Source organism: Sarcophilus harrisii, chromosome 2, assembly GCF_902635505.1.
Source record: "Sarcophilus harrisii chromosome 2, mSarHar1.11, whole genome shotgun sequence".
Taxonomy (NCBI): Eukaryota; Metazoa; Chordata; class Mammalia; order Dasyuromorphia; family Dasyuridae; genus Sarcophilus; species Sarcophilus harrisii.
Genome location: NC_045427.1, coordinates 436,016,160 through 436,289,555, shown reverse-complemented (window position 1 = coordinate 436,289,555; position 273,396 = coordinate 436,016,160). Strand labels below are relative to the sequence as shown.

Genomic DNA, 273,396 nt, shown 5'->3' with positions numbered 1-273,396 from the left:
TCCAAAGCAGCCCTTTAAAAAGTTATCTCTGCCTTTCGTCTCTGCGTCCGTGATTTTTTTCTATTTTCGAAGTTACAGTCTTTTACTGATCTTTATTTACGAATCCTTCCTTAGCCCCCCAGCCAGGGAGCCTCCGTGGTAACACATAAATCTTTTATAGCCGAGGGAGGAAGGGGATACAAAGGGAGGCAGCAGTTCCCAAGCAACAGATGCTGGTAATATATACAGTCATTTGTAAGATTGATCAAGGATGGACAGAAGCAGCTGCACCCAAAGAAAGAACTCTGGGAAATGAATGTAAACTGCTTGCAGTTTTGTTTTTCTTCCTGGGTTATTTCTACCTCCTGAATCCAATTCTTCCTGTGCAACAAGAGAACTGTTCGGCTCTGCACACATATATTGTATCTAGGATACACTGTGACATATTTAACTTGTATAGGACTGCTTGCCATCTCGGGGAGGGTGGAGGGAGGGAGGGGAAAAACCGGAACAGAAGTGAGTGCAAGGGATAATGTTGTAAAAAATTACCCTGGCATGGGCTCTGTCAATAAAAAGTTATTTAAAAAACAACAATCATTTGTAAGAAAAAGTTTAAAGGGATGGGGAATGTTTAATAGTGTATGTTCCATACATAATCCTTCACGTCTGCAAAGAAAGGAAGGTTGCATCACAGTACAGGAGGGGCGCTTAGAACAAAGAAAAATAAGGGAAAATGTTCGGTAAATATAGGAGTGATCACACCTGCACCGGACAACCCCCTACCCTCCGCCTTGGGAAGGGACGTTTCATTCTCTTTTCTCAGAAACCTTCATTATCCAGTCACCGTTTAGAAATGAGGAAAAGAATGGATTCATGGTGTTGTAAAGACCTTACGTTCCCAAGCTTCCTTCAAGATCCAGCTCAGATTCTAACTGCTGAGGTCTTTCCTGTTGCTGGTGCCCTCCCCATGTCCTCAAATTACTTGGTACTTGTTTATCTGTGTTGTTGTAATGTGCTAATATGTGGCATGTATTACATCTCAGTTCCCGTGTTCTTTGCCTTGCAGTCTCTTGAATCACATAGAGAAGTAACTTGCTCAAAATTCCCAGGACTAAAACTCAGATTTCCCGACTTCAAGTCCAGTGTACGTTTCACTACACTCAGAGGTGTAAGGGATTTCTCTCAATACTCCCAGTTCCTTAGTGCATGTATCATGAATCAATTTACAAAGATCTCATTTACTCAAATACAAATCATGACGATGTCATTCCCCTGTTAAGAAATTTTAAATGGTTCCCCCATTGCCTTCAAGGTGAATTATGAACTCCTAAGGTTGGCATTTAAGACTGTTCACAGTTAATCAGTCAACAAAAATTTAATATATACACACTGTGGGCAAGGCACTGTGCTAGGTTCTGGGGACACAAAAGCACAAATGAGAGTCCTTGCCCTTAAGTCCTTTACATTCTCTCTGGGCAAACATCTCGTGTGCACATATATGTGTATATAAACATATATTGCACTGTATAGATGAATTGTGTGTGCTTGCAATGTGTATGTGTATAGAAATGTATGTATATGCACACATGTGTGTTATACACATCACACACATAGATTTAGCATGCTCTATAAACATGCTTCTAGACAGAGAGGTAGCACAGTAGATAAAGGTCTGGGCCTTGACTCAAGTAGACTTGAGTCCTAAGATACTAACTATGTAATTTTGGTCAAGTCATTTAATTTCTACTTGCCTCAATTTCTTCAACTGTAAAATGAAGAAAATAATAAAAACTACCTCCCGGGATTGCTGTGAGGATCAAAAAAGAAAATATTTGTAGAAAGCACAATGTATAGGACATAATCATTGCTATTGAGTCATTTTCCAGTTGTCTGACTCTGTGACCCCATTTGGTGTTTTCTTGGCAGAAATACTGATGGGTTTGCCATTTCCTTTTCCACTTCATTTTACAGATGAGAAAACTGAGGCACACCACATTGCCCAGAGACTCAGAACTAGTATTTACTTATTCCCCTAGAAGCTACCAGTTAGCTCATATTCACAGGTTGAATCTCCTGGGGGAACCATTTTCTATGTTCTAGGCATTGTGCTAAGCACTGAAAATACAAATTTTGCTCTTGTTTTGCTTTCCTAAGTAGATATTCCCCCTAGCTGCCCATCATGCTTAGAATTCATTCCTTTCTCATCTCTGCCTCCAAAATCCCTCTCTTCCTACAAGGTTCAGATCAAGTGCATGTCTTTGAAAGTCTCCGTTGAGCCTCTCAATAGTTAATGCTCTTACTCTGCCCCTTGTCCTTATACTGTTGTTGTTTGCCCTTCATTCTTGAATAGGACCATGACATCAGGCAGAGAATGCCATGACTTGGAAGTGAATTAGATTTAAGTAAGGGAGAGCTGGGCAAGGTCACCTGCTTCACTTCCTCCTCCAGAACCACCTGACTTTAGTGACCAGATTATAGATCTAGATGAGTGGAAATGGCCCTGGATGCCTTGGGTTTTTAAAGTTAAGGTCTTTAACAGATCTCAATTTGAGTGTGGCAATGCCCAATCAGTGATTAAGGATAGGTAAGAGAGATACTCAAAGAGTAAGGTAATGGTCTGGAACAGCATCTATTATATTTCAGCTGAAGTAAAAAAAAAAAAAAAAAAAATAGGAGCAGCAAACATGATCTTAGGCAAAGCAAAAGCAAAAATAGATCTAATTAAAAGAAATAAGGAAACTACATTTCATTTAAAAGTTTTAGTATTAATATTTATTTCATTTTCCTTGTACTAAATTTAAGTTATATCCCTGCAGTGGAGTATAAACTTTCTGAGGGCTGGGACTGTTTCATTTGTATATTTGTAACTTTTGTAGCAGGAAACAGTTGCTTGTGAAGAAGAGTTCTGGGCTTCGAGTCAGAAAGACAGGATTTCAAATCCAGTCTCAAACACTTGCAAAAAAGTCATTTAACCTTCCTCTGTTTGCCTCAAAATCCTCAAATGTAAAAGGGGGATAAAAATAGTAGCTATATCCCAGGGTTGTTGTAAAGAATGAAGCAAGATAATAAATGTTAAAAAAAAAAAAAAAAAAAAAAAAAAAAAACCTAGTGTCTAGCATATATTTGGCATTATATAAATGTTTATTCCTTTCCCTTTCTCCTCCAGCATGTAGCTCACACTATTTTGCTTAATAACTAAATATTTGTTGACCTAAACAGAATTGAACTTCCCAAGAGTACAACTTTTGTATAAAGTTAGGTACCTTGCACAGTTCAGAGTTCTTTTCTGCAGCTTTCTAACTAGTTATCATTTCTTTATTATCTCTGTAGATTCTTAATTACTAACATTCTTTGGCTTATAATGAAGGTATTTGGAGACTGGGATTAGATCCCTGAGTAAATTATATTGTTAATGCTTATCAACCACAGTCTCCCATTATGCCTTGTCCTCTCCTGAACCCAACCAGATGTAGTTGTGATGCTGTTTGTCTATTTGCATTTTTTTTCAGGGATACAGCAGACTTCCCATATTATTGTGACTTCTTCCTCAATACTTCCAAGGGTTGAAAACTATATGAACAAATACATCCATAGATGTAAATTACAGAAATTATGAAGTATTTCACAGTTAAAAGACTAGAAGTTCATCTAATCAAATATCTTTCATTTTACAAAAGAGAAAACTAAAGGCTGTGACTTTTTAAAGGCCATACATGTAGTCAAGTAGCATAAAAAGGATTCAAGCCCAATTCTTATTCATATGTACTTTCTGCTACATTAGCTTATTTCAAATAGCATTTAGAAAAGGTCAAGATAGAAGTACAATTTTTAAAAATTGAATTTAAATATGTCTTATCCCCATTAACAAATGGTAAGCTCCTTGAAGTAATTGTAAGCTTATATGCACAATTGTAAATTTATATATACCCCCTCTGAGTAAGAGAGCTGTCATTCATCTTCAAATGTCTGTATCCCTTCTCTCAAATCTAGTGCAATTTACAGATAAAAAGGACAACAATTTTTTTTTTTAAATAGCTTTTTATTTACAAGTTATGTGCATGGGTAATTTTACAGCATTGACAATTGCCAAATCTTTTGTTCCAATTTTTCACCTCTTACCCCCCCACCCCCTCCCCTAAATGTCAGGATGACCAGTAGATGTTAAAATATATTAAAATATAACTTAGATACACAATAAGTATACATGACCAAAAACATTATTTTGCTGTACAAAAAGAATCAGATTCTGAATTATTGTACAATTAGCTTGTGAAGGAAATCAAAAATGCAGGTGTGCATAAATATAGGGATTGGGAATTCAATGTAATGGTTCTTAGTCATCGCCCAGAATTCTTTCACTGGGTGTAGATGGTTTAGTTCATTACTGCTCCATTGGAACTGATTTGGTTCATCTCATTGCTGAAGATGGCCAGGTACATCAGAATTGATCATGATATAGTATTGTTGTTGAAGTATATAAAGATCCCATGGAGGGACAACAATTTTTAAACAATATTCCATTATTTTTTATAATTCCTTTTATCATTAGAAGGATGAAATCCATTCAAGATCCGTACAAGTGCTGAGCCTTTGTTTAGATGACCTTACTAGCTCTTCAAGCCCTGAAACTTGGAAAAAATAGATATCAATTAGGATCACATCTTGAGTTTAACTTCAGAAACATCCTATTCTTGTATTTGGAGGATCTACTCAACTTTCAGAGATAGGAAATGAGCTACCATTTTATCTAATCCTATTGCTTAACAGATGAGTAAACTGAGACTCAGCGAATTTACATGACTTGAGATAAGATTTGAACCAGTTCCTCTGATTTCAAATCTAGTGCTTAGTCTAAGTTTGAGTTAGATGTTGTCACTTCGGTTACACTGATTGAGGAAAGAGGTGGGAGTTGGGGCAGGGAAAAGTGTGATCTGGATAAAGTCAGGGGGAAAAACCATGATAACATGTAGCTATCTGGAGGCCTAATCTTTGCCTAGCACTGAAATATCCTTTGAGATACTGTTGCTATGACCACCAAATCCCCAAAGTTAGATACATTGGCATTTACTCTGCTTTCCTGGTGATCTTCTTCAAGTGTTCATGCTTAAGAACAACACTGACCTTTTTATCACAGTGGTGTCTCACTGTCTCATTTATGAATTTTCCCCCAGAGAAGTACCTGCGTTATTGTCACTCATTGTGACTTGGAAAGATTTAAAACTCTTAGAGGAATTTCATTTTAGACTCTGAACATTCCTAATCCACCTAATCCCCTTTGAAGTGGAAAAAACCAAACATGGAAAAATGTAGAATGAACTTAGTTCTGTTTTCTCTGAGTCAGAAGTCAACATTATCTTCTCTCTCAGGAATCAAGTGGAGCTACACTAAAGTGAACAGGGGCTGATTGAGCATGGGTAATGGCAGTCACGATGGGTTAGTTTTAGGCTTGGCCGATGACTGCCCATTGTGATTTGAAGGAGCTCCAGAAAAAGTCTCTTACATAAAGAATTATTCCCACTGCTGCTTAGTTAGCTGTTAAACAAATATTTAAGGCATTTCTTGTCAGTTAGCACCTTACCAGGAACTAAAAGTTGTAAAAATACAAATAAAGGAGAAAGAAAAAAAAAAAGGAAGAGGAAAAAAAGATTATGGGGAATATGCATAAGAAAAAAGCTGCCTAGAAAGGTAGAAAGGTCATAAAAATGAGGTAGGTGAGCTAAAAACACCAAATAAGTCATTAAATAAGTCTCAGAAAAAAAATGTGGAACTAAATATAGTCTAAATATAAAGGTCTCTAAAGGAGATTCAGATCTGACCAAGAGTTCATCTACAAAATATCGGAAAAATGATCCTTTGTGTGAAAACCTCCAGTAACGGAGACCTCATTTCTTCCAGGAGTAATCAATTCCACTTATGAACAATTCTAATTGTTACAAAACTTTTCTTTCTGTACAGGTGAAATCTTCATCTCAGGATCTTCCATACATTGTCCCTAGATCTGCCCTATTGGGCCAAGCACAGCAAGATTAATTCTTCAAATAAATACTTCAAGACAGTGATTTCATCTCCTCTATCCTAAGATCTCTCTTTTTTACACTCTTAGTACCAATTTTCATGACTTTCATAGCCTTTCCTACCTGTTTCCCTCTCCTGAAAGCTTTCCAGCTTATCAATGGATTCCTAAAATATGGCATTCAGAACTGAAGAAAAGAATCAATCAATTAATCAATAAATATTTGTTAAGTTTTAACCATGTACCAGGTATTATGTGCTAAGCATTAGGTATACAAAACCAAAAATGAAATAATAACTATCCTCAGGATACTTACATTCAATTGAGATTGACACTTGTGTGGAAACACACACACATATATGTATACATGTATATGTACAAATATATATATTTGTAATATGCATATAATATATATGTGTAATATATATTATATGCATAGCATAATATAAAACACACAAAATAAACACAAAGCAATTAAGGAAGAGGAAGAGAGGCACCAGCAGCTGAGGATATCAGGAAAGGCTTCAAATAGAATTTTTATACTGAGCTTTAAAGAAAACTGATGATTCCTAAAGATATAGGTAAGAAAACAAGGCATCCCAGTCCTAGGCAAAAATTTATGCAAAGACACAAAGAAAGAAGATAGTATGTCCTAAATGAGGAATAGCAGGAAGAGAAGATCAGTTTGGCTTGATATAGAGTTCTGGAGAGGAAGAGAAGCTGTCTTCTCCTCTGGAGAGGAAGAGAAGTGTAGTAGAGATTGCTATCCCAGAGTCAGAAGACTAGATTTTGATTCCAGCTCTAATATATACTTGCTGTGTGATTGGGGCAAATCATTTAACCTCTCTAAACTACAAGTAACTCTCCAAGTTGTAGAGCTATTGATTTGTATTGAGAGAGAGGGAGTTTTCTTATAGCCATGAAAATCATAGGTTCAGTTTTATTGTTTTTTTTAATCTGGAAAGATAGTTTGGCGCTAGATTACAGTGGATTTTAAATACCACACTCAGGAATTTGTATTTGATCTTAAACATAAAAGGGAAAAAATGGAGTAGGGGAAGGTACATGGTGAGACTTGTATTTTAGGAATAACATATTGGCTGGCAGCAGTGTGGGAAAGGAATTGAGAGAGGAGAAACTGAGGCAGAGAATTAATTTAAGAGACTAATTCCAGACTCTTGCTTCTAGGCAGTTACATATATTGCAATGTCAAAACATAACCCAGAGAATCTAGCTGAAACACTTCCAAGTCCTTAATAGGGGAAATAGTTAGCAAATAAAATAAAAAACCATTAGAACACATAGTGTTGGTATGGGTCTTTCTAAGTCAAGATGCAGTTTTCAGGGATCCTTATATATAATTTAGTGTCCTCCCCTTCTCCTTTATATTTGAGTTTGACATCAAAATTGTGGTAGATTAGTTGCAAGGCCTGAAGTCAGGCCTGAGTTAAAATCTTGCCTCTAACATTAACTAAACTGTGTGACCTTGAGGTATTTACTTAACCTTGGTTTCCTCAATTATAAAATGAGAATCATAATAGCATCTACTTTTCTGGGTTGTTCTGAGGATCAAACAAGATAATACTGGCAAAGTGCTAGCCTGATGTCTGGCACATAGTTGGTACTTAATAGATGTAAATAAAGGTAAACATTTCCTGCATAGAAATAGATGTGAATAGAGCCAAAGTGTTTTTGCTGAAAATCATTGCAGGAGGGATTTTGATTAAAAAAAAAAAAAATTCTCAAAGGTTATATGGATCTAAGACTTTTTGGGTTTTCCTCAGCCTAAGATTCTTTGGTTCTCCAAAATAAATTAAAGGGAAAGACAAAAACAAGTACAAAAAAACCCCATATGGAGCACTTAAACATAGCTCTTCATTTCACGGTCTTACCTTTAGGAAATATAACTGACCATCAACAAACCTTCCAAGCTTTGTGTTATCCTGTATGTGATCTATATCCCTCTAGCATCATGATCTCCTAGTCTAAGACCACCCCTTTTTTTTCCGCTCCTTTCTTTTTACTATTGAGAGACATCCTGTTTTCCAAAGCTAAGGTCCAGCAAGCAAGCTGTGCCTTGAGCTTGGCATAACAATAAACCTTTGTGCTCACACTCTGGGTGAACTCTGCTGCAGCTCCATGACAGAACTGACTCACGCCAGTCCCAGGTATTCTCTATGTATTACAGGAACTTCATTCTGCTCATGAAGACCTACTATGGACAGAATTTTTTCACTAGGCAAACTTGCCTCATTATTGCTGTTACCCATCATTACCATGGCTATAACTCTCTGCTTGATCTTTTGTCTAGCTATAACTCTATGTATCAAGGCTTAGTTTTGCTGCCTTGGCTCTCTTTCTAGAGAAAACCCTGAACCATGTATCTGATTTTCTTCCTTCCGTAGAATAAAGATGATTTTTTGCTTATAATCTCTGAGAACTCTTTAGTTTTATTTTACTTTATTTTCCAGAGTTTTATAGCTGGTGTACAACTCTGTAAACTTGTTAGTATTTGGTCATTTATTTTCAGTTTCACACTAGTTAGAATGTAAATTCCTTAAGATCAGGAACTATTTTATTCTTGTCTTTTTTTGTACATAGTAGACATGTAATAAGGATTTGATATTTTGATTGGAATTGAACAATCGCTCTTTTGATTTATTGAGAGTGGATCAAGGGAACCAAAAAGGTTTTTGGAGGTCAAAAAAAATTATTCTGGTAGCTTATAATAATGACTAAAATTTATGTTATGCTTCCTATGTGTTAGGCACTGTTCTAAGCACTTTACAATTAGTATCTTATTTGATTCTCATGACAATCTTCATAGATATTATGATCCCCATCTTACAGATGGGGAAGCTGAGGTAAATAAAATTAAATGACTCATCCAAACTTTTAAAGCCAGTCAGGAAGAAGATGGAGAATCTCTTTTTGCTCCTCTCACTGAATGATTTATACTTCATTCTGTTTGCCATTAAACTAGGCTGCCTCTATTTTCCCTTATAAATAGCATTCTTTAGAGGCTCAGAAAACATTGTTTGTCTTCAGCTCAGTCATTAAATAAATGGCAGAAGTCTTTCAGTTGGTAGGGAGGAAAAATTCTTGCTAATGATTCATCTTCCTTATTTCCATGAGAAGGTGATCTGCTGATGCTATTGCTCATTTTCACATGATGGATCCCAACCATATTTTCGGAAAGGAGAATGAGATAGGAAAGGGGAGGAGGAGCTTGTAGAGAGGCAGGTGGGGAGAGGGAGAACTTCTATTTTACAAATTCCTCTAACCTCTGGTAGGTTTTGTGTGTAGATGGTTTTCATTTCCACTTAAAATTCTTATAATCTTACTGATTTACTGAGATAGAACAAAAAAAACTCCACACTGACCAAGTAGCCCATGTAGTTCAAAAGAGGATCTAGAAAGGAGATTCTTTGTATATGTTTTATTTTCATTTAACATGTAAGCTAGAGAAGTCTTGTTTAACTTATTCCTTAGCAACTCAGAATTTTATTTATGACACTGGATCCTAAATTATCACTTTTCTATTCAAGTCTGTTTTTATACTCCTGGAATTTATTGAGTGGAGGAGAATTATATAACCAAACCTGTGTTTTAGGAAGTGATTTGGACAGACGAGTTAAGAGGAGATTAGAGTGGGGAGAAATGTGATACAGGGAGACCAACAAGCAGACTACTGCAACAGCTAACAAACATTTATAAAGTATCTGCAATATGAAAGAAATCATTCAAAACACTGAGAATATAAAAACAAAAGGGAAATGGACCTTTTTCCTCCATGAGCTTAACTCCTAATAAGAAGACAAGTTGCACATATACACAAATATAAATATATTCAAAACATACAGAAAACAAATAAGTATAAATGGTGAGGAAGTTACTATTAGCTTCAGAACAAGAAAGGTATTATGAAGGATAAAAGGTATCTTGAGGGAACCCAGGAATTATCTGACCTAGAGATGAGACTAGACATGAGGCACATAAAGAGATGGAATGTTGTACAGAAAACAACTTGGGGACCAGTTTGTCTGGACCAGAAAGTTCACGAAGGGGAAAAAATATATGATAAATGAGAAAAGGTGGGATAGAGTCAGACTATGAAAGCTTCAAATGTCAAGCACAGGAGTTTAGTTTTGAGGGAGTCACTGGAATTTGTTTGTGCACATACATTATATCTATTTGTGCGTTTGAGTGGAGAGAGGGTGAAATGGTCAGGGATGAAGTTTAGGAATATCACTTTCCTGGCTGCATGAAATATGGAGGGGGAAAGGAAATGTGAATTTTTGTACCCTTTGTTTTCCTTTCTTCCACTTTCCTCACAGTACCTGACTGCCCCATGTGGAATGGCCTCTTTACCAAAACACAGTGCAGCCTCTAGACTCAATTCTGCTACTTACTAACTGTATGACCTTGGACAGGTGACTTCCCCACTTTGAGCCTCTATTTGGTCATCTGTAAAATTTTGGCAAGGCAAAAATGAGAGAAGAGGTTAGTCTCAATTTTTAATGGTCCTTCTAGACCTAACATCCCATCCCATCAAAACATAGGAGATGAAGGAGAGGTCAAAAGAGGAATGATAGCTATTCTCAAGCATATATAGTTCTATCAAGGATGAAAGAGAATATATTCATACCATTTGAGCCCAGAGAAGTGGCCTAAAAGTAACAGGCAAAAAGTGCTATGAGACAATATGTTAGGGAGAGTAACCTGCTGAGGCTCACACACATTTATATTCAGGCCATGGACTCCAATCAATCAATCAATCAGTAAACATTTGTTAAAGGCTTGCCACTATTAGACAGACATTGGGGATAAGTGCAAAGAACCTGCCACTAAATTGATTATCTCAAAAGGAATTTGGGATTTGAGTAGATATCATAAACAAGTGTAGGGAAGCTGAGGATAAGTACCATTTCTCTTTTTTGTCTGTAATACAAGTATATTGTAGTTATTACTTATGGGTAGGTACCAATTCCTTTAGGGTATAACTGTGGAGGTGAAAAGTTTGCATCTTTTGTATGGGGAAATCTTCCTTAATCCCTTTCCTCATAGAGTGATAAAATTTGCCATTCTGAAATTTTCACCCATTCCTTCTAATTCACAACAATCTGAACTTGGTTACATTCTGTCCAAGAATATCATGTACTTGTACATGCATCCATTGGAGTATGTACCTGCTTCTGGATTGATTATGGGATACTGAAGGACACCTCTACTTGAAATGACAGAACAATCCCCTTAGCCATATAGTAGAGGGAAGGGAGGAGCTGAATCAATTTAGAATGGAGAGGTGGCTTCTGTCTTTCTCTCTGTTTTCTACTCTCCCATCTAACATGCAGTTCTATTTTACCATCCTTCCCATTAGAGGAAGGATTTTCCTTTACCCTGGTAGCATGATATCAGCTCAAGTAGAGGCTTGGCTGTGGGAGCTGAGGCTTGGACCTTGGAGCTCCTGACTGCCTTTTTCTGCTTGGAGTTTTCTTCTCTAAATGTATCCTGTTTTATTTATATACCTTGTGTATTTATACATCTTTTCTTTGGGGGGGGGGGGATTCCATCTGGATATAAATCAAATGCCTCAGCCCGCGAGGCAGAGTGTGTGGACCCTGGAAGAAAAGAGATAAGGGCAAGAGAGAGGGGACGCGCAAAATGGAGGCAAGTCAAATCATTCTGATCAAGCCTCATTTTAATGGGTGCAATAGTACAGATATATATAGCAGTAGAAAAGAAGGCAGGGTTTGTTCAAACACAGTACAGGGTGGGGGTCCTAGATAAAGGGTTGGTATCCCGCCCAAGGATGAGCTGCTCAGATGTTTCTGGTGGCAGGAAGCTCTATGATGGGATAAGGGGATGCCTAGATATTTGCCTATTCAAAATTAGGATGTGATTAGGAGATTCCTATTCAGGAAGTCTTTGGTATAATGTGATTAGGAGATTCCAACCTATTCAAGGTTGGCCTTATGTGGCTGTAGATTAGTGCCGGCTCCCCACACTTGTACATGCATCCATTGGAGTATGTACCTGCTTCTGGATTGATTATGGGATACTGAAGGACACCTCTACTTGAAATGACAGAACAATCCCCTTAGCCATATAGTAGAGGGAAGGGAGGAGCTGAATCAATTTAGAATGGAGAGGTGGCTTCTGTCTTTCTCTCTGTTTTCTACTCTCCCATCTAACATGCAGTTCTATTTTACCATCCTTCCCATTAGAGGAAGGATTTTCCTTTACCCTGGTAGCATGATATCAGCTCAAGTAGAGGCTTGGCTGTGGGAGCTGAGGCTTGGACCTTGGAGCTCCTGACTGCCTTTTTCTGCTTGGAGTTTTCTTCTCTAAATGTATCCTGTTTTATTTATATGCCTTGTGTATTTATACATCTTTTCTTTGGGGGGGGGGATTCCATCTGGATATAAACCAAAAATATTTTGTTGGTAGTGATTCTAGTGTTTGGGAGTCCTAAAAGGGTCTAGGATATCCAGAATCCAAAAGAAGGCTAAAAAGGAAAAAACAAAACAATACAAAACTCAAGATACCCAAGGAACTGATGCTTACTGACCCTGAGCTCATTCAGCACTCTTTCCTTCTCTTCCAAGGCACCAAAAGCAAAACTACACTAGCAGATTCAAGGACACTGCACCCTAGTACCTCAATTGTCCCAAATCCCTCTTTCCAGTGCCTTGTGAACCCCAGCTCATGAATGCAGAAGTATGTTTAGGGTTCAACAAACAATTTGACAAGAGTTCTTCAGGAGCAAAAGCATGACAGATACTATAACTCAGAAGCATTAACACTGCTGATTCTGGGGATAACATATTCTAAAGTGCTAGATCCAGACCAGAGAACTGAGAAACAGAGGGATTGGGGCAGGTCATCGGGACAGAATCTCACGAATGTGTGGGGCTGTGCAGCACTACACCATTCCTCCAACGAGAATCAGTTTTGACTCCTGGAAATCCAATGTGGGAAAAAACTGAGATGCTTTGAGTTCCTCAGAGAAACCACAATCACAGGAGAGGGAGTTAGGAAGTGAGTAATAAGAAAGAAAAAAAAAAGGTGGGGGGGAAGGGAGACACAAAAATTGAAAGCACCAAAGATTTCAGAAAGAAGAAATCTCAAAGACATTGAACATAAACAGACAAATCAACAGAGAAAAAAAAAATTAATAATAGCATATGGCTTCCAGTTCTAGTAAACAAGTTAAGTCATTTATGAATAAATACTGCAAAATAAAGGGAAATTATCAAACATTTGAGTAGATAGAGGACCCTGTGGATTTTAAAGAGAACAGGGAACCAAGATACACTATTCCTGAGTGGTTTAAAAGAGAAATGGGAATTATAAGAGCAGGATATTGTTCTACATAGCAAAAAATAATGAGTAGAATAGAAAATTTTGAAACTGCATAGTAAGTTCCACCAAAAGAGAGAACAATATAGATAGCTTTTGCTTCACATTATGCAAGTCTGACTGCATGAAAAGAATTCTAAAACAAATTCACATTCCCAAGAAAATGCTTTTGTTAACTGTACAGTTACAATGTTCCCTCTGCTTCTGTCCCTAAGTTCCATATTATGTGATCTCTCACCTCTGCCCCAATGTTTCCTCAACTCCATATGTTGTCTGTCTGCTTTCTGTATCCTGTCTGCCCTCCAAGTGTCATCATGGTCCTTCCACTCCTTTCCTTGGTTTCTGGCCAGACTCCCACATGGCTGAACTTACCCCTGAAAGTTCTTCCCTTTGCTCTAACTTTTCTGTCCCTGGTTCCCATGAGTCCCTGAGTAGGCCACTTCCATTCTGGCCCCACACTCCCTTCCTGTTTCCTTCCCTTCATAAGTTCACTGGCAAATTCACATTACATAAAAAATCATTTTACATAAAGGTCTGCAGAACTGTTCACTTATGTAAAGTAGAATTGTATAGACTGGGAATGCAAATATTCAGAAGTGAAAGACAATCTATTGGAGAAGAGAAGCAAAAAATATTAACATTTAAAAATACTATTTCAACAATCTTATGAAGAGATGTTAAAGGTCTGAGGGAGGGAACTGGCTTTGTAAGTGAAATGAAACATGCAAGATGTGTTGTGGAATTACAGAATGACAAGATTTGGCAAATGAATGAATATACAGAGGGAGTTAAAGTGAACTCATGAGGATACCAGGATTATGAACCTGGCTGACTGGAAAACTGGTTGTGCCCTTGACAGAAAAAGGATGTCAGAATAAAGATAGTTTGGGGGGCAAAAATGCTATAATGAGATGAAGCATATAGATCATAACCCATTCATGCCTGCTCATTCAATAAGCTTCATTCTGTTCTATTGGAAATTTAAAAAAAAAAAAGGAGAGTGAGAATCTTTAGTATTTAATGTTCTTCACAACTCAGCAGCCCTTCCTTTCTTTCCAGACTTTTTACATGCTTTATTTTCTTCCATACTATGATCCAGACATACCAGCTTACTTCAGCTCCCATCATCAAGCCTTTTCTTTGATTATACCCTCCATCTTGAAACTCTTTCTTCACCTTTGCCTCTTAGAATTTCTGGCTTCCTTCTAAACATCTTTAAAGACAGCTGCTGCAGGAGGACTTTTCTGGCCTTCACCCAGCTATTCCCTGATATCATGGTCTTCTTCCAGAACAAAGGACCACAGCAACAGAGCCTTTCTAAGGTTATCTTTGTTTCACTTTTTATCTTATATATACCTGTTTATTACATATTAACTTTCTCATTGGAATATAAGCTCCTTGAAAATAAGCATTAGTTTTGTCTTTCTTTTGTACCCTCAGATCTTAAAACATTATCTGGCACATAGTAAGCCCTTAATAGATACTTGATGATTTATTGATCCAACTCTTCTCCCAGAAGATTAAGCCTACCCTTCACCCTTTTTTAGGAAAATGGGCTAAATGTTCTGACTTCTGGTCCAGCTGAAAAGGATAGTTTTCCTAAGGCACCTTTGCCAATGAGGCAGTTGGTACTCAGGTAGTGACTAGGTAATAAGTGCCTCAAGGAATCCATGGAATTTAGAAGGGGGGAGGAGAATTAGGATTTATAACTGAGGGATTTGGGGGGAATAATGGTAGGTGTGATTATTTTGGAGGCAAGCTCCACAACTGGCTTTTCCAAGGAGAGAAGGATGTGCCCTCATTCTCTTCTTATGGTTGATTGGTCATATACCACCTGAGATCAGGCCTTAGTTCTCAGGAAGCCCCAGAGCCTACTTGGGAGATTATAACTTTAAAAGACAACTCTAATGTCATGTTAATTATTCAGCTTACTCTGACTAATAATCACCTTTCCCCTCAAACTTCACAGTGTGGTTTTGCCTGTTTAATACTTACCATATAATATTACGTATTATAGTTACATATTTGTATTTTATCTCCCTACTAGACTAAACTCTATTATAGAATTCTTATCGAATTATCACATCTTCCCCCTGCTTTTTCAGTTCACTGCTCACAGTAAGTACTGAATCAGTGTTTTTAAATGAATAAAATAATTGTGCAATCTTATGCAAATTACTTCTCTTTGGGTTTTTGTTTTGTTGTCTATAGTGAGGGATTATACCAGATGATTCCTAAGATGCTATCTAGCTTTCCCTCAATAAACTCAATATGTCCAAAGGATAACTCATTATTTCCTAACTTTCCTATTACTAATTAGGACCATGACCTCAGTTACCCAGGCTCCAAACTTAAGAATCATCCTTAACTCCTCACTCTCTCATTCTCCTTCTACTAATCCAATCAGTTATCAAATCCTATGGTTTTAGTCTAGAATATGTCCCCTTCTGTACTGACCTTGCAACCAGTTCAGTGTTGCCCCTCATCATTTTACATGTAGATTACTTCAATAGCCTGCTAGTTGGTCTTCTGGCCTCTTAGTCTCTTCCCACTTCAATCCAACCTTCACTTAGCTGTCAAATTGATCTGACCAAGTTACCCCTGCCTCTACTTAACTCCAGTGACTTCCTGTGATTTCAAGGACCTCAGTTTGGCTTTTAAAAACCTTCATTACCTGGAACCTTCTTATCTGTCTCTCCATGTATTCTTTGATTCAGGGACAATGAACATTCCATCTATGTATTTTTACTCTTTTCTTACATGCCTTGAATTCCATTCCCCTTTCTCTCTGTCTTCTGACTTCTTTCAGGTCTCATGTTAAAGACTTTAGCTTAAAAAGGCCAAGGCCTCCCACTGTAGCCAGAGCCATCTCCAGTCATCCTAACCTATATCTTGCCAAAGAACCTAGATGGTTCTGGAAGAGAAAGTAAGGCTGTTGACTTTACACACAGTCCTCCCTTAAATTCATTTTACCTGCTTGTGGGGAATAGAGAGATAAAGTGAAGAACTTACAGGAATGTATGAATTCTTTTTCTATATTTTATTTTCATTATTTCTGTGTTTCCCCTATGACCTGTATAATATGTGCAGGCCCACATTTACTTGAGCCTTGGCCAGCTAGAAACATATTTACTTAACCTGAGCTGATGACATTTATTGGTATTTGACATTTATCTATGTTTAGTCTATTATCTGGATCACTATCTGCTTGATTAAGCCTGAAGGCCTGATTTTCTGTTTCCTAGAAATCAGGAGATTACTGGGAAACAGAAACCTTCCATTCCAATCTCTCCAGATAGCAACAACCAATTAGATGCCTCCCCCTCCCCTTCTCAATGCTCTCTTACTTGTGATGTAATTTCTTGTATAAGAGCTTTGTATCTTTACTTTCTTTAGCCCTCCTACTGCAAGCTTTCTCTTTCTTCTCCCTCGATGGTACGGCTCATCATCTGGAGGTTTTTAATAAACAACTTTTCTGCCTTCTACTGAGTGATCTCTGAGTAATCATTTTGGGTAAGGGTCTTCTACATCCCTCACATGCTTGTCATGGCATCAGCTCTCTGATGTTTTGGTTGTCTTCAATATTACTGACTCATGTTTCTGACTTCCCTCTGAAATTATGCCCAATTTATTCTGTGTGTGTTTGTGTGTGTGTGTGTGTGTGTATATGTATATCTTGCTTGTATATAGTAGTTTGTATGTTGTCTCCCTGATTAGACTGTGTGCTTAATTAAGCACAAAGATTGCTTTTTCCCTTTCTATATATTTCTTGTCCTTAACATAATATGTTATAACTCTTGTACTTAAAACAAGGATTCTTACAAGGTGCTAACTCAGTGGAATTGATGAAACAATGATTATCTAGTTTAGCATGGTGCTTAATAGTTCTCTAAGTTCAGTATGATTGATTCAATCTTACAACAAATAATGGTTTCCTAGTGATATAATAATTGGTTTATACTCAAAATAGAGCATATAAAGCTGTGACAAACTCAACCAGAGGAGAGCCAGAGACAGACTCAGAAGGGTCAGACACAGACTCGAAAGAGACTCAGAGCCAGATTCATTCCATCTGCATCAGCCTCCTGGTGGCTGACCTGTTCTCCTGCTCCCCCACTGAGACCAAGGCCTCTCTAGAAAGCTGGCCCAGGCCCCAGGCAAGGAAACTAGATTGTGAAGGAGATAATAAAGGATTTGGACTTTAACACCTGACTATTCTAGTGGTGATTACTCAACTGAAAGGAAGGCTGCCCCAAGACCTCCAGAAAACCAACAAGAAAATTACAATAGTATGCTACTTAAGATGACAGGAAAAGTTGACAAATGCTGGAGGGATGTTGGAACACTGGAACAATAATACATTGTTGGTTGAACTGTGAATGGATCCAACCATTCTGGAGAGCAGTTTGGAATTATTCCCAAAGGGATATCAAACTGTACATACCCTTTGATACAGCAGTGTTACTACTGGGCTTACATACCAAAGAGATCTTAAAGGAGGGAAAGGGATCCACACGTGCAAAACTGTGGCAGCCCTTTTTGTAGTGGCAAGAAGCTGGAAACTGAGTGGATTTGGAGAATGACTGAATAAATTATGGTATATGAATGTTATGGAATATTATTATTTTATAAGAAATGATCAGCCAGATGATTTTACAGAGGCTTGGAGAGACATGCTTGAACTGATGCTAAGTGAAATGAGATCAAATGAGAACCAGGAGATCATTGTACACGGCAACAGCAATATATGATGATCAATTCTGACTCTTTCCAACAATGAGATGATTGATGCCAGTTCCAATGATCTTGTGATAAAGAGAACTATCTACACCCAGAGAGAGGACTGTAAGAACTGAATGTGGATCACATCATAGCATTTTTGCTCTTTTTATTGTTCGTATGCATTTTGTTTTCTTACTCATTTTCTTTTCTTTTTTATCTGATTTTTCTTTGTAACAAGATAATTGTATAAATATGTTTACATATATTGGATTTAACATATATTTTAACATGTATAATATATATTGGATTGCTTGCCATCTAGGGGAGGGATGGGGAGAAGGAGGAGAAAATTTGGAACACAAGGCTATGCAAGGGTCAATGTTGAAAAATTATCCATCCATATGTTTTGAAAATTAAAATGCTTTAATAAAAAAAAATTTAAATACAAAACATAGTGTGCCTTTATTGGCACATAATGAGCACTCAGTAAATGCTAGTAGATTGGTTCCTCTCTGAGGACCTTGTTAGTCAAAAGAGCCAAGGTTCTTTCCAGGTCTGACAAAACTTAAGGTTTTTTTTTCAGTTCTAGGATTCTGTGAATGCCCTAGTCTAGCAACCAAGGGAAAATGAAGATAGGGTTAAGCAACTTCAAAAGAAAGCTTTAAAGAGAACCACTAAATCAGAAATTTAATATATGGAATTAATAGAGAAAATAGTAGTTTAGCTTCCCTGAAGAAATTCATGTATTTGCATTTCAAAGCCCTACCTTGAATAACCCAGGCAATGGCTTGAAATCAAAGAAGTGGGTGGTCCAAAATTTTCTTTACTGTATTAGCAGACATTGTAGGAATTATTGACAAAGCAATTCCCTTGGAGAATTCTGAAACCATTGAGTCAAATGTAATTGGTTTTAAAGGGTTTCTATTCTGATGACAAAAAGATATAGAGAGTAAATCAATAAGGAAGAAAACCAAGGCTAGGCTTATTAGTTTGCCAGTCTCTTATGGCCAACTTTGATACATATAATCCTCTCCCTTCAATATATACAATCCTCTTTGGGTTGCTGCTGCTTCTGCCCTCTCAGAAAGTTGAGATGGTGATATAAAAAGCAATGGCTATGAACCTACATTTGAAGATTTTCCATTTAAGATCAATGTGGCCTGGGATCTGTATTAAATCAGATTACTCTGCTTTTCCCTGACCTGAGTTGGCCTGTTGGATGATATTCTGGGCCCATTGCCTTTTATAAGTTTGAAAGCTCATTCTCAGACTTCATTATCAGACCCCCTTTGGCTGCTCTATAGCAATAGAAATAATTCACAATAAATTTATTAACTGAAATAATCTATCCAGAAGTTGCAGAGATATCAGAAGAAAAGAGGGTGAGGAGTCCTAAGTTACTTTGTCTTATGCAAGCAACTATCCAGCTTTTTTTCTATAATAATAAATATGACATATATTTATCTGGATATGTTACCCATATATGCACACATACATCTATATCTATATATATCTATCTCTATATATATATGTACATATATACATATACACATACACACAGAGGGCTATTCCAAAGATCAAACTTTAATAGCACACTAGGACTTTGGGGACACCCTATAGAGCAGGTTTATAATCCATACAGGATTCTACTGATTACAATCCAAAAGGATTCTACTGTCTACCCTGGGAAATAAATAGTAGAAATCATGGTCTTTTTTCCATTTACCAAAGTCACAAAATCAGAATTAAGGTTCAAATCCCAGTCATCTCCTTACTCCAAATACAATGGTTTCCCATATTTTGTGATGTAGTAGAAGGAGCACTGGATTTGGTGTCCAAGACTCCATGTTCAAATCCTACCTTTATCACTTATTACTTATATGACCATGGGAAAATAAACCACTTTCTCTCTCTGGGCCTGTTTCTTCATCTGTATGTAACAGAGAGATGCCAATGTTCTATTGGAATTCCTAGAAACTTGGGCACTATACCAGTGCCTGCTTTCTATACCCAAATTTTTAGTACTGATTCAGGTTCTTTGCTAAAGAAATTTGAGCTCTAATTAGGAGATTAGGATCCCTATTCTCACACTCACTGATTTAATAATAAATCTTTATTTCACCATCCCAGGGGCAATGCTAATTTTAATAAAAAGTATGACTCGTGCCTTTTTCTCCCTACAGAATAAAGTAAAAGAGATAGTGGATGTATAAGATGAATTAGGTATGGGAAAGGACATTTATTCCTATGTAGAAAGCAAAGCTTAAAAAAGAAATAAAGAAAAGAAAGCAATGCTTTCAGAGTACTTTAACAGAATGAATTAAAAAAGATTTAGTAACAACTAACTGTTAACTATGATTACAATTTATTGGAAGGCCAAGGATAGTTGAAAGTAATGATGATGAGGATGATACTAACATTTATGGGACAGGCACTGTGCTAAATGCTTTGTAGGTATGATCTCATTTGATCATCACAAGAAAAATAAAACACAACCCCTAGAAATAGATGCTATTATTATTATTATTCTCATTTAACCAATCACCAAACTGAGACAAAGACTGGTTAAATGACTTGCCCAAAGTCACACAGTTAGCAATTATCTAAAGCTAGCTTTGAACTCAGGTCTTCCTAAATTTAGCATTATACCAACTGCATGTCCCACAGTTTACTGTCCCAAAGGTTGCTAATTAAGCATTCTATTTTTCACCTCAGCAATGGAGACAGTCTTTTAAATGACCTCTCTGATTGCTACATAGGAGGTCATGCAGATTCCCTGAGGCTGCCTTCCTCCTTGGAGGACTGTCTTTTTCTGTCTCTTTTTTCTCCCTACCTAAAGCAGATATTTTTGTTTTCAGCTATTATCCATGTGATGAATGTTACTGTGAATTCAATTCAATTTGATAAGCATTTATTAAGCTCCTAGCATGTACCAGGCACTGACACTGAGAATACAAATAAGAAAAAGTCTCTGCCCTTAAAGAGGTTACAACTGAATGGGGGTAAGCAACACAGAAAAGGAAACTTCTGGAGCAGGGGAATCTTGTATCTTAGAGTTGAAACCAAAAAGAGCTAAAGATGGAGAGTTGGGGTGAGCTAGAAGTTTCACTTTGGCTTTCTACAAAGGAAACGTTTGAGAAGAGTTTAGTACTCCACCCTACATCTCCAGCCACAGACCTATCAACCTTTTGAAACTCTCATAGTTAATACTAACCACAGAATCTTTCATGTAAGATCAGGAAAGAATGAACATAAAAAAGAAAGATGCTCATGGCTTACAGAAAGTCCACATGATGGACAGAGCAGCTGACTCATCTCCCCTACCTGACTTTCTGGATCAGTTCAGAAAAGGCTACAGCCAAAAATGAAATATTTAGATAAGGTGTTGGACTGCCCGTTTTGTTTATCCACTGAGTTTTGGATATGCAGTCAATTAGGTAACTTCTTCTAAGACAAGAAGAGCTAGAAATAGGTTCACTTCCCTTTGCAAGAATGGTGACTAAACATGCTCCAGGGTAGGGAAGGGCATCTATTACACATAATAACAACATTATCTAACATTTATATTTAAGACTTACTATTGAATGGGATCAGTGAAGATTTCTCAGAACACTGTGGTATAGAGTAGGTCAGACCTTAGGCCTAAGTTTAAGGAAGATTGTAGGGCAGAAAAGGTCAAACCCTGGGTCTAAGCTTCAGGAAGTCGCATGACCCCCAGGAAGTAGGCAGTGTTGTTGACCTCTGATCAATGGTTACTTCCTTTTCAGTCCATCCAATGAATTAAAAAATCAAGGGGACAGCTAGGTGGCATAGTGGTTAGAGTACCAGCCCTGAAGTCAGGAGGACCTTAGGTCAAATTTGGCCTCAGACACTTAATACTTCTTAGCTGGGTGACTCTGGGCAAGTCACTTAACCCCAATTGCCTCAGCAAAAAAAAAAAAAAAATCAACAGAAAGGGTGGAGGTCTACTATAATCCAATTTTTGCTTCTGCTATGTGCCATACACAATGCTGGACTGTCCAGTTGATATGCTTGGACCGCTTCTTGCAAGGACCAAATAAATGCTTTCTATTTGTGTTTAGAGATAGCTCTGAGTAGTCAATTTGGGTAAGGGGGTCTAATACTCCCTCCCACGCACTCCAAATTTCCTCCATGGAAAAAGACAGAACATTGCCTCAGAGGGAATGCAAAGCAGTGGGAATAAACAGAAGTCAGGGTCATCCAAAGATGACCAAAGAAGATCCCAGGAAAGACCTGACCTCCTAGGGCAGAGGTTAGGCCTGTGGGAAGTATAAACACCTTAAGATCAACTCTGAAGAATTAACAAACAAGTCTTTCAGGAAGCTGGGAGTGGAAAGCAGACTCGGTTTTAGAAACTTGATCTCACAATTAACATAGGGATCTGGCAGTGAGAAGGAGAAGACTGAAGAACCTTCCACTGTTGAGAGACAGACCTCAGAAAATAACAGCAAGAAGGATTTGAAGCTTGGGAAATTATATACCATACTTGGGGATTAGAATTTGATTATACTAATAGCTGCTAAAAAATAAATAAATAAGCAAAAATGAGCAAACAAAGGGGAAAGAATCCAACCACAGATAGATACTATGGGGATAAAAGAGATCTGCATTCATATTCAAAGAAAATAATGAAGCAGAAAAAAGCCACCACTTTTTCAAGAAACATCAAGTGATCCCAAGAACAAAAAGTCTTCTTAAAAGAACTTTAAAGGGGGAGGATTCTAGGCAGATGGTGGAGTAATCAATTTCAAACTCTCCAGATTTTCCCCCAAACAGAACAAATTCCTGCCTCAGGGTGAACATAGACCAGTGAAAAATCTAGAAGACTTGGGGCAGAACTATTGTCTTTCAAGAAGATCTGAATAAAGATCCCAGGCCAGGGATTAACCAGTGGGAAGTCCAAACACCTCCAGGCTAGAAACACCACATGGGAACAAGTGGGGCTAGCTGAGTTTGTCTGGTGGTCCAGCAGGAACCACAGGAACTTTTACCTCCTGGACTACATGTGGAGTCTGAAGTATAAATCCAGGAAGACTGAGAGAATCTTGGCTGATTAGGAATGTTAAGCACAGCTATGCAATAGAAATAAAGCCTTGGGTGAGAAGGAACCAGCACACCTGGTAGGTACAGAAGTAGTGGAGCAGGGACATTGCAAGTTGCCAGCACTTGCAGGAAGGGGGAGTTCTTAGTTTGGGGTTCCAGGTCAGAGCAGAGAGCCTAAATGAAGATAGACGACTATCCCCATCTACCCCACAATTAAAGGTGCTTATACTAATACTTGTCTTTAAAAAAAAAAGAAGAAAGAAGAAGAAAGAAGAAAGAAAGAAGAAAGAAGAAAGAAAAAGAAAGAAGAAAGAAGGAAGAGGAAGAAGAAGAAGAAGAAGAAGAAGAAGAACGAAGAAAGAAGGAAGAAGAAGAAGAACTAGTAAAGAAGAAAGAACCCAACTATGGAAATTTACTATGAGAATAGGGAAGACTGGGGCCATCTTTAGAGGAGGACACTAAAATAAAAAAAAAAAAAAAGCTTCTTTTACCCCAAAGAGGAACATTAAATGGTTCCCTGTCCAGAGAGAATTCATAGAAGAACTCAAAAAAGGATTTTAAAATCAAATGAGAGACATTGAGGGGAAACTAAAAAAATCCAAGAAAAATAAGATTATGAAAAAGAAGTTAGACAATTAGAAAAGGAAATACAGAGTCTCGAAGATGAAAATAACTCTTTAAAAATTAAAATTGGCCAAGTAGGAAGTCATTGAAGCTATAAGAGACCAAGAAATAACAAAACACTATAAAAATGAAAAAGTAGAACAGAATATGAAATATAAGAAAAACAACAGATCTGGAGAACATATCAAGAAGAAAAAGTATTAGAATAATTGGTCCACATGAAAGATATGACCAAAAAAAAAAAAAAAAAACCCTTGATATAATAATGTAAGAAATAATCCAAGAAAATTGTCCTGAAGTAAAAGAACATAAGGGGAAAGTAGAAATAGAAAAAAATCTAGAGATCCTTTGTGGAAAAGACACAGGAATATGACTGCCAAATTTTGAAATGCCTAGATCAAAGAGAAAATCTTAAAAGAAAATAATTAAGAGCAATCCAAGAAGATCAAGAAAATTATGAAAAAAGTCAACTAACTTTAAATAGAGAAGCAAGAACTTAAAGAGGAAAATAATTTCTTCAAAATTAGATTTGGGCAAAGAGAAGCTAATGACATTCTAAGATACAAAGAAATAATAAAATAAATTCAAAAGAAACAACAATGGAAGAGAATTTGAAATATTTCATCAGGTAAATGACTGATCTGGAGAACAGATTGAGGAGAAAATATATAAAGAGTAGTCGGGTTGCTTGAAGATAATGATTTAAAAAAGAATCTTGATATATTGATGAAGCAGATTGTGGTCCCTTTAAGAAACTGTATTTCCTTTTTATCTGTTATCCCTTTCAGATTCTCATTTCCTCCTGGGGAAGGCATATTCCCCTAGATAAGTTATCTTTCCAGGATTCCAGAGCCTTTGATTCAATTAGAAATCCTAGTCAAAAAGCACCCCTTTGAAGTGTTGTTAATTCCAATAGGAGATCCAGGCTGTCCCAGCCCCCACTGGGTCTGACCTGCTTGGGCTGTCCCAAGCCTCCACTAAAGATACTCAATATAATAGTTTCCCTCCACCAAAGATTTTGCAGATGGACCTAGGTAGCTTACTCAGCTGCCAGGACTTTCTGTCCACTGAGAAAGCATTCTCTCAGTGCAAAACTCCCTTTTCCAATAGATCTGCCACTATAGAAATCAGTCTCTTGGTAAACTGATGTCTATCCAACAATAAACTTTCATTTTGCAACTAATAATTCAGAAATGAGTGAATTCTTTCCCTCTTAAAACCTGTGGCCGATTTGAAGGGGATTCTTAACAACTCTCTTATAACCACTAACCTCTAGACCACCAGGAATCTAGACCATTCAAACCATATCATTATTACAAGAAATTATGAATGAAAATTGCCCTGAAGTTCTTGAACAAGAAAGCAAAGCAGAAATAGAAAAATACATTGATCATCATCTGAAAGAGATCCCATGAGGAAAATTTACAGGAATATCATAGTCAAGTTTCAAAGCTCCCAGGGAGAAAAATAGGAGTTCCCAAGAGAAAAATATCAGAGGCAACAAGGAAAAAACAAACAAACAAAACAAACTTAAATATCATGAAGTTACAACAAGGATTACACAAGACCTAGAAGTTACTCTGTTAAAGGACCGTAGGTCTTAGGATACTATATTTCAAAAGGCGAAAGAGCTGGGATTATGACTAAGAATAACACCCAGCAAAGATAAGTATAACTCAGAATGGTGGTGGGGTGGGGAGGAAAAGAAAGATATTTAATTAGCAGAAAAACATTCAGGTATTTGTGATTAAAAAAAAACATCAGCAGAACTTAAGGGAAATTTTGACATATAACATCCAGGAGAAATATAAACATTAAGGAACAAGTATAAGAGACTCAAATTACTTACTTCTTATATTTGAAAATATTATCAGTTTTTTTATGACTCATTTTTATTTGGGTAGTTTGAAAGAAAGACTTGGGCTGAGTTAAGTGATGTGGCTAGAAAAGCAATACCTAATTCAAAATAAACATATGACAAATTCATATTGGCCATTCTCTTTGACAAAAGGTAGATTTATTTAGGGAAAGAAGTTACAGACAAAATGAAGGCATGAAATAGACACCAGAAATAGTAAGTATGATATAAAGTTAGGAGAGCATATAGTTAGACTAAGGAAAAAGAAGAGTTCCCCAGGGGAACTTACAATTAGCTAGGAAAAAAGAAATACAGTATGAAGTGGGAGAAAGCCACTGTCTGGCAGATTAAACTGACCAGATTTAGCTAGAATAAGGAGCATGGTGCAATTAGAAGGAAGGTACTATGCAGGAGAAAAAGAGAGTACCTCACAGTGGGCTTAATCCTGAAAAGAATTTAGCAAAGGTTTTTTATCATAAGCAGATCTTTAATAAGGGAAATTTACCCTTAGGTTAAAAAAAACAAAAACAAAAACTTTCAGGGCAGCTAGGTGGCACAGTGGATAGAGCACCAGCCCTAAAGTCAGAATGACCTGAGTTCAAATTTGATCTCAGACACTTTAACACTCCTGGCTGTTTGAACCTGAGCAAGTCACTTAATCCCAATTGCCTTAGCAAAAAAAAAACAAACGAACAAACAAAAGAAAGAAAGGAAGAAAGAAATACTTTGAAGGGACTTTAAAAACCAAATAAAAGAGATCAAGGAAAAATTAGAAAAAAAATTAAGACCAATCCAAGAAGATCAAAGAAGTCAGACCTGTTTAAAAATACGCTAATCGATATCTCAAAAGTTTGTTTAAAGATAAGCAGAAGTTTGGGGGAAAGACAATGGGAGCTGATAAAGAGTTCCCTCCTAAATAGTTTGGGAATTATCTGATAATAGTTTCTTCCTGATAGGGGAAGAGACTAAATCACATCATAAATATGATGGGATGATTAAAAGAACTTGTACTGAGAGATTAAAAAGGATCAATTATCTCATATAAATGAGGCATAAAATGAAAAATTGATTCAGAGTAATAGGGGGAAGGTGGCCATTTAGAAGGGTATGTCTTTGATGCATTGTTGATGGAGTTGTGAACGGGTCCAACCATTTTGGAGAGTAGTTTGGAACTATGCTCAAAAAGTTATCAAACTGTGCATACCCTTTGATCCAGCAGTGTTATTACTGGGATTATATCCCAAAGAGATTATAAAGAAGGGAAAGGGACCTGTATGTGCACGAATGTTTGCGGCAGCCCTCTTTGTAGTGGCTAGAAACTGGAAACTGAATGGATGTCCATCAGTTGGAGAATGGCTGAATAAATTGTGGTATATGAAAATTATGGAATATTACTGTTCTGTAAGAAATGACCAACAGGATGATTTCAGAAAGGCCTGGAGAGACTTACACGAACTGATGCTGAGTGAAATGAGCAGGACCAGGGGATCATTATATACTTCAACAACAATACTAGATGATGACCAGTTCTGATGGATCAGGCCATCCTCAGCAACGAGATCAACCAAATCATTTCTAATGGAGCAGTAATGAACTGAGCTAGCTATGTCCAGAAAAATAACTCTGGGAGATGACTAAAACCATTACATTAAATCCCCTAATCCCTATATTTATGCACACATGCATTTTTGATTTCCTTCACAAGCTAATTGTACAATAATTCAGAGTCTGATTCTTTTTGTACAGCAAAATAATGTTTTGGTCATGTATACTTATTGTGTATCTAAGTTATATTTTAATATATTTAACATCTACTGGTCATCCTGCCATCTAGGGAGGGGTGGGGAGGGGTAAGAGGTGAAAAATTGGAACAAGAGGTTTGGCAATTGTTAATGCTGTAAAGTTACCCATGTATAAATCCTGTAAATAAAAGGCTATTAAATAAAAAAAAAGAAAAGAAAAAAAAAAAAAAAAAGAAGGGTATGTCTTCTAAATTCAGAAAGAAATAAGAAAGCAAGGGGATAGAGTGGGGAGAGAGGATAAGGGAGGGATTCTTGGAGGAGTAGATAGGTTAAGGAACATAAGGGCAAGGTAGCTGGAGGAATTAAAGCAGAAGAGTGAGCAGGGATAGGATGAGAAGGATAGTGAGAAAAAAATAGGAAGGAGAAAAATCTGTAACAAGTAATCATAGCTTAGAATGTGAAGATGATAAATGTGAGTAGAATGGTATATGAATGGCATAGGATGTGAATGGGATCAGAATCTGAATGGAATGAATAAACTGGAATTTGATAGCAGATAAAAATTGGAATCCAACAATATGTTTGTTACTTTCAGGAAATGTTATAAAAATGAGATACATGCAAACATAAAATAAAGGTCAGGAGTAGGATTCATTATATAAAAAAGCAATGGTAATAATCATGATTTCAGACAAAGTAAAATCTAAAATAGATTTAATCAAAAAAGAAAAATAGGGAAACTATACTGTGCCAATTATATTATTCAAAATTGTTTTAGACAGTATTTAAAATTTACTAGACAGTATTTAAAATAACTAGACAGTATAAACTACCTGAGAGTATAACTGTCAAAACAGTCACAGGAACTATACAAATATAAATAAACAAATAAAGCTAGATCTAAATAATTGAATAATGTTTTACATAAATAAAGTTAGATCTAAATAACTGAATACTTTATATTGAAATAATTTATTGTTCAAGAGTAGGTAAAACCAATAAATATAATTTGTTAAAACTACAATTTTACCTAACCTATTTATGTAATACCATCCCAATTAAAATACTACTTATCTTACTAAGTTAGAAAAATAATAAAAAGTTCATTTAAAAGACCAAAAGGTCAGGTATTTCAAAGAAATCAGAAGAGGAAAGATATAAAGGAAGCAGATTCGGTAATATCAAATCTTAAGCCATATTATAAGGTGAGAGCATTGTTGAAGTGTAAAATGGATAATTTTGATTATTTTACATTAAACTTTTCTTGTATTAATAAAATCTGTGCAGTCAAGACTAGACCAAATGAAAATTAGAAGAAAAAATTTTCTTAGACAATCTTTCAGATATGATATGATTGGGCTAGAATATTGCTGTAGTGTTGGAAATGATGAGCTAGTTGATTTAGAAAAACATGGAAAGACATGGACATATAAAAAAAGATGCTATTAACCTTCAGAGAAACAAATGACAAATGGAAGCAAGCATAGTACAGTAATGTATATATGTGTATATATTTGTGTATGTTTATAGATACCTATGTGTGTATATATGTACATATATGGATATTATATATGTATATATATATGTGTGTACATATATTTATGCTTAATTGTAGTCTTCTTTGGGGGGAGGAGAAAATAAAATAAAAAGTACACAGCAGAGAACAAAAGAAAAGCAAAGGAAAGCTAGTTAACTTTGAAAACAATTTATAGTGTTTATTATATAGATTTTATTGAAATAGAAATTTATTGCTTTATGTTGAATGTTCTTATGTTCTGCTTGAATCTTGCCTCAGAATTACTACCTATATCTTCAAGAGAAAATCACTTAGCCTTTCTGTACCTCAGTTTCCTCATCTGTGAAATGGACATATTAGTCATAGCATCCCCTTCCAAGGTTGTTGGGAAGATCAACTGAAATAACATGTGTATGTGTTTTAGAAGCCTTGCAGCACTATATACATAGTAGCTATTACCATAGTTATACTTAAAATTATAGTAATAAATCCCAAAATGTTATTAAAATATATTAAAAAAGGAAAAAAAAAGAATGAATATGTATTTCAAGTGAAAGCATCCACAGTGAACCTAATATGTTATTTCTCAATTGGTGTTAATGAATTCATCTATTGAATGTGGGCTCTAGTCTTCCTACTATCACTGATTATATAAGAGTGGAAAAAACTTTAAAGATTACTTGTACACATTATACCTTTTTTCTATGATTCTGTAAAATGATACTGAGTAGAAATATCACCATCATTTTAGTTGTTGACAAGTTTTCTATCAGAATACCATATCTGGCTACAATAAAAAATAAAATTGAATAGCTTCTTAAATAACTGTGGAAAGGTTCATGTGATGAACATGAATTCATTATCCAACTTGGCTCAGTTTCTTTCAGAAATGTCTTTTCTATGATTTGGTTCTGGATTTGGAGTTGTATGATACACAAAGGGCCTTGTATATTGGTCTATATCCACAAAGGAGACCAGAGAGATGTCAATGAAGTCAGACCACTAGGCAAGGCCCCATCAGGGAAAGAGAGGCAGCTTGACAAAATGGGGAAAGCTCAGGATTTGTAGACAGAGAATGTGAATTCACATCCTCTCTCTGCTATCTGGTATTTGAGAAACTTTGAGCAAATAATTTTTCATTTCTCTGCGCCTCAGTTTTCTTATGTATAAAATGAGGGGGTGGATATAATCAGGGTGTTTAACTTCAACTCAGTGTACATGTAGTTTTTTCTTTAATAATTTGATAACTACATTTCATTATAATTGGATTCCTTGGCAATCCTATGTAGTTTTTCTACACTTTAAAATATTCTGCTGAGAAGGGGTCCATAGGCTTCTATGACTAGCCAAAGGGGACCTTGCCACAAAAAAGTTAAGAACCCCTGGGCCTAGATAATCTCTAAAGTCTCTTCCAGACCTAAATCCTTGGACCCCATAAGCTTCTGATGTTTCTTTCCTCCAACCAGGAATAGGAAAAAAAGACACTTTCCCCACCAAAAAAATAAAATAAAACAACAATAATGAAAAAAAAAAATCAAATATAACTTTCATGACTTTTGGGAAAATGTTATTATCTGGCCCTAAAGTCCCACTCTAGAGAGTTTTCTAAGCCATAGCTGACTAAGAATACAGCTATAATTTGTAGCAACCCCCTACTACTTCTTTACTGATGCCTTCATTTCATGACATTAAGAATGTCTCATTTCTGTCCTTAAAACAACCCTGAGTTGTTTCACATTCCGTTTCTACTATCAGCATTCTCCACAGCCTCTCAGGGTCCCACCTAATCAAGGATTAGCAATCACAGTAAATTGTGCTACACCCCAAGGAAGCCATCAAGACTCAAGCCCCAGTTGTGAGATCAGCGCAATCAGTCCCTACTTGGAATCAAATGATCTGAATCTAGGCTATTAGCAAAGGAAGTGAACCTTCCCACAGTGAGTAGGGCATAGAGCAGCTGTGCCCCCAATGATATTTAGCTAGCCTCTTCCCTCCCGTCCAGAGTCCAGAAGAAAGGTGTTAGCAGAGATCTTTATGTTCTGTATCAAAGTGAGTGGAGGGGTGCTTGGATATGAAGAGTATCACTGTGTCTTGTTTCACAAAAGTCTGAGAGTTACCTTGTGCTCATTCAATTTGAGTAATTGAAGGAGAAACTACTTTATAATGTTTTTGACAAGTAGATATTCAGGACTTTTGCAGGAAGCCCTCTAGTGATGGGATCACCTGACATTCTATTGTTTGAGCCAAACTAATTGTATTTACTGAAATGGTGTCTATGAACAGGGCACATAGAAATTAAGACAAAATTCTTGCCTTCAAGGAGTTTATAACATAATTGAAGGAGGAATTAAGTTTAACTCCTTTTCACATCTTTATGAAACAAGGCTCCCCACCTAGAGTCATTCTTGAATGCAGTTTTGTTTTTTTTTACCCTTTCTGTATCATGGACTCTTTAGATTGTCTGGTGAAGACTATGGAATCTGGAACCCTTCTTCAGGATAATGTTTTAAAATAACTTATGGAAATGCTAGATTTCAGATGGAACATAGTGAAAATAAAAATATATTTTTTTTTCACATCCATATTCCTGGACCTCATAATACTAATGCCTTCTCCTTGCTGATTATCTCCAATTTGTCTAGTATGGAACTTGTATGAGTTGTTTGCATGTTGTCTTCCCAAGTGGACCATAAGTTTCTTGAGAGTAGGAACTGTCTTTTGCCTTTCTTTGTATCCCCAGGAATTAGCACAATGTCTGGAACATATCAGGCAATTATAAATGTTTCTTGATTAATCCTTTGAAATTTGTACATAGTGGACCATATGTTAAGAGCTCTTGCTCATTAGAGAATAGAAATAACCTTGAGTTTTCAAAGGCTATCTCAGTGGAGTACAAACACTGGCAGATCATAGCAACTCAATTCAAAAGGCATTTATTAAGTGCAGGGTATTATGCTAAGCATGGAGGATGGAAAGACATACAACACAGAAACTGCTTGAAAGCATTCCTATGACTGTCCCATGAACTGCCACCTTCCCAGTCTTTGAAGCTCATAACTCAAATGTCATCCTGGAGGCCTCACTTTCTCTTATCCATCACATCCAATCTGTTGCCAAAACCTATTGATTCTATCTTCACAACATTTCTCACATATGGCCCCTTCTCTTCTCCAAATCTGCCACTACCCTTGTGTGGGATCTCATCACTGGACACCTGGACTTTTACAATAGACTGCTGGTTGATTTCCTTGTCTTGCATCTCTTAATACTTTAACCTATCCCTCATTCAGCTGTCAAAATTATTTAATAAAGCATGTGTCTGACCACATCAATATATAACACTTCGTTTGGTTTGCAAGTTCCTTCATGACCTGGCTCTCCAAAGGGAGCTTTTTAGTGTTAAATTTTACTCCCTTCCATGTGTTCTAAAAGCCAGTGACTCTCGTCTCTTTGCTGTTCCTACCATGTTATTTCATTTCTCTTCAGTGAATTTTCAGAGACATTGAAGACTGTCTCGCTTGCCTAAAACCTATCTTTCTCCTTTTCTTCAAATCCTACCTAAAATTCCTGCCTTTAATAAGAAACTTTCCCCAGTCCTCGTTAATAATAATAACTTTTCTTTCTTGATTATCTCCAGTTTGTTCTATATATTTCTTGTTTGTATGTGGTTGTTTGCATGTAGTCTCCCCGATTAGGTTAGAAACTTATTTTTTTTAGTAAAGCTTTTTCATTTTCAAAAGATATGCATGGATAATTTTTTAACATTAACCCTTGCAAAACCTTGTTTTCCACTTTACTCTCCTTCCCCCATCCCCTCCCTTAGTAAGCAATTCAATATATGTTAAACATAGTAAAAATATATGTTAAATCCAATATAGGTATACATAGTTATACAATTATCTTGCTGCACAAGAAAAATCAAATCAAAAGGGAAAAAATGAAAAAGAAGATAAAATGCAAGTAAAACACAACAAAAAGAGTGAAAATGCTATATTGTGAACCATACTCAGTTCCCACAGTCCTCTCTCTGTTGTAGATGGCTCTCTTCATCACAAGATCATTGGATCTAGTTTGAATCATCTTATTGTTGAAAAGAGCCATGTCCATCAGAATTGATCATCACATAATCTTCTTGTACCTGTGTACAATCATTTCCTGGTTCTGTTCATTTCACTCAGCATCAGTTCATGTAAGTCTCTCCAGGCCTCTCTGAAATCATCCTACTGATTGTTTCCAGTTTCTTGTCACTACAAAAATGGCTGCCTCAAACATTTTTACACGTGTGGGTCTCTTTCTCTCCTTTAAGATCTCTTTGGCAGATCAGTGGAATAGAGTAGGTTCAAGGGATAAAACAGTCAACAAATATAGCAACCTAGTCTTTGACAAACCCAAAGATCCCAGCTTTTGGGATAAGAACTTACTGTTTGATAAAATTGCTGGAAAATTGGAAACTATATCAGAAACTAGGATTGATCCATACTTAACGCAGACTACCAAGATAAGGTCAAAATGGGTTCTATGACCTAGGCATAAAGAATGAAATCATTAATAAATTAGAGGAACATAGGATAGCTTTACATCTCAGACCTGTGGAAGGGGAAGGTCTTTATGACCAAAGCAGAACTAGAGATCATTACTGACCACAAAATAGAAAATTTTGATTATACCAAACTGAAAAGTTTTTGTACAAACAAATCTAATGCAGACAAGATTAGAAGGAAGTAATAAACTGGGAAAATATTTTTACAGTCAGTTCTGATAAAGGCCTCATTTCCAAAATATATAGAGAATTAACTCTAATTTATAAAAATCAGTCATTCTCCAATTGAAAATGGTCAAAGGATATGAATCAGACAATCTCAGATGAAGAAATTGAAATCTATTTCAGTCATATGAAAAGATGCCCAAGTCATTATTAATCAGAGAAATGCAAATTAAGACAACTCTAAGATACACTACACACCTGTCAGATTGGCTAAAATGACAGGAAAAATAATGATGATTGTTGAGGGATGTGGGAAAACTGGGACATTGATTCATTGTTGGTGGAGTTGTGAACGAATCCAACCATTTTGAGAGTAGTTTGGAACTATGCTCAAAAAGTTATCAAACTGTGCATACCCTTTGATCCAGCAGTGTTACTACTGGATTATATCCCAAAGAGATTATAAAGAAGGAAAGGGACCTGTATGTGCACGAATGTTTGTGGCAGCCCTTTGTAGTGGCTAGAAACTGGAAACTGAATGGATGTCCATCAGTTGAGAATGGCTGAATAAATTGTGGTATATGAAAATTATGGAATATTACTGTTCTGTAAGAAATGACCAACAGGATGATTTCAGAAAGGCCTGGAGAGACTTACAGAACTGATGCTGAGTGAAATGAGCAGGACCAGGAGATCATTATATACTTCAACAACAATACTAGATGATGACCAGTTCTGATGGATCAGGCCATCCTCAGCAACAAGATAAAACCAAATCATTTCTAATGGACAGTAATGAACTGAACCAGCTATACCAGAAAAAGAACTCTGGGGATGACTAAAACCATTACATTGAATTCCAATCCTATATTTATGCACACCTGCATTTTTGATTTCCTTCAAAGCTAATTGTACAATAATTCAGAGTCTGATTCTTTTTTGTACAGCAAAATAATGTTTTTGGTCATGTATACTTATTATGTATCTAAGTTATATTTTAATATATTTAACATCTACTGTCATCCTGCCATTTAGGGAGGGGTGGGGGGTAAGAGGTGAAAAATTGGAACAAGAGGTTTGGCAATTGTTAATGCTGTAAAGTTACCCATGTATATATCCTGTAAATAAAAGGCTATTAAATTTAAAAAAAAAAATAAATAAAAAAATAAATTTGTTTTCCATAAAAAAAAAAAAAGATCTCTTTGGCATATAAGCCTAGTAGAAACACTGCTGGATCAAAGGGTATGTACAGTGGTTTGATAGCTCTTTGGCCATAGTTAGATTGGAAACTTGTTGAGAGCAAGCACTGCCTTTCCTTTTTTTTTTTTTTTTTTTTTTTTTTTGTATGCTCAACAAGTAGCACAGTGCCTGGCACATAGACATAATTAAAAGTGCTTATTAACTTGACTCGATCAAGTTAAAATCCAAGAATAGGAAGATCATGTAAGAGCTAGAAAGACTGGTAATATTTTCTCAGCAATAGATGGTATGCGTCCATTTTCTGAGGATAATTAAGGCTAAAAGCAAGGATGCTCATTATTGGAAAGTTGGGTCCCAGGGAATGAAGTACTCTTGGCCATAACAACTGTCCACTAAGTCAGAGATGCATTGCAGTTTGCATCCATGGAAGAAGTACCTACATGATGAAGCTATGGACTTACTTGATGTGTATGAGTTACTTATAAAACATAGTGCTAAGAAGTGACAAAACATAATTCATGTGCTGTTTTTTGATAGTACATCTACTTTTGTTTTAAAGTGAATTAAATCGTGTATTTTTTTTTTCATTTTTGTGGATGCAATTACTGAAAGAATTTTTCAACTCAGAAGTGCCCCAAACAGTTAAGCAATTGGTCACTAGAGTGCAGTCGCTAGAATATAGGACTTAGAGTCAGGTGAAGTGGTGGGTTTAAATCCTGCCTGGGATACTTATTAGCATATGGTCATGGGAAAGTCAATTAAGGTCTCTGAAGCTCAGTTTTCTCATTTTAAAATAGGGATTGCCACACTTTTAGTACCTATCTTATGAGACCATCCTATAAATCTACAGGCAATTGAGATTATCAATGAACAAGCATTTATTATGTGCCAGGTGATGGGGATACAAAACATGAACCAACATCTGCTCTCAAAGAGCTTAAATTTAATGGTGGCAGCCAACAAGCACACATGTAGGTATATAAACAAATATAAAAAGAATAAATACAAAGTAATTAAATATAAGGTGGTTTAGTAGGAAAAATCATTGTAGGGAAGTGTTTTGTAGACATCAGTCACTCAATAATCATTAGTTAAATGCCTACTCTGTGCTAAGCACTGTACTGAACCCTGGGAATATAAAGAAAAGCCCAAAACAGTCTTCTCTCCCAAGGAGGTCGCAGGGAGATTGTATACAAACACATATGAGGTTCAAGAAACATAATGTCTGGGTAATTTAATCATTTTATTAATAAGGCAGCAGATTATTAATATAAGAATGGTTATTTAGCCACCTCTCTTAGACTAAAGACTCCTAATTGTGGTGGGATCACAGTTTATATGCCCTTCAAAGAGTAGGTGGCAATCAACTCAAATTGGTTAGTGCAAGACAAGTGTGGACTATATATTAAAATGAAGGTCTTAGAGTTTGTGACTTAGTCCCTCAAATCTTGGTCAAAGATTTCACCTATCTTGATAATCAGTAGAATCAATCCTTCTCCAAGATTGAATAAACACAAAGAGTGGGATTACACCTTTTAATCCATTCTGAGAATTTCTTTTACCATCTCATTAGATCTTGACCCAGGCAAAAGAGTGATTTCTCACACTGGTTGATTTATGGATGGAAAAATAGGGAGGAAAACCCTGGTCCTAATACAATAATAAGTTATTAAATATAAAAGAGAAATTCTCATTTCTCACATAGGATATATTGGAGATAATCAATACAGGGAAAATACTAGAATTAAGGGGGATGGGAAAAGTTTTTTTAGAAAGCAGGATTTGGGCTATTGGGATTTAAGGGAAGTCTGAAGGCCAACACAAGGCAGGAGACCATTTTAGGCATGGGGGACAACCAATGAAAGTGCAGAGTTAGGAAGTAAAGTATCTTGTAATCTTTTTTTTCTCTGAAGCATTTGGGGTTAAGTGACTTGCCCAGGGTCACACAGCTAGGAAATGTTAAGTGTCTGAGATCAGATTTGAACTCAGGTCCTCCTGACTTCAGGGTTGGTATTCTATCCACTGTGCCACCTAACTGCCCCAAGTATCTTGTAATCTTGCAAGGAAATCAGTATCATTGAATTACAAGGTATTTGGGAAGAACGTAAAGGTATAAGAAAACTGAAAGGTTTGGGGCAGGGTAGGTCAAGCTATCAAAGACTTTGCAAACCAAACAAATAATTTTATATTTGATCCTGGAGGTGATAGGGAGCTACTGTGTGTGTGTGTGTGTGTGTGCGCGTGTGCGTGTGTGTGTGTGTGTGTGTGTGTGTGTGTGTGTGTGTTGGGGGAGAGATATGGTTAGACTTATATTTTAGAAAGATCATTTTGAGATCTGAGTAAAGGATAGAATAGAATGGGAAGAGACTTGAATCATGGAAACCTACAAGCAGACTATTAAGAGATAGTTAATAACATTGAAGAGAACAATTCGGTTGAATAAAGAGATTGGAGGCTGGAAAATAGAGAATTAAAATGAGGCTGAGAGAAAAAGAAGTGAAAGCAACTTCTCAAGGAATTTAGCTACATAAAGAAAGAATAAATATGGGATGATAAATTATAGGAATAAGAAGATCAAGTGAGGATTTTTATGTTTATAGACTATTGAGATGCAGCCAGCAGTTGGTATTGAAGATTAGAAAGTGAGGGTGATACGGGGAACAATCTGGTGCAAAAGATAGGGTGAAATGGGATCAGTTGTGCATGAGAGCAGTTTACCATGTCAAGGAGAAGGTCCACCTCATTAAATAAGTTGAGTGAAGGAGATAGTTGCAAAAGGCATCTGACTGAATGAGGAAGAAGGGAGAAAAGGAGTTGGCGAATCATAATATTTATTGTTATTTAGTAATATAATAATAATTTAAAGAAGCTAAATGATGCCTTATTTTTTCTTCTAAATATAAGCTAAGATTCTCTACTGAAAGGGGAGGAAAGAAAGGGAGCCAAAAGAAGTTTGAAGAAGCATGTATATAGAAAGATGGTTGAGGAAATTAAGATGGCATTAAAAGATTGCTTTGCAGCAATGAGAGCCCAATTAGGTAGCATAAATTTGTGGTGGAAGAAAATGGTAGAGGTAAAAGTGTATCTACTACAAGGATGTTGGGGACAAATAGAAGGGTTGAGGAATTGAAGGAAAGATATAGACAGGTTTTAAATAGACAGGTTTTAACAGGCTTTTGGGTAGAAGGAAAGTTGGAATAAAAAGAGATTGTGATCAGATAAGTTCATGAACCTTGAAGTAGTGCTTTGTGAATGATGGTAAGATCAAAATTATGTCTATCTCTGTGTGTGGTTGAGGTGGAGTATGGAAAAAGGTCATATAAAATGAGTAAGTTCAGAATATTTGAAGTTAGGACATTTGAAAGATTATCAATATGTATGTTGAAGTCTCTTAGTATGAAGGCAGGAAGAAGAGAGAAGATTGTGAACTAAGCACTGAACCCACTCAGGAAAAAATGTCCCCGTTCTCTAAAAGTAGAGTATCAACAGCCATTTGCATTAAAATACTATCTAAATGTCAGCTGGTGTTGTTTTTGTCATTATTATTATTTACAGGTGAAGCTGGTCTGGGAAGATCTCATAGAAGTGTTAAGAAATGAACAACATATACCTGTTTCATGTCTGTTAGACTTTGAAATCAGTCCATTGTGTAGGACTTCCAATTACTGGGTTTTCAGTTTTAGCACGAATGTATTTTAGCAGTTGCTGAGATTCCACTGAATGCCTGAGAAAAACAAAATGAACAGAACATACCTAAAGGACTTCTGTACTTACATCGAAGGCAGATACTGATTTTCAAGTGCCCAGTAGCTGATGAATTTTATCTTGCTTTAAGAAGCTAAGGTGGAATAGGAACAAAATATCCCCTTTTCTAAAGAACATCCTTTTTAGCTAAGCCAAGAAAAATTGACTTATCACATGTAGCCTTCTGTGATGCTCTTTGTCCACTGCTGCAATGATCTTAGACATGATGTATAATTTTGGGAGAGCAATTTGATCCTCATCTGGATGAAAATCTGCTATTCCTTGAAGAGCTATTTCAAAGGGGGATTAGGGTCTTTTCCCTTATTTACCACTCCTCTGCTAAGCCAATGTTGTTTAAAATTTAAATTAGTTCGACTTACTTAACAACTTATAGGCACAACTTCACTTTGGGATACTGAAGCAAAGGAGATTGAGTATAATTACTGTTGTTGCTCACCATTAAGTTACATTGAAAAGCTAGACTGTATAACACCCACTACTCTCCCAAGTAATCTGCAGGTCAAACCCTTTACTTTCTGGGAAGCACAATAAAAATTAATTGTTCAGTAACAAAGAACCAACTCCTGAGTAGAATCACATGGACTCACCTACTCAGCGAGTGTCTTTTTCTGGGAAATTTCCTTTAGTCACTGTTCTCCTTTCTGGTACAAGGCATGTGGTGATGATTGAGTGGGAGCAAGCTGTTCTGTTTTAGTTCACCTCTAAGAGATTCCTTTTGCTGCATTATGGAATATAAACACATATAGGTGGTATTAGCTTCCTATCTACCTACATTTATAAACTAATAGTAATTATTTGGCTGGTAATCATACAGGTCCATGTTCCCATAGAATCCAAATTCTTTGCCTTTTATAGTTCTTGGCCAGCAATAAGATGCAGAGAAAATGGACTCAGAATTAGTATGGCTCCATCTCTATCACTAGTGACCTGGGGGACCCTGGGCAAGTCATAACCATTCTGAGTTTCTCTTTTATCACCTATAAAATGAGAGAGTTAGACAAGTCAGGAATTCTTAACTTTTGTAGAAGCCATGAACCCCATTGGCAAGCTTTTCAGAATAATATTTTATAAGTTTGTAAAATACATGAGATTATCTGTGTGTATATACATATATACATACATATATATGTAGCAATCAGAATTAAATTGACTTGTCCAGGGTCACATAAATAGTGTCAAGTGACTGAGGTTGAATTTGAACTCAGGTCCTCCTGATTCCAGGGTTGATATTCTATTTACTGTGACACCTAACTGCCCCAGAAATCTATTTTTTAAAAATAGAAATCTCTAACTCGCTTATTAACAATTCTAGGAAGTGATTCTATCTCCAACATCCAAGCCATAGATAATAATAGTTGGCATTTATATATCTCTTTAAGGTTTATAGATCACTGCAAGTGTTCTCATTTGTTCCTCAAATCAATCCTGTAAAATTGATACTATTCTTACCCTATTTTATGAATGAGAAAACTGAGCCTGAGAATGTAAACTTGAGAGGGGAGGTTGTTTTATTTTTGTCTCTATGTCTCCAGGACCTTGCGCAGTTTCTGGCATATAATAGTGTTTGATAAATGGTGGCCAAGTTAGATTCAACTGAATTTCTAAAGTTCTATCTTCTTTTAATATTCCACTCTACATTAGAGAACAAGAGATAATTTACCTATCAGATCTTTGGAGAAGGAAGGAATTTATGACCAAAGAAGAACTAGAGAACATTATGAAATGCAAAATGGACAATTTGATTATATTAAATTTAAAAGATTTTGCACAGACAAAACTAACACAAACAAGATTAAAAGAGAAGTACAAAGCTTGGGGAAGTTGTTTACAGCCAATGTTTCTGATAAAGCTTTCATTTCTAAAAAACATAAAGAACTGTTTCAAATTTATAAGAATACAAATCATTCCCCAATTGATAAATGGTCAAAGGATATGAACAGACAATTTTCAGATGATATTTCAGAACAGATAATTTTCAAAAATTAAAGCCTTCTATAGTCATATGAAAAAATGCTCTAAATCACTATAATTAGAGAAATGCAAATTAAAACAACTCTGAGGTATCACCTCATTCATACTTCTCAGATTGACTCAGATGACAGGGAAAGATAATGAGAAATGTTGGAGGGAATGTGGGAAAACTTGCACACTTAATTCATTACTGGTAAAGTTGTAAAATGATCCAAACATTCTGGAGAGCAATTTAGAACTCTGCCCCAAAGGCTATAAAACTGTGCATACTCTTTGATCTAGTAAGGACCAAGGAAATCATAAAGGAAGGAAAAGGATACACATGTGCAAAAATGCTTGTAGCAGCTCTTTTTGTGGTAACAAAGAAATGGAAAATGAATTCCATCATTTTGGAAAATTCCCCATCAATTGGGGAATGGCTGCCTAAGTTGTGGTACATGAAAGTAATGGAATATTATTATTCTATAAAAAATGACGAACAAGCTTATTTTAGAAAGACCTGGAAAGATTTACATGAATTGATGCTGAGTGAAATAAACAGGATCAGGAATATATTGTACATATTAACAGCAAAATTGTGCAATGATCAACTATGAAAGACTTGGTTCTTCTTAGGGGTTCAGTGATCCAAGGCAATCCCAATAAACTTTGGATAGAATACATTTTCTGCATCATGCAACTATGGAGATTGAATGAAAATCAAGACATGCTATGTTTACTTCTTTTTTCTTTTTTTTCCCCTCTGTCATAATTTTCCCCTTATGTTCTGATTTCTTTCTCTCCCAACATGATTCATAAAGAAATGTATATTAAAAAAATTTATATACATGTATAACAAGAAAAAATTTTTATATATTTTTAAATTCCACCCTATGCTGAATTTCACTATAACCTATATAGTTGCTCTTTTAAAAGTATGGACTTTTTACAAAGAGGAAGTTTTCAGAAAAAGAAATCAAAGCACTCTATAGTTACATGGAAAAAAATGCTGTCAATCACTATTGATTAGAGAAATGCAAATTAAAACAACTCTGAGGTATCACCTCATTCATACCTCTCAGATTGACTCAGATGACAGGGAAAGATAATGAGAAATGTTGGAGGGAATGTGGGAAAACTTGCACACTAATTCATTATTGGTGAAGTTGTAAAATGATCCAAACATTCTGGAGAGTAATTTAGAACTCTGCCCCAAAGGCTATAAAACTGTGCATACTCTTTGACCTAGTAGGGACCAAGGAAATCATAAAGGAAGGAAAAGGACTCACATGTGCAAAAATGCATGTAGCAGCTCTTTTTGTGGTAACAAAGAATTGGAAAATGAGTTCCATCATTTTAGAAAATTCCCCATCAATTGGGGAATGGCTGCCTAACTTGTGGTACATGAAAGTAATGGAATATTATTATTCTATAAAAAATGATGAACAATTTTAGAAAGACCTGGAAAGATTTACATGAATTGATGCTGAGTGAAATAAACAGGATCAGGAATATATTGTACATATTAACAGCAAAATTATGCAATGATCAACTATGAAAGACTTGATTCTTCTCAGGGGTTCAGTGATCCAAGGCAATCCCAATAAACTTTGGATAGAATACATTTTCTGCATCATGCAACTATGGAGATTGAATGAAAATCAAGACATGCTATGTTTACTTCTTTTTTCTTTTTTTTCCCCTCTGTCATGATTTTCCCCTTTTGTTCTGATTTCTTTCTCTCCCAACATGACGCATAAAGAAATGTATATTTAAAAAATTTATATACATGTATAACAAGAAAAAATTTTTATATATTTTTTAATTCCACCCTATGCTGAATTTCACTATAACCTACATAGTTGCTCTTTTAAAAGTATGGACTTTTTACAAAGAGGAAGTTTTCAGAAAAAGAAATCAAAGCACTCTATAGTTATATGGAAAAAAATGCTGTCAATCACTATTGATTAGAGAAATGCAAATTAAAACAATTCTGTGGTACTATTCCATACTGATCAAATTGACTAATATGGCAGAAAAAGAAAATGACAAAATTTGGAAGAAATGTGAGAAAATTGGGATGCTAATACATTGTTGGTAGAGTAGTGAATTGATCTAACCATTCAGGAGAGTAATTTGTAATTACGCCAATGAGCTATAAAACAGTGCATACCATTTGACTCAGCAATGTCCCTACTAGGTCTGTATTTCAAAGAGATCAAAAAGGAGGAAAGGGATCTATCATACAAAAATATTGTTTATGTATACAATTATTTTTGTGCTGACAAGAATTAGAAACCGAGGGGATAACTATTGGGGAATGACCAACCAAGTTGTGGGATACTATTGTGCTATAAGAAATGATGAGTAAGATAATTTCAAAAAATCTGGGAAAATATATGAACTGATGCAAAATGAACAAAACCAGGAGTATGATGCATATAACAGCAATATTCTATGGTAATCAACTGTGAATGACTTAGCCAATCTCAGCAATATAATGATCCAAGACAATTTCAAAGAATCTATGATGGAAAATACTATCCTTTTCCAGAGAAAGAACTGATGGATTTCCTCTTATAGGATGGATTTCATTAACTTGTTATTGAATCTATTTAGTTGTGTCCAAGTCTTTGCAATCCCATTTAGGGTTTTCTTGGCAAAGATAATTTCTTGTCATTTTCTTCTCCAGTTCATTTTACAGATGAAAAAACTGAGGCAGAATGAAGTGACTCACTCAGGATCACACAACTAGGAAGTGTTTGAATTCAGATTTGAACTCAGGGAGATGAGTCTTTCTGACTCCAGTTCTGGCACTCTGTGCAGTATAGCACCACCTAGCTGCCCCTTTCATTAATTACCAGTGTGCTGATCGTGATTCTCCCTATGAACTAGCTTCCCACTCTATTGTAAAAGATCCTAGTCTGCTAAATGGAGAAACTCTCGGGAGGCTCACCTCTCTCCTATGACCGAGTCATCTTTACAGAGAAAGACCAGCAGTAATGCCCCTTTTCCCATGACTAGAAGTGGGAATATCAACTAGCTTCCAATTCCTCAGGAATCTTCCCTTTTCCCCAATCACCCAATAGGTAGAGTCACTAACAATCCCCATGACAAGGTTCCTTACTGGTGAAGGAACCCCACTCTTTGTAGCTAAAATCCCTTTTAAAACACATCACACTACTGGTTGTGGGTGCCCTATTCCTCCCAGAGTCCTAGCAGATTGGGCCCAATTACTCTCTTAAGGTCCTGTCTCAAAGACCTGTCCTTTTTTACTATTTTTTTCTGAGTGCCCTTCATACTGTAACTTTATAAAGTGTACTCCATAAAGCTGACTTGTTTTACAATCTTCTCAATGTTCCAATTTTCTCAGTACAGGATCTTGTTATCCAGGCCCATCCTAAGTCTGCATCAAGACAACTCTGAAATCAATTTAAAGGCTAGTTGGAAATCTCAACACAAAATTCAAAAGGGCTAGAGAGGCATTTTTTTTTTTTTGACATGATCTATGACTTCCCATACATTCATTCACTTAAATAATCTGTGATTAATTAGCTCCAGTTGCAAATTTCAGCACCCTTTGTTCGACCTGATGACAAATTTCTTGGAACTGGGGTAATATGCCTCTGAAACAGAAGTCACAGTTTATCACTGGGACCAGGCTTGAAGCCTTTTCAGTTTAGGAGTAGTAGAGCCTCTTCTATCTTTTCTTCTGAGACTCCCAGGGTCATCTTCACATCCTGATTTGGTAGAGGCCCTTATTACCTAATCACTCAAAATGTTCCATATTTGTCTTTCTTATTCTAAAGTCTTAGAATAGACTGTATTGGAAGTAGAATTAGGACCCTGAGAATTCTAGCAGGCTAGAGGTTTGGAAGGCAATGAAGATCAAAACAGTCAGGTCAGCTGTCCAGGAAGTTTAGGACAAATGAATCAAGTTGCTCTTAGAGATTAGAATAGGAAGACAAATAAGACTTTGGCAAGCCATTATATATTATATGTTAATGATTAGTGTTATTTGAACTGTCAGTGACTTAACATTCTGCTTTTATGCCTTTTGTGTTCATCTAATTCTATGCTGCTGTGATTGGAGAATTAGTTAATTATTATTTGGAATGAATAAATGGCAGTTATATTGTGGGCCTGTATGTCCTTTGCCCATTTTGTATGAGGATCATAAAAATTTTGAATTGGAAGGGACCTTAGAAATAATCTGAGCTAATTCTAACAATGATCATTATAATTATACAGTTTTCATTTTTTTGCTTCCTTCTATTTACATTATAATTATTTTGAATAATTTTTCTTGGTTCTGTTTACCACACTTTGTAGAGAGCCAGAACTCTGGGGAAGTATACTTAAAACAAGATGTTAACTCAGAGGAATTGATGAGTTAATTGGTTATCTAGTTTACATATACTTAGTACTTAGTACTTAGCTGTAATGATGTAATTGTAATAGGGTTTATAATAACTGAAGACAGGAAGTCAGACAAAAGTCAGACTGGCAGACTGGCAGGGGAGACTGGGTCAGACTATGACAGACACAGACTGCGAAGGGGACAATAAAGACTTTGGACATTATTCCTGACTATTCTCATGGTGATTATTCTGCTGAGACCAAGGCTGGTCCCAAAGCCCTCCAGAAAACTAGCCCAGACATTACAAATTTATATGTTTTCTTATGTTTCTCTCGCAGCTAAATAACATATTACTTGTGTTTTTATCATTTGAAGTTCAATAAATAAGTATTTTTCCCAATATGGTATAATAAAAGGGCATTAGGTGGCACAGTAGATAGAGCATGGGGCTGAGAATTAGGAAAACTTACCTTTCTGAATTCAAATCTGGCCTGTGACACTAGTTGTATGACTCTGGGCAAGTCACTCAACTCTATTTGCCTCAATTTCCTCATTTGTCAAATGAGCTGGAGAAAGAAATGGTAAAGGAGTCCAATATCTTTGCCAAGAAAACTCTAAATGGGGTCACAAAGTCAGACATGACTCAACAACAAAAATGAAGATTGAGATTCTGAGAAATGTACACATAAATACATAGCAATGGATTCAAACTTAGATTTTCTAACTGCAAATACAGTGCTATTTACAACACATTATGCTGAATATCTTTTCTACCACACTTGAGATCTAGCTTAGGTCTTCGAGGTCAAGGATGGATAGCTTGCAAAATTTGGTAGGTTATAGAGTTTGATACTGTAGTGAACAAAAATAAAAAATAAAAAAGATGAGTATGAGCACTACTCTCTTCCTTTTATTGCTTTGGGTCCTTATGTAAGCATAGGTTATAAGGAGAAGACCTGCAATGCAGTCAGGGACTTGCAATTCCTAAGGTTACTGGAGACTCTTTATATTTCTTCTTCAGGTCACCAAACAGTCAGGGTGCTTTTTTGGGGGGGTGCCTCGTTAATCCTCCCCTTTCATAATCTTAAAGCCAGAGAATCTAGAAAAGCAGAAGGAAAGCAGGAAAGAAAGAGAAGAAGAAGAGGAAGCAAAAGATGGAATAAGTAGTTTCTTCTTTTGACAACTAGGGAAGATGTATTCCCTGGAGCAAGAAGGCTCATTACCCTTAAAATAAGGGGAAAATCTAATTCGCTTTAAAAACATTCCCTGCTAAGAAGTACTTTAATGAATCTCAAGGAAAGCTATTAAGACACGGAATATTATGGTACTGACCCCCATGACATTCACTCTAATATTTAGTAGGCCAAGAGAAATTAATTGGTGGTGTTTGGTAAAACAAATACATGAAATTTCATGGAAGCAAGTACAAATCTAGGCAGCTGATAACATGGTGGTGGGCAAAGCTAGAATTCAGAGAGGTCACAGTACTGTTTGTGTATGGATACTATCATCCCTCCTGTTATGTCTTGCAGTCTTGGAGGAAAGAGAAAGGAGAGGGAACACATAATTTAAGATTGCTTGGAAAGAAAACTGTTAAATTAAATTCTCCATATTTGTTGATTTACTTACATTTTTACACTGATTTTAACTCAAAATTCTACTTGGCAACTCAAGGAATCTAAAAATATTTTATGATAGTTTTTAAAGCACAAAACTGAATCACTAAATGATAGAATCCAATAATTTACAAAGGACCCTAATTAAAGATCACATTAGCCCAATCCCTATATCAAACAGTGCAGTGGATAGAATGCCAGGCTTGAAGTCGAAAGCACCTAAATTCAAACGCAGGCTCAGACACTTACAGCTGTGTAATCCTGGGCAAATCACTTAACCCTGTGTATCTCAGTTTCCTTATCTGTAAAATGAATTGGAGAAGAAAGTGGTAAAGGACTCCAGTGTCTTTGCCAAGAAAACCCCAATCCAGATACCAGAGTCAGACATGACTTAATAAATATTTAATATTTAACAAATGATTATATAATGCTATATTATATCATCTATTACATATTATATATAGTAAAAGCTTATATAATAATTATATATAATCTTAATAGCACTACTATGTGTCAGCCTCTGTGCTGATCATTGAATATGGGAAAATATGACAATATCCTGACTGGAATTGAGACAATAATTTTAGATAATATAGCAATATAATCCAGCTGAAAAGTGAATTTTATTAAATTACTTCATTCACAATTTAGTAATATTTTTAAAATTGTTGACATTTTAAAAAATACTAGATAGATATAGCAGTGGATAGAGCACTAAATATGGGGTCAGGAAGACCTGAGTTCATATTCAGCCTCAGATACTTATTAGCTATGTGATTCTAGATAAATCAACCTTTCTGTGCCTCAGTTTCCTCATTTACATAATTACATTACATAATAATAGCACTTCACTTGGAGGATTGTTGTGAGGATCAAATGATATAATATAGTAAAATGCTTTGTAAAACTTAAAATATTATAAAATGTTTAGCTATTATTATTTTTTTATTATAGCTTTTTATTTACAAGATAAATGCATGGGTAATTTTTTCAGCATTGACAATTGCAAAAGCTTTTGTTCCAATTTTTCTCCTCCTTCCTCCCACCCACTCCCCCAGATGGCAGGTTGACTAATACATGTTAAATGTGTTAAAGTATATGTTAAATACATATTATTATTATTATTAACTTCCAAATATATCTCTACTTTCTCTCTTCCCCAGAGTCACTCCTTGTAACAAAGAAAAAAAGTGAAAGAGAGAGAGAAGCAGTTCATCAAAATTTGATGAATCTGATAATGTATGCAGTGGTCTACAACTCATAGTCCCTGAGCTCTGCTAAGAAACGAGAAAGGTGCATTTTTTTTTCTTCAATGTGTCTGACCAACAATGACCATTATAATTATACAGTTCTTCATTTCCATTTTTTTGCTTCCTTTCATTTACATTATAATTGTTGTAAATAATTTTTTCTTCCTTCTGTTTTCCTCACCTTGCATTAGTTCATATGTCTTCTCATGTTTCTCTTGCAGCTAAATAATTAAATGCATTATTTATGTTTTTTTATCATTTGAAGTTCAACAAATAAGTATTTTTCCCAATATGATATAATAAAAGGGCAATTAGGTGGCACAGTAGATAGAGCATGGGACTGAGAATTAGGAAGACTTACCTTTCTGAATTAGAATCTGACCCTGGTCAAATGAACTGGAGAAAGAAATGGCAAAGCACTCCAATATCTTTGCAAAGAAAACTTCAAATGAAATAAAAAAGTTAGTCATGACTCAACAACAAAAATGGTATAGTAATAACTAGCATTATATTATACTTTTAGATCTGAAAAAACAATTTATAAATGATATCTCATTGCTATTTTCACCATTTTTACAAGTGAGGAAACTGAGGCAGAGAGAAAGAGGTTATAGATGTCACTTAGGGGAAAAAATATCTGAGGCTGAATTTGAATTCAGGCCTTCCCAATTTGAAGTCCAATGCTCTATGCAGTGCCCCATCTATAGAAAAACATAATAAAAAATGATAAATAAAATCAAGTCACTTATCCTTCAGTCCCTCTTCTTCAAAATTGAGACAGTAATGTTTTTATCACTTCAGAGTTGTTGAAGAAAAAGGAATTATATATGTGTCATGTTGTTCTTATTTGGTTTATGAGATAGTAAGTTCAACCTCTTGCTTGAAGACTGGACAAAATGAAAAACCAAGATCCTTGCACATGTTCACATACAAATCAGTGGTTCAACCAGGATGAATGATTACAACATTTCAAAAGGCACTCCCTAGTTAGCCAAAATATCTCCCTCCAAAATGTTACTTGATACTTATATATGTAACATTGTCCTATCTGTTGTTTCAATATGCTTCACAAGACTTATGGAAAGATAAAAATTATCTCTGTTTTACAGATAGGCAGATTAAGGTACCAAGCAGTCCAATGAATTGTTCTATCTTTTATAGATTCTCAGGATGTTGGGAAGCTGGGTTTAGAAAGATTCAAACCCTTTTTTCCTCCCAACCCAAGAAACATTCCACTAAGTTCTATTGCTGTTTCATTCAAAGATATAGAAATTGTGTTTCCTCCCTCTTCGGATGTCTAGACGCTAATTCTTCTAGACCTGTCTTTAGGAAGAACTCAATTGTTCTTCCTAAATATGAGAAAATGTGAGCAAAGACAACAAGATAGCAAATACTCAAAGATCATCACCAAGATTCCTTTTGACAATATAAAGATCCCTTCCTTTCTATGATAGCCAATTTTATCTCCTTTCTTATCTGATCAAAGCAAGGAAAGGTTATTAAGAGGAACATCATTTGAGGCATCTGAAACTTTTCCAGACATACTACACAGAGGTATATGAGAAGGGATCATCTCTATTCTTATTTCTTAAGGAGAACAGAGATGACCTTGTAAGATCTTTACCATTTCTAATTCTCATGTCTTTAAGGTCTAATTGATATTTGTAAGAAACAAATTAGCATATCCAGAAAACATATTTCATTACAAATTTATTATGTTCCTTATATTATTATAACAAGGATATTTTGAGGAACAGACAATTTTATAGTTCACATGAGTCTTGGGAACAGTCAGTAATTTGCCTAAATCAGTCTTTTAATGGTATCACCTTCTTCCACTGCCTGGTTATGTGACCTTGACTTCCCTGAGACTCAGGATGTTAGAACATTCTTTGCTTTTTTGTAAAAGAAAGAAATTGGGTTAGATATTTTCTCAGTTCTAAAGTTTCCTTCTAGCTCTGATATGTTCTAAGATCCCTTCTAAGAAATTAGATTATTTTACCTTTCTCCTCAATTAAAATCTTATGTTATCAATTTGGGTTAGTAATATAGCTAGGTAGTCAGGGGATAGACTGGAGTTCAAATTCAGTCTCAGATACTCACCACATGTGTGACCCTGAACAAATCACTTAATCCTGTTTGTCTCAGTTTCCTCATCTGTAAAATGATCTTGAGAAAGAGATTGCAACTCCAATATCTTTACCAAGAAAATCCCAAATGGGGTCAGTGAGAGTTGGATGTCACTGAACAACAAAGCTTTAAAAGTCAATGAGTCTATGAGTTTCAACATTCTTTGTTTTAATGTATCTTCCAACTCTGATATTTTGTATTCTTTGGACCCTTCCAGATGTAACATTGTATGGCTGTTTTAACTCTCACATTTTGTTTTCTAAGAGCCCTTGTTTCATTATCATTTTACATTTTATGTTCTAACAGTTTATGTTCTGAGACCCCTTCAAATTCAGGGATTGCCTGTTCTGAAGATACTTCCAGCTCTGGAATTCTGAGTTCTAAGTGTCCTTTCAGATCTAATATTCTATGTTTTAAGAATCACTTTTAGTTCTGGCACTGTGTTTTACGAGAGTATTTACATCTCTAACATTTTATATTCTAACAGTCTTTATTCTGAGACTCCTTCCAACTTGGCCATTCCCTGTTTTAAGGGTGCTTCTATCTCTGGCATTCAATATTATTAGCAGTATATATCTTTTTAGACATCTTTTGTCACACTCTATGCTTCCATTATAAATTCTCTATATTGTGTTGATTATAAGGACCTAAATTAATGATCCCCAAGATGGGATATTTTAGTTTGAAATACTTTTTAGTCTTTTAAAGTTCAAGCATTTATTCTATGCAGCTACCTCTGTAATTTCAGTTTTGCAAATTATAATTTGTTTTGTTTTGGGTGGTAAGAATAGTCAAGCTAGGTTTGGGGAAAGCAACATAGTTTCAAAATATATTGGTTCTAGAGGTTATCTTGCTCTCTTAATGCCTGTTAGAGCTTATAGTTCCAGTTTAATAGTTTGATGCAGGAGTCCATTTAGGAGGTTTATTTTTGGTGGACTTTTTTTCACTTCACATCTACATTCAAGCTTCAGCATCAACCACTGCCATAATAAAGGCAATTAAGTGGGTCCCAAGGGAAACTAATAAAAACTAATTAAATGTTTGTATTTGCAGGGCTGGTCACTAGAGGGAGCAGAAAGTATTCCCCTGTCCACAGTTTCAGGCCATTCTCCTTTAGCTACATAGTGGTCTATTTAATTATGGAACATAAAATGTTTGAACTGAAAGGGACCTTAGAGCATGGGATGTTAAAGCTACAGCATAGTCCAGTGGTAAAAAGCATTAGCAGTGAAGTCTAGACATAGACTTGATTCTTGTCTTTGCTATTTACTGCCTGTGTAACCTGAGATGTCCATATCTTTCTGGTTACCTCATCAGGAAAATGGATACAAAAGGTCTTTTCTGGTGCTAAAGCCATGATTCTATGAATTAGAACTAGAAGGGTTACTTTGACTCGTGAGATTAAAAAATACAAGGACTCTTAGAAATAGTCTGATCCTCTGGATTCAAACTCAGATCTTTTGACTCCTAAATCTTGACACTATACCACAATTGCCATTTTTGGTCTTGGTCTTCCAGGGATCCTCAAACTACGGCCCAGGGGCCAGATGTGGCCTCCCCCTCACCCAGGTCTATGAAGGCCCACAAAACAAAGTTTTTGTTTTTACTATAGTCCGGCCCTCCAATAGTCTGAGGGACAATGAACTGGCCCCCTATTTAAAAAGTTTGAGGACCCCTATCTTAGACTATCAAAGTTGGAAGGAATGTAATGAGAAAGAAATGATTACTTACTATATGTCAAGCACTGTGCTAAGTTCTGCTTATATAGACAAAGAATCAAGACCAAGAATTTAAAATTTAAAAGAAGCTCACATTCTAATGAGTGGAGACAATTTAAGATCAGATACAGGATAGAGAGAAGAATTTGATCGTAGGGTTCACTAGCGAAGTAGATGGCAAGACTCAGGAATCTTTAGTGGTCACCAAAAACTCCTTTTTTGCCCTTCCTCCTCATCTAATTTGTGACCCTTCTCATCCCTTTACATATATTCTTTTTTTAAAAAGACTATTTTAGTTTTTCTAATTTTATGTAGAGACAATTTTTAGGATTTGTTTTTACAAAATTTTGTGTCCCAAATTCTTCTCCCTTTCCCTTCTCTCCCCTCTCCCTAAAATAGTAAGCAATTTGATACAGGTTATATATATGTAATCATTTACATGTACTCTTGATTCAATTCCATCCCATTTTCTTCAGCAGATTGTTTCCTCTGTTATCTTCACTTTCCGACTAGTCTCTGGTGTCTCTGCTGCCTACAATCATGCATAGAGCTCCTTCTTCCCTCCTCCCCTTCCATATTCTTCAAAAAACTTCATTTGATCTGAGCCCTTATAACTATTACCTTATATCTTTCTTCCAACTTATATCTAAACTCCTTAAGAAGGTTATCAAATCTAATATGGAAACATGTTTTGCATAATCTCACATGTATTGTTGATATATTGCTTTCATAATAGGTGGGAGAATAGCTGGAAAGATGAAGAGAATTTGGAACTCAAAATTTAAAAATGAATGCCAAAATAAATAAATTATATATGTGTGCATATATACATATATATGTATATATACTCATATATACATATATTTAAAGAAGGTCATCTATAGTTAGTGCTTCCATTTTCTTTCCTTTCATACTTTCCTTAATTCTCTACTATCTGGCTTCCAACCTCATTGTTCGATTGAAAAAGTTCTGTCCAAAATTACCAATGATCTCTTAATTGCCAAATCTAATGACCTTTTCTCAATTCTCACCCTTTTGAAACATTCCATAGCATTTGAAAGTATGGATCACTCTCTTCTTTTTGGTATTCTCTTCTCTAGTTTTTTTTTGCTTTTTTTGATTCTCCTCCTAGCTATCTTCTCAGAAGGTCCTTTGCTGGATCTTCATCCAGTTTACTCTTACTAAGTTTGGTTAGCCTCCAATGATTTGTGCTGGTCTTTTTTTTTCCCTTTACCTGTATACTATTTCCCTTGGGGATCTGTAGCTAAGTCCTATTCTTACTACCTTCACAATATCTCTCATGCATGTCTTCTCATTTATATGTGTTACTCATAGTGCTGCCATCTTCATACGGGTCCTCATCACCTTATATCTACACAATTACAGTAGTTTGCTGGCTGATTTCCTTGCCACAAGTCTCTTCTTAATCCAGGTCACCCTTCTCTCAGCTGCCAAAGTGGATCCTAAATCACAAATATAACTATGTCACCCCCTACAGTAAGCTTCAGTGCTTAGTAATATCCATAAAATTTATAGCTTTTAAATCCCTTCACAAACTGACTCCTTCCTATTTTCCAGTCATCTTACCATTTATTCCCCTCTATGTTCTCTACAATCCAGAGACAATGATCTTCTTTTCTTCCTCAAACTGGACCTTCCATCTTCTGAGTCCATGCTTTTTCATGAGCTGTCACACATGTCTGGAATTCTTTTTTTGATCACCTTTACCTTCTGGTTTTCTGGGTATCCTTCAAAACTTGACTCAAATCCCTCTCAAGTTCTTAAAAAATCTCTCTCTACCTCCCTTTCCTTCTTTCCCCAATCCAATGTCTTCTCTTTGAGATTAACTTCTATTTACATTATATGTATCTTTCAGGTGCATTTTTAAATATAATCTCTCCCATTAGCTCACCATTGAATTCCTTAAGGACAGGGACTATTTTTGCCTTTCTTTATATCCTCAGTAATTAACACAATGTCCAGAACATAGTGACTAATTTAGTGAAAAAGGACAGGACAGATGATAATACCTGAGGGATCCAGAAGGTAGAATGACAAGATAAATTGAAAGACCTGGTAGAACATAAAGAACAATCTCACCGGAGGGAAAAATCCTGTAGGTCATTCCAAGTGGTAAGAGTGACCATGTCCCCAAACAAAGGGAAGACCATAGTAGATCTGAGGATCTAAATGTACTAGAGGTACAGAGCTCTGAGTTTCCTAAAAAGTTTTTTATGGGGGGGAAGAGGACTTGTGGAGGAAACATCCAATAGGGAAGGGACGTTCAGATATTGATGGACTTGAACAATGGGTATTGGAGGGAAGGAAAGGAAGATTCTAGTTCTCTTTAGAAAAGAAGAGTCCTTGGAATACAAGAATATCAGAATTGTAAAGAACCTTAGGAGAGTGCTTTGGCTGGAGAAACCAAAACCTCAATTTAGGAAACAATTTTCAGGGAAGTGGGGATAAGACAGGGAGCAGAGGGAGAAAAATAACAGATTGCTTGTAAGAAATTGACTCTCAACCTTTCAGCAAAAGCAAAGTTAAAGATCAACAAAATTCTTATAAGGTACTTTGGGGGCTGCATACATATGGTCAGGGTAATTATAGGCTCAATAATCTTGAGCTAGAAGGAATTTAAGGGCAGCTAGATGGTCAATAGATAGAGTACTAGGACTGGAATCAGGAAGACCTAAGTTCAAATCCAGTCTTAGTTATTTACTAGCTGTGTGTTCCTGGACAAGTCACTTAATTTGCACTTCCCTTAATCTTCTGGGGAAGGAAGATAAATCACTCCAGTATTCTTACCAGGAAAACATGAACAGTGGAGTCCATGGGACCATGAAAATTTGTTCATGACTGAACAAATGAATAACAACAAGGAAGAAAGTCCAGAAACCAACTATTTATTCCATATCCTTCTCCATTTTATGGAAGAGAAAACTGAAACTCAGAAAAGAAAAGTAACCAGGGTACACAAATAACAGTGTTCAGAACATAGTTTATCCTTAATAAATTCATGTTGACAAATTTAATGAGAAATGAGAGCCCAGATAACAATACTTGAGGGAAACAAAAGGCAGAGTGATAAGATAGTTTAACAGACCTGAATCTTTTAGATCTAGACTAATATTTTTCTCTCGCTCCGAAACCACTTGCTTCTCTGAGGTCAAGAACTATGTCTTTGTTTAAATTTCTCAAGATCCCTGAGATCAAAGAATGCAATCTTACTGGGGAAAAAAAAATCCTGTTGGTCATTTCAAATGATATGAGTGACTATGCCCCCCATATCTCAGAGATGAGACTTGAATTTGTCTTCTGGCTCTAGAGCACTTTTTCCTTTTTTTTATTTGGGGGGGGGGATTTAATTAATGAGTATGCATTTATTAAATACCCATCACATATTAAGTAATAACTTGTCATGATCTACTCCCTCCCACTTTATACCATTTTATATACTTATTCCAATCTTCAACAAAGATTTTTTCATACTCTTTTTCATACTCTTTCATACTGCCTCTATTGTCTCCAAATATATGTGTGTGTGTGTATATATATATATATATATATATATATATATATATATATAATATAGTTCTATATCTACCTACATGACATTTTGTTTCCACATTTTTATTTCCTTGTTGTCTTCTTTATCCCTGAAGATAAAGGCTATGCTGTGGGGATCTATATAGTTCTGTTCAGCATATGACATAGGACAGCATTTTTTCCATGGAACACATTGCTCCTACTGAGGTATAATCTAGGTAGGTAGAAGGCCTGTTGTCTCAGGGATCCTGAGAAATTTAAACAAAGACATAGTTCTTGACCTCAGAGAAGGAAATGGTTTTGGAGAGAGAGAAAAATATTAGTCTAGATGTCAAGAAACATGTGGAGATCCCAGCTCCAGCTCCTCCTGACAAACTTTGTGACTTTGGACAAGACCCTTCCTTGCTCCTGGTCTGTTTCTTTTTCCATAAGCAGAAAGGATTGGGTTAGATGATGTCCAATGTCCCTTCCAGTGCATCTGATCCAGATATGAAGATCAGAAAATCAATCTTGAAGTGATGAGAGAGGGGTTAGAGATGATGGATTTCAACTATGAATAACTTAAAAACTAGTAATGTTAGTAATGGTTAGTTACTGCTGGTAGAAATAGGAAGTCTGCAGCAGAAGCTGATTTTGAGGTAATGATGGGATAACTCTGAGGAATGATTTTATATTTGTCTTCTATACTTCTGACTAACAGGGCTTCAAGCTAAACAAGATACTCCCTAGGAGCACACACAGAGAGAGAATTGCGTGCTGTTCTCTGTGCACTTTGGGTATTGCTGTTCTGTACCTGGCTGTCATTCTCTGAAGTTCAGGTGATGGGGGAAATTATTCCATTTCAACAAATGAATAAATATTTTTGAATGCAATCAGTGTCCTCTGGGGGAAATGATGAAATTAAAACAAAAACACAACATGCCAATCTTATTTCTAGGAGTTTGGCTAACAGTTAAGCAAGAAAGCGAGCCATGGCCACAACTTTAATGAATCAGGAGATTTTAGTCTTCATTGCAGATAAATTCCCTTTTCTGAAGAAATATTCTTTGAGAAGTTAAGAAAATGTGCTCTTTTCTGTGATTTCTGTTCTTATTCCTGTCTTGATAATGGCTCCTAAAAGACACACACACACACACACACACACACACACACACACATTTTATTTTTTCTCCAAATTTATTTTATTTAAAGAAACAGAATAAGAAAAAAGAAAAACAGAAAAGTAATACAAAACAAACTGAAACAAGAGAGAACATTGTCATGTGCCCAGCAGAATATCAGGGAGGATTCACAATACATAACAATAAATACCAGTTCAAGAAAGTATATATGATAGAAGAAATTATATTCATAATGTCCATTTTTCTTTACTTCTTTGTAAATTGTTCTTTTGTTCTCTGCTATGTACCTTTTTTTACTTTAATCTTTCCCCCCCCTTTCATCCCCTCTATACCCCCAAGCAAGATATAGTTAAGAAATGATATATTTATATATACATACGTAGATATATACATACACATGCATACATACCCCCACACATATCTTTCCTATCCCTGCTGACCCTTTACTTTAATTCTGCTCCTAGCTTACCTTGATATTAATTAACCTTCTTTCACCCATGTTTTCTTCCTTCACCTTTTGCTTCCCCATCTGCCCACACCTCCTCCCTTATTTCTTTATAGATTTTGGAGGGTGCTATACCCTTCATATGTTTATACATATTTTAATAGAAACATAAGACAGAAGCCACTAGGAGAATAGATAGTGCATGAGAAATTAAGACCTTAAAATAAAAATCTCTACATAATCAATTTCCACAGCTTCACATACCATAAAATCAGAAATTTGTTCTTAATTAACCTGTATTACACTGTTTGGATTTAGTATTTAGCATAATTCCAAGCCTCACAGAGCATACACAATACCATGATGAGGAAACAGCTGCAGAGTGCTTGGCATCTAGTAAACACTTAATAAATGCTTTTTCATTCATTATGTCATTCTGGAAAGGACCCACAAGCAAGACCCCTAAGGACTTGACTTCTTAATCAAACAGTACAGATGTAGAGGAAGAATTGCACTTAAGAGACAAAAGGGGATAGAGCATGAGTCTGGAGTTAGGAGTTCAAATTCTGCTTCAGATAATTGCTGTATGATCCTAAGCAAGTCATCTGTCCTCGTCTGACTCAGTTTTATCATCCGTAAAATGGGGATAATAATAGAATACGTCTCCCAGGGTGGTTGTGATTCTTAAAGGAGATTATATTTGTAAAGTGCTTAGCACAGTAGGTGATGCATAGTAGAAACTTTGTAAAACCTTCTTTCCTTTCTCCTCTATCTTTCTTCCTTCCTTCTTTCCCTCCTTCCTTCCTTTTCTTTTCTCCCTCCATTTTTTTCAGTTAATGATTCTTATGGGGTCATTATGGCATTCTGCTATCATACAAAAAGATAGCAAAAATTATTTGCTCAATAGGCACTAAAGATCAAAATCCACATAAATTAGAAGTCCTGGATTATATAGATCAGGTTCTCTGTTAACTCTGTGACCTTGGACAAAGCTATTTCTCTTTCTGAGCTTCAGTTTCTTCACTTGTAAAGGAGTCAAACTAGATGATCTCTAAAGTCCCTTTTCACAAGACATTCCATGTTGTTGTTTTTTAAACATGCTATTTTATTACAAGTCAGTTCACCAAGCATCTATTGAGAACCTATTATGTGCCAAGCACTATTCTAAGTGCTAGAAATACAAAGGAAGGTGGAACCACTCTCTGCTGTCAAAGAGTATGCACTCCAAGGTGGGAGGTAGCATGCAAACAACAGTGAATGAGCAAAATCTATACAGGAGAAATTGGAGGTGATCCCCGAAGAAAAGCTTGAAGGTATTAGGATGGAGGAAAAGCTTCTTTGAGAAGGTGGGATTTTAAGGAAACCAGGAGGCAGAGAAAAGGGAGACAATGTCAGGCATGGGGGATGGCCAGTGAAAAAGCTTGGATTTAAGAGATGAAGTATGTTGTACTTGAAACAGCATGGAGGTCATTATTATTGAATCATAGGGAGGAGAGGGTAAATAAGGTATGAGAAGATTGAATAGCTAAGAGAAGGCAAGTTTGTGAATGGCTTTGAAAACCAGACAGAAAATTTTATCTGATCTTGAAAGTAATAGGAGCCATTGGAGTTTATTAAGTAGGATGTGTGAGTGTGTGTGTGTGTGTGTGTGTGTGTGTGTGTGAGAGAGAGAGAGAGAGAGAGAGAGAGAGAGAGAGAGAGAGAGAGACAGACAGACATACAGAGATAGAAAGAGAAAAAGGAAGGGGAAGAAGAGAGAGAGAATGAGAAAAAAGGAGAGAAATGATAAGACTTTTGATTTATGAAAATCCATTTGTAACTAAATGAAAGATGGATTGTAGTAGGAAGGGACTTGAAACTGGGAGACTAATCAGAAAGCTATTGCAATAGTCTGAAATGAGATAATAAGGGCCTGCATCAGGAAGGTAGCACTGTTGAGGAAAAAAGAGGATATATATGAAAGTTGTTGTGAAGGCAGAATTGGCAAGACTTGACAGCATTTGTATATATAGTAGGAGAAAGTCAGAAAGAGAAAGAATGAAGAGTTAAGGAAGTGGAGGCATTGACTATAGACAGCCTTGACCTTCTCAAGAGATTTAGCCACACAAAGGAAAATAGATACACGACAGAGATCAAGTGAGAGTTTTTGAGGGTGAGGTGGGGATGGCATGGGTGTGCTTGTAAGCTATTGGGAATTGTCTGGAAGAAAGTGAAGATTAGAGAATAAGGATAATAGAATGGTCAATCTGCTATATAAGATGATATAGAATAGGATCTTGCTCAAAGAGGGGTTAGCCTTGGCAAGGAGAGGGGCCATCTCTTTTTGTGTGACAGCAATGGAGGACTTAGTGTCAAAATGTATCTGAATAGCGTGTGAAGAGAAGGAGGGGAGAAAAGGAACTTCTCAAATGGTTGTTATTTTTTTCAGTCACATTCATGAAGCCAAGTTTTCAGTTTAAAGGGTAGGGTAGTAGAGCCATGGGGAGCTTAAAGAGTTTAAAGTTGCTTTTCAAAAAGCAACTGCAGAAAGTAGGATAGCGATTGTTGCCCCTAAGGATCAGTTGAGATTATGTAGGACTAATTTGTATATGATTTTCTGATTTTCTCCTGTTTTATTTAACAACATTCAACTAGGAGAAAAAGAGACAAATAGTGGAGGCAATCCAAAGTTGAGGTTTGGTAGGATAAGACTAATGCTAGGATGAGGAGACAAGAGACTCAGGACAAAAGATGGTGTAGAGTTGAAGTTGATTCACCAAATAGGTCATTATGGGGACTGAAGGAAGGTTTAGTCAGTTCAGGGGTGAAGACTTGAGAAAAAACTGAGGAGTAAAGCATTTGGAGATTATGATGATATCATGATAATAAAGATCAGGGTTTGGGATTGGTAGAATAACAACAGATTTCAATCAGACAATCAAATTTCAGAGTTCATGAACATGGAACAGAACATTTGTGATGATGGTGAAATCAAAGGTATGACCATTTCTCCTACCATAGGGTGGAGGAGTGTATCATGGGAAATGAACGAGTTAAGGTACTGAGAGGTTAGTATGCTTGAGGAAGTCCCTTAGAATGAGAGTAGGCCTGTGAGCTAGACAGAGAACTCTTTGAAGAAGGAAGGAGAATGTCCTCAAAGTCAGTGGGTAACAGCATATTAAAGATCTTCTTTTAAAGTCAATTAAAAATATCAAGAAATAACTTTTTTTCTCCAACTTAAAATTCTATTTGTGCTTTTCCCTTTAGCAAAGTGGATAGAAAAATTTAAGAGGGGGCAATTAGATGGCACAATAGATAGCACACTGGCTCAAAAGTCAGGAGGTCCTGAGCTCAAATCCAGTATAGACACTTAACACTTACAAGTTGTATTTTCCTGGGCAGGTCACTTAACTCCAATTGCCTCACACACAAAAAGCGAAGGTTTTTCGTAGGAAAATGGATTCAGAGTGATAACCAAATTTAATTCTTGTCCAGATAAGATCATTGCTTTCCTCACCTATTTAAAGCTATGACCTTCCTCTGTATTTTAATGTATTTTGATCTTTTCCTTATTTAAGAATGCTATCAATGTCACTTCAAATTGTCTTAGGGTAGAAAGACATGTAGAGGGCATAGAAGAACTATGCCAGTTTCAGCCTCCCACTCTCTAATTCAGGAATGTCTTGGATATTAAATTAATGTTAATTAAAAATATTTATGACAGACATGTCTAAAAGGGAGAGTATATTAATATTCTTTCCTTAAACATTTTGAAGTCCTTTCAGTTCTGACATCTGTAAATTCTGATCTTTTCTCTAGCTCTAACATACTATACACAAGTCTCTTCCATTACTAATAGTCAATGCTCTAAGATTCCTTATTACTCTAGTAGTCCATGTTTTTAGAATACTCTGCTCTGAGGTCCCTTCCAAATTCTAATGTTTTATGATTCTAAATTGCCTTCCAAATCACTAGATTTATCGTTGTCTGGAAAAAAAACTAGCATAACATTTCTTTCCCCTACCATCCCCTTGTACATTGCTTTTGGTCATTGATCTTAAATAAGATTCTATGATGATGATGATGATGGCATTTCTTCTTTTTTACGGTATTTTTTTTAAAATACCTGCCAAGATAATTTTCAATATTCACCTTTGCAAAATCTGTGTTCCAGATTTTTCTCTCTCTCCTCCCCTCCCCAAGACAGCAAGCAATCTGATATAAGTTAAATGTGTACAATTCTTCTAAATATATTTCCAAATTCATCATGTTGAGCAAAAAAAAAAAAAATCAGATCAAAAGGGAAAAATCCATAAGAAAGAAAAAAAAATAAGCAAACAAAAAACAACCCAAAAAAGGTGAAAATACTATGCTTTGATCCACATTCTGTCTCCATAGTTCTCTCTCATAATGTGGATGAAACTTTCTAACATAAATCTATTGGAATTGCCTTGGATCAGTGGTTCTCAAAGTATGGTCTAGAGAATCCTGGGGATCTCTGAAACCCTTTTAGAGGGTCTACAAATTCAAAAATAGTTTTTATTTCCAATATGATAAATGTCTATAAATATAATCCAGATAAATAAAAACGCTTTGGAGAGATCCTCAATAATTTTTAATAGGATAAAGATACTGAAAACAAAAGTTTGAGAACCACTTCCTTGGATCATCTCATTGTTGAAGAGAACCAAGTCCAGATGATGGTGTTTCTTGACCCCTTTTCTTTTTATGCACAGCTTTAACTAATACAAGATAGGTTAATCATCAGATGGTTATTCTTTCAGATGCCTTTAGAACCAGAGATGAGCTCTAGAATGAGTTTATGAAGGCTGCAGCCATGATGTCAGATTTCATGTTTTTTTCTAGCTGCATTCAGAGGTTGCTTGTTTTTTCTGTTTTAATGAGAACCACTGGCTGGCTTCCTGCCTGCCAGCCTGCAAGGAAGGTAAGTAACTAAAAAGAACATAGTATAAAAGGTGATTCAGTAGATAACAGTCTAAGGTGCAAAAAATAAAAAATAAAAAAAAAAATGACAAAGAGCCAAAGACTACAGAAAAATAGTAGGTGCTGAATCAGTCAGATATTATTGCAAAGAGAATTAGAATGAAATGAAATGAAACTTGGAACTGACAAATTCCTGAAAAGCCAAACAAAGCTTTGTCTGTGAAAATATCATAGGGCATAACACTGCTAAATAAATATCTTAGCTGAAATGTAATGAAATTCCTGTCAATGAGGCAGGTCTATTGCAAACCTTTTGAAACAAAAAAACTCAGATTCCTGATGTGGATGCCCTTTGTTTTCACAACATAGATATTTTGCTAGGTTTAAAGAGGCTCAGAAAGGATTTAGCCTATTAAGAGATGATGATGAATCAGATCTCCCAGGCTACTTTTTCTATATGTTTGGGTAGGAATGGGGGCAAATTCAGTGTGATTCTACTCCCCCTTTTCTTGCTCCATGACCAGACAGGTCTTCTGCTGAATATTCAATAGTGTTTGTCCATGTGCACATCTGTCCAAACTAGAAAAATAATTTTAAAAATTGCAATAGAGGGTGGGCTCCCAGGAGGGAAGGAAGGAGGATACTATCTGTATAGTTTCTTTCAAAAGTATCATGATCCTCCTCAGTTAGATTGTGCTGAGTAGGCAGGTTCACCATTTATAAAACACTTTCTGCCTGCCTCTTAACAGCTCTGTGCATTTGGTGAATGCAAATACTATCGTTTCCATTTTACAGATGAGGGACCAGGCTTAGAAGGCTGAAGGTGAAGCTCTTCCCACATCTTCATGGGATATGGATGATTTAGAATTTAGTTCACATCTCTTCTTGTTAATGTCCCAGGCAGCCCCCAGGAAAGATAGCTTTCTTAAAGGGACCTTTGGTAGTCTTCTGGTTAAATGTTATTCTCTGATACTGTAGCTTTAAATATTTATTTAATTCCTATGTGCTAAGCACTGTGTTAAATACCTTACAAACTGTTTCATTTGCTCCCCATAACAGTCTTGTGAGGTCGGTGTTATTATTAGGTTCATTTTTACAGTTGAAGAAATTAAGGTTAAATCACTTGCATAAGTTACATACGTAGTCAGTAAGAGTCTGAGGTTGTATTTAAACTTAGGACTTCCTGTTGTTGTTTGTCCTTCATTTTCAGAGTGCCAGGACAGGGAGATGATTCCAGGACATGCAAGTGAATTAATTAGGTGAGGGAGGGCTGGGGAAGGTCACCTGCTTCACTTCTCCTCCAGAGCATCTGGTCCAATGACCAGATACAGAACAGGATGCCTGGAGAGGGCCCTGGCCTTTCAAAGTTAAGGTCTTCAACAAGTCTCGGTCTGCCTGAGCCCAGTGATCATTTGCATCACCTCCCTGCTTATTGCCCACGAATGGTCTGATGATGTTCTTAGTTGTGCCTCCTAGAGGCAGCAGCCATTCTGGAAGGCACATGCATGAATGACCTGGCTTCTGGGGCTATGACAACCGGTTATCTTAGCACTTGCTGGCACTCCTGTCCTGGAATCTGAGAAGGGAAGGAGTCAGCAATGGAATTTTGAATGCTTGCTAAGCAGCAGAGCAGAGCAGCCCCGAGCCTCGAGGTTCAGTGTCTGAGGCTTCCTGACAATGTGCTAGACTGGAAAGGACACTGGATCTAAGCTCAGAAGACCTAGATTTGAATCCCAGCTCTGTTTGACTGAACTGAGGTTCAAAATGAGGTTATTGGTCTAAATCAGTGGTTCTCAAACTTTTGTTCTCAGTATCTTCATGTTGTTAAAAACTATCAAGAATTTGTTCAAAGAGTTTTTGTTCACATGGGTTATATTTATAGTTATTTACTATATTAGAAATAAAAAATAATTTTGAATTTGTAGGCCCTCTGAAAGGGTTTCAGAGACCCCAACAATTCTTTGGACTACACTTTGAGGACCACTGGACTCTAAATGCTCTTTTAAATCATTCCTAACTCTAAATCTTATGACTTAAGCTGTGACCCAAAGATTCCCCCATTCTGTACAAGAATAACCACCTCACTTAACAACTCTCTTAGAAAAGGAGCACAAAGATGTACACATCTATAGATCTATATCTCTATAATACTTTCTTTGTTATGAAGCTCTTTAAGGAAGATATTAAGAAACTTCATTCTGGGGTTGCATCTTTACTAAATACATAGATATAGATAGCTCCAAACTTCCTTGAATATGGTGGAATACAAATGCTTTTATTCTACATTTAATGACAGTAAATTAACATTCAGAAGGAAAGCCATTTACCTAATATTATAAATATGGGCCAGTGGCAGAGCTAATTTCTGAATTCAGATCTCTAAGGTCACACTCTTAATGAGAGGTGAACACATTTAGAAAGGTGAATAAATGGCTATCACTTTCTACCCAGAGCCCTACCAGATGTGTTCTGGAGCCTGCTCTTACCTAGAAAGTTAATTGTTAAATTTTCAGTGTGAACATTTGCATTATAAATTATGGCTTAAATTATTGTTTTGTTGATTATTAAGGCTTAGAAAGTAATAGGAAAAAATGTCATTGCATATTAAACTTAAATGTGCATATATATGTATGTATCTATCTATCTATATGTCTATTATATCTATTTATCTCAACCTTTGCCTTAAGGCTCATTAAGGAAAGAAAGTAGATTGGGAGTCAGAAGACTAGATTTGAGCTGTCTCCATCCTTTACTGCCTAAATGACCTTGGGCAAGCCACCTCACTGGGCCTCAATTTTCTCATCGGTAAAGTAAAGAAAGGTCACAAAAAAAGTCACAAAGGTCCCTCAGAGCTAGGAAAGTGAGTAAAGTCACACAGAGAATAAGTATCAGAGCTGAGGGGTCAAAAGACTCAAATTTGGGATTACTAGACTCCCAATCTAGTGTTCTTTTTACTAGGATAGCAGTCTTTAAATTGGGATCCACAGATCTCCAAGGAAGAAAGCTATGTACAATTTTTAGACAATCCACAATTTTTTTTCAAAATTTTGATAATCATTTTTAATATAGTTGATTTCCTTTGCAAGCCTGTGTATTTTGTTTTATGTATTTAAAAATGTTATTTGGAAAGGGTGTTTACAAGTTTCACTAGACTAACGAAGGAATCCGTGACCCCCAAAAGGGTAAGCACTATACCATCTTGTCACAAAGTCTAAAAGATTGTCACCTCAGGATCCTGGGTGCTGGTCTGACTTGCTAGTAAATAGCTTCCAAATACCTGCTGATTGAAAGGATAACTCCAATCCTTCCTCCCCCCATACACATTTATTGCTTTTTGATAGCCACAAAAAACATACTTATAACTGACCCATAATCTTATCTTGGGCCAGCCCTGCTTGCTTCTAATCTGCTTTTAAACAAGGAAACATAGGTTCTTGTCTTCTTAGTCTGACAGCTATAGAACACCGAGAACCAATGCAGTAATCTTGGATTTAGTAAAGATGCAATCCCAAAGTGAAGCTTCTTTGTATCTTCCTTAAAGAGCTTCATAACAAAGAAGATATTCTCCCTGAGTGACCCTTTCCTATCTCCTCATAGATCAGTTAAAACTCTCATTTCCTCCTATTCTAAAATAGAGAATATCTGATTCAGAAATGTAACCTCTATCTCCTTCTTGCTACAGTGCCTTTTAATTAAGCCTATAAAGACTCTGGAGATTATAGAGCTTGCTTTTTTTGTAGTGTGTTCTGGAAAATTACTGCAATTGGACTAAATCAAAAAAGGTTATTCAACATGTAGCATTTTTCGATGGCATTAGGGTGTTGGTTTTTTGTATAATTATGTATAAAGCAAGCAGAGCATGTACATTCTTTTTGAAGACTATTGATGGGAGTGAAACAATTTCCTCCCTACTCAAGTGCTGAAATCAGAGCAGAGTTATTTAAAAAAGGACAGAAATTCTTGTTCTTCTCTTTCTATAGATCACATGTGGAACTATTTGCAAAAGGGCAAAGAGGCAGCTGTAGAGGATTTTATTTAAACACTGCTAGGTGGCAAAGTAGCTAGATCCCTGGGCTAAGAGTCAAGAAGGCCCAAGTTCAAAATCAGCCTTGTAAACTTACTAGCTTTGTGAGTCTGAACAAATCATTTAAATTTGACAATTCTCAATTTCTTTCAGGGTCCTATAAATATTAATTAATTAAAAGAATAAAATTATATCGTATTTAGAAAGCACTTTGTAAACTTCAAAGTAATATATAAATGCTATGTATTATAATTATCTGGTGTTTTTGCAGAAGTCGCCCTCTTACTGTCAATTTTCCTATGCTAATTTTATCGATCACTCTTAGGAGAGTTCAATATTTTTTCTGTCAATTCTTTGAAAGAAAGAAAAGAGAAAAAAAGCCTGATATTTCTTATTTTCTTCTAATATCCTGTATAATTTAAAGGTTCATTCTAGTCTAATACTTTCTGCTCCAAGGTCCCTACCTCTGACACCTCACGAACATCTTTCCTGTTCTTTGAGAAACCCTACTAGTATTATCATTTGCTTAGCAATGTGCTCTCCTAACTCTTAGACATTCTATATCCTTTCTAGCTCGAAAATTTGGCGTCTCAAGATCTCTTCTAATTCTAATATTCCCTACTATGACTCTAATTAAACATTTATTAATTGTTCCCTTTTGGTGCACTGACGGGTTAAGGACTGATTCTATGATCAAACAATGCTGAAATTCCAATGCTATGTGGAATATTAACTATAATGCATTAGGAGCTAATGCACAGTTATTATCTATGCTGTGAAACAGATATTCCTTACTATATAAAATTTGAAAGCAGTTTGGACACAGGTCTTACTACATAATAATGATGTTGCCATACATTATTATGTAGTAAGACCTGTGTCCAACATGTGTCTAGCATGTGAACATGCTAGAGGCTACAAAAATTTTCAAATACAGAAATACTTTCAAATAAGTTTATGGCAACATCACACATCAGTGATGTGTGATGTATTTCTGTATTTGAAAATTTTTGTAGCCTCTAGCATGTTCACAAGTATCCGAAGAGTGCCAGGTGTACCCAGTAAGTGTTATTAGAAGCCCCAAGGCAAAGAGAAGCTAAGTACCTCAGAATGAATCCAACTGGGAATCAAGAATTGGCCACACACTCAAGGACAATATTCTGGAAATTAAAGCTGATTTCAACCTTCAGGCAACTCTTTCTGTCTGCTTTGTCAGAATAGTCTTGTTGGAACAATGTGTTATCATAGGAAGAAATTGGACATGGTGTCACCAAACAGGGGTTTGATTTTGACTCTGACACTAACTGTATGACCATGAGCAAATCATTTAAATTCTCTAAGTCTTGAGTTCTTCCTCTGTAAGATGGAAAAATCATATTTGCATAATTTATTTCATAAATGCTTTGAGGAAAGTATCTTATAAAATGTTGAAAGGCCATGTGAAATGAATAATTATTACTATAATCTTTCAAATAACAGAATCAGAGATTGTTTGGTCTGCATTTCCCCATCTCTAAGATTTCAATCTGGAAAGTTTTTACTTCCCTACCTTATTTCTGTTTAATTTGACTGTTTTTCAAGTGTCAATTCTTATCCCTTAGTCTAATCTACACTCATTTGACAAGCATATGCTAGTTTTATATGAAACCTGTACTGTTGTTATCATTATTCTCAAAAAGCTCAATGTATACAAGTAGTCTTTTCTCTCACCCTTCCCCTACATCCAATAGCTACCACTAGTTCTTAGGTGTTTATGTATTGTCTCCTACATTAGAATGAATGCTACTTGAAAGCAGGGAATAGGATTTTTTGGGTTCGCTTTTTTGTTGTTGTCTTTGCCTTTTTCTGAATCCCTATATCAGCAAAATTTTGAACCCCCCAAAAGGGTGCAGTAAATGAACAATCTCAGGATGAGTGAAGTAGTTTAAACTTTTCATATGCTCCTGCAGAAGGAAGTGTGGAAACTCCATAGGAGTATACATACACATATAGAAAAACAAGCTTTTATACTCTTAAGATTAGTCCTACTCTTCCCTTCAGAGTTCTGATTAGCCTATGTCCTTTCTGGTTACAGTCTTCCTTATCCATTCCTCACATGTGCTCCTAGACATATTCCCCCTCCCCGGTTATACATCCCAAGTTCAAAGATGGTGATTAACCCCACCCTAGGAGTGTGTTGGTTAATATGTATGAAATTCATTAAATATGTGTGCTTGCAGTGTTCTGTCATTGACCCCAGCCAGTTTAGTTTTGGGCTCTTATCAGAAATTTAGTAATTTAGCTAGCCTCTTGACTCACAAGGTGATTGATTGAAAATATCTTAACAGGATGTTTCATCCCTCTTCCTTATCCTTCTTTGCAATGTTTATGGAAACTTAATTATTTACATTTCTTATATCTGACACAATGCCTGGCACAAAGTAAGTGCTTAATACGGACTAATATACGGTCCAATTCCTCTATTATTTAATTTTTCCTTTGTTTTTATGTTGTTCTGTAGCACAGGCTCTGGAACTATTTTCCCACTCTGCCATTGCCATTAGCAGGTTAAGTATCCAGAGTTTGGTTCTGGATCTCCTCTAAAGGTCTATAGATAGTTCTGAGGTTCTTGGAGAAAGGGATATCACTCAAAAGGCCCATCAATCAACTTCTTCCTATGATCATCAGTTAATATGAGCTAACTACAATTAATTTGCTTTTAGAAATAGTTATTTATTATGACATTATATATAATACAGGTGGGATACCTCAGTCTCTACAAATACTTTTCTGGACTCCTTAAGATGTTCCCCTTAGGTATGATTATTTTCTGCTGGGCTTATAGAATCTTGAATCTGTCTTTATCAAGTCCAGTCTATCTTCTACTCTTGATATAGACATTGTCACTATTAGCTATGTTGCTGATGAAAATGATTCTAATCCTCTGATTTTTCAAAATTTGAAAGATACTCATCCAATTAAGGCTAAGACTGAGCCACTTTCATTTTATCCTTCCTGCCCCTAAGGGAAAATCAAAATTCTTTCAGAGGTTTGGATGGAGGCTTCCATTAATAAATTGATAGGCAATCAAATCCCCAATTCTGACTAACTTGCTATGACTAAGTCCCTCAATCAATCCAAATAGAATTCCTGTGCAATATTATTATGCTAGTTAATCCATTGTCTTTCAAAAACAATTAAATTGGTCAAGAACTTTTCTTTTTTAAAAAAAATTTGTTAAAGATTTTTATTCACAGAACATATGCATAGGTAATTTTTCCAACATTGACCCTTGCATAACCTTTTGTTGCAAATTTTCCCCTTCTTCCCCACCCTCTACTTATCTGGCAGGTAGTCCAATACATGTTAAAAATGTTGAAATACATGTTAGATCCAATATGTGTATACATATCTATACAATTATCTTGCTGCACAAGAAAAATCAGATCAAGAAGGAAGAAAAAAAAAACTGAGAAAAAAAAATGTGACAAATAACAACAGAGTGAGAATTCTATGTTGTGTCCCATACTCTGTTTCCATGGTTCTCTCTCTGGGTATAGATGGCTCTCTTGGTCACTACACAAGTGGAAATGGTTTGAATCATCTCAATGTTGAAGAGAGCCACATCCACCAGAACTGACCGTCGTATAATCTTGTTGTTGCCATGTGTGATGATCTCCTGGTTCTGCTCATTTCACTTAACATCAGTTATGAAAGTCTCTCCAAGACTCTCTGAAATCATCCTGTTGGTCGTTTCTTACAGAACAATAATATTCCATAACATTCATATAAAATATCTTATTCAGCCATTCTCCAATCGATGGGTATCCGCTCAGTTTCCAGTTTCTTGCCACTTCAAAGAGACCTACCACAAACATTTTTGCACACATGGGTCCCTTTCCTTCCTTTAAGATCTCTTTGGGATATAATCCCAGTAGAAACACTGCTGGATCAAAAGGCATGCACAGTTCGATAACTTTTTGAGCACAGTTCCAAATTGCTCTCCAGAATGATTGGATCCATTCACAACTCTACCAACAATGTATCAGTGTCCCAGTTTTCCACATCTCCTCCAACATTTGTCATTATTTTTTCTTGTCGTCTTAGCCAATCTGAGAGATGTATAGTAGTATCTCAGAGTTGTCTTAATTTGCATTTCTCTGATCAATAGTGATTTGGAGCATCTTTTTATGTGGCTACAAATTGTTTCAATTTCTTCATCTGAAAATTGTCTGTTATATTCTTTGACCATTTATCAATTGGAGAATGGCTTGAACTATTATAAATTTGAATCAATTCTCTATATATTTTAATAATAAGGCCTTTATCAGATCCTTTGGATGTAAAAATGTTTTCCCAGTTTATTGCTTCCCTTCTAATCTTGTTTGCATTATTTTTGTTTGTGCAAAAGCTTTTTAACTTAATATAATCAAAATTATCTATTTTATGATCAATAATGATCTCTAGTTCTTCTTTGGTCACAAATTCCTATCTCCTCCACAAATCTGAGAGGTAAACTATCCTATTTTCTTCTAATTTGTTTATAGTTTCATTCTTTATGTCTAGATCATGAACCCATTTCAACCTTATCTTATTATACGATATTAGGTATGGGTCTATGCCTACTTTCTGCCATACTAGTTTCCAATTTTCTCAGCAGTTTTTGTCAAATAGTGAATTCTTATCCCAAGTGGGGCTTTTTTATTTGTCAAATACTAGATTGTTATAGTCATTGGCTATTTTGTCCTGTGAACCTAACCTATTCCACCAATCAACTAGTCTATTTCTTAGCCAGTACCAAATGGTTTTGATGACTGCTGCTTTATAATATAATTTTAGATCTGGTACAGCTTGGCCACCTTCAGTTGCTTTTCTCTTCATTAATTCCTTTGAAATTCTTGACTTTTTATTCTTCCAGATAAATTTTATTATTTTTTCTAGTTCAGAAAGATGGTTTTTTGGGAGTTTGATTGCTAAAGCACTAAATAAATAGATTAGTTTAGGGAGTATTCTCATCTTTATTATATTTGCCCAACCTATCCACAAGCACTTGATATTTTTCCAATTGCTTAGATCTGACTTTGTGTGGAAAGTGTTTTGTAGTTTTGCTTATATAGTTTCTGACTTTCCCTTGGCAGATAAATACCCAAATATTTTATATTATCAACAGTTATTTTAAATGGAATTTCTCTTTGTATTACTTGCTGTTGGATTTTGTTAGTGATATATAAGAATGCTCATGATTTATGTGGGTTTATTTTGTATCCTGTTACTTTGCTAAAGTTGTGGATTATTGCTAATAGCTTTTTAGTTGATTCTCTGGGGTTCTCTAAGTATACTATCATATCATCTGCAAAGAGTGATAATCTGGTTTCCTCATTACTACTCTAATTCTTTTCCTTCTCTTATTGCCAATGCTAGCATTTCTAATATAATATTGAATATCAATGGTGATAGTGGGCAACCTGGTCAAGGACTTTTAAAACTTAATTTAAAGCCAAGGATTGATTCAACTGAGGTTTTTAAGCCTTGTTCATGTCCAAATGTGTTCCCACTTGATTAACATCTTATCATTTGCTTTAAATGGAGTGGGGTATTTGTTTAAACTTATTTTCACCATTATATCTCTCCCATATACATTTCTGTATTACCCATGGTACTGCTTTTACAAAACAGTAATATTCCATTCCATTCATTTACTACTAATTGCTTAGTCAGTCCCCAGTCTGATGGGCTTCTACTTTATTTCTAGTTTTTAGAATTTCCATTGGTGCATACAGAGCTTTTGCCTCCTTGTGGTATTTGCCTAGCAGTGGAATCTCTGGATCAAAGGATGTAAACATTTTAGTCACTTTCTTCAAAAGATTCAAAATTGCTTTCACAGCTCCACCAACAGTGCCAGTCTTTCTACATCTACTTCATGATTGACCAATCCCATCTTTGGTCAGTTTATCAATTTGCTAGATGTGAGTTGAAACCTAAGCTGTTTGCTTTGCATTTCTTTTATTATCAGTGATTTGGAGCAGTCTTTCCTATGACTGTTTTATTCATTTGTGAATTACCTATTCTCTGAACAAGTATATCATGCTGTCTTTATCCTCTGCCTGTTAAATTCTAAATAATAACATACATGATACTGTGGGGAACTGAGACAATTATCTCTTTAACTCAAATCTCCAAAATAGTTTCACTTGGAATATTCAGATTAATTGGGACTAAAGTTTGTTTTTTTTTTCCCCCCTGGATAATTGCAGTTCTCTGACAAACAAGCAAAGTGTTTTCATTAGAAGCTATTCTAATTTAAACCAAGTCAGTGTAAAGATTGAGTGATTTGTTTACCGTGCAACCCAAATAATCCACTCATTAAAGAATCTGTCATCTATTCCTGGACAGAATGGATTACAAAGTGGTATCATTCCTGGTACTCTCAACTCTTCTTTCCCTTCCTTAACCTGACCTTGTTCCCAAATCAGCTTTGCCTAATTGAGGCATATGTTTACCCCAGCTTTACTCTCACTTTCAATTACTACTTCCCTATAGCTCTGTAACATGGGTCAAAAATGTCCTCTCCATTTTACAGATGTTAAAATCCAGGCCTCTAAGGGCCACTAAATGGCTTGCCCAGGATGATGAAAGAAGGTAGGGCAAAGTGAACAGAAGAAAGATTTTATCTAGTTTCTTTTCTCAATGTTTTCATGCTGCTTCTTTCTTCCATCTCTTTTTCTATTTCCTTGAAGTCCTATCAATTACTTTTCCACTATGTAGGTAATAATTGTCTTTTCCCATCTGATATTGTCTTCCTAGTTACCCCAGAATGGAACCAACCCAATGATTGCTCAACTAATTGAAATCCCTTCTCTAGTAGTAATAGTTAAGAGTGAAGAAGCTGTCTCATTTATTCTATTTAAGATCCAGTTTATGTTTGCAGGGAATAGAATCTGTCATGTCAATGTCATAGGAGCTCCCATTTCCCTCAATTTTCGCCGGCCAAGATATCGGGGATGTTTTGTTGTTTCAACCCATCTGAAATTTTCTTGGCCATTTGCTTCTCCAGCTTATTTTACAGAGGAGGAAATGGAGGTAAACAGGGTTAAATGATCAAACCCAGGATCACACAGCTAGTGTCTGAGGCCTCATTTGAACTCAGGTCCTTCTGACTCTAGGGTCTCTACTATGTTACCTAGCTGCCCCAGGGATATATACTCTCTACATATCCCTCCACCCTTTTAAAAGCCCTCCTCTCTCAGTTCAGCTATTTTGTTTCTTTTTCCCCCTCCTTTTATCAGTATTCAAGGATAAGGCAGTCTGTGGAAAGAGTCCTGGTGTTTGAGTGGGAAGATTTGAGTGCAAGTTTTGGTTCTGCTATTTGATATGAAACCTTTCACACTTCTCAGCCTCACCTTCTACATTTTCCGATGGAAATTTTAAATTATCTGCCTCACTGAGCATTTCAAAGCTATGGAATATGATGTGTATGTTGTATTTGGTTTTAAATTTTAAAATTTAAGTGTAAGTATTAAAATTAAAAATTAAATTTAAATTAATTTAAATATTAAAAATTTCAACAAAGGTGAACTTATGAAATTATAAAGACCACATATTATTAGTGCAAATTATGTTGATTAGATCATAGGACTTGAGCACAAATCCCTACTATGCTAATGACTTCCTGTGTGATTTGGGGAAATCATTTCCTCTCTCTGGGTCTCAGTTTACTCCTCTGGTGAGATTTTTAAAGAATTCCTTTTTAAGGGAAAAAAATGCGCTTAAAGATATATAATAATAGTATTGCTGTAGTATAGGAAATGATGAACTGGTATATTTAGAAAAATATGGAAAACAGACTTATAAAGGAAAATGCTATCCTCTTCCAGAGAAACAGAGGACAAATAAGCATAGTACAACCTTACATAGATGCATGTGAATGTATGTGTTTATATATGTTTATAGATATCTATATATATTTGGGTGGGTGGGTGTGTATGTATATATATATATATATATATATATATACATACACACCCACCCATACACATATATCTAAGCTTCCTTCTAGCACTGGGTCCTATGACCCTTATTATAATACTTATAATAGTCTCACACAGTGGCTTTCACTACTTCTGAATTAAATAAATGAGTAAACAGATATGAGAAGTACATCTCCAAACTGAATTTAAATCTCGTTTTATCACCTTTTATAGACTATATCCCAGTGGATAATGAAAATAAACCTAAATGGCTTTGTAATATAAAAGTTTTCAAGATGTACTGTCAGAAAAGATTAGATTAAAAATAGAAAAGTACTCAATAACAACATCCAAAAAATGTTATTAGCCAAGTCCATTTTGTCCTTGTCATTTTTATTGTTTGTTTCCTTCCCTCCAATCTCCTTTTATGTCTATAACCCTGGATTAGAGTTTCTTTTCAAGTTACAAAGGGAAGAAGCTTGCTTCTATTTCATCAGCATCAATAGTAACCTTTTAAAAATGTTTCCCTTTGAGTAAAAAGTGTGACTACACATGTGGAGAATAATATTTTAGTTCTGAAGGGAGCAGTGTACTGTCAAACCTTTTCAGACCAGTCTAACAGAAATCTTGTCTCCTCTTCCTTGTGTATTAGGCCCAGTGGCAACCTCCAAATGCACAGACATTTTGGGTTTTTCAGTGATTATTTCTCATACAGCCAAGTGCATCTTCAGGCATGAAACAAGATAGAGGTATACTGCCTCTCCTTAAAGAACACAAAGGGCAAGTTGATAGGAAGGTACTAATGCAAGATGTGTATAACAAAACAAAACTATCTCTGTCTCAACCTCCTGCACTCTGTCTAGTACAAAGGACAAAAGCATACCACTAGCACAGCCTTCAAAATCTTCCAAAAAACCCTTTCTTTTTCCATCTTATGTGCCCAGCATTGTTTCTGATGCCCAAGGGGAAATTACCTTTTCATAAACATCTCTGGTAGTGGTATTCTGCATGTGATTGTGTTGATAATTCTGCAGGAACAAAGTGATAGCATACATAGCTCCAAGGATGCATTTATCAACCCGATCACAGTTATTATAATTAGAAAACCAACTAAGAGAAAGCTGAGCATGAAATACATCCACAGAGGAGCTGAATGGCATACATTACACCCTATGTTTGATAGTCTTTGAAGATGGCCAGTTAAATATATTTCGGGGAAAAGAAAAGGATGTGTGCGTTGTTGTTTTTAATTTAAATGTGTTTGTCTAATTGTATTAAAGCTTCAACAGCAATTGGAAAAAAAAAAAAAGGGGCGGTCGCTATTAATTGCTGGTGACCAGCTGCTATAATGCAGATGCCTAAAGCCGGCTTAAACCGTTATTAAAAACAACAGCCGTGTCCACTAGACACTGATTTAAGCTGGGCCTACTGTGGTCCAACTAGAGGAGAACTGAGGCAATTATCCAGACAATTCAGAGAGGAAAAAGCAGCCGTGCCTCGATTTCTTTGAAAAATATTAGTTCCCCCCGTTGGAAAACATTCCCCCCCGTTTTATATTCTGGATTATGGTCAGACAAATTGTGCATTTTAACCCCAATCCTGAAGCTTATCCCTGCATTTTCCCAAGTGGGGTGGAGAATGAGGGGTGGAGGAGCGATCAGAACACAAGAACTTGGACGGGAGCAACACCGCGTACCGGCATCGAGAGCATCCAGGCACCCGGGTCTAGCTCTACTTTCCCCACGCCCCTTCCCCTCTCTTCTCCCAGGGCTGGACTGTATCACCCTGTCTCCTGGCAACTGGAGGGCGCTAGAAGGGACGTCATTTCCTGAAGATCCCGCGGGAGGGGGAGGTTATTGTGGGGGGGGCAGGAGGCGGGGTGAGAGCTAAGACGTAGGAACAAGCTGGAAGCAGAGGCTGGCGCTGGAGCTCGGGGGGCGGGGAGCTCAACAGTTAGCAAAAGTGCCCCGCTGCCGACCTGGGGAGCTGGCGAGCTCCGGAGCGGCCTCGGAACAGCTTCTCCTGCTCTTGGGACAGCTCTAGGGCACTTCGGGCGCTGGTCCCCCGTTGCACTTTGGAGGCGGGGATCCCTCCCTCCACTTTTCTCCAATTTTGCATTGCGAGGGACCTTTCTCTGGGTACGGTCCTGGGCTCCGGACATGCCCCAAGATCTTTTTCTGACAGTTCGGGGCTCGCCCAGCCTGCCTTGCCTGGGGCTTCGGGAGTAGAGTCCTCGATTGAGGTGGTGGGGGTCCCCCAGGCCAGGAGAAGAAGTGGCCTGGCTGGGGGAGCCCGAGGATACTCTGACTTGGCAGGGGCGGAGGAGGTCCGGAGCTGCAAAATCCCCTTCTTCATCCCCATCAAGCCGCCAGGGCTCCCTGCTTCCTAGCCAACCTGAGGTCGGGAGATGAGCACCCAGCTGGACCGCCTGTCGGTGACCTCGTCCTCCACCGGCTCTCTGGGCTCGGCTGCCGGGGCGGCGGCTGGCTCGGCTGGCAGCGGGCTTCGGCTGCTGTCCGGCAACGTGCGCAAGCTGCACCATGCACTCAACTTGCTGCTGAGCGATGCGGAGCGGGAGCAGTTCACCCATTGCCTGAATGCTTACCACTCGCGGAGGAATGTCTACGACCTGGTGCGGACTCTGCGCCTGCTGCTGGACAGCCCCGACAAGCGGCAGCTGCTACCCATGCTGCGCCTGGTCATCCCACGCTCCGACCAGCTGCTCTTCGACCAGTACACGTCTGAGGGGCCCTACCTCAAGTCTCACGTCGCATCGGCCCCCGGGGGCGCCAACGGGGCCGGCCCGGGGCTGCTGGACGGTGCGGCCGCTGCCTCTCCTCCTCCTCCTGCCGCCTACTGGCTCCCGCAGCCCCAGTCACTGTCCAGCCGCCCGTCCCAAGCGGACTTCGGCCCTGGCCCCGAGGGGACGCCGCTGGAGGATCTGCGTGGGGAGGTCCGACTCGTGAGTCTTAGGAGAAATAAGACCAACGAGGGTCTCGGCTTCAGTATCCGAGGTGGCTCCGAGCACGGCGTGGGAATTTACGTGTCCCTTGTGGAACCAGGTTCCCTGGCGGAGAAGGAAGGGCTAAGGGTGGGTGACCAGATCCTAAGAGTAAACGACAAGTCTTTGGGCCGAGTGACCCATGCTGAGGCAGTCAAGGTAGGTGGAAGAGGGACGGGTAGGCAGCCTTGGACTCAGGAATAAAATGCTGACTTAAAATTCCTTGCAAATCTGGGGGTAGAGGGATAAAACAGGAATTAGCCCTTCTCTGCATAAAGTTTTTGGTGAGCTCTTTAGTGTTGTGTAGATTCTACAACGTGGAGTGTCTGGAGAGAGGGGTTCCATCCTAGTGACATCCACCACAGCAGTAATAGCAGAGTTTGTCTTTGCACTGTTCAGGGGTGAGAGCAGTTTGCTGAAGCTCTCTACCTGCCTACATCATTTACAACTCACCGCTCAGACACTGCTACTGCTTCCAAGATCCTCCGTGGAATTGTCTTGGGCAGAGCAGCCCCAGGCTTGGATTCTTGGGAAAATGACAAGGAGAATAGACACCTGCTCTTTCTACTTCCTGTGCTATGCTCAGTGTTCCGTGACCCCTGCGTTCCAAGACAGGTTTCTAGTCAGCAGTGAATTCTATGCAGAATCCCCACAGTAGAAGCACAGACTTGGATCATAGAACTTAAGATGTTGGAACTAGAAAAGATCTAGTCCAACTCTAGTAATTTTACAGAAGAAAAGGAGACTTTAAAAAGGGAGATGCCAGATTAAGTATCAGAGCTGGACTTGAACCTCCTCTCGAACTGTAGAGTTCTTTCCACTATACCGCCCTATAGTTAGCAATTATTTCCTGTTCCTCTCTCTTCCCTTTTCCCCTATCTCCCTTCCCAAACACCTTTGGGAAACATTTCTGCATTAAATTTCATAGGAGTTCATAGAATTTAGAGCTGTAAGGGATCCTAGTCCATCTGATCCAACTCTTTTTACAGGAGAGGAAGCCGAGGCCCAGAAGTTAAATGATTTTAATCATATGTAGTAAGTTGGAAGAGTCAGCATTTGAACCCAGGTGGGAAACATCTTTTTAATTCCTGGAAAGAACTGGGCATGTTGACCATGCACTCTAGTAATAAGAACCCCAAATGGATTGATCAAGCAAAGCTTTTAGGTACCACTGCAGCTTTTTCCTCCCCTTTTCCTTTCTCCTCTCTTCCCTTTCCCCCTATCAACAGTTCATCTTTACCTTTTAGTACTTCATATATTTATAAAGAGAAAGCCCATTAACCTTACCCCTTTAAAGGTGTGTAGCTCACAGATGATAAATATGTTCTATGATGAGGGATGATCTAAATGGTGATTTATACATTCAGATGAAATTTTACTAGTAGTTTAAAGAATATCTGGCTATTTAATCATTATAAAGATGTGAAGCAGGAAATTTCCAGGCTTTTAGAAGATTGAAAAAAAGAACCAATAGAAACACTAGATCTAGAGTCTGAATTGTGTACTGTCAAATATAGTTTTGTGTTCCCGTTTTTGAATAATACAGTGAAGAAGAGTACCACCTAATTAGATGAGAATCTCTGGATCCTTGAAAAGATCATTGTTCAGCTAAGAGTTGCCAAAAGACAGGAACCCAGAGCTTGGTTCAAACATAAACAGAAATGAAAATTTGACAGAGTGCCAGCTCTTCAACAAAATTTATTTACCACTGGCCCTTGGAAAGCAAAATTTAAAATCACTAAGGCAAACTTCTGAAGTTTCAGAGCTTTTTCTTTTTTTTTTTTTTTTTTTTTGGCAATGAGCAGGTTCTTTATTTGAATAGAAGTTTGTAGTCAGCACTGGGGATAAGCCAGGTTGTGAATTCCATTGTGTAAAAGGGTTACCTGCTGTGTCCTGCATTTCACTGTTCTTATAACTTGAATCCCAAAGCTAGACTGTAATGTTCAGACACAATGAATTTTCCCTTCTTCCCTTTTAGTCTGTACAATCCCATTACTTCAGCAGAATGGTGTTTCTGAAGTCCCTTAAAATGAAAAACAACAACAACAACAATAACCTCAAATAAACAAACAAAAACAAAAACAAAACAAAATAAATAGATCTCTGGATCAGTTGACATTTTGAAAACCCTGAGGAAATACAGTATAGAATAAATCCAACATAAATTAAAAATCTGATTTCAGTGAAAGTGAAGACTCAATGGAATGTCAGAGCTAGAAGGGGCTTCCTGAGATAAGCCATTCCCATTCCCACATTTTACCTTGAAGCCCAGAAGAAGGAAAGTGTCTTGGCTAAAGTCACATAAGTAAAAAGTAGAACATGAATTCATATTCTAAATACATTGTTTCTTTCACTTAAAACATACTGGCTTTTTGTTTTAATGCCATTAGTATCTTCAATTCTAAGAAATGTACACTGTCTAGGCACAGTCAACTCTAATTTGTCAAAACTGAGAAGTTTAAGTACATACTTTAAATTAAGAATTATTCATTCTTTTTTATGAAATTAGGATTTTCTCTATGTTGTGAAAGCAGATTGAGATTTAAAGGACTATTTCTCTCCCTAACAGCAAAATATAATGAATTCAAGAACAAGATGTCTCCTAGCTCTACCTTCAAGGGAAGCCTGAGCTAAAAGTGTCCAAAATCAACTACTTTCTCATTAATAAAAATAATCTATGTCTTAGGCTTTCATTTGCTAAAATTTTCTGACTTTAATCTTATAAAATTGTTTGGAAAAATCTGATAAGATATTTTGAATTCTGTTTCTTTTTTATCACAACTATTAGGGCTTATTCTCAAAATGTATTTTCCATATTAAAATTTGTTGCATGTACCTCATTTGGAGGTGAGAGGTGTGCTTCCAAGCTCTTAGAAGGAAGGAAGAAAAAAAGAATCAATATCTGTAAAAGAAATCAAATTTCAGAAGTCAGGTCACACCCTATATATGATGAACCAGATTCTCACTCCCCTCACAAACCCTTCTCCTCCTCAAACCCACTAACATTTGTACAAAGTAGGGATTTCATATTACAAGGTGTTTTCATCTCTGACTGATGAAACAAGCATTGATCACCACCCAGAGGCAGGATGTTGGTGATGAATGTACAGTTAGCTCTAGTAAGATGTTCATAGCCTCTCTCCTTGGAAAGCCTGTTTACCCTGAGGTAGCAATCCCAGATCTAGATATCAGAGCAAGCCTCTTATTTACAACTTCCCCTTAAACATTTTGGCTCGGTTTTCATGAAACTCTCTTGAATGAATGATAACAAGCACCACAAATCCAGCTTTCTTTTCTCCCATTGCTCTTCCTTTCAGTCTATCTGACACATAGAGGCTAATCTGCTGGGATTTATTTTTTTTTGCCTTTCCTTACTCTGCCTTTAAGATAAAACTGTAGACTGCCCAAAAAAAGTTGGCTGAAGACATGATTTTCTGAGAAGGGAATCTTGGCACTCAGACAACCTCACACTAAATCAGGAAATGGTGACATAAATTAATGGGCTTCATACTGTACTAGCTGGAAATTTATTCTTTTTCCCTGACCCCAAACATTAGCAATGGTGATATTTTTGAGCAAATGAGATTTAAAACAAAAGTAGGATTCTGGCACAGAGGATTGAATTGTGAAAGCTTACAAGCAAATGTACATGTTCATTGGTCTATAAGCCTGGTGGTTTTGTGGGCATCAACGACCAGGGCCTCCAGGTGTTTTGTTGTACATGTTTCATCCAAATTAAAATTAAATGACTTCATTACTGCTGCAGCTTCACCACCAGGAAATCCCACAGGCCCATTGTATTGTGAATGGCTTTATAAGTGAAAGTTACTTTCCCTTTTATTTTAATTAGAGTTACTACAGCCCCCTCCCTTCACCTCCTATAATATCCTAGGGAGCAATCAGTGTATATTAATGTGTCATTGTATTTGGTCTGGCCCTTTCTGAATTACAAATCTGTCAGTTGCCAATTTGTAGTACCCATTTATCTGAGACTATTACAAATGATTACCAAATCTTCCTCCTTAGCCTGTGAAATGCACTTCCCCACTGGTCTCTTTCCCTTATTCAATTTGGAAACAGTACAGAACATTTTTATTTGCAACTAAGAATTTCCCAGGGACTAAGCCCAGGCACTGGATGATTCTTAAGTATTAAGGACAATATTGAAAGGTTGCTACTAATACATTTTTATTGAATTTATTTCCAGTTGAACCATAACTGACAAAATGGCGATATTAGACATTTCTAGGGTCAATTCTTAAATGAAATGATCCAAATCACACACACATATATAGATACAAGCATTTTTATGTATGTGTGCATATGTATACCCACATACATACACAGTTCTGGTTGCCAATGGGATTTAAAAAAAAAACAACTGTACTTTTAATTAGCTATTATGTGGAGATTAAATATTTTTACCTAATTACCTTTCCATTCTGTTACGTCCTAATCAGAGAAGTGCTTAGTGTGGAAAAGACACCTGGGGAGGGAGGAAAAAGGACTGATATTTTTGCAACAAAAAGTTTTGTCATTTTGGAATTTATATCTTTGCTTTTTTCAGGGATTGCTAAGAATCAAAGCAGGAAACTCATCCATTTAAACTTTAAAAAATTTAGAATCATTCTAGTCATAGATGCTTTGTGTTTTTAAGTCATTGACATTTTTCTACCCCAGCCATGGTTCAGTTTACTGTTTGGTTGTTAGCTATCAAAAATGCATCACATGAATAGAAAGTTCAGTGAATTACATCTTTTAACCTTCAATTATCTATCTACCTACCTGTCTATCTATCTAACCCTCTATTTATTGATAATCCTACAAAATTCAATATCAACTGCAGAGCTAAACAAATTATATATGAAGCCAACTCTTATTGGCCAGGATGTATTACATATTCAAGTATATACAATGTGAGGTTACACCCATGAATACATCTAGAGAGCATGTGCACATTGCCAAAGGATTAATGATCATCTTCTTATAAGGACTGTTTATTGAAACAAGCTTAAGGGCTCTTGCTATATAGTTCTGTTTCCAGAAAGATTCATTTACAACCCAGGAGGGAGCAATCCATCTTTCTTCCTTTGAGGCTCAAGGCAAGTCTTTACAAGGACAGTAGGAATGTGATTAGCAGGGACTGCGTTTGTTTGTACCTCAAGTTAGCTGTAGGCTAAAACAAAAATCTTTTCTAACTGGATCTTGTTTTCCAGTCACAAACCTCATGTTACCCTGAATTTAAACACAAACAGCCTCCATTGCCCTAGAGGTTCCTTGTTGGCTTTTCTGTACCGAAGACATTTTAATTTTGGCAGTTTGGCAAACTCGAAGGGCATCAGGGTGGAATAAAGATCATTTTATAATCCATTCCTAACAGTTCTTATTGGCTAAGATGGGCAGCACCAAAAGACAGGAAGTTTTTTTCTTTTGACTTTGCTTTATTAAAAGGATAAAGAAAGGAAGAGACAGATTGTCTCAGGAATCATGAAATGCAGTCTGAAGGTGATTTGTGCCGAGTTTTCCACAGAAAACCACCACTTCATTACTTGCTCTCTAACCAATGTAGCTAGAAAGCTGTCTTGTTATCATGGATGGTTTAAAAATCTTTAAAGACTTGTTTTATTTCTTAATTTCATAATAAAATAAAAATTTTACAATACATTCTGAACTTCATAAACACTAAGAAAAAACCCATATACAAAACAGAACATGAAAACATGAATCTTTACTACATATAGCTAGCTTTTTTTAAAGAATACATAATAAATTCAACATAGTATTTTAAAAGCTATCTTGCTTCTTTTTGACCATTCTTTTGTTCTCTTATGTTAATTAAAAAAGCTTCTGTGACACTTCTTTTTTTGGCAATATTATCACTAAGTCTTCAAATCCTCCCCCACAAAATTTTCATGTCAAAAAAGTGTGTGTATCTTATCATGTGACATTTTATGGCATGGAACATTGAAAAGAGACCTGGATTTGGAGGGAAAAGCCCTTGAGTTCAAACCTTGGTTCTGACAGTTAGTCCTTGAATGACCTTGAATAAGTTATTTGGGCATCACTTCTGATCAGGTCTATAAAATGAAAGAATTGGGTTCTTGAAAACTCTTCTTGTTCTAAATGGGTAATCCTACCATACTAATACTCTAACTTCTGCCACTTCCACTTACAAGCCATGTGACCTTGAACCATGCTCTAATCTTCAGTTTTCTCATCTGTGAAGTGGAAATAATAATACTTACATTACTTCTCTGGTAGGGATAGTTGACAACTCAAGTAAGAATGCACATAAAGTGGATTTAAAATGTAACGTGTTATAGGGAAGGGAAGTGTTCTTATGATGGTGGGTGCCCTTTTTATTTAATACAAAATTCTTCCCTTTTGCCTCTTGAAATCCTGACAATGTTTTTGCAAAGAAGTTCTTTTTAAGTAAAGACAAATGAATGCAAATAACACTTATAGTTGAGATCACTCAATTCATTTCCTTTGTCCCTTAGGTCTTAAAACCCAAAATCGTGCTTCCAGAAGTAAGTAGGCCTATTTCGTTCAGTAACTCTTCTGTCTCCAAGATTCCAAAATAGAATCATTTCTGCTTTTGGAAACAATAAAAGATCTAATTTTAGGTGAAGTACATTTTCTGTACAAGAATGGAAGATGTTTCAAAGTGTACTCCTAAGCAAAGCAAATAATTCCCAATTTTAAACTTTTCCTTCTATATTGAAAAATATATTTAAGCTGATTGATTTTCAGGTCCATCCTCTTCGCTTCCCCTATTGAGAATTACAGTGTTCTTAATGCTAAATTGACCAAGGTTTCGCTTCAACTGGTAGTCCATTCCGGAACTATTTTCCCCCCAATACCTTGAGTGTGTGTATTAACAGCAACTCCTCAGCTCTGGATACTAAACAATAAACAGCTTGCAGTAAACAAAATCCGAAAGGCTGTGTCTGTGCAATGCTAGAAGAATACCTGGATGAAAATAGAATGTCCTGGGCAGTCATCCAGATGTTTTATTTAAATAACGCCAAACAGCTGGTAATTCCCAAAGATCCAGATAGTTGACACTGTGTAGAAAAAGCCCATAACACAATTGCATTCTTTACTTTTATCACTGTGTGTTTTGGCATTATATACACAGCCAGAGAGCTCCAAACACTATTCTTCATTGCTATACTAGGAAAAGATCACAGGTTTAAGGTTAATCAGTTCACTAGATGTTTCACAAACCAAATAACCTGAAGCTTATGACAGCACTGTCTTATTCTTCGAGACCAAAACTGTAGTTAGTCTAAAAATCAGAGGTCCTGTTGACTTAAAAATCACCAGTATTTAAATATCATTTTAAAATTAAATTTACATGTATTATCTCTTTTCATTTTCAAGAGCCTTGGGAGGTAGATGCTATTGTAAATCATCCCCATTTTTACAAATGAGGAAACTGGGGCTGAGAGGTTAATTGTTAGTACTGATAATAATAATAATGATATTACTACTATTCTATGTAGATGTATAGAACTAGGCACTGCTAAATGCTTTGTAATTATTATATCATTTGATCCTCAACACAACCCTGGGAAGGAGATGCTATTATTATCCCCTTTTTGCAAATGGAGAAACTGAGACAACAAAGATAAAGAACCTGCCCAATATCACACACATCTAATTCTGTTAGAACATAGTTCTTTCTAACTCAAAGCCTAGCATTCTATCTCTTTGCCATTTCAATGATGTAGTGATTAACTTTAAAATTCCCAGAATAAAACATTGCAACATGGATACAATATTCTTTTCAATTCAACAAAGATGTTTTTCAATATACACAAACACACATGCATATATATTTGTAAATATATGTACACATACACATATACGCACATATTCAGTTGTTTCAGTCATGTCCAATTCTTCATGATCCTGTATGAAGTTTTCTTGGCAAAGATACTAGAGGAATTTGCCATTTCCTTCTCTAGATCATTTTACAGATGAGAAAACTGAGGCAAAAAGGGTTAAGTGACTTGCCCAGGGTCATCCAGATGCTAAGTCTCTGGGGCCATATTTGAACTCAGGCCTTCCTGATTCCTTACCTATATATGGGCATATATATATATAAACATAAATATGTGTACTTATAATATATAAATATGTATCTAATGTACTATATACACACATACCCACACATACACTGATGTCTGATGTCATTTAGAGAAAACATATGGATGACTGCCCAGGCTTTTCTATTTTCTTCTAGGTGCTCTAGAATTGCACAAACACAGGCCCTTGGGTTTTGTTTACTGCAGACTGATGTATTTGCTTAGTATTCAGGGTTTAAATGTTGCTGCTACTACATACACACACTCACATATGTGTATTTAGCACTTATAGTAAAGAGAACCCTATACTGTACATTAGGAAGGATACATTTTTGAAAAATCATGATTCTTCTCTTCACAGATCTTCCAGTCTAGTACAGGGATAAATCACACACTCAGATGATTATAATACCCAAGAATAGCAGTGTACTTGAGAAGTATAAAACAAAGGATTATGTTAGGTCCAAGGGAGGAGGCTCTTACTGTTAGGGATGAACGAATACGAGTGGGAAATGATAACATTTGCGTTTTAAAGGATAGATAGAAATTTAACATAGGTGGAGAAAGGAATAGTGTGTGAACAAAGAGAGGCTATGAAGTGCAAAGTGTATTCTGGGAACAAATTTGTCTTGTTTGGCTGGAACGTAGAATGTATAGAGGGGAATAATGTGAACTACATACAGCACTGCCTTCAATTATGGAGCACTTTACATTATGAAGTAGAGATACTGGAACCTTATTTCATTGTTTAATGAAGGTTTTTGTGAAAAGAACTGATATGATCAGACTAAGAACAATCATTCTGACAAACATTTTGAGGGAAAGAGCTGAGGTTAAAAGATCCATTAGGAGTCTTTATGATAATCTTGAAGAATGATGGGAAAAGAGAGGAGAACACAGAACTCATATGTTGAGGAGGTGGTATTGACAAGACTTGGTAAATGATTGACTATGAGAGATGGGTTTGATGATCCTAAGATTCCAAACACTGTAAACCAGATGAACAGAAATGCCTGTTAGAAGGAGCAGCATCTTCAGGACAGTATTAATCTTAGGCTATGTTTTCAGCAACTAACCAAGGGAAGAGTTGGATTAGGATAAATCAAAACAGCTGTTTAGAGATAAAAATAAAAACCTTTAGGCCAGATTGAAGTGATGAAGATACTCATTTGGATGACTTTTCAATTCTCTACAGTGCCCAGGTAAAAACAGATATGAATGGGTCGATCATGCAAGTCAGTCTATCTTCTGTGGTTTTCTCCTCATTGAAATCATAAAATCTTGAGGCTAAATTGAACCTAAGATTTTTTTTAGTTTTCCATCTTTTGATTTGTTGATGTGAGGCTGAAATATGGACAATGAAGTGACATTGATTCTTTAGTTCCCTAGGAAAGAAGATGGTCCCACACTTATCCTTTTATTTTTACATCACCAGGTTGAACTCAAGGAACTGTGTGTAATGAAGTAATTAACTTCCTTTAAATGGCTTTGGGAGGCTAAATGATAATTTGGGACCATTGGTAACTGTGCTACTTTAAAAAAAAACCAAACTCCCTCAACTCTAACTTTACTTCACCAAAATTATCTAGAACTCCCCACAAAGAGCTTCAGTATAACAAGCTGGAAATCATTACAATCCTCAAAAAGAAGCAGATCTATTTTTTCTTTCCTTCTTAGATACTTATAGGTTTCCTCAAATATAGCTGGGTTCATAATACCAAGAACTGACAATGGTCAGTCCTTTGTACATGTTGAGTCAGCATTACCTGAATTCTCTTATTCATTTTGTTGACTCCCACTCTCATTTCCTACAGTGATTTTGAGATCTATTTTACTTACCTCAGACCTCCATCTACCTTTGCCCTCATTCCTTTTCTAAGAGGTGATCATGATTTCTGCTTAATCAAGATAAAAGCTATCCAATGTGAGCTCTTCTCAACTCTGCTCCCCCACTACTCAAAACTCTGTATTTTTCATTTTCTCTTCCTTCTCTCTTTATTTCTAAGGAGTAAATGCTTCTCTTCCTTACCAGTATTAGTTATCCCCTATGGCTCCTCATAATGTCCAAATCCAAACCAAAAAGTTTTTTTTTTTTTCAATTGCTTCTTAAGCATATAGGACTATACTAGGCACTGAATGAGTTACAAAACCTGATAAGGCACAGCTCTTGACCTCAGCAAGCTTGCAGTCTGGTAGAGGAATAGGATGCTACTATAGATATACAATGATACCAGCTAAGGGCATAAAGAATTATAAAACCAAAGTTTATTAGAAGTCTAAAGGGCAAGATCATTATCAATAGGAGATCAGAGAAGAATTCCTAGAGAAGTATTGAGTTGGGCTCTGAAAGCCAGGAAAGAAGTCTAGTGAGGTGAGAAAGGGGAGAGAGAACATTTCAGATGCAGGGAACAGAGATCTTGTTCTATCAATCAACTAGTCTTAGTTCCTTTGTTCTTTATACTTCCTGTTCCCTAGTCCTTCTTGCCCAGTGTTCTTCAGAACATATGGGGCTGAAAAAGATATGGTTGGCTCTTATAGCTTGGGAAATTCCACATCTATGTTCAGTACTTCTGGGATCAAGGAGAGTGCATGAGGGAAAGGAAAGAGAAGGAAACAAATTGATGTCAGGTTTCTGGGAAAGAAAAGTGATTGTATTGTGTGTTTTTTTCTTTTTTTCTTTTCTTCTTTTTGAAGCTTACTGCAGAAAGACAATATGATGAGGGTGGAAAAAATTCTGGATTCGGTATCATAAGAGTCAGATTCTCATCCTAGAACTACTGCTGATTTTCCTTCATAACCTTTGGCAAGTCAAAGCTTCTTGCAACCTCAGTTTTCTTGTGTATAAAGTGAAAAAATTGGACCAGATTTCTACTAAATTCCCTCCTAAAGATAAGATTCTATGAGTCTATAAGACATAATACAAAACTTGTTCTTCATTTTTCAGAACTCTTTTTCATTGCCTCTCCTTTATCTTTCAGCCTAATAGAGGCTCCAGAAGTCCCCTCATCTATCCCCTACTCTTTTTCCTCCTTCTCCACTTTTCTTCCTTTCTTTCCCTCTCTTTCTCCCTCTTATTCTCTCTATTTCCCTTTTCCCCTTTCTCCTCCATTTTTTTTATCTCTCTCTGCAACCTAGGCCATCTAATCCCAGACTTCAACTGCCAGTTCTTTGCAGGTAACTCATAAATTTGGCTCCAGCCTTGGCTTCTCTCCCACATTTCTGACTGCCTACTGACCATCTCTATGTGGTTAGCCTGTCAGTAAATTAAACTCAACAAGTTATGAATATGGGGAAAAATAAGTACCTTTTTGTCTGGAGTATATGGTAAATGACAGGGAGTGATGGGGAATTGGGCAAATCAGAGAAGACTGAAATGCAAGCCAAGAAGCATGAGCTTTTCTTTCTTTCTTTTTTTTTGAAAAGTAGGGAACAATCGATATAGAATATTATAAACATTTTCAAAGTCATTCATTGAATTGGTTAGTTTTACCATAACTTTTTATTACAATAGTTGGTTCTAGAATTGGGACAGTATTAAAAGGAAACAATCAGGGTGGACATAACAAAAGACATCACTTTTAGAACTTAAAAAAGGTAATGTTGATGATTGTGAGCTCTACAACTAAATAAGTATATTTTTTTAGAGAATTTTTTTTGTTCATGGTAAACATAGGAAGTCAGTGGCATCTGTGTGTTGTAGCCAAACAGATGGTATTTGACTGAATGCATTTTATCACAGAAGCCTTTACCTTCTCCCTGTTATGTTGGATTAGGGATATTTTTATTTGTTTTTGTTTTTAACTTTAATAATTTAAATGTCTGATTTGTGGGCTTGGCTTATAATGAATGATGGTTAATATAGAGTTTTGGTCTCTAAGTTTATCCCTTTGAATTCCCAATTAAGGGAAGGCTATTCATCTTTCCCTCAGAATTAAAGAGAAGTAGCAAGGGAGGGAAAGGTTAGCAGTAGGTAATGAGTATAAGGAATTCCATTAATTTCTTTACTCAGTACACAGAGAAAATGTTACTGACCTAAAGAGATCCTCCTGAAGGATGTAATATGTCACTGACATTGATCCCTGAAAATAAAAGATTGCTTTGCAAATCCATTCAGGAGTAGCTACAAGCCATTATAATTGGATCTATTTAGTGGATCTAGTTATTCTTTTTTTTAAAAGGGAAACAAGAAAAAACTTTTTAAAGTGATTAACTTAAACCATAAAAGACTAAAAGCCCAGTGAGGGGGATAATTGAGGAATTTCATAAAGCAGGAATCAATATCATTTTGGAATCTGCTCTGTCTTGTGTCTTTTAAAGTCATTTTTCATAGTGGTGGTCATTGTATTAGTGATCACTTGTTTTTACTGCAGACTTCTTGTAACACAATCCTTGAGTTCTATATTTCTTTTCCTTTCTCTGATTTTCTTTATTTTCTTTCACATGTGAACTCAACTTTATTTATAAAGACATTTAGAAGATATAGTGGGAATTGACTGTTCAAAAATGTCAGGCTTCTGGATCAGCATCTGGGTTTTCTTAATTAAGAGGGGGAGAAAGGTTTTCTGTGGAATTTTCTTATTTATTGATTGGTAAAACTGAGTTCATAAAAGTGATTTTATTGAACCTTTTTGAAAAAGAACAAGATCATAGAGGGAAACAGTCTGTGCTATCCACATTCTATGTTGTAATTCCATGCTTTATTCTTACTGGAAGACACTTTAGAACATTCAATAGTAGAGCAGGAAGGGGTCTTAGAACCCCTTTATTTTACAGGTGAGCTAACTGAACCTCAGAGAGGATGGTGGCTTTCCCCAAAATTACAGCTTATTAACAGCAGAGCCCAACTATCATGACTTTGAAACTAATGCCCATGACCCCAGTCTGCCTCTCCAATCTTCAGGGCCAAATGGAAGTAGTAGACCCGGGTCTCCTCTGGAATCTATAGATGCCTCCTTTTGTATCTAGTTGAGTGTTTCGTTCTTTTTTGGAGTGGGAATCCATTTTAGTTCAGTTTTATTGAGCAGAATTAAAATTTTTTTTTAAAATCATTTTTTTCCTCCAAACTCCCCAGGTTCTGTAATACATTTGTACATTTTTTAAGTACCTATTTTGTCATCATCTACTGATAACTCTGCTATCTTTTCAGTCATCCAGCCTTTTACCCTCAATATAATTTTTCACCCTTTCCTGCTCCTTACTCTCTATTTCCAATCAGTTTCCATGATTATAGATCCTAGCTTTAGTGCTACAAGAGACAGTCCAATGCCCTCATTTTATATGTAAGGAAAATGTAGCTCAAAGAAATTATGTGATTTGCTCAAGGTCACACCAATAATAAAAGGCAGAGCTAAGATTTGAACCTCTGACTCAGCATTCAGTGTTCTCTAATTTTTTTTTTAAACTTATGTTTTTGCTCAGATGTGTCTTATTCTTTATGACCCCATTTGGAGTTTTCTTACAAAGATATTCCAGTAGTTTGCCATTTCCTTCTCTAGTTCATTTGATAGATGAGGAAACTGAGGTGAACAAGATTAAGTGACTGGCCTAGGATTATTCACCTAGAAAGTATCTGAGGCCACATTTGAACTTAGGTCTTCCTGACTCCAGGCTTAGCACTCTATCTTCTGTAACACCCTTTAATTCTATTTTATATAACCAAAAACAAAATCTATATTTGTACCAAACACAAACAAAATTTATGTTTTCTTGTATATGTTTAATAGAAAAAGATATCATCTGGAACTACAAATTTATATTAAGTAGGCTTTGCTTTTTTTAAAGGTATGTAACAAATTCATCATGTTATTTTTGAAAGCTGTCTTGCTTTATTTTTGTTTCATTCTTAACTTCCTTTTGTTCTTATTTTCAACTCAATTAAATAAATAAGCATAAATAAAGCACACACTATGTGCCAGGTACTGTACTTTACTAGGACTGGGGGTACAAATATGATTTTAAAAGAAAGACAGTCCCTGCCCTCAAGAATTTACCATCTAGTAAGGAAAGACTATTCACAAAAGGAACCTGGAAGGGATGAGAAACACTAGGGGTACCTGATCCGAGAACCTCCTATTTCTTGGAGTTGAAACCTGGTACAGCTGCACATGGAAAGTGAAGAGTCCAATTTATGTCTTCTATTAAGGAAATCAGTGGGGGAAACTTAGTACTACTCCAACTTCCAGCCTTCCAGTCAGAGGGGAGAGGAGGCTGATGGAGATGATATACAAGGCTTTTGTTAGCAGCATGGTAATAAGATGAGAAGTGAGCTGTACATTTTCTTTTTAAACGATTCAGTGGTCCTTTTTTCATTTTTTCTTTTTGGGGATCAATTTTATCATTAACCTCTCTCTTCTCAAGGCTTTTTTTCCCCCTCCAGTCACTTTTTTTTTTGTATTCATGACTTCTTATCATGCATTATACTTACTTGGTTATATTACACTTGCAACATCAATGCCCAGCACATTGAATAAACAGTAAGCACTTAATAAGTATTTGTCAAATGAATAGATGGGTCTGGAGATCTAGAGATCAGAGATCTGGGTTTGATTACTGAATTGATCTTTGGCCCTTATTATCCATGGGACCTTGAACTGGTCACTGCTTCTGGATTTTGGTTTACTTATCTATAAAATGAGGAGATTCACCTGGCTCAGGAACACTTGGGACATAGAGTTCAGGGAGTCTGAAAACTTAGATGATGGGGAATCTCTATTTTCATCAACTTCTAACTGAAATTTAACTTTTCTTTCAATTATGAATATTGGCAACAAACATTATTTAAAGAGATCTGTAGGCTCTGCCAGACTGCCAAAGGATCCATGACATTAAAAAAAAATTGATGACTTTATTTTGATTCCTATAAAATTTTAAGTATTCTGAGATTTGAAACTTTGTTGCATTGTCATAAAAACATGGGTTGAAAAGATTGTAATAGGAAACAAATTCAGTATTATTAAAAATGTTTTTTCCCCAAGATAATCTGACTCCTCTTCCTCCTATACAATCCTGGGTCCAATTTCTTGTTTATCTTCATGCAGTGCTTCTCCTAGTTCTATTTATCTATCCATCTATCTATCATCTATTTTATCTCTATCTATATAACTACACATGCATACATATATATTCGCACATACACATACATATGCAGACTCATATATATATACAAATTCATACACACACACACACACACACACACACACACACTAAACTCAATGGAATGGCCACTCAGTTGAAGCATTTTTTAACCACTTCAGTTTCCCATGTGAATTGATGTGAACTGATTTTCAAATATTAATGGCTCTCTTTTAAGTCACTCTTTAATATATTGGGATTTGATGTAGTTAGCATAATATCACTCATAGATAGAAATATCTGGAAAACTTCATCACCTATAGGGATTCCTTCCATTTCTGGAAGTCATTTTTTGTGATAATAAACACCTTTGGCAAAAATACTTCTTTATTTAATATTAAGTCAGAGGATTATTGAACAATTATCAAAGCATCTTGTTAGAGTTTAACATAAATATGAGAAACTCCCTTTTGGAGGAGAGTCTTTAAGGATGCATTTTGTTCTAATAAGTCAAATGCTTTTTTTGTAATCAATAAACAATAAACCCAGTGAGATCCCATATTCTCTGTACCTTTCAGCAAACTATGACTGTAAAAATGTAGTTACTATTAAAAACTGTTTTTGAAAGTTTGATTCCCTTTTCATATTTTCACGAAGGAAACCATTAATCTGTGTGCAAATTATTCTCACAAAAATATTACCAAAAAATGAGAAAGCAGGTAAATGGGTCAATAATTATTGATGTTTCCTCTCTTAACTTTTTTTTTTGTTTCATGGACTCCTTTGGAAGTCTGGTGAATCACATGGATTCCTTTGCAGAATAATATTTTTAAATATATAAAATAAAATATTTGCAATTATGAAATAGCTAACCCCTTTCTTATTGCTTTTGAGGTATTAATATTACCTGTATTTTTTCATTTTCTTGCTATCTCCCTCTTTATGAGATGTTAGCTAAAATGATTACACAATGCTTTCAAAGTTATTTCATCTCTTTGACATTTATTGGTCTGTTGCAACCACTGTTTCTGATTTTGTACTAATGTTATTTCTATTTCTTCTTATAATATCTCAAAGATTGATATGTTAGGCTTCAAAAGTGCTGGTACCTCTATCATTGATAACAATGTAGATCATTAAAGAAACATTGAAAAATTCATTATGTTTTCTATTTGTTATACTCATCTCTGAATGTTTTTGAGATGATGTGGCTCATTTGAGTTTCTTTTCAATATTTCTGTAGATTTGTTTTATATCACAATATTACAGATAATCTTCCACTGTCCTCCTTCATAATATTTTACAAATAGGTTTATATTCTTTTAAAATTTTAGTTTAGTTTCAAATTATCTTTTTCGCTCCACCTCCTCACCCACCCATTGAGAGGTAAAGAAATATGATATTATATGTATGAAGTCATGAAAATTATTTCCTTATTAGCCATATTCTGAAAAATAAAGGAAGAAAAATAGAGAATAAATACTTTCTTTATCTTTATTCTGAGCCCATCAATTCTCTATCTGGAATTGGTTAGCATTTTACGTCATGAGTCCTTTGGGGTTATGAATCATTGTATTAATCAGAATTTCTAAGTCTTTCACAATTGATTATCATCACAATATTGGTGTTACTGTGGATATTGTTCTCCTGGTTCCACTCACTTCATTTTGCAGCAATTCATATAAGTTTTCTCTAGTTTTCCTAAATCATCCACTTCATCATTTCTTATAGCACCATAGTATTCCATCACATTCATATACCATAACTTCTTCATATTAACTGGCATGCCCTCAGTTTCCAGTTCTTTACCACCACAAAATAACTGCTATAATTATTTTTGTACATGATTTTTTTTCCTTTTCCTTTGAGCTACTGGGTAAAAGGCCTAGTAGTGGAATTGCTCATTCTAAGGATGTGCATGGTTTTTATATGTTCATCAGAATATGTTCATCAGAATGATTGGACTAGTCCACAGATCCACCAGTGGTGCATCAGTGTCCCTATTTTCCCACATCTCATCCAGTATTTGTCATTTTCCTTTCCTGTTATCTTAGAGAGCCTGAGGTATGTGAGATGGTATCTCAGAGTTGTTTTAATTTATAATTCTCTAATTATTAGAGTGTTATTTTTTCATGTGACCATTGATAGTTTTGATTTCTTTTTCTGAAAACTGCTTGTTATATCCTTTGACCATTTACCAATTGGGGAATGGCTCCTGTTGTTATATACTTGACTCAGTGCTCTATATATCTGATAAATGAGGTCTTTATAGTGAGTTTATATTCTTAATCTGTGTTGTTTTGGGTTGCTATTTATCTCTATTTGGCAAATCTTTGCTGTATGGTGGCTGTTTTGGCCTCCTCATTATGGTTACTATTTTACATTGGATAATTTAAAAAAAATTTTTAATCTGATCATCAAGATCAGTATCTTTCTTTTTTTTTTTTTTAATTTCCCACTTCTTGGTACTGAAATTCACATATATATGGATGTAAGAACATATATGTGTTGTAGTTGAAAGAGTAGCACTATCCTAGTGCCAAATGTATCTGGCCCTTGCTGTGGGACCCTTGATAATCACTTAGAAACTCCAAGGTTTAGTTTCTCTGGTTGTAACATTAGAAATAGTTCCCTCATAATTTTGTAAGGGAAACACTGTAAATCTTAAAGTGCCACATTAATGTGAATTATTATTATATGTGCATATATAGATAAGTACACCTGATAACCTATATCTGGTGGGAAGTTAGTTGGCACTGTGGACAGAGCACTGGGTTTGGAGTCAGGAAGACCTGAATTCAAATGTGGCCTTAGATGCTGCTATGTGATCCTCTTTGCCTCATTTTCCTTGTCTGCAAAATGAACTAGAGATGGAAATGGCAAACCACTCCAGTATCTTTGCTAAGAAGACCCCAAATAGAATCATGAAGAGTTGGACACAACTAATTCTCCTAACTGAACGACCACAAAAATCCACACCTTGTCCTGTTAAATTGCTTAGACCATAGGAAACTAATGTCACTCTAAGCTTTGATTATAAAAGTGTAGAGTAAGATCAATTTGTTTTCAGAATGTTTTAATCTACCTGCCTAAGTTGGTAACTATTTAAAATATTTTTATCTATTTATATTTATCTATGCATTTATCTGTGTATCTATATGCAGCTAGTAGATAGAGTGCCAGACCTTGAATCAGGAATACCTGAGTTGAAATCTAGCTCCAAACACTTACTAGTTGTGTGACTCTGGGCAACTCACTTAATCCTATTTGACTCAGTTTCCTCATCTGTAAATTGAGCAAACTATTATAGTATTTTTGTCAAGAAAACCCCAGACAGATTCACAGAGGCAGACACAACTGAACAATATCAGCAATTTATCTATAATCTATACATATATGTATATGAAAAAAATTATATTTTTGTAATGACAATATGCTCCCTTAGTAGGTATCTTGTAAGAGATGGAATAAATAAATGATCCTTTCACAATCAAGGCCATTTAATAGTTCAAAGATAAACTTTTATAAGAACTGCTTGTAGATGTGTTCTTCCAATGAGTTATGAGAATAGTACAGAGGAACAGCAAACTTCATTGTCTCACTATTGGTAATGTTCAGTTGTCAGCTTTCTGATAGTCCTCATTGTTTGAAATGGGAAACTTTCTAGATTTCACAAACTAATATCAGATCCAGAGGAATATGTAGTGGTGTGAAAAGTAAGGATATATTTTACCTTGTTAACTCAAAACAGAGGCAGTATGATGGGTTGGACAGAAAACTGGCATTGAACTGAATAAGAACTGAGTTCAAATTCCCCTCTGTGTCCCTAAGTACTTACCTTTTAATTTCTCAGTGCTCCAAGATTCTAGGATTACAAATTTATAACCTAATCTGAAATGGTTGAGATAAGCAATTCCTTATACTGATGAAATCACAGATCTAGTATTAAAGAAAAAAAACCTTAATCTAATATGGCTTACATCATGAAATCAGAAAGTAATATAACTAGAAGGAACCTTGACACTCAGACTCTTGGGGAAAAGAATATTAGAAGATATTTTTCCTACTTCTACCCCATGACACAAAAAAATTAAGATTATCTTTGTAAATGCTTAATACAGGTTTGCTGATGGATTAAATACTAAAAGCAATAGGGTTTTTCATTTGTAGCTGCCCACTGCTCTCCACACCCACACCAATAGTTTCACATTGGAACTAACATGTGCAAAATGGAATTGGGAAGCATTATAACTACAGATGTTACCAGGGAGTCTCTGGCATGGTGGTTATCAGGGGATGGCAGGAAGAAGAGAAACCCACAATAACTTTCTATCTAACAAAGGAATCTTGGGAGATGACATGTTAGAATACAGAATATAGCATGGGAGAGCTGAACAAGATAATGTTGCTAATGATAATAGCAAATAGCAGATTTTTGGATAACAATTTAAGATTTAAAAAGATCTTTACATACATTTTCTCTTTTGAGCCTCACAACAAACCTGGTTGGCAAGTATTATAGATATTTAATTGTGTGTGTGTGTGTGTGTGTGTGTGTGTGTGTGTGTGTTGTGTCTGACTCTCTATGACCCATTTAGAGTTTTCTAGGCAAAGATACTGGAGTGGTTTGCTATATCTTTCTCCAGTTCATTTTACAGATGAGGAAACCAAGGCAAACAGGGTTAAGTGACTTGCCCCGAGTCACTCAAGTAGCAAATGTCTAGAGTTGGATTTGAACTCAGGAAGATGAGTCTTCTTTGTAACTCCAGACTCAGTACTCTATCCATTGTTAGCACTCTATCCACTAGCTGCTCACAGTACTAATAGTATTATCCTAATTTTTTTTTTTCCAAATGAGGAAATTGAAGCTCAGTGACTTGTTCCTAGTCACATATCTAATAAGAATCTGAAGTATCATTTCAACCCAAGTCCCTTAAATTATAAGTCCAACACTGTTCATTGTTCCATACTGCTTTTCAATGCCTTGTAATTCTTTCTTTTAACTGTACTAAAGAACAAAGGATATTAGAAGTAGAAGACATAGAATTTGAGAATTTCAAAGGACATTTGGGACCATTTACTTCAGATTCCTCATTTTATATTTGAGGAAACTGAGGTTCATAGAGGGTGTAATTAATTTACTTCCTCCAGGTCACATGGATAATAACAGAGACAAGACAAGAACCCAAGCCTTCTAATTATCAGTCAGTGCTCTTTCCACTACTTATCCTGCCTCTCCAATGTCCAGGAGTAATTGGAGATAGACAGTTGAATCTCCTTTGTAATCCAGTGATGACTCCTTATTAACTTCCAGAAATAACCAAGCAAGAAAGACTGACTGGAGCAATAGAATTGGATACAAAGTTACCCAGGCAATTGTATACATTTGAAATAAGAAATAACCTACTAGGTAAATAACATACAAGGCAAAGTGCTTATTTTTCTTCAATTCTCTTTCTTCAAGGAAAGGATGTGGAGGAGGGGAAGGAATAGCTAAAACTAATCTTCATTACTATGACTTGGGAAACTGTGGGATTTGGATGGGATATAGATGGTAAGAATGTTACACATCAGTAGGGTGCTAACTTCCAACACTAATGTAGCTGCTTGAAAGCTTTGATTTCTTTCTTTCTAGAAATCACCAAGGAGATTCTACTAATACATATGATGAAGAAAGAAAATCTATCATTTGTATTATTTTCTTTCCTCCCTTCTCTTCCACCTGTTTCCTTTTCTGTAAAATGGGGATAATAATATGTTCCAGGATTATTGTGAGCATCAAATGAGATTATATTAAAACACAGCACAGTGATTGGCACATAGTAAGTGTTTAATAAATGCTTCCTTCCTCCCTCCTTCTGTTCCCTTCCTTTTTCCCTCCCCCCTACTTCCTCTCTTCCTTCCTTCCTTCCTTTCTTTTTTCCTTCTTTCATTCCTTCTTTCTTTCTTTCTTTCTTTCTTTCTTTCTTTCTTTCTTTCTTTCTTTCTTTCTTTCTTTCCTTCCCTCAGAAGAATTAGACAAACTATCCAGTTCAATTAATCACTGAGTCTTACTGATTCTATTTCCACAATTTGTTTAATATCTTTCCTTTCTCTCCATGCACAGGGCCACTATATTTTAGTACAAACTCATCATCAATGGCCCAGACTATTGCAATAGCCTCCTAATTGAACTTCCTACTTGCATTCTCTCCCCAACTCCAATACATCCACCATGGAAATGATATTCCTAAAGCCTACATGTGACCATGACCCTCTCTTGCCCAGTAAACTCCAAGGGGTTACTTGTTGCCTTTAAGATCAAATAAAAATATTTCTTTTTTGACAGTTAAAGCCCTTCACAATCTGGTTCTGCTGTTCCTCTTCACACACTCTGTGGTCTAATCAAACTGACCTTTTTTATGTTTCTCACATAAGATGTTCTATCTCATATCTCCATGAATTTTCAGAGGCTCTCTATCTCCCATATCCAGAATGAACTTTTTCTTACCCCTACCTCTTAGAATACCAAACTTCCTTCAAATTCCATCTCAAACACCACTTCTTACATAAGGCCTTCTCACCCCAGGTTCTAGTGTCTCTCTCCTACACTGCCAAATTACCTCATATCTAATTGATATATAATTTGAAAATGATATACAGTGTGGTGTAGGTAATAGAAAGCTAGCTTTGGAACTAAGAAATCCTGGGTTCAAGTTCTATTGCCAAACATATAGTGCTTGTGTAAACCTGCATAAGCCATTCCTGGTGGTCTAGTTGCTCTAAAATTTTAAATTGCAGGCAAGATACTGACTTGCTTTGGTAGAGGGAGTTTCCTTATCTGGAAATTTCACTATACCAATTAAAAAACAGGTTCACTCCCTATCCCTATATTTTGTGTATACTTTTATGTGTACATAGTGTTTCCTTCAGTAGATTAGAAGCTTCTTGAGGAGAAGACTATTTTATTGTTGTCTTTGTATCCCAATGTCCTGTACATCAGGAATTCTCAACCTGGGATGTGCAAATTTTAATGGAAAAAAAACACCCTACATCTTTATTTTCACCAAACCTCTATCTGAAATTTAGTACTTCCTTCAATTATTTAAATACATTATTCTGAGAAAAGGAATATAGACCTCACTGGATTGCCAAAGGGGTCCATGACACAGAAAAGGTTAAAAACCTTTCTGAAGGTTCTCAATAAATGCTTGTTATTGCTTGAATGCTGAAAGCAATGATTTTTCATTTGCCACCTCACACTGATCTCACACTGGAACTAACAACTCTAAAATACAAGTAGGAAAAGTTTGGGAAAGGTTATAATCAGGAATGTTAACAGCGATCCTCCAGCATGTTGGTCATCAGTCCATGGCAGAAGGAAGAAACCCATCATGGTTTAGTGAGTCCCAGGACTTGGCACATGATTGAACCAAAAAGTCTATTGGGATTTCAGGGGTCTGCACTGCCAGACAATCTGGAATTAGAGCAGCTCACACTGTTTATGGAGAAAAGAAGAAGGTCTGATTGTTTTTTCTGCTTCTGAGTTGACAGCAAGCTGACACTTATCAGTAAAGAAGCTGAATCTTTCTAATTTAGAAGCTTCTATATATAGAACAGTAGTTCTCAGGGAAAGTTATTGAAAACAACATAAATGTACAAAAATGTTCAAAGCAGCATTGTTTTACTTTTCATGATTTATTGATGCCCTTTATTTTTGCATAACAAACATTTCTAAATACATCCATGGTTTCCTCACCCTTTACCTCCCCCATCCCAACTTAGTAATAAAAAATAGCTAGGTAAAATCAATATTCACAGTGGCAAATCTGAAAATCTATGCATTATTCTGGACCCCCAGCTCCCTTATCCTTCAAGGAAAGGAAAGAGGCCTTTTACTCACCTGGGCCCAAGATAAGTCACTCCGATTACACATTTCTAAACTTTGTTAGGGCCTTTAGATGGCATAGTAGAAGGAGTAGTGGGTTTGAAATCAGAAACATTTATCTTCATGAGTTCAATTCAGGCCTCAGACAGTTATACTCTGTGTGATCCTGGTCAAGTCATTTAACCCTGTCTGTCTCAGTTCTTAATCTATATTTAAAAAAAAAAAGCTGAAGAAGAAAATGGCAAACCACTTGTCTTTGCCAAGAAAACCCCGATAGGAAATGAAGAGTTGGAAATGCCTTAAATGACACAAAAGCAACAAAAACTTTGTTAATTTAGAGTTGTTTTATTTTACCTTATTATCATCATTACATATGTTGTTTTTCCAGCAATACGATTTATGATAACAAAAAATTGGAAACAAAATATGTGCCCAATCACTGGAGAGCGGCTGAACAAATTATGGTTTGTGAATTTAATGGAATATCACTGTACTTCAAAGAATGAAAAATAGGAACAATTCAGAGAAACATGGGAATGCTTGTATGAAGTGAGTAATGCAGAATGAAGCAAACACAATTAAGAGAATAATATACACAAGGATGACAGCAACATAAATAATGTGAACCTAAGAGAGGCAACTGAATTCTGGTGAAATCCAATGTTTGGAATTTTTTGAAATTAGAAGGCTCTTTCCTTCTTTTTATTAACAATCAATAAATTAAATTTCTCAAAGGCACTTTCTTGGAAGTTCAGGTGTTTTTGGAAGGCATCTAATGTATCCAAATATGCATAAAATAAAATAAGAAAATGGGTCTAGATTCACTGTATGGTCCCTTCTCACTCTAAATTCTGTGATGTTTGGGAGGCTTTCCATAGTATATCTGGTTTATTGTTTTTGAGATTTGAGTCCTTTAGGTTTATTAAGTGGCCATGTTACAAAAGAAGATAAATGAATTCTCTCAGGATGAGGTTTAAAAGTGAGTTTTTATCAGTATATTTCCAAATTTCACCTTCATTTCCAAATATACCCCTTCCCTCTCCTTTTTGTAGAAAGTTATCTATTGTGACAAAGAATAAAATTAAACGACTTGAACCAAGTATATATACAGTTCTTAATCATGTTAATTATATCAATGTGAGTTATTTGTAACTCTTTCCACATGTGTGTATATGTGTGCATATCAGCTACTAATGATTATGTATTAGAAAATGAATCCTGAGTTCTTGCTGTCCTAATTCTTCTGTTAAACCTACAATCATTTGGCAAGAATGGGATCATTAGGAATCTTCTTCTCACTATCTTTTTGAAGAATAGAGTCCAGATGGCACCTTAAAAGGACACAAAAGGAATTTAGAAGTTTCCTAAATAAGTAAGAGGATAGCAGGAGTCATGAGTTCATGGATCTAGAAATAAAAAATCCCTGGGAAAGAGCCACAACTAGGGTAGGACATCTAAGATTTTTGCTCAAAATTAGAAGAGGCACTAGAAACACTTGCAGTCATTTCACTTTTTTATTTCTCAGTCTCCTCATCTGTGAAATGCAGAGGCTAAACGCAATGGTCTCTGAGGTCAAGCAAATATATATATATATATATATATATATATATATATATATATATATTTATATGTATAGGTCTTTTAGTGTTCAAAGGCAAGGCAAAAATCAAGATAATTGGTAATGTCCCAGCATGCAGGGGATGAGCTTGATATCTTCCATGCCTGACCAAGCTCTAAGGACTCTTGTTTACTCCACCATGGTGACCTCTTTTAGGGTCACAGCATCCCAAACAGAATTGGTACCCAGGCTTATCCCCCTGCTACACCATTCAGCTAGTCCTCAAGATTATTCTTCCTACTTCCTCATGACACAAGTATAGCCTTTGCTCATCACACATCTTAATTTTAACTGGGATGCTATTTTCCTGACTACTCTGTTAAGGGAGCACCAGGGTACCCATAAAAGGACACTATAACTCTCTCATTGCTCATCTTTCCCAATTTTTTTATTGCTATGTCAGAGAACTGGTCTCCTGGGGTTATGGCTCCATCAGGCACTGACATTTAAGTATGAAATTAAGAGAACAAGCAGCTTCCTTTTCTGCTCTTCCTTCCCTGCTGGAGATTAAGAGGCCTAAATGGTTGCACTTGTTGGTACAACTAAAGCACTTGTCAGCTTCCTGTGGCTCTCCTTTGTCTTTGAAAATGGCACATTTTGTATTATTGTAATCTTTAGGATTGGGAAGTTTGTTAGAAGGTGTCTTTTGGTGACCACTTTAGATCAGACCAAATGACTAAAAATGACTTAAATGACAACTTTGTATTTTCATCCATTTCCATTCCAATGAACATATACTAAATGCCTATTATGTGCAAGGCACTAAATGTGTGAAAATCAAACAAAACTATTCTTTCCTCTAAAGGAGTTTATATTCTGCTACTAGTGGTGGTGGTGGTGGTGGTGGTAGGAGCAAAAGGAATGGATACAACACATAAACAGATTAGCATATATTTGATAAAACTTTTTACTCTTGTGACATCTCTTTTTTAAAAATTAATTTTATTTTTGTTTTTTTGACAAGGCAATTGGGGTTAAGTGACTTTCTTAGGGCCACAAAGCTAGGAAATATTAAATATCTGAGGCTGGATTTGAACTCAGATCCTCCTGACTCCAGGACTGGTACTGTACCATCTAGCTGCCCCCCAAAAATTAATTTTATTTTTAAATAAGTTTTTTATCATTTTTATATCATCATAGTTTTTCACAAGATACCCTTCCCTATTCCCAGAGAGCTATCCTGTATAAGGGACATTTTTGAAAGAAAAAAAAAAAGAAAGAAAAAAAGAAAAAAAAATCAGCACAACTGATCAATACATTGATCAAGGCTGAAAACATGCTGAATGTACAGTACCTGTGAACTTCTCACCTCTGTAAAGAGTGTTGTCTCACATCTCTTCTTTTGAGTCGTGCTTGATTTTGATAATTTTGCAAGAAATTAATTTTTAGTCAGTTGCCTGTCACTTAAATATTCTTTTAAATAAAAGTTTAAAATGGCAAAAAAAAGGAATTAATTTTTAAAATTTTGCATTTAATTCCCCCATTCAGCATTTCTGCATACAAAGCAGAATGGAAAAAAAAAGAATTGCATATAAAATGACAAAACTGTCCTAGGTACAGCTTGTAAATATTGGTACAGAAATCCTTGAAGAAAGACACATGAATTGAGTCTTGAAGTAAGCTAGGCTTTCCAAGAGACTGAAGAATGTTCCAGACATGTGGGGACGGGCTGTGCAGAGGTATGGAGTGGGAGATAAGAGTGATGAGTTTGAGGAATATAAAATAGACTACTTTGTCTGGAATATAGAGTATATGAAGGAGAGTCATATGTGGTAAACCTTGAACGATGGATTGGAACCAGATTGGGAGGAGCTTTACAAACCAAATTGAAACATCTTGTATCTTATACTAGAAGCAATAGAGAGCCATTGAAGAAGGTTTACACCTTCTTTCAAGTATACTTCTCCACAGTTCTGGTTCTCTACAGAGAAGCACCATAGTCAGATTTACACTCTAGGCAGATTATATTGGCAGTTTTATAAGGAGTCCCTTTGAGTATTGACAAGTGACCATTCATTTTATGACTATAATATTCCCACAGAGTAATAATATTTTATGATTCTATAACACGTTAATGTTTCTAAAGAGCTTGCCTAACAATAATCCTGTAAGCTTGGTAGAACGATTGCCATTTTCCTCATTTCCTGAAGAAAATGAGAATTACAGAGCTGATGTAGTTTGCTAATGTGCATTTGAGCAGGGATTTGAAGTATGTCTGTTGATATCAAGCCCATAGCTCTTTCCTTTGTACCTCACGATCTCTCAAGATAGAATTAGATATGTATGGACCTTGCCTGGAGTGAGCCTGGTTTCAAATGGACAAAGATGGGAATAAATACAGAAGAGCTACCTCCACATTTTGTAGGCTAGAGGAAAATACTATGTGCTAAATTCATCTGTAAGAGTTCATTAGACAAACATGGGACCTGGAGTAAAGGGACCTTGAGGCATTTTTGAATTGTTTCCTTCTTCCTAATAACATCCCTATTAGGAGCAGTCTTTGAAAGTTTGATGATAAATGGGATCATTAACACTATGTGAAAGGAAATAGTGTGAAGGGGAAAATGGGACCATTTTTCTTGGAATTTTTGCCCATAGGGCAAGGAGGCCTTTGTGCCTTGTAATTCCCTTTTTTTGTTGTTGTTCTTGTCTATTCTTCCTTTGGAAAATGTGAGGTGCAAAGAAGATTGTTCCCATTTTCTTAAGGGAACACTGAGCCCTCGTAGTCATGCTAAATGAATGCTAAATCTAGTTATACCACAGGTCAGAGACAACGTTTACATAGTATCATAGAATTAGAGCTGAAATGGCCCTTAGAAACCGTTGAGTCCAACCCCATTGTTTTACAGATGAGAAACTGAGGCACAGAGATATTAAATAATTTGCTTCCTGAGGCAGGATTTGATCTCAGGTATTCCTCATTCTTAGATCAGTGTTCTAATCCCAAGCTATTTAATCTTTTAAAACATATCCCCTTCTGACTTCCATATCTGAGTTGTGTGATTCTGTAATAGATCATAAGATTATCAGATTTAGAACTGGAAGGTAGCTTAGAGGCCATCTAATAAAACTGTCCCTTTATTTTACAAAGGAGGAAACTAGACCCATGGGAGAGAAAATATTTTCCTGAGGCCAGTGATAGCAAATGATAGAACTGAGATGCAGCAAAACTTTTTCCTGTGCAGAGTAACAGTAGTTATCTGTCTGTCTCTAGGTACTGAAAGGGTCCAAGAAGCTAATCTTGTCTGTGCATTCTGTCGGGCGCATCCCAGGGGGATATGTCACCAACCACATCTACACTTGGGTAGATCCTCATGGCCGAAGCATCTCTCCCCCTGGGGGGCTTCCCCAGCACCATAGCAGCTCCCTCCGGAGACAGGAAGGAGAGAGGAGGAGTATCCTGCAGTTTCTTCCAGAGGGAGATGAGAAAAAGGTAAGTAAGTACAGATTTCCCTTCCACATCTCCACTTTCCCAATCTCTATTTTGATATGTATTGTGAGTCAGCTTAAGAAATTAAATAGGAATTTGGGGGGAGTTTTGCAGAACTCACAAGACACAAAGGCCAGTAGATAACACAGGAAAAGTTTAGAAATTCAAGAATGCAAAAATATATGTATGGAATTATATAATATCAGCATAGTTTATCTTTTAATAACACAATAATTCAGACTTTTTCTTTGGTACAAAGGGAGGGTCAAAAATTTTATGCAGATTTTCCAGATGACGGGAGGGGGGGGTGGACTGTGTCACTAACCCCTCAGTGTGGAAAACTGTAGATGGAAGTTGGGCTGCCCAAAGTTTCCTTTTCATTACCATAATAGGGATGAAATGGTCTTCTAACACAACATTCCCTCTCTGTTAACAGTTTGAAGAAACTGAAAAAAAGGGGTACCTCCCATCTATAAGTGACTGTCTGTCCCAAGTCCTGGATGTCCTGGAAGCTGAAACAGTAAAACTAAGTTTGTTTTTGGTACCCCTTTATAGCTACATCTGCCTAGAGATTCCTTCCCTAGAGAAACCAGAATTGGAGGGAGCTCCTGTACCTGTACCTGTACCTGAGCAGGAGATCCCTCTATGACTTCCCTGACAAATAGTCATCCGGTCTCTATGGAAAGACTCCTACTGAGGAGAAGCAGCTACCTCCTGAGACAGCCCACCCCAGTTTTTGTGCATCTTTAATGTGCTCCTTTTGGGGGAAAATGTTGCTCACATGGAGCTGAAATCTGTTTCTCTGCAATATTTCCCCTCTTTCCTTGTTCTTAGCTTTACCTTTTGGTGCCAAACATAAAAAAAAATAATAATCTAATGCTTCTCCCTCATGGCAACTCAGAAAATACTTTACAGTTATTATATCCTTTGATTATTATTTTTTAAAAAGTCTTCTTTTCTCTAAGTTAAATAGTTCAAATTCTTCAACTGATACCCATGTGGCAAGATCTCCAATTCTCCCACCCTCCTCCTCACATTCTTTGGACATGTCTGAGCTTATCGAAGTCCTAAAATGTGGCATTCAGAATTGGACACATTATTCTACTTGTTGTTGGGACCAGGGCACCCTGGCGTGTGTTCTGGATAAATCTAGTCTTCCCTGAAAGCAATGTATCTATTTTCTGGCTATATTTTCATTGTCCTCATCACATATTGTCCAGGAGATAGTAAAATTCTAATAGCAGAACTCATGTTTCTCTCCCCACTCTGTTATCTTCTTGAATTAAACCTTCCTGATCCTATACCCAGTCCCCATATGGGAAGATCTCCAATGGCCTCATCACCCTGGCCACCCTTCTTTATCAAGAAAGAGACCATGAGGGAATTGGACATTTGGAGTGAGGGCAAAGGAGAGGCTATGAATATTCAAGACTATCTTTCCCATTACTATTCTCCCTAGGGCTGAGCCTCTAGCTAGCATAGCAGACCTGGACAGGACTAAAGGATTCATTTGCTCAGATTTGATTAAAGCTCAAATGAGATTGCTGTGAAAGCATCATCGGCAAATATATTCCTTGCCCTAATGGAGCTTACAATCTAGTAGATCTAATTAGATATGTACACAGTTAGAAGATAGGGAATAGACTTGTGATTTCACTGGCATACACGAGAAAACTCCTACCAGTGCAGGTTGTCACCTTGTCTGAAACCGAGATATCATTTTAGAGAGTTACTTGGGGCATTGCCTGGAAAATATCAGAGGTAGAACTTTAAGCCAAGTGTTCCTGGATCCAAGGTTAATATTTTCATATAAATATGACACACATGTAAGAGGAACACAAGGTACTAGTTGGTCAGATAAGGGGGGAAAATAACATCTTGCTGTGGAGTCTTGAGAAGTAAATCTAGGATTATTTCACCAGAAGGGAGGCATTGTGCCTCAAAAGAGATGAGAATGATGTTGAAAATAAAAACTGGTGGAAGAAGGAGGAGGAATTTTAAGCTCAAGGAACAGTGTGGAGAAGGGTGAGGAGGGACTGCCTGGAACCTAGCAGTAGCTAACCCTCTCTGTCCTGAGGCCACTGTTAAAGACCTGCTTATTTGCCAAGTTTCACCAAGGAAATGGGAGTTAAAGAAAGATGGCAGATAGTTAGGATGGGGACAAATGGAATAAGGTGAATATTATAGAGAGTAGAAGCTCAAGCTAGCTACTACCCCCCTCTCTCTGTCCTCCCTATAGTTCAGTTGTGCAAGTGTCATACAAATACAAGAAAATGCTTGTCTGCTGCTATACTCATACAAGATCTTCTGATCTATCTGCCCTGACTCTAAACTACCATAAATGTACAATTCTTGTGAGTATGTGATGGAAAGAGAACTTGACTTTGGCTCTGGCTCCGATACTTATTAACTTTGTCACTGGGACAAACCCAGTTTCCTGTTTATAGAATGAGCTACTTACACTATATTACTTTACAATTTGTTGTGGGGAAAGTGTTTTGTCTGCAACAAAATACTATGTAGTATGTTATTCTTGTTGCTAACAGATGCACAAAAGAGCTCATACCATTTTGAATATATTAATTAGCCCCTGACACATATTAGCTGTGTGACTGTGGCCCGATTACTTAATCTTTCACTGTTCTGGGTAATTCTCTGAGACTATAACTTGTAGAGAGGATGCTTGCCTGTACTGGCAGAGGGAGTTTCTTCAACCCTGGGATTCCCCAAACTAGTGGAATTACAGGTCTTTTCTATATTCTAATTAGCCAGTTGTGAGTAGTACTGCAGTACTTCAGGGATATAAATGTCTTAAATGAACTGCCATCCTCCTAGACATCTTCAGATTTGAGGGGAGAACAAGATGGAATCATTGTATTATTGTGAGGCTCAAGATCTGGGAACAAATTTAGAGAAAATGTTGTCCAGTCCCCCTTTTTTTCACATATGAAAAAGAAAATAAAATCAACTTTTTCAGATCATATAGCCATTCAGTAACGGAGTTGGAACTCACTTAGATTCTCTGATTCTAAGTTGAAAGCTCTTTTGAAAGGAAACTGTCAGTTAATATGCATTTAAGTACCTACTATATTCCAGGTACTGAGGATACAAATATAAAAAATAATAATAATGACTACTCTCAAGTAATTTACATTCTATTAGGGAATAAAATCTATATATGTGTGTGTAGACAGACCAATAGAGATACAGAGACAGAGTGTCTTTCTCTCTGTCTCTCTCTGTTTCTCTGTCTCTGTGTGTGTCTCCATGTATCTATATGTAAAAGATATGTATGCATATACATATGTACACAGATGGAATGAATACAAAATAAATTCATGGTAGTAGGGAAGATGAGAAATAATTAGGGAGGAACTGGGAAAGGCACTGTGTGGGTGTGGAAGGTGGTACTAGAATTACATCTTAGAGGGAATCCATAAGGAAGAGGATGGCATTATGAGGGTGGTTGGAATGTAAAAACTCATGTGAGTTGAAAGGTGGGAAGTTGGGAAATGGAGCAATCTAAGCAGAGGAACAGAGAGCAGATGAGTTTGGCCGGCCTGGATTGTAGAAGGAAGCCAAACAGAGGACTATAGGTGACAGGGAAAAGACAGCAAGGAATTACAACAATTTCTTTGGGGAAAGTTCAGAGTGACTTGCCTAGATTTTAATGTTGGGCTTTCTGGTCTCGGTGGCCCTCCCTCCTCCTCTCTCACCAGCTTCATCACCTTCTCATTTGTTTCAAATAAATCAGGTTCACCCAAGAGGCCCTTTGGGTCACCCTGTGAAGTACTCAGAGAATGAATGTAGCTCTTACCTGCCAGAAAGGAAATTTATTACAGAATGAAAGGCCTCATGCTTTGCTGATGAAATATTCATGGTGGTCATGGGAAAAGGGATGTCGTCATTGTCATTTCCATTTAAAGGAAAAGAGAAGTAGCTGGAACGGGAAAGTCTGGCAAAGGGCTGCTTTGTACCTTGGACGCCTGTCGGCTTAATGTGGAAGCAATGCCTGTAGTGTAATCTGCAATTTGCCTTTGAAATCAGACTTGGGAAGCATTTCTCCTTGGCATTTGTCTCTTCCCCCTTCTCATGCATCTCTGATTGTCAAAACTCCTTTGACTTTTGCATACATTCTTAAGATCTGCCTTGAAAACATTTCCAACCTCCAGGAATACATATAATGTATACCGACAAATTATAATTATGTCACAATTTGACAGTTTACAAAATATTTCCTTCACAATAGACCTGTGGAGTAGAGAGATCAAATATTAGAAGCCCCATTTTATAAGTGAGGAAATTGAGATACTGAGAAATTAAAGCAACCTATTCAAGTTTTCTGACTTTACCTCTACTGTTCTTGCCATGGTGTACGGACGTGGAGGATTTGGAGTAGGAAAGATCCTTAGAGATCATTAATTCTGCCATGGAAGAAGCTGAACAACTTGGGAAAGGGATTTCCCGGGGTCCCACAGCTTAGAAATAGCCCAGTCTCAGTTTTCTGACTCCAAATCCAAGATTCCTTCTATCACCTTGCCTCTCCACCAAGTGTATTTAGCGCATATCTCCCCATGCAATCCAAAGTGCAGTCATATTTTATCATCTGGATAAATACATGTGCTTTCTGTGATTTCTGGGGATGAAGCCTCAGTGATATGTTTCATATCTTAATGTCAGTATATGAAGACTGAAGTTAATGGTCTTTATTCTGATACAACCTCTAGCACAATAGACAGTTCTATGAAAGATTTAAAACTGGGAATGGGAAAACTGGAATGAAGTTGGGGAAGACTGGGATTAGTATAGTTGGTGGGAGCATCCACCCCAATAGATGAATTGAGTCTGAGATACATCTAGGCCTTCAGAGTGGCCAGATCCACAGTGTCATAGACCTGCCCCTGTAGTAATAACTAATAATATCAATAATATTACATCATTTTGTCCTTATGACAGCTCTGGGAGGTAGGTGCAATTATTGTTCCCAATTTATAGATGATAAAAGTGAGGCAATGGAGATTAAGTGATTTGCACAGGATCACATAGTTAATAGAGATCTGAGGCTGGATTTGAACTCAGGTCTATTCTAAACTTGGGCCTGGTGGTATATCCACTGCCCCTGTGCCACAGATCTTGTGCTAATCACTTGCCCATGGACCCACTTTGTGACTTTAGAATAAAAAACTGACCTATTGTGGTTTCTCTTTAGAGTTCCCTATCACTACTTGGTCTGGAGTTCTCTTTAGCTCTTTGTGGGAGTATTGTAGGGGGACCTGTGCTATATGACTTTTCCTTCATCTCCTCTCCTTCTCCTTCTTCCTCTTTCTCCATCTTTTGGGTTAGTTTTCTAAAGAGAATTTATGGAGAAACACTGACAAAAGTGGAATGTGAAAAGAATAAGTGGAGTGAATGTTCATACCAATTAATTCACAGATCTCTCCAGATTGGCAGCCCCCAAAGTAGTTGAGTTATTCTCTTGTTTTTTTTTTTAATTTAGCTGTTTAACATTCAAACTTTTAAATGTTTTGTTTGCTTTTTCATAAGTATTCCTCATGCTTAGTATGGTACCTAACCGCAGTAAGCATTTAATAAGTGTTCTCTTTTTCATAATTCCCTTTATCCATTTATCCATCTCTCTTTTCCTCTCTATCAATCAATCTATTCATCCATTATGTCTCTAGTGAGATGATGAGGAATATCTATATTGTATTTTTCCAGAATATTTAGATCATGCTGCTTTGAACTTTTCTAAAAATCTGACTCAGAAATTAAAATTATTATTTAGAAAATTTTTCTTACTTTGGAGACCAGTAGCTAGTAGGTTAAAAATGGTGTGATGGCATTATGGGTAATGGAACTCACTCTCTGAGACTTTTCCTCCCTAAATGTCAACTGTCTCATCTATGAAATGAACTTGTAATTCATAGGTCTGTTACAAAACTCAAATGAGATAATGGATAAAATCACTTTGTTTCCCTAAAGTGCTATATAAATGTAGGTTATTATTATATTATTGATTGCCAGTCATCGCCTTTACAATTTCTCTCCCCACCATTGATCACACCATAACTTTTTTTTAATGCTGTTTGCTTAACATTAATATGCAAGATACAATGCATTATAGTCTTTTTTGATCAAGGCAGAATTCTGTTAGTCCTTCAGGCTTCATTGGTATGCATGGATATGCCATTGGATGCTGAGTCTGGTGCTTAGTCTAGGGGTATTATACTCTGGGTCCTGCTTCAGCTCTCTTCTGATAAGTCACCCACTATAAGGGAAATGGTGACATCTTGTAATCATGAGATGAAGGGAGGAAACTGACTGGTACAATGTTATTTTTCAGAACCAGTCTCAAAGCATTAGGAAAAAAAAAAAAACCTTGAGCTTCTTCATTTATGCATGCTGGGCACCCTTGAAGTGACCTAGCATTTGCTCAGACTCAAAGCTCCCCTGCCTCTCCCCTTTATGAGGGCAGTCTACAGACACGTCCCTCAAGAGTGGTATGCTGCCACAGTAAGAGTAGCAGAAGCCCGGCAGCCATGACAGATCTGTTTCCAAATTGAAAATGCATAAATTTCTTTCCATCATTGGGAAATTAGCAGGATGTTTTATGTGGGAAGGAGGATAGAGGAAAAAGATGAAATCAACTATTAATAGTGTAGATTTTTAATTTTATTTTTATTGAATAGTATTTTATTTTCCTCCCTGTTACATGTCAAGAAAATTTTTAGAATTTGTAGACTTTCTTTTTTTAAAAGGTATTTTAACAAGAAATATGTCAAGAGATCCAGAATTGATACTCCAGGTGGGAGAGGAAAATAGCTTAATACCAAGATGTGGAGTCAAATAGAAGATTTATCAGGAGGATTAGAAATGAAATGTTGTTTCTTTGTCTAGTTTTGTCATCAAAGGGCTCATCAAGGTTAAAATCAAGGCCATGAAAGAAATATGTCAGAGGCAGAGATGTTCTTACCTGGTCCTTTTGTCAAACCCCATGAATGTTTATGTAGTGCCTGCTATATTCTGAGCACTGTTTGAAGGCTAAGGGAATCTCAAAATGGATGTAACACAATCCTAACCTCAAGGAAGATGTAATTTTGTAGGGGATGTGCAGCTATAGAGATAATGATAATCATGCTATTTAGCATTTCTATAGCTCTAAAGGTTTGCAAAACAATTTACATATTCTTTCCCATATGATCCTCAAAGTAATTTTGGGAGGTAGGAGCTATTATGAGCCCCATTTTGCAGTTCAGGGGCCTAGTTGTGTATTCTTTATAAAAGATATAGAAAGCACAAATATCCCCATCAAGATGATTGATGCCATTTCCTTGATAGGCTTGGAATGAATTGTCTGGTCATTTTGACCAAGTTAAGGATGCTCTGCTTTTGAGGACTGCTTTCTGTGGAAGATATAATCACATTAACCACAGGTTGATTGAGTCATGGTTATTGAAGATCTCATCCTTGGACTGACTTTGACCAATAAAAAAATAAAGAACAGACATCAAGTAGGGCTATCAAAGAACCAGAGCTGAGCCAAGCACAAATTCAAAGGGAGTTTGGGTCCTAAGGGACCTCTCAGCCCCAGAAAGGCAATGGTAAAACTTCTTAATCCCAGAGATGCTTGGGATAAACAAACATAAGGGTGGCCATTTAGTTAGTAAACCTTTATCAGATGCTTGCTCTGCCTAGGCACTATGCTAATGCAATTCCTGATGCTGGGCACTAGGACTATAAAAACAAAAGATAGTACTTGTGGTCTAATGGGGAAGCAGGAGTTTATGGAGCCAAAAGAGGAGGGAATCATATGCTTCTATATATGGTAGTGGCTGGAAGCATCATTAAAGCAGTTGTCTTATCAATATGCATTTATTAAGTGCCTACTATGTCATAGGCGCTAGGGATACAAAGAAAGGCAAAAGCCAGTTGCTGGGTTTTTTTTTGGGGGGGGGAGCATTATGAATTTTAATTATAGGGTATTTAAATAATATTCTTTCAACATTTATAAAGGATGATTTTGTGTTCCTTAAGCATTTCATTTTTAAAATTTTTTAAGCATTCTTTTTTTATTAAAGTTTTTTGTCTTTCAAAACATGTGTGGACAATTCTTCAACAAAACCCCAGTTGCTGTTCTTAAAAAGCTTGCCAGTGTGATGGCGGAGACAATAATATACAATCAAAATATAATATAGGATAAATTGGAGATTATTAACAAAGGGAAGAGATTAGCTTTAAGGAAGATCAGGAAATGTTTCTTACTGAAGGTGAATTTTAAAAGTTGGAACATGAAAGTCAGGGAGGCAAGGAGGTGAAGAGAGAAATGAAGAGAAAGTATTTGAGCCATAAGGGACTGCTAGGAAAATGTACAAAGTCAAAAAATAATGTCTTGTGTGGATTGCAAAGTACCAAAAGGGGAGCAAGTATAAAGAGATTGGAAGGTGGGAACGGTTTTGGAGGAATTTAAATCCCTGAAGGAAGATTTTCTATTTGATCTTGCAAGGTAATAGGGAGCCACTAGAATTTACTGAATAGAGGAATCAGACCCTCCTTAGGAAAACCACTTTGAAAAGCTGAGTAGAGGATGGTTTGGAGTAGGGAGAGACTTGGGGCAAGAACAAGCAGTAGGCTGTTGCAACAGGGGAGATGTGAAGTGATGAGGGCTGCATTAGGGGTGGCAGTGCCAAAAAGAGAAAGGGGTGTAGATGAGAGCTACTACAAAGGTAGAATAAATAGAAAATGGCAAGATTAATTATGGGAGAGACAGTAATGAGATGGGAATGACAACTAACCTGGAACTTGAGTGAAATGAAATAAAAGAAAGGGGGATTGTTCTGTTCTCCTCTATCTTGGTCCATTTATGTCTGATTATTGTGTACAGTTCCAGGTATCATTTTATCAAGGACAATGACTGGAGCACATCCAGGAAAGAATGGCTAGGATGGTTTGGTCTGGAGACCAGGCTATATGAAAACTGGATGAATGATCTAGGAATATAAGAAGAGAAGGCTTGGGAGATTGGGGAGAGCCATGACAGTTGTCATCGGGTGTTTAAATATATGTAAAAATATTGAAGACATATTTAGATTTGTCCTACTTAGCCCCGGAAGACAAAACATGGAGCTAGAGGATGAAGGTTGCAGAGAGGAAGATTTAAGCTTCATGTAAAGAAAAACTCATTAATCATTAAAGATATCCAAAGGCAGACGAAGCTGGCTGAGGAAGTGGTGGGTTGTCTCCTACTGGAGATCTTCATGGGGGTAGCTACTTGTCAGGGATGTTAGTAAAGGAAAATTCCTCTTCATATTGTGTTTAGACTAGATATCTGGAAGATCTCTGAAGTTTCTCTCAGCTCTATGATTCTATGAACATATGCCTATGAGGAATTGATGCACGTGAAGAAAACTCCTAGTTCTGTTATTTGCAAGTAAGCATGCATACAGTTCACCCAGTGTTCTTTGCTGCTGAGTCTGCATTTTCTTTTTATTATTTTTGGGCCTGCATGGTAGAAAAGGTATGAAATGGTCTCAATGAGCATTTGTTTCCACACATCAGTGAACAGCTCTCCAAGAATAATTGCTTTTATTTGCCAAAAGGAGACCTTTGAGGAAGGGTTGAGTCTACTAGTATAGCAAATAGACCTTATCTCTATGTTGTCTAGGACTCACCCACTTCCCCCCGCCCCCATACATGCTCGATGACATTTTGAAAGGTAACAGAAAGATGGTATGGTGAAAGAGCTGTCCTTTCCTACTTCCTTCTTCCCTATGTCCACAGGCCTCAGATGTTCTTCAGGGTAAAGTATTTACCAAAAAGCTTGGGGGAAGTTGAGGAAAGAGTAAAATTTTAAAAACCAAGGGCCCCACACTAAGACTATTTGAAAAAAGATCTTAAGGGTATTTAGAATGCACTGTTCCTTTAAATCAGGAGTCCTTAATCTGGGGTCTTTTAACTTAGTTTAAAAAATATTTTATTTTAATTTGTTTGCCATATTACAATATTTACCATATAACCATCTTCCAATCACCACAATTGGTTTCTTTTGTAATCTTTTGTCTTGTATTTTATTTATTTATTTAAACAACTTTTTTTCTGAGGAGGCTTTACAAAATGGCCAGTGAACTCCAAGATATACAAAACAAAGAACATTTGCTTTAAATGAATTGTTGAGGTTTAGTTTAAATTGTATCCACAGCTAGAGACACAAGTTGCTATTCTGGAAAGTGTCAGATCTGGGTTCAAATGCTGGCTCTGACACTTAGGTGATCTATCTTGGAAGGCCAAACAGCTTCTTTGACCCTCAGTTTTCTCATCTGTAAAATACTGCCCATCTCAGAGGGTTTCTCTGAAGAGAGCTCTTTGTAAGCTCAAAGCACTATGCATATCCCTAGCTATACCTGTAAACCTGTCTCTAATCTTGCCAAAGGATCATGTCTGGCCTGGAAGAGAGGGTGTATCAGTGGCCATTTTCACGTATTGGTCCAAGGTTTCATTTTTTATTCACAGCCTAGATGATGATGGTGTTTCCAATTCAGGAAGGTGGTTCCAGAAGGCAAAGGCGAACATATACTTTTGAAGCACTTAGCTTAAAGTATCAGGGCCTCTATTAAGTGCTTTGGAAATAACTCATTTGATCAAATCAGGAGAAATGGTCAGCAATCATGTAGGGCAGATTTTTGTTGGAAATGGGCCATGTGTCAGTTTTTTTTTTTAAATGATCAGCCCCTCAAAAGCAAGATACATAGTATAAAGGAGTTTATGTATTGAGTTAAATAATTGCCTCATTTGAAAATGATATGTGGATGGATCAGTGTTTCATATAAAGAGAAAGTGTCATTGTTTTGACTAGAAACTGAAAATCAAAAATATGGAGCTCTTAAAAAAATAAAGCAGTTAATATAAAGTCAAGTAATATATTTATGACTCAGAAGAGTGGATCATTGATTATATTTTTACTTTGCTTTTATGTGCCAAAGGGAAACCTTTGAGTAAAAATTGAGTCTATTAGTATTGCAAATAGACCTTAGCTCTGTGTTGTTTAGGTCTCTTCTCACTCTGTTCCCCCTATACATGCTCGATGACATTTTAAAAGTAGAAAGATATACCAAAAGGTACATAAAAGTCATAATGATAATGACTCATTTGCAAACACAATGCTTTCCCCACATTAAGGGAGCCAGCGCAAATATTATTTGGGCTCCTTTACAGATAAAGAAACTGAGTCACAAAGAGGTACAGTGAAATTCTGAAGGTTACCCAGCAATGGTAGATGAACTCTGAAGTGTCTTTGTACTTTAGATCTATGTTCCTATGTCCTTATGATTCCTTTCTATTGTGGAAGTTTTTAGAGTGACTAAGGACAGCACAGGGAATAAGGACAGTAGGGACAGTCATGATTATAGATGATGTTTTTTCACCAATAAAATACCTCCCAAAGGGTTATTTTCCTGCCAGTGGAGATGATCTTTGGACTCTCATTTTGCTGCTGTTTTTCATGTCTTCTTTCTCTTTTTTCCTATGATGAGTAGTGGCTCTGACACCATTCCTTCATATTTATTACAGCAGCATCAGTGACAAAATGGACTTTTACTTCTTCCTTTGTCTCTCCAACTTTGATTGAGTGTTAGTTCTTCTTAGCCATGTGCAAGTTGCTCAATTTAACCAAATCAAAGGATGTTTCCACTGAGCAGAAAGAATCAATTATATTGTGGCATATAAAGCCATTATTGTGGTTCTTAGCTAGAGAAGCAGCCTCTCTGGGAAAGACTGGGTTTGGGAGCTGGGTTTCTGGCCTTTGTTTTCAGAGGTGAGTGCTATTCATGATTGAATCTCCAAAGAGGGGCTTAAAACAATAGTTTTCCTCATGCTTTGCGAGCCCACACAGACAGAATGCCAGAGCTGGAAACAAGAGCAGCATTAAATAGGGGACATATATTAAGCACTGACTGTGGGTTGGACACTGAGCCAGGAATAAAAACCAACAAATGACAGTCTCTGCCCGTAAGGAGTCCACATTCCACTGGGAGAGGGTTGGGTGCAAATTAGGTAGAGTACAGTGAAAATTTCGGTGATAGAAAACAGAAAATAGCAAAATGGGGAGAAAGAGAGAAAGTCAGGAAAAGCTTCATAGGGGATGAGACCTGATCTCAGCCTTGAAGGCAGTGCAGTCTCTGAGAGTGGGACTGAAGAGGAAGTGCACTGCAGGGATGGAGGGCCTCTTGTACACAGAAGCATCAATCAGTAGGTTAGCATTTATTAAGCATTGACTATGAGTCAAACGCTCTGCTAAGAGTTGTGGATACAAGAAAGCCCAAAACAAGCCCCTGTCCTTAAGGAGCTCACATTCTGTCGGGGGAGAAAACATGCAAACAACTAAGTACATATATGTATGTGTGCTATTATACATAATATGTATATGTATGAATATATAAATACTACAAATGCATGTATATTGTATGTATACTTAAAAACACATAAGCATATCGTATATTTATAGAAATCAAATATAGTTTATCTTAATATATTTGTGTAAATATTTGTATAATAGTATATTAGTACAATATAATATGTAATATATCTTTATATAAATTATATATTTTATAGGATAAGTATAGTTTATGTTAAGTATATAAATAGCGTATATCATCTATATCACTTATACATATTATATATACACACATCTACACACATGCATGTATATACATAGATGCATATGTGCACATATAAGTATAAATACCCAATACAAACCATATTATATATAATATATGTAACATATGTACTATATAATATAAATGTTATATAGAATATATAATTGATCTATACTATATGTATATATGCCACATATGTGCATATATCTTCACATATGTTATATACACTATAAACACTATGATATATAAATATACCATGTATATTTATATCTTATGTATATAAAGACATACATGTATTTTTATTTAGTGTATATAATATATCAATATATATTTAATATAGGGGGCAGCTAGATGACAGTGAATAGAGCACCAGTCCTGGAGTCAGGAGGCACTGAGTTCAAATATGACCTCAGACAATTAACACTTCCCACTTCCTGGATGTGTGATCCTGGGCAAGTCATTTAATGACTCACCAAAAAAAGCCATATATATATATATATATATATATATATATATATATATATATATATATATATAGTATAGAATACATAGTATGTCTTACTATATACTCTATATAGATATACTCTACATGCTATATATGGCTTATATATAGTATATATATTTAGTATGTAGTATACATATATAGTATATTGATAGTTATATATACATCTTATATCCTAGTTTGTGTGTCTATATGTATGTGTGTATGTGTATATATATATATATATATACACACACACACACACCTATAATGTACATATTTATATACAAGGTATATAAATATAGGACATGCATATATATACTAAGTAAATATTCATATATTTCTTCATATATTTTTTCTTTCTTTTTCTTTTTGGAAGACAAGTGGTGTTTAATAACTTGCCCAGGGTCACATAGCTAGAATGTATTTGTTAAATATCTAAAGTAGGATTTGAACTCAAGTCCTCCTGACTCCAGGGCTGGTACTCTATCTACTGTGCCATCTAGCTGTCCTTGTCTTCATATATTCTATATTTACTACTTAGATATCATATAGAGGGACATATCAAAATATATATTATATAAGTAAATATTACATATATAAATACGCTACATATGGGTACATGTGAGTGTGAATATGTTTATGTATATATAGTATATGATAGTATATGAGAGGCAATCTTAGAGGGAAGGGACTAGCGGTGAAGGGATCTAGCAAAGGCATTTTGCAGAAAGTTGGGTTTGAAACGAGTCTGGAAGAAGCCGGGGAAAGCCAGAGGCAGAGGTGCAGCCAATGAAAAGGCACAGTACAGAAGCAAGAGGCTGGTATTTTGAGTCTGGGATGAATGGCTAGTATTCTAGCAGTTTAGTTGAAACATGGAGTTGATAAAGGAAAGTTAGAGGCACTGTCAAGCTAAGGAGTTAATGTTTTATCTTATAAGAAATATGGGAATGCTCAAGGTTTTTGAACTAGAAAGTGATAGATTGGAACTTTAGGAAGATGAGATTCTTACAACTATGGAGTGGATGGTTTAGAGGAGGAAAGAGCTTTTAACAGGGAGACCATTTAAAAGTCTATAACTGAGTCTAAGTGAGAATTCATAAGTATCTGAAATAGCATAGTCACTTTGTGAAGGTATAGAGGAGAGCAGAGGTGATAGATATAATGGAGGCATAATTGAGAAGATCTGGTAATTTGCAGGATCTAAGAGGATTGAGCTGTCAACAGTATCAAAGGCAATCAATTAATTTATCACCTAGTCAATTCATAAGCATTTATTAAGTCCCACCTGTGTACCAGGCAACATACCAGCTAAGGAGGATTCAAAGGGAAAAAAGGAAAAAGAATCTGTCCCTTTCCTCAAAGAGTTTACTTCACTTGGGAGAGGAAAGAACACATGAATTTTGTTATTTCTTTGAACTTTGCAGTGTTTACAATGATTAAGATTGCCTTAGCAAAGTGTCTGGTATAGAGTAGGTACTTAATAAATGTTTGTTGACCTGGCCTGACTAAATCCCTGTAGAAAACTGTGTTTTTATAAAAGAAAAGATCATCCCTACCTTCCACCATCTGCCAATAGGAGTCAAAAAAACAGGCTATAAAAATTCAGTCTTTAAAAATCTTAACCTGAAAAGAGTGATCTTCACGAGGAATTTCTCACCTTTGCTTTTCTACAGCTGAGGGATAAGCTCTTGCTGTCTCTGAAGTCACCATATGGTCAGCACGGTCTCTGGTCTAAGTCAACCTGTTTGAGCAGGTTGGCAAATAGGACTCCCCCAGGATGCCCCTGTACTCTAGCCCTCACCACATTCTCTGTGCTCCCACCAAGACTGTTGGGGCAGCGGTCTTACCTATTTAGTCTGCTTGGGAACCATTCTTCAGACTCGAAGCCAAAGTTGAGTCTGACATTTCTAAAAAGCATCCTACCTAACATTTCCTGATGCCATCCATCTGTTCATGGAGAAGAACAAGATGCATGTACCTGTTGCTCTCTGTGTTTTCAAATGTGCTATGATCACTAGTGTTATTGCTTGCTTGACTGTATATATTCCCAAGAACTTCACAAATCATGCAGCTTCTCTCTAAAAAATTTACCTTAAATCTCTGCTAATAAAAAGCATCTCCCAGTCACCATCCATCTTGGCTGCCATAATACTCTGTGGTCCATTTGCTTATAAAAAATGAGGAACCAGATCCTTTCAGTGTATAAACTACTCCCCATTTGTAAGCCGGGCACTTGAGGAAGCAGCATTAATTCTTTGGCACCCAGGGTACAATTTAGTCTGTACAGGGAAGGCCTGTGTGGGATGAGGTTTCTTTGTAATTATGATCCTCACCCCCACCCCAATATGCATTGTGGCATTGTGCATAGCAGGAAAGCAGCTGGATTTAGAATTGAATGATGGATGCTTGAATGTTAGCCCTGCCATTTAACTACTGTAATCTTGGCAAGAGCTTCTCATCTTTCTGGGCCTTTACTTCCTTTTCAAAAGAGTGGAGGTTGAGCCATATCTGGAGTTTTTAAAACATGAACTTGTTTAAAATACATATATAATGTATAAATTAAAATGCATATATAAACCACATGTATATATTTATATATACATATATACAAATATATACATACACACATATATAATTAGTTTCCTTTGTAATTGTATGTATTTTATTTATGCATTTAAACACATTATTCTGAGAAAAGGTATTTAGAATTTACCAGACTGTAAAAAAAAAAAGATCCAGGACACAAAAAAGATTAAGAATTCTTGGGCTAGACAATTTCTAATGTCCATTTCAGTTTTAAATTCTATCACCCTACTAGCTATTGTGATTAAATGCTCTTCTCCATACATGGTAGAGTCTGTCACTTTTAGGACATGTTTGGAATATTTATTAAGTATTATTTAAGAGGATAGTAAAAAAGAATGCTGAAATTAGAATCTTGAGGCTTAGATTCCTGTCCTGTATCTGATACTTAATAAATGCTTATTCTTAGGCAAGTCATTTAATTCTTCTTTCAGCCTCAGAATCTCTTTTCCTGATTTTTAATTTTTTAAAATTTACTCCACATTTTGCTTTTCCTCAATTGCATGTAAAATAATTTTAAACATTAATTTTTGAAACTTTGAGTTCCAAATTCTCTCCCTTCCTCCCATCCTCTCATTAAGAAAGAAAACAATTTGATATAAATTATTCATGTATATTCATGCAAATCATATTTCCCTATTAGTCATGTTATGAAAGAAAACATAGACAGGAAAAAACCTCAAGAAAAATGTGCTTTAATCTGTATTCAGACACCATCAGTTCTTTCTCTGGGGATAGATAGCATTTTTCATCATAAATCCTTCAGCGTTGTCTTGGATCATTGTATTGCTGAGAATAACTAAGTCATTCACAGCTTATCAGATTACAATATTGCTATTGCTTTGTACATAGTACATTTCACTTTGCATCAGCTCATGTAAGTCTTTTCAGTTTTTTCTGAAAGCATCCTACTCATCATTATAACACAATAATATTCCATCACATTCACATACCATAATTTGTTCACATTTTGATGAATAGCCCCTCAATTTCTAATTCTTTGCCACCAGAAAAGAACTGCTATAAATATTTTTGTAAATATAGATCAATTTTTTTCCTTTTTGTTTGTTCTCTCTTTTTGGACATAGACCTAGTTGTGATATTGCTAGATCAAAGGGTATACATGGTTTTATAGCTCTTTGAGAGTAGTTCAAATTGTTCTACAGAATGGTCAAATCACAACTCCATCAACAATTCATTAATGTCTCATTTTTCCTATATCCCTCCAATATTGGTCATTTTCTTTTTTGTCCCATTTACCAATCTAATAGGTATGAATAGTATCTCAGAATTGTTTTAATTTTCATTTTGCCAGTCAATAGTGAGTTAGAGAATTTTTTTCATATGATTATGGATAGTTTTGATTACTTCCTCTGAAAACTGTTCACATCTTTTGATCATTTATTAATTGGGAAACAGCTCTTATTTTTATGAATTTGATTCCTTTTTCATTTGAGAAATGAGCTCTTTATCACAGAAATTTGCTTTAAATTTTTTTCATAATTATGATATCTAAGTGTATTTCCCTCCATTCTGTTTTCCTCCCTGTTTATTCTATTCTCTCTCTCCTTTTAATCCATCTCTCTTCAGTATTTTGTTTCTGACTACTTCCTCCCCCAATCTGCCCACTCCTATCACTCCCACTTTGTTCTTTTATCTTTTCCCCCTCCTACTCTCCTGGGATATATGATAGATTTCTATACCAATTAACCTTAGAATCTTTAGGTGCAAAATGAGAATGCTATGACTTAATTATCTGCTGTTTAATTTTGTTGTGGAAAAAAAACAAGCTGTCGATATTAAATTGCTACAGATATACAAAGAGTTGAAATAATAGGATTCTAGAAAACTGTTCTTCTGAGGAGAGACCTTGGAAAACCTGGTCATCTGAACAGAGGAGGACATGATGATTTGGGGGACTCAGTGTCAGTCCTTATTGCTCTAGCAAATGATTAAAAATTTGAGGGCATCCTTTCTGAAAAAGAGAATAGTCAAAGATTTTACTTGGGGAAGGGTGCAAGAGATGATGGAATATAGAAATAGATTAGACTTTATTCCTCCAAGGAGTTTATTTGATTAAATGATAGGACCGCAAAACAATTTTAATGAATGACTCAATATCAACTTGGAGGTCTCTAGTAGCATGCCTCCTGAATCTATCCTTGGCCCTGTTCTTTTCACATTTTTCTAAAAAATTACTTTAATGAATGATTAAATTTGCTGATCAAATTTACTGATAACATGAAGTTGGAAGGGATAGCCAACATGTTGGGTGACAATCAGAATGCAATAAAAATCTCCGCAAATAGACCAAAATAATGGGTTGAGACTAATAATGAAATTTTAGTAGAAATTATGACCTACAATTGGATTAATAAATAAATTTCTTAAGAAGAAATAGATGAGGCTAGATGTGACTTTGCAAGTGACCACAAACTCAATATGAATCAACATTGTGACATGACAGCCAAGAAATTGATGGAATTTAGAGTACTTTAAGGAAGTGCCCTATATAAGGTCTAGAACGTTAGTGGTGATAATACTGTTATACTTAACTCAGTCGTATTATGTTTGTTTTTGGGAGCCATCACATGAGGACTCATGAAATGGCTGGCCTGGCTGGTGAAATTGTATTTTACCTAGGAAAAAGAATAATTAGAAGGGGTGTGATAGATGTCTTTAATTAACTGAAAGCCTGTTAAGGGGAAGAAGGATTAAATTTGTTCTGCTTAGTGACAGAGGGCAGAACTAATATATTGTGTGACATTTTAGAAGTCAGTTTTGGCTTGCTATTAGAATAAAATTTCCAAATAATAATAATAATAACCTATGAAGGCAGCAAGGTAGTATAATGGTTAGAGTACTGAGCTTTAAAAGAGGAAGTCCTGAGTTCAATGCAGACAATTCCTAGCTGGGTAACATTGAACAAATCACTAAACCTCCTTTTGCTTCAATTTCCTTATCTCTAAAAAGGTGAAAATAATAGCACCTATATCCCAAGGTTGTTGTAAGGATAAAGTGAAATAGTATTTGTAAAGTACTTTCCAGACTTTAAAATGCTATCATTATTAAATGGAATGGGGCTACCTAAAGAGAGAACAGGTTGTTTTTCTCTGAAGATCTTCAGGTAAAGAGGGCTAGAAACAACCTTTGTTGGGGATGTAAATTCTTGGGATTGAATCTTTTTTAAAATTTATTTTCAATTCACAGAACAAAACAAACATTTCTATAACACAGTACAATAAAAAAGATGATTGCTTGTGAAACTGCCAATCTACCACATATAACCCTCCAAATGTGGGTGATGTCGGGGATGAGATGGTGGGGGCAGAAGATAAGGTAACTAGGATAGGGTAAAAAAGAGAGGTTGAGAAAGTAAATAGTAACAATAAAAAGAAGGGAAATTGGGGTTGAATTTTGATGATGTAGGGGATGGATTAGTGGGTCTCTTCTAATTTGGATGCTATGCAATGCTCAGGATGGTAGAAAATTTGGCCTGAGTTTTTGTTAGGTAAAGCTCAATGATCTCATTTCCCCACTTATTTTATAAGCAAATTATCAATAGGATGATGGTATTTTAGACAATAGAAATAGCTCCCATTTTTCTAATATGTGGAAGTTTATGAGGCACTTTCCTCATGCTGATCCTGTGAAGTAAGATCTCAGAGTTAAAACTGGAAGGTACCCTGGAGAAGAATTAGTCCAATCCTCTTATTTTTATAGATGAGTCACTGAAACCCAAAGATATTAAATGACTTCCTTTTAGGTGAGTCTCCACACGTGTTAGAAGTAGAGATTTGAACCTCAGTTCTCCAACTCCAAATGTAGAATGCTTTTCTTTGTATTGTACAGAAAGAAGAATCATCATTATTCCTTTTCTATTAGATGAAATATTGCAAGGTGATGTGACTTGCCTAGAATCATTCAGCTAGTAAATATCAGAACTAAGATTTGAACTCAGAACTGAAAAGGAATTTAGGCTAGCTTATCACTTCCATATTACAGATGAGTAAACTGAGGTCCAGAGAAGGAAATAATTTGACTAGGATCATACAGCTAATTAATGACATACACGGATTAGAACACAAAATATTGTGGAGGTGCATGTGTTGATTTGGGCAATTTCTTGTAAACAAGTTTATGTGCCCTTCAAAATGCACTTTATATTTCCTACTTATTCTAAAATCTGTGATGATAGGAAAATCATCATTAGGGGTATGGTTTGGTGTGCTTCAGATTAGGACTCTCTAACTGATAACTTCCCTCTTCTTTGCATTGCCCCCTTATCCTCTGCAGGTAAACCTGGTACTTGGTGAAGGAAGGTCTCTGGGCCTTATGATAAGAGGAGGAGCTGAATATGCTTTGGGGATTTATATCACTGGTGTGGATGCAGGGTCCGAAGCAGAAAGCGGTGGTCTCAAGGTAAGAGCTATCCTAAAAATCCCACGAGCTTCACTTTCAGGCGGAAGAGTAGGGAGAGAAGGGCTATCTTTGCAATATTTACCTTGACATGATAGTAATCAGGTTGTTGTTTTCAGTCATGTCTGATTCTGTGTGACTCCATTGGGGTTTTCATGACAAACGTAATTTGGCATTTCCTTTCTCCAGCTCATTTTACATATAAGAAATTGAGGCAAACAGTGACTTGCCCAGGATCACACAGTTGGTGTCTGAGGCTGGATTTGAATTTCCTGATTCCAGGCCCAGGGCTCTATCTTCTTCTATACCTTCTAGCTAGCTTTTTGCTCCCTAGAAAAAACTTTTAAAATTCCTGTAGATTGAGAGACCAACACATACCCCATTCACAACTTATGATTTTTGTGACCTCAGGAATTCTTATTCGTGTGCCTGTAAAGCAGACAGGAAAAAATCCTTGAGCTAGAGCTAGAACTAGAGATGATTAAAAGGCAAAAACTGCTTGGGATTCCAGGCTCCTAGAAGTCAAACACTGAGTCTCTGTCATTGTTACAAACTAGTATGGTGTTAAGGGTTTAATGAAGTTATGTTTATTTGTTTTTCTGATGAAGGTGATTACAAGAAGGGAGTTGGACAAGCTTCTGTATACAGTAGATGCTAAATAAATACTGATTGACTCAATGATGTGGAGTCAGATGAAATCCAGGGCTTGGACCTGCATGTCCTTCAGATTCTGATTTCTGCCACTGTAGCTAACTACCGAGTTTTGAGACATGAACTCTGAGGAGTAAGGCAGCTTATCTCTGCCACTGCATTTTAGAGAAGTTGCTTAATCTCTATGGGATTCATTTGAGAACAATATAGATCAGACCTTGGTGATGGATGGTTTATTACCTAGCTTGGCAGATAATGCCCCAAATCTGTAGACTGGAAAATTTTCATCAACTGAACCTATGATTTCATTTCCACCTCCTCCTACGGAAGGATATATTGGGGGAAAACATTTTGCATGAGAACTAGGAGACCTAGTTCTCATCTGTCTCTAACTTGTGAGTTTGGGCAAGACAATTGACCTTGGTGGGTCCCAAGTTTTTTGTGGAATAGACTAGTCAGGATACTTGGGCCCTGCTGTACAGATAGCAGTGTGACTGTTAGCAAGTTCTTTTACCTGCTTTGGGCCTGTAAAATGGTGGTTATATTTCTTATTGCCTTACTCACTATGCTCCTGTGAGTGTTTTTATAAACCTTAAAGCACTCTAGATACCTGAACTCCTTTGATTACTGAATTGAAGCAACTGAATGGACATAGATAGTCCCTAAGATCTCCTGTGTCTGTGGTAATACTTATACCTATTCTGTCTTGCTTCTTCTAAATGGAGTTAAGAAAACATAAACATTTTCCTGTAGGAGACACATTCTACATACTTAAACTAAAACCTATCTTGGAATTTGGAAATATCCTTCCCTCCCCCCCTACTTTCTCCCTTTTCTTGTCTTCTCTCCCTCCTCCTAATGCTTCTTTTCCCCCTCACTTTAACCCAGCATGGTAATGGAAAAAGTTCTAGATTTAGAATCAAAGGCACTGGCATTCAAACCCAACTCTTATTATTTTACCTCTGTCACTTGGTCAGGTTATGTCACCTCTTTGGGCCTCAGTTTTTTCATCTATAAAATAAAGTATTTGTACTGATGAAATTTAAGGTTCCTTCCAGCCTTAAACTTATTGTCTCTCTTTCCATTTCTTTCTTCTTTACAAATAACATGGAAAAATAGGCATTAGAAGGAGGATGTTTATTTGGCCACTTTTCAAGAAATTCTATAGAGGCATTGATGATTTTGGGCTTGTGATTACATTGTGGGCAATAAAATGCTTTATTTGCACATAAAGTGCCTTTCACAAAGCACTTGCCATCTACAATATCAAATGCAGTAAAGTATTTTATATTCTTCACTACAGTTACTGCTTTCTCTTGAAAGCTCTTTCAGATGTATGAACATCTCCATACTCTGTGCTTTATCAGAAGCCCATTTCACTAATGCACTTTTCAGTGTGGATAATTGCACAGGGAATACATGGGGAAAGGAGATTGATCATAGAAGTGGCAAACCAATCACACACATTATTTGTAAGTAGTTTTCATTTTTGGTTAATGAAACAGCCTCGAGGGTGAAAACCCTAACTCTTCCTACAGAACTTTGAGCTTACACCCTGCCTATCTTGGAATGAGCTTGGCTTGGGTCCAGATCAAGGAGAATTCCACCTCCCTTCCCACCCATTTACTCAAAGTCTCCACCAACTCTTGTTCAAGTTGCTAGGTCATCTGGTTTCCTCCAGCATCTACTCCTAGGGATATCAAGGCACAGTGGAAACAGCATTAAGGCTTTATAAGAAAATCTGTTCTGGGCCATCACTGTAGGAAACTCCATTGGAACCAGGGAGGGAGTAGGTAGCTAAGGCAAGGAGAGACTGTAGCTCACTGGGAGGATGTGGACTGTGCTTGAATAAAAATGAGACCCCAGAGGGGGGACTTTCAAAAGGGCTGCCATACCTTTCTACTTAGAAAGGGGAAAGACAGGTTTTCTTGACAGGAACTGTTGAAACAAACTACCTAAGAAAGATGTTACGGGAAACCTTGAAAAAGAAAGTCATGATATCCCAGGGATTCCTGGATTCTTCTTTGGCAGGAAATACTTTTCAGACCCAAACATAACCATCTCAGGTCTTTGTAACAGTCAGCTGCCTGTCTGTAGGCAATCTCCTTATAGATCTACCCTCTTTTTCTTTTTCCTTTCAAATGTCATCCTGTCTAGGATCCAAGATAAATCACCTTGAAACACTTTCTTTTCTTTTAAATGCTATCCATGTATTCATCTCATTCAACCTATACAGGATCGTGATAAGTATTCATCCAGTTTCTTCCTTAGACCTTCAGGGTTGGGAAACTTGCCCTCTGGGAGCCCATTCCCTTTGGATATTTCTAATTGCTAGGAATTTTTCCTCCCACAGAACTGCAATCTTCCTCTCTGTTAATTTCCACCCAAAGTTCCAGCCACAGAGGGTAATCTGCTCCTGGTGGAACAAACCTATTCCTCCATTAGCCTGACAGCCCTTCAACTGGTGAAGAAAAACATCAAGTGCATCCCCTTTGTTTTCTCTTCTCTCAACTAAACAGAATGATGCATTGAAGCAGTTAAATAGCACAGCCAGCATGTCAGCTGTAGAATCTGGAAGGCCAAAGTTCAAATCCAGCCTTAGACATTTACTTATCTGTGTGTGACCTTTCTTAGACTTACTTTTCTCATCTGTAAAATGGAGATGATACTTACACCTGCCTCATAGGATTGATGAGGGAATTATATGAGATTAACATGTCCAGTTTATATATCCTGATTGATCATCTATCATAGAGCATTCTCTTTTCCATTCATGACCTCTTTTTGTCTACAAAATTTTTGCATGACTCTGGGTACATAGATATATAAAATAGGTGGACAAATCAAACAGTTATTGATAATAAATCATAATTTCACAACCCCCACTTTCAGTTATAAGATCCCATATGGGTCATAGAAACTGGGTCATTCATGGATCAGTCAGAACATCAGGATTCAAGCAAATAATCATGTTTAAATCTCTATAGGTATAGATATAGCTAGGTATGTATGTTCAGATGTATGTGTATATATGTTTATGTGTAGGTATGTATTTTATGTATGTATACATGCCCATATATACATATGTTTTTATATGTGTGCATATACACACATATTCTAGTTACCCCAGTTGGAAGCCATTCCCAGTAGTTCAAGAAGATAAAAGCCACCTGAATGAAATGTAAAAAGGTTCCTTGCGATCTCAGGAGATCCCAGACAAACTCCTAAAACTGCTTTTATGCACTTCTTGCCCAATGGACCCACAGTTGGGTCCTAGATCATCTACCTCAGGTCTAAGTTAGTCCAAACTGGCCCAATTGTGCACTTCAGTTTCCTCACTCAAAATATTCTCAGATGGTTTTTTTAATGGAAGTGTTGATATTAGCTTACTTCCCCACAGTTGCTCTAGGATCCTGCACATAAAAACTTCACAACTCCCTCATTGAGGATTTTTTGACTTGAACTCAATTCTTATGTCAACTGGGGAAATTAAAAGTATATCTCTCCTGGATAGATGTAAGAACTGGGGCTGGAACAAAAGGAAATTTGGTGTTTATTTTATTAGAAAAACCAGCTCAAGAGGAACTGTATGACCTCTTCTAGTTCATTTCCAGCAAATCTTGCTAAAAGACAGTAACAATTTATATTCCTGACTAGGATGTCAGCCTAGCCATTTAAATCTATTCACTCTGAAATACCCACATTCTTCTGAGATAAACCAACAAGCAGTTACCGTGGTCTCTGAAGCTGCCTTCCAGCATAATACCAGTGGCTTTTCAGTGAGTGACAGGAGACAGATCTCTGAAATCAGTCTAATTTATTCTTGCCTTTTGCCAGTCTGTCCATGTTCTCTCAGAAACACCAGCGTCTCTGAGATTTAAGTGAGTGGAGAGGGAAAAAATAATTCAGAAACCTGTACCTAACTGGCGAAGGTTGGTAGTCATTCATTTCCACTATTGGTGATTTAGTGTCTTTCCCAGGTGAGGCAGCTTAGCTTAGTGGAAAGAAGGTGGCCTCTAGAGTCCTGGGTTTGAATTTCAACTCTGATTTATTTGCTATAAAATCTTGAGTAATTCCCTTTCCTAATCCTTGATTTCTCTTGTTTTTAAAATACAAATGAGAATAATACTTATATTACTTGCTTTACAGGGTTGTTTTGAGGAAAGGGTTTTCTAAAATTTCTGTGACAATAAGTATTATTGCTATCATCCTTAGAAAATAGCTTCTTGGTTCAAATAGACATTTTTTAAAACATTTCCCTGAATTCACTGCCATTTCAAAATACTGATATTGGTTTAAAGAGAAAGAAAACACGGGTGGCATGGGTACTAATTCTGGCTTTGTAACTAACAGATTTGTGGATTTTGGCAGATTAATTTATATGGGCTGCTCCTGACCTCAGAAATTACCTTGTATAATTATTATACATGTAGATTGTATTTAATTGCAGGTGTATATGCTGTTTCACCTGATAGAATATATGAAGACAGGATGTATTTAGTTTTTGTATTTGTATCCTTAGGATCTAGCATTTTGCCTGTCATAGAGTAGGTCCTTATAGAAAAGAGCATTTAGTAATGATTGATTGGTTGATTGATTTGGGAAAAGAGGGTTTGAACCAGATGATCTCTGAAGTTCCTTCCAGCATTCTATGATCCAGTGAGTCTAGATAGAACAAAACTAGAAACTGATAAGTCATTATCTTTTTCCTCATATGTACACACACACACACACACACACATACACACACACACACACCATTATTTCATCTGAAAGAAATGTGAAGAAATGAGTCCCTGAAATATCTAATTATTTCCCTTCCCCCTCTTCGCTGAGCAGTAGTTGAAGAGGCCCCCATGTCAGTGCTGATGCCGCAAAGTGACACTCCCATCAAATTCTGGGCTTATTGATTTTAATGTTGCTGAGGCTCTGCTGTTTCTTTGAGCACTGCTTGTGCGCTCACCGGATGACTATCTGTTTAACATAATGCTCCACTCACTCCTTGGAACTCACTGATCTGTGTTCATGACATGCTATGAATTGAAAACATATGAAGAAGAATGAGGGCTGGAGGAGGGAGAGACTCTTGGTTGAAGTAAATATTCCTTGTTGATTTCCAAGAGATACAGGTGATTGGATGGTTTGAATTCCTGGTGTTATGACCATTACTAAATTTCGAGGGTGAAATGATTATTTACTGATAGACCTGTAAAAGGATGACACATTCCCCCTTCCCCTTCTGTCATATGTGGTACATATAACAGCTTGGTCTAGCTTGTGTATTGCTAGAAAACAGGATTCATTTCTTATTTGTGGCCTTTTCCTTAGAATAGTAGTCTTGACCCTTTCAGAGAAGGACATTTCTCTCAAATGAGGCACTTCATTGGGTCTACCCACTGAACTTGAGAAGGCTCCCTTCCTTGATGGAGACATGAAACATAGGCTTATAGATTCAGAATCAAGAGACATTGGAAACCATCAAGTCTAACCTCCTTTTACAGATGAGAAAACTGAAGTCTATCCAGGCAGTAAAACCAAGAGCTCCTGAATACTCCTCCCTAAGCATTTATAGCTTTCTATAGTGGAAAGAATCTTAAATGTAGAGTTGCAGATCCAAGTTCAAAATTCAGCTCTGTTGCTTAACATCTATGTGATCTTCAGCAAGTCATTTTACTTCTCTGAGACTCAGTTGCAAGATGAAAGGATTGAACCACAGATGATCCAAGTAAGATCTTAGCTCTAAATATATGATTCTAAGAGGGAACACATGAGTTTTGTTGAAGAATTGCTCAAGAAAAAAAACTGGTAGGATTTATTGAAAGAACCTCTCTCTCCCAGAGAGTGAAATATATATATGAAGATATTTTTATATGTTTTGCTATATTTACGTCCATTCACCAATTTCTCTGTGGCTTTGCTTTTATATAGTAATTTTTATTTTTATCTCTTTCATACCTTTTTCTCACATGGCCCTCACAATATCTATATGAGGTAGCAGAGCAGATATTCCTATATTCTTTGCACATGGTGAGGAAATTTATGTCAAGGGGAAGATTATGACTAGCCAAAATTCCCACTGTTAGTAGTACTAGAAGATCTGACTTTTAGCCTAGTAAGCCTAATAAGGAGAGAATCCTTAAAGAAATTGGGAAACACTAGTGTTTGCTGTTAATAGAAAACACAGAGTCCCTCAATTCTTAACATAAATGAACTGTATATAAAGTTCTTAGCATAGCTATGCTTAGCACATATTAGGCATTTGTTAAATCCTTCCTTCTTTCCCTCCCTTTTTTCCTTTCTTTTTTTTTTATTCCTTCTTTTCTCCCTTTAGTCCTTGAATGTCCTTGGATGAAAGTGACTTACCTTCCTAGATCTTTCTGAAAATGGAAAAAGGTTCCCTTTGGTTTCCTATCTATTGGTACCTTTGACATCAGCCCAAGTTCTACCTTGTCTTGTTTAATCTGTAGTAGATAGCTTGAGATGATTAATAATTCACCTGTTTACCATAATGGCTCAGCCCTCATCTCCAAAAAGATTCTTTTCTCCTTCCAGTGACTCAAAAGATACATCGTAGATTAGAGTACATTTATTCAAGAGAATAGAAAATCTAAGAAGCAGCCTTAAGTTCCTGAGTGACTGACAATCTGCCACTCTTAGAGGTGTCTGAAATCCCAACTCTCCAGAAGTTGATCCATATTTTGACCTTTATTTTTGCCAAGCAAACAGACATATATCTAGAAGCTGAAGAATTATCAATGAAAGTCACAAATAAGGAAAATAGAAAAGACTCTCTGTGGAATGGATGGCAATCTCTACTCTGCTTTAGAGATTAGAGTTGCTTCCTACCTTCTTCCTAGGTGAAAATTTGGATGTCATGGTCACAAAGGTCTTTCTGAGGTTTTTAATATTCTCTTGGATTTCCCTCAAAATATCCCTGGACCTTTTTTGATTTGACCAAAGGAGATCCAGGGATCACTAAGAGAAAGGCAAAACAATCTTGTAACATTCTTTTTTTTTTTTTTTTTCCAATTCCTACCTGACAACGTATCTATGGCTTTCTAATCTGTCTCAAAGACTTGTACAGGTCATTGCTAGTCCTCCCTTGAATTTCTACTTCTCTTTGGTACCTAGGGATGACAGAAAAGTGAAGGAGAAAACGCCTGTGGCTTATGGCAAGTTAATATTACATTTAGTTGGATTAGTGTTGCCATGAACTTCATCAAGGTTAGATGGGGAACCATAACTGTGGTCAAAGAGTCTGTGGCACTAGAGGAGAATACTAAGAGATTCCTTATCCTAAATCTCTGCCCTAATGAGTTCCAGACTCTTTACAGGGACAAGCCACTTCCTTTTAGCAAAAGAAATGAAAAATTAAAAAAAAAATCCCATTTATCTCTTCCATTTGTATAGTTCTTGGAGAATTTTAAGAGTGGAAGGAGTGTTTTTAGGGTGACCCTGAAGAGTCACTTCCCTTTTCTGAACCTTAGTTTCCTGATCTGTAAAATGGAAGATATGCATACACTAGATAATCTCTAAGATCCTATCCAGTTTCAATATTCTAGGTCCCTTCTGACTTAAACATCTACTTATAAAGTACTTAACCAGTTGGACTACTATGATGCCTTCCAGCTCCCACTCTTTATAAACCTATAAATTTTAGCGTAACCTCTTTCCCAGTGCAGAAATCTCTTCTCCAGCTGTAGAGGGTTGGCACTATGGGAAAGGATTATAATATAATATTTTCATCAATTAACTAGGACTTATTGAGTGCCCGCTGGGTTTCAGATGTTCTAATAGATGCCATAACCATGAGTTGTGAACAGGTGGTTAAGTGCATGAAAATATGTTCACAAAAAATCAAGACTCCGGCTAGCTAATAAAAAGCATTGTTCACATTTGATGTTATTGAAGACCTTGGAATATAAACTTGGCATGTGCAAGATGAGTGTTTCTTGCATTTCTAGCAGGGATAGAAAGCATAGTTTCCTCTCTGTTTTGCCATAATTTCTAGCTTGTTTTTTTGGAATTGCCTCTGAATAGATCTTGGTGATAAATTGTAATAGTTCAAAGTGCCTGGTTCCTCACGCATGATTAAAGGAACACCATCTAGTGCCATAATTACTTCCAGTTACATGGCTACAAAAATAAAAGGGAGAAACTAAAAACTCTCATGAGTCAGACAGTGATTATAAAGTTGAAAAAGCAACCACAGGTACCTTGTAGAAAGGAAAATAAAAGGGCTTTCATGGTGAAAGGCCCACGCGTTCTAGCCTGTGCATTGAGAAGCTCAAATGGGGGTAGAATAACACCTCTATTCTATTCTGAAAGGTCCTCAGGGATGAGAGCACTGTGGATATTTGGGAGGCTGGTCACTTTGACTAGATTCATTTTCTTCAAGTTATTTAATTATGGTTCAGAACTCAGTCAGGGACTAGTGACAAACAACACCTTCATTATAGAATGTTCCATACCTAAAATGGGGAAAAAAACTTATAAGAATAGAAGGGGAAAAAATAGAAGGGGAATAGAAATAGAAAAAGTATTATGGGAAGGAGGTAATTGTCTTCTGATATTATTCAGAGATTTGTGTGCCATTTAGGATATGGGATGTCATAGGAAGGGACTTAGAACTCAGAACCTAAAAAAAAAAAAAAAAAAAAACGCACCATATTACATTTGTAAGGACAAATTCCAAAGTACACACACACCCCTCTCCCAATATGAACACATTTTATAGGGGGGAAACATGGGTCCAGAGTAAGGAAGCCATCTAGGGAAAATGCAAAAATTTCCCATTTGGTAGTCATTTTAAAAAGAGCATACGAGGGATGGGCAAAGGTTTATTTCTTTATCCAAAGAACAAAATAATATGGAAAAGAGGTATAGTTCATGGAAAATTTAGAAAGGTAAACACCTGAGTTTAGACTTCAGAGTGGTTGGTTAACCACTTTGTTGTAGTTTTAAAAATAACTAATGGGATTATCTACCTAAGGATATTTCAGAAGAGGAGCAGGGCTTCTTCTGAGCCCAGCCCTGGCTCACCAATAGACCCTTAAATTAATTTCGAGACTTTTTGCTGAAATTTTTTTCTCTTGTGAAGGGTACAAAGGAAACAAAAAAGTTTAGGATCATAGAATCTATGAAATGGAAAATTGAGATTTTTTTTGGTGACTTTTTTATTGCTTTGAAAAGAGAGCAAGTGAATCCATGTCTGTATATAGATATATGTATATATGTATATATATATATATATATATACACATAGATGTAAGATAAACACATAATCTATATACACACATGCACACATACATATAATACACATACATCTATAGCTGCGCATATAATGTATATACACACGTCTGCATATATTCAATGTGCAGTATATGTTTTATATGTATGCATATAAACTTTACATATGTAAATATTTATATGCATACATATAGACACACATTTTGTGTGCACACATATATACACATACACATCTACTTCTATATGTATTGTGAATATATACACATGTATATGTATGTGTGTTTACATATATACACATAATAAAGTATAGAGTGGTATTATGGCAATTAAAAAACAAAGATGAATTTTAAAATCCTAGGATACAAGGATAGCTATGATTTGCAACATAGTGACATGATGTAATAAATAATACAATCTTTCTTAAGTAAGTTATGTGAATAATCAACCAATCCATAAGGTTTTATTAATCCCCTCCTGTGAATCAGGCCATTTTAGATGCTGAGGATATAAGTGGAAAGAATGAAACAATCCCAACCCGTAGGGAGTTTACTTTGTGACAGGGAAGACAACAAGCACATATATACACAGAATAAAGATAAAGTGAATAAATGCCATTATATGCAAAGTAGTTAAAAGTAGGGTAGTTAGAAAGAAAACAAGAAAAAATAGCTAATGCAATCCCTTGAGAGAATTCTTAAACAGATGCTTAATTCAAGCAATAGAACTTTCAAATAAATTATTCCCTTTCTGGTAGTTAAGTTAAGTAGCTTGAGAAGCACATTAGATTGAGTCTGTCATATTCCAAAGGCTATGGAAATTTAGCTCTTTGTGACTATCTGTGATAAAGGTTCTATAAACATTGGGAAAGAACCACCATGTTTTTTTGGGGGGTTGGTTTGTTTGTTTTTGATCCTTCTAGACTTGAAAGGTTTGAATCAACTAACTCTTTTCATATATCACTGGCCTGAGTAGCACAATAGAAAGACTGAAGGCCTTCACAAGAGACTGCTTGTGACTTTGCCTCTTAAGTTGCTAAGTGACTTGGGCAAATCATTCTACATTTCTGGGATGCAGAAATGATCTGGTTGAAACTCCTCATTTTTACAGATGAGAAAATTAAGGGTCCATTCACCTTCAACATGCTATATTATTATTTCTTGTTCTTTCTGTTTATTTTTAAATGTTTTAAATTTTTTTTTGTTTTCCCTTTCTTTATTCCCTCTCTCAGCCATTGAGAAAGCAAGTAATATGATGCCATTATACATGTGAAGTCATGCAAAACATTTTCGTATAAGCCATAATCTGGTATGTTATAATAAGAGAATATACAAAAATTCTTTGTAAATGTAACTGGCTTATTTAAATGAAACTTATTATTACATACAGTTATTAGAAAGTCTGGCCCTGACACTTGGCATATATTTTAAGCTTTAAGGTTTGCCAAATGGGTTACAAATATTATCTCATTTGATCCTCACAACTCTGAGACATGGGTGTTATTATTATCTAAATTTTACAGTTGAGGAAACTTAGGCAAACAAGAGATTTAAGCAATGTGTCCAGGCTCACCAGATAATAATTATCTGTGGTTGGATTTGAACTCAGGTCTTCCTGACTCCAAGTTCTAGTGCTGTCACCTGGTGGCCTCTAGGCCCCCTCTAGACTTTTAATTCTTAAGTTAGGAAGAACTAGATTCAGATTTTACCTCTAACATTTATTAACCGTTCCCATGGAGAAGTCAGTTAATTTCTCTATGCTTTATAAATTTCAGTACCCCTAAAATGAAATGTAAAGTCAGGTAGTCAGTCAAGTCAGTAAATTTTTATTAAGTGCTAACTATGTGCCAGGCACATGTTAAGTGTTAAGAGCTTAGGATACAAAGATAGGAGGAAAGAGGGTTACTTTAAAAAGCTCACCTTCTGATGGGAGAGACGATATACAAATAACTATGTATGTATGGGTGGAATTCCCATTATCTCTTGTGCTAAGAACAAGAAAAAAGTGAGATTAAATTCAAAGGTAATCACAGATAGGTTTTTGTTTTTATTCAGTAGATTCGGTCTCCCATCAAAAAATTAATCAGATTTAGTAAGTAGCAGAAAAAAATGGATTTATTTGCATTTTAACTCTTCTTGATTACTTTTATGGGGGATGGAGGGAGAGAGAGAAAAAAGAGACTCTTCATAATCCACAATGAAAAAAATCACCCCCTGGATACCCAAGAAGTGAGACATGGGACAGCTGTCATGGTACCCTGGAGGCCTAGCTTAATGCCCATTCTCTTTGGCCTTGCTTCCTCTCTCAATGCCAATCTTACTACTTAGAAATGACTTTGTTATTTGGCGAATCTGGATCATTGGCTGCCTGTAGGATGAACAGATTGACAATTAGAGATCTTTTTCTGTCATACCCTGACTGTCTCCAGCATCCTATGTGTCCTCATATTTTATGATCTCAAATACTTACCAAATAATAGAAAGTGCTCTACACTCTTGTGTCGACACACAGGAAAACTACTGTGTACTTTAGAAGTTTCTTTTATCAGTGGTTGGCATTTGGAAGAACATCCTGGCAGAAGGGGTTTCTTTGGAATCCACAATGTCTTGTAAATAACAGAGTGCCAGCTACTGTCTCAGCTTGTGTCATATGTTCTATCTCTCCTTATATCATCTGTTGATTTCCCTCCTGGTTTATCTATCACAGAATTTTTATGATTAGCTCGTTAAGGCTCTGCCTTTGGCTGACAGGGCTCCATAGGTCACAGGTTTGCCCCAACCCTCTTTCTAGTAGTCTCTTTCAGGCCTCTGTTAGCAGGACCCCATTAGCAGCTTTCAGAACTGTGACAGAAAACTTACGTTGTCTCATTAAAACTGCATTGCTATCTGGTATCCCCCAAAAAAGCCATTAAAATTTTATACCTGACATGGAAAACTATTAAAGATTCATAATTGCAATAAAACTCTCTAATAGAATTTGAATTTTCATCCTGATAATGCAGCAGCAAACTGGGTTCTGTTCTATGAAGCAAAATCCATTTCAATAATGCCATCAGGACAGATTGAAAGAAGGCCAAAGATAATATTTATGGGGTACTGCCTTCATAGCCGCTTGTCTCTCTCCTATATGTTCTTATCCTGAGAGGATGAAGTTCCCTTCTCCAGACCTGGCTCATAGGATCAAGTTGTTGGCTTCTCTCTTCCCTCCCCAGCAAACACCCCCTTCCCTCTCATTCCCAGGAACCAGCATCTTAGCAACTCATCTTCTGTGTTATGAAGGCAAGACTTAGGGCATGATCCTGCCTCCTTTTTTTGAGACTTCAGAACATCTTGAAATGAAGATTTTTTTTATCCTTCCTCACCTCAGCCCCCTTTCTCTTCTTTCCTGACTGATATTCAAGGAATACATAATGTAATGTGGCTATGGTAAAGTGGCTAGACTGGTTTCTTTTCCAGACTTCCATCTGAGTACAAAAGGAACTTAAATGGGTCACCTGGACTTTTCCATTTGTCATTGTCATAACTATAATCAGTGGCTAGGTGAGAGAAAAGAACAAGAGTAGATGGGAAGTTCAAGAGAGAATGAATGAATGAAGCAATTAAAATCATTCCTTTAGCACCAGCTGTCAGGAATATCTTTTTTAAAAGTCTTTGTTGAGCAGAATCTGCATTTTCAGTTTAAAGTGTATCCTAAAATGAGAATTTTTGGGAAGGGAATTACCATTGTGGAGAAAGGTATTTGGAACTAGGAGCAAGCTACAAATACTATAGAAAAGCACCCTTGCTGATTACGAGTTTGGGGACAATCTTATGTATATCATTTCCTCAGAAAGGGGGTGAGGGGTGGGAGTCAGGGTGGAAATATACTGCCTCTTCATTACAACTCAGACAAAATTATTCTGAAAATCCCTTTTAGGAGACAGAGAGAGACAGAGAGAGAGAGAGAAGAGAAGAGAAGAAAAGAGAGAGAAACAGACAGACAGACAGAGACAGAGACAAAGAGACAAAGAGAGAGAGACACACAGAGAGAGACACAGAGAGACAGAGAGAGAATTGAATGACATCAGAAAAAAAAATTAGTTAACTTAATAGAAGTAAATAAGCTACTGCCTTCATTTGATGGCCTTTGTCCATTGGGCCCTTTATTAGAGGTCACTACCAAGTGCTGCTCAAGTATCTCGGGAATATGGAGATATTTGTTACTGTTACCTTCCCCTCTTCCCACATCCTTGACATTTGAAGCCCAAGCTGGTTTTACTCTCTGTTTCTAACCTAATTTCACATGACTCCTTATACGTCCTACATTTTAGCCTAGTTGTGATTTCCTATACACAGTACTCCATCTTCGATGACTTTGCCTCCATATAAGAAAATTGATTTTGTACAAGCTATCACTCAGCCTCGAATGCTCTTCTTCTTCACCCATACATCTTAGAATCTCCTGTTCTTATCAAGAAAGCTCAGATGCCATTTCCAGCATGGGGCCTCTCTTGAGCTTTCTAGTTGTTAGTATTCTACCCTAATTCCTGAAATTCCTTTGTCTTAAGTATTTTTAGCTTATTTATCTGTACACATGCCATTTCCCCTGGCAGATTTTAAAAATGTTTTGTTTTTGTTTCCTCAGTGCCTATCTCAGTGTCTGAGCAAATAACAGGTAGCTAATAAATGCTTGTTCAATTGAATTGAGCCTGAATATTTTGCTTAGTTTAGAATTCAGATTAAAATTCAGACTTTAATTTGGGAGCTGCCCAGAATACAAAGTATGTAGGATCTTTGTGAGTAGGAGAGAATTCATTTAAAAAATTCAACAAACATTTATTAAGTATATACTGTGTGGTAACAGTAACATCAGCCATGCAATGATCCATGACAAGTTCAAAAGACTCATGATTGAAATGCTATCCACAGCCAGAGAAAGAATTGATGGAGTCTGAATGCAGACCGAAACATACTATTTTCACTTTTTGGGGATCTTTTTTCCTTTTGTTCTGTTTCTTCTTTCACAATATGATTAAGGTAGAAATATATTTTATATGATTGCACCTGTCTAACCCATTCAGATTGCTTGAAACTCAAAATCTTTTTTAAAAAATAAATGTTTAGAATTGTTTCTATATGTAATTGGAAAAAAATACTAATAAATTTTTATGAAAGTATATTCTGTATGACAGAGGACTCTACTGGGCACAGTATATACAAAGTTTAGATTAAAAGTTTAAATATACAAAGTTTAGATTAAACTCTTCATGCCGGTTAAATTCGAGAAGGGGAATAAGGCACAAATATAAATAAGAATAATGCAATACAAAATATTACATGATAAAATGCATTAGACAAATGCAGGGCAGAGTTCTGGGGGAGGGGGAATCCCTTTGGGCTCCTAATAGGAACGGTGTAAGCCTTAAGAACAGTTGTTGCCTGTCCTTGGGTTGTACTTTTGCCTAAAAGTTCATGGTAAGCCATTAACAAAGCCCATTAACAATGAACCTCATTTTTAATATTTTGAAATAACTTATCGATCATGTAACTGTCCCATCCCAGTGACTCTTCCCCACCCCACCTTTATGCCAACAGAGCTCTTCTTTGAAACCATGGAGCACAACAATTGCAAAACAAATCAGAGTCTCGGAGCCCCTCGTTTCGTGAAGTTTATTTTGTTTTTGTGTGTCTCCTGCCCAGCACAAGGGAGTACACATAGGAGGCACTTAGTCAGAACTTCCTGCCTAATGACACGGATGGTGAAATGGAGGACCACAATGGAAGCAAATGAACCCCTTTGCTTCTTCTCCCTCTGATTTCCACTCAGGGCTGCTGTCAGGCCTTTACTTCTGGAAGAAGTGGGGGCGGGGGTGGAGTTAGCCTCTGATCATTACCAGAGAAGCCAAGATTATGCTGTCTATTCTGTCTGCCTGAGACAGACTGCACCCACTTGTTCTCAAGAGTTATTTGTTATTTTTGTCTTGGCTCTGAGGCAGGAAATGTTTCAGCAAAGATGGTCGAACATCCATTCTCTTTCTCCCTTCCTGAGAAATTGGGAGGAACTTCAATCTCAGTTTTGTATGATCCTTTTTCCTTATAGAGCAAACTTATCCTTTTTAGGGCCCTAGATCATGGGATAATCAATTGAGAACTAATAATGACCTTGGAAGCCACTGAGTACAACCCTCTCATTGTACAGATAAAGAAATGAAGTCCCACAGAGGTTAAATAACAGTCTCAAAGTCACATAAGTACTTGAACCAAGGGTTTATGAGTCTAAAGCTGGGTGGTTTTTTGTTGTTGTTGTTGTTTTTGCCCTGCTTGGAGAACCAAGGACATTCAGCAAATGGGAAAGTTTCATAGAATTTTAGGATAATGGAGATGGAAAGAATCTCAGATGTCATCTGACCCCAGCCTATGGTTTTAGCTTTTTCTTTCACCACTTCCCTTACATATATCTACTGGATGCAGGTTTTAGTTCTAGTTTTGATAACTTAAATAGCTTGCATGGCCCCGGGGGAAGCCATTCATGTTATCTCCATACCTCAGTATTTCTCAGCTCTAAAATGGAGAGAATAATTGTGACATTACTCATTCCAGAACAGTTGTGGGGAAAGCACTTCGAAAACTTTGATGTTCTATGAAAGTGTAAGAAAATATAGATTTGGAAGTTGAGGTCCTGACTTGCCCAAGATCACACAGATAAATACTCATCAGAACCAATATTTAGACCCAGGGCTTCTGACTTCAGAGAGATATGAACTCAGCTGTCTTGACTTCTAGTCCAATATTGTTGCCAGTGGAATATATTGCTTTTCTGCAATTTTTATGCACCGACAGATAACTCTTCTCTTATCTGGCTCCTAGCAGTGATAAGCACCTAGCAAATGTTTATTGAACTGAATAGCACTGGAGGTGGTATAGTATATTGGAAAGGAACTGGATTTGATTTGCAACAAGGTTTCTCCCTGGAATCCCGCTTGGGTTAGATTAATCCATGGGAAGGAAATTCTCCAAAGCTCCCCTCTTAATGACCAGCTCCCATCTGTGCTCAGGAGAGTGCTAAAATCTACTTTAGTATAAAGAACAGCTTCACTTCATCTGCATTTTAAGCTTTTAACAAAAACTGAATAGGTACCAAGTGGCAGGCACAGCAATGCCAAATAGTGCCATATGCAGCCTACTGAAAGCTTCATTGGCTTTCCTGACAGGGGGTGGTCTTACCTGCACCACACCATCTCATCTTCTCTCTCTCTCTCTCTCTCTCTCTCTCTCTCTCTCTGCTGAAGCAATTGGGATTAAGTGACTTGCCCAGAATCACACAGCCAGGAAGTGTTAAGTGTCTTAGAAAGACATGTCCATTGGTTACTGTTGTTACTGTGGAGGGGCATTTGTAGTGATATCATGGAATCACAGAATCTTCATGTTATTGACTCTGAGAACTGAACATGACTTTCAGAATATCTAGTCTTTTACAAACATCTGCTCTTTAAAATCTCTGATAGTTGGTCATCATCAGGTCTCTACTTGAACACTTCCAATGATGAGGGACTCACTACTTATCATTCCACTGTCACATAGCTTTTTATTTTTGGTAGATGGCTCTAATTCTATTTCTTAAACTAAATCTTTCTTCTCTGTAATTTGTCTGTCCTTCTATGTCTTTTCTCCTGAGCTGCACACAAATCTAATCCCTTTTCCGGATGACAGTCCTTCAAATATTGCCACCTCCTTCTTCTCAATGAGTAGAAAGTTACAGTATTAATTGTTTCCCAGGGAGCTCCCTAGGGAACCAGGTTGAATTTCCGGGAAGGAGTTCAGGCCCTGGGAACAGAATGCTCTTTATAGATATTTGCCAAGCTGATTACAAAAGCCTATTATCTCAAGTCTCATCAAGTACCCAACAGGGACTTGTACTTAGAAGAGATGCCCTCTGCCGTCTGACCCCAGCCTATGGTTTTAGTCTTTTCTTTCACCACTTCCCTTACATATCTCCTGGATGCAGTTTTCAGTTCTAGTTTTGTTAACTTAAATAGCTTGCATGGTCCCGGGGGAAGCCATTCATGTTATCTCCCTACCTCAGTGTTTCTCAGCTCTAAAATGAGGGAATAATTGTTACTTATTTCAGAACAGTTGTGGGGAAAGCACTTTGAAAACTTTGATGTTCTATGAAAATGTAAACTACTGTTGTTTCTTTTCCCTCCTCCTCCAACCCCCCAGATATTTTTCCCATACTTTACTTGGACTAGTTATGTCCCCAGAACCTTGCCCCTCTTTCAAAGCCTGGATCAGTCTAACTTCCATGGATTTTTCTTTCCTCACTCCAGCTGGAAATCATCTTTACTGCTGCTGAACTACCATAGTGCTTATCATCTGTACCACTCCTGGATGCTTGTCAAAATACGGCCTTGGATTATAGTTATTTGTGTGCATGCTTATTTCTCCTTGACTAGGCTGTAACTCCATCGGGGAGTGACCCTGCCTTGTGCCCCCCAGCTCACACACACACACACACACACACACACACACACACACACAGAGAGAGCACTGAGCTTTGCACTTATTTAGCTCAACATGTATTTTGCTGACTGACTCAAATTCATTTTATATGCCATAGATATACAAAGATAATTCATTTCATGCCTGCTTTGTTTACTGAGAGAAATTGATTCACTGCCTCTTGTGGGCACAGAAGAGAATAAATTCCTTGGGAACTGTTAGTTGTCCTTCGTATAGGAGAAACTCCATGTTCTGTCCTTGGCGAGGTTCCTTCATGCTTGTGTTGGTACCTGAAAGAGTTTACTTTGTCACCTGATGGACTGCAGATGATGGAGGGATCTTACTTATCCTGACAATGAAGGGCATTTCTGTGGTTTGCTATCACTTGGGACATCTTAAGTGACAAATATTACTTCGAGAGTGAAAAATAAAATGAAAATGCTTCTATTGCTTTATCCTTCAATGCCCTCCACTCCTTCTCCCCTCCCCCATCCCCATATGGATGATATTGGGTACCTAATTTTAGGCTTTAAAAATGTTGTCCATTTGAATGTGTGGGCAAGAGAAGTTAACTAGTCAGGTGACGCAGTCCAGAGGCATTTTATTTTATTTTCTTATTTCACAGTTTGTTTCTTTTTCTTCCCCTCCCACCCCTCCCATTAGCAAGAACAAAATATTAGCCTTGGCTTCCTGGTCTGCAGAGATTGTGAAGACTGGTGTATGCTTCCTTAAATGCCAAGTTAATTGGGAGTCCAGCTTCAAAGAGAGCTCCAGCAAAAATGTAACATTTCTGCATATAAGCAAATATAGCTGCCAATATATTTGTAATATACTGGCTTTTCTCCCAAGAGCAGAGATTTTTCAACATGGCCCATAGAATCATAGGAATCAGAGCTAGAAAAACACAAGAATATAGAATGTTAGAGATAAGAATATGTAATATCAGAATTGAAAGGGATTTAGAATATAGAATGTTAGACTATATTATATAGAACATTAGAGGTTGAGGGGAACCTTGCAACATAGAATGTTAGACTACAGAATATAAAATGTTAAAATTGGAAGGTATCTTAAAATATAGAGTACTTAGGCTACAGAATCATAGAACGTCAGAGTTAGAAAGGTTTTTAGAACATACAATATTAGACTAGAATATAGAATGTAGAGCTAAAAGAAACTTATAATGTAGAATGTTAGGCTACAGAATACTAACACAGAATGTTAAAGTAGAATTTTAGAATATATACTGTTATATTACAGAACATAAAATGTCAGAGCTGGAAAGGACTTAAAACATAGAATTTTAGACTAGGACATAGAATGTCAGAGCTGGAAGTGACCTTGGAATATAGAATGTTACATCGTAGAATATAGTATGTTAGACTTGGGACTTAGAACATAGAATGTTAGACTATAGAACTGAAAGGGACCTCGTAACATAGAATGTTAGGAGATAGAACAGGTCTAGAGCTTGAAGAGCTCTTAGAGGTCATCATGCTCCAACTAGTTCAAGGAAATTTAGGTCGAGGCTAGAAAAGACACTTCCTTAAATTCACACAGAGCCAATGGAACAAAGCTACTTTCTCAATCCCCAGGATTGGGTACCCTTCCATGAATTCTTTCAGTGCTCACACTTGTACCTGTACTGATAAGTTCCTATGTTTATTCATCTTAGCCTGTTTCCTCTTGTTTAATATAGTTCATCCAAAGTGATTAAGGTAATAGTAAGTTTCTGAGTCTGTACATCACCCCAACTTTTTTTTAAATGAAAGAACTCCCTAACTACCATTGTATGACCGCCTGGTTTAATCAAAAGTCTGAGTTAGAATGAAATAAGTGATGAGAATCACTTCTTCTTTCTTCTCCTTCTCTTCTTTCTCCTTCTCCTCCTCCTCTTCTTCCTCTTCTTTTTCTTTCTTCTTCTTTCTTCTTCTTCTTCGTCTTCTTCTTCTTCTTCTTCTTCTTCTTCTTCTTCTTCTTTTTCTTCTTCTACTTCTTCTTCGTTGTTGTTCTTGTTGTTGTTGTTCTTCTCTTTTTTTTTTGCTTCATAAAAGTGATAAGGACTTCATTAAGAAAACAGAACATTTCATTGATATTAAACATGTACATCTAAATTCTATAGTGATACCAAAGTAGTTTAGCTGACTGTACACCCAATAGAGCCAAGTTTATCCCAAAGAAGATATAGCCACATGAAAGCTAAGTGAAAACTCAAAGAAAAGGGGCAGGCAGGCAGCTGGCAAGTTTCAAGCTCTGTGCTAAGGATTAGGGATACAGATACAAGTAAATAGAAAGACCTTAACTCTCAAAGTGTTTTTGGGGAAGAGAGTCTGTAATAGGGCAATATAAAAAAATTCAAAGAAAAAGTAACTCAATTTAATAAATTGATGGAAATAAGCAAGAAAAGAAACGAAATAATCTCTATCAAACAGACCAGAGCATTCTGGGGAAGCTTTCATTCACAGCAAGGCTTAATAGCATAAAGGAAGTAAAATATGAGACAGGCACAGAGAGGAAAAATGCATGGCAGAGAAGGAACTCTTTGCACCAAGGCTTAGAAAAAAATCAGAGGGAAAGATGGGGGAGGAAAGAAGCAGAAGAAATACTTTATTAAAATTGTTAAAGATTTTGTTATTCTGAATTTGACAGACAGTAGCAAACATGAATACTTTTGTAAACCAAAATACATATACTACAGGATATAGAATGACAAATTTCATTTTGCACAGCTTGGTTTTTTTTTTTAAATACATACTTAATTTACTATGTAAATTCTCCAAAGCTGACCCAATTGTCATTGTTTCCCACTAAACTTCCTTTGTTCTCTTTTCTTTCTTTTTTTTTCCTTTTGTATTGCTATCACTAGTCCTCCTCTCTAGCAATTATCCCCTCCCCCGTTTTTATAGCCCTACCTTATAATAAGTTAGCATAGCCACTCAAAACAGATCTATGTATTGATTGTGTACAAAAAGCATGTCTCAGCATTTCTAGTCCATACTTTCTTCTTTGTATGTGGATAACAACCTTAGTCCTTTGGAGTCATAAATGGGCATTCCATTGATCAGAGTTCTTACAAATTTCAAAGCTTATAATTTGTTTTTGCAATATTATAGTTATTATTTAAATTATTCTCCTGGTTCTAAAATTTTACTTAGCACCAATTCATATAAATCTTCTTTGATTTCTTTGAATCTACTCCTTTCATCATTTTTGATAGCACAAAAATATTCCATTTCATTTATATAACCTAGTTTATTGAATTGTACCCAAATTTCTAGGTACCCTCTTAGTTTTTGTTTGTTTCTTTTCTACAAAAGAAAAAATGCTTATTATTTTAACATATGGTTCTTTCCATCTTTCCTTGATACTTTTAGAGGTATATATATATACGCTTAGTAATAACTTTCTAGATTAAAGAGTATCCATACTCTAGTAAACTGAGGGGTATAGTTCCAAAATGCTTTCCAGAATAGGCAGACCCATTCATAGCTCCATCAGAAGTGCATTATTTTGCCTGTCTTCCTACAACCACCCCATAAATCTCATTTTCCTTTTTTTTTTTTTTTTTTGGTTATCTTTACCAATTTGATCGGTATGTGGATGAAACCTCATAGTTGTTTTAATTTGCAGCTCTCTTATGATTAACTATTTGGAGCATTTTTTAATATGATTGTCAATGGCTTACTTTTATTCTTTAGACATGTGCTCGTTCCTAAAAGAGATGAAATCTTTTAAACTGTGGCTTTAGTGGTGTAGTATAATTGATATGGAATAAAGAAGAAATATAATCAGGAAAGGCTTCATATACTATACTATACTGTAGCAGGGGTTGGCAAACTTGTTCTGAGAGCCAAATCCATCCTGCTGCCTATATTTAAAAATATAAAAACCATTCTTAATTCCCAACTGAACAAAAACAAGCACTGGAGGTATTTGACCTACTGATGACCTCTGATACTATTATATATATATATACATATATATATATATATATATATATATATATATGCAAAGAATTAACATGTTCTGTCCCTGTTGAGGTAGAGTAGAAAATTGGGTTAGATAGGTAATATATTAGAAAGCTTTGATTATGAAGTAGAGGAACTTGGACTTGAGCCACTAGTTATTAAGGAATTGGTATAGGTTCATAAGCAAGGAATGCTTGGAAACCATTGATACTTTGCTGAAGTATTGGTCTCATTGATGAAGGCACAATCTCTATAGATTGTTAAGAGCGCAACCCATACACACTCTCTCATATTATGTTGTTCTTGTCTTGTTCTCTCATAAATATTTCACAGAAGAATCTGGATCTAGATAACAGTAGTCTTTACCCTAGAACTCTTGATTTTGCATGGATGATGATGGGGCAAGTTCTATTAGCAAGTAGCTAAATGATTCAGTGGATAGAGGGGCTGGGAGCCAGAAAGATTTGTGTTCAAATGTGATCTCAGGTACTTACTATGTGACCTTGCGCAAATTATTTAACTTTCTTTACCTTAGTTTCCTCATTTATAAAATGACCTAGAGAAGGAAATTATAAACCATTCTAGTATATTTGCCAAGAAAACCCTGAAAAGAGATCACAAAATGACTGGATCAAAGGTTATCCATAGTTTAGTAAATTGGGGGGAAGGGGGAGGGGTTACTTCCAAAATACTTTCCAGAATAGGCAGACCAATTCACAGCTCCATAAGAAGTGCATTCTTGTGCCTGTTTTCTTACAATCATCCCATAAAACTCATTTTTCTTTTTTTTTGTCATATTTACAAATTTGATGGGTATGTGATGAAAACTCATAGTTGTTTTAATTTACAACTCTCTTATTAATAGCTATTTGGAACATCTTTTCATATGAATGTTAATACCTTGCTTTTCTTTTTTAGATGTGTTTGTTCACACACTAGGAAATATTTTAAACTGTGGTTTTAGTGGAGTAGGAAGTATAACTGCTGTGGAATAAAGAATGAATATGATCAGGAGAAGCTTCCTATAGTGTACTATACCAGAAATTGGCAAGCTATGGCTTAGGGACACAACTGAAAAACAATTGGACAACAATAGCAAATGCTTTTTGATGCTTTTTTAAAAAAAAATCACTATGGAAGCAATGTTTTCAAAAAAAAAAAAAAAAACAATCTAGCAGTGATATATTAGAACCTGGAGACCATAAAGGAAAGAGTTCAGGATCTAAGTTCTAGTCAATCAACAATCAATAAAGTAAGCAAGCAATACCAAGTGCCAATTTTTGTGCTAAGAACAAGGAACATAAACAGAAAAGTGAAATAGTTCCTGCCTTACATTCTGTTGGAAGAGAAAACACTTGCATGATTAAGTTTATAGAGAATATATCCAACACAAATACAAACAAATTTGGAGGAGACACTAGGAATTAGAGATAAACAAAGGTTTCAAGACAGTATTTGATCTAAGTCTGAAAGAAAACAAGTTATTCTTTTTGTTTGTTTTTTGCTTTATTTTTCTCAATAGCATTTCATTTTTCCAGTTACATGTAAAGATAGTTTTCAACATTCACTTCTGTGAGATCGTGTTCCAGTTTTTTTTCTCTCTCTCTCTTATATCCCTCCTCTCCAAGACAGTGAGCAATATGATACAAGTTATGTATGTAGAATCATTTTAAACATATTTCCACTTTAGTCATATTGTGAAAGAAAAATCAGAACAAAAGGTAAAAACCATGAGAAAGCAAACAAACAAAAAATGTGAAAATATTATGCTTTGATCCACATTTAGTCTCCATAACTTTCTCTCTCTGATGGCATTTTCCATCTTAAGAATACTAGAATTGTTTTGGATCACAGTATTGTTAAGTTCATCATAGTTGATCTTCACACAGTCTTGTGTGTATAATGTTCTCCTGATTTTACTCACTTCACTCATAAGCAGCTCATGTAAAATTTTCCAGGTTTTTCTGAAAGCAGCCTGCTCATCATTTCTAATAGAACAATAACATTACATTTCAGTCACATAACAAAACATATTCAGCCATTCCCCAATTGATGAAATTATTCTAAAAGGTTGAAGTAAGGAGATTATAAATTTTCTGGGCATGGAAAACTGGCAGTGCAAAAGCATGAGCATAGACATGTTAGGAGGAGCAAGATGCTTCCTGCTAGATTGAAGTGTGAAAAGTGTAATCATGTAAAATTAGTCTGGAAAGTTATAATGGGACCAAGTTAGGGAGATCATTACCTGCCAAAGAAAGACATTTCTATTTTATCCTAATGGCAGTAGGGAACCACTGGAATTTATCAAATAGGAGAAGTGATCAGTCAACCTATGCAAAAAGAAAATCATTCTGGCAGTTGTGTGGAGAATGGATTGGAGAGGTCAGAGACTGAATGTGGGAAGACCAATTATGAAATTTTTGTACAATTCAATAGAAAAATGAGAAGGACCTGAACTACGGCAGTGTCATGAAAGCGGAGAAAAGGAGTCAGATAAGAGAAATGTTATGGAGGTAGAAAATGTTTGGTGTGGTGAAAAGTGATGAACTTGTAGTTTAAAAAAAAAAAAAAAAAGACGAGTTTAAATTCTCCCTCATCCTGGACAAATCACCCTCAGTTTCCTTATTTGTAACATGGAGACAATGTAAAATGGAGAGTATGTTCCAGGGTTGTTGTGGGGTTCAGATGAGGTAATGTATATCCAAACTTTTTGCAAACATTAAAATGCTATCTAAATGCTAGTTATTATTATTATTATTAATTATATTGTGGTTAGAGCACAAGGAATTAAGCTTGTTGCTGAGGTTGTAGACAAAGAGTGAAGCTTGTTGCTGAGGTTGTAGACCAAGGAGATGGGGGAAATGGTAGTTCTCTTTATACAAATAGGGAAGTTGGGAAGAGGGGTTGGTTTTTAAGGTAATGATAATGGTTTGATCCAGTTGAGTTTGACATGTTTATGGGATATCCAGTTTGATATGTCCAATAGGCAAAGTGGAATAAAAGAGTCATTTAAGGAAAAATAAAAGGATTACCTAGATAAACTAAAGGCCCAGTTGATATTAGATAACATAAATTTGTCAAAGCCTAAGGAGTCTTTGGTTAGATATACAGATCTGGAAGTCATCTTTATGGTGATGATAATTTAACTTAGGAGTACTAATCACATCAAGTGAGTGAGAATAGAGAATGGAGAGGAGACTCCAAAATTGGAACTGGTAAATTGGAGGAAATCTAAAAGAGAACCTTGTCATGAAAATCCAGAAAGAGAAAATTGAGGAAAGGGCAAGCAATAAAATGAAATATTACAGAAAGGTTGAAAAAGTTAGGTTTTGAGGAATGGCCATTAGACTTAACATTTAAGAGATCATTGGCTACTTTGGAGGAAGTATTTTGGTAAATAATGAGTTTAGAAGGCAGAATATAAAGGATTATGAAGTAAATGGGAAGAAAGGAAGTGGAGACAATGAAAGTAGACAGCCTTTTCTAGGAATTTGGTTGTGAAAGAGAGGAAAGATAAAAAACAGTAGCTTGAGGCATCTCCCCAAATGTAGGATTTAGTGGAGATTTTTTTTAAAATTCCCAATTACATGTAAAAAAATTTTTTAAATATTTTTTAAAAATATTAACTTTCACATTTTCTTCTCCCTTTTGATATAGATTATACATGTGTAGTCATGCAAAATATGACTTTCCATATTAGTCATGTTGTGAAAGAAAAAAGACAAGGAAAATAAAGCAAAAAAGCATTATTTCAGTCAGCATTCAGATTGTATCAGTTCATTCTCTGGAGGCTGATAAAATTTTTCATCATAAGTCCTTTGGAATTGTCTTAGAACAATTTATTGCTGAGAATAGCTAAAGAATTCTCAGTTGATCGTCATACAATATTCCTGATATTGTGTACAATGTTCTGCTTCTGCTCACTTCCCTTTGTTGCAGTTCATATACAGTTTTAAGTGGAAATTCTTTTAAAGGTGTGAGAAGGGAATTGGGGTATGGGAGAGATTGATGAATAGAGAAAGAAGATGAATATTGAGATAATCTGCTGACAAAGACAAGAGGGATTCAGAGTATCTTTAGATGTCCCCTTTTAGAGGATATAAATGTAGAGACAATGGCTGGAAGAAATACTCTTTTATCAGATATTGGAATGGAGAAGATAATGGGAATTATATCAATGAGTTTTGAGTTATAGAGAAGGAAAGAAGACGTAATTCATGGCAAATGATCTCTATTTTCTAAAGAAATCATAAAACAATGCTCTAGTTTTGGAAGTTGAGGGTTGAGCAAGATGAGAGAGGCTTGAGGAGAAATGAGAAGACTTGGAATAGTCTCTATGTAAGTGAGATAGAAAGCCAGTTAGGAAAGAGTCACAGGATTATATGGCTGGAGTGAAGATCCAGTTGAGCAGTTAAATGGTGCAGAAGATGGGGTGCTGATTCTGGAGTCAGAAAGACCTGAGTTCAAATTCTGTTTCAGATACTTATTAGCTGCATGGCAAATCACTTAACCACTCCCAGCCTCAGTTTACTCATCCATCAAATGTGAATACTAATAATATCTACCTGTCAGGCATGTTGTGAGGATCAAATGAGATCACATGTAAAGTGTTTTATAAATCTTTAATCCATGTATAAATGCTAGAACCTGTCAGCCTGCTTTTGTGATTCTTTCAGTGTTTAGCAACATATAAATAATAGTGGAAGAGGCAGATGAGGATAGGTTTGGAAAACCAAACTACTCTTTGTTCTGTCTCTCTTCATCTGTAAGAAGAGAATTGGATGGTCTCTAAGGTCCCCTCCATCATTCTGTGCTATAACATTGTTCTGATTTAGTGTGTGTATGAAGTGGGCATCATGTCTAGAGCAACCAAGCAAGCTGTTATGCACATATTTAATACTGAATAACTTTATTGAACATAATCAATACTGTTGGTTAGTGGAGGGAATGAGCTAAGATGTCAGCCTTTATGGGTTGCTCTTTGCATTTGGATTTAGATGACTCTACATAGTATGTGACCTTGGACTCACATTTTCTCTCTCTTAGCTTCAGTTTCCTCTTCTGGAGTTTCCTTTCAGATACCATAAATAGCTGTATGACCGTGGATGAAATTACTTACCTTTCCTTGACTTGCTTCTTCATGTTCCAGTCATTTCTCCTCTCTTTGCCTCAGTTTACACTCTGGTAATTCCCCCAGATCCCATTAACAGTTGTGTGGTCTTGGATGGAATTATTGGACCTTGGCTTCCTCTTCTACACAATAAAGGACTTGGGCTGGGTGACCTTTAAGGCCCTTTTTTAGTCCCAGTGTTCTGTGCTTCTACTTAACCAGTATCATTGACAAGCATGTGGATGTTTTACACAAGACTCAAGTAAGGAGTCAGTCACTCTGAAAACGATTAGCATCCATTTTCTTCTCTGTTTCTCCTTACTAGAAAAAAATTGGTGATGGTGTAGAAACTTAATTGAAGAAAGCTCAAGACAACCAAATGTTGAAAGTAAAAGGGGTTGGTTAGGGGTAGAATGGAAAAAGCCAATTTTTATGAAATGTTTCCTCCGTGTAGGCATCATGCTGTGTTTAGATTGTAAGCCTTCTGAGGGCACAGATTGCCTTTTGCCTCTTTTTGTATCGCCAGTGTTTAGTATAGTCCTAGCACAGAGTAGGCACTCAATTATTGATTGACTGGTTGGTTGGTTGGTATATTGAAGATATACAAAGATAAAAAATTGTTCTTGCCCTTAATGAGCTTACATTTTACTAGGAAAAAGCAAAATTAGCTAGTTCTCTTTATACAGTGCCTTAAATTTGCAAAGACCCTTATAAATATCTCATTTAATCCTCCTATCAACCCTATGAGGTAGGTACTATTATTATCCCCATTTTGTAGAGGAGAAGACTGAGATGGAAAGAAGCGAAATTATTTACCCAAGGTGACAAAGATAATAAATGTCTAAAAGGGATTTGTACTCAGATCTTTCTGATTCCAAGTTGCCTGCCACACAACTGCCTTGAGATAAGTTGCTGAGTATACACAACATAATTTCCAAGAGATGAATTGAAGAATACTGACAAGTGGGGGCATCAATAAAAGTTTCAGGTGACTCATGAATCAAGTCTTGAATAGAGCTGGAAATTCAGCAAAATGGAGATGGGGAGAGAAAATCTTTACAGAGATGGAGGTCCTCTTTTTCAATCATGTCTGACTCTTCATGACCCATTTGGGATTTTCTTGGCAAAGATACTGAAGCGGTTTGACATTTTTTTTCTTCAGTTCATTTGACAGATGGAAATTGAGGCAAACAGAGTTAAGTGACTTGCCCAGGGTCACACAGCTAGTATCTGCTAGCAGATTTGAACTCAGGAAAATGAGCCTTCCTGATTTATCCATTGAGTCATTTAGCTGTCAGAAAGAGAGGTAGAGAAAATAGAAAATTCACAAAAAAACAAAAACAATTTGGGATGTAGAGTACATAAAAAGAGAGAATGTGAAATCAATTTGGAAAGATAGATCGGAGCCAAATTGTGAAGGGCTTCAGATGCTCAGCAGAGGAATTTGTAGTTGATCGATAGTCAGCCAATAAGTCAGCCACTGAATCTTCTTGAGTGATGGAGTTAGATCTAAGCTTTAAGAATGCCAGTTTGGTCTTAATGTGGAAAATGGATTGTAGACAAGAGAGACTAGACATCAATGCATGATGATGGAACAATGGAGAGAAGGGGATGGATGAGATTGTTATGGAGGTACAATTAACAAGACTTCACAACTGACTTACTATAAAGGGTAAAGAAGGATTAGAAGAATAATGGTATCATTGATAGAAAGAGGGGGAAGTTTAGGGGAAAGTAACACATTATGTTTTAAATGCTTATGTGATCTAACTACATAGAGATGTCCAGCAGATGGTATGGGAATAAAGTCCAAAAGACAGATGAGATCAGGATACCTAGATTAGGGTAGATCTATATAGAATTGATAATTGAACACATGGGAGCCAATAAGATCACCAAGAAGATATAGGAAAAAAAGAGGACCAAAGACAGAGTCCTGAGGCAGAACCATACAAAATAGGCAGGACTTAGATGATGCTCCATCCAAGGAGACAGAAGGAATGGTCATACTGGTGGGAGACTCACAGGAAAAGCGACATGAAAACTCATGAAGGAGACAGTACCCAGGAGGAGGTAGCCAACAATATCCTGCTTCAAAGGAATCAAAAAGCAGAGGCCTGAGGAAAGACTACTGCGTTTAGCAGTTAAAAGGTCATTGGTAATTTTGCCAAGGCCTGCAGAGGACAAAGAAGTGAGTGGGGTCTACAAGTTTTATAGGGAAAGAATGGCGTGTGAAATGGTGGCTTTTGTAAGGCAGAGGAGGGAGGAAGATGGTAGGTTCATTTGTAGGTATTTTTTTTAATGATAGAGGAAACAGGCATTTTCCTCTATCCCTGAAATCTTTTAAAATTTTGTGTTACATTTTACTGTATGATGAACCAAAGTTTTAATCCTGACAGACAACTTAGTAACTAGTCCTGGAAAAGGATAATTTACCTCCTTCAACATCAGTTTTCTCATCTCTAAAGTGGAGATAATATGGTTATACTACCTACCACCCTGGATTGTTGTGAGGAAAGTCCTTTGTAAATGTTAAAGTACTCTGCAAATGTCTCATATGTGTTATTTTTTTTACCAGCACACAGACATACACACATACACATGCACAAACATTCCCCACAGACACAAATACATACACTTACATAAATATACATCCAGAGGGAGATGTTTCAACTTCAGAAAACTTGAGAAAGGCTAAGTCTGGCTTTAAGGTCAGGAGAGTTGGGGAAAAATCATGACCCATATCCTAATCTCACATGGGCTTAGAAAGGGAAGGAATCCTAGGAAAGAACAGGAGCAATCACTTAGTTTTAGAGGCAGAATAATTTAATCAAATCTCAGCATCTACTAATACTGGATAAATCATTCAACCTCTATGGCGTTAGTTTCCCTTGAGATTTCTTCCAACTTGACTTCTATGATCTATTGAAAAGAAAGCTATATGACAGTGGGTTAAGCCTTCTAGGACAGACAAATATCACTTCAACTTAAGTTTAACAAATTTTTTTCCTATGTGTAAAGCCCTGTATCCTGGGAGGCTGCCTTTCCAGGGCATCCCCTGCATGGATGATCACTCCTTTGTTTTGTCATCAGGTCTCAGTCCTTTGTAATAATTTGAAAGTCTATTCCATCCCTTTCTGTTCTCATTCTTATGTCGCTTCTTGGTCTTGACACTTTCAGGTCGGGGACCAGATTCTGGAAGTCAACGGGAGGAGTTTCTTGAACATTCCCCATGATGAAGCTGTCAAGCTGCTGAAGTCATCAAAACATCTCATCATGACAGTGAAGGATGTGGGGAGGCTGCCCCATGCCCGAACCACTGTGGATGAGACCAAATGGATTGCCAGCTCCCGGATTGAAGAAACGTTGGTGAACTCATCAGGGTCTGTTACTGGTGCTCTCTTGCCCACAGAACTATTTCTGGAAAGCAATTCCAGTTCTCACAATTCCTATACATTGAGTCCTGCTTTCAAAAGACTGTGAGTCTCTAGTTGGTCACTGCCTATGTCAGGCAAGCTCTTTAGGAGAGTGGGACATTATGCTTTAATTTGGAGCATATTGATTCTGAAAATAGAATCCTAACACTATTATTTATTACCTAAAGTAATATGGACAATTCATGGAGCTCAATTTTTTCATTTGTAAAATGAGAGACTTGGACTAGATACTCATTTTTGGTCCTTACTCTAAATCTGGTAATAATTAATGATGACTATCTTCTCCAATTCCCTGGTACTTCTTTTCTGATCCTGTTTCTCTAGATATAAAATGATTCTAGTTCTTTTTGCATCTTCAGCATTTAGCACAGTGCCAAGTACACAATAATCACTTAATAAAGATATTGATTAATTAATGTCAACTTATAAAGATTAATTGAAACAATATCTTTAAAACCTTTTGTAAGTCTGAAAGTTATATTAATTTATTATCAATAGTCATTCTCTGGCTTGATTCAAATCATAAGAGCCTTCATTACATACACTGAAATTTATCAGATTCCTATTCCTAGCTGATGGAATGTAATCTTCTTGAGGGCAGAGATAATTTCATTCTTTTCTTTGATTCTCCACTGCCTAGTGCAGTGCATAGTATATAGCAGATTTTGAATAAATGCTAGATAATTCATTGAGTCCCCAGTAGCCTACAACTGAGTAACCTTCAAGACTAAGAGCCTAGCTATCCAGGCCCAGTATCTCAGGCACTTATTTCCTAGAAACCAAAAGAAATTCACTTTCCCTTGTAGTAGAAACTTTTTCTGAATCCTCCATCAAAAAAAAAAAAAAAAAAACTACAATTTTTTTTTTCTGGTCAGACCACTTTGAACTATTTAGAAGATGCTGAGAATTGTTATCTTTGTTTGCAGGATACCTGGGGATCTCACAGGAGAAGCAGCAGCAAAGGTAAGAAGTTCTTAATCTTCTGAAGATTTGAACACCAAAAAAAAGTCTTTTCTTTAACAGATATTTAATCCTGACCCAAAAGTAACAGAAGATGATTTATTCTTATCATCTCTTAATTGGTTGATTATTTTCTTTTCATAACCTTTTTGTATACCCTGGGTAACAATAGATAAGAAATCAGATCCAACCATTTCTGTGACTCTTTGTCTTAAGACATTTATTGGATTATCAAGCTATTCTTCACCTTATTATTCCTGAGCTTTTCTTTCTGGGGGGCTGGTTAATGAGGCTCTTGAAAGTGCCCCCTATGATGATCAGCTGTGAATGACTTTTCTATTCTCAGTAATACAATGATCCAAGATTACTCTGAAGGACTTCTGATTAAAAATGTTTTCTATACCCAGAGAAAGAACTGATTGTCTCTAAATACAGATTGAAACATACTTTTAATTTTTTTTATTGTTTTTAATTAAAGCTTTTTATTCACAAAACATATGCATGGATCATTTTTCAACATTGACCCTTGCAAAACCTTCTGTTCCAAATTTTCCCCTCCTTTCCCCACCCCCTTCCCTAGATGGCAGGTAGTACAATACATTAAATATGTTAAAATTTATGTTAAATCCAATATATGTATACATATTTATACAGTTATCTTGCTGCACAAGAAAAATCAGATCAAGAAGGAAGAGAAAAAATGCGAAAGAAAACAAAATACAAGCAAACAACAGAGAGAATGAGAATGCTATGTTGTGGTATACATTCAGTTCCCACAATCCTCTTTCTGGGTATAGATGGCTCTCTTCATCACTGAGCAAGTGGAACTGGCCTGAATCATCTCATTGTTGTGGCCACATCCATCAGAATTGATCGTCGTATGGTATTGTTGTTGCCATGTACAATGATCTCCTGGTTCTGCCCATTTCACTTATTCATGCAAGTCTCTCCAAGCCTCTCTGTATTCATCCGGCTGATCGTTTCTTACAGAACAATAATATTCCATAACATTCATATACTCAGCCTTTCTTCAATTGAGGGGCATCCACTCAGTTTCTAGTTTCTTGCTATTACAAAAAGGGCTGCCACAAACATTTTTGCACATGTGGGTCCCTTTCCTTGCTTTAAGATCTCTTTGGGATATAAGCCCAGTAGAAACACTGCTGGATCAAAGGTATGCACAGTTTGGAAATCATTTGAGCATAGTTCCAAATTGTTCTCCAGAATGGTTGGATCCGTTCACAACTCCACCAACAATGTATCGGTGTCCCAGTTTTCCCATATCCCCTCCATTAGTCATCATTATCTTTTCCTGTCATCTTAGCCAATCTGACAGGTGTGTAGTGGTATCTCAGAGTTGTCTTAATTTGCATTTCTCTGATCAATAGTAATTTGGAATATCTTTTCATGTGACTACAAATAGTTTCAATTTCTTTATCTGAAAATTGTCTGTTCATATCTTTTGACCATTTACCAAATGACTTTTTTTTTTAAACTTTATTTTTTAAGATGTTGGGTTTTGGGGGGGGGGAGAAGAGAACTATGTTTTCTTCCTCATCATTACTTTTATGAAAATGTTTTACATAATTTTACATATGGGGATGGGGTAGAGAGGAAGAGAATCTGGAGCTTAAAGTTTTAAAAACAAATGTAAAATTATTTTACATGTAACTGGGGAAAATTATATTTATCTATCTATATATCTCTATCTAAACTAAAGAAAGAATGAATGAATGAATGAAAGAAAGAAAGAAAGAGCCTGTGAGATTTTTGAGATCCAAAGAATTATATTTCTCAAGTTAATCTCTGGGGAAAGTTGTGCTATTTGAATATTTGGAAGAAGGAGATGCTTGTTTTTGAAGGAGGAACAAAAATGAGTTTTGACTTGCGATGTTGAAATGTGGACATATGTAATCCTGCTTCATTTTGTTATAGAGGGTTTTTTTTGTTTGTTTGTTTTTTTCCCACCTCTGAAATCTTGATGCCTCATTCTGACTTGGAAGTGACCCTTACCTTCTCAGATCCCACATCTATGGAGCATAGTTTTTTTTTTTTTTTTTTTTAGATCCTGCCAAATCCTGAAGAGGCTTGGAGTTCAAGGAAATCTCCCATGTATTCCCTTTTTTTCCCCCTGTAGAACTTGCTAATGTGCTTAGCATGCATCATTTTGTGTATGTGCTATATGTCCCCCAACTAAATTTTTTAGCTTCATGAAGGCAGAGATTGTTCCTTATCTAAGCTTTGGATTTCCCACAGTGCTAACACCGTATTCTTCCTACTTTAGAAACTCAGTAAATGCTTATTGAATTGAATAAATTATACCAACGGACATTTAAGTCCCAGGGGGCAAAATTTAAAGCTGTAGGTAGAAATTACAATGATAGATTTTGACCGCATGTGTTGAAAAACTTCCTACCAATTAGAGCTGTCCAGAAGCAGGAACAGTTGAAGTGTTGAAGGAAGTAGAGAAGTTTTCGTTTCTTTGTTCATTTTTTGTGATAATAATAACTCACATTTCCTTAGCACCTACGATTTACAAAGTATTTTCCTCATGACATCCCTGTAAGATAAATAGCATCAGTATTATTAGCTCCATTTTAGAGAGTAGAAAAGTATAATCACTTCTAATCCTTAAGTAATGCTTTACAATTACAGAACATTTTACATAAATTATCTCATTTGATCTTTATGGCAGGCCTCTGAGATAATTAGGACAGGCATTATGAAACCTATTTTATAGAAAAAGAAGTTGAGGTTCCCAGAAGTAAGTGACATATACCATGGGCCAGGGCTCTTCCCATTCTCTTTAAGTTTGGAAGATGTGTTTAGCTATTCTGACATTTGAATTTGCCATCTAGAAGCTTGTAAGAAGAAAAGGACCTATATGGACAAAAATATTTAGAGCAGCTTTTTTTTGTGGTAGCCAAGAACTGGAAACTGAGGGGATGCCCATCCATTGGGAAAGGCTGAACAAGTTGTGATACATCATTGTGATGGAAGGTTATTGTGCTATAAGAAATGACAAGGGGGAGGAGCTATTTCAGAAAAATGTAGGGAGACATATTGATGCAGAGTGAGACAAAAACTCCAAATTGGGTTGGTCACACTGGACATGACTACAATGACTGAACAACAGAGAAATGAGAAAAACCAAGAGAACATTACACAGAGTGCCAGTAATATTGTAAGGATTGGAAAGATGCATCTATGAAAGACTTGGTACTTTGATCAATACAATGAACCAAGACAATTTCAATTCCTTATGATGAAAAATGCTATCTATCCCCAAATAGAAAACTAATGCACTCTGAGTATAGATTGAAGCACAATTTTTACCTTAATTTTTCTTGCTTTATTTTTCAACATGCTTTATATATAAATGTTTTGCTTGACTTCATATGTCTAATTGATTTCATATTGTTTACCTTCCTCCAAGTGGGGCAAGTATTGGAAGGAGGGAGAGAATTTGATACTCAAAATGGTTTTTTTAATTTAAATTTAAATTTTAAAAAGAAATAAATTATTTTTTAAAAAGAAAAAAATACAAGCCTATAAGCAAGCAGTGACAAAAGCCAACTCACTTAATTTAATATTGAGACCTAGTATTGTCTTGTCAAAACCAATATGTGAACAAAACGAAGCCATGTCAAAGTAGACAGGGCAGAACTGACACAGGTTTGGGGAAGCCATCTTTAATTTTGTCTATAATAGGAACATTTTGATTATCTGGATCTAAAATCTTAAAAAAAGTGCTGGGGTCTGTGCAAAGGTAATGTTCCGAATCCATTAAAATGGGTAATAAACTGAGGTGCTATAGATAGATTCCCTAAAACACTACCAGTCTGTGTTTCCTCCTCCCCTCCAGCTTTTCCTTCCCTCTCGCTCATCTTTATTTCAGTCCTTTCTTGCTCTATTTCTTTTATTGCTTCTTTCTGCCAAGTTAACACCTAGACCCTGGGTGTGTGCCAGTATTCTTACCCAGAGTTTGTAAATGTCTGTAGAAGGCATTGTTCATGGACTGAGAAGTGGCCTGAGCTTCAAGGTCAACCTCCACAAGGCATCCAGCCTCAAAGAGATAAAGCAAATCCCAATTGCTCAAGTCATATCAGAATTATAGGGTCTGGGCCAGAAATGCCATTTAGTAATTCTTACCCTCATGCTTCCTCCCTGCTAAGATGCTGGGTTGTCTCTAGATAATATCTGTGGGATTTTTGCAATTCTAGAAAGAATGCCTCTCTTAATTTTGGAACATCTGTATGCCAGTACTCTGAACATTTTTTCCCCAAAGAACTTTAGTAAGAATTTAAGCTAGTCCAGTCTTTTTTTCTTTTAAATTAGCAAGCACTTTTTTTCTTCCTCCCCGCCTGCACATATTGAGATGGAAAAAAAAAAAAGCAAAACCCTAGCAACAAATATGCACAGTTAAGCTATCCAAAAACATCTATCTCATTTTGCATTTTGCATTTTGAGTATGGATAATTGAAAAACCAGGATTAATCCCAAACTATAGATAATCTGAAACCCATTTCTGTTTGGCTCTGTAATAAAGACTATATAATTTCTATAACAGTAGCAGACTCATCTTCCTAATTATATTTGGCTTAATATGACTATATTTGACCTGAGCTGAATAGGAGTTTGCATTTCCTGAGTCCTCACTTGCTTCTTTGAATGTTCTCTCCCTTCTCAACCATCCCTCACACAACTGCCAAAAACACCTTCTTAATGCACAGGTTTGACCATCACTCCCCTACTGAAAGATATTTGGTGGCTTCCTATGTAATGGCGGAGAAACTGAGGCAAGACAGAGATTAGTTTTTAATATTTTAATAATGGAAAATTTGGGCTAGTTGGTCAGACAGGATTCATGTCCAAAAGATGTCCAACCCCTAGCAATTAAGGCACAGATTTTTTATTTGTTCTTTTAGCTACACAGTATATATGGCCTGAGTAAGGCAGATAAGGAGGGGGCAAGGAATTCTAGATGGGAGACAAGTCATAATTCCAGGGAAGGATCATAACTTTAGTCTTGACAGGCTGGGGGTCAAAATAAGGAGGTTGAGGGCAGGAGACAGGAGTTGGAGGGGCAAAGCCCAGCAGGCTTTTGAGAAGCCACCTAGAGTTTTGTAACTCTTTGGAATGTAAAATGATCAGAGCTTTGAGATTTTAATTCTCTCACTCCTAATGGCCAGGAAGGGGAAGGTGACCATAATAATTTTATTCAGGGCATAATAATTCAGGGAAACTGAGGAATAATATCTATTACCTTTAGGAGAAAGTACAGATCTCACAGCCTGGTTTTGAAGATCCTCTTCATTCTAATTTCATCCTACTTTTCTATCTTTATTTCATAGAATTAATTCACCTTTATATGCTCCTTATCCAAGTTGAAATAGATTACCAGCTGTTCCTTAAGCTTGCCTTGCCATTTTTTCTCTCCATTTGTGTGTATAGGTTAAACCTCATGCCTGGAATATACTCTTTCCTCATTTCTATCTGTTCATCATTAACATCATCATCATCATCTCACCTTCTCTTTCTTCAAGATCTAGCCCAGATAGCACTTCTTCCATGAAGCCTTCCCTGACTTTTTTTTTTAGCTAGGATATTTTCTCCCTTATAACACTTTGCCTAGCTTTCTTTATTACTATCACAATCTATAATCTCATACTTATTTGTGTCCATGTCATGCCCCTTTGATTATATTGTTCATTCCTTCGGGTCAAACACTTAGTATTTTTTTTTTCTATTTATCTTAGTACCATTCTTGCCCTTATCCCCCAAACTAGGAGTTTAAACCCAATAGGCACTCAGTAAGTGTTGAATTATTGTTAAACTGAGGATCATAAAATAAATGCCAGTTGTTTTGTTAATATAGAATGGAGAGGTAGTCCAAAAGGTCAGGCCAATGGGATTCAATGGAAAGGGGTCAGAAGACCTGGGTGTGTATCTGTTTTTGACATTCAGTTGCTGTTTGGTTATGGTTAAGTGATTAATGTCTCTGGGGTTCAGTTTTCTTATTTATAAAATGAGGACATTAATATTAATTTCACAAAACTGTTTTTAAGGAAAGTATAGATCTAAGTTATTATTATTTCAATTCTGACCCTAATTACCTTTATAACTTTGGACAAATCACTTTCATTCATTTGGTGAAATTTATTATGTACCTACCATGTGCCAGGTGCCAGAGATACAAAGACAAAAATGGAGCAGACCCTCCTGCCCTCAAGGAAATTACTTTCTACAGAGTAGAAATTTGTATACAGATAAGTTAATGCAAAAATATGTACAAAATAAACACCAATTAATTTCAGGAATGGAAGGAATGGTTAGGATATGTCAAAAATGTTGGGGGTCCGGGCATATGTTGTCTCTAGAGAATTAAGACTCAGGTATTTCCAGAACAAGTAAAGACATTTATTACAGTGATGTTCCCTGTGGGCCTCCTCCTTAAGGGAGAGAAGCAACCCATCAGAGTAAGGCAAGGGATTTTATTGGGAAGGAACTTTAAGAAAGAACAGAACTGGGCAAAGCATGGAAATTAGGTAACCTCAGATGTAATTGGACAACCTTAGATAAAAAGGGCATGGAAAAAATCCCTGTGATTAGCTCTATCTCAGATAGCATATGCATGAGGAAAAGCCTTTTATTCTAGGGAGCAGGATATTGGGGCTGGAGCAGCAATTATATATGCATAGAAAAGGGGAAAGGTTCTTGTGTGTGTGTGTGTGTGTGTGTGTGTGTGTGTGTGAGAGAGAGAGAGAGAGAGACAGAGAGAGAGAGAGAGAGAGACAGAGAGAGAGAGAAAGAGAGAGAGAGACACACACACAGAGAGACAGAGACAGAGAGAAACAGAGACAGAGAGACAGAGAGAGACAGATATAGAGACAGAAAGAGATAGAAAGACAAAGAGAGAAACACATGCACACAGAGACAAAGACAGAGAGACAGAGAAACACAGAGAGAGACAAAGACAGAGAGAAAAAAAGAGAGAAATAGAGACAGAGAGATACACAGGGAGAGACAGAGAAAGAGATAAAGAGACACAGAGACAGAGACAGAGAAATACACACACACAGAGACAGTGACAGAGAAAAACATACAGACAGAGACAGAGAGGGAGACAGAGACAGAGAGACAGAGAGAGAGAGAGACAGAGATAATCAGGATATAGTAGCTAGCTATGCATGGGAAAGGGAAAAAAAGGTTCTTTTCTGAGTCAGAATATTGGTTCTGGGACAGCAGCTAAAATTCCATTCATAAGGGCACTTCACATGTGGCGATTGGTCTCTGGGTTTCAACTTCATTATTTCGTAAAGAGAAGAGAGATGAACTGAATGATTTCTTCTATCCTTTTCACCTGGGGTGTGTGTATGTGTGTTTAGGGGAGAATGATGAATCCTATTTATGATTTTGTGGCTCTGAGGCTGCTTCATATTAAGGGGAAGCCTTTCTGGGATTAAAAAATGGGCCAATGGGCAGTCATAGAGCAGTTGCCTATAGAGAGATGGAAACCTCACATGACTATCTCTCAGTAGTGATTAGCCAGGGATAGTCTTGCACTGACACTCCAGGCATAGCCATGAGCCCAGTAGGGAGCCTTTGCCAAAGGGACTGGATACTTTGTTAGTTTTATTAGTGTTCCTTTCAATTCTCTGCAGCCTGAGGCGCCCACCTCTTTCCCCCTCCCACCCCCACCTCCCCGTATTTTTAAGAAAAAATGATTTGGGAGGTTACACAGGTGGCTGTGGCTGATAACAAACTCAAGCTCTCCCTTTGGCAAAACATCTTGCCATTTGTTCCGTTAACAGGCACCAGGCTGTTGGCTGATTGGTTGTTTCCTTTCGCTTCTCCTCGCGGCATTTGAATCCCTTAAGCCTGAAAACCACTGTCAGTTCTTGAAAAGTGGTAGCTCAGAGAATTCTCTGGACAGCCCCTCACCTTGGGAAGGCCCGTATTCCCCAAGGCTGAGCCTGGGGGTAGAGAGGCGGTGCTGGCCCTGGACAACGCATGTCAGGCCTCTGGATCTGGCACCACGATTTCCGGGATAAGTAAAGAGCCACTTTGGCTAGATGGCAAGAGAATACGATTCAATTTAATCTAACAAACTCTATTAAATTTGCTATGTGTGAGGCACAGTTCCAGGGGTTGGGCATATTAGGACAGGAACTGGACCAATAGGGGATTTCTGGATGAAGAAAATACTATCAAACTAAAAAAATAATCCCTTCCTTCAAAGGGTTTGCAATCTGCTTGGAAGAAAGAGTCCATGTTTGGCCTTTATATAGATAAGGGCAATTCATGGTAATATAAGTATAATAAGTGGAAAACTGAGAGACAGAGACACAGAGAGAAACACATACAGAGACAAAGAGGGACAGAGAGAGGGGTTTCTGAGCAGGTTAGTGACATAGTCACAGCTGGGCCCTAGGAAGATTATTCTGGAAGCTGGGCAGAGGATGTGTTAGAGATAAGAAAATGAAAGCAGGGAGCAGAGGTAGGAGGATAATGTCACAGTCCAGGTGAGAGGTGGTACAAAGCTAACAAGGATGCTTGCCATGGGAGCAGAGGAGACAGGTGCAGAAAATGCTTAGAGAATCAACAGACCTTGAAAACTGGTTGTTCAGAGTCTCCTGCTTTGAGTCAAGAAGAGTGACATCGATTCAAGAACAAATCAGTATTTATTTAATTGGAAACTTCCTATCTAGCCAGGAGCAATTGCTTAATCTTCCTCATAACTTTTATAGATTCATATCTGTAATTACCAAATGAAGAGTGTTTTACGCTATGATCCCCAAGCACCACTTGCCCCAAGACTGAATGGACCACATGTGATAAGTCATTCACACTCCCCAAGCACCACCAGCTGGTCCTTCCTCAGTGCTTACAGGATACATGTTGCTTAGTTCAGCACACAAGGCTTCTCACAGTCCCTCAGGCCAACATTTCTGTTCTTGGGGTTCTGGATACAAAAGTGGAAGTGACCAAGTCATGGACTTTATCCATCTGTGAGCTGAGCCAGAACGGACCTGACTTAATACCCCGAGTTTCCAGCCAGGCAGGACTGCCAATGACTATTTACCAGGCTCATTGTGCCCGCACCACTTTCTTGGTTTTATGCAGCCTGTTCCCCCCCATACACATAACTCAGAAAGCATTTTCTCTGGCCTCTGCTTGGTGAATTTCTTCCCTTGCTTCAAGCTCCAGTTCAGGTTCCACATCCTCCATAAAGCCTTCGAGGACCTTCCTAACTGAATGGGATCCACCTGTGCTCATGTTTCCCATCACCATTTGTCCAAATTCTTCCTCGGACTCTTTCACATTCTGCCTCATATCACACTTCTGTATGGACAATCATTTAAAACAAACAACACAAGAAACTAGACCTATGATTTCATTGGTATTGGGAGCTTCCAGTGATGAACTTCTCCAAAGCAGACTAGCACCTTCTGTGTCCCTTAAAGTGCAAGACAGTATCTGAGGACACAAAGAGGAAGAATGGCTTGTCCGTGGTCACATATACCAGAAGAAGGACTTCAGCTGAGGTCTTTGTAATTCCCGGGCCAGCTCTCCTTAATGCAATTAAAGCTTTGGGTTTAAAGCCAGAAAGACCTGAATTCAGATATTTAACTAACTTTGATCCCAGACAAGTCACATTACTTCTATCGACCTCAGTTTCCACATCTCTATAATGGGGATAATATTAATACATATTTCACAGTCTTTGTGAGAATCAGACAAGATAATTCAAGTGTTTTGTAAACTATAATATGCTAGGTAAATGGTAGCCTCTGCTATTTTTATGCCCAGCCATCTCACCTCAGTTACATTCCATTAGAATACAGTTTATAGTCTTCAAGAGCAGGAACTCATTTTTAGCTTTGTCTGCTCAATGCCTGCATTGGGATTTGCGGAGTAGGTACGTGATAAGTGTGGAATTGAATTGAACTGAGAGAATGAGAACAAGGGTATGGAACTTGTCCTCTATCTTCTCGTGGGAACCAGTTTATCAGAGCACAGGTCAGAAGTCTTCAAATTCAAGCTCTCCCTTTGGCAAAACATCTTACTGCCATTTGTTCCGTTGACAGGCATCGGGCTATTGGCTGATTTGCAAACTTTAAAGTGGTATAAATGCTTTTATTTAACTTTTCTCAGCCTCAGTTTTCTCCTTTATAAAATGGAAGCAAAAATAGCAGCTATCTCACAGAGTTATTGTGAGGATTAAGATGGCATGTAGAGTACTTTGCAAACAAAGTTTTACATAAATGTAAGTTACTATTACTACTACTATTATTATTAGATTTTTGGATTAAAATAAAAACTATTTATGGGAGCTCACTTCTTAGTAGATACCAGCCCTTTCCTTAAATTGAAGCAAAAACTGAGCAAATTTAGAGGGGAGAGAGAAAAAAAAAAGAGGTGGGGGGAAGAGACAGACAGAGACAGAGACAAAGAGAAGAAAGAGAGGAAAGAGACTGACAGACACAGAGACAGAGAGTTACAGAGAGAAAGAGAAGAGAGAAAAGAGGTGATTAGAGAGCAGGTGATTATAGCAATGTCGGCAGGTTTAGATGAGTTCAATACAGGACAGACAATAGAATCATGGAAGATTTTACTTGTATTTATATGTGGTCGAAGATAGCATTATTTCCATTTTACAGATGAGGAAATGAGACCCAGAGTGGCTGAGCTCATACATATAGACAGGATTTAGTTGAAAGGGACCTTAGAGGTCCTATAATCCAATTGCTTTATGCAGATCCTCACTAGGATTGAAGGATATAATCTCTGTAAAAGAATTTAGCACAGTGCCTGGCACTTAGGTTATGTATAAATGCTTATTCACTCTTCCCTTATTCCCCTCATGCAACAGATGAGGGAAACTAGTCTCCAGAATCAAAGTATCCATATGTGCTACATGGATACAGGATGCAAACCTGGGGCCTCCGGTTCTAGCTCCATTCTACTGTATCACATTGCCTCTAACTGCCCAAGTCAGGATTTGAACCCAAGTTTCCCAAATACAGGACAAATTCTACCTGTTTCCATTGTGCTCTGTTTCCTTTCCTGCGATGTTAAAATTCCGAAAAACCTAAGGATTGTAGGATCTCAAAGTTGGCAGGAGTTTCACAGACATCCTAAAGTCAGAGCCTTTGATTCCTTCTCATTGCCATCCATGCCACTCTTCTGCTTTTCTCTGTCTCTCCCCCTCCCTCCCTTTCCTTTTTCCTCCCCCATCTCTGTTTCTCTGTTTCTGTCTGTCTCTTATCTCTGTCTCTGCCTCTGTCAGTCTGTCTGTGTCTGTCTCTTTCTCTGTGTCTCTCCCCTTCTCCCTTTCCTTTTTCCTCTCCTTTTCTCTCCCTTCCATCTCTCTCTGTTTCTGTCTGTCTCTGTCTCTCTGTCTCTCTCTGTGTGTCTCTGCCTCTCCATTTTTCTTTCTTTTTTTGTCAGTGTCTCTCTTCTCTTTTTCCTCTCCTCTCTCTTTCTCTTTACCTCTCTCTCCTTCCCACCATCACCTTCTATCTCTCTTCCCCTCTTCCCTATTCTTTTCTTTCTGTAATTTCATTGAATCTGTCTCTGTCTCTTTCTGTCTCTCTGTTTATATCCCTGTCTGGGTCTTCTGCCTATCAGTTCATCTGACTCTCACTTCCTTCTTGCCAGTCCTTCCCAGCTTCCTAATCCATGTCAGTTTATCTGTGAAATCCATGATCCAGCTAAACTAAGGGTGGTCTGTTGTCATTTTCTCCAACTGAGAAACTTCAGGCCTTTTAAAGATGTCTTACCTGATAAATGAATTCCCAGATCTACAATATGAATCCACTGAATCCATCCTCAGATTATCCTTGAGCAGCCTGAGAATTCATATAGCTCTTGTTTACATGGCATGTTTGGGTCAAGCACCTCTTAGAGGCGAGCTGATCTGGAGCTGAGACAGACAGATGGAGATAGAAGCACAAAGAGACAGATAGACAGAGAGATGGACAGATGATAAACACAGAGACAGACAGACACAGAAAGAGATAACCAAATAGAGATACAGAGACAGACACATAGAAAAATACAGACACAGAGACAGACAGATACAGAAAGAGATAGATAAATAGACAAAGATATAGATGCAGACAGATAAAGACACACAAAGACAGATAAGTAGAGAGAGAGACAGACACATAGAAAAACACACAGAGAGACAGACAGACACAGAAAGAGACAAATAGACAGAGATATAGACAGACAGATAGATACACAGAGAGACAGATAAGTAGAGAGAGAGAGACATAGAAAGATGCAGACATATAGACACAGATAGACACAGACAAACGCAGACAGAGACACAGACATGCACACACAGAGAGAAAGAACGAAAATTAATAGCTTGGACAATTCTCTCACCTTGAAGCTGTCTAGGTGCCTTGCCCTATGTGGCAGTTGCTGTCTTTTCCTCCCTAGCTTTCCCAAGATCTGACATCTAAGCAGTATAAAAAATCAGCATTCAAACCAGGTTCTCTGCTTCTAAATACGTTGTGCTTCTACTGCACTTGATTACCTGTTCTTACCAGGGCTGGGATTTGAACCCAGCTCTCCTAACTCCAGGACAAGCCCACCTCTTTCCCCTGTGCCGTCATGCCTTTTTTTGGAAGCTTGCTGTGACTGGTGCATTTGAGGGAGATTCCCTCCTTTGGCTTATGGAAGCATGTCTCACACATGAGTTTTAATACTGCCGGGGAGATAGGGATTCTCACTCCTGACTAAGAACTCCTGTTCTCTGTGATACCCTTTGTCTTTCAGCTGGGATTCTACAAGGGGCCAGCCAGGTCCCAAGTTACCCTGAGCAGCATGGTCAACCAGACCCGGGTCGTCTTGGAGGAGCAAGCCCGGCATCTGCTGAATGAACAGGAGAGAGCAACCATGGGCTATTACCTGGATGAGTACAAGGAAAATAACATCCATGTGGATGCCCTCATCATGGCTCTGTTCGAGCTACTCAACACCCAAGCCAAGGTACCATGATGTGGCCAGGGCAGTTGCCACTGGCTGGTTCAGGCCGTTTCTGGACACCCCAAGGCTCCAAATGGCAGCCAGGATTCAGGGAATGGGAAGGAGTGATTTGAATGCCCATTGGAATCTTTACTTTCCTCTCTATTTTGTCAAGGCCTCAGTTACACATTCAGAGCCCCCCAGGTCTAAGAAACACAGGCTTAAGATCAATGCACCTTTGCCAGGCAGTACCAGCAAATGTCCCATTTTGGGAAAATTTGTACTAGCGTGGGGCTAAGGAAGAGATCTTTGGAAATCATGAATTTAGGCTTGGGTTTCACAGGGATTGTGGATTCAGAACTGGAAGTGACCTTGGAGGTAATTTAGCCCAAACTTCTCATTTTATAGGTGAGAAAATAAGTCTAGAGAAATTATAAAATTTGCTTAGTCATGTAGATAGTATTGTTAGTCTCATGTGAAAAGTTAGAGCTAGGACTGAGGCAGAATGTAGCAGTTCCCACTGCCCACAAATTGAGATAGTTTGACATACGTCTCAATGGTCATGGGGTCCTAAGAATTAGAAGTGGAAGAGATCTTCAAGTTCATTTGGTCCAATCCTTTTATTTTATTGATGAAGAAATCCAGGCCTTAGGTAAAGTGACTTGCCAAAGACCACTCAGACAGAGTATAGCAAAGACATGATTTAAATTGAAACTAATCCTTCTAACTTTAGATTTAGAATTTTTTCCACTGGTACAGAGGAAAGTTCCCTGAGACTGGAGATAGAATTGCTGGATCCAAATCCTGCTACTGATACCTACTACCACAGGTATAATCTTTGCCAAGTCACCTTGGCCCTGAACCTCAGTTTCCTCATCTATGAAATGAAAAGAATGGACTCCATGGCTTTTGTGATCTCATCAAATTCTATATCCATGAATCTATTTGACCTTGAGCAAGTTATTTTATCAAAGTAATCAGGAAATGTTATGGTTTGTGAAAAGGAGTTAAAATTAAAGGGGGCCATTAGAGATTATTTAGTTTAAGATTATAGAAGGGGGGAAAAATCTCTTCTGGAGCTCTCAGCTAAATGCATTCTTTTGTTCCTCAGTTTTCCCTTCTCTCTGAGGTGAGGGGGCTGATCTCCCCCCATGACCTCGATCGCTTTGACAACATGGTGCTGAAACGGGAGATTGAGTCCATGAAGGCCCGGCAGCCATCCTGCACTGGCACGGATGCTTACTCTGTGGTGTCTTACAGTGACACTGGTTCCTCCTCTGGGAGCCACGTCACTTCGACCACGGTCAGCTCCGCTCGAGTGAGTGCCCACCATCCGCTTGGGGGTGGGGGTGGGGGGCTCAAATCCTCCCAGCCCCTGACTCTCACTCTCTGGAATCAGGCTCAGTAGCAGCTCCCATCCCCATCCCTTCCTTCCTTCCCTCCCAAACCATAACCAGATCCCAGTCAAGGGCTTTTTACAGCTGACCCTTTGTAACAATGTGGTCTGACAAATACTGAGTGCCTCATGATCCCAAAGGATTCAAGACCTTTCATCAAAGTTAAATGATCTGATGCAGAAAAGAGGATACAAACAGAAGCAGGGATCCTTCTCCTTTGGGCTCTCCATCACCAGGTGTGACACATCAGTCTGGAAGCATCTATGTTTTCCATAGGATCAGTGATTGTCCAGCTTATCTGGGTCTCCTGACTCAGTTTCTCCTTCTTGTTTCACACCTTTTGGTTAGTTCACTATATCTCAGCCAATAAAAAGGAGGAAAAGGGAATGGAGATGAAATTCTGACTTCTCTGTCTGGGTCCTCACTGCTCTGATATACTGACAAAGGAGGTTAGAACTATTGAAAAAATGAGATTTTTATATTATCTAGAGATTTTCATGACACTGCCTCTCATATTTTTCTTTGTCAGTGAATATTCAAAGTAGGGATAACGATCCGTGATTGCCCTGGTTGAGGGATCTCCTGGTGAGGACCTTCTCTGCAAATTAGTTATTTTTAAATCATTTACCCCGGGTCCCATAGCCAGTGTATCAGAGGTAAGACTAGAAGTCTGGTCTTCCTCACTTCAAGGCCAGCGTTATCTTCTATGCCATACTGCCTCTGAATATTCTAAATATGGTCCATACAGGACCTCTTGACCATTACCAGATCTTAAGAGGCCACAGATGGCCTTCCTTCAGCTGCAAAGTGCCTCCCTGCCCTCCTCCTTAAATTAGGGCAGATGTGGAAACAAAGTCCACTGGCAGCTTTATTTCCTATAAGTCCAAATGCTTTTCCTGGACAGATGCAAGAAGAAGCATCAATGCCCTGATTATAACAACATCATCATTTCATGCTTCAGGATATAAACTGATCACCTGGAGTCCTGATTCTCCAGGATGAAGCAAAAGCCTTCTGCTGCTCTCCACGTGTTCAGCATAGCAAATTCACTTGGCTATCTTGTTTATCCAATTAGTTGTGTAGCTCTTACAAGGGATATGTACCTTTTCCAAAGAATCACCCTTCGGTGAAAATCCGGGTCACCTGGGTATGGTAAAGGGCTCAAATGCAAATGCAAAATGATGCCTTCTGAAGCCCTGAGGATAATCTGGGCTTGGATTGAAAACTGCACGCTTTAAGCCATCATGTATCTGTTCCCTTCAGATAGAGACCCTGCCAGAAACAAATTTCAATCATCTGCTATTTGTTAGGAATCATTTAGATTTTAGGAGATGATTCTGCATACTTCTTAAGGCCCCGAGAACAAGAGTCTTAAAAGCAGTATAGAAAGAACAATGTCTGTGACTCTGAACTCTCCTGGCTCAATTACCAACTTGCCCTATCACTATGGGGAGCACCCTTCTAGCTCTCCAACTCTCTAATTCTCTGACCCACTGATTCAAGTCCTACCGTGTGACATCATCATTTCACATGTTCCCAAAGGTCGAAATCCTGCTTAAGTACTGAGATATAAAATTTCCCCTAAGAACTTTTCTGACCACATAAGTTTTGGTTTGTTGTCTCATTATTGTTCTTCTCTTGCATGAAAATATTGTTTCTATGATTTGTTGTTTGACCTATTCATTCTTTATTTAATTTCCAATTAATTTTTGGTCTGTTTTTTCATGGCTTTTTATTACACATGGTTTTTATTGCATCATGATCTGAAAAGGATGCGTTTCATATTTCTGCCTTTTTTTGTATTTATTTGTGAGGTTTTTATGCCAAAATCTTGTCTTAAAAATCTCAGTCACCTGACAGATTTTGAGTTTTGTTGTGTAACAGCTTATGTTCCCTCCCTTTCTGTGCGGAGGACCTCTGGGAGTAAGACTATATGCATGTGTCTCTACATCCGCACACATGTCTGTGTACATAGGCATGGGTGCAACACACATAAATATATAATATCCATGCAATATATACATATACATACACATTACATATATGCTCGTTCTTCCATCCAAGCAGCAGCAAACATTTGTTAAACTACCTCGTGTATGCAATATTGTTAGGTAGTAGGAGGTTTAAGAAACCTTCCTAAATGCCCAGCAGTGAAATTCGTTAAGTCTGGAGCTATGCCCGCTATGCAGGCTGCATCTGATTATCTGGCCCCTTTTCCTTCTGTCATCCTTCCTGGGACACCTCCCAGGCTGTAGCATTCAGACTCAAGCTCTGGTTCCCCTCTGACTGTGGAAGTCTGAGGAGGGCATTTGCATCCAAGACCTTGCCTGTGTTTCATATAAAGCCTTCTAAGAAGGGCTAAGAGGCTCTGCTTCTCCCCTAAAGCCCAGACCACAGGCCGTACTATTAGCTAACCCCTAATTTTCTATTTTTAGTATGATGGTTTCAAGACCACCAAATGAGTTTCTGTATTAATACTCACCTAACTCTAGGGCCCTCTAAAATGTCTATCCTGAACTGCTCTTGTGATTTTTACTTTAATAGTTTCATGCAAGAGAATATATTACTTAGTGGGTTTGTGGCAAAAAGGATTGGGGGATTCTTTTACCAGGGTCTCATGTTTATTTTTATTGCATTTTTGTGTATGTGGTGAGAGTGGCTTGCTACATCTGTTCCAGTCCCTAATGCATTGTTTTATTTTTGTTTTTCCCCTCCTTTTTGTGTTTGCCTGAATTATCTTTCCCAGGAGCGGCTCTTGTGGTTAATAGACCTAATGGAGGTATGGTCCTTTCACCGGGAAGCTTTCCTGCTGTGGTTTCCATAGTAAAAAAGATGGGATGGAGGGTGGGGTGGAGAAGCAAGCGGTTGGCTGCCAAAGGCAGGTCTGTCTCTAAGGTCTGGCTCGGTAGGGGGCCGAGTAGAAAGGACATGTTCTCCAGCATCTCCCCCTGTTTGCCTCTCGGTCTTTTTATGTGCCCATCTGCCTGTTCTTGGATCTCTCTGTCTCATTGTCTGGCCTCGCTGCCAGCTCATTAGGCTTTTCTCATGACTTCCGTCCTCTTCTTCCTCCTTGTCACATCACACCACATGACAGCTGCCATGTCAGTGTGTCATGGCAGAAAGAGACCTGGGAGTACAGTTCTATGACCTTGGCCAGATCACTCCATTGGTGTCTCAGTTCAAACATTTCTATTTTAAGGGTCCTTCTAGCTCTGACGGTCTGTGCTTTAAGGGCTCTGATACTGTTGACATTCTGAGTGCCTTCCAGCTCTGAAATTCTGTGTCCTATGATCCTTTTAACCTCTGACATTCTACAGTCTAATGTTTCTTCTAGTCTGATATTCTGTGCTCTGAGATCCCTTATGTCTATGACATTCTATAGTCTAATGTCTCTTCTATTCTGATATTGTGTCCCGAGGTCTCTTATACCTGGGACATTCTATAGTCAGTCTAATGTCCAGAGGTCCCTTATATCTCTGACATTTTATAGTCTATACCCTTATACCCCTGATATTCTATAGTTTAGTGTCCTATGACTTAAACCTCTGACATTCTATAGTCTAATGTCTCTTCTAGTCTGATATTCTGTGTCCTGACGTCTCCTATGCTTATGATATTCTGTAGTCTAACATCCCTTCCAGTTCTGACAGTCTATTTCCTGAGATCCTTTATATCTCTGCTATTCCATGTCCTGAATCCCTTTCAGCTCTAAGACTATATTCTTTAAAGTCCCTTCCAGTTTTAATTTCTTTGCTTATTCATATGTGTGACAGAAGCTGCTTATGGGATTACTATGTCACTGCCACAATGTGGGATAGTAGATTGAATTCAGGACCTGAATTCAAATCTTATCTCCAACACTTGATAGCCATGTGGACATGGAAAAGAAACTTAACAGAGTCTCAGTTTTCTCATCTGTAAAAAGGGAAAAATAATACTTATAATAATTATCTCTGAGGGCAGCTAGGTAACACAGTAAATGAAGTATTGGGTCTGGAGTCAAGAAGACTCATCTTCCTGAGTTCAAATCCAGCCTCAGACACATACTGGCTATGTGACTGGGCAAGTCACTTCATCCTGTTTGCCTCAGTTTCCTCATCTGTCAAATGAACTGGAGATGGAAATGGCAAAGCACTCCAGTATCTTTGGCAAGAAAACCCCAGCCGGGATCACAAAGAGTTGGACAACTGAACAACAAATAAAAATCTAACAAATATCTGTGAACATTAAATGAAATAATTATGCAAAGTCCTTTGATTCTCTAAGAGCTTTATAAATGTCAGCTATTATTTTGATTACTCATGAATGTTTCTAATCATTGACCTACTGCTTTATAAACTGACCAGATCGGATGGATTTTGCCAAATTATTTCATACATAGGCCCTGTCATCTAAGGAGACAGAGGTCTTAGCATTCTCATAGCCTTCTCTTATCCTTGCTTACCTACTAGCCCTCAGTCTTTGAGTATCAACAGACAAGTTAAAAGACAAAAGAATTTTTACCAAGACCTCTTAACTTTCTTCCATGTCAGTTCAGGTGACACTTACTGAGAATTATTGTCCTCCAGGGCTAGGGATAAGTACTTATCTAAATACATTAGTGACTGTGGGCCTTGGGGTAAGCAGAGATGAATGATGCCCATCTGCATTAGTTATATTTATTTCACTTGCCCTTTCCCAATGAAACTCAAGTCCACATGAAGGATCTCAGTAGTCAAATCCAATAGAAAGAAACACAATAACATTAACGAGTGTGATAGATTAAAACTCGGGTCTCCTAGTAAATAGACAAATAAATAATGGATAGGTGGATAGATAGATATAGAGCATTGGTGAAGTTCTTGTGATATACCATGTTATAGTACCTGGCTGGACAGCTAGGTGGTGAAGTGGATAGAATGCAAGATCTGGAATCAGACAGACTCAAATCCAATCAAACCTCAGATGCTTACTAGTTCTGTGACTCTGGGCAAGTCATTTAATTCTGTTTGCCTCAGTTTCCTTATCTGTAAATTGAGCTGGAGAAGAAAATGGCAGTATCTTTGCCAAGAAAACTCCAACTGGGTCATGGAGAGTCAGACACCACTCAAACAACTGAACAACAGTAACAACAAATGCACTGAAAATTCAGATATAAGCAAGATATTTCTGCTTATTAGGGAAAATGACACATAAAGGGGAGTTGAAAAGAGTGGAAGGAAGGGTAAGGAACTGGATGGTTTGGAAGTGACAGGGAAGCGAGGGTGGAGACCTGGATCTGAGCAAGGTAAGGTGAAAAGTTCACTCATCAGAGCCCAGAAGGACTCCAGGAATAGAGTGCAAATTTCTAGTGGGGATGAAGGCTGCAATGATGATGCTACAGTGAAAAAAAAACATTGGATTTGAAGTCAGAGGCCTTTAGTGTGAACTTTGCCTCTGACATTGGCTGCCATGGAAAATTCCCTTTCTGGCTTCTGAGTTTCATCTGCAAACTGAAGGAGTCACAACCAATGGCCTCCAGTGCCCCTTTCAGGCCTAGAACTACGATCTTGTGAATCTGCTCTTCCTAAAAGTGGTATCTGGCCTTCTCCATTCCTCTCCTTTCCATGCTGGCTGCAGTCGCCCACACCCAGGCTCTTAAGGGCAGCTATCGTAGCAAGCTAGAACTCCAACTCTCTGTAGCACTGCCTCTTGTTCTGTGCTAAAGAAGGTCCATTATAATCATTGTAAAGAAGGCTGCTGCGAGGTGGGGAAAGTGGGGGTTAACCCCGGGGTTGCCCACACCAAGTAAGGAACAGGGCCCAGCTTTGGAGTCACCTTCAGTAATTCCCTGGGGCTCCCCCAAGCAGCATCCTGAGCTTCAGCACTAAAAGGGCCCTGGGACGGGACTGGCAGTCACGCTCCGATTTTCAGAATTGTAGTGTCGGAAGGAACATTAGAGAAGGCCCAGTCCTTACCCAAATAATCATTCCTTTTGACAGCCCTTCTGTCAGGTGACTTTCTAGCTAATACTTGAATTTTTCTATTGATGGGGAGCTCCCCGCTAATGAATCAGTCCTTTAAAAATCTTGTGGGGTTTTTTTTTTTTGCTTCTTTCATGCAAAGTCCTATCAATGCTTCTGGAAGCATTTTTTAAAAATTACTTAAGGGGCAGCTAGGTGGTACAGTGGTTAGAGCACCAGCCCTGAAGTCAGGAGGACCTGAGGCCTCTGACACTTAGCATTTCCTAGTTGTGTGACCCTGGGCAAGTCACTTAACCCCAATTGCCTCAGCAAAAAAAAAAAAAAAATATATATATATATATATATATATATATATATATATATATATATATATTATTAAAGGAATAGATTTCTAATTTTCTGAAACTAATCCATTCACTTCCCCCTTCCAACATCTCCCCCCCTTCAAAATCCACATACCCATTCAGAATTACTATTAAACCTTGTACATTGCAGCAAAGTTGCTCTTTTTTTTTCCTTTTGGCACATGTACAGCATGAAATGGAAACAGCTAGGTGAACAGGGCCCCTGAATTTCGTCACTGTACATTGGGGGGAAGGGGGAGGACCAATTACCATCTAGAATAATTCCCTTTATCAGCCAGAATGGCTATCTTTCCCAGCTTAAATGCCTTCTCCTGTTGCAACTGTTTTCCATAAACAAGCTAATGATCAAGGAAGATCAAATGTACTGCTCCTAAACGTGAAATCGTATTTATTTTTCATTCGCTAAATGTCAAGTCAACCCTGAGGATTTTCACCTTATTCCAAATAAAATCATTTCCTCCCCCTAAAAAAATATGCTGCCAAGACAACAAAATTAAAAGCTGTATTGATTAATGGTGGGGGTGCTGTGGAGAGAACATCCCTCTCACCTTTTCATTAAATAGCAAATGTTTATCATGAAAGGTGCCAAGTTAATAGTTTCATAGAATGAAGCCTGCCTTATGTCCCTTTAATCTCTAGGATGCTTTCCAAATCTAAAATACTTGGGTCTGTGATTTTCAGGACAGCAGAAGTAGATTGTCCTCAACTCTTTAGATTGCAGTCTGACAGCCTCGTTTTGGGGGATTTCAGATTCTTTCTGAACCACAGCAAGGACAGGGATGCTGTATGATCCTGTTTGAGAGAATATAGACTTGGAGATATATATATAAAACCTCAGGGTTAACCCCCACCTTCCCCATCTCCCACCAGCTTTCTTTACAATGGTATAGACTCAGTTCTATTGCTTCTTGGTTCTGCTAGATCATTCCCTGGAGCCTCAGTTTCTATAAAATAAGGAGGAATATTCCTTCCTTGCCCGTCCCAATAGTATTGCTATGAAAATTCAGTGGAATCAAGTGGAATTTGTTTGAATTCTGGAAAAGCCCTTTACAAATACAATATAGGGTTATTCTTTTTACCATGACTATTTAGGACATTTCAACTGCCATCAGCAATCTTTGCTGAACAGATTCATCCTTGTATTATGTGCTAAAGGGAGTTACAAGAGAAGGCAGAAACTTGGACCTTACCCTGGAAGGGACTATGAACTACAAGCTGATTGTGCTAGATGGCATAATAGAGTACAGGGCCTGCAGTCAGAAAGACTTGAGTTCACATCTGAGCAAGTCACTTAACCCTGCTTCCCTCAGTTTCCTCATCTGTAAAATAAGCTGGAGAAGGAAATGGTAAATCACTTCAGCACCTTTGTCAAGAATATCCTAAATGGAGTCATAAAGAGTTGGACAGACCCGGAAAAATAACAAAACTGAACAACAAAAGTAAGCCTAATTATATCCTAACTTTAGGCCTGATTAGCCTGTCCTGACCCCTCTTAATTCTAGTTCTTTCCCTCTGTTGATTGATTCCAATTTATATTTGCACAGATTTTTTGTACATAGTTGTTGATATATTGTCTCTTCCATTAAGTAGTAAACTCCTTGAGAGGCAGGGACTATGTTAATTTAGTTAATTTAACTTAGTGCCTGGCACATGATGGTCACTAATAATTGTTTATTGATTGAGTGACACTTCAGACAAACTGTCCAAAATTATTCATTAAAAATAGCTGAATTTCAGTCATCTTTTATTTTTAGTAAGATTGTTCTCCAAAGGAAATTTAAAGCCACCAAAAACCTTCCTAAGATTCGATCAAAAATAAAAATTTGGTTCCTACCCTGTAGTAAGTTGGTGAACATTTTAGTAAGCTAGTTAAGCAGCATCAATGCCAGAGGATCAGGATGGACCATAAAACAAAGAAATATTTGCTCTTCAAATCTGGAGATGGCATTTGGAAGAATAGTAAAAATCTGAAAACATTGGGAATGAAATCCTAAGAGGAAAAACTCAAGAATCATAATTGTAGAGCTGAAAAAAGCCTTTAAAAATTACCTCATCTGGGGATTCTTAAACTTTTTCATGTGTGACCTGGATCCTTTTGGTAGGCTAGTGAAGCCTCTGGATCCCTTCTCAGAGTAACATCTTTAAATGCATAAAATAAAAATATAGGATCACAAAGGAAACTAATTATATTGAAACATAACTATCAAAATATTTTGGAAAAAAAAGAAATTCACATACTCCAGGATAAGAACCCTTGATCTAGTCCAATTTTCTCCTTTTGCCAACAGAAAAGTTAAATGACTTGCCCACTGTGACATACAAAGTAAATTCTGGGGTTGGAATATAGGTTCTCTCACTTATGATTCAGCATTCTTTCCTCTGTGCTGCTTCCCTCATTCAACCTGGATCAGTGAAGACTAATGGAGGTACTTAGTTACAGCCTCTTTAGAGAGAAATAATTCAGTTCTTTGGATTCAGGACATTAGAAATGGGAAAAGGAAGATAAGCTAGTGTCAAAATTAGAAGGGTCCTTTGAACATAGGTTGATAGGGTAGATAATATAGCTTAAAGTCTTTAGGGTATATAGAATGTTAAACATGGCATAGAAAGTTAGATCTGGAAAACATCTTAACAGATAATGAAATTATTCACCAAAGGGAGGGAGCAGAGATGAGAACAAGCTAAGCTGCATGTGGAAGCATTGAAGGTTTACACTAAGAAGCACCTTCATGTCAAAGATATAATCCTTCTTTTCCTCTCTTTTCATCTCTTCTCCTCCTTTTCTTTTTCTTCTTTTCTTCTTCTTTCTCCTTTTCCTCCTACTTTTCTTTTTCCTCTTCCTCTTCTTCTCTTTGTCCTGTTCTTTTTCCCTTTCTCTTTCTCTTCCTCCTCTCCTCGTCCTCCTCCTTCTCCTCCTCCTTCTCCTTCTCTTCTACTTCCTCCTCTTCCTCTTCCTCCTTCTAAACTTCCTCCTCTTTTTCCTTCTTCTCCCCACTTTTCCTCTTTCTCCTCCTTCCTCTTTTTCTTCTCCTTTTCTTCATCATCCTGGTACTGTAGACACAACACAAAGCTTTTCTAATAATAGGTGCATGATAAATATTTGTTGAATTTAGTTGAATTGATTAAATGTAGTTCCTCCCAGAGGCAGAGACATAAACTCTCCTGGTGACCTCTGGAGGTCCCAACCATCCCTCGAATATTGACCTAGAATCCTCTAGTTTTGGTAGACCCTTTTAAAAATTGCTATTAATACTTTTTTTTGCCCCCATGCTGTTTCCTAATTATTACCCCTTCCTCCTCCCCTCCACCCCTATAACAAATAAACCTAGCCAAGAAAAAACTGATAACACATTGGCCATGTCTGCCAAAGTATTACTCATTACACTCTTGTCGTCTTCCATCTCTTTGATGAGCTGTAAGAAGCATGCTCTACCATCAATCCTCTGACAACCGGATGCTGCAGAGCTTTCTTAGATCTTTTCATGTTCTGCAGTTAGACTCTTTATAGCAGACCAATAGATCTATTTCTGCCACAGTTTCTCCATTCTCCTTTGCAATAATCACGATCTTCTGCATTCAATAACAGTTAGATTCTTGTATTCCCAGGAAATGAAAGTGAGAACCCATAAAGAGAAGAAACTGGGAAGCTTTTGTTTATAATATTTTCATTTCTTTCCCTGGAATTGCTAATCCTGCTGAGACCTCTTAGGCTGTGCTTGAAATCCCCAATCACTGTTCATCCTGAGTTGATGGGCTTTTACTCCTGTTAAATCTCATACTCCTATTACATTCCACTTTAAGATTCCCAGCACACACACACACACACACACACACACACACACACACACAGCCCTCAGTGAGGCACCTGGAACAGTAAATTCACCCAACAGTTTAATGGTATCTAAGATAGTTATTGCAAGTCTCTAACATTGCTACGAAGTTTGAAGCAACAAACAATTTAGGTGACAAATGTTTCACTTTTGTCCACAGTGGGCTTTTGTAACATCTGCTTCTGTGGTAAGGACTTGGATGGGACCAATTCTGTGTACAGCTGACTTGAGGATGAGAGCTGTGAAAGCCTTAAATGCAATATTAGTATTATATGTAGGGAAGGGACTTGGTTTCAAATTCCAGGTCTACAATTCATTATCTGACTTTGGGCTAATTACATCACCTCCCTGGGTCTCAGTTTTCTCATCTGTAAAATGAAGAGATTTGACTAGATGATACCTAACATCCTTTCCAACTTCTGAATTTTATGATCCCATAATGTGCTTTGGTCTGAGATGCCTTTTATTATGGTAAAACTGTTTATCATATATTTTTTCCACTTTTGCATCTTCTGTCAAACCCTTTTTCCTTCTTTCCCAGTTGACTCTGCACACAGAGAATTTCAGAACTGAGCAGGATATCTGAGAACATGGGTTATTAATCTTTTTTGTGTGTTATGGGCCCTTTTGGCAAACAATGAAGCCTATGGACCCCTTCCCAGAATAACATTTTTAAATAAAATACAGAAGATTACAAAGAAAACTAAAGGTTAGTGAAAAATAGAGATGTAATTTTTTCCCCTGTAAATCTTTCCACAGACCCCTTTAGGATCTATACTCTTTTCTGTTAAGACTATTTTTGCAGACCAGCTCTCTCATTTAAAAAAAAATGAGGAAACTGGGGCTTAGAGAAATGACCTTTTAAAAGTCACAGAGCTCCCACGTGGGGCAGCCAAGACTTGAATGCAGTCCTCTCAAGTCGAGGCCTTTCTCCAGCATCCCACACTGTCTTTGCCATTAGATTCTGAACACAGAAACTTTAAAGAAAACAACCTAATCCTAGGTTTCATTTTATGTCTTCAGTAGAGCCTTGATTTGTGACTCCATCAATATTTTTGAAGTCAAAGTGAGAAAGAAGGGGACTGTAAAATTTAATAGCCATCAGGAAAACCCCAACACAAAATAACCTGCAGCTGGCAAGATGTAATTGTTTAATACTAACTTCTAAAGTTTGGAAATTGATGTTTGAACAATGCCAAGCTCAGCACCTCTACCAGATGCTCCACAAAATGACGAAAGGCAAACAGCAGCCCCGTTTGTCTTCCATGTTTATTCATTGACAGACCCTGCAGCATTTCTGAGAATCACTCATTGCTCTTGGATTGAATAAGTATCATACAAGAGTCAGGAGGCCTGGGGATCTACTGCTGAGTCTGAGGCTCTGCAAGCTTGAGAACTACAGAATAGGGAAAGCAGTGGTATTTTTGTCTCTGATGGCATCTGGAGACGGCTGTGCCCTTATGGTTTCATTGAAGGATTTGGATTTTGAGACTTTAAACCATGGAATTATAGAATGTTAGATTTAGGCAGGTCAGGATGTTAAAACTAGAAGGGTCAGAAGAAAAGAGTATTAGAGTTAGTAGAGAGCTTATAACAGGAATATTAGAGCTGGAAAGGGTCTTAGTGCAGAAAATCAGAGTCACAAAATAGGAGTTGGAAGGGACCACCAAAGCCATGTAGTCCATCTTATATGTAGAAGAATCTCACATAGATAACATATCCAACAAGTGGTGATCCATCCTCTGCCTAAAGACCTACTAGGAGGAAGAGACCACCATTTCTTGAAGTATAAAAGGGGTTAGAGCTGGAAGAAGGAGGGAGGAACAACCACCTATTAAACGTACAGTATACCAAGTACTGAGTTAAGTTAAAAATATTAAATATTTACAAATAGAGATTTACAACAGAGATTCTTGGCCTTTTTTTGTGTGTGTCCCCTTTAACAGTTTGATAAAATCTATGAACTCTTTTTCAAAATAATGTTTTTTAGTGGATCAAATACTTAGGATTACTCAGGAAATCAATTACACTGAAAATAGTTTTTCTCTTTCTCCTTATCCATCTCTATCTATCTATTATCTTTCTATCTTTCTGTTTGTCAACCTGTTTTTCTACCCATGTCTGTCTACTTGTTTATCTATCTACTTATCTTTCTAAGAAATTCACAAATATAGATTAAGAAACCCTGCTTTAGAATATAAAATGTTAGAATGTAAAATGTTGTGCTTCGTTTTGGGGTCCAAACCCTGAGTTTTTATAAGTGGGGAAAATGAAACTTAGGCTATTCACCTCCAATGTAGAGAATCAACAACAGAACACAATAAGACAAAGAACTCAAAGTAGTGATTTTTTATTAGTCTTCCATTTTTAAAAGAGTGAAAAACTAAGTAGTCAAATGACAGCACATCATAAACATATATACCAGACATTTGTGGGCCTCTTGGAGGTGAGGGCCAGACATGGCAAAAAATAATATACTTCACTTTGAAAGTTATAATCCTATGCTTAAAAGTCATTACAATTTATGGTCACACACAATCTCTATTTTTGGCCTAAAATATTAAATACCAGGGATTGCCTGGCTGTGCGTTTGCATGTTTTATTTTATTTCTAACTTAGAAGATAATTTCTTGTTCTAGTTGCTTATGGGTTGAACAACGAGTTTGAATGTGGGGAGAGGAAAAGGAAAGGTTTCTGGACAATGATCTACATTCTTAGCTTCCTGAAGACTTACAGATTCATAGAGTTTTAGAATTAGAAAGTACTTTATAGATCCAGCTAGTCTAACCAGGGAAGCTTAGATAGCACTGTGGAAAGAGCACTAGCCCTGAAGCCAGGAGGACCTGAGTTCAAATGTGACTTCAGACACTTAACACTTACTAGCTGTGACAAGTCACTTTACCCCAATTGCTTCACTAAAAAAATAAAAATCTAAAATTTAGTTCTAACCCAGATGAAATTGATGAGATCATACTAGTAATAAGTTGGTATTTGAATCCTGGTCTATACTCTTTCTTCTCCAACATCATGATAATTCATTACCTAAATTTACTAAATGCTTATTATGCACAAGGAATTGTGCTGCTAAGTACTGAAGGGGATGCAAAGTATTCCAGGTCCTCATGGTTTAACATTGTACACAGCACAGGATAAGCACCAGAGTGGTGCTGATAATAAGTGTGATAAAATAAGTGTTAAGGAGTGGAAGGGAATGAAAACTTGGAGTGCTCCAGTTAGGTTAGAGATTGATGGTTTTCTCTAACCTCCAATTAGGTGGGTTTCCTTTCTCCCCCAGGTCACACTGAGTAAATAACTGTGATCTGAGGACCTGGTTCCTGTTCCCCCTAACTGCCCCCCTGGCCCCACCCCCAGCAAAAATCTTTTCCCTATTGGAAGCATCACTTCTTCAAGGTCTAGCTTTTAAATGTTTTTGCTATTTTTCTTTATAAGTGCTTGTTCTGAACTCCCTCATTTGAGCAGTTCTGACCTTGATCCTTATCGGGAAGCTTTAGCAATAAAAAGCCTATTCTCTGAATATCTTTGCTGACTAATACATTAAGTTATTAAACTGCTATCTCTGTCTATTTTAGTAGCAAATGAGGTAAGACTTTAAGGACAGGAGCCTTCTGAGCAACTGGATTTAGCAGATGGAGAAAGGCAGACGTCCTGCAGCTCCAGACTAATCAGTTGTTTATCCAACAATAAATAACAGGCAATAGAACAGAAGATGTGTTCTCCACTCTTTGGCACCTTCCAGCACCAATTGCACCATTAATGGCAGAGAATGAAGTCATATTTCACAGTGCCCCACAATGCAATAACGCCATTTCTGTCCAATGCAGTGATGAAGAAAGCCATTCTTTACCTTCCAGCTGCCTACTGTCACCATCCTAGGCCTCTGTCATTATCACACCTCCTTTTCTGGGGACTTTGGGTCACCCAAAGACAGGAAGAATATAATGTAGAACTAGAAAGGTCCTTTGGAATCACCTCATCCAACCCCTTCCTTTTACATATAAGGAACCTGAGGTCCAAGAGGGAAAGTATTTGCTCCAAGTCACATAGATGATAATAGCTCACCTAAAGGTTTGCAAATAGCTTTACAAATATTATCTCTTAGTCCCATGCTATTATCGCACCTATTTTATAAATAAGAAAAGTGAGATTGGAAGAGATTTCAAATGACTTGCCCAGGTTTACCTCCCCTAGTACTGACAGGGAAAAGATTAGGAAGGATACAAGGACAGTGTTTGCTAAGTGTCAGGTTTTGAGGCTGGGTAGTTAGGGTGTTCTAAGGCTAAGTACTCTGGGTTTTCATTGGATAGAGCTATTGTTAGCAGGGGCTGCCTAAGAAAGGCTCCAGGGAGGAGGTGGGCCTTTGATTCAGCCTTAAAAGAAAGGGGACATTATGATAGGTACCAAATGAAGCCCAAAGGGAACTCCATAAAGAAGAACCAATATTTGTGATTCACCTACATGCTAATAGTTTGCCCTCTTCTGCAAATCATTGTAATAATCTTGTCACTTAAAAAGTGCTTATCTCTTGACAGCACTTCAATTGGACATCCAAATAGGGCTAGAGCAGAGCTTCAGATGGTACCAGTCCATCGAGCAGTTCAAGTACTATGATTCCTATTTTACAGATGAAATTCAGATTCAGTGAGATCAGGTAACTCACTTAGGGTCACACAGCTAGTTGGCAGCAGAGCTCGGTCTAGTGCACTTAGATTTGAAATCAGAAAATCTGGGTGAAGATCCGGCTCTGCCGCCAACTAGCCATATGACCATATTCAGTAAGCTGGGCATCCTCCAGACTTGGCTCAGTGCTAGGCCAAACTTCTGGATGAGGCTTTCTATGACTTTTCTCTCACTTCTGTGCATGTTCCAGCTGTATTTGGATGCTGGATCTTGCTCCTCTAACTGCAGAAGACATCAACAAAATTCTTACATTCCTCTTTTGCTCCTAATACATGCAAATGATATTTTTATAAATTCTTTAACATTAATTGGAAGTACTTAGTCAAAGTCACTTTAGGCCCAAATTACTTCTCTCCCGTTCCCTGATTACCGCTCTCTATCAGGATGGTTTTTGGAGAGCCGTGAATTAATTTCATTTTCCTTGGTGCTCATTTTTCCGTCTCTACTCCAGTTGTTGACATGGGCCAAGGCATGCTTTGACATTTCGTAATGTCATTTGGGCTGCAATTACACAGAAAGCAAACATCTGGCACTGATTTGAATAGGTGATTGCCAAGATCTGGGGAGGCCTTACCCTTTACAGCAGGGAATGGGAACAACAGATGAAGTAACAGAGATATATGCTACTTGAGCATCCCATAGGGATAGGACCTAACTCTTAGGAACCATAAATACTGACTTAGTGAAACATGCCGGGGTGAAGGTTGGCAACCAGTACTCCTTTATCAATAGGCCAAATTAAAAGATGTCCTCTACATGTTGTTTTGAGCTAGGATGATGAAGGTGAAAGAAGAGCCATGACATGAGACTGAAGCATCAGAAAGACAGGATTGTTTTCCCTGGGCACAGGAAGCTTTCTTCTTCTAGTGTGTCTTTGCCCATCGCTTTCTTTTTCATTTCTTTCTAGAATACTCTGGACCTTGAAGAGACTGGAGAAGTAATCCAAGGCAGTATCAATGCTTTACCAGATGTTTCCCTGGTAAGATCTTCCATCTCCTTTTTTTGGTCTTTAATTGGAACGAGTCGTTTTGGCCACTAAGAACTGACAAAAGGGGCAGTGAGGTGGTACAGCGGCTAGAGCACTGGTCCTGCAATCAGGAGGACCAGAGAGAAGCCGCATGTCGCTATAAAGCATAAATCATAGATGAAAGCTGGAATTAATCTGAGGCCAGTTAATTTTTAGCCTTCTTATTTTATAGAGAAGGAAATTTAAACCCAGGGAGTTCAAGTGCCTTTCCTGTGGCAGCATGGGTAGTTAGCATCAGACTTGAGTTAGAGAGCCTGCCTTGGAACCCCCAAGACTAGGGTTCAAGTCCTGCCTCTGACCTACTGGTCTTTGTGTCCCCTGCGCTAACTGCTTCTCCTCTCAGCGCCTTTGGGCAGCCCTCTAAAGCACTAAGTTACAGGCTTCGAGGAACTGATCTGCGTAAGGGCAGGGAGTTTCCATATTTGGAATTCCCCACTCTGATGAAATTATAGGCTGGCACAAAACTGCAAAATAAAAAACAATCAAATATACCAGGCATGTAAGCTGGTTCTAATGAAATGCACTTGGCATAGTGACAGAAAGGAGCTCTGCTTCTCCGTCCTAGCCCCGGCACTGTTCTTCATGCTCGTCTTAGCCATCCACTTAATACCTGGGTTTCAGTGTCCTGAGTATATAAAACGAGGGTATTGGAGGAGATGCTCCTTCCTGGGGAGGTGAGGGAGGGACCCTTCCTCTCCCATCTGGGGATATCGGTTCCCTTCCAGCTCTAACCTCTCGTGTCAGTGGTTCTAATCTTCCGATTGTGGAACTCTCTCTCTCTCTCTCTCTCTCTCTCTCTCTCTCTCTCTCTGTCTGTCTCTCTCTCTGTCTCTCTCTCTCTCTGTGTCTCTCTCTCTGTTTCTCTCTGTCTCTGTCTCTGTATCTTTCTCTCTCTCTCTCTCTCTCTCTCTCTCTCTCTCTCTCTCCCCCCTCCTCCCCGTTTTCTCTGCCCTCACAGCTGCATTCCACATTATCTATGGCATTCCCTTCTTTGTCTGTCTGCAAGCCACCATCTCTGTACTGTGACAGTTGTCACCTGTGCGCTCATTTTCTCTTCCTGCCCTCCCGCTGCCCTCCTCCTCTAATCCCTTAGCATGCAGCAAAGCCAGGGAAGTGTCCCTTTTTTCCAATACCCCTGTAATTAAGTCTGTACAGACTCCCTGCTACAGGATATTGCTGCTGCCAAGGAGCTCGTAAGATTCCCAAAAGGAGGAGGCTATTAGGTAACACTACCGTCTGCACAGAGGCTCGCCAAGCTCCGAGCCCCAGGGTCAGGCTCTATCTGCGGCTGAGATGACACAGATTTTCCACTACGGTGCTGCATTATTCAAGCAGGCCCCGTCACATGGCCCAGGGGACCCTGGGAAGCAGAATTCCAGCCTGGACCTTGGTTGGTTCTGGCGCAGCCTCTCATCTCTTGAGTTTCCCTCCACGGGAAGGCTCTCCCCACTCTAGGGATGGAGTCTGACGGCCTCTGTTCTTGCTGGATTTTTTGGCAGGACGATGGCGCCTCTCTTTCCGAAGCTTCGCCCAACTTCAAGCCTCCGCCGCCACCTCCTCCAGCTCAGTCCCTTGATTCTTCTGTTACCCAACAGAGAAAGACTGGGAAAGACCACCCCAAACGACCTTCGTCAGAGTCTTCTCAATCGGGGCTTTTCTTCACGGCACCCCGCAACCTCAGCCCACCGCCCGGCCAAGCAGGGAGGGACTCGCCCAGCACCCCCTCCCCCGGAGCCACTTCCTCCACCCAGGGTTCTCTTGCCAGCCCCATCTACGCCACAATTTCTCCAGCCAATCACAGCTCGAAGAGACCGATGGATGCACATCTGTCGTTTGTCAACCAGCACCCCATAGGCCCCTTCCCAAGGGTCCAATCCCCCACTCATCTGAAAGGCATGTCCCCTGAAGCTTCCTCGGGAAGCAGCCTCCCAAGTCCTCCTCTTCCCTCTCCTCCTGCTGTCCCCATCACCCTTGATAAGGCCAGCCCCAAGTCAGGAACAAATCATCACTTTGTCATGGTGGAAGTACACCGGCCAAATAGTGAGCCAGATGTGAACGAAGTGAGGGCCTTGCCACAGACTCGAGGTGAGTAATCCCTCACGCGGTCGCGTACCCAGAATTCTCTCCACTCACTCAGCCTGCTCCTGTACCCATTGTCTTTTCTACCATTGACTTTTATGAGAAAGGAACAAAAAAAAAAAAAAAGAAACTACACTAGGGGCTTATTCCACCAAAAAATTTTTTTTTCAGACTGTGGCCCTGGGGCCAAAGATTCAGGTCTGACTTTTCCATTCCTACCATGAAGTGATAAAAGTCATTGTGGACTGAGAGACAATGTAGAAATTGATTAGCCTCCTAAAAGACCTAATTATATTCAGCATAGTCTTTAGTGAGGAAATGGCGGTAGTAAAATACAGTTTTAAAATGATTTTGAAGTAAAAAAAAAAAAAAACTATGTATGAATCCCTGTTCTGCTACTTGTGAATTGTGTGCATTCAGAAAGTTAATTTCTCTAAGCCTCAGTTTCTCCTTCTGTAAAATAAGGCAAAAGACTAGGTGACTCCAAGGTCCCCTTCCAGCTCTGTTTAGAATACTTAATTCTATTCTGTTTCTTTCAAAATTGGTAATCCATATTAAAAAGAAAGCAGCATGGTAGATTGGATAGATGGACAGCTTTGGAATCAGAAAGTCCTGCTGACACAAAGTTCACCCATATACTCTGACACCATAAGCAAAGTCATATAACTCCTTCATCTGCACTTCAGGCACTTCTCTAAGACTTGAAGTTATAGATGAGTTTCCAATTTCCATGAATTAGAGGAAATTTTCACATTAGAACTTCACTACATCAATCACTCAACAGATTGGGGGAAAATAATCACTTATGTGATTCTTTAAGCTTTGCAAATTGCGCCGCATATATTATCTCATTTGCTTCTCATAAGAATCTTGTGAATTAGAATATTCTTTCCCTCTCTGCATACAGAAGGTCTCCTCTACCAAAGTCTACTTCCATTGCTTTGTAATAGCATAAAAGTGTCTCAGAGGCTTTGACCGTGGCATTCTAATTCTGATAGGTCCTACCAAGCTGGAAAGACTTCAAATATGGACAAAGTGATAGACTATCTGTTGTTTAAGCACCAGTTCAGCTAAATAAGGAAGAGAAAGTCACCAGATTGGTCTAAGTCTGGAAGTTTTTCTGGTGGACCAGCCCCGGGAGCTCATAAAGGCCATCTACTAAGACCACGAGGGGCTGCAATCTGAATCATTCAACCAGTGAACTAATGGTTTCTCCAAGTACCGATCACTCAGATATTTATTAAAGTGCCTGAAGTATAAAGATAGTTGTATATATAATAACAACAACAACCAAAAATTAAAAAAAAACTCTTTCCCTAGTCATCCTGTATTAATGGGAGCTTTCTATACTTTCTCCTTGGAATGAGATTCAAGATGACAGGGAGAAGGGAGAAAGGGAAATGGCCTTCTATGGTACATTACACACTGTGCTCTGGTTTGTGTGTCTGGGGTGATTCTGAGCTATCTTAGACCATCCCCTTTATTCTCCTCCTCCCCATGGTGACAATGACAAACCCCTAGGATGAGCCCAGCCATTCGAGACAAACTATTCCAGTGGCTGGTAAACCACAAGGAGTCAACTGACTTAGTTGGTTCCAAATTTCCTACTAGGAAGCCCCGCAACATTTCGAGAAGGAGAGCTTCTAAATTGACTTTGCTATCCCTCTAAGGCAGGACTTGCCATCCATTGCCAGCTTTCCAACCTCCCTAACCCTGGGCATTGAAAGATGAAGGCTTTGTTGGGCCATGTTGCCCTCTTGTGGTTTGACCTGTCATTGCTGGCTAGGTCTTCACTGTCGATATATAGTAATGGAAGGAAATTGGTGGAAGATTGCATCTGACTAGTACCTGTTTACCGCTAGATCAGGGGATTTTTTTCTATCTGTCGTAGAACCCGTTGGCACTAGGGACTCCTTCTCAGAAGAATGATTTTAAATACATAAAATGAGATACATAACATTACAAAGGAACCGATTACACTGTAATTGTTACTGAAATATTCAGTTTTTTAAGTTAATGGGCTCCAGGTTAAGAACACCATCTTAGATCTTTGCGTAAGTATCAGATATTGACCCATACACCTTCCTAACTAGCCTCAGATTGAAAGATGATTTCTCTCAGTTTGCAGGGAGAAAATTGAAAAATGACCAATTTCATCAGCAGAAATAAGAATGGAATACAGCGTCCAGACTGGAAGCACCCACTATAATCCTCTGAAGCAGGGGTTATTAATCTCTGGTCTGGGAACTTCAAAAAATTATATTTCAATATAATTAGTTTCCTTTGTAATTTTATTTTATTCATTTAAACACATTATTCTGAGAAGGAAGTCCCCAGTTTTCATCAGACCATGGAAGGAAGTCCATAGGTAGCACCTCCACCTCAAACTCAAGCTTCTCTAGGCTAGTAGGCTTTTGAATTTTCAACTAAAATCCATTTGGATCCTATTTCTGAGCTCTAATTATGTCAGAAAGGCAGGAGTCCAACTCTGATCTTCAGCTCTGACCAGAGAGCAGGCTCTCTTCCGCTTGCTGTCTCTCATTCTGCTTATCACCATGTTTAATCCCAGTCTATTTCACAAACTGTCCTAATGCCTGAAAACAAGTGATTAATTATTTTCTGCAATACTGTCTGGAACCTTTTTTTCTCAGCAGTAACAAAACACTATCAGAATCACAGTGTCAGAAAGGGTCCCTTTATTTCTTTCCAGTACAATACAATAAACATTTACTAAATGTCAGCTGTGCTCAGAGATCTGTCCTAGGTACTAGGGGAGATACCCTAGATACCCCGCTGTATGTATCTCATTTGTCTACTGCCAGTGCATGGCTGCCACAGCTTCTCTCTGTTGTGACTCCTGGGTACTACTCGTTGGGTGCTCAAGTCTTATAGGAGTCACTTAAAAAATAATAATAATACGATTCCCCAGATGGGCCTGGTGGCCAGCTAGCGTCCTCAGCCTCCTATCTCGCTCTTTGTGCTCTATGCTCCATGTGGAGAGCAGCAGGACTCGGAGGGTCAGTCTCCCCAGGTGTTCCTCAGCAGCCTCCTGATCACATACTCTGTTTTCCTTCCTGCTAACAGCTGTTCTCCCGCTATCGTCCCCAGCAGCTTCTACCCTTTCCCAGCTGTCAGACAGTGGGCAGACTCTCAGTGAGGACAGCGGTGTGGACACCGGGGAGGTGGAGGCCAGCAGCAAGGACCGAGGCCGTCAGCAGCCGTCCACCAAAGGCAGAGGCAGCAAGGACCTCCCCCGGAATGAGGGGGCGGCAGAGGCAGCGGCCAAACCGGTAAGGAGCAGGGTGGGGTTGGGCTCAAACCTAGGGGAGATTCCAGGGGGGTTGAGATGGGGAAGGGGTGGGCGTGCCCAAGGGAGGGGTTTCCACACTGTGATGCAGAAGCCAATGGGCAAGAGAGCTGGCAGATTCTAATGGGTGTGGTGTGAGAAGCAGGGGCTGGTCAGCAGCTGTGTGCAGATAGGATTTTGCCATACCCTGAGGGCACCCAGTCACTGAGGTCTCATCATCACCTCCCCATCTTTAATTAAATATGCTGGCCTTGCCCTCTCCCTAGAAACACTGAATCAGAAAATTGGAGAACTTCTCCCTCCTGCACACTGACTGAAGAGCTGGCAAACTAGAGACCAGATCTGCCAGTATTGCCCAATCTCTATCACACCCAGGAAGTGGTGGCAAAAGATACCAGGATTTCTCTCTCTCCTGGGTGAGAATATAAGCCCTACTGAGCTTTAGCTGGCTTCTGGGTGACTTTCTTCCACATAAGGGTTATTCCCTGTAAAAAGCTCAGCCTGTAATAAATGTCCACAAAAACTGGGAATCAGTAAACCTGTGATATTGGACAAGTCACTAACTTCAGTTGAAGTCACTTCATTATGGTAATTTGTAAATTTCTTGAGGATGAGGACTATGTTTTATGTAGCTCTCCTACACTTTATGTTCATCATCCATGGTAGACTTTTTTTTTTAAATTTAATTACCTAAATTATTATTATTATTATTATTATTTTTTTTTTTGCTGAGGCAATTAGGGTTAAGTGACTTACCAAAGTCACACAACTAGGAAAGGTTAAGTGCCTGAGGCCAAATTTGAACTCGGGTCCTCCTGATTTCAGGACTCTAACCACTGGTCCACCTAGGTGCCCCTCATGGTAGACTCTTAATAAATGTTGAATGACTGGATGAGTTTTTTAAATGAGTAGTTTGGATCAGCTGAGCTATAAGGTTCTTTCTGGCTCTGAAATCCTATGATCCTTGGAGAGGGCTGGCAAGTTTAGAAGAATCAGAATAATCCACTTTTAGAGCCAGAAAGGCGATCCAGCGCAGACCTTTAAGGGAGCCCCTGAAGGGGGGGGGGGGTGGTCAGGCTTTGGTGACAGATTCTCTCTGCCTGCAGCCTGGCCTCTTGGAGCCCACGTCCTCTCTGATCCGAGTGGTGAAGAGTGCGGCCACCTTGGGCATTGCTATTGAAGGGGGCGCTAATACGCGACAGCCCCTGCCACGGATTGTCACCATCCAGGTAGGGAAAGCAGCAACACCTGGGAAAAGCAGACTCCTTTGGGGGTTCCCCCAGACTGGGCTGGGTGGCTCCTCCCTGCCTTCTCCCAGGCCACCAAAGTGATGGCACTGAACCTGCCGGGGAACGTCTCCCTTGTGCCTCTTCCCCGGCTATTCTCTTGATTAAGGCAGAATTCTCACTCTATGCAAACTTTCCGTGCTTTGAAGCTTGCAGAAGATGGATCTGGGAGCACCGCACTTTGGCATTGGCCCTGGCCGCCAGCTGTCAGGGGGTATACAGAACCGGGAACCAGGGGGTTAGAGCTGCAGACTACGGGAAGGGAACCAGTCCCTGGTCACAGAGGGGCCTGAGAGAGGCAGGAAGTGGCGCAGTCCCCCCTGTGTACTGGAGCCAGGGGCTGGGAGGGAGTCCGAAAACGGGTTGTGGGATCTCCCCCGGGGCAGTTGGTATTAGGCGGAGCATGCTTGGGTCCTCCTAGGGCAGCCTGAGCTGCGTGCCCGGCCATCTTGCATTGTCTGTGAGCAGGACCACCACACAGGCAGCTCCTCACCAACATGTAGATAAGGACTAATGAGGGCAGGCCCAGTCCCACCGAGGCAGTTTGTCTGGGCCGGTCTGGGACCATGGGTGCTGGGCGCTGACATCCTCTTCCTCCCTCATCTCCTTGCAGAGAGGCGGCTCTGCCCACAACTGCGGGAAGCTGAAGGTGGGTCACGTAATCCTGGAGGTGAATGGTGTGGCCATGCGGGGCAAGGAGCACCGGGAGGCTGCCCGCATCATCGCTGAAGCCTTCAAGATGAAGGACCGCGACTATGTGGACTTCCTGGTTACTGAGTTCAATGTGATGCTTTAGAGAAAAGACCCCCAGAGCCAAGTAGAAAGATGGCCCCAGGGAGAGTGCCCAGGATCCAGGTAGCTGAGTCCCGCAGAGGCGCTGATGACTGCGTGGTTCTGCCCCAGATCCACATCGACGCTCCTTACCAGATCTCCTAGTGCCCCCCCCCCAGGCTGGCTATGGCAAGGTGACCGTGACATGACATGCCCGTTCCAACCAGCCTGACCCCCAGCCCAGATTAGGGCCCGTTGACTCCCCTTGCCCTCAGGGAGGGTCCTGTTCTTGGGCACATGGTCAGCCTGGCTGCTGGCATACAGACAGAGAGACAGACAGATCTTAGCATCCCCTGGCCTAGAAGTCAGCCCCAAAAGAGCTCAGAGTGCCAGAAGGAAGATGGGGAAGTAGGAAAGGATGAAGAATAAGAAAAAGACCCAAGGGGGAGGGGAACAAAGAACTCCAAGGAAAGAGCAGAAAAGGAGGCAGGAGCAGTTTAAGCTTTTGCTCATCCTTCCCTTGACCTGTTTACAGTTATCACTACTTGGCTCCACCTCTGTGTTAAGGAACATTTCTTGTCTTTACCATACGTGTAGCTCCGTTGTCCTTTCCCTTCACCGGGAACCCTTCTGAATCCCTTCTGAGTCAGGTCAGACACTCTCCCTCCCTACCTGCTCTGGTCTCTTCCTCATGTTCCTCCACTCATCCTCTTTGAAGAGCGGATTATATCCCATCTACCCAGAGCTTGGATCCCTTCAATATCCCTTCCCTCTAAGAAACTGTTAGCCAGAGCAGGGGTGAAGAGAGAGCTCTGGGGCCCTGGCTGCTGGAGGATGGTCCCCAGGAAATGCCCTACAGCAATCTTAGTGCCACAGACTGGGTGGGCAGCAAGTGCCCTCCTGCCCTGGCTGTTTGTTCCACCCAGCTTACTTCTCTGCTGTCTTATTTATTATTTATTTTCTACCCTGTCAACCGTGGATCCCAAGCTCCCCTCCTTTCCAGCAGCTATCCTGTCTGGTCACCCTGTGCACAGCCTAACAATGGATGCCTTGTAAATGGCCAGCAATGTCAGTGTATTTATATAAAGAGCTTGTGACTTTAATTTTTCAATAAATCTAACAGTTAGGAAAAAGTCTACTGTGGGACATGCTTTCTTCCTTTTGGAGAGCATCATTAGGTCATGGCTTCCTACCGAGGCGCCTCTTCACTGCCTCCCCAGGGTTATTGTACAACTGTGTTTAATGAATTCTGGACCTCTCTCTGACACTAACTAGCTATGTGGACTTAGGAAAATCATTTAACCACCTTGGGCCCCAGTCTCCTCATCTGTAAAATGGAACACTACCTTAAAAATCTTGATGCAGGGGGTTGGACTAGATGACATCCTGTGAGCTTTTCCAAGCCTAAGTCTTATTATCTTTTAAGCTCCTTGAAAACAGAGACTACATGGGATTCATGTCTGTGTTTTTTCCCATTCTCATTCCCATTGATTGATTCTGAGTTTGGGACACAAACTGCTGTATCTCTCCTGCCGGCCACGAGGGGGCCAGCTTCATCCTGATTAAAACCCAATCTCCCGTAATCTCTCAGCTGGATTTGGAAAGGAATGAATCCTTTTAAGAACCGAGTACTTCTGGCCCTTTTGGGGAGTCCCTGAAGGTGCCCCTTGAGGAGTTCACTGGAGGAAAGAGGTGCAGCATAATGATGAAACTAGCATTGGTTTTGGAGTCAGAAACCTTGAGTTTAATTTTTGTTTTAATCCGCTACTTATTGCCATTGTGACTGTGGGTCTTGGTTTCCCAGTCTTTAAAATGGGATTATTAAAACTTCACACGCCTTATGATCCTTCTAAAGGCCAAATCCTATGACATCTGAAAAATCCCCGCCTCTCCACAAGGCGCTGTGGAGGATTTCTGCATGATACCCAATTGAGGTGCTTAAAGAAGAATATTTCAGAAAAACTGTCTAGGACCCTAATAAATGTTTCCAGAAATGATTTCTAGAGTCCATTGTATTATAACCTCAAGGCATCTGGCATTGAGTAATTTTTAAGTCTTTCCACAAAGCAATGAGTCCTGAGCTGGGTTTGTGAACCAGGCCAATTCCCATCAAACCAACTAACTAATTGGATCATGAGGGATCAGGCAAAACACTCAGACTCTCCCGGAGCATGTCCTCTGAGATGGATCTCCAATAACAACAGACAATAGGATCAGAGTGAGAGAATCTTACGGGAGAGTAATCTGTCCATCTGTGTTCCTAAGACTTTCTGCTAGGGATATGTTGTAATATGGATGAAGAAGCCTTTATCCTTGAAGTGCTAGTGGAAGGATAAAATTAATATTCATCTTCCTATTTCCAGTGCTTTGCTTGTACTAACTACTCAATAGATATTGAATTAATAACTGAATAATTTACACGTGTGTGTGTGTGTGTGTGTGTGTGTGTGAAACAATATGCTTTACTGGAATACACACTGGAGTGAAAAGACCTGAGTTTGAATCCTGGCTCCAACTAGATATATGACTTTGGGCAAATAATTTAATTTCTCTTGAGCATCAAGAAATCACCATTTCCCCATGGAGAAGCATCATACACAGTGGAAAGAAAACTGGACTTGGCGTTAGAAGAGTCCTAAATCTGACACTTGCTCTCTGTGTGATCACAGGCAAGTTCTCTGTTTCCCCACTTGTAAAATAGGGATAGAAATATGTATTAGCTCCTTCTCTGGGTAGCTAGGTAGTCTAGTGGTGGAATGCCATACCTGGCATAAGAAGACTCATCTTCCTGAGTACAAATCTGGCCTCAGATCCTTTCTAGCTGTGTGACTCTGAGCAGGTCATATCAAATTTGTCTCAGTTTCCTCATCTGTAAAATGAGTTGAAGAAGGAAATGTCAAACTGCTTCACTATCTTTGCCAAGAAAACTCCAAATAGAACCATGAAGAGTTGACTACAATTGAAAAACAAATGAATAACAAATTTTCTCCTTAAGGTTGTCATAGGAATGAATGGGATTTTACTGATTGTGAAGTGCATTGTGTACCTTAAAGCTCTATACATAGAAGCTGTCCAAAAGTGAAGCTGTATTGGACACCATGTTGTTGTTCAATGTTTTTAAGTTGTGCCTGATTCTTCATGACCCTATTTGGAATTTTCATGGCAAAGGCACTGGAGTGGTTTATCATTTATTCCTCCAGTTCATTTTATAGATGAGAAAATTAAGGATGGGACTTGCCCAGAGTCACATTGCTAGTAAGTGTCTGAGACTGGATTTTTAACTCAGAAAGATGAGTTTTCCTTACTCCAGGCCAGGAACTCTATCCACTGTGCTACCTAACTGTCCACACACTGCATAAATGACAGCAATTGTTAAGATGGGATAATACCACTTGTATTAACATCCTCACAAACTTATGAGAAAAGTGCTTTTAGTAAATCTTGATGACTCCCCCTTAAAATCAATTAAATCAGACAGTAAAGAAGTAGGCCATGTAAAGTAATCATCAGTCAGGAAGACCCTCTCTACTCACCCAATTTATCACACAAAGACATCAAATCCAATAAACAATGACTCATTTTTTTTGTTGTTGTTAGCGCTTCAATTTTTTTTTTTTTTTTTTTTGCTGAAGCAATTGGGGATTTGCCCAGCTAGGAAGTGCTAAGTGTCTGAGGCCAAATTTGAACTCAGGTCCTCCTGACTTCTGGCCTGGTGCCACTTTTTAAAAAATTTTTTTTATTATAGTTTTTTTTATTTACAAAATATCTGCATAGATAATTTTTCAACATTGATGCCTGCAAAACCTTCTGTTCTAACTTTTCCCCTCCTTCCTCCCACTCCTTCCCCTAGATGACAGGTAGACCAATACATGTTAAATATGTTAAAGTTAAATATATGTATACGTATTTATATAATTATCTTGCTGCACAAGAAAAATCGGATTTAGAAAGAAAGTAAAAATAACTTGAGAAGGAAAACAAAAATGCAAGTGGACAAAAACAGAAAGAGTGGAAATGCTATATTGTGGTCCACACTCATTTCTCATAGTTCTTTCACTGCGTGTAGCTGGTTCTCTTCATTACTGAATAATTGGAATTATTTGGATCCTCTCATTGTTGAAGACAGGCACATCCATCAGAATACATCCTCATACAGTATCATTGTTGAAGTATATAATGATCTCCTGGTTCTGCTCATTTCACTCAGCATCAGTTCATGTAAGTATCTCTAGGCCTCTCTGAAATCATTCTGCTGGTTGTTTCTTACAGAACAGTAATATTCCATAACATTCATATACCATAATTTATTCAGCCATTCTCCAACTGATGGGCATCCATTCAATTTCCAGTTTCTTGTCACTACAAAAAGGGCTGCCACAAACATTTTTGCACATGTGGGTCCCTTTCCCTCCTTTAAGATCTTTTTGGGATATAAGCCCCAGTAGAAACACTGCTGGATCAAAGGATATGCACAGTTTGGTAGCCCTTTGGGCATAGTCCTAAATTAACACTTTAAATTTTAAAAGTGCTTTTGTCATAATAATTCTGTGAGACAAATGATAGTGTTATTTATGGTCCTCTCTGTCTAGAGATCCTCATCTCATCTACAGATTTGTTGCTAGATTTGAACCCAGGCCTCCTGCCTGATTCCAAGTCCAAGCATTCTTTCCATAGCATCATACTAACATGGTCTGGACCTCAAACAGACTAGTCCTAGCAATAAAACTGCTACACAAATAGCTATGATTTTTTAAAAGATTTTAGGAAACCATTACAGGCTATTACTGTAGTATGAACTATAAGAGTCATAAGGTTTGAAGGCGGCAGAGGGAAATTCCTAATGTATTTTAGATGCATCCTCCAGGAGCTGCTGACCACTGCTGCCATATCAGAAACATTTTCAATAGGAACAAGGGGTAGTGAAGTAGCATATACTGGAAATGTCTGAAAGTTTCTCTTTTGATGCTGAAAATGGTTCATGGAGAGCATTAAGGGGCAGTAAGGAAATGAGTGAATGAGGCTCCCAAGAGGCAAGTAGGATATAGTACTTTCTAAGGAAAGAGCTGGACAGAAAAGGAAGGTTCAGGTAGATATAAGTTCAGCTATGATTTCTGTCCCTATCAAGAGAGGAAGCTGTCCAGTAAAAATGGTATCAATTTCCTGTAAGTTACCAACTTGGGAAAAAGGCTCAGCTGCCCCATCCTTACTTATAACCCTGTTCCTTATCCTGTAAAAAATGTTTTAAATAACTTAATTCCATGAACCACTGAATGAGACTAGTCCTCTTCTAGGGAGGGGCAACTCTCCATGCATTAAAATGAGCCAGAAAATTTTCATTTCCTCCTCTCTTGTCCCAACACGTGCATCCTAAGTCCTGTCCATATTATCCTGAGAGCAGAAGTTCCAGGCACCTAGAATAAGGCTTCCAGCAGGTGTTAGTATTTCTTCCCTCTAAAACCCAGAATATCAGATTCCCCTTAAAAGAGTTTCAGTAGAGCTCAATGGAGGTTGGGGGGGAAAGTCTGAAAGTCAGGAGATTTTGCTTCAAGTTCTACCTGATATTAACTTATTGTATGATTTGGGCCACATCATTTAACCACATTAGGCCTCAATTTCCTCACTTGAAAAATGGAAGTCATTCCTTATGGCTCCTTCTAGCACTAACATTCTATGTTAATAATAACTCATATTTCTGTTTCTGAAGGTTTTCAAAGCACTTTTCTATTCCCTGATCTAGGCAGTGTAAGTATCATTAAGGTCCCTAGTTGGAGAAGAAACTGAGGTGTTGATTTGCCCAGGGTCACACAGTTAGTAAATTCAGGGCCAAAGTTTGAACTTCTGACTCTTTGGTGCCATATCCGGCTCTTTGTACTATAACATATTGCTTAAAATTCTCTCCACCACAGACATTTTGCGATAATAAAAATGACATTGGTCATTTGTATGGCAATATACAGTTTACAAAGCATCTTTTCCACGATGGCCTTGTGAGCGAGGAATACTAGTCTTCGGCTTGTTCTTAACATCTCTCTCAGCCTCAGTTTCCCCTTATGTAAAAACACGAGTTTAGCCCAAATTATCCCAATGGTCTTTTAATCCCTGGGAACAATTGAGTGTGTATAATTTTAAAGCCTCTCTGTCCTGGCTTTAGAAAAATAGCCTTCTCACTGAAGAAACTTTCTTTTCTTTAGAACGTTCTACTTTCAAAGTTGCCTACTGCCAAAATGTGTCAGAGTCCAGCTTCTGGGTTAAGTGAAAGCAGGTCATCGGCTCCTAGGGACGCAGAAAGGGATTCTGTTTCTAGTGTCACTCACCCTGATTTGGACACCTAGTGAAAGCCAGGGTTTGAAAATACTAAGGATAAATAAAGGGGTGCTGTGAGAACGGCGGATTCGCTCGGACTAGGGATGAGCAGCCACGAGAGGGAAAAAGGAGGATGGCGACAATTTTCCCAGAAAAGACGCAAGGAAACCCTCCCACCTCCTGTGTCAACAAAACGTGAATTCTCAGAACTGGGAGGAACCTTGGAGTGTGATGCTCTCGTTTTTACAGTTGGGGAAACTGAGGCCGGGAGATGGAGACGACAGAAGAGGGGAAGGGAGTGACGAGGGGAGTGGGAGGGGGGGACGGGGAATGGAGGGGTGGGAAGAGGAGAGGAGGGGAGGGGAAGAAAAGAAAGCAGAGGGCTGTGATTTTGAGTCAAAAGATCGCGCGTTCTGTTTACCCCTTTGGCTACCTGTTTGATCCGGAACCCATTCTCTCTTCTGTACAACAAGGGGATGGCTACAAACCCATCTGAGGTCCCGTCCAAGGCGGAATCCCGCTATTTCACAGTCTGGGGAGGCCCGTTAAAGGGCCTTCTCCCCCGCATCTCTAAGTGCCCTCTCCGGGAGGACGAGACTTTCCGGACCGCACGGATTCTATGAAGGGCGGGCCGGAAAGGACGCGTCTCCTCGATTGGTGGAGCCGGTCCCCTCCCCGCCTTCCTGGGGCCGTCCCCTGTGTCCCATTGGCCAGGCCTCTGGAATCATGCTAAAACGGAGCCAAGCCCCCCGCCCCGAGCAGCTGCGGCTCCGAGATTGGAGACTATTGTTTGCTGTGTCTAAGTCCAGGAAATTGACTAAGGGAGGCGGGGAACAGTTGTCCCCGGAGCTGGGCTGGGCTGGGCTGGGGCTCGGGGCCGGGCTGGGGCTCGGGGCCGGGCTGGGGCTCGGGGCCGGGCTGGGGCTCGGGGCCGGGCTGGGGCTCGGGGCCGGGATGCGGAGGACCGCGGCGTCCCGCCCGGCCTGGGAGGCTGGCGAGGAGGAGTGACGCCCATCCCCACCTGGCATCGGGGCGGCGGCGGCGGCGGCGGCTCAGGTGAGACGGGCAGAAATCGCGCCAAAGCGCCGGACAGGACTTCCCGCAGCTCCGGGGAAGCGCGGGCTGGCTTTGCGCGTGTTCCGCGCCGGGCCCGGCTGCTCAGGCAAAGCGGGGTGGAGAGGCTACGTTTTAGGGCACCCCGCCCTGCCGACCGACTCCGCTCTCCCCGGACTTCTCGGGACTGTAAACTTATCGTCTCCTTCCTCCTCCCTCCTCCTCCGCGAGCGCGGGGGCTCCGTCCTGCATCAGCCTGACCTTGGCTAAGGGACTAGCCACCGGGAGCCTCAGTTTCTCCGCAGGTGACCCTGGCCATCTTGAGGATTCCTTTCACACCTCATATTCTTTCTACTCTTTGGTCGTAGGAAACTTGACTTTAGATTCCCAGTTTAGCCATACTGTCAATCTGCTAGCAACACGGTCACTTGGCCAAGTTTAAGTCTCCGTTTCCTCTTTATTAGTAAAATAAGGGGTTTAGGAAAGATCATCCCTGAAGTTTCTTCGGGCTCTAAAACCTTTGACTTCTCCATTCTCAGTTTGTATAGGTAAAGGTGTAAAGAGCTGAGTTAAGTTGTCTCCGAGCACCTTTTCATCTCTACAGTTATTTTTCCATGATTCTATTAACTTATCTCCCTGGGGAAACAAGGATTCTCTCTCTTCCTTTCCCTCTCCTACATTCCCAGAGAAGAGACGCTGGACTGTCTGGAAGTCTTTACAGGTGGCACAGGCCTGGGACCCCCTCATGGGAAAGGGACTTCTTAAATCCCTGAGGTGTTTCTTTCTTAAGGTGGGTTTGGTGGAGCAAGGAATCATCTTTAGTGATGTCCATGCATCCCACTGGCGCGCGAAGCCCTGGCCTGAAGCTTCTGGCCAGGAAGCGGCGGTGTCTCTGATGCGGCTCTCTTTGCCAGGGGAGCCCACCTTCCTTCCCAGAAAGTTCCTCCGAGGAGGTTTCAGGGATCCGGATCCGTTTCTGTGGCTGGTGTCTCGGGGCCTGAGTTGCTGTGGTTACCCCCGGGGAAATGGCGCTCTTGCCTGGGCCCTGGTTTGTGTGGGTCTCACTCACTAGGCAACCAAGGGCACACTGGCTGCCTCTCTGGCAAGACGCTCTGGGTTGCCCTATCTCATGCTTTCCCATGAGCCCAAAGTAATTTCCAGCCCTTTCTGGGGATTGCATGTGTTTGGGCTGGGGGAGGGATAAGGTGAGATCACAGAGACTTGGTCCAGTTGTAAGATGAGCTTGTTCGGTTGAGTGATGCAACAGAGAGAAATGGATATAATCTAATGGATGGGGTGGTAGTAAGAATCAAGTCTTTTGAGGAAATAAGCTTAAGAGTTAAGAATTAAGAGATATAAGTTCTAGGTCTGACTCTTTGGAAAGCCTGAGGCTTAGATAACAAAAGTGACTTGCTCACCTGTAAAATTAGAATTTGCAATGATAGTTCTCTAAGGTTCCTTCCAATGCTACCATTCTAGAATCTCTAGGGTCCTATCAAGGTTTTATTTCAATCTTTTCTCTCCTTCCTTTTTTGAAAAGCCTTCAACAGGTGGGCACCCTTTATATATATTTTATAGTCATCTTAGAGAGTATCTTGGACACTGAAAGGTTAAATGATTTTCCCAGGGTCACATAGCCAGCAGTCATGTCATAAGCAGGACTTGAATCCAACTCTTGTAGACTACAAGATCAGCTCTGCGTCTACTAAGACATACTGCCTCTGAACTTGAATCTTTTCTAAGCAGGGGATTTCATCAGCTCTCCAGGGTTGATGACTAGAGTACCTCAGAAGATGCCAAGTTTTAAGAGTTTCCAGGGAGATTTGGAAAAGCTGGGAGCAGATGTGTATCATCGTGCCTAGAGGATATTTTGAAAATTGATACTTGCCTTTTAAATTCCTATTTCTCCCACTTGGGGGAAAGAAGTATTTTTAAAGCCTTTAGGTTCTGGCATTAGAAAAATGACTTTCCCATTAGGGGAGCTTTCTTTTATTTAGAACATAATACTTCCAGGAAGAACCAGGCTTAGAATCCAAATCTCTTGATTTCCATGAACTGTGTGATTTTGGGAAAGACATTTAATGTTTTGGAGCCTCAGTTTTCTCATCTGTAAAATGGAGAGCAATTGTCCTGCCTTTTCTCTCTCTACTATGAGAATCCAATGAGAATGGATGTCAGTCTTTAGTAAAATGTAAAGCATTGTCTTTATACTCATCATCTCTTATTATCACTTCCTAAATCTTTATAGGAGCATCAATTTAGATGTGGATGGGACCTCAGAGATTACCTAGTCCCACCTCGTTATTTTGCAGAGAAGGAAACTGAAGTGCAATAACTTTTAAGTGATTTGCCTGAGATCCTCCAGGTAGGAAGTATCACATTTTCTGACTTTACATCTCATTAGATCAAACAGCTTATTTTCTGACTTTACATCTCATTAAGTCAAACAGCTTGTTTAAAACTTGTCTTAATACTTTATTATTGGCTTCTTTCATTTTTACCTATTACTTCCTCTTCCCTTTCCAGCAAGTCACCATATAAGTGAGTGAGAGGCAGGCAGACAGACAGATGCAGATATAGAGAGATGGAGACAAAGACTGGGGGAAAAGAGAGGTTGAGAGGAGAGATGAGATGAAAGACAAAGAGAAGAGACAGACATAAAGACAAAGAGAAACAGAGACACAGAGAGATAGACAGATATAGAGAAACCAGAGACAGAGAGACAGGGAGTGAGAAATAGACACATACAGAGAGAAAGAGACAAAGACAGAGAAACAGAGAGAGTTCAGAAGCTAACCAATACATCCACTAAGTCTGACATCATAAGTTAGCAGTACTCAAACTTTTTGATCTTAAAGGACCACTTTTATACTCTTAAAAATGAGTAAGGAACCCTCCCCCCCAAAGAGTTTTTGTTTAGATAAGTTTTATCTGTTGATATTTACTATTGGAAATTAAACTGTCTTAGTATTATTATTTTTGTATTTAGTATTTATATAATATATATAATATATGATTTAGTATTATTAGTTTTGAATACATGGACTTCCTCAAAAAAGGTCTCAGGGATACCCAAGGATTCCTGAACCATACTTTAAAATCCTCTGATATCAGGAGGATTTACCAGTCATAGTCCCTCACCTTGGCAGAGGAGAGAAAGAACTGCATTTTCTCATCTCTTCCACAGGGCCAACCTGGGTCATAATAATTATACAGTATTTATTTTCTGTTTATTGTTATTGTTCCATTTGTACTGTGATAATACTTGTGTTTATTGTTTTGTTGCTTTTCATTGTGCATCTGTTCATCTAAGTGAATCTGTTTACCATGCTTCTCTGAATTTTTCACATTCAAAATTTGTTCCAGAGAAGTACTACTGCATTTGAGTGATTGACTTTTAAATGTATCAGCTTTTTGTCTGATTTCCATAACCCTGAAAACAAGAGAGTATCCTAAAATGCTTATAAAATGATTTCCTCTGTAAAGGTATGATTTAGACTTGATGTCTACTGAGTTCCCTTCCAACTCTGGCATCCTCTAAAGAAGGACTTCTTAAACTTTTTTCACCCAAGAAATTTTATGCAACCCCAGATATATAGGTATATAAAATAGATATACAAATGAAACATTTATTGATAGTAAATCATAATTTCACAACCTTCACATTCAGTTATAAGACTCCATATAGAGTCACATACCACAATTTAAAAAGCTGGTCTCTAAAGCTAGGAATAGCCAGTAAGACCACTGATGACATCGAAATCAAAGTAAGTTAAAAATGGAAGTAATTTAGTTATCTGTAAAATGTGCAGGATGAGTCAAAATTGGTCCACTGAGAAAGGGAAAAGACACTGTTTCCAACTCCCAGATCAGATTCTTAACACGCACTGCCTTGGGTGTGATTTGGGTCTATGAGGGACATGACCAGCCCAGAGGGCACCATCAGGAAAAATCCTACTTTTGTGAGAAGGAAGGTGGTGAGACACATTTAACTTATAATTTCAGAGGACCCCAGTTTATTCTTCTATCCATTTGATCATACTTTCATTCTGTGGAACTTAGCCCAGCTGGCACCCTAGCATAATCAATATTGCAGGAATCCTGCTTATTTGGAGGGACTGGATACTCTTTTTCACAGACTTGAGTACTCTTAGGAATTATGGAGCATGGACTTTTTAAACTTGTGAGCAATGGGCAACCCATCCTTGAAAAGTTTTGAACAGAGAAGTCACAGGATTATGGTTTGTGTCTTAGGGCAATGAACCTGATGGCCTGTGCATGAATAGACTGGAGAGGAAGCTACTGCAGACCAGGAGAATATGTGAACTTATATTGCAATAGTTCAGGTGTGAAGTAATAAAGGCCTGGACTAGGGTGGGGTTAATGGAGGAGTCAAGGTAGGTAAGAACTCCTGGACCAGAGGGTTTATGCTCGGCCTTCTTGTTCCTATCTCTTACTTCAGGGTGAGTACCATTCTCCATAACAGGTGTCTTTGGCAACCATAAGCCTAGCCTAAGATTCTGTCGCCAAATTGGATGCCCTGGGCTCCCTGGGGGCACAGTCTGATAGCATCTTTAGCAGTGTTGCTTAGTGCAGCCACCTGGACTCCTGCCAGAGACCAGCCCAATATTGGGAGATAAAAGAAACTATTCATCAGCATCCAGGACATGTGCAGAGGGAGGGGCTAGGGCACAGAACCAAAGCAAGAATATATCTGGCTGACAGGTCCCTTTGTGTCTAGCACCATGAAGGGAAAAGATAGCTGTTTCTCTGAGGGAAACACCCACCGAATGATCAAGCAAATAGAATTAACATGGCTGAATTACCATCTTTTTCCAGAATTGAGAGAGATGTTGATATATTTCACATCCTTGCTCCCCTACATGGGATCAAGAAATACCTTGGCTTGATGGACCCAAAGCTGGTCCCACAAGCAGTAGGTGGATCCTTGGCTACCAATGGCTTTCCAGGCGACCTTGGCAAACACTCAACAGAGCCTTCTACCTCTCATTTCACAGATAAAAGTCTCAATTTTCTCAGTAGTAACTGGATGAACACCTGTTGGGGGGTCTCATGGAAGGGATTTCTTCAGTTCAGGTGTGATTTAGATTGAATTCCTTCTGAGGTCCTTTGCAACTCTCAGACCCTATAAGAGCTTTGAAACCTAGTGAGACAATCAAGGTCATGGAAGTCAAAGGATGTCAGAACTGGAAGATAACTTAATTCATCTCTAAAATGAACAAGCAGGACAGGATTATCCTTGGAAGAGAAAATAACTTTAGCGAAGTCATTTATTAAAATAAAACACTGTCCAAATGCAAGGTCTTATATAGAAGAGAAGATTAATTCAGCTTTGGCAAATTAGACTAGTCCTAAAAAATTCAGGTTTCTTGTGAAGGAAATTGGATAGTGAGCTTAGAAGTCATAAAAAAAGAAGTCTCTTGTCTGTTCTTTCTTGGATGGGATGTCAGACATTTTTATTTTATCCTTGAGATCTAGAAAGTGGGAAAAAGAGTAGGTTGAAGATGGGGCAGCATTAGTACCCATTAATGGAAGCAAGATTGATCAATGGAGGAGTGGGTGAGATCAATTTTGTGATAAAATCTTTGAGCTTGCCTACAAGGGCATCTTAATTTATTGATCAAAAAAGCTATGTATCAGAGTCTATGTATGTTTTGAGTAGTAAAAGTAGTTTAGTAGTAGGTCTGAAAAACAGAGAGTCTCAGAGGTTAACTCACTCACCGTGGATTTCAATGGTAATCATTGTCTGGACAGTGACTTGAAGCCAGGTCCCTCTTAACTCTGGGTCCAGTGCGTCCTCCACTAAATCATACTACCTGGGATCAGGGTAAACTGATATCAGAAAGAAGCATCTTGCTGAGGCTGAGCATGTTCCCTACCCACACTTATTTCCTAGATGCTAAACTGGTGATACTGCTGAGGCAAAGAGGAAGTGGGTTAGAGGCCTGAGGAAACCTCTGCAAGAGAAGTCCCTGCACTTTTAGTACTTCAGACAGCCAAGGTAAATGAAACAGCTAGACCAGAACATGGGCTGGGGGGCTCAGCTTGTAAAGCCAGTTGCCATTTCCCAATAACCAGACATTCTAACTGGTCCTGGCAGTCCTTTGGAAGGCAGCTGTATCCTCGGGCCTAGCAGCCTCCCCCATCCCCTCCAGACGGTCTCCCGTTCATTCAGAGACTTTGAATGGCTGCGAGGGCTTCACAATTGTAATCCTTGTATCACTAATTGCAGAACTCTGCTTTCTTTAATCACCTCCTCATGGAAATGTCAGGCCATGATATGCCCAGAACACAATAGCCCCAGCAGTGCCCAAGTCATGGGAGGGAAGCTGAAGATCATTAGTGCCAGAGGAAACCCCACCGTTGGGCTGGGGAAGAGGGGGAAAGGACTCTATTGGGCAATGGTGGACTTACTGCTCCTCTGGCCTTGCTCTGCTGCATTATACCTGAGTGGCAGGCAGGAGCCAGGCTTTCTGGAATAAAACCATCCCCCATGCCCCAACCACAATAACAATGACAATTCACATTTCTGTAAAAGGTAAGATTTGCAGAACATTCCCCTCACACAAACCTTGTGACAGAGATAGGACAAATATTTCTTTTTCTTCCTTCCTTCCTTCCTTCCTTCCTTCCTTCCTTCCTTCCTTCCTTCCTTCCTTCCTTCCTTCTTTTCTTTTCTTTTCTTTTCTTCCTTCCTTCTTTCCTTCTATTTTCTTTCTTCCTTCTTTCCTTCTATTTTCTTTCTTCTCTCTCCTTTCTTTCTCTCCCTTCCTTCCTTCCTTTTGTCTTTCTCTTTTTTCTTTGTTTCTTTCTCTCTTTCTCATCTCCTTCTTTTGCTCTCTTTATTTTCTCTCTTTCTCTCTTCTTTCCTTCCTTTCTTTCCTTTTAAGTAGCATTTTTGTTTTATTATATTGTCTTAGCCTACCTAAAGCAATTAATATTTCTCCAATTATTATCCATTCTGTCTTTATATATGTGAAAAAGTGTTTTGTAACTGTATTGATATAGTTCCTATATGTCTTGGCAGGTAAATTCACAAGTATTTTATACTATCCATAGTTATTTCAAATGGAATTTCTCTTTCTTTCTTTTCCTGGGGTTTTTTTAAAAAGCTTTTTATTTTTAAAACATATGCATAGTTTTCAGCATTTACCATTGCAAAACCTTGTGCTCCAAATTTTTTTCTCTCCCCCACCCTCTTCCTAATCCAAAATATGTTATACATGTGTAATTCTTCTATATATATTTCCACAATTATCATGTTGCACAAGAAAAATAAGATCAAAAAGGGAAAAAAGAGAAAGAAACCAAAATGCAAGCAAACAACAATAAAAAAGTGAAATTACTATGTTGTAAATATTTCTTTATCTTTTTGATCCAGATTGGTGATATTATTCATCTGGGTAATCTCCAGTATAGAAACACCCCCGACCAACATGTTAGCTAGAGCCCAGCTTCTTAAAGTGTGGTTCACAACTTCATATAGGGTCTTGTAACTGAATGTGAGGGTTTTGAAATGATGATTTATTACCAGTAAATGTTTGATTTGTCTATGTATTTTATATACCTATATACCCGGGGTCATGTAAATATTTCTCTGGTAGGAAGGTAGAAGAGAAGAATAGCTCAGTGTCAAATATGGGATTAAAGCTTTGGCCTTCCTGTCTCCTTTTCTTTCTTTTGCAACATTCTTTTTTTAATTAAATAGTATTTTTTCTCTACTTACATGTCAAGAAAAATTTTAGCATTCATTTTTATAAGATTTTGAATTCCTAATTTTTTCCCTTTCTCTCCTTTTCTGAAGATGGTAGGCATCCATGTAAAATATACACATATACTACCATGTAAAATATATTTCCATATTAGCCACAATTTTAAAAGAGGAAACAGAAAGGAGAAAACAAGAGAAAGAATAAAGTAAATTTTTAAAAATATGCTTTGATCTACATTCCAAGTCCATCAGTTCTTTATCTGGATGTGAATAGCATTTTTTATTATGAGTCTTTCGACTTGTCTTGGATCATTGTATGGCTGAGAAGAGCAGAGTCATTTATAGTTGATCATTGCACAATATTGCTGATGCTGTGTATAATTGCATGGTTCTACTCAATTTACTTTGCATCAGTTCACACAAGTCTTTTCAGATTTTTCTGAAATTTAAAACAGATTTTCTACATACTATACATATTTTCATGGAGGTAGGAATAGTAATAAGATTAATAATACCTTACATTTATATATCGTTTACTATGTGGTAAGCACTTTGGCTAAGTGTTTTACAATCACTATTATCACTCGATCTTCAACAACAACCCTGGAAAGTAGGTGCTATTATTATCTCCATTTTATAGATGAGGAAACATTAAGCAGCTTGCCTTGACTCACAGAGTTAAAGAGTTTCTGAGGCTCTGGACCGAAGGTTCAAATCCTACCTTTAGCACTTATTGACTGTGTGAACTTAGGCCAATTACTTTCCCTCCCTGGGCCTCAGTTTTATTATCTGTAAAATAAAGAGTTTGGAAGAGATGTCCTCCAAGGTCCCTTCCCAGCCTTAGATCTCTGGTCCTTTGGCTTTTTGAAGGGAGACAATGTAGGAGAGATGGATAGGTGAAACAAAAATTGATAATGGAGGAGAGAAGACAATTCACACATGGATATAAATCTATAGACTACAACTCAGGGCGCTGAATGCCATCATTCTTGACTCAGCATAGCTAAAATACCTGGAAAATGTGTAGCTGTGGTACAGAAACCAAGGGGCAAGGAAGCTGCAAAAAGAGTCATCTTTTCTTTCAGAAAAGTACCTATATGATCCCAATGGAGAGATAAAGGAAGTTTTTTCTTCTTTTTCTCCATCCCCCCCTCCTACTCCCCCTCATTTCAGCCCTTTGACTAGAAGACTCCTGAATGTTTTTAATTAAAAGGCCACAGGAGCTCTAAATTAAAGCTTTAAAGTGGAGTCCCTTTATAGCCATAGAATAGAGTTGGGGATGAGGAATAATGGGTGGAATTATAATTTTTGTTTTTGTTTTAAAAAATCAGGTCCTAGGATTCCTTTTTTAATTTTTTTTGTTTGTTTCATTCAATATTTTCCAATTATGTGCAAAAAAATTTAGCATTCATTTAAAAAATTTTTGAGCTCCAAATTTTCCCTCCTTGCTGCCCTTCCCCATCCCTTTAAACAGCAAGCAATATGATATTAATTATACCCATGAAATCATTTAAAGCATATTTACATAATAGCCATGTTGCAAAAGAAAACATACCCCCACTCTCTGAAGAAAAATAAAGTTAAAAAAAAGTATGCTTCCATCTGCACTCAGAGTTCACCGGTTTCTCCCTTGGAGGTGATTAGCATCAGAGAAAATAAGTCTTTCACTGTTGATCATCCTTACAATATTGCTATTATTGTGTACAATATTCTCAATTCACGCTATATCAGTTCCTACAGGTCTTCTGAAACTATTCTGCTCATCATTTCTTATAGCACAATACTCTTGTCACAATCATAGACCACAACTTATTCGGCTATTCCTCAATTGATTGGCGTGTTCTCAATTTCCGGTTCTTTGCAACCACAATAAAAATGTTTGTATAAATAGGGACCTATGATTTCAACCTTGTTGGGGAACTCGTTCTCTCCTTCTGTGTATATTATCAATTCACCTGCTACTTCTAGGGTATCCAAAACTTAAGTGATTTGTCCAGGACTATACAGCTGGTGTTTGAACCCAGGTAAGGTCTGCTTTCTGTCCCCTATATCCTGCTACTTCTCTGAATTGTATATTATTAGTTCTGTATAACAGAGATCCCACAGGGATGCATCTCAGCACGATGGCTGCTTCGAGGTTCTTACAGAGAGGATAACAGTAACCTGAACTCTGCTCTAGCCATCACTGAATCTGAATTCATCAGTTTACAAGAAGGGAATGGGAGACTCACCTAGAGGGGGAAGGGGCCTTGTTTAAGGTCATACAGGTAGTTAAGTAGCCGAGCCAGAATGGGAAGCCAAATTTCTGACTCCAAATTTCAGTCTTTCTCCTACCATTGAACTACCTTCTGCCCACTTGATATGCAGCCCTGAGCAAAGTCACTTCTCCCCTCTCTTTTTCTGTAAAATGAGGGGTTTGAACTAGATTGGTTTCTAAGGGCCTTTCCAGTTCCAACATTCTGAGTTTTGTGTTCTAACATTCTAGCGTTCTAAGGTCCCTTTCAGATCCAATGTGCTATAATGCTGTGGTTCTTTCCCCAGCCGGTGAGAGACCCATACAAGGTCTCTAAGGGGTTAAGATCTGTTAAGTTGCTCGCTCCGTACACACAGACACCCTTCTCGTTCTCTGACGAAAACTTGTAGGAAATCTGCCTGCTTCCTGCTCAGCTTGTGAAGAAAAGGCAGGGGGCGGGGAAGGGGTTGAGGGGCAGAGATGTGGGTCTGTGAGGGCTCCTTTGCTTTGCTGACAGAACGACCTGGAAGTGTGCCAGGGAACCCGGGAGAGATGGAGGGAGGGAGGCAGAGCAAGTTAGAACAAAGACGAGCCGAAGTCTCCTGAGAGCGGGACCCGACTGGGGAGTCCTCGGGACTGTCCTGGGCAGAAAGTGGTGAGCACAGAGGGGTCCGGGGAGCTGAGGGCTGCAGCCCTTTGGGGTCAGAGTTCCCTAAAGGACAGAGGGAGAAGCGGATCTCTGGAGGAAGGCTGTACAGAGGACATATACAGCAGTTGGGTGATGGATATAGGAATCCTTGTCTCCATGTGCTGCCCCTCCTTCTCCCCTTCAGTGTATGCACTGGTGGGGGGGCTGAGGGAAGGAATGGGTAAGGCGCTGTGAATTTCTAGGGGTTACATCAGCATCCAGAAAGGAGGCAGTTCAGCTCCGGGGATGCAGCCAGCGGGGCTGTAGTCATGAGACCTCAGGGTCCCGGCTGGGAGGGTGGGCCAGTGGGTGGGGCGAGGAGAAGCTAACTCTTAGCAGAGCCGTGGCTAATCTGAGCTCTGACCCAAGAGGCAGAGACTGCAGCTCATCCGACTCAGCCCCTTGTCAATGAGAGGGTCATGGCTTGAGACTGCTTGAGATTGAATCCTAGGTTTCCGTTCTGAGTCTGTTTGGGCTTCTGGAGATTTAAGTCCCGGAATCCAAGGGAGAGGAGAAGTGGGCAGAGCCATTTCTTCCCTTCTCAAGTGAAAACGCTTTGACTTAATTGTTAGAATGGAGCTGATAATGGGGATTGATGGGAGTGGTGAATATGTTTGGGTTGGTGATCCCATGAGATTGGGCACAGTGGTGTTGGACTCAGATTTACTCCATGAGAAGCTCATGGGATTTGGGAGAAAGTCCAGCATTTCTTGGGTGCTTATTTGGTCTCATAAAACCATTAAGTCTTGAAATGAATAGAGTATGGCCTCTAAGTGTTGGTATCTCTCATGAAGAGATGACTGTGTGTCCGTCATAGGGCAGTGGATGACTTGTAAGAGTATTATCAGGTGGCATCTCTATTTTATGTCCTCTGGGAGTCGAAATAACTCAGGTACCAGCTGATGTGACTGAAGAAGATTCAGTAATTAGGAGTCACCACTTACTGTATGACTTTGGACAGTCGCTTTAATTTTCTAACTTATATTTCCCCCCCCCATAACCCTTTTTCAACGTTTTAGAGCTAGATAGGAACTTAAGAATCATATTGTTCAACCCTCTCATTTTATAGATGAGAAATGGCAGAACAGAGGAGTGAATGAACTTGTCCAAAGTCTCATAGCTCCTCAAGGTCATAGCCCAGTTTTGAGCCTTGGACTGGCTTCCTCAAAGGTGTGAAGATCAAATGAGATAATAGGTGTGAAATTCCTCTGAAAATGATTCTGAATATCCAATATTATAAGTATATACAGATGTATATATATATACACACATAAGATTATTATACTCTAGGAAGTATGAAGAATAAGATTATAAAAGAAAAAAATTTCTCCCCCTCCATGAGAGACCTGAGTACGACCTTTAAAGATAGCTAGAGAAGATGAAGCTATCCCAGATAATAATAGAAGCTCCATCATTTCACCATAATCTGCCAGGGCCATATGTCCATGGTGTCAAGGATGAAAACAGGCCAGAACAGTGTCTTGGAACAAATGTAGGACCTGGGGACTTAGAGGACTCTGTTGGTCTATGAAAGGGTAACCACAGATGACTGATGCTCTCCTCCCTGTAGTCAAAGTGAGATTTCTGTCCATGGTGACTCATCCCAAGTAACAGGAAGTTCCCCTTTTTACACACTTGGGCCTTGTGATTGGGTAAATGGTAACTGAGAAACCACATTGAAAAAACCCAAAGAACCTTACTCTCCAGCTGGCTTCCTGGGGCCCCTCCATTTAATGCTTTTTTTTGCATGGGGAGAGAAGTGCCACACCTAAATCTTCACAAAGTGGGTGCTCCAATCAGAGGCACACCTATACTAAGAAACTGGGCCAGTTTGATACTCTGGGGACTGGTGGTGGGAGTATACCACCATCGTGGGCTGTTTACCTTTGTGAGTTAAATAGAGTCAGTATTCACATTTTATAGCCAAAGATTTGTATAAAACAGATCAAGAACTATAGGGTTTAGAGTCAGAAAGAATCTTAGAGAATATCCCATCCCAGTCCTTTACCAGTATTAAACAGCTAATAAGAAGCAGAACTTTGACTTGAACTCAGGTCCACTGGGGCCACTGTTCTCTGCTGCTCTCCTATTAGGGAAAAAGGAAGGGAATTTGCATTTACATAGCTAAATGTTGTAGTTCAGTCATGTCAGCTTTGTCTGATTCTTTGTGACCCTCTTTTGGAGGGTTTTTTGACAAAGATACTGGAGTGATTTGCCATTTCTGCCTCCAACTTATTTTAACAGATGAGGAAATAGGAGCCAACAGGCTTAAGTGATTTATCCAGGGCCACACAGTTGGTGTTTGAGGCTGGATTTGAATTCAGGTCTTCCTGATTCCAGATCCATTGCTCTGTGCCATTGACTGCCTCTAGGAGGGAGAGTTTGACTCGAGACTTTCTCCAAACTTTTGAATTCATTCGACTTTGTGGATACTTTGGAGGCTGGGCAGGGCTCACAATTAAAGTAGTGGAGAAAGGTCAGTACAGAACTACTTCTGGAGAGAAAGGGTCTCCAGGGAGCTGCAGAGCCTGAGAAGTTAGTGTGTGACTGGGACTACAGGCAGGCTGACTTAAAGGGGTTGGGAGGAAATCCAGGCTCACTGTCAGCAAGCATTTATAAGCACTTGCTATGAGCCAGACTCTGCTAAACATTACAGAGACCCGCAAAGGCCAAATGACATATAGCTGCCGAGCTCCAGCACTGGCAGGGTGTGCCTGGGAAAGAGAGCTGGGTTTGGAGGCAGAGCACCTGACTCTGACGCTCATTTATGCCTCTGGCCCTCAGTTTCCTCATCTGTAAAATGAAGAAACCTTTGAGATGCCTTCAGGCTCTGAAGCTATGATCTTAGCTCTCTACCCTGGCTGCAGCCTTAACCTTTTTTCCCCTGGAGACTGTGTGTCTCAAGGTCTTTCTCTTCACTCACTCCTTTTTAGTCCTAAATATCTTAGAGATTTCCTCCTTAAAGACAAAACTGAATCTTTTAAAAGGCACATCTGGAAGCATTGTGGAATAGTGTGAAAGCATTGGATTGGGAGCCAGAAAAATGGGATTCAAGCTCCCAGACTCCCTGCTCTAAGACAGACTTAGCATGTAAGATAGGAAAAGTCACCTTACTTCTCAGGAGAATTCTCTTTATATCTCTCTGTAAAGTAAAGGAGTTAGATTAGACCAGCACTTCTCAAACTTTTTGGTCTTAGGACCTTTTTTTATGGTTTTTTTATTCATTTTTGGTGAGACAGGTTAGGTGACTTGTCCAGGACCACACAATTAGTAAATGTCAAATATTTCAGGCTGGATTTGAACTCAATCCTATTGACTCCAGAACTAGTGCTTTATCCACTGTGCCAACTAGTTGCCCCTCTTTTATACTCTTAAAGATTATCAGAACTCCTCTCCCCAAAAACTTTTGTTTATATGATTTTATATATATGTGTGTATGTATACATATATGTGTGTATGTGTGTGTATATATCAAGTTACCAAAATAGAAATTCAAATGTTATTATAATAAAAGCAGTTTTGACCTTGAGGAGCCTGTGAAAGAGTTTGGGAGGCTTTCAGAGAACTGCCGCTCTAGCTGGTCTCTAAGCTCCCTTCTTGTTCTAGTGCTCTGTCTCTTAAGTAGTCTGATCTTTGGAGCACAAGTTGTATCAGTTAGGATTCCTGCCGGAGCTCTCCAACGCTGCCTTCCAGCCCATCCATGGAATAAAAGCCATTTGGCCACTGAATACTCCTGACTGATGTCATGGCCCGTGACAGTGGAGTCTGTGTCTCCAGCTGCTCCAAGTAGAGAGTGATAAGTCAGTGCTGGGAGCTGATCCACACTTGCAGCTGCCTCCTCTGACCAATTTCAGCCTGGCCCCAGGAGGGAAGAATGATGTGAGGGGGAGCCTACCTGGCAGACCCCCAGGGAAGGGGAAGCCTTTGGGCTACTGTTTGGCCTTATTTACTTCCCCTCATCATTCCCTTTCATGCTCAACTCACCCTCTTTCCTTTTTCTCATCTATTTTGTTTTTTGGTTGTTTTTTTTTTTTATTAAAAAGTGTGCTGGAAAGGAAAAGAGTCTGGGAGGTTGGAAGAGCTAGATCTGCCATTTTGGAATCATGAGTGGATGGATGCTTTCCCTGCCCTAGTCCTGTTATCCCACCTGTAAAATGAGGAATTTGGACCACACCAGGGTTTCTTAAACTTCCAATTTCAGGAATTGGTACAAATCCATGAGGTTGAGTGGGAAAACAGTAGGATGAGAAGTCAGGAACACCCGAGGTTCCATGTGCACCGCAGTCACATTCTGTGTGCTCCTGGCTAAGTCACTCAGCCTCTCCCAGACACTTTTACTTTTCTACAAAATGGAGATAATAACACCTACCTCGGGATTGTGGTGAACATCAGATGAGATCATGTAAAGTGCTTTGTACACCTTAAAGTGTTAGATAAATGTTAGCTGTTATTTTGATGTATGGATACTCAAAACTTTTTGCTCTCAAAAATCCTTAATTTTTAAAATCACCAAATTTTTAAAAATACATGTTACTTTTCCTTCCCCTTACCTACCATGTCCACTCATGACCTTCTCAAAAGTTCCTAGTCTCCTAAGCTGCTTCCAGTCACTCCCTTGTGGCTGTGAAAGGTGGGAGAGTCTCCAGTAGAGAATTTATCCAAGGCATGCTTTGGGTGGGGATATACTTGACTAGAAGATTCTGAAGGTCTGTTCCAGGCCTGATGTTTCATAATTCTACATTCTTGAGTCTCTTCTAGTACTAACATATTATAATTCCACCTCTTGGGTGGTGGATAAGCACAGCTCAAAAGACCACCTCCTCTCCAAGGCCTTTTTTAGTCCCCCCTCTTTCCCTTTCAAAATCACTTTTGTTTTTGGTCCAGACCTGGAATTTTCATTGAGATAAGGGGCTCTTTTTAACAATATAAGCTAGCAACTCTTTTTTCCCCCTAATTCATAGTTTTAAAATTAAAATTAGTCTTGGTGCCTAGGACATTGAGAGATTAAGTCACTTAATCATACAGCCAGCCTGTGTCTATGGTAGAGCTTGAACGTGAGTCCTTATGACTCTTAAGTAGTACAGGTCATTATTACTCCACTATGCCATGCTATCTTCCATTTTTTACTTATGTTTACTTATCTCCACGTGTTACATCCCTTGCAGAAGCAACTAAACAATTTGAGGGAGAAGAGAGCATGTTGAATGTCTCTCTAGCTCCTATTGCCTTATTTATAGGTACCAGTAGCCTGCACATTTAATAAATATTGTTTATTAAATTTGTTATTTATTAATTTACTTAATAAATAATAAACATTAGTAAATATTTGTGGAGCTGAGTGGACACCATTTTTAATTTTATCTTTATCTTTAAATTTACCACTTACTGGGTAAACCAGGAGTGCCTTTTCTTTGTCCAAGATTTACCTTACTTATAATTCTGGGTGGGGTAGTGATTAGAAAGCTAGCCTGGAAGCCAGAAAAACCTAGATTCAAATTCCATGTCTGATATAAACAAGTTTTTTGACCCTCACTTAATCTCTTGTGTTCTAGATAATTATGTAACATTGCAGAAAAAAGTGTCAGCTTGACTTGGTAGAAGGAGTTAAGGAAACTCAAGGAAGGACCTTGAGAATTCCTTTTACCAGGGGAAATCACAGCTCCTTTTCCTGTCTACTCCCTGTGCTATCCTTATCCAAATCTTAAATCTCTTGTTCTTATGTCTCAAAACTTTGTGAAAAGTTCTCTGTTGAAAATAGTCTTTTTATTTTAGGTAGTGAGGGGTTTTTCAATTCAAGGAAAAAGCTATGCTAGGGACTACTCTGTAAGACAAATGCCATCAGTTCTAAATGCCATTCTAGGTAGGAATGGTATTTAACCAAAGGATTGTTTAAGAGATCCCTCAATGAGTCAGCTATGGGCTTGGAATCAGGACAACTTGGGATTAGAAACTTCCTCTAACACTAGCTGTGTGAACCCAGACAAATGACATAATCTCTCCGAGCCTGTGAAGATATATTATCTGTAGTATTTACCTCAGGTGTTGGCAAAAGTATACTGGTCAATGTTTAATAGTTGGTTCTTCCCCTCAAAATAAATATGTGCAACACAATTTTAAGTTTCATTTGCATTATGAACATTTTTTTTCCATCGCTTTCTTAATTCTAGAAATCAATAAAAACAATAAGTCATGAATGATTTGTAGCATTTACTGATTTCCCAGGTGCCCGTGTTTATATTAAAAATCGGCTTTTGAAAGTCAGTACAAACTGGTTTCTGTACAACCCTGCTGATCAAAACCTATTCTTTAAAGCTCCTTTAAAACATGTTTTTTTTAATCTATTATTGTTATTAGGTAAATAAATATTTTCATTTGAAGTGGGGAATCCTTGTAAGCATTAACATTCCTTTTTCGTTGTGTCTCTCATGAAAGGAGACTGACAAGAAAAGTTTTATGACCCCTCTCAAGTCTAGAGGGACAGTACTGAAATGAAGGGCACAAGTGACCTTCCCTGTCCACCCTCCCCCCTTTCAGGGCCTCCTTCATCACTATACCAAATATGGCCAGCTCAATGCTGCTAGCTTGTGTAACCGTAGGCAAATCCCTTCTTTCTTGAGTTCCACTTTCCTTCTCTTCAAAATGAGGGACTTGGTTGGATTAATATTCTTTTTTTTTAAATTTATTTACTTTTTTTTAAATTATAGCTTTTTATTTACAAGATATATGCATGGGTAATTTTTCAGTATTGACAATTGCAAAACCTTTTGTTCCAACTTTTCCCCTCCTTCCCCCCACCCCTCCCCTAGATGGCAGGTAGTCCCATACATGTTAAATATGTTAGAGTATATGTTAAATACAATATATGTATATATGTCCATACAGTTATTTTGTTGCACAAAAAGAATCGGACTTTGAAATAGTGTACGATTAGCCTGTGGAGGTGGATTAATGTTCTTTAGAACTCCTTTATTTCTAATGATCTATAGCCACTGAGAAAGAGAATCCTATTACATGCTGAGAAATTGTCTCATTACCCTCTTCACTTTCTGGAGGAGGAAACGGGGTTGATGCAACAAGGTGGTTTAGGTGCGACACTGAACTTGTGATAGGATCTCTGTTCATGTCCTGACTCTAATCCCGCTTGCTTATAAGTCAGGGAAATACCGGCAACCTCTTTCTCAGACTCAGTTTCCCCATCTGTAAGATGGGGATAATAATGCTTCTGCTGAGCCCTTATCTCACAGAGCATTATAAAGGAAACATTTTGTAAGCCTTAAAGCACTCCGATAATGTGTATCATTACTGTTATTCCAGATGATGAAAAGGAGCTGGAGGCTGTAGAAAGCCAAGGAAGTCCCACCTGTTCTCTTTATGGGTCCTCTCAGCAAGACCTCCGGCGTGTCATGGCTGAAGATGGACTGTGCAGAGCCAGCAGGGATCTCCTAGAACTGCAGAGCCCCGAGGGCCCCAGTAAGCACTGCCCGCAGCGGGTGCACAAGCGCCGCTTCAGCTCTGACTACATCAGCCCTGCGGATCTGGGAGGGATTCAGGCCCCACTGGAAGGGCCACATTATGGTCGGGAGGGGGACAGGCTCTCAGGCCCACCTGAGGTCGGTCTGTACCCCCCGGGGGCTCCTCCGGGACATGGCCCAGGCTCCTTGGGATCGGCAGACAGCACGTCTGAGAGTGTGGGCCAGTCTGGGGACGGCTCCGAGTCCCCCACCCATTCCTCCCTTGGGCGTCACCTAAGACCCAGTTCTCCGGAGTCTGCCAACAGCACCCCTGAGAGCACCGGTCAGTCTGGGGACAGCTCGGAGTATCCCTCAGAGTCAGAGGCTGCTTCATCTGTGGGCGAGACCCCTCTGAGAAGGCCCCCGGCGGAATCCTCCCCGAGCAGCTTTCTAGGCCTTTTGCCCCCAGAGGGACTGCCGCACACCCCAAGGGCTAATGGCAGAGCGAGCTCTGGTGATTGTTATGAGGAGTTGCCTGGTAACTTCCTGAGAGCTGTCACCCAGACAGGGTCTGCAGCCTCTCAGGACCTGTCAGACCCTGACGCCCACATGCCCCAGAGTCCTTCCCGCACTTCGGAGGGGGAAGAGTCCAACTCTTCTTTTCCATGGGGGGGACCCCCGCCCTCAGACCAGATCCCCAAGCCCAAGAAGGCGTCCGCCGCCCTGCTTCGTTCCCAGTCCAGCGGTTCCTTCTGCCCCTTCAGTCCCCCAAAGAGTAGCGCCCCAAAGAGGCCGAGCCAAGCCAGAACTCCCCGGCAAGGGAAAAGCGTGCCTGCCCACTCCTCCTCGTCCGAAGTCTCCAGGTATGGCAGGGGCCAGCTGAACTACCCACTGCCTGACTTCTCCAAAGTGGAGCCCAAAGTGCGGTTCCCTAAAGACGAAGAGAGCTACCGTCCCCCCAAGGGCAGGAGCCCCTCCAGGCTGCTGCAGGGCTCCACGAGGCCCCTGGTCTTCAAGTCCCCCGCTGAGATCGTGCGTGAGGTGCTGCTCAGCAGCGGGGACAGCTCCTCTCAGAAAACCTCTCTCCATTCCTACCCACTGGCCAAAGTGCCCAAGGAATTCAAGACCCCTCAGCAGGCAACCGAGCTGGTACAGCAGCTGCAGGTAACCCCTGGCCTGGGGGGGGGGGGCGGCGACTACATGGCCAGCAGAGTCTCGGGGTCCCACAGGAATGAAAGGCACCCCTCGGGTCCCTTCCATGACTAATATGCCACTTAATGATCGGGACTTGAAACAGGCCACATTCTGAAGGCTGGGGGTGATCACTTCCATCTGGGTTTGTGTCCATTTGGTCCCATGGGATCCTTTTTATAACAAAGGAAAAACAAATGGTGAGGATGATTAAAGTATTATTTCTTAATTGAAAAGGAAAAAGACCCGCTGTTTGTGTCAGAAACACCTGGATTCAGGTACGGTATCTGATTCATATTATGTCTGTGTGATGGCGGGCCAGTGACTTCATCTCCCAATTCCCCACTCAGCTCTCTGAGACTATAAATTGTAGAGTGGAAACGAGTCTGCACGGATTGGAGCTCCTTACTGGAAGCTCTTTGTGTAAATGAAATCACAGATCTAGCAGAATTCTTAAAGAATTGAGAAGTGCTCGTGTCCATCAGCATGGCGTTGGTCTGCTGTTTATTGTGTAATTACTCAGTATCATGCTAAGGGAATGTAAAAGACAGGACCCCATCGTGTGACTGTTCCATTTGGTGCCCATGCTAATAGATATCCAACTGTGCTGCTTTTCCCTACAGGAGGATTACCACAAATTGCTCACCAAATATGCAGAGGCTGAGAACACCATTGACCAGCTGCGGCTTGGAGCTAAGGTACCGAATTAAGAGCATTACAACCGTGTCTGCAACTGACCGTGCATGATGTGAGCAGAGGTAGCATCCCTGGTTTTTCAGAGAGAAAAGTGACCCGCCCAATGTCTGTTCTCAGAAAGGGTATTGTTCCTCAAAACGTGGGCAACTAGTGACCACTAAAGTGCTCCCAAGCAGGGAGTCAGTGTGCCTGCCCACTGTTTCTAAAGCCCTTTAAGGATTGCAAAGTGCTTTACAAATACCTCATTTGATCCATATGGTAATCCTGAGAGGTAGGTACCATTTTTGTCCCCATTTTACAGGTGAGGAAACTGAGGCATACAGTAATTAAGTCACTTGAGAATGAATTTGAACTCAGATCTTCTGACTTCTGGATTAGTGCTTATCCCCTGAGCCACCCAGCTGCTAATGGAAAAAACATTGAATTATGATCCAGGAAATCAACTTTGCTACTAACTCAGTCACTTCATTTCTTTGAATGTAAATGGGGATAATAATATCCACCCATCCCTCTCTTGTCCCTAGACAACTTAGTAAGGTTGTCCCTAGAACTTAGTAAGATAAAATAACATTAGTGAAAGTGCTTTGGGAATTATGAATTGAAAATGAGTAAGGCTAGTTTATATTTGTATGATTTTTTTTTTTTTTTTTTTTTTTTGTGACAACCCTAGAATTTTTAGCCACAGGACTCTTGTGCACTTCTACAAAACATTAGGCCCTCAAGTCACTCAGTTGGGATGGAGAATGAATACATAAGAATTGGAGGATTTCAGAGAAGCTGGTTCAAACCTAACTTCATTACTTGAGGTCCTTTATGATCCTGGGCAAGTCATTTAACTCCCTTAATCTTGCTTTAATCATCTGTGTACTAAGAGTCCCTTCTGCTTGAAATCCTATGATTCTATGTGGAATTGCCTGGCAGGCTGATCAAATCCTCACAGAATTTTCCCCCTGCCCCCACATCTTCTTCTCAAGTGCAGGTTTGTATTTTGCTGCTTCCTCTTTCTGGGTTTTACTTCACTGTGGCTAAGGAACTAAAGCCAGAGGGGAGGAAACTGAGCTCTGTTGTAACCTCTTATAGCTTCCTGCCTTTATCCCCTCAGCTACTCTAATTTGGGGCTACAGACATAGGCAGGAGCTGGGGCGTATTTCTATTTCCAGACCATATATCCTGCCTGCTGAGTAACTGAAATTCAAGTCTCTCCCTTACCAATCTACCTTAATGTGACCCCATTGCTTGAATCCCAACAGGAGTGCCTTTTTTCCTTCTCCCAGGTTACTCCCACTTGTTCCACTTTGCCTCTAAAGCATCTGATCTTTTGAAATGCTGTGTGAATGAGGGTGAGGCAAGATAAGATTAAGGGGCAGGGTAGTGTCATGGAGAGATTACTGCAGAAGCACACCCAAGGCCCTGGTTCTTGTTCCACCCTTTACGACTAACCTGGGTCAGTCACTTAAAACTTCAGGGCTCTGTATCTCCATCTAATGAGGTTCAAAAAAACTATTCTCCCTGTTTCAAGGATCAAATGAGAACAATATGTGGGAAAACATCTTGTAAACTTGAAGGTTTGCAAATAGATGAGAGCAATCATTGTTATTAGTGGAGGAAGAATGGAATAAATTGAGGGCCCAAGAGATCTTGGGATATGTTGTTTCTCCGTGGCTCCAATGAACAATTTTCTAGCTCAGTGTTCCATTAGGGAAAGAGGCTTTCCCTACCCAAAAATGAGATGAATTGTTTAGTAGTCTTAAGGACAGGTCCCTGGTATCTCTCTCAAGCCCTGGTCTATCTTCTCTGTCAAGTATCACTGAAAATCAATGTTTTTCAAGCTGTGTTTTTCCAATTGTTTCTCCATCTCCTTATCATTTTGGCCCATCTTGTCTTATATTCAGGGAAACTAAGTCAATAAGAAGAACCCAAGTAGAAGGGGAAAGGAAAAACAACTATGAATAATTTATATGCATATAGCTCTTCAAAGTCTGCACAAGGCTTTTCCTATGACAATGTCTTGAGATAGGGAGGTGTAGCATGACGCCCTGAGTTGACATTTACTTAGACTTGAAAAACTGCACAAAACGGAGTAGCATGTGTATAATAATATGGCAATATTTCCAACTATCAGAATTGGTTTATGAATGTGTGATTCTGTGATTTCTGGCACAGGCACATCTGAGAGCTTAGAGAATGACCCAGAAGCCTAAGCAAAGATACCATGGACTTTGTGAAACATGGTTACTATGATGAAATTCTTTGGTATATGTTATATCTGAACACTTTCAGTCACTTGTAGCACAGTCCACTGCATGAGAATTTCCAAAGACATATTTAATAGAAAGACAAGCTAAGATACCCTCCAGAACTGTATCTTTTCTTTATTGTAGCTTTTTATTTACAAGATATATACATGGGTAATTTTTCAGCATTGACAATTGCTATACCTTTTCTTACAATTTTTCCCCTCCTTGCCCCCACTTCCTTCCCCAGATGGCAGTTAATCCAATACATGTTAAATATGTTAAAGTATATGTTAAATACATTATATGTATACATATTTATACAGTTATCTTGCTGAACAAGAAATATCAGACTTTGAAATAATGTAAAATTAACCTGTGAAGGAAATAAAAAATGCAGGCGGACAAAAACAGAGGGATTGGGAAATTCTATGTAGTGGTTCACACTCATTTCCCAAAGTTCTTTTGCTGGGTGTAGGTGGTTCTATTCATTATTGAACAAATGGAATTGATTTGGATCCTCTCATTGTTGAAGAGAGTCATATTTATCAGAATACATCCTCATATAGTATTGTTGTTGAAATGTATAATGATCTCCTGGCCCTGCTCATTTCACTCAGCATCAGTTCATGTAAGTCTCTCCAGGCCTTTCTGAAACCCTCCTACTGGTCATCAGAATTGTATCTTTAAAAAAAACACACACACACACAAAGGTTTCACTTTGTTCTTTTCAATAATATAATTAGCCCTGAAATGTCTGAGTGTCTGTTCAGAAATATTAGCTCAGCAGTCTGGGCTAGCTTTGGTTTTATAAGCAAGCTAAGAATGAGAGGCAGGATGTAGCAGCTCAGTAATCTCAGCAACTAGGAAGATTGAAATGTTGGATCTTTCAAGCTCAGAGTTCTCAACTGCAGTGGACTTAGCCAATCCAGTGTCTGCAGTAATATAATGAGCTCCAAGGAGCAAGGGCCACCAAGTATATTCTAAGGAAGGATGAACTAGCCCAAACTGGAGATGAAGCAGGTTTTATGGTTGATCAGAATATGTTTGGGCCAATAAATGACCGGTATGATTGGAGTGAGAGAGGAAGAAGGAATGAAGGAAGGGAGAAAGTTAAGGAAGGAAGTGAAGGAAGGGAAGGGAAGGGAAGGAAGGAAAGAAGGAAGGAAGGAAGGAGGGAAGGAAGGAGAGAAGGAAGGAAGGCGGGAAGGAAGGAAGAAGGAAGGCGGGAAGGAAGGAAGGAAGGAACGAAGGAAGGAAGGAAGGAAGGAAGAGTGAAGCTGGTGCTCATTAGGGTAATTTGTAACAACTGCTGCCTTTCTAATGCACACATCAGTTGTCTTGTCTTCCTGATTATGGTATAAGTGACCCTTCTAACTTTCTAAGTCTCTCAAATGACAGATATGGCTTCTGGGGAGAAGGCTCCAAATTTGCACCCAGCTTTTATGCTTCTTACTATTCTGCTTACAGGGCACAGCCCAGACCCACTAGTGAGTCCCTGTTTCAAAAGGAGGCAGCTGTTCAGGGACACAGCTGTGGGAGCCCCTCAGCTCTCTCACCCACACCTCCACCTTGTCTCTCCTTTTTATTCTTTTCATTTGAATCCATTGTTTTTTTTCTTCCATGTGAAACCTTTCTCTTTGATGAACCAGATGAAGAGTGGGGGTTGGGGGACTGAAGAGCCCTGTTTTCTGTACAATTTGCTAGTTAACTTCACAGCTTCTTTACATCAGCAGGTTAAGGGGAGGGGGGAGAGGAGGAGACACTTCATATTCCTTGCTTAGTCACAGGAGAACAGGGAGAAAGACAAGGGATGCTGAAGAAATGGTCCCGCGCCCCACATGCTCCAGTCCCACATCCCTCTCCTCGGGATCCCTGGGGATTTGTGTTACCACAAATAGAGAAGACAAAGCTTTGCAGCAGGAACTGCCCCTTGGGTAGCTCAGGATCACCAATAGAAGTGTGGGGCGACTGGTCTCACAGAGAGAGGGAGGGTGAACAGATGGCGGAGGGGATTATTAAAATCCAGCTTTGTTCTCCATCAGGCCCCACAAGGGGGGAGGGAGAAGGGAGCCAAGCAGCTCTAATGATCAGCACCACTTTGGAATAGGCTTTCCAGAGGAACGTGAAGAGAAGCTTAAACAGGGACTCTGCCAGAAGATAGGCTGCCTTTGTGGGGTGCTCTCTGCCTTTGTGGGGTGCTCTCCCCCTCAGCATTAGCAGAGCAGGTCCGAAGTCCGTGGTACATGTCCTGACCCTGGGTAGACAAGTGAACAGTGAAGCAAAAGGACTGGCCCTTCTTCAGTTTCCTTTTAAACAAACAGATGAACATGATGTTTTGAAAAGAAAATTGGATTTGTAGTTGGAAAACCTGGAAGACCATTTAAGTGCTGGGTCTGCCACTTCCATGACTTTGGGCAGATTATTTAATCTGTTTGATTCCAGTTTCCTTGCATGAAGGCATTAGTCTGGATGAAATCTCAAATCCCTCCCAGTGCCAAACCCTTGGATCCAGAACTTAGGTGTCTGCTCCAGGCAGTCACCTTGGCAAGCTCTGGGTTTATTTTCATAGGACAGTTGGATGATACAGTGAATAGACTGCCAGACCTGCAGTCTTCAAGAAGACTCATCTTCCTGAATCCAAATCAGGTCCCAAATACTACCATGTGACTCTGGGCAAGTCACTTAACCTGCCTCAGTTTTCTCATCTGTAAAATGAGCTGGAGAAGGAAATGACAAACTACTCCAATGTTAGAAAACCCCAAATGGAGTCAGGAAGAGTCAGATATAACTGAAAAATGACTGAACAACTAATGTTTATTTCAGTGTGAATGCTATAGCTCCAAACATATCTGGACTCTCTTTGGGGATACACACAAAAAGGTTGGCCCATTATTTTATTGTCACATTGTTTTAGATCTTAAGTGACATAGTTCTATGTAGATTATTCACAATATTCACCTGGCACTATTATGAATGCCTTTTGGCTAATGTTCAGGGTCTCATCAACCCGAAAATTGGGAAGATGGGCATCATTTGAACCACTAAAGGGTCTTATGGGCTCTAAAGGCCATTCCTAAAGAGGCGTTTCCATAATGTCTTGAGCAATGGTAGCTCTTTGAAAAAGCATACAGATTACTAAGTGGAACAATTTGAGGGTGACAACATTAATTTAGATATCTGAGCTTTACTATGCTTCAGGGGAAAAAAACAACAGTTGCATTACCTTATGTAAACTCCTCATACATTAATGATGATGATAGTTAACTTTTTATATTGCACCTTATAGTTTACAAATTGTTTTATAGCCATTAAAATAATAACGTTAAATGTCTACATATAGTTTCTTAAGATTTATAAAGCACTTAATATACATTATCTCAGCTGAGATTTACATCCCTGTGAAGTTGATATTATCCCATTTTGTAGTTGAAATTGAGATACAGAAAGGGAAGTGACTTTTCTGTGATTAGACAGTTAATGAATATTGGAGGCAAAATTTGAATCCATGGTCATACTGATTACATATATATATATATATATATATATATATATATATATATATATATATATATATATATTATACTCTGCTGTTCTAAGTCCATTTGATCTTTATGTCACCCTGCTGACAAAAGTCCCTATAGGTCACAGCTATGGTTTTTCCACTAATGATATGTGGCTGTGAGAGTTGTACTATAAGGAAAGTTGAGCACCATAGAATAGATATTTTCACATTGTGGTATTAGAGAAAAAAAATGAGAGTCTCTTTAACAGCAAGGAGATGAAATCAGTCAAAATAACTCAAAGAAATTAATTCAAAATATTCACTAAAAGGTCAGGTACTGAAACTGAAGCTCAAATACTTTGATCATATTATGAAGAGACAGGACTTATTGGAAAAGATCCTGATGTTGTGAAAGATTGAAGGCAAAAGAGAAAGGGGGTGGCAGAGAACTAAATGGATAGATAGTATAAACAACAGTCATGAACTTGGACAGACTATAATTCACGGGTTCACAAAGATTCAGACAGGACAACTGAACAACAAGAATGTTCCTCCAAGATGCCCTATGAAGTAGGTAATTAAATAGATGTCATCCCATTTTAGAGGAAACTGAAATTTAGATAGGGAAAATTACTTGCCAAACCCATCTTTCTTCCTTGGAAAATCAAGCTAATATATTCAAATGTTTAGAGCCTTGGAAATAATCCCTTTCATTTTAAAAATAAGGAAACTGAAGTTCAGAGATTTCAAGCGAATTTCTCAAGATACTTTAGTGAATCAATGATTAGTTACTCATTAGTAATTAATTTCTATAGACTAATTAATTGCAGAGCCAGAATTCAAGCCTTGGTCTTCTGCCTCCACCTAGTGTCTTTTCTTTGGCACTGCTCTTTTTCCCTACTGGTCAGGGTGTGCTGCTCCCCATTTTCAGGGTTAATTAGTTATTTAATATTTGGCTACCATTTCCCTTTGAATTTTCGCTCTCTTTCGCTGATCTTGATTTCTCTCAGATAAGACTTTGTCTTCCTATCTTCTTACAGGTAAACTTGTATTCAGACCCGCCAAAGCCTAGTCATAGTGTTCACATGGGGACCCTACCCCATGGGACCAAGGTCATGTCCTTCACCATTCCCCAGGCTAGGATGGCCGAATGGCAATCAATAACCAACACTGGATCACAGGCCTTGCTGGACCCAGGTGAGTCTGGGAGGAATTAAACCTCTTAATTGTTTTGCATCATCCCTCAATTATCCATCTAGTAGTAAGGGCGTGAGCTCCACATCTGATAAAGAAGTTACTACTGAAAGGACTAAAACATACAAAAATAGGAAGGAGGCCCTTAAGTCCCAAAGACCCTGGTCATACCTGCTGACATACCATTACAGTTATTTTCCTGACCCTAAAAGGTTCCTAGAACTTAGAGTTAGAAGGATTTTAGGTTCTCTTTTCCAAACCCATCATTTAACAGAAAAGGAAACTGAGACCCAGAGAGGAAAAGAGAGAAATATTTGATAGTGGTCTTACAGCTTCAAACCAAGCTCTTCCATTTATAATACCCTGTAATTTCCTCTGGGACAACTGGGTAGTTCAGTGGATAGAGTGCCAAGCCTGGAGTGAGGAATATCTGAATTCAAATTCAGCTTTAAACTGTCATACTAGCTATGTAACTCTGTGTAACCCCTGTCTGCCTCAGTTTCTCAACTGTAAAACAAGCATAATAATAACACCTATCTCCCAATGTTGCGAAGGTAAATCAGATAATATTTGCAAAGTGCTTTACAAATCTTAGAGAGTTACATGAATGCTAGCTATTATTATTAACATAGTCAATGAAACCTCATATTATCTCCATGATAAGCCCTCCTCAACAGAGAATTTTAGAGTTAGAAGGAATTTCAGAGATCATCTGGTTTAGCTCATATCAAAATAATACTCTTCCATGCAGCAAACCCAACAAATGCAGCTTTTGTTGGAAGGTTTCCAATAAAGAAAAACTTATTTCTTTTTTCATGGATTTTTGTATTCTGTTTGGAGTTAACTGCTTTTTAATTTGCCTCCTGATTGAATTATAATTTTTTCATAAAGACCATCCACCTTGGAAAGGTCTCCTAAGATGTAAGGTCATTGATGAGAGGGACTTGTTGGTATATTTGAAGCCTTGACTCTGCTTCTTCTCCCAGGTGCCCTTACACTGCTCCACACACTAGCATTCATAGTTAGAAGAGACTGGTTTGATTTCCAGATTTAGCACTATGTGCTATGTGACACTAAACAAATCTCTTGACTGCCCTGAGCCCCTAGCTATAAATGGGAGAATAACTATATTAACTAGGTCCAGGAAGAAAGAGACTTTGCAATCTTTGAAATGAATAGAAATATGAGTCATATTTTGAAGGATTTCTATTAGCTTATCATTGGACAGAGACATGACATTTAGAGTACCAAAAGTTAAGATAATGTTTCTTAGGGCAACTGAAAACTATGCTTCTTATACTCTTAATAATGATTGTAATAATAATAACCACCATTTTAATTGTTTCAGGCACATTTATAAATATTATTTCATTTGATCCTCATGACAGCCCTCGGAAGTAAATAAGATTATTACCCTTATTTTACAGCTGAGGAAACTGAGGGAGATAGAGGTTAAATTACTTGCCCAACATCATACAGTTAATAAGGTCTAAGGCTAGGCTTGAATTCAGGTCTTCCTGATCCTAGGACCAGTGATTTAGCTGTTTCACCACCTAATTTCCTTTTTGATCGTTCTACCATCATCATTATATAGGACTAAAGTCTGTTTTATGTTTTTAGGTATGTTGTCATTATAAATTTCTAGTATGACTAACCCAGTGGAATTGATAATCAATGACTGGAGTCCAATGGACCCTCCAACATAAGTACTGGGACTTTAAGGTCTCTGAGATTTTCCATGATTATTGGCTTGTGGGAATAGGAGACTGTGCTCAGTCCCCATTCCTGCTTCAGAAAGCCAGTGGGATCTTGTGGAGGTTCTGGGACTATTGTACCCTTTTGTGTTTCTGCCATGGAAAGAGCCATCCCTGACCATGAATCTCAACATTGATCTATTCCAGAACTGTCAGCAACTCAAGGTGACCTAATTCCATCCCCAGCTGCCGCAAACCCTGGCCCACTGACAGATGGCACTAATACCTCTATGCTAGAGCCATCCGTGGGAGATCGTCTGACTCAAACACTGGCCACTGAGGTGGTCAAGTTCCTAGCACAGGTGAGCAAAATCCCAGATATGTAGTATGTACAAAAAGGACAAAGGAACATTAAAAAAATTTCTTAAGTAAAAACATTTACACTGAAAATTTAAGTTTCATAAACGGATTAAAATGGCTCTAGCATACCTCTGAATCTCAGTCTTCATGTTGTCATTCAAACTTATATATTTTTGTTTGTTCATTGGAGTTGGGGAATAGTAATTTATTGTCCTTTCTTAAAATCATGGGTAATTTTTACACAACATAACAAAATTTCCTATCAGTTTTCTCTCCTCTAGGTTAATTAAACATTTAATTAGTAAAGAATATGAAAAGTGATCTGAAAAACTATAATAACCAAAAAATGAGGTAATACAGGAAGGGGGGGTAGAGGTTTGCCTACATTGTCAGATATGTTTGGTGTATTAGATTTTTTTGTTTAATCTTTTTTTTTCTGCATTACAAGGAAATGTACAATTTTAGGGTTGGGGAACAGTGAGACTATATCTAGAAGTGACTTGATATAAAAACAAAACTTATGAACAAATTAACATGTAATTTTAAAAATATAGAATTAAAAATTAAAAACTATAAAATTACAGAATATTAATTTGACAGATGGGAAAGCTAAGTCTAAAAGAAATTATTTGTTGAAGGTCACACAGATAATTATAGAGCTAGAGTGGATTCTTGGCTCACAGTCCTGGGATTTTTAAAAATTGTGATCTCTTTTTTGTTACTTGAAAATCAAATTTTTTAGTTTGTCCCTTCAAAGAACTTATCTTTCGAAAAAGCATAGTATCATAGAATTTTCTAGCAGGAAAGGACCTTAGAGAAATGTAGCCTAAGCCCGTCAGCAGCCTGCTTCCCCATCACATGTGGACATAATAAGGAGTAAAAGAGCCAGGAAACTGAATCTGCTCTGAACACACAACATGCATGGGGCCCTGAGGTTAAGAACTAAGGTCTGAAAAGGATGCAGACGAGGCTGTCACTCTGAGCAGTCTGCAAGAGATACTGGCTAATGATGTATGTGATTTTTTTCCCTTTAATCCAGGTGGAATCTTTTGAAGGACTGGTCCAAGAAGGAACGTTAGTGCCTCAGGAGCAGCTCAAGGTACCAGTAGCTACTGCTCTTCTCACTTCAGCAATTATCTATAGAATCTGAATTATACATCTATGTCGTATATGTGTATTTGTTGTTACTATTATGCCTGTAATTAGTCAATTATTTCTGAGTCTTCATCTCTCCCCCTGCCCCTCCAGTTTATTATAATACATATATAAATGTAAAATTTTGTATTTACACATAATTTTATTTAGTATATTTATATATTGATTTATGTAAATATATGTCACACATAAGATACTCAGATATTTATTAATATACATATATAATATACACATTATACATATATACATGTTATAAAACTATACATATAAACTATATGTACATGTAAAATTACATTGATTTGTGTTTTATATATATTTATGTGTATTTGTACATAAATATATGTATATATACACATCAGTAATATTAAATATACATCTTCATAAGTCAGTAGCCATATATATATAAATATATATGTATAAACTATGAGTAGATATTCATAAATAAATGTGTGTATGTGTATATGTATGTATGTGTGTGTGTATATGTCTTCATAAATCAGTGGCCAGGTGAGAATCAAAATTAGTAAAGGCCAGAGATCTGGCCTACCTGTCAAGGCTTTGAGGACCACCACAGCAACTTCCATGAGACAGGTTATCTCCTAGTTTTCTAGCATCAGGCTGTTTTGTATATTCCCTCCTCCTATGCCCTAAGCAGCGTCATGACTGGCTGTAAGCCACGGGGTTGCAACCTTTCAGAAATGGGAGCCAAAATTCTCAATTCCTGGTGCCAGAAAATGAGGCTGAGGAATAAAGGAGGAGATAGGAGGGGAAATAGCTCCAAATCTCAAGCGGCAAGAGGGAACCTGTGCTGACTGGGAAAGCTGAGGGCATGAACATGCTGACCCTCATAAAGGAGCTAGACCCATTTATGTCAACTTGGAAAATCTGACCAGATACATAAAATGACATCTGTAACTACTGAAAATTGATTTGCATTTGGGGTTGCCAACTGATTGGCTTGGTTGGTATTTTATCAAAAACTTTGGGAGTAGTCTTAGTAACATCAGGTTCTGGAATTGTTTTTCTTTTAAATTTTTGGGAATAGTAACAGCCTCAATTCAATTTATAAGAATTTCCTAAGTGCTTGTTATATTCCAGATACTGTGGGGTAGGTCGCTGGCTGTACTAAGGAAAAAGGAAAGGGTTCTAGGAGCAGTTTACATCCTTTTTGGGGGCAGAGGGCTATAAGGATACTCACATATGCAAAGAGAAGTAAATAAAAAATACACATGCAGAATAACTTAAGTTGGGGGAATCAGGGAGAACTCATAGAAGGTAGTACTTGAATGGATCCTTGAAAGCAGTTAAGGAATTTCCATGTTGAAGGGAGTACATTCCAGGCCTGGGCAAGAGCAGGGAGATTAAAAATTAATCTGGTTTGTGAAGATGGTAAGTAGAAGGTATAATAAATGATGGAGAAATGTGAAATCATTCTAAGGAATCAGAGCTGAGATTTTAACCCAGGTATCCTAGGAAACAAAGCTAGGGACTAATCCACTCTGCTGTGGTGTTAGAAGGTGTCGATTTCTGAATTAATCACATGGGGACATTAAGACTGTATAACTGCTGAGACATAGACTATCCACCCGGTGACTCTGTGAAGCTCCCGAAGCCTCTGAAAGCTCATGCCCCTGCCTGTGTTCTTGTTCCAGGGGCTATGGAGGCTGAAGGAAGAACAGGATGCTCTGGAGAAAGCCTTTCTCTGGGCACGAGGAGAGCACAGACGCATGCAGCAGCTCCAGACAGCTGAGGTGTCGCCTGGCGAATTTGATCCTAACAGGTATGTGTTAGGGAAGGGAACCCATTGCCTGGGAGGATGACATCTGCATGGCCAGGGTTTTATTCCTAAAAGTTCCTCAAAGATTTTGTAATTATGATCTAGGGGAATTGTGGTTAATCTTCAGTAATTCAGAATAATCAACTGCAAGGCCAGTGGTAACATGTACCAAAGAGTGCCTGTGATCTACTTAGTGAAAAATCCAATTTGTGGAATATTTAAAAAGTGATAGTTCCATCCCTTTAAAGTATTTTATACATTAAGATTATGTGACTTGATGTTAAGTAAATGAGCTAACGGGGATAAGTACTAGATCTATAATTTCATCAGTATAAGGGGCTCATTAGGAGGAACTCTCTCCAACAATCTAAGTTGGCACTTATTCTGCAATTTATAATATTAGAGCACTGAGGGATAACCAGTATCAGTGTCATAGGTTCTGAATTCAATTTCTGCCTCTCATGATCATTTCCTGTGAAACAAGTCATTTAACTTCCCCATACTAGATCTTGTTTTCTTTGTTTTGAAAAAATAGTTTTCTCTAATTATACATAAAAACAATTTTAACATTCTTTTTTTAAATTTTGAGTTCATATTCTTTCTCCCTTCTTCCCTTTCTCATTGAAAACACAAGCAATTTGATATAGGTTATACATGCCAGTCATGCAAAACATATTGTCATATGAATCATGTTGTGAAAGAACCTCCCCCAAAAATATCCAAAAAAAACAAAGTGAAAGCAAAAATGTGTTTTGACTTCTATTCACCCTCCATCAGTTCTGGATGATCACTGGATGTCTGGGATGAGGAAATACAATGATACATTTTTAAGTTTAAGCAAATCAACAAAACAATAAATCCGACCTTGATTTGTATCCTTGGCTAGTTTCTTAATGTATGAATAGTTGTGCTCAAAATTCTACAGTTAGCTCTGATGAACCTATGGGATCTGGCTTCAGAAAATCTCTAACAACGGATGGTGCTAAATGAGCTTTTACCAAGGATCCATACAGACTGTATGTGTATTCATACCAGCCCTGTAGTACTGCTGCTAACTGTCTGAGATTCTGTGTCAGGGAACATACAACCCCTCTGCTCTTGCAGATTAGCTGGAGAGGAAGGACACACGTAGATTTTTTATCACCTGAGCTGGAAGACTTAAAACAGAGAGTAAGCAGCCCAACGAACAGCCTAGAACCAAAGCCAATGGGGGCACGTTGCTCTGGAAGAACAGAAGCAGTGGGTGCTGATGAACTTACCCAGGGGACCCCATCAGGAGGAAATGACTGTGCCCTGGCAGCCCCCCGCTCCTTGCCAGCTGAGACCTCAGAGGCTCTGGGTCTTCCTGACTTACTTGTTTTCTAGCCATTCAGCTCTGTTTTTGTAGTGGGCCAGTCTTCGTGTTTTTACGTGTAGGATTTTTCTCCCCTTAGTTCACAGAGCCAATATAGCCTCAGGGAAAGAGCACCAAATTTGAGATCAGCCTGATACTTAATTTGACTCTGGGAAAGCTATTCTCCTTTCTGTGGGTCTCAGTTTCCCCATGTGTAAAATGGAATCAAATTAAGTGTCCTAAGTACAGATTTTATGATTTATACATGCTCAGAGACATTGTGCCCAAGGGCCCTCTCCCTATGGGTTGGGACCCTGTAGGTTGTTGTGTTGTGTGATCTCACCAGTGGATGAGATCTCTACCAATATAAAACCTTGGCTACCACTTAGGAGGATAGCATGGGGCACTGGGAGGTTAAGGCTCAATGATTTGCCAAGGAGCCTGCAACCAGAAGGTGTCACAGGTGGGACAGATTCTCCTAAGTTTGAAGCTAGCTTTTATCCTGTAGTCATGTTATTTCTGACTCCACAGTAGTCTAGGTCATTTCTCACAATTCTTTGGGCAGAAAGACCTGAGACAGTGTATCTCCTTCCCCTTTTAGAGTGTAATAATAATAATAATAGAGAGAGAGAGTCTGTCTCTGTCTCCTCTCTCATCTCTATCTCTGCCTCTGTCTGTCTCTGTCTCTTTCACCCTCTTTCTCTGCCTCTGACTCTTTCTGTGTGTTTCTCTCTGTCTCTCTCTCTCTCTCTCTCTCTCTCTCTCTCTCTCTCTCTGTCTCCTATTTCTTTCTATTTGGTTTCATCCTCCTACATAAGCATGGTTTGACCTATTTCAGGGAAGTGGAAGGAGAGATATTTCGTTTGGGAATGCGCCTCGAAGAGCTCATGGATGAGATAGATGACTTAAGACCTGAAGAACTCTCTCTAAGAGCCCCTTCAGGAGAAAAGTACCATGACAGCTCAACAGCTTCACCTGTATCAGACGCACCTACTCCATCTCCTGCTCCATCAGCTCAAGCCCCCATGCCAACTGTCCGCACCCCCTACCCTGAGGTAATTCTTGTTCCTTAGACTTCTTGTTCCTTTTTCTTTTGTGTTAAAACTTCAAAAGAATCTGTTTAAGTGAGACTCAGTATTTACTATTAAAATATTCTTGGACTGATCAAGTAAGACATGCAATAGAATGCAAAAGACATTATTAAGCACTTCTCATGGAATTAGATTTCAGAGGGCCTTAAATGCTGATCAAAGGAATTTAAACTTATTTTGGAAGTAATTAGGAGTTTCTGAAGATTTTTGATAAGAGGACTGGTATATCCAAATCTATGCCTAGGGAAATTTATTCTGGCAGCAGTGTGAAGGATAGACTAGAAGGGAGAGAGATCAAAGATGGAAAGATCTGTTAGAAAGCAATTATTACAGTGGTCTTAATAAGTAGACTAATAATAAGAACCAGACTGTGAGTGGTGGCAATGGGGAGAGAGTGACAGAGGGAGGGAGACAGAAGAGAGAGAGAGGGAAAGAGAGAGAGAGAGAGAAAGAAACAGAGAGAAACAGAGAAGAGACAGAGAATGATGAAGACAGAGACAGAGACAGAAAGAGTAAGAGATAGGGGAAAGAGAGACAGAGAGACCAAGAGAGAGAAAAGAAGGTTTTAGTGAAAGCAAGGAGTGAGTAGTAAAGCTAAGACAGACTTCCTGAGTTTTTAATAGACAAATGTATTCTCTGAGGATTTAGATTTCTCAAGATTCTTCTGTCCTGTTTGAGGTCTAAGAGTGTCGTTTCTTCTGGATTGCCGTTGCAAGGTGATTTTTTTTTTTTGTTTCGTTATTTTAATCATATTTAACTCTTTATGACCCATTTGGGGTTTTCTTCACTGTGGTTTGCCATTTCTTTTTCCATCTCACTTTATGGATGAGGAAAGTGAGAAAAATGGGGTTAAATAACCATCCCAGGGTCAAACAACTAAATGTCTGACAGGTCAGATTGGAATTTAGGAAGAAGAATTTTACTGAGTTTAGATCCTGTTCTCTCTCTGCCTACTTTTGCCTTCTAGGGTGTTGAAAATCAAGAGTATTTATCGGATGTTAATCTTGCAAGTCCTGCTGTGTACTGGATGTTGCTGCTAGGAGTTAGGATGATTGTGTTGATAAGTCCTTCCCCTGAGGGAAATTAGATTTCATACTCTCCCTTCTATACTCCACTCCATCTCCATCTCTGCCGTTGCTCTGACTGCCCCCATGCCTGGAATATTCTCCTTCCTCATTTCTGTCTCTTAGATTCTTTGGCTTCAGCTCAAATCCTATCTTCTGCAGAGACCTTTCCTTCCCATTGCTATTACCTTCTTTGAGTTTCCCTTCCATTCACTCTATGTGTATCTTTCATGGATTTAATTATTCATGAGGTTCCTTCCAGATAAGAATGTAAGCCCCTTGAGGACAGGGACTATTTCTGCCAGTAGATAATGCTGGATCTGGAATCAGGGAGAACTGAGTTCAAATCTGGCCTCAGACACTTACTAGCTGTGTGACCTTGGACAAGTCAATTAACCCTATTTGCCTTAATTCCTCAACTATGAAATGAGCTGGAGAAGGAAATGGCAAACCACTCAAATATCTTTGCCAAGAGAACCCCAAATGAGGTATAAAGAGTTGAATGTGACAGAAGTGACTGAACAACGACAGGGCTTAGTATTGTGCCTGGTACTGCTTAATGCTTGTTGGCTAATTGTGAGGGGGAAGGACATTGGAGTGAGCTAAAATCTCAGTTCCAAGATTTACTAGTTTTGTGACCCTAGGCAACTCATTTAGCATTTCTTTAGTTTTTTCATCTGTAAAATGAAAATACTATTCACACTTCCTACTTTGTATGACTATTTTATTTTCACACATGTATATTATATTTATACTCTGAAGGGCTACAGAAAATTGAGTTATTGTTAAAAGACAAAGATATGGTTAAGTATATAATATGAAATATCTTGAAATACATGCCAGAGAGTTACAAAACAATATACTAAGGTCTGATGGGAAGAAGGGAAAGGAAGGGAAATAAGCATCATATTTTGCCTACTATGTGCCAGCAACTGTGCTATATCATTTGATCCTCACAACAACCCTGCAAGGTTAAGGGCTCCCCACTTAATAGTTAAGAAATTGAGGCAAACAGAGATTAAGTGATTTGGCCAGGATCATATAGCTAGACTCGACTCAGATGTTCAAGTCGGGATTTTAACTCAGATCTTCCTGACTCCGGGCTCAGGAGAAAGGTCATTTTCCACAGGAGAGGATCAGAGATGATTTTTCTGGGGGACCTTACAATTGATCAGAGTTTTGGAAGAGAGATAGGATTCTCACAGGTAAAGATGGGAAGGAAATATAGTTGAAAGCTGGGGGACAGAAAGGTCAAAAAGAAAGAGGGAGGAATGTACATCTCATCCTATGCTTTCGTGTTCTCATGCTCATGAGACATGCCTTTCTATGGAAAAAAGAGAGAGAGGCAAGACAATGACCCACATAGGTAGGATTGGTGCCAGTTGAATTAGTGGACCTAAAGAAAGACTTGTGATCTTTTTGTCACATTACTATTTGTCCATAAATTGTATAATTTTCAAAGGCTATATTCTATAGTTGATAGAGAGCCAGTCTCAAGGGTACTAAGGTCTGGATTCAATGCTTGTTTCTTCCACATGCTGATCACTGATCTGGGGGAAGCTTCTTCCCTCTCCATTTCCCAAACAACTTTCCAAGACTATAAGTTATAGAGCAGTTGCTGATTTGAATTGGAAGAAAGGGTTTCCTTATACTTATTCAAAAGTTCAAATGAGGAAGAAAAAATAGCTGATATTCATGTCCCATGTTAAGATTTGCACAGTGCTTTGCATATATTCTTCTGTTTGATCCTCATAATAGACTTAAAGCATAGATACAAACAGGTATTATCCCTATTTTACACACAAGGAAACTGAGGTTAAGTGATTATTTGTAGTTCTGTTACAGTATCAATTGGGATAGTTATCAGATCTTTCTGATTCCAGTACCTATCTTGTATCCATCATGTTATGCTGCCTTTCAGGGTTCATTTAAAAAAAAACAGTATTTTATTTTTTTCTAATTATATAGAAAGGCAATTTTTAACATTCATGTAAAAAAATTGGGAAGATACATTTTTCCCTTTTTTCCTTTCCCACCTCATCCCTAAGATGATAAACAATTGGATATAGATTATATATGCTATCATATTAAACATATTTCCATACTAATCATGTTATAAAAGAGGAAAAAGATCAAAAGGGAAAAAACATGAAAATAATAAAGTGAAAATAGTATGCTTTGATGTGTACTCAAACATAATTAGTTATTTCTTTCTATGAATGTGGATAACATATCTCTCAGAGTTCTTAGAGACTTGATGTCAACTTGTGGTCTTTAGTGGAGTGTCCCAGAGATCTGTCTTTTGTCTCATGATGTTTAACATAAAAAAAAAATGATTTCAGCAAATAATAATAGCTACCATTTACATAGCATTTTAAAGCACTTTACAAGTATTATCACATTCTATTTACAATAATCTGGAAGGGAGGTGCCATTATTATCCCCATTTTACAATTGAGGAAACTGAAGCAGATAAGTTAGATGACTTGCCTAGGATCAGATAAGTATCTGAGGTCAGATTTGAATTTAGATTTTCCTGACTCCAAATCCAGAGATCTATCCACTGAATCAGTTGGCAGCTTTGTGTCACCTTCACATTTGAAAAGCCAACACACTAGATGATAGAAACACGATCCCAAAAAATCTCAAGAGAAATTAAGAAGACTAAATTTGCCAAGGATAAATGTGAAGTGTCCTATAAATTAATTTCACAAGAATGAGATAAGGCAGCCATGGTTTCCCCTCCCCTCTCATTTAAAAAAAAAAATTGTCATTTTAGATATATTGTTATATTTCAGTTATGTCTAACTTCTCATGGCCCCATTTGGGATTTTCTTGGCAAAGATAGTAAAGTTGTTTGCCATTTCCTTCTCTGACTCATTTTACAGATGAGGAAACTGAGGCAAAAAGGGTTTAAGTGATTTGCCCAGGGTCACACAGCTAGTAAATATGTGAGAACAGATTGGAACTCAGGATTTACTAATTCTAGGTTGGCGCTCTATCTACTTAGCTACTACATTCACAAGATATATATGTATATATATGTGTGTGTGTGTGTGTGTGTGTGTGTATATATATATATATATATATATATATATATATATATAATGTATTATGAATTGCATAATTGACACATGATTGCATAAATGAATTTTCCCGGTGAGGTTGGAAGAGTTGTCTTTCTTGGTTATTTTGTCCAGAACACGAACTAATTGGACTCTTCCTGACTCCTTGCCTCTCTTTCTTACAGACGCCAGCTATCCAGAATGGCCACACTTTTCTGTGTGGAGTACATTCAGAAGTGAGCCCTGCCAGTAGTGAGTTAGATGATGAGAGCCCAGGACTCCCACAGCCACTTCAGTACAAGCAGCTCCAAATGGAGCAGGATTTCCAGAGTCTTATAACGCAGTAAGTGTTCAAGGATAGGGTCAGAGAGAGTCCCATTCACTTGTGAGAACTTCCCAACCTTCTTGGGTTGGAAGACCTGAAGTCAAGAAAAGCCTCTTGCTGAGTTTAAATCCAGCCTCAGATATCTCCTGGCTGTGTGACCTGCTTGCCTCAGTTTCCTCATCTGTAAAATGAGCTGGAGAAGGAATGGCAGACCACTGCTGTATTTTTGCCAAGAAAACTCCAAATGGAATCAAGAAGAGTCAGACATGACTGAGAATGACTGAAAGCTTTGCAACAGAATACCTCACCATAGCACAGACTATATAGTGCTGCCGGGGTTTTTATCATTCCCTCTACATAGGAAGGTACCAGTGCATCCATCATTATGACTAGAGAAAGAGCACTGGCTGGAGTCAGAGAACCATCATCTTTGGTGATGGATTCAGAGTGCAGATTGAGATATAGTTTTTTGGACATAGCCAGTGTGGAAATTTATTTTTCTTGACTATATATATTTACAACAGCTTTGTTTTTCTTTGGTTTTCCTTACCTCACCCCCATTGGGGAAGAGTTTTAATGGAGTGGGATTAAAAGTGAAAGAAAATAGGTTTTTACTAATTGACAAAAATAATTAAAAAATTTTTAAATATCAGGTTCAACAGGAAAAAAATCAATTTTATCTTTGACACTTATTACCTTATAATCTTAGACAAATCACTTAACATCTCTAGGCCTCAATTTTCTTTTCAGTAAAATGGGGGGTTGGATTAGATGCTTCTGAAGTCCTTTCCAGTTCAAGATTATGAACTTGTGAGCCTATGACTAGAATGTGCATTGTGAGGAGAACTGCTAAAGAGGCCTAGGAGATCTTTGCCAAGGGACAAACCACCTGGTTTGCTGAAGGCTTTAGGGAGACCGAGATTGAGTCTATCAATAATTTGTGGAATTCACACAAAGGGGATTTGATGTAGATAACCAAGGGCAGTTATTCTCCAGTTCCATAAAATATAAGGACTAGAGTAAATGTGCTTCAGTCAAAATTGTAGAGATTAAAGTGAGATAATGGGACGAATCAGCAATCAGGAAGCATTGTGCTAAATGCAGGAATGCAGAGAAAATAAAAAATAGTACCCGTCCTATAGGCTTGTCACTAGAAACTATTATAAGTATAGGTTGTGTTATAGAGATTTCTCTGAAAAATTTTGAAAGTTAACACATGGAGTCTCATCTGCTGGGTGAGTGAATATAATAATAATAGTTAGTGCCTATGTGAAGGCAGGGGGATGGACTATATGACCTCTCCGAATCCCTTCTGGCTCTTATAAAAGCTGCTCTGAGTTATGATCTAGTCATTTAGGGGAGTCATCCATAAGAGGATCTGCTGAATGACCTGCTTAGAAGGAGCATGTCATTCATAGCTTAGAGACTGGATTGAGGCTATATCTCATGGACTAGTCCCCAGAAGCTTAGTCTTCCATCTTGAGTATCAGGTCATATATCTGCCGGGTTTCCCCTGTCAAGAATACTACATGACAGCACTTGGTAATACTCACGTTCACACCTTTTTCTGTTTGATCCATTATAGATACCACAATATCAAGTCCCTTCCTGATGCCATCAAGTTGGAAGGAGATCAGGAAGAGAAGGATTTCACCCAGGAAGTTGATGGGTCAATTGCTAGAAATCCCAGTGCTTTTGAACCCAGCTCCAGGAGGACAGAAAAAGAGCAAGGGAAGCATCCGAACCTTCTTGAGTAAGACACTTGCTCCTTGACTGTTCATTCTTTACTATTTTCAAGCATCCCCATGATAGAAGAGGTTAAGTTTGTCCCTGGTCCAATTAAGGAAACATTTACGAATCACCCACTTTGTGCAAAGTACATAGTTTAGATTCAAAGACAAAAGCAAAGTAGTCTCTATCCTTGGAAACCTTAAATGGGTAGGAAGTAAGGAGGAGAGGGAAATTTAGCATGTACTCAGATTAGTAAATACAAGTAGTTTGAGGTGGGAGGGATCAGGGAAGGCTTGGTAAAGGAGGTGGTACCTGAGCTAAATCCTGAAGGAAGTATATGAAGAAGTGACAACAACCACAAAACAAAAACCCATAACTCTGTTTAAGAGAGATTTCCTTTTCTTCACAAGAAAAAAAATAGCTCCCTGTCCTTCCTGAGAATACTTCAAACAATGAGATGTCATAATGTCTCCCTTTTGTATATTGCTTTTTTAAAATATATTTTTATTTTAAATCTAGTATGTCTTTTTGTTTTCATATCCCTTCTTTCTTATGTAGCTAGTGAGCCAATCTTGTAATTAAGAATTTAAAAAAGAAAGATCAAAAAGTAGTTCAGCAAACCAGTGCCTCAGTTATGTCTGACAGTATAAAGCCTATCCTACATGCAGTATCCCACTTCTGAAAAGAGGGGAAGGAGGTATATTTTCTCATTTCTTTTCTTTTTTCCAGAGCCACTGATTTATACTTTCCAAAGGCAGTTAGGTGGTACATAAAGAATAAGACTTTCAATCAGAAAAATCTGAGTGCAAGTTATGCTGCTTACTAATTATATAATCCTAGACAAGTAATTGACTCTCCATGTGCCTCAGTTTCCTCATATCCCCATAGAATGGGGATGATGACAGCACCTTCTTCACAAGGTTGTCATGAGATCAAATGAGGAAATACATGTAAAATGCTATATAAAGGCTCATATATTTCCTATGTAAATATAATATTTTATATATGATGATATTTATTATTATTATTACACTATTATGAAGTAGTTAGGGCAGGGTTTATTAGAGAGGCTAACAGCTCTGAGTATTATATATAAAGGCTCCTATATTTCTTATGTAAATATAATATTATTTATATGATGATATTTATGGTTGTTTATTATTATTACACCTATCATGAGGTGGTTAGGGCAGGGCTTATTGGATAGAATAGCTTGGAGCTAGAGGGGATAGCTAATAAGGGGTTATTTAAACCCAAGGCTCCTGATTCTTGAAACTACCTTTCTACTGTATTTTCATATGCCTGCCCTACCAAGGGGCAACACTGATTGCCATCCTGATTCCTTCATCACTGAAATGGATCTGTTGTTTCCTTCCATGGGGGTGGGACACCCCTTCTCATCATCCTAGGTACTAATTAGCCACTTCTTTTTCCATAAATACTAAATAGAAAGTTTACCTGACACAAGAGGCCTTCATACTGCCCTTTTGAATAATTTCACGGACACCAGGGAAACATTTTGGCAACTTATCAGCCTCTTACCCCTCAGTCCCCCTCCTCTTCTGGTCATATATTTCCTTAAGGCTCTATCTTATTCTTTGCTCATGAGCTCCATAGTAGCCCTGATATGCATGTGAGCCTGGACTTCTTTTCCTAAAGACCCACAATCCTGACCAGGAACTTCTCAGTGGGAGCCTTTAATTAGGGAATTGTTCTTCGTCTACAATCCTAGAACCCCGAAAGGGGCTCCCCTTCCCCACCCTCCAGATGTGAAGTGAGCACAAGGGCTAGGGCCTGAGGAGCCCCAGGAAGGCTGAAGCTGACACCTGTTTTTCATTTCTTATCAGGGAGTCTGTGGAGCAGAGGCAATCAACCCCGCCCCTAGAGCAGCGGCCATCAGCGAGGAACGACCGGCACTTGGGTGGGCTTCTTCAAGGTCCCATTGCTCAGCCACCCCCCCACCCCCAAGCTCACCCCACCAGCCTCAGAGCAAAAGCAGCTGTCTTCTCACCCGAGCAGCATCACCAGCTTGGCTGGCAGTGCCGTTTCGGGCTCTCTGCCACTTCAGAAGGCTTTCCATTCAGCCAGTGCCCCTCAGCTGGTAAGGAATTTTGATGTGAGCCAGTATAAGGTAACGAATGCTTGTAGGGAATCTAGAAAAAAGGTATGCTTTAATTTATGGCTCACAAGCTGTTTTCTGAAGTTGTCAGCCAAACAGCGATGGAATAGGGAAAAGAGTAATGGCAAGAGCCCTGAGTTTGAGTTCAGGCTCCAACTCTTAAAAGCTGTGACAAGTCACTATCTCTGAGTCTCAATCCTTCATTTGTAAAATAGAAATGAAAATAATGATATTGATCATAATAATATAGCACCTTATTATTCTGTAATGCTTTAAGGGTTATCAAGGGACCTTTCTTCACAACTTTATGAGGTATATAGAGAGTATTTTATATATATAGATATAGATATATACATATCTATATATATACACATACACATATGCATATATGTGCATATTTTCTGGGTCATGGTCACTTAGACCCTTGTAACTTTCTCAGTTCCAACATTTACTTCTTGGTGCCCCAGCCAACTCTCTAAATACACATGAGCTGCCAAGCAGTTTGATTTACATTGGTAAAAAGGGAATTCCTCCACATTCCTTATACCAATAGAATCTGGCCCAACACACACACACACAAATCAAATACAGGGATAGAAGAATTAATGTGGGAGGTAAAAATGACTTGGGTTCATGGCATGAACCAAATATAGAAAAGAGTTTGACCCTTCCCTCTAATGGTGATGACAATGATAAAGAAGATCACCATGTGCTTACATGGCTGGAAAGACCAATGAAATAATACTGAGCATCAAACTAGAATTGAGACTTAACATATATTCCTCTGCTTTTTAAAATTATTTTTATTTCATTAAATATTAACCAATTATGTGTAAAACGTTTTAAACAATAATATTACAAGTCCTTATTTGGTAGGACTGCTTCATTTTTCCAAATACTGTATATAGTATCGAGATTAATTATTCCTTAACTTTTAATCCATGTGGTCCTATGGGTTATTTTTCCTTAGGGAACACTTTGATGGCTTCCTCATTTTTTCCTAAGATGGAGTTATTTAAGTATTCTATAATTTGCTGCAGTTTATATTTTTGAAAATATTCATCCATTTTACTCAAATTGTCAGTTTTACTAGCATATAATTGGGCAAAATAACTCCCAATAATTGCTTTAATTTCATCTTTATTGATAATAGTTTATTTTTTGATAAGTTATTTGGTTCTTTCTTTTTAAAAATCAAAATAACCAATGGTTTATCTATTTTATTTATTAATTTATTAGTTCTCTTACCTTTATTTTTGGTATGCTGGTTTGATATTAAGGATTTTTAATTTGTTCTTTTTCTAGTTATTGTGGAGTTTTTTTGGTTGCTTGCCCAGTTCATTGATCTTTTTCTTTCTGTCTGTTATTAATGTATACATTTAGTGTTATAAAATTTTCCTTAAATACTGGTTTGGCTACATCCTACAAATTTAGGAATATTGTCTCATTGTTATCATTGCCTTTAATGAAATTATTGTTTCTATGATTTGCTCTCTGACCCACTCATTTTTTAGGGTGAGATTATTTAGTTTACAATTAGCTTTTAATCTATGCTTCTACAGCTATTTATTAAATATGATTTATTGCATCATGGTTTAAAAAGGATGAATTAATATTTCCACTTTTTTGCATTTGATTGTGAAAGTTTTATGTCCCAATATATGTCCCCATTTTTGGGGGGGAAGAGTGTTATATACAGTTGAGAAAAAGGTATACTTCTAACGTCATTCAATTTTCTCCAGAGGTGTCATATCTAACTTTTCTAAGATTTTATAAATTTCTTTAACTTCTTTCTCAATTATTTTGAAGTTAGATTTATCTGGTTCTGAAAAGGTAAAATTGAGATGTCACCCACTAGAATAGTTTTACTGTCTATTGCTTTTTGTAATTCATGTAACTTTCCCTTTAAAAATTTGGATGCTATGGGGCAGCTAGGTGGTGCAGTGGATAGAGTACCAGCCCTGAAGTCAGCCCTGAGTTCAAATCTGGCTTCAGACACTTAACACTTCTTAGCTGTGTGACCCTGGGTAAGTCACTTATCCAATTGCCTCAGCAAAACAAAAAACAAACAAGAATTTGGATGCTATGCCATTGGAGGTATATATTTTGGTATTGCTATTTCTTCCTTGTCTATTGTTCCTTTTGGGTAGATGTTGTTTTCCAGCTTATTCCTTTAATTAGGTCTATTTTTGTTTTTGCTCTGTCTGAAATCATGGTTACTCCCCCTTCCTTTTTTTTTTTTTTTTTTTTTTTTACTTTAGCTGAAGCATAATAGATTCTCCTCCAGTTCCTTAATTTAACTTTGTATTTCTCTATTTCAAGTGTGTTTCTTTTAAACAAAACATTTTTGGATTCTAATTTCTGATGCATTCTGTTGTTCATTTTCAATTTATGGGTCAGTTCATTCTATTCATGTGCCTAATTACGACTACTAGCTGTGCATTTTCTTCCAACCTATTTTCTTCTGTTTATCCTTCTCTCTCCCTTTTTATCCTGTTCCTCCACAAAGTCTGTTTTGCTTTTAACTACTGCCCCCTTTTATATTTCTTGGTTTGGAACTTTATGTTCCGATGGGGCTCTGTTCCACTGCAGGAGCGGGGAAGGATATTGTCTCAAACTTAAGGCTTTTTCACACCGCTGCTTTCAGAGCTAGTTCTGGGATTTTGGAAGGCTTTGGCTCTTCTAAGGTGGTTACGATCATCTCTGGCTTGAAATCTTCCCAGGATGTCACCATCGCTAGTCACAGCTCTGGGTTTCATCCATGTCGGCTCCAGATCAGCCTCCTCATCCATGTCACAGAGATCTCTTTCCAACCTCCTACTCTATCTTGGTCTGGAAGGATATGCACTCTGATCTTTTGTTGACTCTCCCTCTCCATATTTTGGCTGGAGCCATTGTTTTAAAGTTGTTTGTAGGGGGATGTTGGGAGAGTTCAGCTGAGTGCTTCTCTCACCATCTTGGTTCCACTCCCTGAAATCTACGCTCCTTTTCTTACACAAGTCCTTATGGCCATCACACTTGGAATACCATGGTAAATTCTGGTCAATGAGCATCTAGAAACCTAGCTTAAGACAAAAGTTCTCCCTTCTAAATCTTTAAATCTCTAGGAGGAATCTTAGGCATTATCTAGCTCTGACTGCAATCTTTTCTCCATGGATATTTAACTACAAAATCCAATCTTTTCTGACAAATGCTACTTTCTAAAAATCCCACAATGGTCTGGCGACTAATCTATTTTCTTCATTCAGGGGAAAGAATCTAGGAATACTTTAGTCTGAAGAAGAGAAGACTTAGCTAAGGAGAACAATAATAATCAGTATTTTGATAGCTGTGATCCAGAAAAGTAAAAGCTTCCATCACAAAGATGGGTGAGAAATGTCTGGGAGACAGTTTGGCTTCCTAGCATTGTCCAAATACAAGCTTGGCAAAGAGTGATGTGTTATAGCTGGAGAAAACCATGTAGGCTTGATTAAGAAGCAGCTTCCTAATAGAGGTGCCCCAAAGTGCTGTCCTGGGTGAGTTACCTGTATCAGTGGAGATCTCCCAACAGAGGATGGATATCTATCCTTGTTGATGATATTTGCAGATGGGATAGATCTAGTTTATGCACAGTTGGGATCCGCAGAAATCTGTCCCAATTCTGAGCTTCAGTTGAGATGTCTGGTCTGTGAAAGCTGGAATTCTGGACCAACTTCCAAGGGGCAAAGGGCAAGAATATAATTGTGTTAAGGAGAACTGTTATTACTTTTTAGGAACATCGGATAGTATCCCCAGAAACTGACAGCGGCTTTGTGGGATCTGAAACCAGCAGGGTGTCTCCATTAACTCAGACTCCAGAGCACCGACTTTCCCATACCAGGTATATGAGTTCATATTTGTGCCTCCCTTCCCATGGTTCATTTGCAAAATGAGGAATCTGGATGAAATCATCTCTAAGATCTTTTTCCAGCTCTAATTCTTATGAATATATGAGCCAGATAATCTTTGACAGGGTATGAGCTAAAAGCACTTGGACATGAATTTACCCAATGCAAGAAAAGGAACAGTGCAAGTGGGCTACTGGCATTTTTTATTAATAAAGACTTGTTTTTTCAAAACATAAGGATGGATAATTGACTCTTGCAAAACCTTGTGTTCCAAAATTTTCCCCCTTTCCCCCACCTCCTCCCCTAGTTGGCAAATAATCCAATATATGTTAAATATATTAAAAATATGTGTTAAATCCAATATATGCATAGATATTTATACAATTATCTTGCTACACAAGAAAAATCAAAAAGAAAAAAAATGAGAAAGAAAACAAAATGCAAGCAAACAACAAAAGAAGTGAAAATACTATGTTGTGATCCACACTCAGTTCCCACAGTCCTCTCTCTGGGTGCAGATGCCTCTCTCCATCATAAGATGATTGGAACTGGCCTGAATCACCTCATTGTTGAAAAGAGCCACATATATCAGAATTGATTATCGCATAGTCTTGTTGCTGTCTGACATTTTTCTTTATGTCACAGTATGTCTTTTGGTACCAGTGACTCGAGGAGATTACCCCAGTCATCTACAGCATGTCTACCCCCAGCTCCATCCAGCCCCCGTCCAGGAAGGGACCAGCTGGTCTCCAGAGTGTCCTCTGGGCTTAGCACATCAGAGACCCAGGCCCAGAGGGCCGGCCCAACACCCACCAGTCCCCCAAAGAAGTGGACAAGGAGCTTCCACCGCAATCCGGGTCCAGGTACAAAGATGGGTGAGTGGATGGAGCACGTAAGGAATGTCTGGGTAACAATCTGCCTCTGTAGCATTATCCAAATACAAGGGGAGGGAATCAGGGTAGGGAGGGAATTAAATACCTTGCAGCCCATGCCCTTGGAGGCTGGGCCAGGGCTGGGCTCACTAGTGATTAGTTCCAGAGGATCTGATGGAGCAGGCCCCAATCTGTGTCTTCCCCTTCCCCCAAAACCTATAGGTTTGCTGATTGATTTTTTGACTCCTGGATTAGTAACCCCCCTGAGACTAATTTGCAGCCTTATCCAGCTCCTTCCTTGTATTTTTTTCTTATCAGATGACTTGGATGGTGAGGACCATGATGGGGCCCATAGCCAGTATTCCCGTGGCAGAGAACACGGCCAGTCTCCTGCTCTCACCCCTTCTGATGAAGCCCATCAGGAGAAAGCACAAGACCCACTACGCAACCTCATCTCCCGGGAAGTCAGAGAGTGAGTCCCCCGTGACCATTTAAGAGAGAAAATTGTAGAGCAGGCAGAAGGACAAAAGACCATCAACTCCAGTGTCCCCCATTTTATAGCTAGGAAAAACTGAGGCCCAGAGAGCTTAAATGGCTTTATAAGATTCAATGCTTTTTAAAATTAGGTACCACCATCTTGAATGTCACATTTCATTCTTCCTGTTTTCTGGGGAAATGGCAGAGAATATGCAGTTTTCCAGATACTGAGATTCCCTGTCACTACCCTTATCTTAGAGGGAATGGCTTGGCAGGAAAAGAAAATGTTGCTTAATTGCCTTTTTCTCCCACTTGGACTATGTAAGAATCTCTGCTGTGTTCTTAGCCAAATACTGTCTTTCAGCTGAGATATCTTAGATAAGCAGTGGTTTTAAATGTTTTCTGTTAGTTTCCATTTTATCTGCTTTTGGTGAGTGGTAGGCATTTTTCTGGGCTGTTGGTCCATAGCTGTCAGCTAGACAAACATACTGTTTGGCTGTGAAAAAACCTATTGATTCTTTTACTCTTGAGACCCTCTTATTAGATCACTGATCAGGGAATGTTGGGCATAGAAAAGACCAGCTATTGTAAGAGCTCCATCTTGAAGCAAAGGAAAGAAAGGTCCAGAAGGGATAATTTGCCTAAAGTCACACAGTTGCTATGTAAGTTGACAGAGGCAAAGTTGGACCTACGGCCTACCCCAAAGTTAGAGCTGAAAGGGCCTCTTCCAATGCCTTCTCTCTTCCAGGGATTCTTAATGTGGGGCCTGTGAATTTTTCTCTCTCAATATACTAATCATTGTATTTCAATATAATTTGTTTCCTTTATAACTTACATGTATTTTACATGTTTAAAAATATTCCTTTGAGAAGAGGCCCACAGGATTTACCAGATTGCCAAAGGGGTCCATGACATCCATAAAACACATACATAAAAAAACGATTAAGAGCCCCTCAGAATAAAGACAGACAAGCCTGGAAACCTAGAATTCACCGTTAAACTAAGGTTTTCAGAGGCAGCGAGGTGGTCTAGTAGAGCAAGCACTCGCCCCAGAGGCAAGGAGACCACAGTTCAAATTCTACCTCAAGCACTTACAAACTGTGTGATGCCAGTCAAGTCACTTAACCAGTTTGCCTAAGTTTCTCCACCTGTAAAATGGGGATAACAATAGCTTCTGCCTTCCTAGGTTATTGTGAGGATCAAATGAGAGACTATTTGTAAAGAACTTTACAGGCCTTAAAGCAGTATGACATTTATATAATATAGCTAGTATAAATATAATATAAATAAATATTATTAATAACCTTCCCAGGATAAGCTCCTATATAAGAGCCTTAATCAAATAGATTCAGAGTCTAAAGCATCCATCCCCAGCAGCATTTGCTGTTAATCCTCGTAGTAATGAACTGAGAGTCTAAGAGACCATGAATTAGAGAGTAAACAAGCCAGGCCCATGGAAAGCTGGGCTGTAATTCTCTTTTATCCCCCTGACTGACCATATCCCCTCCCCAGTCAGTGACCCTGCGGGTGCTCCAGTTGCCCAGAGCTTGCTGCCCAGCCAGTGGTGATGGGCAGGAATGCTTTCCCCAGCCCACACGCAGATAAACATCTCCTGATTGTGCAGCCCTAACAAATGTCTCCATGGGGATTGCTAGGGAACCAGCCACTCAGACACGTGTAGTTCCAGCAGGTTCTAAGCTCTGGCTCCTCCAAGGCTGTAGAAGTAGGAGACACAGAGGTGCCCTAAGGGCCTCTCCTTCCCCGTTCTCTCGGTCTGGAAAGAAGCCTTGGGAGAAAGGCCACTTTGGGGGGAAGCGTTAGGAGGGCTGTGACCTCTCAGAACCTGGCCGAGTCACGGAGTCTAGAGGAGCTGTACTGCTCGGGAAGATGGCCGCGGCAGTCCCAAAGATGCTGGATTCCTCCGTCCTGTGTGTATGCGAGCCGCGCCTGTGGGGGTGGGAAACTGGCCTGTGGCCAGCGCATAAATGTCTCCGACCGAAGGGGGTCTTTTAGCATCCCAGCCCTTGAGGTGAAACCCACTTCAGGAGAGGGCCCGAGTCTCTGTTCCTAGCAAATGAATCAAGGGAACTAGCATCCGGTGTAGTGAGAAGAAAACTCAGGTTTGAAGCGCAAAGGACCTGAATTCAAATCCTGTCTCTTGCAGTTTGCTAGCCAGACACCTCTGTGTCCTCACTTGTGTGTTCTTTATCTGTAGAATAAAATTACTGGACTTGATATTCCCTTAAGTCCCTTTCCGTTTTTTCCAGCTCCATTCCTTATCCCACTTCCATTTTAAAAGCTGAAGAATTGGAAGTACAGATAGTAAAAACTACTTTTCTAAGGTCACAGAACAAGACGGTGGCAAAGTTCCAAATTAGAATTCAGGTCTCTTCACTCCCAGTCCAATGTCCCATGCTTGCTCTAGTAGAAAACTAACCACTATTTCTATTCAGACTTTGGGGGGAAGGGTACAAGAGATGGGGAGACAGGAAGAGGGGAGTTGATGAATTAAGATGACCTTGCAGGCAAGGATGTGGTAGTAGTTGGGACATTTTATCTATATTTTACCAGCCTTCCGAGAAGCCTTTTTTACTCATGTCAGATTGCTCATGTTTTGCTCTAGCCCACTGGTTTCTCCAGTCCTGTTGGTGAGGATAGCAAATATTTACAGTGAATTTCCATTCCATCATCCAGGGGAGGATGTTAAAAACAACTCTTCTTTCCCATTCTTTCTGGCAGCTTGTGGAAGTCATGGAAAAAAACCCAAGTTTTGAAATAAAAAACTAGATTTGAATCTTGACTCTGCCACTTGCTATAATATATGTGACCTTTGGTAAATTACTTGTCTTCTCAGCTTTGATTTCTTCATCTGTAAAAAGAGGGAACTAAAAGAGGGGATGTGATCCTTTAGGGGATGTGGGATCCTCTGACGTATGGGAACCCCTAAAGAACCAAGGGAAAAGCTCCTCTTTTCACCCACTCCACCCCAATTTGCTTCAACAGAAAATTCTCCTTGATTGATTTAAAAATTTCTACTACATGGATAACAACCAGAACCAGAACCCTTTATTAACAAGAATCTCACCCTGCCTGCATTACCTTCCTATCCCCCTGAGGTAGGCAGAGACATCATGGCGGGGAAAAAGTATTCAGAATACCCAGGAGATAGCTATTAGAATTCCTGCTCCTTGGGAAAAGAGTCAGGGATTTTTGTTATGTTTTGCCTTTTGTATATTCCTAGTGCTCACAGCACAAGATCTGGCTCATAGGAAGTGCTCCAACCAGTGCTTACCGATTGGCTGATATATTGAGTGCTCAGCAGTCCCCCTCATTAGAGAGATTAGAGAGAATTCCTTCCTATTGGGGAGAAAAGTGGTAGACAATGAGTTTTACACTCTGAATGAGCCTTCAGAGACTGGGCCCACTGAGGAAGCTTTCAAGTTGTATACATAGCCAGTGTTTTTCTCTTTGCCTGTTCTTCTCCTTATGGTACAGGAGAAAAGGGTCAGATGACCGGAGCTAAATCCCAGCTCTTCAACTTATTGTTTTTGAGACTTTAGGTAAATCACTTAAATTCTCAGTTTCCTCACCTAGAAACCTTTAATATTCATCTGGGTCTAAACCTATGGTCCTGTGGTGCCTAAAAATCATTAGGCTGCCAGAACCAGCAGATACAGGCCCTTCCCTTCTGTCTAACACAAAATGGTCATGGGAGCCCCTTAGCTTACCCCCATTGCCTTCTGCTCACTGTCTCTTATTTCCGTGGCAGCCAAGCCATCCGGGCCCTACAGCAAGAAGTGACCCGACTCCGAGAGAGGATAGAAGCCAGCTTGAACAACCCACCCCGGAGCAACTCAAGCCATAACTTCCAACAAGCGACTAGGGCTCGGAGCCGGCTTGCAAAGGACCCCTTGGCTTCAGGGAGCTCTTCCCACCTCAGGTGTGTACATTCCATACAGAAGCTCAGGTTGGCAGGGCCTCAGCTAATATGGGGAACTCATGCTTTTGTTTCCATGCTACTTATTTCTCCATTTAACTTTGCTGCTACCTTTTCCTTTTATCCTTAATCTTTCCCAATATCAAGGTTTTTCACTCTGCTCCAGCCTTGTCTTTCTTTCCCAAGTTTACTGATCTTGTTCTTTTAATCAGTCCTTCTATGAAATGGGGTCTGGCTCTCTCAGCATCCTTATTAACCTCCTCTGAATGTACCCCCAGTTTGGCAACAACCTTCCTAAGATGTGGTACCCTCAACAAGACACAATTCTTTGAGCTCTGCCCAGGATAGAAGGATGAGAGTGTCCAGAAAAGAGAACTCTCTATACGTGACCTGACCAGGACAGAGGATACAACCCCATCCCCTTGCTCATTCTGTTGTTCTCTATGGCTCTCTTGAAGCAGCTCACTAAAGGGTGGGGACTGAAACTTTGAGTTCAGCTTCCTATTTTCCCACTGAGAGTATGTTTCCTTGCCATGATGGCACTAGGGATCTAAAAAAGTAAGTGCATCTCCTCAATTTATTTGAGGGGGTCTTGTCACAAAGCAATGTGGGATATGGGGAAATATGGATGCCATCTTTTAGGAAGGGCATGATAACTTTGTATGGAAGCTACTTTTTTGTTTGGGTCAGGGTACCATCTATTTATGCTACTGTCCTTGAAATATTTGCTTGCCAAGATAAGTTCTAAAAGATTATATTTCTGAGCAAAGTCCCAGGAGGTAACTTTTTCATCTTTTTGCCTTTTACCAGTAAATCTGCAGAAAGATATCAAGGTGATCGTGGTGATGCAGCTCAAAACAATAGCACAGTAAGGTTGCGATTGAGATCCTCCTCAGTGCCCCGAGAAGGGACTCAACCAAGCCAAAGTAAGTGACTTCCAGGAGAGGCTGATTTCTTTGTGTTTTTTAAAAGAATTCTTTTTGGTTCCAAATTCTCTTATATCCCTCCCTTCATCTATTAAAGAAGGAATAAATCTGATGTGCATTGTACATAAGAATTCTTGTAAAACATTTCCACATTTAGGCTGACTTTCTAAAGGTCAGGACTTGAATTAGACAATGGAGTTAGGAAAGCTGCTTCTCCAGTATTAGGCATCATCACTCTTGAAGGACCTGATTGGGTTCTTTGGTTTGTCCTATGGTATTAGTGGATGGAACAGTGGAAATGGAGTTAGGAGAATGGGGTTCAAACCCCCAACTCTTGAAGCTTGCTAATTTTGTGTCCTTGGACACATCACTTAATCATAAAATCATAGGATTTGGAGTTAGAAAAAAGGACCTTATGGAATATCCAGTCCTACCCCTTCATTTTATAGATGAGAAGCTGGAAGCCCAGAAAGATAGGACTTTGTGTCCTAGATCACAAAACTGGGAGGTAACAGAGGCCCGTTTCTTTTCTGTGACTCCAAATTACAGCTTTCATGCCATCTCCTTTAGTTTCAATTTCTTCCTCTTTAAAGTGGGGATATTTTCTCTACCCACCTTAGATTCATAGAATTTGAGAATCACAAGGAATCTAAGTGACCCATACTCAAAAAGAAATGTCTTCCATAACACATTTGACAAGAGGTCTTCCAGCCTCTACTTAAAGACTAATTAAAGATACTATTTAAATGAAAAGGAACCCATTGAGCTCTGAGGCAGCCCTTTCATTTTGGGGTAGCTCTCCTTGTTTGGAAGCTTTTATGACATCAAGCTTAGATTTTCCTCTTTGTGACTTCTTCCCATTGTTTCTAATTCTGTTCTCTGGGGAAAACAGAATGAATCAATTTCCTATTCCACATGAGAGACCTTTGAATACTTGAAAACAGCTACCATATCACTCTTGAGCCTTCTTTTCTCAAGTTAAACATCTTCAATTTATCTACATGACACGGACCCAAAGCCCTTCACCATCCTGGTTTGTTCTTCTTAGAACATATATATTATTCAATATACCAATATTTTTCTTAAACTTTGAGGCTCAGAGATAGACTGTTGTAAGGAAAGCACTTTGAGGGTAACCTTAGCATATTGTGTGAATGTCACTGATGATAATGGCGTGGTATTGGGACAACAAAGAGGGTCCTTTACTGGACCTTTTGTCAAATGTTGTTCTGTCTTCAAAGAGTTAATACTACCAGCTTCTTAGTATCAGAAACAACTTAGGAAAGATGAAAATCTGGCTCTTATTCAAGTTTCCCTTTAATGAGAGTCCCTGAGGTAAGGCACACTGATGTTCCTATCCAAGAAGGGGACAGAAGCCCTTGGAATTAATTTTCCTTCAGTTGCGGAGAATTTTAGAGTCCCTTCATGGTTGGTCCCTTTAATGACTTTGGCACATATTAGTGAGATGCTGGCTGGAGTCAGAGGTACTGTCTGTACCACAGAACAAAAATGAAAACAAATTGGTACTCACCCCATAACTCCTCTCATCATCATTTATTGAAGTCTTTTCTTTCCTTCAAGACCCAGATCAGGTATCCTTTCCTCCATGAAGCCTCTCTATTCCCCCACCTGAAAGCAATCTCTTTCCCCATCTGAAAGCAATTTCTTTCCTGAGAATTCTCCTTTACTCCTTGTACATTGTACCTTGTATTATTATTACTCAGATACAAGTTTTGTTGCCCACTCCCATTAGATTAGAATACAGCATTTAAAACTTAAAAACCCTATCTAGCCCATCCTTGGAATTTTACAGTTGAGGAAACAAGGCTCAAAAAGGAAAAATTATTTACCCATAGCCACATAGGCAGTAATACTCATAGACATAAGAATTTGAGTCCTGACCCTGTGGAACCAAAATTTTGTGCTTTTTCTTCTGGATCACGTTAACTCCTCGAGAGTAGGGACTGTGTTTTCATTTTTTAACAAGCATTTGTTAAATATCTACTGTGTGTCAAGCATAAACACTGGAGATATAAAGACAAAAAATGAAAGTCCCTTATCTGAGGCAGCTTAGCAACTATGATGGAGGGGAAAGCAAATGTACTCCAATAAGTTTGAGCCAAGTGAGAGAGGGTTGATACAGTGAACTTCAAGGTTTCTAATCTGGATGCCTGGAAGATTTGGTGGTGCCCTCCACAAGGGCTAGAAAGGTGAGGAGTGTGTGTGTGACATATTAATGTTCAAATAGGGCAGTACTCCTTACCCAAGCAAAGGATGTATCACCCTAAAGGTAAAACCATTTTCTAGCAGGGTACTGTCTCAAATGTGACACCATTGATAAGTCTAATCTCCCTCTCTCTTTCCCTCTCTCTCTTTCTTTCTCTCTTTCTCTGTCTCTTTCTCTGTCTCTCTCACTGTCTCTGTCTCTCTGTGTCTGTCTGTCTGTCTGTCTCTCCCCCCACCCCGTTCTCCCTCCTCTCCTGTGTTTCTCTCTGTCTCTGTCTCTTCTCTCTCTCCCCTCTCTCGTCTATCTCTCTCTCTCCTCTTTTTCTGTCTCTGTTTCTATTCCTCTATCTCTTCTGTCTCTTTCTTCCTTCTCTCTGTTTCTGTGTCAGTCTATCTCTGTCTCTTTCTCTCTCTGTCTCTCTCTGTTTCTTGGTTTCTGTCTTTCTCTCTTTGTGCATCTCTTTCATTTTGGGGATATGGAAAAATGTAAAGAAAGATTGGGTAGTGAAGGAGGTGTGGGAGGCAGATCAACACTCATCTCTTCCTCACGCTTTGTTTTGTATCCCTCAAGTACACCTATCAAGGGCTTTGTAATTTTATTAATAATAGCTCACATTCCTAAAGCACATTACAGTTTACAAAGCATTTTTCTTATAATAATTTGAAAGGCAGGCAGTGTCATTACTATACATGCTCATTTTGACAGATAAGGAAATTGAGGCTTTTAGATTGTTGTGAATTATCCAGGGTAACAAATCAAAGTGATGGAGTTGGAATTTGAACCCAGGCTTTTCAAATCTGTATTCACTGATCTTTCTAAGATATAACATTTTCTTTTATATTTTCTTGGGGAGCAAGCTATTCATTTATTCATTCATTCATTTATTTATTTATTTTGCTGAGGCAATTAGGATTAAGTGACTTGCCCAAGGTCACACAGCTAGGAAGTGTTAAGTGTCTGAGACCATATTTGAATTCAGGTCCTCCTGAGTTCAGGGGTGGTATCCAATTAATTTTCAGTCTATCTTTCTACTGCCCTTTATTGAATGTAATTTTATTGCATTGTGATTGAGAAAAAAAGATATTTAATATTTTTGACTTTTATATTTGACTTTGAATAATTTTATGCCCAAATACATGGCCAGTTTTTGTGTAGGTGCTATATACTGCTGAGGAAAGAAAAGTAAATTCTTTTCTGGTTCCATTTATTTTTCTTCAAAGGGCTTTCTAATGTTCTATTTACTTCCTTAGCTTCTTTATTTTTTAGTTGGATTTTATCAAGTTCTAAGAGGGGTTAGGTGAAGTCCCATTGGTATAGTTTTGCTATATATTTCTTCCTGTAACTCACTTAACTTCTCCTTTAAGAATTTGGATGTCACATTATATATATGGATATCTATCTATATGCTTGTGTATGTTTGTATGTGTATTTGGTTGTATGATTAGTATTAATTACTATGATTGGTATTGATATTGCTTCATTTGTTGATGATACCTTTTAGCAAGATGTAGTTTCTTTCTCTCTCTTAATTAGGCCTATTTTTGTTTTTGCTTTGTCTGAGATCTGGATTGTTACCACTTTTTTTTTTTTTTTTACTTCAGCTGAAGCATAATAGATTCTGCTCCAGCCTTTTATCTTCACTCTGTGTTTATCTCTCTGCTTCAAGTGTATTTCTTAAAAACATCATATTATAGGATTCTGTTTTTTTATCCATTTTGCTATCTGCAGAATGAGTGAGTTCATCCCATTCACATTCACAGTTGTTTTTATTATGTTTCCCTCCATCTTATTTTTCCTCCTGTTTGTCTTCTCTCCTTTCACTCTTTCTTTCCTCACAGTGATTTTTTACTTTCTATCACCTTCCCCAATCTGCCCTACCTTTTGTTAATGTCCCCTGCCTTTCATTTAATCTTGTTCCCTTCTGCTTCCCTATTGGGTAAGATATATTTTACATTCAATTGATTGTATATATTATTTCTTCTTTGAGCCAATACTGATAAGAGTAAGATTCAAGCAATGCCCATCACCATTCCCCCATCTTTCCTTCCATTCTCATAGGTTTTTTGCATCTCTTCATGTGAAATAATTTACCCCATTTTATTCTTTCTTCTTTCTTTCCTTCTTTTCGTCTGTACTCATTGTATTCTTCTTTCCCTTAATTTTTTGTCATTCCATCAAATCTATCTTACACCCATACCCTCTGTCTGTATATATTTCTTCTAGCTGTACTATTGGCAATACAATTTTTAAGAATTACAAGTATCATTTTCCATACAGGGAAGCAAAAAATTCAGTTCTATTGAATCCCTTATGCTTTTCCCCCCTTTTCCCAATGTCAGAATCACTGAGCTACTGAATTCTGAAATGGATTCTTTCAATACCTGTTTTACCTCCTGGTTCCAGGATATCAGGACAATTTTCCTTGATAATTTCTTAAAAGTTACTGTCTGGGTCCAATAGCCCAATGATCATGACATCATCCTGGATCTATTTTCCAGGTTAATTATTTACCCAGTTAGGAATTTTATATTTTCTTCTATTTTTTCCATTCTTTTTAATTTGTTTAATTCTTGATGTCTCATAGAATCATTAGATTCCATTTGCCCAATTCTAACTTTTAAGGAGTTACTTTCCCTATTTAGCTTTTGTACTTCTATTTGGTCAATTCTACTTTTTAATCAGTTATTTTTTTTCCAAACTGTTGACTCTTCTCATAATTCTCTTGCATCATTTTCATGTTAGACTACTAGGGACTGCCTGTTTGCCTAGGACTATGCTAAAGAACATGGCAGTTCTTGAACTTGGAATGTACCTGTTCCACTGGTTATGCTGAGGCATGTTGGGGTCCTGGTATTGATATTTGCTTATTCTATTGCATTGGGTTCAGGATCTCCCACTGGTTTGCTGAGGTGGGGCTTTCTGGGATGCTTCCTGTCCTGAACTATATTATCTTTTTACCTAAGTGAGACAGATCTTTGCTGATGATCTTCCAGGTTTCCTAGGCTAAAAGATTGCTTCACTCCATATTTTTGCATTCCATCTGTTCTAGGATGTGTTTTGAGGCACTGTTTTATGGTTGTTTGGAGGTGAATATGGGAGAGTTACAGTGATTTATTGCTTACTCCTCAAATTTTGGCTCCTATAAATATCAGGAGTTATGATTTTTAACATAAACAAATTAGAGCACATAATTTTGTTCTATATCTTTCTCTTTCCCTTGGTCCCTTCATCTTCTCTAAGGATGGGAAGTGGAGCTATATCTTTAGTCTTATCCATTGGGAAGAGATGAAATACTCTTGGCCTGAAATACAAAGCCATAAATAAAACATCTAGGGCTTTCCTATGTTATACTGTCCTCAACTAAAGGAATTGCAGTTTATACTCTTTTTTTTTTTTTTTTTGGTGGGATGTGCTAATTTCCAAACTCATCACCAGAGTAGGGCATCCGGAGTTTTGCCCCAGGACAGAAAACTTAAAGGGTGCTGTCAGCACCCTTCTGAAGACACATTTCCTCCGCTTGCCTTTCTATGACCTTATGCAACAGGACCCTGGCTCTCTTGAACAGTATTGAACCTAAGCATCATAATGCTGCTTTCCTCCTCAGGGATCATCTTTGATCAGAGTAGAAACCCCAAAGTGACCCAGGGCACATTTCCCCCCACTACAATCCTGACTGACTCTAGGTAATAATCCCTCCTCAGTAAGAGTTTTACTTCTCATACTTCTGATGATTATTTCTTTTAACTCTTTTGGGCTCTATTCATTTCAGCTTCTGAGTCAGAACAATCTATATCCAGGATCCAGGCCAAGGGGAGCAGAGCTGAAGAACAGAGCCCCAGAGATAGAATAAAAGGAGAAACCAGAGGGAAGCAAACACAAACAGTCTACTTCCGGGGCCACTACACAGGTGAGAGAAGAATGCAGCCATTATACTGAGGCAGAAAGATATTGCAAGTTCTTCATTTCATATGATCCCATGTGCTAAAGCCCAACCCACTGTCCTTTGGGCCAGTCTAGATGAAGTCCTGGAAAGATCTTACTTAAGAAAAAGAGACTGGAGGAGGAGAAAATGTATAAATGGCATGTGATATCAGTGATAATAATTAATGTTGTTGATCATAGATACTAAAGAACTAACAAAATGAGAAGAAAACTAAAAACATTCATTTATGTGGTATCAGTGACAATGATTAATGTTAATCATGAATGCTCAAGAACTAACAACAAAATGAGAAGAAAAAACTAAAAAAAATCATGTAATTGTATCAAAAATACTAATTATGGTTGTTTATGTAAATTGCTTACAATTTACACATCAATAGAATCCAACAAAAATGATGATACTGTGTCATTAAATTTGTGCCATACCAACCTTGGTCAGAGAAAACAGATAATGATACCTCCACCCTAACCCCCCCCTTCTCTTAGCACAGAAACAGGGAACTATGCTGAGAAGTTATTGCATACACTGTCTGACTTAGTCACTCTATCAGATGTTTTTCCTTGGTTGTTCTTTATTGTAATAAGGGAGATTTCAATCCAGGTCTCCAACCAGGAGAGGTTGGTATCTGCTTCATTGATATAAAGCAGAAAGACATCTATAAAACTTATTTTATAAATTAAAGGAAGGGTGGCAAAGAGGGAGAAAGGAAGGAACAGAGGGAAGGAGAAAGGAAGGAAAAAACAGAGGGAAGGAGAAAGGAAGGAAAGAACAGAGGGAAGGAGAAAGGAAGGAAAGAACAGAGGGAAGGAGAAAGGAAGGAAAGAACAGAGGGAAGGAGAAAGGAAGGAAGGAACAGAGGGAGGGAGGAAGGAAAGAACAGAGGGAGGAATGGAGGGAGGGAAAAGCAAAGGAGGAAGGAAGAGAAATAAATTGTGTTTCAATAGAAAAAAAATAATTCTGTTTCAAAGTAGAATGAGTTACCACTTCATCTCTGGAAGTCTTTAGATTGATCTTATTGGACAAGTTGCTTAATGTCTCTGAACTTCAATTTTCTTTATTATTAAATGAGGGCAGTTGACTGACATGGCCTCCAGCTCCTTTTTTATAGTTCTAAATCTATGATCCTATAGTCCAGGGACCCTGCAATAGAATCATTCTAACCCAAACCAGCACCTCAGGGATCCAGGGCCTGCAACTTGCTTCTGTATTTTTAACTAAATACCAGGTTGTATTCCACACTCAAGGCTCTTTTCACTAATGATGACGTGATTTCATTATGCGTTTTTGATTTCCAGCTCTGAGCCATTCCCAAAGGTAACCATTTTTGTTTTGTGTCCCTAGGTCGTGAATATTCCGCCAAACCCTCCCAGAACTTCCAAGAAGATGACAAATCTCAACCCTGCCCTTGCTGTCATGCAGTGAAGAAGAAAGTTCTTGGTAATAACCAATCCTGGGGTCTACCCAGGATCAGCCCAGCCAGGCCAGTCTGCAGAGTTAACCTTGACTTCCACAACTCTGTGTTACTAATAAGTACATATTAGTAGGATTGGGCCTCTAGGGATCTGATCAATTAATCATTCAATCAGCAAAGTATTATTTTAAACAACTTATTTTCAAGGCACTGTGTTATGTGCTGGGAGAATTAGAGGAGGGGAGAAAGGTACAAAGACAAAAATTAAACTTCCTACAGTCAGTCAGCTTTTGTTTTATCAGATGGGCAGAGTGCATGCCTCATAAAGCATTGTTTCCTCCATTGATGTTTCTGTTAGAAACTGCCTCCAATTAACTCCAAGATGGAGAAACCATGGACATTTGGTGCTAAGTTTACTAAGAAACCCCCACTGAGGGACTTGGTCATTCTGTCCTATCTCTTCCACCAACCTTGCTACCCTTCATCATCAATATATCTTTTTTGTGTGTGTTTTATTTATTTATTTTTAAACACACATTGCTTTATAAATCATGTTGGGAGAGAAAAATCAGAGCAAAGATGAAAAACCACGGGAGGGATGAAAAAACAGAAAAAAGAAATGAGCATAGCATGGATTGATTTACATTCAGTCTCCTTAATTCTTTTTCTGAATCTAGATGGTATTTTCTATCCAAAGTCTATTGGGATTGCCTTGGATCACTGAACCACCGTGAAGAACCAAGTCTTTCATGGTTGATTATTGCACATTCTTGCTGTTATTGTGTATTCCTGGTTCTGCTTGTTTTGCTCAGCTTTGAAATGTTCATGTAAATCTTTCCAGGCCTTTTTAAAATCAGCTTGTTTACCATTTTTTATAGAACAATAATATTCCATTACCTTCATGTGCCACCAAAACACCTCTAGGTGCCAAGAGCATACCACATCTTTCCTGATCATTGGTCTCAGAACTAACCCCAACTCTGAGCCAGGAGAGGACAGAAGGGGGGCTCTTTTTTGACCACTATTCTTTTGTTCATGTTGAACTCAATAAGAGTTAAGTCAAAGTTTACCTTAATGATCACTTTTCATTTTTAGATGACTCTCCCAGCAAGGATCCAGAGGAACATTTTCCCCATGATAACGTCAAGAAGACCCAGAATCCAATATGTCACAGACCCAGGAGTCCTACAGAGAGGGGCAGGGAGTCCTCAGGTAGGGTAAAAATTAGTTCTCTACCCCCTCTTAAAACTGTGAAAGTCACTTTGAAATAATATAAAAAGCCTTTTTAGCAAAGGTAAGCCAGTCTCTGTAAAATGAGCAGGAGAAGGAAATGGAAAACCATTCTAGTATCTTTTCAAAAAAGCCCTAAATGAGGTCATGAAAAGTTGGACACGACTGAACAATAACATCCTTAGTTTTTGCATCTCTAAAATGTAGCAGGAATATAGAAGGTCTCTGCCAGCTGTAAATATCATTTCTTTTCCCACATATTCTGCCTTTTACAACAGACCTGTTGTACACCAAAGGGCAGAATTTGGATTAGAAGTGAGAGAAGAACTGAGTCCTTCTTGTAGCAGTCACAGACCAAGCAGAGTTGTTGGTCTAAGCTCCCATAAAGGAGTTCTAGCAGGACAGCACAAAGGTTCCATCTCCTGACAACAGGAGCATTACTGATTTTTGTTTCATTCCAAGATCTCCAGTATCATCTTTCCTGGGGCCATATCTGATAAAGAGCATGAAAGAATTCAGAGGTCCACAAAAGCCTCTGTTTGTTGTATCAGTTGTGCCATTAATATTTAGCCACATCCCCCAGCCCTTTTGTTTTTTAGCTCTTTTTTACACGCATCCTGTCACTCTCTTATTTCTTCAACTATTGTTCATCTGGCTCCCCTCCTACTGGATAAGTACAGTAGAACAGGGTAAGGGACTCAGAGCTGAGGAAGGAAGAAAGGCAGATTTGGATGAATACTGGGAGAATAATAGAATATAGAAATTCTCAGTCTTGTCCCAGTTTCCTAAAGGGAGCCCCAAAGGGGAGCCATTTAACACCAACTGCTTAGATTATCCGGTACGGCAAACACTGCTACGGGGATTCGAAGGAAACCTCGACCATCTGTCAGAGAGTCTAAGGATCTCAGATTCCTAGAATTTCAGTCAGGAAGGCAGGTGTCCTACAGGTGAAATGATCCCATCTCCAACCCACATCTCCTCATCCTTCTCATGGCAAGGTAATGCTTCATGTTTCTGGCCCTCATCCTCCCTACAGGGACAGACAAAGGCACACGGAAAGGAGCACCCCTCAGTTCTGGCCCAGTTCGGAAATCTGAGCAACGGGAGCAGCCGTCGTCTCCGCCATCACTTCCTGGGGTGTGGTATCTGGCATCCCCCGTGGGGACAACCTTCGCTTACGTCCCACCAGTTCCTGTTGTGCCTTATTCACCCTCAACATTGTAAGAATCATTATCTTCTTCTAGATGAATATGGTCTCTCTTGTCCTGATATATGAGCCAGGCTTAGACAGGGCTTATTGAGTAGACAATAGGAATATCTTTGTCCTCTTTGCTACATGATATGTACAGCCAGGTCCTCATGAGTGCAAACAGTGAATCCTGTCAATTTAAATTCACACTGAAGTTATATGAAACAGTATGAAAAATATAAATAATTAATTGTTCCTGGCTCAATTGAAGTAGGCAATAAAAATCCAAACTAATGTCAATCATTTCAGAGAATGTATTATTTATATTAATCTAGACCTAAAATATAGAATAAATTCCAACTCCATTCAAAAGGGAGAATGCCTGGGTGTGATGGCACTCTGATAATATTTGCCATGGAAAAGGCTCAGGCTTGCAGACTACTTGTGCTTAGAAGAGTTCTGAACTACAGTCAGGTGAAAATCAGCTGATTATCCTTAGGAGTCAGGGAGCTGCCTAAAGAATTGAACCAAGTAGGAAACAGAACTGGTCCAAACTTCTATTCCAATCAGCCACAGACTCAGACCAACAGTGTCCTAATAAATGTTTCACAATTCTCTTTTTAAAAAATTTACACACAACACTTTTTAATCTGCATTATTTTCTCCATTGCTTTCTTAAGCCTAGACAATAAACAAAAACAATAAATTGAGCCCTGATTTGTAATGTTTGATGGTAACTGAGGGAAATGCTCACACTGAGATTAGAAAATTGGGTCTCTGTCTGAGCTGGCTGCAATGGATCCCCAATTTGGGTCCATTAATGGCCTCTGCACCAGGCTTCAACCTGGAAAACCCAATCAAAAAAGCAGAACTAAAAATCTTAAGGAATTAGAGGGAAGAGATAAAAAGATGAAGTCCTAGAATTATAGGATCTTAAATTTAGAATCAGAAGGGACGTTAGAGGTTGTCTTATTTCATTGTCATCCCCTCTCTCTCTCTCTCTCTCTTTCTCTCTCTCTGTCTCTCTCTCCCTCTCCCCACCCCTCCGTCTCTGTGTCTATCTGTCTCTCTTCTCTCTGTGTCTCTCTCTCCTTCCCTCTCCCTCCCTTCTTTGTCTCTGTCTCTCTCCCTCCCCCCTTTCCTCCCCTCTCCCCATCTTTCTGTCTCTCTCTCTCTGTGTCTCTGTCTCTCTGTGTCTCCCCCTCCCCTGTTTCTCTATCTGTCTCTCCTTCCCTCTATCCCTCCCTCTCTCTTTCCTTTTTTCCTCCTGTAGCAGACCCTTGTGGGTCTCTTCATGGTCTGTTTCCTCCACCATTCTAGGGGCTCTCCCTTTCCCTGAGGACTATTGGAGTAAGACAGTGCAAGCACTCACTTGGCTGCTGTATGGCACCTCAGAACTCCTGAGCTCAAGCAATCTGCCAGGAAGGGATGTGGTCCACCACATTTTGCTGCCTTTTCCTAATATAAAAATGTTAACCTCATGTACAATCTGCAAGGCCTCACACTAGATCTTTGCACATCAGGCCAAATAAATTTCATTTCATGAATCTTTGCCACCACTTCCTTCCCTCCCACAACTTAATATCTTTTCTATCGACCATTTGATTAAATTAGAGAGGCAATAATAATATCATTCTCAAAAGGATATTGGAGAGGGTGCCTCAGAGCTAGTCCACACTTACTACAGCTCCTCAAACTTCTGCTTTTTCCTGTTAAATTGTACTTCATGGTCCCTTCTGGCTCTTAAAATTCTGGGACTGATTGAATGACTTAGCTTACTCCCTGACTGGGTTAAAAGGCCTTGTTTTAATTCTATTTATGCCCTCTCTATGACCTTGGCAAGTCCTGCTATGCCAGCAAACATACTAGACTAAAAGATTTCTGAGGTTCCTTCCTCATCCTATGCTTCTCTAAATTGAGAGATCAGAATTTGTTTCCTTCTTCTTTCCCCTCTCCTGATAGGGGGCTAGTGAACAGTTACAATCTAGGCACAAATCCAAGAGAAAAAAAGGGGGAAAAAACACCAAAAAATGGTCCAAAGACTCTATGGGAATTGAATGACCGATTTCTAAAGATCAAAAAAAGGCCTATTGTTTATTGTCAAAAATAGAGCATCACCCTTAGGTCTAAGTCTTCTGATCCTTCTGTCTGAGCCCTTCCCATTAAAGAATATAATATAGAACATGTCCTGTTTATCTCATGGCCACACTATTCATTGATCAGGCGTTTCTAATCCAAGCACACTATTTAGCTCATCCAGGATTATGGCCTAGCAGGGAAGTAGTTTGTTATAGAGAATGAGGTCGTTGAGTTTTTGCCATTCCCTTATTTCTTTTGTGCCTCCCCAGGTGGTTTTCTCCAGGAGCACCTACCTCCGCCTCCTCCCCCACACATCATACCAGTGGTAAAAAACCTGCTGAGGTGAGAGCCTGGTCTCAGAGCCGCCGAACTCCAGCCCCGAGCCACCGCTGCTTGTCCGAGCTGGACCTCGTAGATCTGGATGACCTCAGCCGGTCCTTGAGTCGTGCTGTGGAAGCAGCCAGAAGCGTGGAACTCACCACCAAACAAATGAGCCGGTCTTTGTCTGCTGACCTGCACAGAGCTCGAGGTCTACGGGGATCCTGCCTCTTTTGACAGGAATTGACTTAACATGAGGGATAAAAGGGCAGGGAGTTTGATTTCTCTTTCATTGAGCATGGTAGACTTTTTGCAAGAGCAAACGATCTGGAAATGCTGGGGGAAACCCTTCATGTGGATGCTAAATTGGCAGCAGATAATAAGCTTATTTTTTTAAACTTTTTTTAAACAAGAGAACAATGTATTTTTTCAGCTATGGACAGAGCAGTCTGGGGCTTTCAGTCCAAAGTCCTCTACCAGCAGTATGATACTGAGAATGAACAAAGCTCTGTACACAAAGAACTCTGGGAATAGCAATAGCCTTTCCTTCCACACCTGTACTTTCCTATCTCCAGCTAATGAGTTTTTTTTTTTTTTTTCAAGGCCAGGCTGCTTTGTCTCAGGTCCCCAGGAATAGAATGAGTCCTTCAAGAGTCAAGGAGAGAAGGGCTTGCAGTATGTGTATATATGGAAAAGGGAAGTGGTGGGAGGATAAAGCCATTGCTAACTCCTAGGGAGACAAAAGCTGTGAAAAAAAGGGGGGGCTCTTTACTGGCAGCTTCTGCACTATTTTTAGAGTCTGAACAGAGGCCCCTGGGCTTTCAATTTCTCTTTTGCTGGAAATAAGGGCTTCCACATCAATATGTTTGAAGCCAGTGATTTTGAATTTTTTTTTTCCTGCAAGAATTCCTCCTGGTACTTCCTCCTATAACTTCCTCCTTTCTGTGGATTTATTTGGCATTTTATTGATTGGAGCTGAGACAGTTCCTAATGCATCTGTCTCTTGGGTACGGACTATTGCACTGAGGGATGCCAAAATCCCCTGCATTGATGCTTACCTCAGCATTCCTAGAATGCACCGCATAGATGGCGTTTGTATATTTGGGGCATTTTAAACCTTATTTTAATTCCAAAGGTTAATGAAGAAAAATGAACGCTGATCCTTTTTTTTTTTTTTTTTTTAAAGAAAAAACAAAACAAAAAATGTGTCTGGTGTGTTTTATCATCTTGTGATTCTTGAAGTCATGTTTGCACTGAAAATAGAGGCAAAGAAAGCAAACAAACAAACAAAAAACCTTTCTCACAGCCAGCCTGTAGATAATCCCTTGCAGAAATTAAGAGTGAATTCATACCTTTCCTTCTAGAGCTCATTTCATTTTTCATTTCTCAAACGTTTTATCTCTTACAGGCATTTTATATTCTCTATTCATTCTTCCTACTTTCTAGTCTTTATTCTACTTTATTTTCCCCTTTCACATTGAAATCCCTTTGGAAAATGAGAGCACCATCCAGTTCTTTTCTGTCTTAGCTGTGATCTGCCTTAATAGGATCCAAAATGTTAACTGCATGAAGGAGAAACAGAATTCTTTTCTATTGGTGCTATACTACTGCATTGTGAGAGAGTTCAACAGATGTGTTAACTCTTGAGTGGGAGGACTTTTGGATGGGAAGGGAGTGAGCCAAAGGGAAATTTGATTGGAACTCCAGATTTCCATAAACAGTCGTTATTTACATTAGAAAAAAACTTTGGGGGCCGAGCTCTCAACAAAAGTCAGACTTTTTTTTCACATTTTTATTGGCTTTCCTCTATGCAGCAAGCCATCTTTGATAACAAAAAAGGTCAAAACTTAACCAATACATTAACAGGGTCTGACAATATGTGCAATATTCCACATCCATAATCATCTCGCTAGTAAAGATAAGGAAATGCAATATCTCTTCAGGAATGTTTGGTCAGCATACAAATCTTATAGACCATCCCCATCTCATTCTTCTCAAACTTCCTATCCCCAAATTTCAACCAAATACCACTTATTCCTTCCACTGTGCCCTACAGAATGCCTCTTCCATAGGCAACAAGTTTCCCTTCATCTTAAATCTTCCATTCCTTGCACCTGCTAGCTTTTACTGAAATCTGTCTCTTCTCTGATAAAACCACCTCCTCCTCCACCCTTTTCAGTACTAGCTGCATCCTCACTTGTTCTCCTTTGCTCACTTGTTGGGATGAGGGAGTTAGAATAGTCCATTCCCCATTGCCCCTTCCAGGTTCTCCCTCTGCCCCATACTCAGTGCCTTCTCTTTTGATGTTCATGCATTTCATATCCACCATCTGATCAAAATCCTGGTAGCTATTGTCTATAATCCCCTGGGTCACTCCCCTTTCTTGAGTACAATACCTAGCTCCAACTTTTCTCTCCTCCCCATGATAGGGGCTACTCTCATGATGGGGAACTTGAACATTTATTTACGAGTTCTCAGACACCCTCACTTCCTATAAATAGCTGCCACTCTGCCCCACCTCAGCCACACAATCATATTCATTTTTCTATGATGCTCAAATGTGCCATCTCTTATATTCAAGAATTCTGAAATCCCACTAATAGCATAGACTTTTCACCTCTCCCCCTGCCTTCCCTTATTACACCCTATTCATCACCTCCAAACCTTTGACCCCCTTACTTCTCTCCCAGGCCATTTCCCTTGCATTTGCCAACCTCTTTTACCATCTTGACCAATTCAATTCTACATGGTCAGTCTTTCTTGAAACCCTATCCCCCTTGTGGCTGATGATGGCCAGCCAAGCCTCAGCCTTGGATCACTCACCATTTGTCGTTTTTATTCCTATAAAGATGGAGAACATCAGGCAACCATCGAGTCCACGACAGATTTGTGTTACACAATCCCAACTGAGACCCCAGTTCTGCTAGGCAATCTGCTAGACTCCCACTCTCCATAGCAGCTGTTCCATACCTTTATCTCTCCTCAAACTTCAGACCATTTGCCATGAGCTCCTCCTTATTCATCCCCTGTTACTCATATGCCTTCTACCACTATCTCCACCCATTTCACATGATGCATTATTCCTTACCAAGGCTAATCCCTCTACTTGTCCCAATGATTCCCTTTTTATCTCCTTTTCTCCAACATATTGTGCTCTTTGTTATCCCTACTCTTTCACTTATCTCAATCTCTTCCTTTCTACTGGTTCATTCTAAATTCTGTACATACCTGCCCATGTCTCTCTTCGAAAAAACCCTCACTTGATCATTCCATTCCTACTATCATCCTATATCTCCTCTTCTCTTTGTAGCTAAACTACTTGAAAAAACTTTAAAAAACGCCTCCACTTTTTTTCCTCTCTTTTCTTAACCCCTAATAATCCAGTTTCTTTGACTTCTATGCAGCATTTGACATTGTTGCTCATGCTTTAATATTCTATTTTCTCTAGGATTTTGGGATACCATCATCTCTTCGTTCTCTTCCTATCTGACCACTCTTTGTTTCCTTTGCTGGATCCTCTTCCAGCTGGCCTTCAAATTTCTGTCCCAGGTCCTCTATATTACGTGGTGATCTTGTCAGCCCACATAGATTTAATTAGCATCTTTATACTTTATACATCATTTTGAGATGATTCTCAAATCTACTCTATCCTTCTCCCTAATTTGCTGACTTCCAATCCTGAATATGCATCTGTCTTGCAAATATCTTGAATTGGATTTCCAGTAGACACCTTAAACTCAACACATCCAAAACTAAACTCATGATCTTTCCCCTAAACCCTGCCTACTCTCTACCTTCTATGTTACTATAGAGGGGTAATCCCATCTTCCTGGTCCTTCAGGATTGCACCTGTGTCATCCTGGATCCCTCACTCTCTCACCTATCAGTCTAATCAATTGCCAAGGTTTGTCCATTTCAATCTCACAGCATCCCTTGAATACATCACCTTCTCTGCTCTGACCCTGCTACCATTCTAGTACAAGCCCTCATCACCTCATGACTGAGTTGCTGCAGTAACCTGTTGGTGGATCTACCAGCCTCATGGCTCTCTCATTCCAGTCCATCCTCCAGTCCCTAAAGTGATTTTCCTAAAACAGAGGACTAATGTCACCCTCCCCCCCATTCACTCAATAAATTACAGTGCCTTCCTATTGCTTAGATCAATACAAAAGGCTCAATTTGGCAAAAAAAAAAAAAGTTTATAACATAATCCCTCCTACATTTCTAGTCTTTTACTCCCTGATATGTGCCCTTTGATTTCATGACTCTAGCCTCTTGGCTGTTACATGAACAGGATGCTCTATCTTCTTGGCTCCAAGCATTTTCTCTAGTTATTTTTCACGCCCACATTACTTTTCCTCCTTTATCCCATCTGCTCAAGTCCTTAGCTTCTTTAAAGTCCTAAATAAACTCCATTCTTTTACTGGAAGTCTTCCCCAATTACTCTTAATTCTAGTGCCTTCCTTCTATTAATTACCTTCTATTTGTCTTGTATATAGCTTGGTTTGTATATATTTTTGTGTCGTCTTCCCCATTAGATTGTAAATTCTTTGAGGTCTGTCTTTTGCCTATTTTTGTATTCTCACAGTGCCTGGCACACAGTGGGTGCTTAATAAATGTTCATTGATTACAGCATTAAGCTTCAATTTTTTTTACTTTCTGTTTACACAGATGCACTCATTAACATATATACTTCATCTTTTAAAAATAAATTTTATTATCTTTTAATTTTTGCATCTCCATTTTTCAGTACAATATTTCACGTAGTTAATAGTTTGCAATTCTTTTGTTAATTGCTTATTCCTCACCTTTTTCAGTTTGTTGGGGAATGGCACTTGGTATTTAATATCTCTATCATATCTTGGATATATCCATTTCAAAGAAGCTTTTCAATAACTTCAACTTGTATTTCATGAAATGTTTTTCACCAACACAATAGTAATAATGTATATTTGTGTGTATATCTAATAGAATTTTATAACCTAGAAGTTACTTATGAGTAAGGCTGGCCAGTTTGCCCTTTTGATTTCACAAATGTAGCACAGGATTCAGAGAAGGTCAGCAATTTATTCAGTCACACAGTTGATGGCAATGGAATTGAAGCTTGAGTTTTCTGACTGCTAGTTTCATGAATGCTACTTTCTCTGCACTCTGAGGCCCAAAAAAACACTTCTGCCCAAGGTGTAGCATATCCAAAATCCAATCTGAATATGAAGTCATTGATCTAGTATTTTGTCTATCCATGTATTCTCCTAAGGACCAGAAAAATCAAGGGAGAATGACTGACTAGTGTCAAGCTTTGAGAGATACAGCATCATCCTGCCCCAGCTGTGAGTGACAAAGCTCCAAGTATCTCAATAATTTATTTTTCAAAGCCTAGGGATGAGAGGAACTGGACACATATTTCAGATGTTCCTCTCAGGAAGAGTGCCACTCTGAGTATTTACCCCTACATTTTGGTAAAAAAAGTACCATAGGATAAAATTTGGTGACTGGTTAGGGAAAGTACCAATCACTAAAGAGACATATCTTGTGTTGTTTGAATATAAGACATGTTAATTTTTCACTGAAAGACTAAAAATCAAAATTTCTACAGACTCATTCAAAGTTTGATTTTTAAAAATGAGCCAAATAAAGGCCAAATTTCAAAAGTATATGCTTCCCCTCTAATTTTTTTTTTTACAAATTAAACATTTTAGGTTCTATTCATTTATTTTATATGCAATAGCTAAGCAAGCAATCAGAATTGCTTTAATAAGGATCATCCATCAATTCATTAAGTATTTATCATTGGTACTAGGGAAAGAACTAGTGCCATAGTCTCAAGGAGTTTATTTTTTAATGGGATTGAATCTAATCTGGTTCATAGAACCTTCATTTGAGGGGAGCATTTTGAGACAGTATTTTGAGTACTATTCTGAATTTCAATATAACTTTCCAGTGTGAACTGAATGCAATCCCTGTCCCCAAACCCATTACTATGGAATTCTCTCTTTACTGGAAATGAAATCCCTCCCCTAGGTGAAGTGTGGAGCAGAGTTGATGAGAGGGCAGAGCTTCAGGTCTCGTAGTTAGTCCCCTTTGAGTCCTCTTTGGGGATTCTCCAACCCAGAGTCATCATGGAGCATCACATATGCTTTCAGTTTCAAGAGGGAAGATGGAAGAAGCCAAGCCTTCTTCAAGTTACTGAAGGAAAAAATGAGAAGACATGAAACAGATGGGCAGTCTCTGTCATGCTCTAGAGACTTTAGGGAATTTCCTTCTTACTTCTAGAGCTCCTAAACTCTGTGTTGTCTGACATATATTCTCCTAAGAGTACTAATGGAAGAGATAAAGTTAGCAAGAATCACAAAATGAAATGAACTGGGAATTGAGTGTAACTGAAATCTGAGAAGATGATGAAACTCAACTCTTTAAACATGTTGAGATTGTTTTTAAAAATGGATTCAATGAAAAACAATTATTTTATTAGAGAATAGAATGAATGAAGTAAGAAAGCAAGCAGAGTAAATCCAGAAAATTGCCCAAATGGGAAAAGGGTTGAAGCTATTAATAAAAGGAACAAATTTAAAGTTTAAAGCAAGGCAGAAACATTCAAGG

General features: G+C 38.3%; 2 protein-coding genes and 1 long non-coding RNA gene across 9 annotated transcripts; 2 read left to right on the top strand and 1 right to left on the bottom strand.

The window, feature by feature from the left end:
• The first annotated feature begins 75,443 nt into the window (after positions 1-75,443).
• WHRN (whirlin) lies at positions 75,444-196,031 on the top strand. 7 transcript variants are annotated; one of them, XM_031954173.1, is made up of 13 exons: positions 75,444-76,742; positions 104,447-104,665; positions 124,673-124,798; positions 155,428-155,630; positions 156,611-156,647; positions 169,437-169,649; positions 170,737-170,943; positions 173,769-173,801; positions 186,765-186,836; positions 188,384-188,969; positions 192,072-192,253; positions 193,377-193,499; positions 194,170-196,031. In XM_031954173.1, the coding sequence occupies exons 1-13, from the start codon at positions 75,990-75,992 to the stop codon at positions 194,350-194,352; spliced, it is 2,937 nt and encodes a 978-aa protein (XP_031810033.1). In that variant the 5' UTR covers positions 75,444-75,989; the 3' UTR covers positions 194,353-196,031. The 7 variants fall into 7 exon arrangements, with proteins under 7 accessions (XP_031810033.1, XP_031810032.1, XP_031810037.1 ...); XM_031954172.1 differs by having other exon boundaries at positions 192,048-192,253; XM_031954174.1 differs by having other exon boundaries at positions 75,445-76,742; positions 192,075-192,253; positions 194,170-196,030.
• Positions 196,032-200,306: 4,275 nt separating this feature from the next.
• Positions 200,307-267,973, top strand: AKNA (AT-hook transcription factor). Its single transcript, XM_031949323.1, is given in 23 exon segments — positions 200,307-200,314; positions 201,457-201,686; positions 219,651-220,951; positions 221,602-221,676; positions 228,454-228,610; positions 230,509-230,663; positions 231,701-231,760; positions 233,469-233,596; positions 235,765-235,981; positions 240,332-240,489; positions 242,057-242,224; positions 244,050-244,151; positions 244,153-244,303; positions 248,074-248,180; positions 248,833-249,062; positions 249,378-249,531; positions 253,306-253,476; positions 254,284-254,399; positions 260,396-260,533; positions 261,911-262,006; positions 263,076-263,192; positions 264,247-264,430; positions 266,748-267,973. Coding segments are annotated over 23 exon segments (4,509 nt in total). The 3' UTR covers positions 267,034-267,973.
• On the bottom strand, positions 206,946-208,356 carry LOC116421726. Its single transcript, XR_004232222.1, has 3 exons — positions 208,276-208,356; positions 207,426-207,520; positions 206,946-207,178 (listed from the first exon to the last, which is right to left on the bottom strand). It is a non-coding gene; the product is annotated as an uncharacterized LOC116421726 (long non-coding RNA).
• Positions 267,974-273,396: the final 5,423 nt, after the last annotated feature.

What these genes read in the sequence shown, in the direction of transcription:
- WHRN (XM_031954172.1), top strand. Translation starts at nt 75,990, where the DNA reads ATGAGCACCCAGCTGGACCGCCTGTCGGTGACCTCGTCCTCCACCGGC. An exon ending in ACGTTGGTGAACTCATCAGG is followed by an intron (nt 155,631 to 156,610) that starts GTCTGTTACTGG and finishes CTTTGTTTGCAG; the next exon opens with GATACCTGGGGATCTCACAG. An exon ending in CACGGATTGTCACCATCCAG is followed by an intron (nt 193,500 to 194,169) that starts GTAGGGAAAGCA and finishes ATCTCCTTGCAG; the next exon opens with AGAGGCGGCTCTGCCCACAA.